General features: G+C 56.4%; 7 protein-coding genes across 7 annotated transcripts; 3 read left to right on the top strand and 4 right to left on the bottom strand.

Annotated features, from left to right (window-relative positions):
• Positions 1-13,508: 13,508 nt before the first annotated feature.
• Positions 13,509-20,804, top strand: LOC311189533 (interferon-induced very large GTPase 1-like; the record flags this gene model as incomplete). Its single annotated transcript, XM_084261196.1, has 1 exon — positions 13,509-20,804. The coding sequence occupies one exon, from the start codon at positions 13,509-13,511 to the stop codon at positions 20,802-20,804; it is 7,296 nt and encodes a 2,431-aa protein (XP_084117322.1).
• A 20,368-nt stretch (positions 20,805-41,172) lies between these two features.
• LOC311189704 (interferon-induced very large GTPase 1-like) lies at positions 41,173-48,849 on the top strand (the record flags this gene model as incomplete). Its single annotated transcript, XM_084261419.1, has 1 exon — positions 41,173-48,849. The coding sequence occupies one exon, from the start codon at positions 41,173-41,175 to the stop codon at positions 48,478-48,480; it is 7,308 nt and encodes a 2,435-aa protein (XP_084117545.1). The 3' UTR covers positions 48,481-48,849.
• A 10,189-nt stretch (positions 48,850-59,038) lies between these two features.
• On the bottom strand, positions 59,039-66,352 carry LOC311189532 (interferon-induced very large GTPase 1-like; the record flags this gene model as incomplete). Its single annotated transcript, XM_084261195.1, has 1 exon — positions 59,039-66,352. One exon carries the CDS (start codon positions 66,350-66,352, stop codon positions 59,039-59,041), a length of 7,314 nt encoding a protein of 2,437 aa, XP_084117321.1.
• Positions 66,353-79,825: 13,473 nt separating this feature from the next.
• Positions 79,826-87,118, bottom strand: LOC311189531 (interferon-induced very large GTPase 1-like; the record flags this gene model as incomplete). The annotated part of the gene is made up of 1 exon (XM_084261194.1): positions 79,826-87,118. One exon carries the CDS (start codon positions 87,116-87,118, stop codon positions 79,826-79,828), a length of 7,293 nt encoding a protein of 2,430 aa, XP_084117320.1.
• Positions 87,119-101,026: 13,908 nt separating this feature from the next.
• On the top strand, positions 101,027-205,337 carry OTOF (otoferlin; the record flags this gene model as incomplete). The annotated part of the gene is made up of 50 exons (XM_084261792.1): positions 101,027-101,105; positions 105,589-105,647; positions 116,834-116,922; positions 125,622-125,721; positions 131,894-132,102; positions 135,855-135,941; positions 142,084-142,104; positions 143,107-143,154; positions 144,853-144,882; positions 151,739-151,812; positions 155,532-155,658; positions 156,684-156,738; positions 158,610-158,741; positions 159,678-159,740; positions 160,550-160,634; positions 161,633-161,792; positions 162,908-163,094; positions 163,544-163,730; positions 164,942-165,165; positions 166,102-166,210; positions 166,684-166,867; positions 170,970-171,090; positions 171,359-171,459; positions 171,894-171,984; positions 172,963-173,079; positions 175,705-175,857; positions 179,277-179,466; positions 179,809-179,933; positions 180,422-180,556; positions 182,144-182,305; positions 183,765-183,884; positions 185,123-185,284; positions 186,281-186,443; positions 188,143-188,213; positions 189,287-189,316; positions 189,927-190,070; positions 190,706-190,772; positions 193,299-193,423; positions 194,398-194,532; positions 196,130-196,267; positions 197,523-197,650; positions 198,219-198,389; positions 198,930-199,090; positions 199,683-199,825; positions 200,102-200,190; positions 201,830-201,928; positions 202,525-202,766; positions 203,853-204,031; positions 204,212-204,312; positions 205,157-205,337. 50 exons carry the CDS (start codon positions 101,027-101,029, stop codon positions 205,335-205,337), a joined length of 6,153 nt encoding a protein of 2,050 aa, XP_084117918.1.
• Positions 205,338-213,767: 8,430 nt separating this feature from the next.
• SELENOI (selenoprotein I) lies at positions 213,768-242,509 on the bottom strand (the record flags this gene model as incomplete). Its single annotated transcript, XM_084261382.1, has 10 exons — positions 213,768-213,884; positions 216,567-216,749; positions 217,753-217,933; positions 218,376-218,424; positions 220,248-220,356; positions 223,792-224,054; positions 224,990-225,064; positions 227,195-227,303; positions 227,575-227,643; positions 242,462-242,509. The coding sequence occupies 10 exons, from the start codon at positions 242,507-242,509 to the stop codon at positions 213,768-213,770; spliced, it is 1,203 nt and encodes a 400-aa protein (XP_084117508.1).
• A 5,684-nt stretch (positions 242,510-248,193) lies between these two features.
• On the bottom strand, positions 248,194-258,038 carry LOC311189530 (interferon-induced very large GTPase 1-like; the record flags this gene model as incomplete). Its single annotated transcript, XM_084261193.1, has 3 exons — positions 248,194-254,599; positions 256,970-257,254; positions 257,873-258,038. The coding sequence occupies 3 exons, from the start codon at positions 258,036-258,038 to the stop codon at positions 248,535-248,537; spliced, it is 6,516 nt and encodes a 2,171-aa protein (XP_084117319.1). The 3' UTR covers positions 248,194-248,534.
• Positions 258,039-266,926: the final 8,888 nt, after the last annotated feature.

Here is a 266,926-nt window from a genome sequence, read left to right as displayed (position 1 = left end):
AGGCAGCCCTGCAGTTGGTCTCAGGGCCTCAGAAGCAGAAACGGATAATTTGGGCAGCATGCCAGGATCCAGCTTTCCCAAGCAGCTCCCCCCACCCCTCCCTTCTCAGCAGACTGCACTTTAGTCAGGATTGGGCTCCCTTCTTCCCCTCACTGTGGCACGGGGGGGGGGGGGGGGGGCAGAGACTGGGGAATGGGGGTTTTCAGTCTGTTCCTCCTGATCTGTCTTCCTTCTTAGCTGGGGGGGTGGCATTCCACACACACCCCCTTCCCCTGCTGCACCGTGGGGTCCCACCCCTGGCAGACAGTCCTCCTCACACTTCTGCAGCATGAGTCCTCTCTGTTGGGGCACCATCTCCTCCCCACAGGCCTCAGCACGGCTCCTTCCATGGGGTGCTGACCTTCGGGCCCAGACTGCTCCGGCCTGGTCCCCCCCAGGGTCACAAGTCCCCTGGCAACCTGCAGTGTCATGGGTCAGTCTCTCCACAGGCCGTAGATGGTCTCTGCTCCCTGTCCTCATCCATGGGCTGTGAGGGGACACACATTCCACCATGGTCTTCTCCACAGGCTGCAGGGGAATCTCTCTCCAGCACCTGGAGGGCCGCATTCTTCACCCCTCCTTCTTCCCTGGCCTTGGTGTCTGTACAGCTTCTGATTTCTCACTCCCTTCTCTGGGGGCAAAATGCAGCTGCCTGTGGATTTTTTTCTCCTCACTGTGTTTCCCAGAGGCTCTGTGACCATCACTGATGGGCTCGGCCTTGGTCAGCAACAACTCCGGCCTTGAGCCGGCTGGTGTTTGCTCTGTGGGGGCTGCAGAGAGCTGCTGGCTGCTCCTTGCAGCAGCCCCCCCTGCAGCCCCCCTGCTCCACCAGCACCCAGCCAAGCAAAACTGTGACATTTGTTCTTGGGTGGAAACCTTGCACAACGTTACTGCTCCGTGTAGATGGGAATGCTGAGCAGGGGGTGGCTGCGGGTGCCAGCGGGGACCCCTGGGTGAGGGGAGAAGGTACTCACAGTGAGTCTCTGCAAGCACACCCCCTTTTCCTGGCTCAGGGGTCCATGGGAACCAGCTCAGTGTCCCAGTTCCCAGTGGATGGAAGTCCTGAAGCTCTCAGCTCGCTTTTAAGTGGCACCATCGTGTTTCCCATCGTTCCCCCGGGTGCCAAAGCCCATTCCCATAGTTCCAGCGTGATGAGTTGTGCAACATCCTTGTCTCTAGCTTGCAGAGAGGTGGATGTGAGGGATGGACCACTGGGTGGGTGAGGAATTGGCGGGATGATTGCACTCAGAGAGTTGTGGTCAGTGGCTCAATGTCAAAGTGGAGGCCAGTGTGGAAATGTGTTCCTCAGGGATGGAGAGGGGCTGGGAGGCAGAAATCCTTCATGGGGAGGGGAGGCCCTGGCACAGGGTGCCCATAGAAGCTGGGGCTGCCCCTGGGGTCCCTGTCAGGGCTCATGGCCATGTTGGATGAAGCTTGGGGCACCCTGGGCTGGTGTGGGGTGTCCCTGCCCATGGCATCGTGCACTGGGGGGGCTGAGGGCCCTGCTTACCCAAACCAGTCTGGGGTTTGTGCAGAGGATGGCTGGTGTCACTCCCCAGGGCACAGAGATTGTTCTGGATCGACCTGCAAAGCCCTTTGACTCCTTGGTGTGGAATGGAACTCCCCTGGCTGCCCCACAGCCCTGCAATTGCGGCTGCAAACCTGAGCTAACAGGTGGGTGGGACAGCAGGAAGCTCTTGTTTGTTCTTCTCTGGAAACCTTGCGCAACGTTACTAGTCTGTGTAGATGAGAATGCTGTGCAGGGGGGTGGCTGTGAGTGCCAGAGGGGATCCCTGAGTGAGGGGAGAAGGTGCTCACGGTGAGTTTCTACAAGCACACCCCCTTTTCCTGGCTCAGGGGTCCATGGGAACCAGCTCAGTGTCCCAGTTCCCAGTGGATGGAAGTCCTGAAGCTCTCAACTCGCTTTTAGGTGGCACCACCGTGTTTCCCATCGTTCCCTCGGGTGCCAGGGCCCGTTTCAATGGTCCCAGCGTGATGAGTTGTTCAAAATCCTTGTCTCTAGCTTGTAGAGAGGTGGATGTGAGGGATGGACCACTGGGTGGGTGAGGAATTGGTGGGATGGTCGCGCTCAGAGAGTTGCTGTCAGTTGCTCAATGTCCAGTTGGAGGCCAGTGAGGAGCCGTGTTGCTCAGGGATGGAGAGGGGCTGGGGGGCAGAAATCCTTCATAGGGAGGGGGCAGCCCTGGAACAGGGTGCCCAGAGAAGCTGGGGCTGCCCCTGGGTCCCTGTCAGGGCTCATGGCCGGGTTGGATGGGGCTTGGGGGCACCCTAGGCTGGGGTGGGGTGACCCTGCCCATGGCATCGTGCACTGGGTTTGCCCACCCAAACCAGTCTGGGGTTTGTGCAGAGGATGGCTGGTGTCACTCCCCAGGGCACAGAGATTGTTCTGGATCGACCTGCAAAGCCCTTTGACTCCTTGGTGTGGAATGGAACTCCCCTGGCTGCCCCACAGCCCTGCAATTGCGGCTGCAAACCTGGGCTAACGGGTGGGTGGGACAGCAGGAAGCTTTTGTTCTTCTGTGGAAACCTTGCACAACGTTACGAGTCTGTGTAGATGAGAATGCTGTGCAGGGGGGTGGCTGTGAGTGCCAGAGGGGATCCCTGAGTGAGGGGAGAAGGTGCTCACATAGAATCATAGAATCATAGAATGGTCTGGGTTGGAAGGGACCCCAGGGGTCCCAGAGCTCCAACCCCCTGCCACAGGCAGGGACACCAACCTCCAGGCCTGGAGCTACACAAGGGTGCCCAGGGCCCCAGCCAACCTGGCCTTGGACACCCCCAGGGACGGGGCACCCACCCCCTCTCTGGGCAGCCCCTTCCAGCCCCTCACCACTCTTTCTGTAGAAAACTTCCCCCTAATATCTAATCTAAACCTTCCCTCCTTTAGCTTTAGTCCATTCCCCCTTGTCCTGCCATTATCTGCTCTTTTAAAAAGTTGGATCCCCTCCTGCTTATAAGCTCCCTTCAGGTACAAGAAGGCTGCAGTGAGGTCCCCCCACAGCCTTCTCTTCTCCAGGCTGACCCAGCCCAGTTCCCTCAGCGTCTCTTTGTAGGGCAGGTGCTCCATCCCTCTAATCATCCTTGTGGCCCTCCTCTGAACCCTCTGCAACAGTTCCACATCCTTCTTGTATTGGGGACCCCAGCTCTGGACACAGGACTCCAGCTGGGGCCTCACAAGGGCAGAGCAGAGAGGGACAATCCCCTCCCTGTCCCTGCTGCCACCCCGCTGCTGATGGAGCCCAGGATCCCATTGGCTCTACGAGCTGCAAGAGCCACTGCTGGCTCATGTCAAGCTTCTCATCCACCACAATCCCCAAGTCCTTCTCAGCAGGGCTGCTCTCAAGAAGCTCTTCTCCCAGTCTGTATCTGTGTCTGGGATTCCTCCAGCCCAAGTGCAACACCTGACACTTGGCAGTGTTGAACCTCATTAGGTTCCCCCGGGCCCATCTTTCCAGCCTGTCAAGATCCCTCTGGATGGCTCCTTTCCTTCTGGGGTGTCGACCACCCCACTCAGCTGGGTGTCATCCGCAAACTTGCTGAGGGTGCACTCAATCCCATCATCCATGTCATTGATAAAGATGTTAAAGAGCACCGGTCCCAAGACAGACCCCTGGGGGACACCGCTTGTCACCGGCCTCCCCCTGGACACAGACCCATTGACCACCACCCTTTGGCTACGGTCTGTTAACCAGTTTCTTATCCACTGGATGGTCCACCCATCAAATCCACTTCTCTCCAATTTAGAGATAAGGATGTGGTGGGGGACTGTGTCCAAGGCCTTGCACAAGTCCCAGTAGATGACATCGGTCGCCTTCCCTTTATCCCCCGGTGCTGTCCCTCCATCAGAGAAGGTCACCAGACTGGTGAGGCACGACCTTCCCTTGGTGAAGCCGTGCTGGCTGTCCCGCATCACATGCTCTTCCCTCATGTGCTCCAACATGTCATCCAGGAGGATCTGTTCCATGATCTTCCCAGGCACAGAGGTGAGGCTCACCGGCCTGTAGTTCCCTGGGTCTTCCTTGCTCCCTTTTTTATAAATGGGAGTGACGTGACCTTTTTTCCAATCCCCAGGGACCTCTCCTGACAGCCACGACTTTTCAAATATGATGGAGAGCGGCTCGGCAACCACATCAGCAGCTCCTTCAGGCCCCTGGGGTGCCTGTCATCCAGCCCCATGGACTTGTAGACATTCAGTCTCATGAGGCGGTCTTGGACTTGCTCTGCTCTTACAGTGGGAGGGATTTACTCCCCCATTTCCCACCTTGAGTTCTAGGGATGCAAGGTTCTGGGATTTGAGAATGATGAGAATCCTGGCTGCCAGAGAAGACCGAGGCAAAGAACTCATTCAGTACTTCAGCCTTCTCCTCATCAGTCGCAGCCAATTCTCCTTTCTCATTTCCCAAGGGGGGTACGTTCTCTTTGGCCTGTCTCTTCTGGCCAATGTACCTGTCAAATCCCTTCTTGTTGTTTTTAACATCCCTTGCCACGTTCAGTTCCATCTGCGCCTTGGCTTTCCTGATCCCATCTCTGCAAGTCCGAACAGCATCCCTGTATTCTCTCCAGGCTACACACCCTTGCTTCCAGAGCTTGTATTTGCCTTTCTTTTCCCTCAGTTTGACCAGCAGGTCCTTGCTTAGCCATGCTGGCCTCCTGCCCCTCTTGCCCGCTTTCTTATTCAGGGGGATAGAGAGCCTTTGAGCTCTCAGAAAGGCATCCTTAAAGAGCAGCCAGCTGTCCTCAACATTTCTGTCTCTAAGGACCACCTCCCAGGAGATCTTGGCCAACAAGTCCTAAAACAGCCTAAAGTTTGCTCTCTTAAAGTTCAGTGTCCTGATCCCACTCTTTGCCAGGCCCACATTCCTTGAGATCACAAACTCAACTAGGGCATGGTCACTGCAGCCCAGGCTGTCTCCAACCTTAAGACCTTTAATGATCTCCCCCACATTGGTGAGCACCAGGTCCAGCAGTGCATCGCCTCTGGTCGGTCTATCCACTATCTGAACCAGAACGTTGTTATCCATGGACTCCAAGAGTCTCCTGGACCTCTTGCAGCTCGCCATGTGGTTTTCCCAGCAGATATCCAGGTGTTTAAAGTCCCCCATCAGGATGAATGCCTGCAAACTGGATGCCTCCTGCAGCTGAAGGAAGAAAGCCTCATCGGTAGTCTCTCCTTGATCAGGTGGCCTGTAGTAGACCCCTATCACCAGCTGTCCTTTATTAGCCCCATCCCTAGTCCTGACCCACAGGCTCTCAACCTGCTCCTGGCCACCTTCCAGAGAGAGCTCCTCACAGTCTATCCACTTTTTAACACAGAGGGCAACTCCCCCACCCTTCCTTCCTAGCCTATCCCTTCCAAAAAGGCGACACCCTTCTACAGGGGTGTTCCAGCTGGGGGAACCATCCCACCATGTTTCTGTGATTGCAGCTGGATCATCATTTTCCAGTGACATCACAGTTTCCAACTCCTCCAGCTTGTTACCCGTGCTGTGCACGTTGGGGTAAAGACACTGCAGCTGGGCTTTCTGACTCAATAGCTTTTCTGAGGAGCCCTCCCTCAAACCTCTGGGAGGAATCTGAAGCTTTCCCCCACTGCCTCCTAGAGGGACATTAGAAGGTTCTGGAAGGGGAGTCAGCCATACTACCTCCTCTGAGGAGTCCCTAGAAGTTCCTATGGGACACTGTAGAGGTATATCACCCTCTCACGGTGAATCTCTGGAAGCACACCCCCTTTTCCTGGCTCAGAGGTCCATGGGAACCAGCTCAGCGTCCCAGTGGATGGAAGTCCTCGAGCCCTCAGATCGCTTTCAAGTGGCACCACCGTGTTTCCCATCGTTCCCTTGGGTGCCAGAGCCCATTTCCATGGTCCCACAGTGAATGAGTTGTGCAACATCCTTGTCTCTAGCTTGTAGAGAGGTGGATGTGAGGGATGGAATGGCGGGATGTGGATGAGGAATTGGCGGGATGGTCGCGCTCAGAGAGTAGCGGTCAATGGCTCAATTTTCAGTTGGAGGCCAGTGAGGAGCCTCGTTGCTCAGGGATGGAGAGTGGCTGGGAGGCAGAAATCCTTCCTGGGGAGGGGGGAGGCCCTAGCACAGGGTGCCCAGAGAAGCTGGGGCTGCCCCTGGGTCCCTGTCAGGGCTCATGGCCGGGTTGGATGGGGCTTGTGGCACCCTGGGCTGGGGTGGGGTGTCCCTGCCCATGGCATTGTGCACTGGGGGGGCTGAGGGCCCTGTCCACCCAAACCAGTCTGGTTTGCACACCAGGTTTATGCAGAGGATGGCTGGTGTCACTCCCCAGGGCACAGAGATTGTTCTGGATCGACCTGCAAAGCCCTTTGACTCCTTGGTGTGGAATGGAACTCCCCTGGCTGCCCCACAGCCCTGCAATTGCGGATGCAAACCTGAGCTAACAGGTGGGTGGGACAGCAGGAAGCTCTTGTTTGTTCTTCTCTGGAAACCTTGCGCAACGTTACTAGTCTGTGTAGATGAGAATGCTGTGCAGGGGGGTGGCTGTGAGTGCCAGAGGGGATCCCTGAGTGAGGGGAGAAGGTGCTCACGGTGAGTTTCTACAAGCACACCCCCTTTTCCTGGCTCAGGGGTCCATGGGAACCAGCTCAGTATCCCAGTTCCCAGTGGATGGAAGTCCTGAAGCTCTCAGCTCACTTTTAAGTGGCACCACCGTGTTTCTCATTGTTCCCTCGGGTGCCAGAGCCCGTTTCCATGGTCCCAGCGTGATGAGTTGTTCAAAATCCTTGTCTCTAGCTTGTAGAGAGGTGGATGTGAGGGATGAACCACTGGGTGGGTGAGGAATTGGTGGGATGGTCGCGCTCAGAGAGTAGCGGTCAATGGCTCAATGTCCAGTTGGAGGCCAGTGAGGAGCCGTGTTGCTCAGGGATGGAGAGGAGCTGGGAGGCAGAAATCCTTCCTGGGGAGAGGGGAGGCCCTGGCACAGGGTGCCCAGAGAAGCTGGGGCTGCCCCTGGGTCCCTGTCAGGGCTCATGGCTGGGTTGGATGGGTCTTTGGGCACCCTGGGCTGGGAGGAGTGACCCTGCCCATGGTATGGGGCACTGGGCTCTGAGGGCCCTGCTCACCCAAAACAGGGGTAAGAGGAGCAGGTTAGGGAGGTTTCCAGCCAAGAGCCCCAAACCCTGCCCGTCCCCTGCTGCCCTTCACCCCGGTCATAGGTAGCTGCTTACACAACTCTGGCACAGGCAGCTGATGCCAAGTTTCACTTTCACTGCTAAAAAAAAAAAAAAGCTGCCTTTCCAGGAATGCTTACATTGTCCTTTCTGCCACAGCCCCGTTATCAGGCGGGAGGACATAAAAAGGGACAGTGGGCTGGGCTGAGACCAGCGAGCTGAGAGCGCCCGAGGGAGACGGTAAGACCTGGCTGATGAGCTCTGGGGCTGGGGCAGCCGGGGTTGGGCACCAAGCAGGGGTCTTGTCAAGTCTCTGTGTCGTGGTTCATGTGTTTTCCCATCACTTGAGAGGCGCAAGGGAAGGAGAAAAGGGGCTTTAGGGCAGCAGGTAAATTGTCTGTGCTCTGAGCGTGGGATGGAGGAAGCGGCCTCTGCCCGCCCGGGGCGTTTGCAGGAGCTCAGTGGGGCTGCTGTGCGCTGGAAGGGTCGAGCTGAGAGGGAAGGAAGGAGGCAGGAGGGTGAGGAGAGGAGGTGATGGGGAAAGAGTCGGTGTCTGGGGGAGCTTTAGGGGCAACTGGATGTCTGCAGAGGTGCAAAGCTGCCTCTGAGAGCTGCAGGATGGCAAGATGGGGAGCAAGGCTTTTGTAGGGCCTGTTCCCTGCTCCCCACATCCAGGGATGATCCTGCCTGCCCCACGCACCACCCAGCCCCTCAGAGGGTCAGGAGCTGTGCTGGCTTGAAGCCCCACTGTGCTGGGGGGGGGGTCTGCAGGGCTGTGCATGCTCCTGGTGCTGCTTGCATCCCTGCTCTGGAGACAGGAAACCCGGCTGGGATGTGTGGGAGAGAGACCGGGCGGTGGGATGGGAGTGGGAGGTGGGAAGGCAGCCCTGTGGGTACTCCCAGGGCCATCCATGCTCCATGGGATCATCCCAGTAGCCACCTTTCCCACGGGATGCTGTCAGGTTATTGGGGTGTGGAGGCGATGGGTGCTGGGGCGCAGTCCTTGGGCTGGTGGCACGGGCAGCTTGGGTAGTGGTGCCTACCTCCTGCACTGCTCCTTAGACACTGGGGCAGCACTGGGGTAAGGAGTGGCATTCGTGGGACATCCTGCTCTGTCCCCAAGCCTGGGAGGAGAGATTTTCCTTTTCCTTTCCATGGGGGTGGGATTCTCCTCTCCCAGCCTCTCCTACAGTCAAACCTCACCACACAAAGTCCCTGGAGCAGCCTCTCCAAGGCACGAGCACCCCCAGAGCCCAGTTCCCCTCTGGCAGGGCTGGGGAAAGCACTCCTGAGGGGGCTGTTCTGGTTAAGCTGGGTGCAGGCAGGCCCATGGCCACTTGTGCCACGGGCCTTACGCTTCCCTCTTCCACCCCTGAGGAGGAAAGCGATCCCGAGTTACTGTGTCAGCAGCTTTGGGGTTCTCTGTGTGCACAGACACAGTTGCATCTGGCTTCTTCCGTATCCTTGAAGAAAGCTGAAGTGTGCTGGGGCTTCAGAGCGTGCCAGGGTGCTGGTTCAGGGTCTGGCTGGGCTGGTGTTCCCCACTCAGCCGTGCGGTGCCGCTTTGGGCATCTGAGGCTGAAACTGCGTCAGTAACGGGGTAACGGGTGAGGAGCCAGGAGGGGACAGAGCTGGGACCCGAGTGGGCCGTGTCGTCACGCCGTGCGATCAGAGCTGGGTGGGAGGAGCACACAGCTCTCCTGCGCTCGCTAAACTCTCCTCATCTCCACCCAGGAGTTCTTCTGGCTTCTGCTTTTCCACTTCTCCACCCCGTCCCACTGGCAGGAGAGCACGAGCTGCTGTGGGGGCTGAGCTGCTGGTGGGAGCCACCCCCCGCCGTGTTTCTCTCCCTCCCTTCGGGGGCTTCAGCTTCACCCTCAGCAGCGGTTGTGCGATTGGCGCGGTTCAACCCTGGCGTGGGGTAACTCAGCGGCAGCTGAACCAGCCCCTGCCAGTCTGCCCAGCTCTATAGGGAGCGTGATGCTGTGTGGTTGTGATGGTTTATCCCTGGCTGGAGGCCAGAAGCCCACCAAAGTCAGTCTTTGTAGTTGGATTGGGGCTTAAGAATCAGTGCAAGGACAGGGAGAGATCATCCTATCATCAATGACATGGGCAAAACAGACTCAACACAAAGTGAAGGAAATAAAACTCTCTAGTTTATTACACTACACACACAGTGAAACCGGTGTTGGAAGTGTGACCAGGTCTTAAAACAATGTGACCAGATCCTAAAACACTTCCCCCCCCCCCCCCCACTCCCTCCTTAGCAGACTTCAGTCAGGATTTTGCTTCCTCTTCCCTCCCATTATGGCACAGGGTGGGGGCAGGGACTGGGGAAATGGGGTTCTTGGTAGGACCTTCACCCCCCCACCCCTCCATCCTCAGCAGACGTCCTTTTAGTCATGCTCTTGCTCCCTTTGTCCCCCTCATTGTGGCACGGGGGGCGGGGGGCAGGGACTGGGGAAATGGGGTTCTCAGTCACTTCTTCATGAGCTGTTTTCTTTTTCCAGATCTAAAAACACTTCTACCTCCCCCCACCAGCTCCCTTCTCAGCAGACCTCACTCTAGTCATGATTTCACTCCCTTCTTCCCCACTGTTGTGGCACAGGGTGGGGCAGGCACTGGGAAAATAAGAGCTTCAGTCAGTTCCTCACAAGTTGGTTTCCTTCTCAGCTGGGGGTTGGGGGGCATTCATTCCACACCCTCCACTGCTGCACCGTGGGGTCCCACCCACGGCAGACAGTCCTTCAGAACTTCTCCAGCAGGAGTCCTTTCCCACAGGGCTTTATCTCTTCCCCAGCTGCTCTGCGGTGGATCACGGCTATGGGTGCAGTCCTCAATCACAATGTCCCTCAGTCCCAGTCCTCCATGGGGTCACCAGCCTCCCCACAGCAAACCTGTTCCAGTGCGAATCTCTCTCTCGCTCATCTCTGTGTCTCTGTCTCTCTCCATGGGCTGCAGGTGCTGGCAGGGGTTTGCTCCAACATGGGTCACAGCATCTTCTTGACGTCTCCACCTGCTCCATCCAGCATGGGGCCTCTCCATGGGCTGCAGGTGGGGTCTGGGCCCTTTCCATGGGGTGCAGGGTGACACCTGCTCCACCATTGGTTTCTCCAGGGGCTGCAGGGGCATCTTTCTCTCTGGCACCTGGGGTGCCTCCTCCCCTGCCTTTCCTGGCTGTGGTGTCTGCACAGCTCGTTACATCTTCTCACTCCCTTCTCTGGGGGCAAAATGCGTCTGCTTGCATCTTAATCTGTCCTATATGTGATTCCCAGAGACGCTGTGACCATCGCCAGTTGGCTTGGCCCTGGTCAGTAGCAATTTTGGCCTTGAATTGGCTGAGGTTTACACTCTGGGGCCTGCAGAGAATTCCATCAGCTCCTCACAGCAGCCATTTTCTGCAGCCCCCATTCTCTCCCAGCACCCAGCTACACAAAATTGCGACAGTGGTACAGGATATCCCTCAGCCAGAGGTACGGGGTATCCCTTGGCTAATGGTATGGGGTATCCCTCAGCCAGAGGTACGGGGTATCCCTTGGCTAATGGTATGGGGTATCCCTCAGCCAGAGGTACGGGGTATCCCTTGGCTAATGGTATGGGGTATCCCTCAGCCAGAGGAACGGGGTATCCTTTGGCCAGCGGTGTGGGACATCCCTTGGCCAGTGGGTATCGTCCATCCTGGATGTGTGTCCCCAGCTCCTTGGGCACCTCCTCCCTGGCAGGGCACAGGGAGCTGAAAAGTCCTTGGCTCAGATTAAGCCTGACTGAGCAACAACTAAAGCATCAGTGTGTCACCAGTGTTATTGCCACCCTAAATACCAGGCACAACTGCTGCGAGGAAGGAAATGAACTCTATCCCAGCACCTCAGTTGGGTCCTGGGGGAGGATCCCTGTTCTGGAGGATCCTTTAAAAATCAGAGTCAGATTGAACTTTGACTTGATGGCTGGGCTTGGCCTTCCTCCCCAGGATGGCGTTATGGTGTAGAGACACTACAGTCCTGACCTGAGGCACCTTCTGGGCACCTTCTGCTGTGTGCAGGAGTTTGGGACTTTGGAAACTGTCCCTGGGCTACCATACACCATGGGTATGTGGGTTTAGGTCCCAGGGGATCCCCCTGGGCTGGTCACCACCCAAAACAGGCCCGGAGGAGTCTTTGCTGGCTGTGGGATCATCACTGGTGGAGACGTGCTGTCCCGAAAGTGGGACCCTTACCCGGTGTGCAGCAGGACAGGCTCCACTGCTCCCTGGAATGGCTCCTCCATGTCAGTGGGTTGCCATCTCCTGACTGTCTGGTCATCCTTTAGGATTCTGGGCTTTTCATTCCTGGTGTTTCTCCTCCTGATCTCTTGAGGTGGTCCTTGTCTTCTTAACACTCCAGGCCTGTTGTCTCGGCTGAGCTGGGGCCCTGGGCTGCCTGTGTCGTCTGGCAAGTCGAGCATCTGACCAAGAGGAGCATCTGCTGTGAGGTGAGACACATCAGACCCCACATCTGTCGAGCATATTGTCTAAATCTTCACTGGAAAAGCTGATGCTAAAGGCTCTGAAAGGGTCTGAGAGCCCAGTCCCAAGCACCTGGGATCAATACCTGTGCTGGTAAGGGCCTTGGGTAGTTGGTGGGACAAAACCTGCATGCATGGGGGAGTTCTGTGCTCTGAACGAATCTCTTTGGTACCCAACTGCATTGAGACAGGGACAGTTACCAGGTTTGTAGGACAGTGTTAAAAAATGGTGTGTTGTGGTTTTTGCCCCAGCTGAGAGCCGAGCACCAGGCAGCCACCTGTTCTTTAAAAGGGGGGGAGGAGGGAAGTTGAGGGTGGGGGAAGAGGGAAGGAACCAAACCAAACCAAGGAACCAAAACCTTACGGGTTGCGATAAGGAGAGTTTAGTGGAATAGCAGAGAGAGATACAACAATAGTAACAGGACTATTATAGCAAAATATATGAAACTGGTGACACACAATATGGTTTCTCACTGAACTGCACAGCCCAGAGCTGACCTCAAAAGCTGGACCATGCCCAAATCCGCGCATCCTGGAGCCGCCTGCTCTTCCCACCACCAGCCCCCTTTATGCTGAGCATGACGTAATTGGCATGGAATACCCCCTCTGACCAGTTCTTTCGGGGAAGATCATGGAGAGGGTCATCTTGGGAGCTGTCATGCAGCACATGTGTGATGGCCAGGGGATCAGCCCCAGTCAACATGGGTTTACAAAAGGTAGATCCTGTCAAACTAACCTGATCATCTTCTGTGACAAGATGACCTGCTTAATGGACAAGGGGAAGGCTGTGGATGTGTCTACCTGGACTTCAGTAAAGCCTTTGACACGGTTTCTCACAGCATTCTGACTGAGAAACTGGCTGCCACTGGCCTGGACAGGGGGAACCTCAGCTGGGTTCAAAACTGGCTGGATGGCCGGGCCCAACGGGTGGTGGTGAATGGAACCAAATCCAGCTGGAGGCTGGTCACGAGTGGCACCCCCAGGGCTCAGTCCTGGGTCCAGTTCTGTTCAACATCTTTATGATTAAATGTTCCCCCAGTCAGTTTGCAGATGACACTGATCTGGGAGGAAGAGTTGATCTGCCTGAGGGTAGGGAGGCTCTTCAGAGGGATCTGAACAGGCTGGACCCATGGGCTGAGCCCAAGGGGATGAGGTTTAACAAGGCCAAGGGCAGAGTCCTGCACATGGGACACAACAACCCCCTGCAGCGCTACAGGCTGGGGGAGACTGGCTGGAGAGCTGTCAGGCAGAGAAGGACATGGGGGTGTTGGGTGGCTGCAGGCTGAACATGAGACAGCAGTGTGCCTGGGGGGGCAGGAAGGCCAAGGGCATCCTGGCTTGTATAAAAAATATTGTGGCCAGTAGGTCTGGGGAGGGGACTGTGCCCCTGGACTGGGTACTGAGGAGGCAGCACCTCAAGTGCTGGGTCCAGTTCTGGGTTCTGAAAAGGTGGTTGTAGTGAGGTGGGGGTTGGTCTCTTGTCCCTGGTAGCCAGTGACAGGAGAGGGGAAAAGGGCCTGAAGTTGCATCAGGAACAAGTTAGGTGGGATATTAGGAATGATTTCTGTACTCAAAGGGCTGTCAGATGCTGGCCCAGGCTGCCCAGGGAGGGACTGAGTCACCATCCCTGGAAGTGTATAAACAAAGAGCAGGTGTTGTACTTGGTGTCATGGTCTGGTGTTGAGTCTAGTAGGGCTGGAGAGACGGTTGGATTTGATGATCTTGTAGGTCTTTTCCAACCAAAATGATTCCGTGATTCTATGAAATAAAGTCTGCTTTCCTCTTCCACAGCCAGGATTCACAGGCAGACATGCCAGAGGATGATGAAAAGGGCAATCTTGCTAAAAAACTACTGGCAGAAGCATGTGAGAAGGAAGGACTGGATGCTAGATACTGGCTCCCCAAACTGTCTCAGATACTGGGAGTCAAGTCCACAGAAGCCCTAAAACATCTGCAATATGAAGACTACCTTAAGCTGGAGTGCAAAGTACAGCACTCCTGGGAAACAAAGGCGCTCCGAAAACTCCTGAAACTAACAGACACCAAAGAAAGTTTGGAGGAGCTGCAGAAGAAGCGCTTGGAGATGGCAAAGCAGAGACAAGAAGAGGCCAAGCGCGTCCTGGAGGAGCTGAAAGCCATGCACAACAGCCACAAGCACAGCGATGACGCTGTAAAACAGAAAGAGGAGGCTCTGTGGCAAGCCATGGAGATTCCCAAAGAGTACTGGGCCCCACCAGAGAAGCCCTTGGCGCAGGTGCTGGAGAGCATCCAGAAGCAGCTGGAGCAGCAGGAGTCCTCAGTGGGCAAAGGTGAGAATGTCCCTGACGCTGAGGTCCTGAGGCGGGCGTCGGGGGGGCTGGCCCTGCAAGGCATTTACAGAACCAGCAACATGGAGGATGTGCTGGCAAAGCGAGACCAGCTCATCAGGGTGCCCGACGGATTGAAGCTCGCTGGTCCAGAGCAAGGGTCGCTGCTTGAGAGGAAGGAGTTCTCCTCCTCCGAAGCAGAAGCCACTTTCACCAAGTCCATGGAGCAGCTGGGGTTCAGCATCAGCGTTTCTGCCAAGGCTGGGTTCTGGGGGTTTAATGCTGAAGCTGGTGTAGATTACAGCAAATCCTCAAAGTCAGAGGACACCCACCAGTCCCGCTCTGAGAAGAGCTACATTTGCACCACCAAGTACCAGTACATCCCTCTGGCCTCCTGCTACTTCCAAAAGCATCAGCTTCGCCTCTCGGATGTCGCCCTGCGGGAGCTGCAAGAGCTCGAGCAGCTTCTGAGCATCACCCCGGAAGCAGACAGGCCCAACATGCTGAAGAGCAGGTGTGGCAGCTTCTTCAGCAGGTTCGGGTCCCACGCAAACCAGGGTCCCCTCCACTTTGGGGGGATCTTCTGGTGGAAAGCATCTACGGAAGGATTCAGAGCTGAGCAGCGGGAAGAGATGAAGCGTCAGGCATCGGAAGCGCTGCACTGCTACGTCAGGGCCAGCTTCAGCAGCTTCATTTTCAGCGCTGGAGTGGGCGTGGATGTTTCCAAATCCAGCTCATCGGCTTCTTCTCAGGCAAGAGATGGAACAAGTGCCCACACAGCGGTTCAGCTCTACGTGACCAACACAGGGGGCCCATCAGAGACGGATTCTCTTCCTCAGTGGAGACTGGGGCTTGTAGCTAATAACACAACCTGGTGTGTTATCGACCGAGGCTTCCAGCTGATCCCAGTGTGGGATATAATCCTGTCCAATCACAGCAGTGATTTTAAGTCCATCTATCAAATGAGTAGCAGCCTCAGGGCTGCGTATGAAGCGCTGACGAATCACCATGTCGGCACCATGTTTGGAGAGGACCTGGTCAGTGCAGTGGAAGAGGCCAAAGAGTTCATGGAGAGTGTGAAGTCCTGGGAGGCGATGGTGGATGAAAGAAAACTGCTCACCTTGATAGATTTCAAACAGAATCTGAATGAAAGAACCAAAAACCATAGTGTCTGGATCAACGTGTGCCTGTCGGACAAAGCGCTGCAGGAGTTCCTGGCCAATACCGTTGTGTATTGCACGAGGTCACCCCCAGCAAACATCACCTACATCAAGTCTCTGTTCAGGAGCCTCCTGGATCCTCATATCTACTCTGTCAAGGACTTCCCCAGGTCTTCCTTCATTATGCAGTGGGTCTTCCATACTGACCATGAGCTTCCTGAAACTCCCAATATTTCTGAGCTTGAAGATCTCATCAAGACGATGCTGCAAATGAAGGAGCACATCCAGGAAGTCACCTATGCACCGGAATCCTCTGCATCTGTCATTCACGAAGCAAAGATAAAAGCCACCTTGACCACAAGCCTAGCTCTTTATTCCTTACTGCAGTTTCTCAGGGAAAGGGCCCAGAAAGACATAGAACTGTTGGTGCTCTTAATTACAACCAGCACGGGCTACCAGGCGGAAAGCAACACTTTTCAGCACCTCCTTGGATACCCAGAAATTAACTTCATGATAAATGAAATGCAAACAGGGCATCAGGAGTATCTGAGCCTGAAGGAGCAAGATGTTTACAGAGCCCAGGCCTTCCTGCTGCATCTGGGTCTAACTGTAACACCCAAACATAAAGGGGTGTCCTTTGAGCAGAAGAATAAGCGATTAGCTTTCATGGAAGATCAGATGAAAGACTTATGGTGCACAGAGATAAAAACTCTCCTTGGGAAGCACGGTGCCTGCAAAGACTGGGAAATGCTGGAAAGGGACTTGAATTCCTTCATCAGTGGGTGCTTGGATGAAACATGTGACGATCAGAAGAAAAACAGTATCATCAAGGACATGGAAGACACTTTTCAAGGAACTGAGCCTCCCAATCGGTCCCAACCCGCATCAGATGGCAGCAAATCCAGAGCAACCCCGGTCATGGCAAACCAAGAGTTCCTCCACTTGCTTAAGCGCCTCGGCCTAGAAAGTCACTACCCAAGAAAGATGGGGACAGAAGATTTCCACATCATCTACAAGACATCTTTACACGACAGCCAGCCCAGCAGGGAAAAGGAGCTACCCTTTTACTTCTTGCAAAAGCTACTGACTGTGGATTATCGGGTGAGGTACCTGACTTGCAAGGACAAGAGCACCCCAGAACCTGCACGCGTGCCCAACATCACACCGCGAGAGCATGAAGCCTCGGATTCTTTTGACGACTTCTTCACTGATTTGGAGGAAGAAGCCCGTGGATCTGCAGCCCAGGAGAGTCACGTGCACCCCATGGACCTGCAGATGGCAATTTTTCATTGCGCCGATGATTTCATGAGACAGTACGTTTCAACCAAGCTTGCTTTCTGCCAGTTTGCACTACCTCTGCTGGTACCGAACCCGTGCACTTCCCAGATAGAGTACCCCCTCTGGGCCCTCAGCCAAATCAAAAAGAGCTGGAGAGTGGCTGAGAAGGTAGGAGAGGAGACCAGGATTACCAGCTACAAAAACAAACTCATGTACCAGGCAGAGACACCCATCGTGTCCTTCATTCGGATCGGCAGTTCTCCCTCCTCTTCCAAGTCTCAGATCCTGAATGCCCTGCTGAGCAAACAAAAACACGACACCTTTTTCCACCGACACTGCAAAGGCAGCACCAAAGACTGTCTGCTGATGAAAGGTGTTGTGGAGATCTCCTGGTACTGTCCCCGCGGTAGCGACGACGACAGCTTTGGCTGCTGTGTTGCTTTCTGTAACCTGCACGGAGATGCACGGGACCATGAGGAACAGCTGCAGTTTCTGCAGGAGATATCTGCTGTGAACGTGGTTCTTGTCTGCGAGACTGATCAGAGTGACAAGAAGGGGGTGAAAATTTTACGTGACCTGTGGCAGTCCCAAAGGCCTTTGGTCTGTCTGTTCAGTGAAAAAGAGAACGTTCCAGCTGGCCGATCCAGTCAAAACATTAAAATAGGGATCAAGAACAGAAATGAGGCAGAACTGATGGCTGAGCTGACAAGAACAATCAGGGATCTCCTGGAAGGGTCTAACACGCGTTTCAGCCTCGATGCCTGCCTGGACAACGCTCGCAAGCACGGGTTCCTAGTCGATGAAGATACAGAGGAGTGTGTGAGAGCCAAAGAAAAGGCAAAGGAGCTGGTGAAGCTTCTGAAGAAAGAGAAGTTGTTTGAGATCAAAGCCCAGCTGCTGCCTCTTCAAGGAAAACTCTGGTACACGTGGTGCAAAAAGGACAAAGAACTCACTCGCCTGCAGGAAAAGAGGAACAAGAGCATCGAGCATCATCGGAGTCAAATTGAATCAGAGAAGTCGGCAATAAGAAGGAAGCAACTGGACAAAGCATTCCCCCTCAATGAGCTGATGAGATCAGTCCTCAGCTTTCTCCAGAAACAACCAGTGGATACCAAGAAATACTTCCTGCAGTGGATGAAGGTCTTCATGGATGACCTGACCTCCGATCGCCTTGATGAACTGAAGAGACAATATCACCAGTTATGGTCTCAAATCCTGGCAATAAAGAAAAACAATCAGAAAACCAACCTGAAACCCACATTGCTGAGTAGGTTAGATGCCCTCTCCAATGAAATCAACGATTCCTCCATTGGCCTTGAGCATGTTTTGAGAGAGGTAGGGCAGATTTATGAAGCTCTGGAATCAATGAACTCAAAGGATAAATGTATTGCCAAGCTACCTGAGATTGCAGCTGATCTGATGGCTTCAGGGTATCCCGTTGAGCTGATGGATGGTGATGCTTCTTACGTACCGTTGCGATGGGTTGCAGCAATCTTTGACAAATTAGTTGAGAAGCTGGGGGACAAACGAGTATTTGTTCTTTCAGTGCTTGGCATCCAGAGCACAGGGAAGTCAACCCTGTTGAATGCCATGTTTGGCCTTCAGTTTAACGTCAGTGCAGGGAGATGCACCCGGGGAGCGTTTATGCAGCTACTTAAAGTGGACGAGAAGCTGCAGCAGGATTTGGGAATTGATTACATGCTTGTGGTTGACACAGAGGGGCTTCGTGCCATAGAGATGGTCGATAAGCAGTCCCTTAATCATGACAACGAGCTGGCCACCTTTGTCATTGGCATTGGCAACATGACTCTGATCAACATCTTTGGAGAAAACCCTTCAGAAATGCAGGATGTCCTGCAGATTGCTGTGCAGGCTTTCCTGAGGATGAAGCAAGTACGTCTGTCTCCAAGCTGCCTGTTTGTGCACCAGAATGTGGGAGAAATAACCGCCAAGGAACAGAACATGGAAGGACAACGACGTCTGCAGGAAAAGCTGGATGAAATGACCTTGACAGCCGCCCAGCAGGAATTCTGTGACGTTTCCTGCTTCAGCGACGTCATCCGCTTTGACGTGAACACCCACATTCATTACTTTGCTCACCTGTGGGAAGGAAACCCCCCAATGGCACCACCCAATCCCACCTACAGCCAGAATGTGCAGGAACTAAAGAGCAAAATTCTCCAGGCTGCCCAGAAGGAGTCTCAGGGCAGCATTTTGAGGCTCTCGAGCTTGAGTGTCCGCATTAGTGACCTCTGGAATGCTTTGCTGAATGAAAACTTCATTTTCAGCTTCAAGAACTCAGTGGAGATTGCTGCGTACAAGAGACTGGAAACCGCCTTTAGCCAGTGGAGCTGGCAGCTGAGGAGTCACATCCTGGACTTGCAAATGAAACTGGACAATAGAATTCGGAATGGGGACTTGCAGCAAGTCACCACGGAATCCCTTGAGAAACAAGTGCAAGAGACAAGCGACACCATCATGAAAGCCCTGGAGAAGTATTTCAGCGAGGACAAAGACTGCGAGATACTGGTCCAGTGGAAAACCAGCATGGAACTGAAGCTGAAAGAGCTAAAAGAATCTCTTCTTCTGGAAACGAGAAAGAAGTGTGAGAATCTCATTGAACTAAAGAAGAACCAGAGTAAACTGGATGAAAGGAAGTCGGAGTATGAAAACAAGCTCCTGAAAAGGAGCCGGGAGCTGGCTCTGTCTCTAAAAGGCCAGAGACTCAGTGAAAGAGAACTGAGAGACAACTTCCTTTCTCTCTGGGCAAGATGGATTGCTGAAGTCTCCTCTACTGCTCCGCCTCTGGAACAGGTTGATATTGATGTGGAAATAGAAAATGTCCTTCTAGATCACTTTAAGGAGCCCAACTTGCATAAACGAATCAGGACATATCCCAAATATGGAACATTTTCTGTTGACTTTGAGAGACATGTTGCCAAGAGAAAACGCTGGGGATTCTTGGCAGCGAATTTAGATGAAGCTGATAAGAACCACATAAAGCACATTACGGATAAGATCATAGAGTGTGTGATGGCAAACATTGATAGGAAGGAAAAGGAGAAAAGGGATTACAGTCGAAGTTTCATTCATGAAATATTAAATGAAGTGCAGAAAGGTATGAATTTGGTCCCTACCAATGCAAAATACAGTTTAAATAAAGATTACAGGATAGATCTGTCACTGTTCCTGTGCAGAATAGCAGCAGAAAGGTTTAATGCCATGCACAAGGCATTCAGAAAAGCAAATGATCCGACCATCTACCTGGAGAGCAAGAGAGAAGATTTCTTCAAGTGTTTCCAGATTTCCTGCCAGGGAGCCACTTCTATCACCACATTTGCTGTTTTCCTGTGTGACAAGATCGGCCCAGCTCTTCACCATGCGGTCTATGAGAAGACAGCTCTTGACATAGCTCGAGACATGAAGGCTAAAGTCCTGGATTTCAGAGGCAATAGATCCTCTCTGGAAGCTTGCATACTGAGATACCTGGCAGAAGAAGAAGATTTTGAGAAATTCCAGAAGTACCTGAATCGCCCAGGAGAGTTTTTGCAGAGTTACATTGAGACACGTGTTCATGCATACTCTTTAGATGAGAACAGGAGGCTGGAGAAGTTCTTAGATGACTCTCTTAACCACCACTATGAGAGCATCCAGAAAGCTGTTTTTACGTCAACCAACATTGTCAAAGACAGACAAGACAGAGATGACAAAATCTCTCTTTGGCTGGATGAGTTTTGCAGCGCTCTTGGAGAGGTGCTAAACCTGCCCAGAAGGAACCTGAAGGGCATTGAGCATCAGGAGATAACAGACATAGAGTTCCTGAAGAATGCCGTGACGGAAGCACTGACTCCCCTGAAAGACAAGCTCAAGGAAGAGTTTGCTAGAGCTGATCTGAGCTCGTTTGAAAGGCAGCCTCACACAATCCTGGCTGAGCAGTTTGCAGGGTGCTTGCAGCAGTGTCCCTTTTGTTGGGCTCTTTGCACAAACACCATGCCGAATCACGATGGAGATCACCAGGTTACCTTCCATCGTCCGCAAGCTTTGAAGGGAACGCATTGGTACAACACAAACGATCTGGTCATTGATATTTGTTCCAGTTTGGTTGCAAGCAACTGTTTATTGCATATCGGTACAGACATATGCATCCCCTACAAGAGATACCGGGATGCAGGACCTCCGTATTCCACTTGGAAGATTACTCCTGATACATCCCTGCAAAAGTACTGGAAATGGTTTGTGTGTCATTTTAGGTCCAAGCTAGAAAATCTGTACAATGGGAAATTTCAAGGTAGAGGAGAAATCCCTGCTCCATGGGAGAATATCAGTAAGCAGGAAGCACTGGATGAACTGGAGAAGCTTTAGGCCAAGTCGATATGAAGGCAGAAACGCAACTGCTTTGCCTTTTAGAACAGAGGAGAAGTCTATCTGCAAATTCTTGTTGTTATAGTGGCTGTGTGAAGAAAGCAGTATCTAATCGCTTAGGGAGCTGTGTGAAACAAAGTGTGCTATTCCTGCCATCGCTCTGAAACCACCACTGCCTGGAAAGACAATGCTTACGTACAGCTGACACGGCTGCTGGACGAGCCTTGGACTTACCTGACTGCTGGATACGTGCAGCACTTCCCAAGGAACACGTGGAACTGCCCCTCTTGGACCACCCGTGGCACACGCTAATCGGGGTGGCTCAAGCTTGAGCTGCCAAGTTTGGTAATTATAATGAAAAACGATACAGGTGCCTTAAAATGAGGAGATTTTAATGTAAATTCTACAGCACAAAATTGGAGCTTGTGTTTTGACTAGTTCCACATATATGGGGTGGAACATGTACTTGAGGATACCTGATTCCTGGAGAGCAGATATTCAATCACTCACACCCTCCACCAGGAATTCTACGGACCCCTTGGAGGACAATACATAAAACGGGACTAAACCCCCTAGTAGTACAGGCAATGGCTTCTCATGGCTTTGCAAGGTGGTTCCTCCCATGCCTTCCAGTGGGTGAACAGGAACAACCTGGAGTTAATGTATCTGCCAGCCTGGAGTTATTCCCAAGGGGTGCAAGAGATGCTCTCCGTGGATTACAGATAGAGGTTCTTCCTTAAGTGCCAGAGACAGGGTCAGAGAGTGTTAGAGGTGCTGCTTGCCAAGGAAGGAGGGGTGTGCACAGCAATAAATCAAAGCTGTTGTGCAGAGAGACACCAAGAGAAGGAAATTCAAACAGGTTTAGATAATGTGTGGAAGGAAACAAAAGCTCTTCCCCAAGCAGCTCAAGGTGATACATCGTGGAGGTTTCAAGAGGTTTGGAATAAGCTTACTTCCTGGCTCCCAAGCTTTGCTACGCTCATTTTTGCCTTGATTATTATAATAGGTATTTTAGATTTAGTTCCTTGTGTGGTGACTCAGTGTTCTCTGTGCTGTTGTGAACGAACCACTATAACATCCTAGGGTTGGAGAAGGAATAAAATAAGACATCAAGTAGAGACAGGCAAATAATTTTCAAAATGATTAAAAGAGAATAGTATAATTTGAGATTAGAAAAGGATTTGTAAGGATAACGAAAAGGGGGGGATTGATTGAATGATACATCACAATACAGGAGAGATTGATATAGGTATAGCTTAAGAGAGAATTTATTAATAGAGCTTTTATAGAAGGAGAATAGAAAGTATTTGTGTGGTTTGGATCTGAGAATATTGTGGCTACAGCCACTGAAGCTGTTTTGCTGGAGCAGCTACAAAGTTTACGCCTACCAGTGGAACAGCCTTGGAGACAAAGCAAGAGAAGACAGGGAAGGCATAAATAATGGGACCAAGGACCAATGAAGAGACAGAGTGTGTCTTGTTTTCAGCTAAAAGGGGTTCCTGACTCGTTTGAGCACAGGAATGGGGTTTGGAGACTCTGGAGAACACAGTGAAGAGCAGGTGCAGAAGGAAAATGGAAGAAGCTGACTGAGAGGAAGACGACCAGCCTTCATCCCTGAAGACCACCAGAAGACCCCCTGAGTGGCACTGCACATGCTCTATCTGGGAGGAGTTCATGTAAATGACTTCCTGGAGATCATTTGCATGACCCTGCCTTTTCTTAGGAATGATAATGAATACGTAGAGTTAATCTGTAGAATCAGGAGAGATTTGGCTTTAGGTGGTGCACACATTGGGAGGAGCGATCCCCCTGTGCCCAGCGCTGCAATAAAGGATCCCTGCTTCAGAGTCACCAAGGCTGTTGGGTTTTCATTCCGGCTTTTCGAGGCTTCAGCTCAGAAACTGCTTCAGGATCAAGTCAGAACCCTCTTCCCTTCTCACCACAAACATTTGCACCTGCTTTGTCCCAGAGGAAAACCGAAAGGCTTTCCTGCAGCCAGCAGTCATGTGGCCAACGTTAAGAGCAAAGACGTGAAGAGCAAAGGCAGCTGCTCTGAGCAAGTGAGTGCCAGGGATAGCCGGGAGGGACTCCAGCACAGAAGGAGCTTGAAGTCCAGGGTCTGCTTTAGAACCAGTGCCAATGGTTGGCAGAACAATTAGATTGCCCCCAAAATGATCCAGGCTGGTGGGTGACACCCCTGAAACAATTATTGACTCCTTGTCCTGGTTTCAGCCAGGATAGAGTTAATTCCTTTCTAGCAGGGCATGGGATGTCTGGGAGTTGGGATGAGAGCAGTGGCACGGGCAGATGGACAGGGAAGTAAACAGGTATGTGAGGCTCAGGAATGGAGATAAGGCCCGGGAGAGATCATTCCACAGTCAGTGTCACGGGCAGAACAGACTCAGCATGGAATAAAGGACAGAAAACTCTCTAATTGATGGCACTGCCCTGCACCCCCAGGGACACCAGAGTTGGGTAATGAGAAGTGGGACCAGATCTCAAAGCAGCTCCCCCCACCCCTCCCATCTCAGCAGACTGCACTTCAGTCAGGATTGGGCTCCCTTCCTCCCCGCATTGTGGCACAGGGAGGGGCAGGGACTGGGGAATGGGAGTTTCGGTCAGTTCCTGTGGTGATTTGGCCCTGGCTACTGGCCAAATGCCCACCAGGCTACTCATTCACTCCCTTTTCCAGATGAAAAGGGGAGAAAATACATATTGGGAGGCTTAGGACTTGAGATAAGGACAGAGGGATCACTCTCCAGTTGGTGCAATGGGCAAAAGAGACTCAGCACAGAATAAAAGAAAGAAAAGTGACTTATTACCACTACAGCTACACACCCAGTGAACCAGAGTCGGGTAATGAGAAGCTGCCAGGTCTTCAAGCACCCTCCCCCCACCCCTCCATTCTCAGCAGACTTAAACTTCATCACGATTTTACTTCCTTCTTCCCCCCAACATGGGGTGGGGAGGGGCAGGGAATGGGCAGGGGGGTTCCGGCGGGTCCTCACCAGCTGCTTTCCTTCCCCAGATCTTAACACTTCTACGGCCCCTCACCCCTCCCTTCTTCACACACTTGACTTAATCATCAATTTGCTCCTTTCTCCCCCCCCCATCGCAGCACAGGGAGGGGCAGGGACTGGGGAATGGGGGTTTGCACTCTGTTCCTCCCGACTTGTCTTCCGTCTCAGCTGGGGGGGACATTCCACACACACACTTTCCCTGTGGCACCGTGGGGTCCCACCCCCGCGAGACAGTCGTATCCGCGAACCTCTGCAGCGTGAGTCCTCTGTGTCGGGGACTCATCTCCTCCCCACAGGCCTCTCAGCAGGACTCCCTTCCCCAGGTGCTGACGGTCGGGCCCAGACTCCCCCGGCCTGGTCCCCTGCAAACTCACAAGTGCCCCGGCAAACCTGCTGAGGCGTGGATCAATCTCTCCACAGGCCGTAGATGGTCTCTGCTCCCTATCCTCACCCATGGGCTGTGAGGGGACACCGGCTCCACCATGGTCTTCTCCACCAGCTGCAGGGGAATCTCTCTTTCCGCATTCTTCAACCCCCCCCTCTCCTTCGGGCCTGGCCCTGGTGTCCGCGCAGCTTGTTACATCTTCTCCCTCCCTTCTCCGGGGGCAAAATGCCTCTGCCAGCAGTTTTTTCTCTCCTCTATGTGATCCCCAGAGGCGCTGTGACCATCCCCGATTGGCTCGGGCCTGGTCAGCAGCAACTTTGGCCTTGCATTGGCCGAGGTTTACAGTCTGGGGCCTGCAGAAACTCTTGCTGCTGCTTGCAGAAGCCATCTCAGCAGCACAGCTACGCAAACCCGACAGTTCCTCACAAGTTGACTTTCTTCTTGGCCGGGGAGACATTCGTTCCTCACACCTTTCCCCTGCTGCACCGTGGGGTCCCACCCACGGCAGACAGTCCTTCAGAACTTCTCCAACGGGAATCCTTTCCCACAGGGCTTGAGCTCTTCCCCAGCTGCCCCAGCGTGTGTCACTGCTATGGGTGCAGTCCTCAATCAAAATGTCCCTCAGCCCCTCAGGCCCAGTCCCCCAGGGGTCTCGGCCTTTTCCATGGGCTACAAAGGGACACCTGCTCCACCATGGGTTTCTCCAGGGGCTGCAGGGGCATCTTTCTCTCCGGCACCTGGGGCACGTCATCCCCCCTTTCCCTGCCCTTGGTGCCTGCACAGCTCCTCGCATCTCGGCCTTGGTCAGCACCGACTCCGGCCTTGAGCTGTCTGGTGTTTGCTCTGTGGGGCCTGGAGAAAGCTCCCCCTGCTCCAGCATGAGGCCTCTCCACGAGCTGCAGGTGGGGTCTGGGCCTTTTCCATGGGCTGTGGGGGGACACCTGCTCCTTCATGGGTTTCTCCAGGGGTTGCAGGGGCGCCTCCTCCCCCCCTTTCCCAAGCTTTGGTGCCTGCACAGCTCCTCACATCTTCTCACTCCCATTTCTGGGGCCAAAAAGTGTCTGTTTGCATTTTTTTTTCTCCTCACTGTGACTCCCAGAGGCGCTGTGACCATCACTGATGGGCTCGGCCTTAGTCAGCAACAACTTGAGCCGGCTGGTGTTTGCTCTGTGGGGCCTGCAGAGAGCTTCTGGCTGCTCCTTGCAGCGCCCCCCCTGCAGCCCCCCTGCTCCACCAGCACCCAGCCACGCAAAACTGTGACACTGGGTTTTCTTGTCCTGTGCCCCCCGGGAGGCCTCAGTCCCCTGGGGGAGTAGAAAGGATGAATCAGACTCTCAAAAGGCAAGTTTCTGGACTCTGTCAGGAAGCATGCCTTAAGTGGGCAGAGCCCACGGCTCTTTTGGGAATTCAAATAACCCCCAGGGTTGAGGAAGGAGTGAGGGCTTTGGAAACCACGTGTGGGAAAGCATGTCCTACCAGCCTTTGAAATGTCAAGGGGGACCAAGTGCATATAGAAAGTCAGGGGGCAGTTAAAGCAGACTTGGTTTCTCTCCCGCAGACGACATCTTCACTGCACAGGTCCCTAAATCAAAAGGTTTCCCTTCCTCTGGACACACCAGTTCAGCCGTTCCAACTGGGAGGTGTTGTTTCCATCCAGGTCTGGAAAGATGAACACCTGAAAGAGGAATGGAAATGACCCTCTACATCACTGCTGAAGACTTACTCTGCGGTCAGGGCAGAGGGAATTAATTCCTGGATTCATTATGTGGGGATAAAAAGGCACCAAGGCCGGAGAAAGATGGATGGATGTCTGCACCGAGGGGAGAAGTTATCAGGGATGAGCTGTACCTGAGAAACCAGAACCTGCTCAAATAGAGACCAAACACTCACAGAGCTGATTGTGTTTTGTTTAGGGCTAAGAATTTAGTTGCCCATTGGCTTGATTGTTTGTGTATTAAATGAGAATCTTCCTCCACAGGGATAATTGCAGAACCTCCTCAGAAAGTGTGGTTCATTTGACTCTGCTCAGCTGGTCAATACTGTAACAGTCTGTTCTGTAGCAGTTGCCTGTGGAGGACAATTGTAGCTGTAACGGTGAGACACGAGACCTGCAAGAAGTCTCATCGTCTCAAGGGGGGAGAATGAAACCCATGAAGTAGAGTTCTCACAGGGACAGGAACGTGTTTGGGGCAGTGGTCAGACACAGTTTGGTTTAGGGTTGAGCTCACTGACGTGCTTCACTAACAGTTCTGCTTTTGGAGACGGGCTGGAGGACTGGCAAGAAGCACGTTTTGTGGGAAAGAGTCCTTGGAGAAGAGCTGAAGGGCTGATCCTGAGGGAACATCCCATTCTGTCAGGTGCCAGAGCTGGGGCATGGCCAGAGAGGAATGAAGGCAACAAAAACTGGGAAACCTGGCAAGGGGAGATCCCGACCACCCACCCAATTCAAGGACTATGCAAAGGAACCCCCCCTTCAAATGTCCTGGAGTGTGTCCAGAGAAGGGCAACCGGGCTGGGGAAGGGGCTGGAGGGCAAATCCTCTGAGGAGCAGCTGAGGGAGCTGGGGGTGTTGAGCCTGGAGAAGAGGAGGCTGAGGGGAGACCTTCTCCCCACCTCCCCTGCCAGGAGGGTGCAGACAGATGGGCGATGGTCTCTGCAGCCAGGGGACAGGAGATGGGACAAGAGGAAATGGGTTCAAGCTGCACCAGGGCAGTCCCACGCTGCACCCTGCAGACCTCTTTGCCATGCAATGTCACTCAGGGTAGAGGAGCACCATCACAAGTAATCTCCTGGGCATGTGGTTTGGGGAGTTCTGGGTTCCTGTTCTGCAGCCCCCGTGTTGCACAGAGCAGGGAGCAGAGGGAGATGTTTCCCTGTGATGGGGAAGCACCTCGTGTGATTTGGTGCTTGGGCTGTGCCATAGATGGATTAAAGACCAGGGGGTTCTCTAGGGGCTGGGGTGGCTGGAAGGGTGAGTCCATCCTAGAAGGCTTGGCAAAGGAAATAGGAGGTTTATCTGCAGCACTGGCTTTGAGGTGTGTGGCAGGTCCAGGGAGCTTCAAGGGCAGGGTTATGGAGCTCCTCCAGCACCTGCAAGGAGAGCACTGGTGGTGCTGAGGGGCTTGGGATGAAGGTGAGGAGCTGCAGAGGAGACTCACAAGAGTGTCCAAAGCAATAAAAAGGCAAAAAAACCCTCTCTGCTCCACAGGCAGGTGGGCAGAGGGTCCTGCAGCATCTCTCAAAGTGCCTAAGAGGAATTTCAGGATCAGATCCAGGAGCCAAGAGGGGTGAACCTCCCTGAAACACCTTAGCAGCTGTGTCAATGGCAACACACAAAGCCCTTCCAAAATCAAACCTGATGGGAAAGATGCCATTGGTGTGTTGTGTCTTGTGGTTCAGATAACCAGGTGTCTCCTGATGTTTGGTCTTTGCATCTCTGGCACAACTGGCTGGCCACACCCAGCAAATGCTGCACAACTGAGCTTGGCCAAGGAACAAGCCCTAAAAACTCTGTCTGGCTGCCAACAGTGACCTGACAGGGGGCTGGAGGGGTTTTAGGAGGGCTCTGAAGCACAGGAGGACTCTCCTCGGTGTGTTAAGCCCCAGCTTCTGGAGAGTGGCAGTAGATCATGCCCATCAGCTTGCAGTGGACGTTGACGGAGGTGGGGGCCTGGCTGGCTGTGCAGGCCGGGGCCGCGGAGCTGGCGGAGCTGGCGAGGGAACACGCCGTGTCGGGCCGCGTCCTGCTGCGGCTGACGGAGGGGACCCTGCGGCGCATGGGGGTGACCCCGCGGAGCTGACGCCAGGACCTGCTGCCCGCGGGACCTGCTGCGGCTGCGGCTGCAGCAGGAGCTGGGGGAGCTGCTGAGCATCGTTGGGGGTGAGTGTCCCCTGCGCCAGGGCTGTGGGTTGAGGGTGGGGTGATGATGCCAGGGGGTGTGTGTGGACTGGTCCCCCCCATGTTGTCACCATCGCCTCTCTCCCCAGTGTGACGGTGACGTCCCCGTGGGTGTCCTGGAGACCGCGGACAGACGGATGATGCCACTGGAGGACAAAGCAGCAGCTGGAATCGAGAACCTGAGCCAGGAGCGATGCTGGAGGGAGCCCCCAGCTCACCGTGTGCCCCCAGAGAAGCCCCATATTGGCTCCTGAGGGTGTCATGGGGGTGAGGTGCAGAGGTGACGATGTGGGGGGCTGCTGGGGGGACACAGCATCACCCCAAGGACTTGGTAGTGCTGTAGCCCTGCACCTGCTTGCTCATCAAAGGGACCTCGTGGCTGTGGGGAGGGGGCTGGAAAGGCCCTTGGGGTGCACCCAGGGAGGTGAGGGTACCACCCCAGAGAGGCTGGTGGTGGGGGGGTGTCTCTCCCGCCCTGGCTGTTGTGCCCAGCGCGTGTGTGGCTGCTCCGTGGGCACAGGGAGGGTCCCACTAACTGCGTGTGCCGGGGCTGTGGGTGCCGCGGATGCGGGTGCCTGACGCGGGGGTGATGCAGCCCGGCGTCTGGCAAAGGTTACGTGGCGGCGCCGCTCCCTGACCCGCTGCTCCGGAGACGCGATTCCCTGGAGCCCGATTGAGACGGCACCGACGGTGTCCCAGGGGAAAGGCAGACAGGCATTGGCAGGAAGGCTTTGAGAGTCCCCCCTCTGCCCCCCCGAGATGTTAACGACCTTCCCTCATCCTCCCTCTTCCTCCCCACAGGGAGATCCTGGCCTGCAGCTCCCACCTCAGGGCAAGCAAACAGCCACCTGCTCTCCTGGGCTGCTCACAGAGGATGGGGGCAGGTTTAAAACACAGTTTGACTCTTCCCCCCCAGCTCGGCTGCTGCTCTGCTTCTGGGAAACCAGACCCCTTCCTGGAGAGCAGTTCCAGATCCTGGAACCGAATCTGCTGCTCTGGCTCCCGTGGTTTCAGGCAGGAGGTTTCTTTTCTCTTATCAGGACAAGAGTTTATCTTCCAAAACTCTCTCAAGGGTGGGGGATGCCAAGAGGGGCTGATCTGGCAGCGTTCCCTCAGGAACCAGCCAGCCTGGTGCTCTCCCAGCCCTGGGCACCGGCGTGGGGCTGGAGCATTTCCCATAGGGATGCCTGAAGGTTGCAGGGAAGTATCCAGCACTGCTGGGGACACGACCCATGCTCGGCCAAACCTGGAGCAAGAGGCGGCTCGTCCCGGGGCAGGCGGCCAGAGCTACTCTCCTGCAGAGGCAGAGGGACCCATCCGATGCAGAGACCTTGTCTGGAGGGAGCAGACAACCTCCCCTGGGCTGCCCTGAGGGGTCACAGTTCAAAACCACCACAAAACACTCGGGGTGGAGGGGATGTGGTCTGGTTGGGAGGGGGGTGAATAAATCCTGCATGTCTTTCAGAAAGGCAGATGCAAAGGGAGGGTCTGGGGATGCAGTGATGGGGAAAGGAGGATTTGGGGGGGATTTGATGGATGGATTATTCGGTGGGTGAGGAATTGGATAGTCATGCGCTGGAGGGAAGGGATGGCATCCCCGGGGACCTGGATGGGTTGGAGAGGTGGGACTGTGTGAACGGTACAGAGCTCACCAAGGCCAAGGGCAAGGTCCTGCTCTCTGGAACAGGAGGCAGTGGCTCCAAAATGTGCCCAGAACCCAGCCTGAGTTCCGGAGCCCCACTGAACCATCCAAACCCCGTGCTTTGGGGCTGTTTTGGGAACTCCTGCTCTCCCTGCTGCCTTGCTTACACACTTCGAATATTCCACAATGCTGGCACGCTTCAGGTGCGCAGGGCTGTCTGTCTCCAAGGGTTTGGGAAGAGGAGCAATCCTTGCTCCTTTGGGTAAAGTGCTGGGTAATTTTCTTCTCTTACCTTGTGCAGCATCCTGAGAGAGACGTGGATGTGAGGGAAGGACCACTCGGTGGGTGAGGGATGGTCGCACTCAGAGAGTTGTGGTCAACGGCTCAATGTCCAATCGGAGGCCAGCGAGGAGCTGTGTGCCTCAGGGATGGAGAGGAGCTGAGAGGCAGGAATCCTTCCTGGGGAGGGGGGAGCCCTGACACAGGGTGCCCAGAGAAGCTGGGGCTGCCCTGGGATCCTTGGCAGGGCTCAAGGCCGGGTGAGATGGGGCTTGGGGCACCCTGGGCTGCGGGGGGAAGTCCCTTCCCGTGGCAGGAGACACTGGCCGGGGGTCTGAGGGCCCTGCTCAGGGGTAAGAGGAGCAGGTTGCGGGGGTTCCAGCTAAAAGCCCCAAGCCCTGCCCGTCCCTGCTGCCCTTCACCCCGGTCACAGGTTCCTGCTTTCCCAGCACCCCTTGAGCCCAGGTCAGGATTTGGGTGCTTGGTGGGGTGCACAGGGCTGCACTGTCTCGCTCAGCTCTGGCACAGGCAGCTGATGGTGTTTCACTTTCTGTGCTAAAACCCCAGCTACAGTTCCAGGAATGCTTACATCGTCCTTTCTGCCACAAAACCATTATCAGGCCGGAGGACATAAAAAGGGACGGTGGGCTGGGCTGAGACCAGCGAGCTGAGAGCGCCCGAGGGAGACGGTAGGACCTGGCTGATGAGCTCTGGGGCTGGGGCAGCCGGGGTTGGGCACCGAGCAGGGGTCTTGTCAAGTCTCTGTGTCGTGTTTCATGTGTTTTCCCATCGCTTGAGAGGCACCAGGGAAGGACAAAAGGGGCTTTAGGGCAGCAGGTGAATGTTGCAGGTTTGCTTGGCTGGGTGCTGGTGGAGCAGGGGGGCTGCAGGGGTGGCTGCTGCAAGGAGCAGCCAGCAGCTCTCTGCAGGCCCCACAGAGCAAACACCAGCCGGCTCAAGGCCAAGTTGTTACTGACCAAGGCCGAGCCCATCAGTGATGGTCACAGCGCCTCTGGGAGTCACAAGAGAAAAAAAAAATGCAAGTGGCCACTTCGTGCCCCAGAGAAGGGAGAGAGAAGATGTGAGGAGCTGTGTAGGCTTGGGAAGGTGGGGGGAGGTGCCCCAGGTCCCGGAGAGAAAGATGCCTCAGCAGCCCTGGGAGAAACCCGTGGTGGAGCGGGTGTCCCCCCGCAGCCCATGGAAAAGGCCCAGACCCCACCTGCAGCCCGTGGAGAGGCCCCATTCTGGAGCAGGGGAAGACATACATGAGATGCTGTGACCTGTGCTGGAGCAAGCCTCTGCCAGCACCTTCAGGCCATGGAGAGAGACAAAGAGAGGAACAAGAGAGTGATTTGTGGCAGAACAGGTTTTCTGGGGGGGGGGGGTGTGTGTGTCTTGTGACCCCATGGAGGACTGGGTCTGAGGGACCGAGAGACATTGTGATTTATTACTGCCTGCCATAGCACTGACACACGCTGGGGCAGCTGGGGAAGAGCTGAAGCTCCGTGGGAAAGGACTCCCGTTGGAGAAGTTCGTGGAGGACTGTTTGCTGTGGGTGGGGGACGCCCGTGGGAGGACTGTCTCCCCACAGTGCAGCAGGGGAAGGGTGTGAGGAATACCCTACCCAGCTGAAGAGAACATATCGTGAGGCGCTGACTGAAACCCCCATTCCCCAGTCCCTGCCCCTCCCTGTGCCATAGTGGGGGAAAGAAGGGAGCGCAATCCTGACTAAAGTGCAGTCTGCTGAGAAGGGAGGGGTGGGGGGAGCTGCTTTGAGATCTGTCCCTACTTCCCATCCCCTGACTCTGGTGTCCCTGGGGGTGCAGGGCAGTGCCATCAATTAGAGAGTTTTCTGTCCTTTATTCCGTGCTGAGTCTGTTCTGCCCGTGACACAGATTGTGGAATGATCTCTCCCTGGCCTTATCTCCACTCCTGAGGTTTGCAGTATCTGTTTTCTCCCCTGTCCAGCTGAAAAGGGGAATGATAGAGCGACTTTTGTGCGTGTCTGTGAACTGTCTGTGCTCTGAGTGTGGGATGGAGGAAGTGGCCTCTGCCTGCCAGCATTTATGGGAGCTTGGTGAAGCAGATGTGCGCTGGAGGGGTTGAGCTGAGCGGGTAGGATGGGGAGTGGGGGCTTTGCAGGGCCATTGCAGGGCCTGTTCCCTGCTCCCCCCAGCCGGGGATGATCCTGCCTGCCCCACGCACCACCCAGCCCCTTGTTGAGCCAGGAGGGGTGTGCTGGCCTGAAGCCCCACTGTGCTGGGGGTGGGTCTGCAGGGCCGTGCATGCTCCTGGTGCTGCTTGCATCCCTGCTCTGGAGACAGGAAACCCGGCTGGGATGTGTGGGAGAGGGACCGGGAGGTGGGATGGGAGAGGGAGCGGGAGGTGGGAAGGCAGCCCTGCAGGTGCTCTCATGGCCTCAGAAGCAGAAACAGATACTTTGGGGATCATCCCAGTAGCCACCGTTCCCACGGGATGCTGTCAGGTTATTGGGGTGTGGAGGCGATGGGTGCTGGGGCGCAGTCCTTGGGCTGGTGGCACGGGCAGCTTGGGTAGTGGTGCCGACCTCCTGCACTGCTCGTTAGACACTGGGGCAGCACTGGGGTAAGGAGTGGCATTCGTGGAACATCCTGCTCCGTCCCCAAGCCTGGGAGGAGAGATTTTCCTTTTCCTTTCCATGGGGGTGGGATTCTCCTCTCCCAGCCTCTCCTACAGTCAAACTTCACCACACAAAGTCCCTGGAGCAGCCTCTCCAAGGCAGGAGCATCCCCAGAGCCCAGTTCCCCTCTGGCAGGGCTGGGGAAAGCACTCCTGAGGGGCTGTTCTGGTGAAGCTGGGTGCAGGCAGGCCCATGGCCACTTGTGCCACGGGCCTTACGCTTCCCTCTTCCACCTCTGAGGAGGAAAGCGATCCCGAGTTACTGTGTCAGCAGCTTCGGGGTTCTCTGTGTGCACAGACACAGTTGCATCTGGCTTCTTCCGTATCCTTGAAGAAAGCTGAAGTGTGCTGGGGCTTCAGAGCGTGCCAGGGTGCTGGTTCAGGGTCTGGCTGGGCTGGTGTTCCCCACTCAGCCGTGCGGTGCCGCTTTGGGCATCTGAGGCTGAAACAGCGTCAGTACCGGGGTAACGGGTGAGGAGCCAGGAGGGGACAGAGCTGGGACCCGAGTGGGCCGTGTCGTCACGCCGTGCGATCAGAGCTGGGTGGAAGGAGCACACAGCTCTCCTGCGCTCGCTAAACTCTCCTCATCTCCACCCAGGAGTTCTTCTGGCTTCTGCTTTTCCACTTCTCCACCCCGTCCCACTGGCAGGAGAGCACGAGCTGCTGTGGGGGCTGAGCTGCTGGTGGGAGCCACCCCCCGCCGTGTTTCTCTCCCTCCCTTCGGGGGCTTCAGCTTCACCCTCAGCAGCGGTTGTGCGATTGGCGCGGTTCAACCCTGGCGTGGGGTAACTCAGCGGCAGCTGAACCAGCCCCTGCCAGTCTGCCCAGCTCTATAGGGAGCGTGATGCTGTGTGGTGTGGGATATCCCTTGGCCAGCAGTACGGGGTATCCCTCAGCCAGTGGTGTGGGGTATCCTGGAACGACCTGTCAGCAAGCAGTAGCTCTCTCAAGAGAGGCTGACATGGCGTATGCTGGAGTTGGAGTAACAGACCCAACTGGGATCAATATGATCAGTGCTGAGCTCCTTTATGGAAACACCCCCACAGCTTATACAGGTTTCTCTGTCAGTACACGAGTTCCATTCCATTGCTATTGCTGAGATGCTCTGTTCACCTGCCTTTCATGCGCCTCACTGTTGCTGATAATTGGTTGGGCTACACAGTCACCTGGTTCCTTTTTAAGGCAGCTGGTAACATTCTTGCAGTTTCTTATCTCACAAGCTTGTCTCTTACAAGCTGTTTCATGTTACTGCACAGTGACATGTCTCTGCAAGCTTCCCCAGGCCTGATTACATGGGGTCAGCAATAAATGTGGATGGGCCACAAGCCCACTCCTCTCAAGAGACATTGCTACAGACCTTGGCGTTGCCAGGGCAACGGCGGCCCCAGCACCGCCCTTGGCCTTGCAGAAGCCTCAGGGAGGGCCGGGGCCTGTGGCTGCCCATGGGACACAGAGAGGGGAGGCCAGGGCATGGGCACTGCTGGCACTGCAGCTCGTCCGGCCGGGCAGGCCGGTTGTGTCTCTCCTCAGCCGGGGAACTGTCCCACCTGCCAGCAGCCTCTGAGGCCGCAGATGCCCATGGGCTGCGCCAGGCAGAGGGCTGGGCCCAGGGAGAGTGAGGTGACCCAGGCCGGGGGCCTGCAGGGAGTGTGGCTGTGCAAGTCTCTGGCTGCAGGGAGTGCCTGGGCCTGATCCTGACAGCGGCTGCTGGCGGCGATTCCGCCTCTGTGGGCTGGGAGCAGCTGGAAGATCTGCTCAGCATGGGGGCAGCCGAAGGAAGAGGTGGAGAGACTGAGAAGCACTGGGCAGGGTGAGAGGGAGGGGCAGTGGTGGAGTGACTCCCTGGCATGCCAGAGGCAAAGTCACCAGGGAGATTTTCCCCAAAACCTGAGGGATCCCCAGCCCTGTCAGGCAGAACGGGGAGAAGTGGGAGACCAGAAAGATGGAGAGGGTGGGAAGATAGTCCCGGCTCAGCGCTGTGGGAAAACCTCCTCCCTGCCTCCCTTGGTTCCCCAGGACCCCCTAAGCAACAGGTTTGGGGTGCTGGGAGTTGAAGAGGAGGCACATGGGAAGGTGGGGGACAATCCCCCTAAGGGGAGGCCAAGGGTGAGGAAGTCAACTCCGTGGCTCAAGACTGCCTCCTCCAGGAAAGACAGAGAGGTGGTTTTGGTTGGGGATTCCCTTCTGAAGGGAAGAGGGGCCCATGTGCAGACCAGACCCCACCCGCAGGGACGTGTGCTGCCTCCCTGGGGCGCAGGCCAAGGACACGACTAGGAAACTCCCGGGTCTGGTTCAGCCCTCTGATTACTGCCCCTTACTCATGGTTCAGGCAGGCAGTGATGGAATCTCTCAGAGAGGCCTGAGAAGTATCAAAAGAGACTCCAGGGGTTTAGGGAGGCTGATTGAGGGAGGGGGAGTGCAAGTGGTGTTTTCTTCCATCCCATCCGGGGCAGAAGAAGGGGGCTAGGAAAGCAGAGGTGTTGAATAGGTGGCTGAGGGGCTGGTGCTGCCTCAGGAACTTTGGGTTTTTCAGTCATGGGGGGGTTTAATCTGCACCTGGCCTGATGGCTGTGGATGAGTGTCACCTGTCTCCAAGAGGGACAAGAATCCCAGCTCAAGAGCTGGCAGGCCTGGTTGACAGGGCTTAAACTATGTGGGAAAGGGATAAAATGAGGCTTGTTAGGGGAGAACAAGTGGCCTCTGGCTTTATAGTAGATTCGAAGGGGGAAGAGATCAAGAAGGGCCTGAGGATGCTGAAATTCTACAAGATTGTAGGGAAATCCCTCTGAAGTGTCCCATAGGAACTTCTGGGGACTCCTCAGAGGAGGTAGCATTGCTGACCCCCCTTCCAGAACCTTCTAATGTCCCTCCAGGAAACAATGGGGGAAAACTTCAGATTCCTCCCAGAGGCTTGAGGGAGGGCTCCTCAGAAAAGGTGGTGAGTCAGAAAGCCCAGCTGCAGTGTCTTTACCCCAACGTGCACAGCACGGGTAACAAGCTGGAGGAATTGGAAACTGTGATGTCACTGGAAAATGATGATCCAGTTGCAATCACAGAAACATGGTGGGATGGTTCCCCCAGCTGGAACACCCCTGTAGAAGGGTGTCGCCTTTTTGGAAGGGATAGGCTAGGTAGGAAGGGTGGGGGAGTTGCCCTCTGTATTAAAAAGTGGGTAGACTGTGAGGAGCTCCCTCTGAGAAGTGGTTGGGAGGGGGTTGAGAGCCTGTGGGTCAGAATTAGGGATGGGACTAATAAAGGACAGCTGGTGATAGGTGGTCTACAGGCCACCTGATCAAGGAGACACTGCTGATGAGGCCTTCCTCCTTCAGCTGCAGGAGGCATCCAGTTTGCAGGCATTCATCCTGATGGGGGACTTTAAACACCTGGATATCTGCTGGGAAAACCACATGGTGAGCTGCAAGAGGTCCAGGAGGCTCCTGGAGTCCATGGATAACAACGTTCTGGTTCAGCTATTGGACAGCCCGAGCAGAGGCAATGTGGTGCTGGACCTGGTGCTCACCACCATGGGGAGGTCATTCAGGGTGTTAAGACTGGAGACAGCCTGGGCTGCAGTGACCATGCCCTGGTTGAGTTTGTGATCTCGAGGAATGTGGGCCTGGCAAAGAGTGGGATCAGGACCCTGAACTTTAGGAGGGCAAACTCTGATCCCTTCTGTGACCTAACAGGAGCTTTCTCCTGGGCTACGCTGTTAGGAGGGGAGGGAGCCTGTGAGAGCTGGGTGGCATTTAGACAGCGCTTCTTCCAAGCCCAGGGTCGGTGCATCCCTTTGAGTAAGAAACCAGGAAAGGGTGGCAGAAGACCTGTGTGGATGAGCAGGGAGCTCATGGGTAAACTCAAAGGGAAGCAGAAGGTCCATGAATTGTGGAAAAAGGGTCTGAGCACCTGGGAAGAATATAGGAATGTTGTCAGGGCCTGCAGGGATGCGACTAGGAAGGCTAAAGCCCCCCTGGAATTGAAACTGGCAAGGGACATAAGGGATCATAAAAAGCTTTCTCTTAGGTATGTGAATAGTAAGAGGACAACTGGGGATAACATGGGTCCCCTGCTGAATGAGGCAGATGTGCTGGTAAGGGGGATGCTGAGAAGGTGGACATACTGAAGGCTGCCTTTGCTTCAGTCTTCACGTCAAAGACTTTCCCTTGGGACTCCCAGAGCCTGGAAGAAAGAAAGAGAGTTTGGGAAATGAAGAGCTTTCCTCTGGTTGAGGTGGAGGTGGTTCAGGAGTGTCTCAAAGGGATTAACACACATAAATCTGTGGGCCCTGATGGGATGCAACCATGTGTGCTGAGAGAGCTGGCAGAGGTGATTGCTGAGCCACTCTCTAGCATCATTAACAGGTCTTGGAGAACAGGGGAAGTGCCTGAGGACTGGAGGATAGCCAATGTCACTCTGGTCTACAAAAGGGGCAAGAAGGAGGATCTGAGTAACTACAGGCCAGTCAGTCTCAGCTCTGTCCCTGGAAAGGTGATGGAACAGCTTGTTCTGGATCTCCAAGCAATTGGAAGAGAAGAAGGTCATAAGGAGTAGTCACCATGGATTCACCAAGGGGAGATCGTGCTCGACCAATCTCATAGCCTTTTATGATCTCATCACCGGCTGGGTGGATGGAGGGAGAGCAGTGGATGTCATCTACCTTGACTTCAGCAGGGCCTTTGATACTGTCTCCCATGACATTCTGATAGCAAAGCTGAGAGAGCATGGGATGGATGAGGGGACAGTGAGGTGGGCTGAGAACTGGCTGTTGGACCGAGCCCAGAGAGGGATGAGCAGTGGAGCAGAGTCTGACCAGAGACCTGTGACCAGTGGTGTTCCCCAGGGCTCGGTGTTGCATCTGGTCTTGTTTAACATCTTCATCAATGACCCCGATGAGGGAACAGCATCCACCCTCAGCAAGTACCTGATGATACAGAGCTGGGAGGAGTGGCTGACACACAGGACACTGAGCTGCCATCCAGAGAGACCTGGACAGGCTGGAGAGCTGGGCAGGGAGAGACCAGATGAGGGTCAACAACAGCCAGTGGAGAGTCTGGCACCTGGGAAGGAGTAACTGCTGGAATCAGGTCAGGCTGGGGGGAGCTGCTGGAGAGGAGCTCTGGGGAGAAGGACCTGGGGGTGCTGGTGGGTGACAGGGTGGCCACGAGCCAGCAGTGTGTCCTGGGGCTGAGAGAGACAATGGGATCCTGGGGGCATCAGGAGGAGTGTGGGCAGCAGGTGACAGGAGGGGATCCTCCCCCTCTGCTCTGCCCTGGCCAGGCCCCAGCTGGAGTGTTGTGTCCAGTGCTGGGCTCCCTGGGATCAACCAGCCAGGGATCTCCTGGAGAGAGTCCAGAGGAGGGACAGAGATGCTGAAGGGCCTGGAGCATCTCCCCTGGGAGGAAAGGCTGAGGGAGCTGGGGCTGTTCAGCCTGGAGAGAAGAGCCTGAGAGGGGATCTAATCAATAGGGATCAAGAGCTGAAGGGTGGGACCCAGGGGCCATGGGCAGCCTCTGCTCAGTGTCTGTGGGGACAGGACAAGGGGCGATGGGCTCAAGTTGGAGCCCAGGGAGTTCCCCTCAATGTGGGGAAGAACTTCTTCCCAGTGAGGGTGAGGGAGCCCTGGGACAGGCTGCCCAGGGGGTGTGGAGTCTCCTTCTCTGGAGAGATTCCAGCACCGTCTGGACACTGAGCTGTCCTAGGGACCCTGCTTGGGCAGGGGGTTGGGCCTGATGAGTTCCGGAGGGCCTTCCAACCCCTACGATTCTGTGATTCCTTGGCTAATGGTATGGGATATCCCTTGGCCATCGGGCATTGTCCGTCCTGGTAATGTGCCCTCACAGCTCCCTGGGCACCTCCTCCCTGGCAGGGCACAGGGAGCTGAAAAGTCCTTGGCTCAGATTAAGCCTGACTGAGCAACAACTAAAGCATCAGTGTCTCACCAACTTTATTTCCGCCCTAAATCCCAAACACAGCCGCTGTGAGGAAGGAAATGATCTCTATCCCAGCACCCCAGTCGTGTCCTGGGGGAGGATCCCTGTTCTGGAGGATCCTTTAAAAATCAGAGTCAGACTGAACTTTGACTTGATGGCTGGGCTTGGCCTTCCTCCCCAGGATGGCGTTATGGGGTACAGACACTACAGTCCTGACCTGAGGCACCTTCTGGGCACCTTCTGCTGTGTGCAGGAGTTTGGGACTTTGGAAACTGCCCCTGGGCTACCATACACCATGGGTATGTGGGTTTAGGTCCCAGGGGAACCCCCTGGGCTGGTCACCACCCAAAACAGGCCCGGAGGAGTCTTTGCTGGCTGTGGGATCATCACTGGTGGAGACGTGCTGTCCCGAAAGTGGGACCCTTACCCGGTGTGCAGCAGGACAGGCTCCACTGCTCCCTGGAATGGCTCCTCCATGTCAGTGGGTTGCCATCTCCTTACTGTCTGGTCATCCTTTAGGATTCTGGGCTTTCCATTCCTGGTGTTTCTCCTCCTGAACTCTTGAGGTGATCCTTGTCTTTTTCTTAACACTCCAGGCCTGTTGTCTCGGCTGAGCTGGGGCCCTGGGCTGCCTGTGTCGTCTGGCAAGTCGAGCATCTGACCAAGAGGAGCATCTGCTGTGAGGTGAGACACATCAGCCCCCACATCTGTCAAGCATATTGTCTAAATCTTCACTGGAAAAGCTGATGCTAAAGGCTCTGAAAGGGTCTGAGAGCCCAGCCCCAAGCACCTGGGATCAATACCTGTGCTGGTAAAGGCCTTGGGTCATTGGTGGGTGTCGTGGTTTGGCCCTGGCTAGAGTCCAAATGCCCACCAAAGCCACTCTATCAGTTTCCTTTCTCAGCCAAGAAAGGGAGAAAATATATATTGGGAGGCTTAGGAGCTGAGATAAGGACAGAGAGGGATTCTCTGCAATTAGTGTCATGGGCAAAATAGACTCAACGTGGAATAAAAACCCCTAACTTACTACACTACAGCTACACACCCAGTGAACCAGAGTTGGTTAATGAGAAGCGCAGCCAGGTCTTAAAGCACCTTCCCCCCAGCCCTCCCTTCTTCGCAGACTTTAGTCATAAATTTGCTCTGCTCTTCACCCCCATCATGGCGAGGGGCAGGGAATGAGGGATGGGGATTTTCAGTCTGTTCCTCCTGAGTTGTCTTCCTTCTTAGCTGGGAGGGGGGAGGCGCATTCCACACACACCCCCTTCCCCTGCTATATCCTGGGGTCCCACCCACAGCAGACAGTCCTTCACAAACTTCTCCAATGTGAGTCCTCTCTATGGGGGAGTCATCTCCTCACCACTTGCCTCAGCACAGCTCCCTTCCATGGGGTGTTGACTTTTGGGCCCAGACTGCTCTGGCCTGGTCACCCACAGAGTCACAAGTAAACCAGCAAGCCTGCTGCAGTGTGGGTTGGTCTTTCCACAGGCTGTAGATGGTCTCTGCTCCCTGTCCTTATCCATGGACTGCAGGGGGACACCCACTCCACCATGGACTTCTCCATGGGCTGCAGGGGAATCACTCTCTCAGGCATCTGGAGTACCTCATTCTTCCACCCACCACCACTTTTTCTTCCCTGGCCTTAGTGCCTGTATGTCTTCTTACATCTTCTCACTCCCTTCTCTGGTGGTAAAATGCACCTGCCTGTGGTTTTTATTCTCCTAACTGTGATTCCCAGAGGCTCTGTGAGCATCGCTGATTGTCTTGGCCCCGGTTAGCAACGACTCCGGCCTTGAATTGGCCAATGTTTACTTTCCAGGGCCTGCAGAGAGCTTGTAGCTGCTTTTTGCAGCAGCCATCCCTGCAGCACCCCTTTCTCTACCAACACTTTGCTTTGCAAAACTGTGATAGTGGGACAAAACCTGAATGCATCCTGGCCTGCATCAGGAACAGTGTACCCAGCAGGTCCAGGGAAGTGAGCCTTCCCTTCTGCTCAGCACAGCTGAGGCAGCAACTCGAGTCCTGGGTTCACTCCTGGGCCCCTCACTATAAGAAAGACATCAAGATGCTGGAGTGTGTCCAGGGAAGGGCTACAAAGCTGGTAAAGGGTGTAGAAGATAAGTCTTATGAAGAGCATGGGAGGGAGTTGGGATAGTTTAGTCTGGAGAAAAGGAGGCTGAGGGAGACCTCATCACTCTCTACAGCTACCTAAAAGGTGGTGGCAGTCAGGCGGGGGTCAGTCTCTTTTTCCTGGTAGCCAGTGACAGGACAAGGGGAAAGGACCTGAGGTCGCATCACAGGAAGTTTAGGTTGGATATTAGGAATGAATTCTGTACTAAAAGGGCTGTCAGAGACTGATCCAGGCTGCCCAGGGAGGGGCTGAATCACCATCTCTGGATGTGTATAAACAAAGAGTAGGTGTTGTACTTGGTGTCATGATCTGGTGTTGGGCCTAGTAGGGCTGGAGAGATGGTTGGACTTGATGATCTTGCAGGTCTTTTCCAACCAAAACTATTCTGTGATTCTATGAAATAAAGTCTGTTTTCCTCTTCCACAGCCATGGATTCACAGGCAGACATGCCAGAGGATGATGAAAAGAGCAATCTTGCTAAAAAACTACTGGCAGAAGCATGTGAGAAGGAAGGACTGGATGCTAGATACTGGCTCCCCAAACTGTCTCAGATACTGGGAGTCAAGTCCACAGAAGCCCTAAAACATCTGCAATATGAAGACTACCTTAAGCTGGAGTGCAAAGTACAGCACTCCTGGGAAAAAAAGGCGCTCCGAAAACTCCTGAAACTAACAGACACCAAAGAAAGTTTGGAGGAGCTGCAGAAGAAGCGCTTGGAGATGGCAAAGCAGAGACAAGAAGAGGCCAAGCGCGTCCTGGAGGAGCTGAAAGCCATGCACAACAGCCACAAGCACAGCGATGACGCTGTAAAACAGAAAGAGGAGGCTCTGTGGCAAGCCATGGAGATTCCCAAAGAGTACTGGGCCCCACCGGAGAAGCCCTTGGCGCAGGTGCTGGAGAGCATCCAGAAGCAGCTGGAGCAGCAGGAGTCCTCAGTGGGCAAAGGTGAGAATGTCCCTGACACAGAGGTCCTGAGGCGGGCGTCGGGGGGGCTGGCCCTGCAAGGCATTTACAGAACCAGCAACATGGAGGATGTGCTGGCAAAGCGAGACCAGCTCATCAGGGTGCCCGACGGATTGAAGCTCGCTGGTCCAGAGCAAGGGTCGCTGCTTGAGAGGAAGGAGTTCTCCTCCTCGGAAGCAGAAGCCACTTTCACCAAGTCCGTGGAGCAGCTGGGGTTCAGCATCAGCGTTTCTGCCAAGGCTGGGTTCTGGGGGTTTAATGCTGAAGCTGGTGTAGATCACAGCAAATCCTCAAAGTCAGAGGACACCCACCAGTCCCGCTCTGAGAAGAGCTACATTTGCACCACCAAGTACCAGTACATCCCTCTGGCCTCCTGCTACTTCCAAAGGCATCAGCTTCGCCTCTCGGATGTCGCCCTGCGGGAGCTGCAAGAGCTCGAGCAGCTTCTGAGCATCACCCCGGAAGCAGACAGGCCCAACATGCTGAAGAGCAGGTGCGGCAGCTTCTTCAGCAGGTTCGGGTCCCACGCAAACCAGGGTCCCCTCCACTTTGGGGGGATCTTCTGGTGGAAAGCATCTATGGAAGGATTCAGAGCTGAGCAGCGGGAAGAGATGACGCGTCAGGCATCGGAAGCGCTGAACAGCTACGTCAGGGCCAGCTACAGCGGCTTCACTTTCAGCGCAGGAGTGGGCGTGGATGTTTCCAAATCCAGCTCATCGGCTTCTTCTCAGGCAAGAGATGGAACAAGTGCCCACACAGAGGTTCAGCTCTACGTGACCAACACAGGGGGCCCATCAGAGACGGATTCTCTTCCTCAGTGGAGACTGGGGCTTGTAGCTAATAACACAACCTGGTGTGTTATCGACCGAGGCTTCCAGCTGATCCCAGTGTGGGATATAATCCTGTCCAATCACAGCAGTGATTTTAAGTCCATCTATCAAATGAGAAGCAGCCTCAGGGCTGCGTATGAAGCGCTGACGAATCTCCATGTCGACACCATGTTTGGAGAGGACCTGCTCAGTGCGGTGGAAGAGGCCAAAGCGTTCATGGAGAGTGTGACGTCCTGGGAGGCGATGGTGGATGAAAAACTGCTCACCTTGATAGAGTTCAAACAGAATCTGAATGAAAGAACCAAAAACCATAGTGTCTGGATCAACGTGTGCCTGTCGGACAAAGCGCTGCAGGAGTTTCTGGCCAATACTGTCATGTATTACACGAGGTCACCCCCAGCAAACGTCACCTACATCAAGTGTCTGTTCAGGTGTCTCCTCTATCCTCAAATCTATTCTGTCAAGGTCTTCCCCAGGTTTTCCTCCATTATGCAGTGGGTCTTCCATACTGACCATGAGCTTCCTGAAACTCCCAATATTTCTGAGCTTGAAGATCTCACCAAGACGATGCTGCAAATGAAGGAGCACATCCAGGAAGTCACCTATGCACCGGAATCCTCTGCATCTGCCATTCACGAAGCAAAGAGAAAAGCCACCTTGACTATAAGACTAGCTCTTTATTCCTTACTGCAGTTTCTCAGGGAAAGGGAACAGAAAGACATAGAACTGTTGGTGCTCTTAATTGCAAGAAGCATCAGCTACCAGGTGGAAAGCAACACTTTCCAGCGCCTCCTTGGATACCCAGAAATTGACTTCATGATAAATGAAATGCAAACAGGGCATCAGGAGTATCTGAGCCTGAAGGAGCAAGATGTTTACAGAGCCCAGGCCTTCCTGCTGCTCCTGGGTCTAACTGTAACACCCAAACATAAAGAGGTGCCCTTTGAGCAGAAGAATAAGCGTTTAGCTTTCATGGAAGATCAGATGAAAGACTCATGGTGCACAGAGATAAAAACTCTCCTCGGGAAGCACGGTGCCTGCAAAGACTGGGAAAGGCTGGAAAGGGACTTGAATTCCTTCATCAGTGGGTGCTTGGATGAAACATGTGATGATCAGAAGAAAAAGAGTATCATCAAGGACCTGGAAGACACTTTTCAAGGAACGGAGCCTCCCAGTCGGTCCCAACCCGCATCAGATGGCAGCAAATCCAGAGCAACCCCGGTCACTGCAAACCAAGAGTTCCTCCACTTGCTTAAGCGCCTCGGCCTAGAAAGTCACTACCCAAGAAAGATGGGGACAGAAGATTTCCACATCATCTACAAGACATCTTTACACGACAGCCAGCCCAGCAGGGAAAAGGAGCTACCCTTTTACTTCTTGCAAAAGCTACTGACTGTGGATTATCGGGTGAGGTACCTGACTTGCAAGGACAAGAGCACCCCAGAACCTGCACGCGTGCCCAACATCACACCGCAAGAGCATGAAGCCTCGGATTCTTTTGACGACTTCTTCACTGATTTGGAGGAAGAAGCCCGTGGATCTGCAGCCCAGGAGAGTCACGTGCACCCCATGGACCTGCAGATGGCAATTTTTCATTGCGCCGATGATTTCATGAGACAGTACATTTCAACCAAGCTTGCTTTCTGCCAGTTTGCACTACCTCTGCTGGTACCGAACCCGTGCACTTCCCAGATAGAGTACCCCCTCTGGGCCCTCAGCCAAATCAAAAAGAGCTGGAAAGGGGCTGAGAAGGTAGGAGAGGAGACCAGGATTACCAGCTACAAAAACAAACTCATGTACCAGGCTGAGACACCCATCGTGTCCTTCATTCGGATCGGCAGTTCTCCCTCCTCTTCCAAGTCTCAGATCCTGAATGCCCTGCTGAGCAAACAAAAACACGACACCTTTTTCCACCGACACTGCAAAGGCAGCACCAAAGACTGTCTGCTGATGAAAGGTGTTGTGGAGATCTCCTGGTACTGTCCCCGCGGTAGCGACGACGACAGCTTTGGCTGCTGTGTTGCTTTCTGTAACCTGCACGGAGATGCACGGGACCATGAGGAACAGCTGCAGTTTCTACAGGAGATATCTGCTGTGAACATGGTTCTTGTCTGCGAGACTGATCAGAGTGACCAGAAAGGGGTGAAAATTTTACGTGACCTGTGGCAGTCCCAAAGGCCTTTGGTCTGTCTGTTCAGTGAGAAAGAGAAAATTCCAGCTGGCCGATCCAGTCAAAACATTAAAATAGGGATCAAGAACAGAAATGAGGCAGAACTGATGGCTGAGCTGACAAGAACAATCAGGGATCTCCTGGAAGGGTCTAACACGCGTTTCAGCCTCGATGCCTGCCTGGACAACGCTCGCAAGCACGGGTTCTTAGTCGATGAAGATACACAGGAGTGTGTGAGAGCCAAAGAAAAGGCAAAGGAGCTGGTGAAGCTTCTGAAGAAAGAGAAGTTGTTTGAGATCAAAGCCCAGCTGCTGCCTCTTCAAGGAAAACTCTGGTACACTTGGTGCAAAAAGGACAAAGTACTCACTTGCCTGCAGAAAAAGAGGAACAAGAGCATCGAGCATCATCGGAGTCAAATTGAATCAGAGAAGTCAGCAATAAGAAGGAAGCAACTGGACAAAGCATTCCCCCTCAATCCGCTGATGAGATCAGTCCTCAGCTTTCTCCACTCACAATCAGTGCATACCAAGAAATACTTCCTGCAGTGGATGAAGGTCTTCATGGATGACCTGACCTCCGATCGCCTTGATGAACTGAAGAGACAATATCACCAGTTATGGTCTGAAATCCTGGCAATAAAGAAAAACAATGAGCAAACCAACCTGAAACCCACATTGCTGAGCAGGTTAGATGCCCTCTCCGATGAAATCAACGATTCCTCCATTGGCCTTGAGCATGTTTTGAGAGAGGTAGGGCAGATTTATGAAGCTCTGGAATCAATGAACTCAAAGGATAACTGTATTGCCAAGCTACCTGAGATTGCGGCTGATCTGATGGCTTCAGGGTATCCCATTGAGCTGATGGATGGTGATGCTTCTTACGTACCGTTGCGATGGGTTGCAGCAATCTTTGACAAATTAGTTGAGAAGCTGGGGGACAAACGAGTATTTGTTCTTTCAGTGCTTGGCATCCAGAGCACAGGGAAGTCAACCCTGTTGAATGCCATGTTTGGCCTTCAGTTTAACGTCAGTGCAGGGAGATGCACCCGGGGAGCGTTTATGCAGCTACTTAAAGTGGATGAGAAGCTGCAGCAGGATGTGCACTTTGATTACATGCTTGTGGTCGACACAGAGGGGCTTAATGCCAGAAAGAGTGTCAATAAGCAGTCCCTTAATCATGACAACGAGCTGGCCACCTTTGTCATTGGCATCGGCAACATGACTCTGATCGATATCTTTGGAGAAAACCCTTCGGAAATGCAGGATGTCCTGCAGATTGCTGTGCAGGCTTTCCTGAGGATGAAGCAAGTACATCTGTCTCCAAGCTGCCTGTTTGTGCACCAGAATGTGGGAGAAATAACCGCCAAGGAACAGAACATGGAAGGACAACGACGTCTGCAGGAAAAGCTGGATGAAATGACCTTGACAGCCGCCCAGCAGGAATTCTGTGACGTTTCCTGCTTCAACGACGTCATCCGCTTTGACGTGAACACCCACATTCATTACTTTGCTCACCTGTGGGAAGGAAACCCCCCAATGGCACCGCCCAACCCCACCTACAGCCAGAATGTCCAGGAACTAAAGAGCAAAATTCTCCAGGCTGCCCAGAAGGAGTCTCAGGGCAGCATTTTGAGGCTCTCGAGCTTGAGTGTCCGCATTAGGGACCTCTGGAATGCTTTGCTGAATGAAAACTTCATTTTCAGCTTCAAGAACTCAGTGGAGATTGCTGTGTACAAGAGACTGGAAACCGCCTTTAGCCAGTGGACCTGGCAGCTGAGGAGTCACATCCTGGACTTGCAAATGAAACTGGACAATAGAATTCGGAATGGGGACTTGCAGCAAGTCACCACGGAATCCCTTGAGAAACAAGTGCAAGAGACAAGCGACACCATCATGAAAGCCCTGGAGAAGTATTTCAGCGAGGACAAAGACTGCGAGATACTGGTCCAGTGGAAAACCAGCATGGAACTGAAGCTGAAAGAGCTAAAAGAATCTCTTCTTCTGGAAACGAGAAAGAAGTGTGAGAATCTCATTGAACTAAAGAAGAACCAGAGTAAACTGGATGAAAGGAAGTCAGGTTACGAAATCGAGCTTCTTAAATGGAGCCATGAGCTGGCTCTGTCTCTAAAAAAACTGCATCGAACTGAAAGAGAAATGAGTGAAAACTTTCTTTTTCTCTGGCCAATCTGGATTGCTGATGTCTCCTCTACTGCTCCGCCTCTGGAACAGGTTGATATCGATGTGGAAATAGAAGATGTCCTTCTAGATCACTTTAAGGAGCCCAACTTGCATGAACGAATCAGGACATTGGCCAAATACAGAACATTTTCTGTTGACTTTGAGAGACATGTTGCCAAGAAAAAATGCTTGAAAATCTTAACAGCGAATTTAGATGAAGCTGATAAGAACCACTTAAACCACATTACGGATAAGATCATAGCGTGTGTGATGGCAAACATTGATAGGAAGGAAAAGGAGAAAAGGGATTACAGTCGAAGTTTTATTCACGAAATACTAAAAGAAGTGCAGAAAGGTATGAATTTGGTCCCTACTAATGCAAAATACAGTTTAAATAAAGATTACAGGATAGATCTGTCAGTGTTCCTGTGCAGAAGAGCAGCAGAAAGGTTTAAAGCCATGCACGAGGCATTCAGAAAAGCAAATGATCCGACTGTCTACCTGGAGAGCAAGAGAGAGTATTTCTTCAAGTATTTCCAGATTTCCTGCCAGGGAGCCACTTCTATCACCACATTTGCTGTTTTCCTGTGTGACAAGATCGGCCCAGCTCTTCACCATGCGGTCTATGAGAAGGCAGCTCTTGACATAGCTCGAGACATGAAGGCTGAAGTGCCGGATTTCAGAGGCAATAGATCCTCTCTGGAAGCTTGCATACTGAGATACCTGGCAGAAGAAGAAGATTTTGAGAAATTCCAGGAGTACCTGAATTGCCCAGGAGAGTTTTTGCAGAGTTACATTGAGATGCGTGTTCGTGGGTACTGTTCAGATGACAAGAGACTAGAGAAGTTTTTAGATGACTCTCTTAACCACCACTATGAGAGCATCCAGAAAGCTGTTTTTACATCAACCAACATTGTCAAAGACAGACAAGACAGAGATGACAAAATCTCTCTTTGGCTGGATGAGTTTTGCAGCGCTCTTGGAGAGGTGCTAAACCTGCCCAGAAGGGACCTGAAGGGCATTGAGCATCAGGAGATAACAGACATAGAGTTCCTGAATAATGCCGTGATGGAAGCACTGACTCCCCTGAAAGACAAGCTCAAGGCAGAGTTTGCTGGAGCTGATCTGAGCTCGTTTGAAAAGCAGCCTCACACAATCCTGGCTGAGCAGTTTGCAGGGTGCTTGGAGCAGTGTCCCTTCTGTGGGGCTGTTTGTACAAACACCATGCCAAATCATGAAGGAGACCACCAGGTTGCCTTCCATCGTCCGAATGTTTTGAAGGTATACCCGTGGGGTAGCACAGAACATCTGTCCATTGATATTTGTTCCGGTAGTGTTGAAAGTAAGTGTTCATCCTGGATTGGTGCAGAGACATGGAACATCTACAATATATTTCTGCATGCAGGACCTCCCTATTCCACTTGGAAGATTACTCCTGATACGTCCATGCAAAAGTACTGGAAATGGTTTGTGTGTCATTTCAGGTCAGACATAGAAAATCTGTACAATGGGAAATTTGAAGGCAGAGGAGCAATCCCTGCTCCATGGGAGAATATCAGTAAGCAGGAAGCACTGGATGACCTGGAGAAGCTTTAGGCCAAGTCGATATGAAGGAAGAAACGCAACTGCTTTGCCTTTTAGAACAGAGGAGAAGTCTATCTGCAAATTCTTGTTGTTATAGTGGCTGTGTGAAGAAAGCAGTATCTAATCGCTTAGGGAGCTGTGTGAAACAAAGTGTGCTATTCCTGCCATCGCTCTGAAACCACCACTGCCTGGAAAGACAATGCTTACGTACAGCTGACACGGCTGCTGGACGAGCCTTGGACTTACCTGACTGCTGGATACGTGCAGCACTTCCCAAGGAACACGTGGAACTGCCCCTCTTGGACCACCCGTGGCACACGCTAATCGGGGTGGCTCTAGAGCTCTTCAGAAGATTCTCTGGCTCCAGGTGGTGGAGGGACTGTACCTTCTCAAGAGACCAAAGGAATTGAGTGTTTGCCTGGCCAAAAATCAGTGCAACTCCCTGGTGGAAAAACATTATGCTTGTGGACAGCTGCAGTGATGCCACGTGTCCCAACATCATCTAGTTGTAAGAATAACAAATTAAAGAATGGGACAGATCCCCAGCTTGAGCTGCCAAGTTTGGTAATTATAATGAAAAACGATACAGGTGCCTTAAAATGAGGAGATTTTAATGTAAATTCTACAGCCCAAAATTGGAACTTGTGCTTTGACCCATGGAGAGGAAAAGCTTCTTGTGGAAACACTCCCACTCCAAGTGGTGTCCACTCCCTGTAATTCAGGGATTAAGAAGAGATTTTTCATTGGACTCTATTCCTAAAGGATTATGGTGGCTGTGTGGAGATGGAAAGGCTCAGAAACTATTGTCACATATATGGGGTGGAACATGTACTTTAGGATACCTGATTCCTGGAGAGCAGATATTCAATCACTCACACCCTCCACCAGGAATTCTACAGACCCCTTGGAGGACAATACATAAACCGGGACTAAACCCCCTAGTAGTACAGGCAATGGCTTCTCATGGCTTTGCAAGGTGGTTCCTCCCATGGCTTCCAGTGGGTGAACAGGAACAACCTGGAGTTAATGTATCTGCCAGCCTGGAGTTATTCCCAAGGGGTGCAAGAGATGCTCTCCGTGGATTACAGATAGAGGTTTCTTCCTTAAGTGCCAGAGACAGGGTCAGAGAGCATTAGAGGTGCTGCTTGCCAAGGAAGGAGGGGTGTGCATGGCAATAAATCAAAGCTGTTGTGCAGAGAGACACCAAGAGAAGGAAATTCAAACAGGTTTAGATAATGTGTGGAAGGAAACAAAAGCTCTTCCCCAAGCAGCTGAAGGTGATACATCGTGGAGGTTTGAAGAGGTTTGGAATAAGCTTACTTCCTGGCTCCCAAGCTTTGCTACGCTCATTTTTGCCTTGATTATTATAATAGGTATTTTAGATTTAGTTCCTTGTGTGGTGATTCAGTGCTCTCTGTGCTGTTGTGAACGGAGCACTATAACATCCTAGGGTTGGAGAAGAAATAAAATAGGACATCAAGTAGAGACAGGCAAATAATTTTCAAAATGATTAAAAGAGAATAGTATAATTTGAGATTAGAAAAGAATTTGTAAGGATAATGAAAAGGGGGGATTGATTGAATGATACATCACAATACAGGGGAGATTGATATAGGTATAGCTTAAGAGAGAATTAATTAATATAGCTTTTATAGAAGGAGAATAGAAAGTATTTGGGTGGTTTGGGTGTGAGGGGACTGTGGCTACAGCCACTGAAGCTGTTTTGCTGGAGCAGCTACAAAATTTACCCGTACCAGTGGAACAGCCTTGGAGACAAAGCAAGTGAAGACAGGGAAGGCATAAATAATGGGACCAAGGACCAATGAAGAGACAGAATGTGTCTTGTTTTCAGCTAAAATGGGCTCCAGACTTGTTTGAGGCTGGAATGGGGTTTGGAGACTCAGGAGAAAACTGTAAAGAGCAGGTGCAGAAGGAAAATGGAAGAAGCTGACTGAGAGGAAGACGACCAGCCTTCATCCCAGACTGCCCCGGCCTGGTCCCCTGCAAACTCACAGGTGCCCCGGCAAACCTGCTGAGGCGTGGATCAATCTCTCCACAGGCCGTAGATGGTCTCTGCTCCCTGTCCTCATCCATGGGCTGTGAGGGGACACCGGCTCCACCATGGTCTTCACCACCAGCTGCAGGGGAATCTCTCTTTCCGCATTCTTCAACCCCCCCCTCTCCTTCGGGCCTGGCCCTGGTGTCCGCGCAGCTTGTTACATCTTCTCCCTCCCTTCTCCGGGGGCAAAATGCCTCTGCCAGCAGTTTTTTCTCTCCTCTATGTGATCCCCAGAGGCGCTGTGACCATCCCCGATTGGCTCGGGCCTGGTCAGCAGCAACTTTGGCCTTGCATTGGCCGAGGTTTACAGTCTGGGGCCTGCAGAAACTCTTGCTGCTGCTTGCAGAAGCCATCTCAGCAGCACAGCTACGCAAACCCGACAGTTCCTCACAAGTTGACTTTCTTCTTGGCCGGGGGGACATTCGCTCCTCACACCTTTCCCCTGCTGCACCGTGGGGTCCCACCCACGGCAGACAGTCCTTCAGACCTTCTCCAACGGGAATCCTTTCCCACAGGGCTTGAGCTCTTCCCCAGCTGCCCCAGCGTGTGTCACTGCTATGGGTGCAGTCCTCAATCACAATGTCCCTCAGCCCCTCAGGGGACCCCCAGGGGTCTCGGCCTTTTCCATGGGCTGCGGGGGGACACCCTCTCCACCATGGGTTTCTCCAGGGGCTGCAGGGGCACCTCCTCCCTCCCTCCCTTTCCCAAGCATTGGTGCCTGCACAGCTCCTCACAGCTTCCCACTCCCTTCTCTGTGGGCACAAAGCGGCTGCTGGTGGTTTTTTCTCTCCTCACTGTGACTCCCAGAGGTGCTGTGACCATCACTGATGGGCTCAGCCTTGGTCAGCAACAACTCCGGCCTTGAGCCGGCTGGTGTTTGCTCTGTGGGGCCTGCAGAGAGCTGCTGGCTGCTCCTTGCAGCAGCCACCCCTGCAGCCCCCCTTTTCCACCAGAACCCAGCAAAGCAAATCTGTGACATTGGGTTTTCTTGTGTCTCCCTTTCCCCCTCCCTCAAGTCCCCCCCCCCCCAACTTAAAGCTCAAGTGGTTGTGTGATGCTCGGCTCTCGGCTGGGCCAAAACCTTGGCTGTGATATGTGTCCATCTGATTCGTGTTAATACGGGATAATTTTCGGGGCCATGGAGTGAGACTGGACACTTTTGTAGCCCTGTGTGGCCGGGGACAATGTCAATAGTTTCTGGCGGGAGAAGGGGGTTGAGTGCTGGGTGGAGCCGTCCTGCAGGTGTATTCCCGTTGCTTAGTTACCCGGTGTTGCAGTGAAACACCCGCGGGTGGCCCATGCGCAGTCACTGTTACCAGCCGAGCAGCTTCAGAGGGTGAAAGAACACCCACAAATCACAGAAAGAAGTGTCTGCTCTGCAACAGTGTATAAACATGAAACTGAAGAGGAGCAGAGTGGCGTGGGGGGCTCCCGGCACACCCAGTTCTGTCTGCACCGCAGAGCTGTTGGCTTGCTTTTATTTTTTTAATAAATTGTTCAATTTGGTTAAAATCCTGTTTGGGACTGAGTCATTTCTCACATCACAGTTTTCTGTGGCTGGGTTCTGCTGGAGAAGGGGGGCTGCAGGGGGGGCTGCTGTAAGGAGTAGTCAGAAGCTCTCTGCAGGCCCCACAGACCAAACACCAGCCGGCTCAAGGCTGGAGTTGTTGCTGGCCAAGGCCGAGATCATAGAATCATGGAATCATAGAATCGTAGGGGTTGGAAGGGACCTCGAGAGACGTGAGGAGCTGCACAGGCACCAAGGCCAGGGAAGCGGGGGAGGAGGTGCCCTGATCTGAGGGTATAGAATCATGCTTATATATGTAGTGTAGTATAATTATGGACAGCAGCTCTTGCTCAGCTAGGTAATTATGTGGAACACCTTGTGAAGGAGAAGGGGAGTCTCTTTTTCTTTTCCATAGCCAAGGGATTACTCGTGAAGGCCTTGTACTATCTCGAGGAGAAGATAAAGAGCAAGAACTGGAGGATGGAATGATATCCATCCCGTTACCTCTTTGTTAAAGAAAACAGGTGGCTGATAAAGGACATGAATTACAATCTTAGACCTCGTTACTAGAGGAAAACGGAGAGTTAACAAGGCCATAAATTAGTTCAGACTGATAAGAACACTGCAAACTTGCAAAACCAGGACATTCCAGGCGAAAGGTGAAAAGTACATTGTGAGGAGGACTCGGGGCCTTCCTCCCAAGGACCACCGAAGAACCTTGCCCACAATTTTTGGAAGAAACTGTGCAATCGCAAAGGACTGATAAGCTGATTAGCATAAGAAGCGAGAGTAGGTGGGTTTAGGTGATGAATATGTATAGGCGTTAATTGAATATTCATTGTTTCATTGTATAAATATGGGATGGTTTTGTTACTCCGGGTGTGCATGCTTGTGGTGGAGAGATCTCCCGTACACCCAGCGCTGAATAAACATACCTACTTTATAACTTTCGAGTTATAGAGTGTATTTTCTGCATGTCACCCCAGGTGCCGGAGAGAAAGATGCTCCTGCAGCCCCTGGAGAAACCCATAGTGGAGCGGGTGTCACCCCACAGCCCATGAAAAAGGCCGAGAGCCCTGGGGGACTGGGCCTGAGGGGCTGAGGGACATTGTGATTGAGGACTGCACCCATAGCACTGACACACGCTGGGGCAGCTGGGGAAGAGCTCAAGCCCTGTGGGAAAGGATTCCCGTTGGAGAAGGTCTGAAGGACTGTCTGCCGTGGGTGGGACCCCACGGTGCAGCAGGGGAAAGGTGTGAGGAACGAATGTCCCCCCGGCCAAGAAGAAAGTCAACTTGTGAGGAACTGTCGGGTTTGCGTAGCTGTGCTGCTGAGATGGCTTCTGCAAGCAGCAGCAAGAGTTTCTGCAGGCCCCAGACTGTAAACCTCGGCCAATGCAAGGCCAAAGTTGCTGCTGACCAGGCCCGAGCCAATCGGGGATGGTCACAGCGCCTCTGGGGATCACATAGAGGAGAGAAAAAACTGCTGGCAGAGGCATTTTGCCCCCAGAGAAGGGAGGGAGAAGATGTAACAAGCTGCGTGGACACCAGGGCCAGGCCCGAAGGAGAGGGGGGGGTTGAAGAATGCGGAAAGAGAGATTCCCCTGCAGCTGGTGGAGAAGACCATGGTGGAGCCGGTGTCCCCTCACAGCCCATGGATGAGGACAGGGAGCAGAGACCATCTACGGCCTGTGGAGAGATTGATCCACGGCTCAGCAGGTTTGCTGGGGCACCTGTGAGTTTGCAGGGGACCAGGCCGGGGGAGTCTGGGCCTGACCGTCAGCACCTGGGGAAGGGAGTCCTGCTGAGAGGCCTGTGGGGAGGAGATGAGTCCCCGACACAGAGGACTCACGCTGCAGAGGTTTGTGGATACGACTGTCTCGCGGGGGTGGGACCCCACGGTGCCACAGGGAAAGTGTGTGTGTGGAATGTCCCCCCCAGCTGAGACGGAAGACAAGTCGGGGGGAACAGACTGCAAACCCCCATTCCCCAGTCCCTGCCCCTCCCTGTGCTGCGATGGGGGGGAGAAAGGAGCAAATGGGTGATTAAGTCAAGTGTGTGAAGAAGGGAGGGGTGGGGGATGTAGAAGTGTTGAGATCTGGGGAAGGAAAGCAGCTGGTGAGGACCCGCCGGAACCCCACTGCCCATTCCCTGCCCGTCCCCAGCCCATGTTGGGGGGAAGAAGGGAGTAAAATCGTGATGAAGTTTAAGTCTGCTGAGAAGGGAGGGGTGGGGGGAAGGCGCTTGACAACCTGGCAGCTTCTCATTACCCGACTCTGGTTCACTGGGTGTGTAGTTGTAGTGGTAATAAGTCACTTTTCTTTCTTTTATTCTGTGCTGAGTCTCTTTTGCCCATTGCACCAACTGGAGAGTGATCCCTCTGTCCTTATCTCAAGTCCTAAGCCTCCCAATATGTATTTTCTCCCCTTTTCATCTGGGGGCCAAATCACCACAGGAACTGACCAAAACCCCCATTCCCCCAACCCTGCCCCTCCCTGTGCCACAGTGGGGGGAAGAAGGGAGCCCAATCCTGACTAAAGTGCAGTCTGCTGAGAAGGGAGGGGTGGGGGGAGCTGCTTTGAGATCTGGTCACACTTCTCATCCCCCAACTCTGGTGTCCCTGGGGGTGCAGGGCAGTGCCATCAATTAGAGAGTTTTCTGTCCTTTATTCCGTGCTGAGTCTGTTCTGCCCGTGACACTGATTGTGGAATGATCTCTCCCTGGTCTTATCTCCACTCCTGAGTGTCACATATCTCTTTTCTCCCCTGTACAGCTCAGAGCTGTCCTGAAACTGGACTGTTCCCAAACCTCTGTGTCCTGGAGCTGCCTGCTCCTCCCCGCACTAGTCTCCCTTTGCTAAGCATGATGTAATTGGCATGGAATAACCCCTTTGGCCACTTCGAGTCACCTGTCCTGGCTGTGTCCCCTCCCTTATCGTTAGTAGGGAAATAAGAACAACTGAAAAGTCTGTGATTGCTCTGCAACAATCAGAAACATCCCTGTGTTCTCAGCACTGCTCTCATCCCAACTCCCAGACATCCCATGCCCTGCTAGAAAGGAATTAAGTCTATCCTCACCAAAACCAGGACAAGGAGTCAATAATTGTTTCAGGGGTGTCACCCACCAGCCTGGATCATTTTGGGGGCAATCTAATTGTTCTGCCAACCATTGGCACTGGTTCTAAAGCAGACCCTGGAATTCAAGCTCCTTCTGTGCTGGAGTCCCTCCCGGCTATCCCTGGCACTCACTTGCTCAGAGCAGCTGCCTTTGCTCTTCACGTCTTTGCTCTTAACGTTGGCCACATGACTGCTGGCTGCAGGAAAGCCTTTCGGTTTTCCTCTGGGACAAAGCAGGTGCAAATGCTTGTGGTGAGAAGGGAAGAGGGTTCTGACTTGATCCTGAAGCAGTTTCTGAGCTGAAGCCTCGAAAAGCCGGAATGAAAACCCAACAGCCTTGGTGACTCTGAAGCAGGGATCCTTTATTGCAGCGCTGGGCACAGGGGGATCGCTCCTCCCAGTGTGTGCACCACCTAAAGCCAAATCTCTCCTGATTCTACAGATTAACTCTACGTATTCATTATCATTCCTAAGAAAAGGCAGGGTCATGCAAATGATCTCCAGGAAGTCATTTACATTAACTCCTCCCAGATAGAGCATGTGCAGTGACACTCAGGGGGTCTTCTGGTGGTCTTCAGGGATGAAGGCTGGTCGTCTTCCTCTCAGTCAGCTTCTTCCATTTTCCTTCTGCACCTGCTCTTTACAGTTTCTCCTGAGTCTCCAAACCCCATTTCTGTGCTCAAATGAGTCAGGAACCCCTCTTAGCTGAACACAAGACACACTCTGTCTCTTCATTGGTCCTTGGTCCCATTATTTATGCCTTCCCTGTCTTCTCTTGCTTTGTCTCCAAGGCTGTTCTACTGGTAGGGGTAAACTTTGTAGCTGCTCCAGCAAAACAACTTCAGTGGCTGTAGCCACAATATTCTCAGATCCAAACCACGCAAATACTTTCTATTCTCCTTCCATAAAATCTCTATTAATAAATTCTCTCTTAAGCTATACCTATATCAATCTCTCCTGTATTATGATGTATGATTCAATCAATCCCCCCTTTTTCATTGTCCTTACAAATCCTTTTCTAATCTCAAATTATACTATTCTCTTTTAATCATTTTGAAAATTATTTGCCTGTCTCTACTTGATGTCTTATTTTATTTCTTCTCCAATGCTAGGATGTTATAGTGCTTCGTTCACAACAGCACAGAGAACACTGAATCACCACACAAGGAACTAAATCTAAAATACCTATTATAATAATCAAGGCAAAAATGAGCATAGCAAAGCTTGGGAGCCAGGAAGTAAGCTTATTCCACAGAATCACACAGAATCACAGAATAACAAGGTTGGAAGAGACCTTTGAAGATCATGGAGTCCAACCATTCCCATTCTAAGCTAAACCAGATCCCTAAGTACCTCACCCTTTTTTTGAACACATCCAGGGAAGGTGACTGAACCCCCTCCCTGGGCAGCCTGTTCCAGGCCCTGACAACTCTTTCAGTAAATAATTTTTTTTCTAATATCGAATCTAAACGTGCCCTGGCACAGCTTGAGGCCATTGCCCCTTGGCCCATCTCCTGGCCCCTGGCTGCAGAGACCATCGCCCACCTCTCTGCACCCTCCTGGCAGGGCAGGGGAGGTGGGGAGAAGGGCTCCCCTCAGCCTCCTCTTCTCCAGGCTCAACACCCCCAGCTCCCTCCGCTGCTCCTCAGAGGATTTGCCCTCCAGCCCCTTCCCCAGCCTGGTTGCCCTTCTCTGCACTCGCTCCAGGACCTCCCTGTCCTTCTGATGCTGAGGAGCCCAGAACTGGACCCAGCACTGGAGCTGCAGCCTCCCCAGTGCCCAGCCCAGGGGCACAAGCCCTGCCCTGGCCCTGTGGCCACGCTGGCTCTGACACAAGCCAGGATGCCCTTGGCCTTCCTGGCCCCCCGGGCACACTGCTGGCTCATGTTCAGCCTGCAGCCACCCAACACCCCCAGGTCCTTCTCTGCCTGACAGCTCTCCAGCCAACCTCCCCCAAGTCTGTAGCGCTGCAGGGGGTTATTCTGTCCCATGTGCAGCACTCTGCCCTTGGCCTTGTTAAACCTCATCCCCTTGGTCTCAGCCCATGGGTCCAGTCTGTCCAGATCACTCTGAAGAGCCTCCCTACCCTCAGGCAGATCAACACTTCCTCCCGGTTTAGTGTCATCTGCAAACTTACTGGGGGAGCATTCAATCCCTTCATCCAGGTCATTGATAAAGATGTTGAACAGAACTGGACCCAGGACTGAGCCCTGGGGGTGCCACTCGTGACCAGCCTCCAGCTGGATTTGGTTCCATTCACCACCACCCTTTGGGCCCATCCATCCAGCCAGTTTTGAACCCAGCTGAGGGTCCCCCTGTCCAGGCCAGTGGCAGCCAGTTTCTCAGTCAGAATGCTGTGAGAAACCATGTCAAAGGCTTTCCTGAAGTCCAGGCAGACACATCCAAGATGACCCTCTCCATGATCTTCCCCGGGACTGAGGTCAGGCTGACAGGCCTGGAGTTCCCCGGATCCTCCTTCTGGCCCTTCTTATATATGGGTGTCACATCTGCCAGCCTCCAGTTGAGTGGAACTTCCCCAGTCTGCCAGGATTGCTGGTAGATGATGGAAAGGGTTTTGGCTAGTACATCTGCCAGCTCTCTCAGCACCCTCAGGTGAATCCCATCAGGGCCCATTGACTTGTGGGTGTCTAACTGGCCAAGTAGGTCGCTAATGATTTCCTCCTTAACCATGGGAATTATGCTATTCTTCCCCTCTCTGTCAGCCAGTTCCTGAGGATGAGTACTCAGGGAATAACCATCTTTTCTACTATAGACTGAGGTAAAATAGGAATTAAAGACCTCAGCCCTGTCCTTATCCCTTGTCACTAATGTTCCCTCAGTATCCAACAACGGCTGGAGATTCTCCTTGATCCTCCTCTTACTGTTAATGTACCTATAGAAGGACGTTTTATTCTCTTTTACAGAACTGTCCAGTCTGAGTTCCAGTTCAGCTTTAGCCCTTCTGACTTTCTCCCTGCAGGATCTCACCACATTCCTATAGTCGGCCCAAGAAACTTGCTCCTTCGTCCAAAGCTCATATTTTCCCCTCTTTTCCCAAAGATCTTCCCAGATCTCCCTACTAAGCCAAGCTGGCTTCCTTCCTCACTGACTCCTCTTCTGACACATTGGGACAGCCTGTTCTTGTGCCGCCAAGATTTCCTTCTTGAGGAGTAACCAACCCTCTTGGGCTCCTCTGCCCTCAAGGGCTGCCTCCCATGGAATCTTATTGAGCAGCTTCCTGAACAGACCAAAGTCAGCCCTACGGAAGCCTAAGGTGCTTGTTCTGGTGTTTCCCTTTCTTACTTCTCCCAGTACTAAGAATTCTATCAGCTCATGATCACTGTGCCCCAGGCATCCTCCAATCTTCACATCCCCCACTAGGCCTTCTCTGTTGACAAACAAGTCCAGCAGGGCACCTTCCCTGGTGGGTTCATTCACCAAACCTCTTTACATTTCCATGATGTATCATTTGAGCTGCTTGGGGAAGAACTTTTGTTTCCTTCCACACATTATTTAAACCTGTTTGAATTTTCTTCTCTTGATTTATATCTCCACAACAGCTCTAGAGCCACCCTGATTAGTGGCTGCCACGGGTAGTCCAAGAGGGGCAGTTCCACGTGTTCCTTGGGAAGTGCTGCACGTATCCAGCAGTCAGGTAAGTCCAAGGCTCATCCAGCAGCCGTGTCAGCTGTACGTAAGCATTGTCTTTCCAGGCAGTGGTGGTTTCAGAGCGATGGCAGGAATAGCACACTTTGTTTCACACAGCTCCCTAAGCGATTAGATACTGCTTTCTTCACACAGCCACTATAGCAACAAGAATTTGCAGATAGACTTCTCCTCTGTTCTAAAAGGCAAAGCAGTTGCATTTCTTCCTTCATATCAACTTGGTCTAAAGCTTCTCCAGTTCACCCAGTGCTTCCTGCTTACTGATATTCTCCCATTGAGCAGGGATTGCTCCTTTGCCTTGAAATTTCCCATTGTACAGTTTTTCTAGCTTTGACCTGAAATGACACACAAACCATTTCCAGTACTTTTGCATGGATGTATCAGGAGTAATGTTCCAAGTGGAATAGGGAGGTCCTGCATCCCGGTATCTCTTGTAGGGGATCCATTTTCCTTCACCGATCCGGAATGAACAGTTGCTTGCAACGCTACTGGAACAAATATCAATGACCAGATGCTTTTTGTTATGCCACCTCTGTCCCATCAAAACTTCTGGACGATGGAAGGTAACCTGGTGATCTCCATCATGATTGGGCATGGTGTTTGTACAAACAGCCCCACAGAAGGGACACTGCTCCAAGCACCCTGCAAACTGCTCAGCCAGGATTGTGTGAGGTGGCCTTTCAAACGAGCTCAGATCAGCTCCAGCAAACTCTGCCTTGAGCTTGTCTTTCAGGGGAGTCAGTGCTTCCATCACGGCGTTATTCAGGAACTCTATGTCTGTTATCTCCTGATGCTCAATGCCCTTCAGGTCCCTTCTGGGCAGGTTTAGCACCTCTCCAAGAGCGCTGCAAAACTCATCCAGCCAAAGAGAGATTTTGTCATCTCTGTCTTGTCTGTCTTTGACAATGTTGGCTGATGTAAAAACAGCTTTCTGGATGCTCTCATAGTGGTGGTTAAGGGAGTCATCTAAGAACTTCTCCAGCCTCCTGTTCTCATCTAAACAGTACATACAAACACACCTCTCAATGTAAATCTGCAAAAATTCTCCTGGGCAATTCAGGTACTCCTGGAATTTCCCAAAATCTTCTTCTTTTGCCAGGTATGTCAGTATGCAAGCTTCCAGAGAGGATCTATTGCCTCTGAAATCCGGGACTTTATCCATCATGTCTTGAGCTATGTCAAGAGCTGCCTTCTCATAGACCGCATGGTGAAGAGCTGGACCGATCTTGTCACACAGGAAAACAGCAAATGTGGTGATAGAAGTGGCTCCCTGGCAGGAAATCTGGAAACACTTCAAGAAGTCTTCTCTCTTGCTCTCCAGGTAGATGGTCGGATCATTTGCTTTTCTGAATGCCTTGTGCATGGCTTTAAACCTTTCTGCTGCTCTTCTGCACAGGAACACTGACAGATCTATCTGGTAATCCTTATTCAAACTGTATTTTGCATTGCTAGGGACCGAGTTCATACCTTCCTGCACTTCATTTAATATTTCGTGAATGAAACTTCGACTGTAATCCCTTTTCTCCTGTTCCTTCCTATCAATGTTTGTCATCACACACGCTATGATGTTATCTGTAATGTGCTTTATGTGGTTCTTATCAGCAGCATGTAAATTCGCTGTTAAGATTTTCAAGCGTTTTCTCTTGGCAACATGTTTCTCAAAGTCAACAGAAAATGTTCTGTATTTGGGAAATGTCCTGATTCGTTCATGCAAGTTGGGCTCCTTAAAGTGATCTAGAAGGACATCTTCTATTTCCACATCGATATCAACCTCTACCAGAGGCAGAGCGGTAGAGGAGACATCAGCAATCCAGATTGCCCAGAGAGAAAGGAAGTTGTCTCTCAGTTCTCTTTCACTGAGTCTCTGGCCTTTTAGAGACAGAGCCAGCTCATGGCTCCTTTTCAGGAGCTTGTTTTCATAATCTGACCTCCTTTCATCCAGTTTACTCTGGTTCTTCTTTAGTTCAATGAGATTCTCACACTTCTTTCTCGTTTCCAGAAGAAGAGATTCTTTTAGCTCTTTCAGCTTCCGTTCCGTGCTGGTTTTCCACTGGACCAGTATCTCGCAGTCTCTGTCCTCGCTGAAATACTTCTCCAGGGCTTTCATGATGGTGTCACTTGTCTCTTGCACTTGTTTCTCAAGGTCTTCCATGGTGACTTGCTGCAAGTCCCCATTCCGAATTCTATTGTCCAGTTTCATTTGCAAGTCCAAGATGTGACTCCTCAGCTGCCAGCTCCACTGGCTAAAGGCGGTTTCCAGTCTCTTGTACGCAGCAATCTCCACTGAGTTCTTGAAGCTGAAAATGAAGTTTTCATTCAGCAAAGCATTCCAGAGGTCCCTAATGCGGACACTCAAGCTCGAGAGCCTCAAAATGCTGCCCTGAGACTCTGTCTGGGCAGCCTGGAGAATTCTGCTCTTTAGTTCCTGGACATTCTGGCTGTAGGTGGGATTGGGCGGTGCCATTGGGGGGTTTCCTTCCCACAGGGGAGCAAAGTAATGAATGTGGGTGTTCACGTCAAAGCGGATGACGTCGCTGAAGCAGGAAACGTCACAGAATTCCTGCTGGGCGGCTGTCAAGGTCATTTCATCCAGCTTTTCCTGCAGACGTCGTCGTCCTTCCATGTTCTGTTCCTTGGCGGTTATTTCTCCCACATTCTGGTGCACAAACAGGCAGCTTGGAGACAGATGTACTTGCTTCATCCTCAGGAAAGCCTGCACAGCAATCTGCAGGACATCCAGCATTTCTGAAGGGTTTTCTCCAAAGATGTTGATCAGAGTCATGTTGCCGATGCCAATGACAAAGGTGGCCAGCTCGTTGTCATGATTAAGGGACTGCTTATCGACCATCTCTATGGCACGAAGCCCCTCTGTGTCGACCACAAGCATGTAATCAAAGTGCACATCCTGCTGCAGCTTCTCGTCCACTTTAAGTAGCTGCATAAACGCTCCCCGGGTGCATCTCCCTGCACTGACGTTAAACTGAAGGCCAAACATGGCATTCAACAGGGTTGACTTCCCTGTGCTCTGGATGCCAAGCACTGAAAGAACAAATACTCGTTTGTCCCCCAGCTTCTCAACTAATTTGTCAAAGATTGCTGCAACCCATCGCAACGGTAGGTAAGAAGCATCACCATCCATCAGCTCAATGGGATACCCTGAAGCCATCAGATCAGCTGCAATCTCAGGTAGCTTGGCAATACAGTTATCCTTTGAGTCCATTGATTCCAGAGCTTCATAAATCTGCCCTACCTCTCTCAAAACATGCTCAAGGCCAATGGAGGAATCGTTGATTTCATCGGAGAGGGCATCTAACTTCCTCAGCAATATGAGTTTCAGGTTGGTTTGCTCATTGGTTTTCTTTATTGCCAGGATTTGAGACCATAACTGGTGATATTGTCTCTTCAGTTCATCAAGGCGATCGGAGGTCAGGTCATCCATGAAGACCTTCATCCACTGCAGGAAGTATTTCTTGGTATCCACTGATTGTGAGTGGAGAAAGCTGAGGACTGATCTCATCAGCTGATTGAGGGGGAATGCTTTGTCCAGTTGCTTCCTTCTTATTGCCGACTTCTCTGATTCAATTTGACTCCGATGATGCTCGATGCTCTTGTTCCCCTTTTCCTGCAGGCGAGTGAGTTCTTTGTCCTTTTTGCACCACGTGTGCCAGAGTTCTCCTTGAAGAGGCAGCAGCTGGGCTTTGATATCAAACAACTTCTCTTTCTTCAGAAGCTTCACCAGCTCCTTTGCCTTTTCTTTGGCTCTCACACACTCCTGTGTATCTTCATCGACTAGGAACCCGTGCTTGCGAGCGTTGTCCAGGCAGGCATCGAGGCTGAAACGCGTGTTAGACCCTTCCAGGAGATCCCTGATTGTTCTTGTCAGCTCAGCCATCAGTTCTGCCTCATTTCTGTTCTTGATCCCTATTTTAATGTTTTGACTGGATCGGCCAGCTGGAACGTTCTCTTTCTCACTGAACAGACAGACCAAAGGCCTTTGGGACTGCCACAGGTCACGTAAAATTTTCACCCCTTTCTGGTCACTCTGATCAGTCTCGCAGACAAGAACCACGTTCACAGCAGATATCTCCTGTAGAAACTGCAGCTGTTCCTCATGGTCCCGTGCATCTCCGTGCAGGTTACAGAAAGCAACACAGCAGCCAAAGCTGTCGTCGTCGCTACCGCGGGGACAGTACCAGGAGATCTCCACAACACCTTTCATCAGCAGACAGTCTTTGGTGCTGCCTTTGCAGTGTCGGTGGAAAAAGGTGTCGTGTTTTTGTTTGCTCAGCAGGGCATTCAGGATCTGAGACTTGGAAGAGGAGGGAGAGCTGCCGATCCGAATGAAGGACACGATGGGTGTCTCTGCCTGATACACGAGTTTGTTTCTGTAACTGTTAATCCTGGTCTCCTCACCTACCTTCTCAGCCCCTTTCCAGCTCTTTTTGATTTGGCTGAGGGCCCAGAGGGGGTACTCTATCTGGGAAGTGCACGGGTTCGGTACCAGCAGAGGTAGTGCAAACTGGCAGAAAGCAAGCTTGGTTGAAATGTACTGTCTCATGAAATCATCGGCACAATGAAAAATTGCCATCTGCAGGTCCATGGGGTGCACGTGACTCTCCTGGGCTGCAGATCCACGGGCTTCTTCCTGCAAATCAGTGAAGAAGTCGTCAAAAGAATCCGAGGCTTCATGCTCTTGTGGTGTGATGTTGGGCACGCGTGCAGGTTCTGGGGTGCTCTTGTCCTTGCAAGTCAGGTACCTCACCCGATAATCCACAGTCAGTAGCTTTTGCAAGAAGTAAAAGGGTAGCTCCTTTTCCCTGCTGGGCTGGCTGTCGTGTAAAGATGTCTTGTAGATGATGTGGAAATCTTCTGTCCCCATCTTTCTTGGGTAGTGACTTTCTAGGCCGAGGCACTTAAGCAAGTGGAGGAACTCTTGGTTTGCAGTGACCGGGGTTGCTCTGGATTTGCTGCCATCTGATGCAGGTTGGGACCGACTGGGAGGCTCAGTTCCTTGAAAAGTGTCTTCCAGGTCCTTGATGATACTCTTTTTCTTCTGAGCGTCACATGTTTCATCCAAGCACCCACTGATGAGGGAACTCAAGTCCCTTTCCAGCCTTTCCCAGTCTTTGCAGGCACCGTGCTTCCCAAGGAGAGTTTTTATCTCTGTGCACCATAAGTCTTTCATCTGATCTTCCATGAAAGCTAAACACTTATTCTTCTGCTCAAAGGGCACCTCTCCATGTTTGGGTGTTACAGTTAGACCCAGCAGCAGCAGGAAGGCCTGGGCTCTGTAAACATCTTGCTCCTTCAGGCTCAGATACTTCTGATGCCCTGTTTGCATTTCATTTATCATGAAGTCAATTTCTGGGTATCCAAGGAGGTGCTGGAAAGTGTTGCTTTCCACCTGGTAGCCTGTGCTGGTTGTAATTAAGAGCACCAACAGTTCTATGTCTTTCTGGGCCCTTTCCCTGAGAAACTGCAGTAAGGAATAAAGAGCTAGGCTCGTGGTCAAGGTGGCTTTTATCTTTGCTTTGTGAACGGCAGATGCAGAGGATTCCGGTACATAGGTGACTTCCTGGATGTGCTCCTTCATTTGCAGCATCGTCTTGGTGAGATCTTCAAGCTCAGAAATATTGGGAGTTTCAGGAAGCTCATGGTCAGTATGGAAGACCCACTGCATAATGAAGGAAGACCTGGGGAAGTCCTTGACAGAGTAGATATGAGGATCGAGGAGGCTCCTGAACAGAGACCTGATGTAGGTGATGTTTGCTGGGGGTGACCTCGTGCAATACACAACGGTATTGGCCAGGATCTCCTGCAGCGCTTTGTCTGACAGGCACACGTTGATCCAGACACTGTGGTTTTTGGTTCTTGCATTCAGTTTCTGTTTGAACTCTATCAAGGTGAGCAGTTTTCTTTCATCCACCATCGCCTCCCAGGACTTCACACTCTCCATGAACTCTTTGGCCTCTTCCTCTGCACTGAGCAAGTCCTCTCCAAACATGGTGCTGACTTGAAGATTTGTCAGCGCTTTATATGCAGCCCTGAGGCTGCTACTCATTTGATAGATGGACTTAAAATCACTGCTGTGATTGGACAGGATTATATCCCACACTGGGATCAGCTGGAAGCCTCGGTCGATAACACACCAGGTTGTGTTATTAGCTACAAGCCCCAGTCTCCACTGAGGAAGAGAATCCGTCTCTGATGGGCCCCCTGTGTTGGTCACAGAGAGCTGAACTGTTGTGTGGGCACTCTTTCCATATCTTGCCTGAGAAGAACCTGATGAGCTGGATTTGGAAACATCCAACCCTTTTCCCATGTTGACAATGAAGCTGCAGTAACTTTCCCTGACGTAGCGGTTCAGTGCTTCCGATGCCTGACGCTTCTTCTCTTCCCGCTGCTCAGCTCTGAATCCTTCCATAGATGCTTTCCACCAGAAGATCCCCCCAAAGTGGAGGGGACCCTGGTTTGCGTGGGACCCGAACCTGCTGAAGAAGCTGCCGCACCTGCTCTTCAGCATGTTGGGCCTGTCTGCTTCTGGGGTGATGCTCAGAAGCTGCTCGAGCTCTTGCAGCTCCCGCAGGGCGACATCCGAGAGGCGAAGCTGATGCTTTTGGAAGTAGCAGGAGGCCAGAGGGATGTACTGGTACTTGGTGGTGCAAATGTAGCTCTTCTCAGAGCGGGACTGGTGGGTGTCCTCTGACTTTGAGGATTTGCTGTGATCTACACCAGCTTCAGCATTAAACCCCTGAAACCCATCCTTTGCAGAAACGCTGATGCTGAAGCCCAGCTGCTCCATGGACTTGGTGAAAGTGGCTTCTGCTTCCGAGGAGGAGAACTCCTTCCTCTCAAGCAGTGACCCTTGCTCTGGACCAGCGAGCTTCAATCCGTCGGGCACCCTGATGAGCTGGTCTCGCTTTGCCAGCACATCCTCCATGTTGCTGGTTCTGTAAATGCCTTGCAGGGCCAGCCCCCCCGACGCCCGCCTCAGGACCTCAGCGTCAGGGACATTCTCACCTTTGCCCACTGAGGACTCCTGCTGCTCCAGCTGCTTCTGGATGCTCTCCAGCACCTGCGCCAAGGGCTTCTCCGGTGGGGCCCAGTACTCTTTGGGAATCTCCATGGCTTGCCACAGAGCCTTCTCTTTCTGTTTTACAGCGTCATCGCTGTGCTTGTGGCTGTTGTGCATGGCTTTCAGCTCCTCCAGGACGCGCTTGGCCTCTTCTTGTCTCTGCTTTGCCATCTCCAAGCGCTTCTTCTGCAGCTCCTCCAAACTTTCTTTGGTGTCTGTTAGTTTCAGGAGTTTTTGGAGTGCCTTTTTTTCCCAGGAGTGCTGTACTTTGCACTCCAGCTTAAGGTAGTCTTCATTTTGCAGATATTTTAGGGCTTCTCTGGTCTTGACTCCCAGTACCTCAGACAGTGTGGGGAGCCAGTATCTAGCATCCAGTCCTTCCTTCTCACATGCTTCTGCCAGTAGTTTTTTAGCAAGATTGCCCTTTTCATCATCCTCTGGCATGTCTGCCTGTGAATCCATGGCTGTGGAAGAGGAAAACAGACTTTATTTCACAGAATCATGGAATAGTTTTGCTTGGAAAGGACCTGCAAGATCATCAAGTCCAATCATCTGTGCAGCCCTACTAGACTCAACACCAGACCATGTCTTCAATTATAACACCTACTCTTTGTTTACGCACTTCCAGGGATGGTGACTCAGCCTCTCCCTAGGCAGCCTGGGCCAGTCTCTGACAGCCCTTTCAGTATGGACATCATTCCTAATATCCCACCTAAGCTGTTCCTGACACAAGTTCAGACCATTTCCCCTTGTCCTATCAGTGGCTACCAGGGAGAGGAGACCAACAACCACTTCCCTGGCACCACCTTTTAGGTAGCTGTAGAGAGCTACTGAGGTCTCACCTTGGTCTTTTCTCCAGACTAAACAATCCCAACTCCCTCCCCTGCTCCTCATAAGATTTATCTTCCAAACCCTTCACCAGCATTGTAATCCTTCCCTGGACATGCTCCAGCATCTCTATGTCCTTCTTGTAGTGAGGGGCCCAAACCTAAACCCAGCACTCGAGATGCAGCCTCACCAGCACTGAGCACAAGTAAAGGATCACTTTCCTGGGCCTGCAGGTCACGCTCTTCCTGATGCAGGCCAGGATGTTGTTGACTTCTTGGCAACCTGAGCACACTGCTGTTGATCCAGCTGTAAGAGTTCATGGCTCTCCAGCAGCAGACGGATTCCACCTACTGGAGCTCAGCCTGGGACACCCCAAGACATGGGAAATCTCTGTCTGGCATGTGGACATGCCCACTGCTTTCCCATTTGCCATTTCAGCCTTGAAACTGAGTGTGTACCCCAGAGGCAGCATCACACAGCACACACTCTGATGTGGCAATGCAACCTGCTGTGGACAAGGCACTGCCATCAACAGTGCCCACCAATGCCTAACAGGACTCATAAATCCATAAGCACTGACAGCTGTGGGCATCCTCAGATCCCTTGAGCACCAGCACAGACCCTCCATCCATCCAACACCCCTGCCTGCCTCCTGCACCCTCTTACCAGCCCCACGGCTCTCCTCTTGCTGGCTGGTGCAGCTTGGTGCTCACCAGCACACAGAGGCACACGCTCACACGCTATCTCGAGGGCACCCCCAGGTCTCAGGACACACTCACCCCAAATACCAAGCTCTGGGTACACGGGCTGTGACCTGTGGTCCTTTTTCAGTTGCCTCACTCGCCTGTTGGCCCCAGGAGCAGATTCTTGGGACACACATCATTCCCTCTCCAATGGACGAGAAAAATCCAGGTTGTCCCTCTCTGGAGCTGCACCCGGAGCATCCTGTTGGCCCATCATTAGTGACTGGAGACCTGGGGGCTTTGGCATTTTCTCTGGGACTCCTTGTCTATCCACTTTGTGTCCCTGTGTGGTTCTCTTTATTCCTTCCCCCATGGCTTGTTTTTTAACACTGTCCTACAAATCTGGTAACTGTCCCTGTCTCAATGCAGTTGGGTACCAAAGAGATTCGTTCAGAGCACAGAACTCCCCCATGCATGCAGGTTTTGTCCCACCAACCACCCAAGGCCCTTACCAGCACAGGTATTGATCCCAGGTGATTGGGACTGGGCTCTCAGACCCTTTCAGAGCCTTTAGCAATCAGCTTCTCCAGTGAAGATTTAGACAATATGCTCGACAGATGTGGGGTCTGATGTGTCTCACCTCACAGCAGATGCTCCTCTTGGTCAGATGCTCGACTTGCCAGATGACACAGGCAGCCCAGGCCCCAGCTCAGCCGAGACAACAGGCCTGGAGTGTTAAGAAGAAGACAAGGACCACCTCAGGAGTTCAGGAGGAGAAACACCAGGAATGAAAAGCCCAGAATCCTAAAGGATGGCCAGACAGTCAGGAGATGGCAACCCACTGACATGGAGGAGCCATTCCAGGGAGCAGTGGAGCCTGTCCTGCTGCACACCGGGTAAGGGTCCCACTTTCGGGACAGCACGTCTCCACCAGTGATGATCCCACAGCCAGCAAAGACTCCTCCGGGCCTGTTTTGGGTGGTGACCAGCCCAGGGAGATCCACTGGGACCTAAACCCACATACCCATGGTGTATGGTAGCCCAGGGGCAGTTTCCAAAGTCCCAAACTCCTGCACACAGCAGAAGGTGCCCAGAAGGTGCCTCAGGTCAGGACTGTAGTGTCTGTACCCCATAATGCCATCCTGGGGAGGAAGGCCAAGCCCAGCCATCAAGTCAAAGTTCAGTCTGACTGTGATTTTTAAAGGATCCTCCAGAACAGGGATCCTCCCCCAGTTCCCAACTCAGGTGCTGGGACAGAGTTCATTTCCTTCCTTGCAGTGGCTGTGGTTGGGATTTACGGCGGAAATAACGCTGGTGACACACTGATGCTTCAGTTGTTGCTCTGTCAGGCTTAATCTGAGCCAAGGACATTTCAGGTCCCTGTGCCCTGCCAGGGAGGAGGTGCCCAAGGAGCAGGGAGGGGACACAGCCAGGACGGACAACACACGTTGGTTCAGGGATACCCCATACTGCTGGCCAAGGGATATCCCACACCACACAGCATCACGCTCCCTATAGAGCTGGGCAGACTGGCAGGGGCTGGTTCAGCTGCCGCTGAGTTACCCCACGCCAGGGTTGAACCGCGCCAATCGCACAACCGCTGCTGAGGGTGAAGCTGAAGCCCCCGAAGGGAGGGAGAGAAACACGGCGGGGGGTGGCTCCCACCAGCAGCTCAGCCCCCACAGCAGCTCGTGCTCTCCTGCCAGTGGGACGGGGTGGAGAAGTGGAAAAGCAGAAGCCAGAAGAACTCCTGGGTGGAGATGAGGAGAGTTTAGCGAGCGCAGGAGAGCTGTGTGCTCCTTCCACCCAGCTCTGATCGCACGGCGTGACGACACGGCCCACTCGGGTCCCAGCTCTGTCCCCTCCTGGCTCCTCACCCGTTACCCCGGTACTGACGCTGTTTCAGCCTCAGATGCCCAAAGCGGCACCGCACGGCTGAGTGGGGAACACCAGCCCAGCCAGACCCTGAACCAGCACCCTGGCACGCTCTGAAGCCCCAGCACAGTTCAGCTTTCTTCAAGGATACGGAAGAAGCCAGATGCAACTGTGTCTGTGCACACAGAGAACCCCGAAGCTGCTGACAGAGGAACTCGGGATCGATTTCCTCCTCAGAGGAGAATCCCACCCCCATGGAAAGGAAAAGGAAAATCTCTCCTCCCAGGCTTGGGGACAGAGCAGGATGTCCCACGAATGCCACTCATTACCCCAGTGCTGCCCCAGTGTCTAACGAGCAGTGCAGGAGGTCGGCACCACTACCCAAGCTGCCCATGCCACCAGAACAAGGACTGCGCCCCAGCACCCATCGCCTCCACACCCCAATAACCTGACAGCATCCCGTGGGAAAGGTGGCTACTGGGATGAACCCCAAAGTATCTGTTACGGGTTCTGAGGCCCTGAGAGCACCTGCAGGGCTGCCTTCCCACCTCCCACTCCCTCTCCCATCCCACCTCCCGCTCCCTCTCCCATCCCACCTCCCGGTCTCTCTCCCACACATCCCAGCCGGGTTTCCTGTCTCCAGAGCAGGGATGCAAGCAGCACCAGGAGCATGCACAGCCCTGCAGACCCCCCCAGCACGGTGGGGCTTCAGGCCAGCACACCCCTCCTGACCCTCTGAGGGGCTGGGTGGTGTGTGGGGCAGGCAGGATCATCCCCAGATGGGGGGAGCAGGGAACAGGCCCTGCAAAGGCCTCGCTCCCCATCTTGCCATCCTGCAGCTCTCAGAGGCAGCTTTGCACCTCTGCAGACATCCAGCTGCCCCCAAAGTCCCCCCAGACACCAACTCCTTCCCCACTGGCTCCTCTCCTCACCCTTCTGCCTCCTTCCTACCCTCTCAGCTCAACCCTTCCAGTGCACACTGGTCCCACCGAGCTCCTGCAAACGCCCTGGCGGGCAGAGGCCGCTTCCTCCATCCCACGCTCAGAGCACAGACAATTCACCTGCTGCCCTAAAGCCCCTGGCGCCTCTCAAGCGATGGGGAAACACATGGGACACGACACAGAGACTTAACAAGACCCCTGCTCGGTGCCCAACCCCGGCTGCCCCAGCCCCAGAGCTCATCAGCCAGGTCCTACCGTCTCCCTCGGGCGCTCTCAGCTCACTGGTCTCAGCCCAGCCCACCTTCCCTTGTTTTGTCCTCCTGCCTGAAAATGGGGTTGTGGCAGAAAGGATGATGTAAGCCTTCCTGGAAATGCAGGTGGGTTTTTAGTAAAGTGAGAAAGTGAAACTTGGCATCAGCTTCCTGTGCTAGAGCTGAACAAGACAGCACAGCCCTGTTCATCCCCACCGAGCACCTGAATCCTGGCCCGGGCTCAAGGGGCTATCCATCATGTACCAGAAATCCTGGCAGACTGGGGAAGTTCCACTCAACTGGAGGCTGGCAGATGTGACACCCATACACAAGAAGGGGCAGAAGGAGGATCCGGGGAACTGCAGGCCTGTCAGCCTGACCTCAGTCCCGGGGAAGATCATGGAGAGGGTCATCTTGGGAGCTGTCATGCAGCACATGTGTGATGGCCAGGGGATCAGGCCCAGTCAACATGGGTTTACAAAAGGTAGATCCTGTCAAACTAACCTGATCCCCTTCTGTGACAAGGTGACCCGCTGAATGGACAAGGGGAAGGCTGTGGATGTGTCTACCTGGACTTCAGGAAAGCCTTTGACACGGTTTCTCACAGCATTCTGGCTGCCACTGGCCTGGACAGGGGGACCCTCAGCTGGGTTCAAAACTGGCTGGATGGATGGGCCCAACGGGTGGTGGTGAATGGAGCCAAATCCAGCTGGAGGCCGGTCACGAGTGGCACCCCCAGGGCTCAGTCCTGGGTCCAGTTCTGTTCAACATCTTTATCAATGACCTGGATGAAGGGATTGAATGCTCCCCCAGTAAGTTTGCAGATGACACTAAACTGGGAGGAAGTGTTGATCTGCCTGAGGGTAGGGAGGCTCTTCAGAGGGATCTGGACAGACTGGACCCATGGGCTGAGACCAAGGGGATGAGGTTTAACAAGGCCAAGGGCAGAGTGCTGCACATGGGACAGAATAACCCCCTGCAGCGCTACAGACTTGGGGGAGGTTGGCTGGAGAGCTGTCAGGCAGAGAAGGACCTGGGGGTGTTGGGTGGCTGCAGGCTGAACATGAGCCAGCAGTGTGCCCAGGCAGCCAAGAAGGCCAAGGGCATCCTGGCTTGTGTCAAAAACAGTGTGGCCAGTAGGTCAAAGGAGGTAATTGTGCCCCTGGATTGGGCATTGGTGAGGCCACACCTTGAGTACTGTGTGCTGTTCTGGGCTCCCCACCATAAAAAGGACATTGAGGTCCTTGAGCAAGTGCAGAGAAGGGCAACCAGGCTGGGGAAGGGGCTGGAGGGCAAATCATATGAGGAATGGCTGAGGGAGCTGGGGATGTTTAGCCTGAAGAAGAGGAGGCTGAGGGGAGACCTTCTCCCCACCTACAACTACCTGAAGGGAGGTTGTAGAGAGGCGGGCGATGGTCTCTTCAGCCAGGTGACAGAAGATAGGACAAGAGGCAAGGGCAGGTTTAGATTGGATATTAGAAAAAATTTTTTACTGAAAGAGTTGTCAGGGCTGGAACAGGCTGCCCAGGGAGGGGACTGAGTCACCTTCCCTGGATGTATTCAAAAAAAAGGGTAGATGAGGTACTTAGGGATCTGGTTTAGCATAGGATGAGAACGGTTGGACTTGATGATCTTCAAAGGTCTCTTCCAACCTTGTGATTCTGTGATTCTGTGGGTGCTGGGAAAGCAGCTACCTGTGACCAGGGTGAAGGGCAGCAGTGGATGGGCAGGGCTTGGGGCTCTTGGCTGGAAACCTCCCCAGCCTGCTCCTCTTACCCCTGAGCAGGGCCCTTAGACCCCCACTAGTGTCCACTGCCACAGGCTGGGACTTAGCCCTCAGGCCAGGGTGCCCCAAGCCACATCCAACCAAGTCTTGAACTCGGCCAGGGATCCAGGGGCAGCCCCAGCTTCTCTGGCCACGCTGTGCCGGGGCCTCCCCACTCCCCAGGAAGGATTTCTGCCTCCCAGCCCCTCTCCATCCCTGAGGCACACGGCTCCTCACTGGCCTCCAACTGGACATTGAGCCATTGACAGCAACTCTCTGGGTGCGACTGACCAGCCAGTCCCTCACCCACTGAGTGGTCCATCCCTCAAATCCATGTCTTTACAAGCCACAGTGGGGGGGAGAAGGGAGCCAAATCCTGACTAAAGTGAAGTCTGCTAAGAAGGGAAGGGTAAGGGTGTTAGCGGCCGCAGTCATGAAGAACTTACCTACACAGAGCAGATAAGCAGGCACTTCTTTTATTCCAGCGCTGGGGAACACTGGGGATAGTTCCACCCAAGACCTGTTCACCCAAAGGTACAAAGTTCAACATATTTATACAATTTTTAGTGAAAATCTTTGCACAAAAATGCTCACTTCTTAGCTTGACCTTTACAATGATTGGCTTTTGATTGCTTCACTTTATCTATATTCTTATTCTATAAAAGTCATTAGTTAACTTTGCTGATTGTTGTAAATACAAAGAGGGGTGGGTAAGGATTAGCATATTCATGTTTCTTCCTGGAAATCATTATCATATGTAAATGTCCTCCGCGCATGCATAGTGAAGGTGAGGGGTGTCCTCTGTGGTCGTTGATAGTCTTCCTCACTGTGTCCACGAGTGAACTCCATCCTCATGCAAGCTCACTTAGTCTTCAGCTGCTGTTTTGTAACCACAGCCAGTTTCTTCATATACGTCTTGTTTTAACTCCAGGTCCAGACCCAGTACCCATTGTTTTAATTCAGAGTCCATTGAGATTTTCCACAGTGGTAAAGGCACACACTGTCTTGTTCCTAAAAGCCTTAACATGCTGTATATTCTCATAGCTGCTATACCTCCTTTAAAATCAAAATCGTATTCTAAACTGAACCCAAAATCACCTAGAAGTTAAGCTTAATAAAATTATTAGCATGACTGTAACAAGGGGAGGTACTTTAAGATCTGGTCGCACTTCTCTTCGTTCTCTCAGGCCTGTAGTTCCCTGGATCCTCCTTCCAACCCTTCTTATATATGGGTGCGTGAGAAATGACTGAGTCCCAAATAGGGGACAAGTCAGTAAACGAGTAGAGGCAAGCAAAGAGTGCTGGGTGCGCTGGGAGTCTCTGCTCCACCAAGACGCACACTGCACAGTTCCCATTTCTGGTTTCTATATCTTCCAGGAACAGGCGTGTCCTCTTTAGCGCATGCCCTCTTCACCTCTTGGGGTCTTCTTGCCTCCCATCTGGTGGTCGGTGGATGAAGTCAGTAGTCTTCCTCGGCTTGCCCTCGGGATGACCCCAGCTTCTACACATGCACCCCCTAGCCTTCTCCTGCCTAACACCGTGTGGTTAACAACAAAACCGGTTCAAGCTGGTATGCTGCAATGTTTGTCAGGCGACCTTTGCAAGATACAAGAACCACATTAACCACACTGTTTTTCTTGGGCTTGTGGTTATACAAGGGTAGGTAAGACAGAAGGTCATCCTGCAGTGCTAGTGTTGTTGCATATTGACACGAATCAGATGGACACGTTTCACAGCTGTCACAGCTGCCAGCCTCCAGTCGGGTGGAACTTCCCCAGTCTGCCAGGATTGCTGGGAGATGATGGAAAGGGGTTTGGCAAGCACATCTGACAGCTCTCACAGTACCCTCAGGAGGATCCCATCTGGCCCCATTGACTTGTGGGTATCTAACTGGCCAAGCAGGTCACTAATGATTTCCTCTTGAACCATGGGAGCTTGGTTATTCTTCCCCTCCCTGTCAGCCAGTTCCTGAGGATGAGTACTCAGGGAATTTCCAACTTTACTATTAAAGACTCAGGTAAAGAAGGAATTAAATACCTCAGCCTTGTCCTCATCCCTTGTCACTAATGTTCCCCCTGCATCCAACAAGGGCTGGAGATTCTCCTTGACCCTCTTTTGACTGTGTAATTTATCCAGAGAAGGACTTTTTATTATCTTTTACAGAACTGGCCAGTCTGAGTTCCAGTTCAGCTTTAGTTCTTCTGACTTTCTCCCTACAGGATCTTACTACATTCCTGTAGTCATCCCAAGACACTTGCTCCTTTTCCAAAGCCCATATTTCCCTCTCTTTTTCCAAATATCTTCCCAGATCTGTCCACTAAGCCAAGCTGGCTTCTTTCCTTGCCAACTCCCCCTCCGACACATTGGGACAGCCTGTTCTTGTGCCACCCAGATTTCCTTCTTGAGTAGCATCCAACCCTCTTGGGCTCCTTTGCCCTCAAGGGCTGCCTCCTACAGAATCTTATTGAGCAGCTTTCTGAACAGTCCAAACAGTCGGCTTCCTCCTCCAGGCCAGGTGCTCTATGGCAGACTCCCATCGCTATATCTCCCTGATTTCATGCTCCTCTGATTTTTACCCAGAGACACTCAACCCTGTCATCACCATACTCCAGCTCCAGGCTGTCAAAGCATTCTCTGACATACAGGGCTACCCCACCTCCTCTCCTACCCATCCTGTCATGCCTGTATAGTTTATAACCAGCCATTGCAGCACTCCAGTCAAGTGAGTTGTCTCACCACATTTCTGTGATGGCAATCGCATATAGTCTCCTTGCCTTACAAGGACTTCTAATTCCTCCTGGTTGTTGCCCATGCTGTGTGCATTGGTGTAGATGCACTTCAGCTGATCTACTGATCTTGTTACACTCCTAAGGGAAGCCTTGCTATTAACTCCCTGCACCCTGAGACCTGCACAGCTACATGCTGCTGCAGTTGCTTGAAATGGGTTCCTACTTCCACACTGGAAGGTGTTGGGGTCACGGTCCTGCACCAGGCAGACACCATTGCTCAATTCCTTACCAAGAGATTAGTGACCCTCCCCAGCCAAACTCACCTGTCACTGGCAGAGCTCACTTTCTTCCTCTGCCTGGCTTGAGTTGAGTTGAGCTGAGCTGAGCTGAGCTGAGCTGAGCTGCTTACACCCTGTAGATGGGCAGCAACTGCTCTCCTGGAAACCTTTTAAGGCTGAGGGTGGGGTGGGGCAGGGGTGTGATGTGACATTGGGGGAGACGAAACTTGGGCAACCTTCCAGGTTGTTGCTGCGGGTCAAGGGAGCTGCATGGGGTGCCCTGATCTTGGGAACCTCTCTGTACAGCCCCATCTCTTGCTCAGACCCTGGGCTGACCTCAGTGATTGCTGTTGCTGCTGCTTGTCGCCTCACCGACTGATCTGACACCGTGGGCCAGGGGTACCTAGGCTCCCAGCATGACCCCAGTAGCTGTCCCCAGTTTCCCTCACACACACACAGGGGTCTCACCATGATGCCTCGAAAAGCCGGAATGAAAACCCAACAGCCTTGGTGACTCTGAAGCAGGGATCCTTTATTGCAGCGCTGGGCACAGGGGGGATCGCTCCTCCCAATGTGTGCACCACCTAAAGCCAAATCTCTCCTGATTCTACAGATTAACTCTACGTATTCATTATCATTCCTAAGAAAAGGCAGGGTCATGCAAATGATCTCCAGGAAGTCATTTACATTAACTCCTCCCAGATAGAGCATGTACAGTGACACTCAGGGGGTCTTCTGGTGGTCTTCAGGGATGAAGGCTGGTCGTCTTCCTCGCTCTCAGCACATGCTCTTTACGTTTCTTCTCCATGGTTACCTGAGCTCAAAAACACATTCCTGCACCAACTAGTCAGGAACCCCTTTTCACTGAAAACAAGATACACTCTGTCTCTTAATTGGTCGTTGGTCTCATTATTTATGACTCCCCTATCTTCACTTTCTCTAGTTTCAAGGCTGCTGCACTGTTATGGCTCAGTTTTGTAGCTGCTTTCACAAAACAGCTCACATGATTACAGCCAAATTCTGCTGAAATACAAAACTAATCTATTCTTAAAAACACACAAATACTGTCCTAAAACACACAAATTCTTACATCTTTATCTTCAAGGCTGTTGCACTGTTATGGCTAAGTTTTGTAGCTGCTCTCACAAAGCAGCTCACACAGTTACCATATTCTCCTAAAATCCAAAACTATTCTTAAAACCATGAAAATTCTCATATTAAAGTTATATTGTTACTTAAGCTACACCTACATCAATCTATTCAGCATGATTACATTTCATTGAATTATTCCCCCCTTTACATTATCCTTACAAATTCTTTTGTAATCTCAAATTATACTACTCCATCATAATGCTTCGAAAAGTGTTCACCTGTCTCTACTTGATGTCTTGATGTATTTGCCCTGCATGCTTAATGCTTCCCTTGACTTGTTAAAAGTCTGCACTGTTTCCAAATTGCTCCATGGGCTGGATTCACAATGTTTCCAAATCCAGCCAAGCAGCTCCCTAGAGCCTATTGCACAGGGCGGCGTCCAGACGGGTCTTGAATCTCTCCAGAGAAGGAGACTCCACACCCCCTGGGCAGCCTGTCCCAGGGCTCCCTCACCCTCACTGGGAAGAAGTTCTTCTGCATGTTGGTGTGGAACTTCCTATACTTCCTATACACTAACTTGCAGCCATTGCCCTTTGTCCTGTCTCCATATTGACCATCTAAGCAAAGTCAAATGCACCAAACTTTCTGAGGAGGTTCTGCAATTATCCCTGTGGAGGAAGATTCTCATTCAATACACAAACAATCAAGCCAATGGGTAACTAAATTCTTAGCCCTAAAAAAACCCACAATCAGCTCGGTGAGTGCTTGGTCTCTATTTGAGCAAGTTCTGGTTTCTCAGGTACAGCTCATCCCTGATAACTTCTCCCCTCAGTGCAGACATCCATCCATCTTTCTCCGGCCCTGGTGCCTTTTTATCCCCACATAATGAATCCAGGAACTAATTCCCTCTGCCCTGACCGCAGAGTAAGTCTTCAGCAGTGATGTAGAGGGTCATTTCCATTCCTCTTTCAGGCATTCATCTTTCCAGACCTGGGTGGAAACAACACCTCCCAGTTGGAACGGCTGAACTGGTGTGTCCAGAGGAAGGGAAACCTTTTGATTTAGGGACCTGTGCAGTGAAGATAAAGTCTGCGGGAGAGAAACCAAGTCTGCTTTAATTGCCTCCTGACTTTCTATATGCACTTGGTCCCCCTTGACATTTCAAAGGCTGGTAGGACATGCTTTCCCACACGTGGTTTCCAAAGCCCTCACTCTTTCCTCAACCCTGGGGGTTATTTGAATTCCCAAAAGAGCCGTGGGCTCTGCCCACTTAAGGCATGCTTCCTGACAGAGTCCAGAAACTTGCCTTTTGAGAGTCTGATCCATCCTTTCTACTCCCCCAGGGGACTGATTCCTCCCGGGGGGGCACAGGTCCCCCCTGGATCTGCCCCTGCAGCCCCTGGAGACACCCATGGTGGAGTGGGTGTCCCTTTGTAGCCCATGGAAAAGGCCGAGACCCCTGGGGGACTGGGCCTGAGGGGCTGAGAGACATGAGATAGAGCATGTGCAGTGACACTCGGGAGGTCTTCTGGTGGTCTTCAGGGATGAAGGCTGGTCGTCTTCCTCTCAGTGAACTTCGTAACTTTTCCTTCTGCACCTGCTCTTTACAGTTTTCTCCTGAGTCTCCAAACCACAAATGAGTCAGGAACACCTTTTAGCTGAAAACAAGACACACTCTGTCTCTTCATTGGTCCTTGGTCCCATTATTTATGCCTTCCCTGTCTTCTCTTGCTTTGTCTCCAAGGCTGTAGGGGTAAACTGGTAGAGGTAAATTTTGTAGCTGCTCCAGCAAAACAGCTCCAATTACTGTGGCCACGCTCCCCTCACACCCAAACATCAGAAATACTTTCTATTCTCCTTCTATAAAAGCTATATTAATTAATTCTCTCTTAAGCTATACCTATATCAATCTCTCCTGTATTGTGATGTATCATTCAATCAATCCCCCCTTTTCATTATCCTTACAAATTCTTTTCTAATCTCAAATTATACTATTCTCTTTTAATCATTTTGAAAATTATTTGCCTGTCTCTACTTGATGTCTTATTTTATTTCTTCTCCAACCCTAGGATGTTATAGTGCTTCGTTCACAACAGCACAGAGAACACTGAATCACCACACAAGGAACTAAATCTAAAATACCTATTATAATAATCAAGGCAAAAATGAGCGTAGCAAAGCTTGGGAGCCAGGAAGTAAGCTTATTCCAAACCTCTTTAAACCTCCACGATGTATCACCTTCAGCTGCTTGGGGAAGAGCTTTTGTTTCCTTCCACACATTATCTAAACCTGTTTGAATTTCCTTCTCTTGGTGTCTCTCTGCACAACAGCTTTGATTTATTGCCGTGCACACCCCTCCTTCCTTGGCAAGCAGCACCTCTAACGCTCTCTGACCCTGTCTCTGGCACTTAAGGAAGAAACCTCTATCTGTAATCCACGGAGAACATCTCTTGCACCCCTTGGGAATAACTCCAGGCTGGCAGATACATTAACTCCAGGTTGTTCCTGTTCACCCACTGGAAGCCATGGGAGGAACCACCTTGCAAAGCCATGAGAAGCCATTGCCTGTACTACTAGGGGGTTTAGTCCCGTTTTATGTATTGTCCTCCAAGGGGTCTGTAGAATTCCTGGTGGAGGGTGTGAGTGATTGAATATCTGCTCTCCAGGAATCAGGTATCCTCAAGTACATGTTCCACCCCATATATGTGAAAATAGTTTCTGAGCCTTTCCATCTCCACACAGCCACCATAATCCTTCAGGAATAGAGTCCAATGAAAAATCTCTTCTTAATCCCTGAATTACAGGGAGTGGACACCACTTGGTGTGGGAGTGTTTCCACAAGAAGCTTTTCTTTTCCATGGGTCAAAACACAAGTTCCAATTTTGGGCTGTAGAATTTACATTAAATCTCCTCATTTTAAGGCACCTGTATCGTTTTTCATTATAATTACCAAACTTGGCAGCTCAAGCTGGAGATCGGTCCCATTCTTTAATTCGTTATTCTTACAACTAGATGATGTTGGGACTCGTGGCATCACTGCAGCTGTCCCCAAGCATAATGGTTTTCCACCAGGGAGTTGCACTGATTTTTGGCCAGGCAAACACTCAATTCCTTTGGTCTCTTGAGAAGGTACAGTCTCTCCACCACCTGGAGCCAGAGAATCTTCTGAAGAGCTCTAGAGTCACCCCGATTAGCGTATAGTCCAAGAGGGGCAGTTCCACGTGTTCCTTGGGAAGTGCTGCACGTATCCAGCAGTCAGGTAAGTCCAAGGCTCGTCCAGCAGCCGTGTCAGCTGTACGTAAGCATTGTCTTTCCAGGCAGTGGTGGTTTCAGAGCGATGGCAGGAATAGCACACTTTGTTTCACACAGCTCCCTAAGCGATTAGATACTGCTTTCTTCACACAGCCACTGTAACAACAAGAATTTGCAGACAGACTTCTCCTCTGTTCTAAAAGGCAAAGCAGTTGCGTTTCTGCCTTCATATTGACTTGGCCTAAAGCTTCTCCAGTTCACGCAGTGCTTCCTGCTTCCTGATATTCTCCCATTGAGCAGGGATTGCTCCTCTGCCTTGAAATTTCCTATTGTACTGATTTTCTAGCTCTGACCTGAAATGACACACAAACCATTTCCAGTACTTTTGCATGGACGTATCAGGAGTAATGTTCCAAGTGGAATAGGGAGGTCCTGCATCCCGGTATCTCTTGTAGGAGATCCGTGTGTCTGTAGCGATCAGGAATGAACAGTCGCTTGCAACCAAACTGGAACAAAAATCAATGGGCAGATGGTTTGTGTTATGCCAATGCCATCCCATTAAAACTTGCGGACGATGGAAGGCAACCTGGTGATCTCCATCGTGATTGGGCATGGTGTTTGTACAAACAGCCCCACAGAAGGGACACTGCTCCAAGCACCCTGCAAACTGCTCGGCCAGGATTGTGTGAGGCTGCTCTTCAAACGAGCTCAGATCAGCTCTAGCAAACTCTTCCTTGAGCTTGTCTTTCAGGGGAGTCAGTGCTTCCATCACGGCATTCTTCAGGAACTCTATGTCTGTTATCTCCTGATGCTCAATGCCCTTCAGGTCCCTTCTGGGCAGGTTTAGCACCTCTCCAAGAGCGCTGCAAAACTCATCCAGCCAAAGAGAGATTTTGTCTTCTCTGTCTTGTCTGTCTTTGACAATGTTGGTTGATGTAAAAACAGCTTTCTGGATGCTCTCATAGTGGTGGTTAAGGGACTCATCTAAGAACTTCTCCAGCCTCCTGTTCTCATCCAAACAGTACCCACGAACACGCATCTCAATGTAACTCTGCAAAAACTCTCCTGGGTCATTGAGGTACTTCTTGAATTTCTCAAAATTTTCTTCTTCTGCCAGGTATCTCAGTATGCAAGCTTCCAGAGAGGATCTATTGCCTCCGAAATCCGGGACTTTAGCCTTCATGTCTCGAGCTATGTCAAGAGCTGCCTTCTCATAGACCGCATGGTGAAGAGCTGGACTGATCTTGTCACACAGGAAAACAGCAAATGTGGTGATAGAAGTGGCTCCCTGGCAGGAAATCTGGAAACACTTGAAGAAATCTTCTCTCTTGCTCGCCAGGTAGAAGGTCGGATCATTTGCTTTTCTGAATGCCTTGTGCATGGCTTTAAACCTTTCTGCTGCTCTTCTGCACAGGAACACTGACAGATCTATCCTGTAATCATTAGTAAATCTATAGTTTGCATTGACCGAGTTCATACCTTTCTGAACTTCATTTAGTATTTCGTGAATAAAACTTGCATTGTAATCCCTTTTCTCCTTTTCCTTCCTATCAATGTTTGCCATCACACGCTCTATGATCTTATCCGTAATGTGCTTTATGTCATCACAATTCCCTTGATAGATTTCCCAGCATTTTTTCTTGGAAACATGTCTCTTGAAGTCAACAGGAAATGTTCTGTATTTGGCCAATGTCCTGATTCGTTCATGCAAGTTGGGCTCCTTAAAGTGATCTAGAAGGACATCTTCTATTTCCACATCGATATCAACCTCTTCCAGAGGCGGAGTGGTAGAGGAGACTTCAGCAATCCATCTTGCCCAGAGAGCAAGGAAGTTGTCTCTCAGTTCTCTTTCACTGAGTCTCTGGCATTTTAGAGACAGAGCCAGCTCATGGCTCCTTTTCAGGAGCTTGTTTTCATAATCTGACCTCCTTTCATCCAGTTTACTCTGGTTCTTCTTTAGTTCAATGAGATTCTCACACTTCTTTCTCGTTTCCAGAAGAAGAGATTCTTTTAGCTCTTTCAGCTTCAGTTCCATGCTGGTTTTCCACTGGACCAGTATCTCGCAGTCTTTGTCCTCACTGAAATACTTCTCCAGGGCTTTCATGATGGTGTCGCTTGTCTCTTGCACTTGTTTCTCAAGGGATTCCATGGTGACTAGCTGCAAGTCCCCATTCCGAATTCTATTGTCCAGTTTCATTTGCAAGTCCAGGATGTGACTCCTCAGCTGCCAGGTCCACTGGCTAAAGGCGGTTTCCAGTCTCTTGTACGCAGCAATCTCCACTGAGTTCTTGAAGCTGAAAATGAAGTTTTCATTCAGCAAAGCATTCCAGAGGTCCCTAATGCGGACACTCAAGCTCGAGAGCTTCAAAATACTGCCCTGAGACTCCTTCTGGGCAGCCTGGAGAATTTTGCTCGTTAGTTCCTGGACATTCTGGCTGTAGGTGGGGTTGGGTGGTGCCATTGGGGGGTTTCCTTCCCACAGGTGAGCAAAGTAATGAATGTGGGTGTTCACGTCAAAGCGGATGACGTCGCTGAAGCAGGAAACGTCACAGAATTCCTGCTGGGCGGCTGTCAAGGTCATTTCATCCAGCTTTTCCTGCAGACGTCGTTGTCCTTCCATGTTCTGTTCCTCGGCAGTTATTTCTCCCACATTCTGGTGCACAAACAGGCAGCTTGGAGACAGATGTACTTGCTTCATCCTCAGGAAAGCCTGCACAGCAATCTGCAGGACATCCTGCATTTCTGAAGGGTTTTCTCCAAAGATGTTGATCAGAGTCATGTTGCCGATGCCAATGACAAAGGTGGCCAGCTCGTTGTCATGATTAAGGGACTGCTTATTGACCATCTCTATGGCACGAAGCCCCTCTGTGTCAACCACAAGCATGTAATCAAAGTGCACATCCTGCTGCAGCTTCTCGTCCACTTTAAGTAGCTGCATAAACGCTCCCCGGGTGCATCTCCCTGCACTGACGTTAAACTGAAGGCCAAACATGGCATTCAACAGGGTTGACTTCCCTGTGCTCTGGATGCCAAGCACTGAAAGAACAAATACTCGTTTGTCCCCCAGCTTCTCAACTAATTTGTCAAAGATTGCTGCAACCCATCGCAACGGTAGGTAAGAAGCATCACCATCCATCAGCTCAATGGGATACCCTGAAGCCATCAGATCAGCTGCAATCTCAGGTAGCTTGGCAATACATTTATCCTTTGAGTCCATTGATTCCAGAGCTTCATAAATCTGCCCTACCTCTCTCAAAACATGCTCAAGGCCAATGGAGGAATCATTGATTTCATCGGAGAGGGCATCTAACCTGCTCAGCAATGTGGGTTTCAGGTTGGTTTGCTCATTGTTTTTCTTTATTGCCCGGATTTCAAACCATAACTGGTGATATTGTCTCTTCAGTTCATCAAGGTGATCGGAGGTCAGGTCATCCATGAAGACCTTCATCCACTGTAGGAAGTATTTCTTGGTATCCACTGGCTGTGTCTGAAGAAAGCTGAGGACCGAACTCATCAGCTGATTGAAGGGGAATGCTTTGTCTAGTTGCTTCCTTCTTATTGTCAACTTCTCTGATTCAATTTGACTCCGATGATGCTCGATGCTCTTGTTCCCCTTTTCCTGCAGGCGAGTGAGTTCTTTGTCCTTTTTGCACCACGTGTGCCAGAGTTCTCCTTGAAGAGGCAGCAGCTGGGCTTTGATCTGAGACAACTTCTCTTTCTTCAGAAGCTTCACCAGCTCCTTTGCCTTTTCTTTGGCTCTCACACACTCCTGTGTATCTTCATCGACTAAGAACCCGTGCTTGCGAGCGTTGTCCAGGCAGGCATCGAGGCTGAAACGCGTGTTAGACCCTTCCAGGAGATCCCTGATTGTTCTTGTCAGCTCATCCATCAATTCTGCCTCATTTCTGTTCTTGATCCCTATTTTAATGTTTTGACTGGATCGGCCAGCTGGAACGTTCTCTTTCTCACTGAACAGACAGACCAAAGGCCTTTGGGACTCCCACAGGTCACGTAACATTTTCACCCCTTTCTTGTCACTCTGATCAGTCTCGCAGACAAGAACCACGTTCACAGCAGATATCTCCTGTAGAAACTGCAGCTGTTCCTCATGGTCCCGTGCATCTCCGTGCAGGTTACAGAAAGCAACACAGCAGCCAAAGCTGTCGTCGTCGCTACCGCGGGGACAGTACCAGGAGATCTCCACAACACCTTTCATCAGCAGACAGTCTTTGGTGCTGCCTTTGCAGTGTCGGTGGAAAAAGGTGTTGTGTTTTTGTTTGCTCAGCAGGGCATTCAGGATCTGAGACTTGGAAGAGGAGGGAGAACTGCCGATCCGAATGAAGGACACGATGGGTGTCTCTGCCTGGTACATGAGTTTGTTTTTGTAGCTGGTAATCCTGGTCTCCTCTCCTACCTTCTCAGCCCCTTTCCAGCTCTTTTTGATTTGGCTGAGGGCCCAGAGGGGGTACTCTATCTGGGAAGTGCACGGGTTCGGTACCAGCAGAGGTAGTGCAAACTGGCAGAAAGCAAGCTTGGTTGAAATGTACTGTCTCATGAAATCATCGGCACAATGAAAAATTGCCATCTGCAGGTCCATGGGGTGCACGTGACTCTCCTGGGCTGCAGATCCACGGGCTTCTTCCTGCAAATCAGTGAAGAAGTCGTCAAAAGAATCCGAGGCTTCATGTTTTTGCGGTGTGATGTTGGGCACGCGTGCAGGTTCTGGGGTGCTCTTGTCTTTGCAAGTCAGGTACCTCACCCGATAATCCACAGTCAGTAGCTTTTGCAAGAAGTAAAAGGGTAGCTCCTTTTCCCTGCTGGGCTGGCTGTCGTGTAAAGATGTCTTGTAGATGATGTGGAAATCTTCTGTCCCCATCTTTCTTGGGTAGTGACTTTCTAGGCCGAGGCGCTTAAGCAAGTGGAGGAACTCTTGGTTTGCCATGACCGGGGTTGCTCTGGATTTGCTGCCATCTGATGCGGGTTGGGACCGATTGGGAGGCTCCGTTCTTTGAAAAGCGTCTTCCATGTCCTTGATGATACTCTTTTTCTTCTGATCATCACATGTTTGATCCAAGCACCCACTGATGAGGGAATTCAAGTCCCTTTCCAGCATTTCCCAGTCTTTGCAGGCACCGTGCTTCCCAAGGAGAGTTTTTATCTCTGTGGACCATAAGTCTTTCATCTGATCTTCCATGAAAGCTAAACGCTTATTCTTCTGCTCAAAGGACACCCCTTTATGTTTGGGTGTTACAGTTAGACCCAGATGCAGCAGGAAGGCCTGGGCTCTGTAAACATCTTGCTCCTTCAGGCTCAGATACTCCTGATGCCCTGTTTGCATTTCATTTATCATGAAGTCAATTTCTGGGTATCCAAGGAGGTGCTGGAAAGTGTTGCTTTCCACCTGGTAGCCCGTGCTGGTTGTAATTAAGAGCACCAACAGTTCTATGTCTTTCTGGGCCCTTTCCCTGAGAAACTGCAGTAAGGAATAAAGAGCTAGGCTTGTGGTCAAGGTGGCTTTTATCTTTGCTTCATGAACGGTAGATGCAGACGATTCTGGTGCATAGTTGACATCCTGGATGTGCTCCTTCATTTGCAGCATCGTCTTGATGAGATCTTCAAGCTCAGAAATATTGGGAGTTTCAGGAAGCTCATGGTCAGTATGGAAGACCCACTGCATAATGAAGGAAGACCTGGGGAAGTCCTTGACAGAGTAGATATGAGGATCCAGGAGGCTCCTGAACAGAGACCTGATGTAGGTGATGTTTGCTGGGGGTGACCTCGTGTAATACACAACGGTATTGGCCAGGATCTCCTGCAGCGCTTTGTCCGACAGGCACACGTTGATCCAGACACTGTGGTTTTTGGTTCTTTCATTCAGTTTCTGTTTGAGATCTATCAAGGTGACCAGTTTTCTTTCATCCACCTTCGCCTCCCAGGACTTCACACTCTCCATGAACGCTTTGGCCTCTTCTTCTGCACTGAGCAGGTCCTCTCCAAACATGGTGCCGACATGGAGATTCGTCAGCGCTTCATATGCAGCCCTGAGGCTGCTACTCATTTGATAGATGGACTTAAAATCACTGCTGTGATTGGACAGGATTATATCCCACACTGGGATCAGCTGGAAGCCTCGGTCAATAACACACCAGGTTGTGTTATTAGCTACAAGCCCCAGTCTCCACTGAGGAAGAGAATCCGTCTCTGATGGGCCCCCTGTGTTGGTCACAGAGAGCTGAACCGCTGTGTGGGCACTTGTTCCATCTCTTGCCTGAGAAGAAGCCGATGAGCTGGATTTGGAAGCATCCATGCTCGCTCCCGCTTTGACAATGAAGCTGCTGAAGCTGGCCCTGACGTAGCTGTTCAGCGCTTCCAATGCCTGACGCTTCATCTCTTCCCGCTGCTCAGCTCTGAATCCTTCCGTAGATGCTTTCCACCAGAAGATCCCCCCAAAGTGGAGGGGACCCTGGTTTGCGTGGGACCCGAACCTGCTGAAGAAGCTGCCGCACCTGCTCTTCAGCATGTTGGGCCTGTCTGCTTCCGGGGTGATGCTCAGAAGCTGCTCGAGCTCTTGCAGCTCCCGCAGGGCGACATCCGAGAGGCGAAGCTGATGCCTTTGGAAGTAGCAGGAGGCCAGAGGGATGTACTGGTACTTGGTGGTGCAAAAGTAGCTCTTCTCAGAGCGGGACTGGCGGGTGTCCTGTGACTTTGAGGAGCTGCTGTAATCTCCACCAAGTTCAGCATGAAACCCCCGGAACCCACGCTTGGCAGAAACGCTGATGCTGAACCCCAGCTGCTCCACGGACTTGGTGAAAGTGGCTTCTGCTTCCGAGGAGGAGAACTCCTTCCTCTCAAGCAGCGACCCTTGCTCTGGACCAGCGAGCTTGAATCCGTTGGGCACCCTGATGAGCTGGTCTCGCTTTGCCAGCACATCCTCCATGTTGCTGGTTCTGTAAATGCCTTGCAGGGCCAGCCCCCCCGACGCCCGCCTCAGGACCTCAGCGTCAGGGACATTCTCACCTTTGCCCACTGAGGACTCCTGCTGCTCCAGCTGCTTCTGGATGCTCTCCAGCACCTGCGCCAAGGGCTTCTCTGGTGGGGCCCAGTACTCTTTGGGAATCTCCATGGCTTGCCACAGAGCCTCCTCTTTCTGTTTTACAGCATCATCGCTGTGCTTGTGGCTGTTGTGCATGGCTTTCAGCTCCTCCAGGACGCGCTTGGCCTCTTCTTGTCTCTGCTTTGCCATCTCCAAGCGCTTCTTCTGCAGCTCCTCCAAACTTTCTTTGGTGTCTGTTAGTTTCAGGAGTTTTCGGAGCGCCTTTTTTTCCCAGGAGTGCTGTACTTTGCACTCCAGCTTAAGGTAGTCTTCATTTTGCAGGTATTTTAGGGCTTCTCTGGTCTTGACTCCCAGTACCTCAAACAGTTTGGGAAGCCAGTATCTAGCATCCAGTCCTTCCTTCTCACATGCTTCTGCCAGTAGTTTTTTAGCAAGATTGCCCTTTTCGTCATCCTCTGGCATGTCTGCCTGTGAATCCATGGCTGTGGAAGAGCAAAACAGACTTTATTTCACAGAATCATGGAATAGTTTTGCTTGGAAAGGACCTGCAAGATCATCAAGTCCAATCATCTGTGCAGCCCTACTAGACTCAACACCAGACCATGTCTTCAATTATAACACCTACTCTTTGTTTACACTTTTCCAGGGATGGTGACTCAGCCTCTCCCTGGGCAGCCTGGGCCAGTCTCTGACAGCCCTTTCAGTATGGACATCATTCCTAATATCCCACCTAAGCTGTTCCTGACACAAGTTCAGGCCATTTCCCCTTGTCCTATCAGTGGCTACCAGGGTGAGGAGCCTAACCTCCACCTCACTGCAACCACCTTTTATGTAGCTGTAGAGAGCTACTGAGGTCTCCCCGCAATCTTTTTCTCCGAAATGAACTGTCCCATCTCCCTCCACTGCTCCTCATAAGATTTATCTTCCAAACCCTTCCCCAGCATTGTAACCCTTCGCTGGACACGCTCCAACATCTCTATGTCCTTGTAGTGGCTCATGTCCAGCCAGCTGTTGATCCAGCTGGAAGAGGCCATGACTCTGCAGCAGCAGACTGATTCCACCTGCTGGAACTCAGCCTGGGACAGCACAAGACATGGGGAATCTCTGTCTGGCATGTGGACATGCCCACTGCTTTCCCATTTGCCATTTCAGCCTTGAAACTGAGTGTGTACCCCAGAGACAGCATCACACGACACACACAACCTGCTGTGGACAAGGTGCTGCCATCAACAGCACCCATGTATACCCAACAGGACTCATAAATCCATAAGCACTGACAGCTGTGGGCATCCTCAGATCCCTTGAGCACCAGCACAGACCCTCCATCCATCCAACACCCCTGCCTGCCTCCTGCACCCTCTTACCAGCCCCACGGCTCTCCTCTCGCTGGCTGGTGCAGCTTGGTGCTCACCAGCACACAGAGGCACACACTCACATGCTCATCTCAAGGGCACCCCCCGCTCTCAGGACACACTCACCCCAAATACCAAGCTCTGGGTACACGGGTTGTGACCTGTGGTCCTTTTTCAGTTGCTTCACTTGCCTGTTGGCCCCAGGAGCTGATTCTTGGGACACACATCATTCCCACTCCAATGGATGGGAAAAATCCAGGTTGTCCATGTCTGGAGCTGCACCCGGAGCATCCTGTTGGCCCATCGTTAGTGACTGGAGACCTGGGGCCTTTGGCATTGTCTCTGGGACTCCTTGTCTATCCACTTTGTGTCCCTGTGTGGTTCTGTTTATGGCTTCTCCCATTGCTTATTATCCCACATGCATCCAAAAGGTCCTTGACAGGTGACCATAACAGAGCTGACACTCCCACGGTCCATGGTCCTTTCCACTGTTATTCCTTTGGTTTTTTAACTACAGTACAAACCTGCCGACTGTCCCTGTCTCAATTCAGTTGGGTACCAAAGAGATTCATGCTCTCCAGTGTGCCCCAAGCCCCATTCAACCTGGCCTTGAGCCCTGCAGGGATCCCAGGGCAGCCCCAGCTTCTCTGGGCACCCTGAGCCAGGGTCTCCCCCCTCCCCAGGAAGTATTTCTACCTCCCAGCACCTCTCCACCCCTGAGGAACATGGCTTTTTGCTGGCCTCCAATCGACATTGAGCCATTGACCACAACTCTCTGAGTGCGACCATTCAGCCAATTCCTCGCCCACCAAGTGGTCCATCCCTCAAATCCAAGTCTTTACAAGCTAGAGACAAGGATGTTGCACAATTCATCACACTGGGACCATGGGAATGGGCTCTGGCATTTGAGGGAACAATGGGAATTGCGGTGGTGCCACTTAGAAGCAAGCCAAGGGCTTGAGGACTTCCATCCACTGGGAAGTCTCTCCTTGATCAGGTGGCCTGTAGTAGACCCCTATCACCAGCTGCTCTTTATTAGCCCCATCCCTAGTCCTGACCCACAGGCTCTCAACCTGCTCCTGGCCACCTTCCAGAGAGAGCTCCTCACAGTCTACCCACTTTTTAACACAGTGGGCAACTCCCCCACCCTTCCTTCCCAGCCTATCCCTTCCAAAAAGGTGACACCCTTCTACAGGGGTGTTCCAGCTGGGGGAACCATCCCACCATGTTTCTGTCATTGCAGCTGGATCATCATTTTCCAGTGACATCACAGTTTCCAACTCCTCCAGCTTGTTACCCGTGCTGTGCACGTTGGGGTAAAGACACTGCAGCTGGGCTTTCTGACTCACCACCTTTTTTGAGGAGCCCTCCCTCTGGGAGGAATCTGAAGTTTTCCCCTATTGTTTCCTACAGGGACATTAGAAGGTTCTGGAAGGGGGGTCAGCAATACTACCTTCTCTGAGGAGTCCCCACCAGTTCCTATGGGACACTTCAGAGGGATTTCCCTACAATCTTGCAGAATTTCAGCATCCTCAGGCCCTTCTTGATATCGTTGAATTTTACCCTCTTCCCCCTTTCAATCTAGTACAAAGCCTGAGGCCACTTGCTCTCCCCTAACGAGCCTCATTATATCCCCTTCCCCCTTCCTACCTGGTTTCAAGCCCTGTCAATGAGGCCTGCCAGCTCTTGTCCCCCTTGGAGACAAGTGACACCCGTCCACAGCCATCAGGCCAGCTGCTCACAGCCCGCAGAGGCGGAATCGCCGCCAGCAGCCGCTGTCAGGATCAGGCCCAGGCACTCCCTGCAGCCAGAGACTTGCACAGCCACACTCCCTGCAGGCCCCCGGCCTGGGTCACCTCACTCTCCCTGGGCCCAGCCCTCTGCCTGGCGCAGCCCATGGGCATCTGCGGCCTCAGAGGCTGCCGGCAGGTGGGACAGTTCCCCGGCTGAGGAGAGACACAACCTGCCTGCCCGGCCGGACGAGCTGCGGTGCCAGCAGTGCCCATGCCCTGGCCTCCCCTCTCTGTGTCCCATGGGCAGCCACAGGCCCCTGCCCTCCCTGAGGCTTCTGCAAGGCCAAGGGCGGTGCTGGGGCCGCCGTTGCCCTGGCAACGCCAAGGTCTGTAGCAATGTCTCTTGAGAGGAGTGGGCTTGTGGCCCATCCACATTTATTGCTGACCCCATATACTCAGGCCTGGGGAAGCTTGCAGAGACATGTCACTGTGCAGTAACATGAAACAGCTTGTAAGAGACAAGCTTGTGAGATAAGAAACTGCAAGAATGTTACCAGCTGCCTTAAAAAGGAACCAGGTGACTGTGTAGCCCAACCAATTATCAGCAACAGTGAGGCGCATGAAAGGCAGGTGAACAGAGCATCTCAGCAATAGCAATGGAATGGAACTCGTGTACTGACAGAGAAACCTGTATAAGCTGTGGGGGTGTTTCCATAAAGGAGCTCAGCACTGATCATATTGATCCCAGTTGGGTCTGTTACTCCAACTCCAGCATACGCCATGTCAGCCCCTCTTGAGAGAGCTACTGCTTGCTGACAGGTCGTTCAGGATACCCCACATCACTGGCTGAGGGATACCCCATACTGCTGGCCGAGGGATATCCCACACCACACAGCATCACGCTCCCTATAGAGCTGGGCAGACTGGCAGGGGCTGGTTCAGCTGCCGCTGAGATACCCCACGCCAGGGTTGAACCGCGCCAATCGCACAACCGCTGCTGAGGGTGAAGCTGAAGCCCCCGAAGGGAGGGAGAGAAACACGGCGGGGGGTGGCTCCCACCAGCAGCTCAGCCCCCACAGCAGCTCGTGCTCTCCTGCCAGTGGGACGGGGTGGAGAAGTGGAAAAGCAGAAGCCAGAAGAACTCCTGGGTGGAGATGAGGAGAGTTTAGCGAGCGCAGGAGAGCTGTGTGCTCCTTCCACCCAGCTCTGATCGCACGGCGTGACGACACGGCCCACTCGGGTCCCAGCTCTGTCCCCTCCTGGCTCCTCACCCGTTACCCCGGTACTGACGCTGTTTCAGCCTCAGATGCCCAAAGCGGCACCACACGGCTGAGTGGGGAACACCAGCCCAGCCAGACCCTGAACCAGCACCCTGGCACGCTCTGAAGCCCCAGCACACTTCAGATTTCTTCAAGGATACGGAAGAAGCCAGATGCAACTGTGTCTGTGCACACAGAGAACCCTGAAGCTGCTGACACAGTAACTCGGGATCGCTTTCCTCCTCAGGGGTGGAAGAGGGAAGCATAAGGCCCGTGGCACAAGTGGCCATGGGCCTGCCTGCACCCAGCTTCACCAGAACAGCCCCTCAGGAGTGCTTTCCCCAGCCCTGCCAGAGGGGAACTGGGCTCTGGGGGTGCTCGTGCCTTGGAGAGGCTGCTCCAGGGACTTTGGGTGGTGAGGTTTGACCATAGGAGAGGCTGGGAGAGGAGAATCCCAACCCCATGGAAAGGAAAAGGAAAATCTCTCCTCCCAGGCTTCAGGACAGAGCAGGATGTTGCATGAATGCCACTCATTACCCCAGTGCTGCCCCAATGTCTAAGGAGCAGTGCAGGAGGTAGGCACCACTACCCAAGCTGCCCGTGCCACCAGCCCAAGGACTGCGCCCCAGCACCCATCACCTCCGCACCCCAATAACCTGACAGCATCCCGTGGGAAAGGTGGCCACTGGGATGCTGCCCAAAGTATCTGTTTCTGCTTCTGAGGCCCTGAGAGCAACTGCAGAGCTGCCTTCCCACCTCCCGGTCCCTCTCCCATCCCACCTCCCGCTCCCTCTCCCATCCCACCTCCTGGTCTCTCTCTCACACATCCCAGCCACGTTTCCTGTCTCCAGAGCAGGGAAGCAAGCAGCACCAGGAGCATGCACAGCCCTGCAGACCCCACCCCCAGCACAGAGGGGCTTCAGGCCAGCACACCCCTCCTGACCCTCTGAGGGGCTGGGTGGTGCGTGGGGCAGGCAGGATCATCCCCGGCTGGGGGGAGCAGGGAACAGACCCCACTCCTCATCCTGCTCTCCCACAGGTCTCGGAGGGAGGCTTTGCACCAGACTCCCAAAGCCCCCCCCAGACACCAACTCCTTCCCCACCACCTCCCCTCCTCACCCTCCTGCCTCCTTCCTTCCCTCTCAGCTCGACCCTTCCAGCACACACCAGCCCCACTGAGCTCCTGCAAACGCCCTGGCGGGCAGAGGCCGCTTCCTCCATCCCACACTCAGCACAGACAGTTCACCTGCTGCCCTAAAGCCCCTTTTGTTCTTCCCTGGTGCCTCTCAAGCGATGGGAAAACACATGAAACACGACCCAGAGACTTAACAAGACCCCTGCTCGGTGCCCAACCCCGGCTGCCCCAGCCCCAGAGCTCATCAGCCAGGTCCTACCGTCTCCCTCGGGCGCCTCAGTTCGCCGGTCTCAGCCCAGCCCACCGTCCCTTTTTATGTCCTCCAGCCTGATAATGGTTTTGTGGCAGAAAGGACAATGTAAGCATTCCTGGAAATACAGCTGGGTTTATAGCAGAGAGAGAGAAAGTGAAACAGCATCTGCTTCCTGTGCCAGAGCTGAGCAAGGCAGCGCAGCTCTGTGCACCCCCACTGAGCACCCAAATCCTGACCTGGGCTCAAGGGGTGCTGGGAAAGCAGCACCCTGTGACCGGCGTGAAGGGCAGCAGGGGATGGGCAGGGCTTGGGGCTTTTAGCTGGAAACCTCCCCAACCTGCTCTTCTTACCCCTGAGCAGGGCCCTCAGACCCCCACCAGTGTCCACTGCTACAGGCAGGAACTTACCCCTCAGGCCAGGGTACCCCAAGCCCCATCTCACCCGGCCTTGAGCCCTGCCAGGGATCCCGGGGCAGCCCCAGCTTCTCTGGGCACCCTGTGCCAGGGCCTCATCACTCTCCATCCCTGAGGCACACGGCTCCCCACTGGCCTCCGATTGGACATTGAGCCGTTGACCACAACTCTCTGAGTGCGACCGTCCAGCCAATCCCTCACCCACCGAGTGGTCCTTCCCTCACATCCACGTCTCTCTCAGGATGCTGCACAAGACAGTGAAGAAAGTGACTAATTCTTCACCCACCGAATAATCCATCCATCAAATCCCCCCCAAATCCTCCTTTCCCCATCACTGCATCCCCAGACCCTCCCTTTGCAGCCGCCTTTCTGAAAGACATGCAGGATTTATTCACCCCCATCCCAACCAGAACACATCCCCTCCACGCCGAGTGTTTTGTGCTGGTTTTGAACTGTGACCCCTCAGGGCAGCCTGGGGGGGGGGTTGTCTGCTCCCTCCAGACAAGGTCTCTGCATCGGATGGGTCCCTCTGCCTCTGCAGGAGAGTAGCTCTGGCCGCCTGCCCCGGGACGAGCCGCCTCTTGCTCCAGGTTTGGCCGAGCATGGGTCGTGTCCCCAGCAGTGCTGGATACTTCCCTGCAACCTTCAGGCATCCCTACGGGAAATGCTCCAGCCCCACGCCGGTGCCCAGGGCTGGGAGAGCACCAGGCTGGCTGGTTCCTGAGGGAACGCTGCCAGATCAGCCCCTCTTGGCATCCCCCCACCCTTGAGAGAGTTTTGGAAGATAAACTCTTGTCCTGGTAAGAGAAAAGAAACCTCCTGCCTGAAACCACGGGAGCCAGAGCAGCAGATTCGGTTCCAGGATCTGGAACTGCTCTCCAGGGAGGGGTCTGGTTTCCCAGAAGCAGAGCAGCAGCCGAGCTGGGGGGAAAGAGTCAAACTGTGTTTTAAACCTGCCCCCATCCTCTGTGAGCAGCCCAGGAGAGCAGGTGGCTGTTTGCCTGCCCTGAGGTGGGAGCTGCAGGCCAGGATCTCCCTGTGGGGAGGATAAGGGAGGATGAGGGAGGGTCGTTAACATCTCGGGGGGGCAGAGCGGGGACTCTCGAAGCCTTCCTGCCAATGCCTGTCTGCCTTTCCCCTGGGACACCGCCGGTGCCGTCTCAATCGGGCTCCAGGGAATCGCGTCTCCGGAGCAGCGGGTCAGGGAGCGGCGCCGCCACGTAACCTTTGCCAGACGCCGGGCTGCATCACCCCCGCGTCAGGCACCCGCACCCGCGGCACCCACAGCCCCGGCACACACAGTTAGTGGGACCCTCCCTGTGCCCACGGAGCAGCCACACACCCGCTGGGCACAACAGCCAGGGCGGGAGAGACACCCCCCCCCACCAGCCGCTCTGGGGTGGTACCCTCACCACCCAGGGTGCACCCCAAGGGCCTTTCCAGCCCCCTCCCCACAGCCACGAGGTCCCTTTGATGAGCAAGCAGGTGCAGGGCTACAGCACCACCAAGCCCTTGGGGTGATGCTGTGTCCCCCTGGCAGCCCCCCGCATCGTCACCTCTGCACCTCACCCCCATGACACCCCAGGGAGCTGATATGTGGCTGCTTCAGGGGGTGCCAAAGCGGGTCCCACCTCCTGGACAGCCTCCCCCTTTGGGGGACCCACAGGATCTGGCCAGAGCCCCTCAGTCTCTCAGACCACACAAAACTAGGGGTGCTGTGGGAGGGGATGTTCAGCCCTTCAGCTCTTCTCCAAGGACTCTTTCCCACAAAACGTGCTTCTTGCCAGTCCTCCAGCCCGTCTCCAAAAGCAGAACTGTTAGTGAAGCACGTCAGTGAGCTCAACCCTAAACCAAACCATGTCTAACCACTGACCCAAACACGTTCCTATCCCTGTGAGAACTCTACTTCTTGGGTTTCATTCTCCCCCCTTGAGACGATGAGACTTCTTGCAGGTCTCGTGTCTCACCGTTACAGCTGCAATTGTCCTCCACAGGAAACTGCTACAGAACAGACCAGCTGAGCAGAGTCAAATGAGCCACGCTTTCTGAGGAGGTTCTGCAATTATCCCTGTGGATAATTACACCCGTCAGGTGCCAGAGCTGGGGCATGGCCAGAGAGGAATGTAGGCAACAAAACCTGGGAAACCTGGTAGGGGGAGACCCTGACCACCCACCCAATTCAAGGACTATGCAAAGGACCCCCCCCTTCAAATGTCCTGGAGTGTGTCCAGAGAAGGGCAACCAGGCTGGGGAAGGGGCTGGAGGGCAAATCCTCTGAGGAGCAGCTGAGGGAGCTGGGGGTGTTGAGCCTGGAGAAGAGGAGGCTGAGGGGAGCCCTTCTCCCCACCTCCCCTGCCCTGCCAGGAGGGTGCAGAGAGGTGGGCGATGGTCTCTGCAGCCAGGGGACAGGAGATGGGACGAGGGGGACAGTGGCGTGCACAGGGTATGACACAGCCACACCCAGCCCCAGCTAAGGAAAATACCTGACCCCAATTTACCTGAACCAGCCCGAGGATGACTCGGGGGGCAGGAGGGGGGCTGTTTTTCTCCCTTCATCCCGATTTAAGCTCTGCCAGGCCACAGGTTCACGGCACTAGAGGGCACCCGTGTGTTTCTGGTGGGCGCTGGCTGCATCCCACCCAGCTCACCCAGTCAGCCCACCCAGCCAGCCCAGCCAGCCCATTCCAGGCCCGGGATAACCTTCACCTCCTGCCCTTTGGCATCTCCACCCACATATTCTCCCAGTTGCAGGACTGTGCCATGGAGATGAGCCCAGGAGGGATGAGGAACACTCCAGAGCATCCATGTGTTTCTTTCCCATGGCTGTTTGAGCTGTAAGAACAGGGAGAAATTTTGCCTGTTGGTCTTTCTGACCCGCCCCCTCTGGAGGACTCGATAATTTGGAGGTACCTGGTCAGCAGAGGACTGAATCCCCCAGCTCAGCAGAGCCCAGCCAGCACTGCCCATCCCCAGCCCTGCCCGGCTGTGGAGACAGCTGTGGGGCAGAACTGGGGTTCCCCCATCAATTCGTGGCTCTGACGACTTGGAGACCTCACCAGTTTGTGATGGTTTGTGTGGTCTGTGGGAAACCAGGGGTGGGAGAGCCCCAAAGATGCTGAAGGGCCTGGAGCATCTCCCCTGGGAGGAAAGGCTGAGGGAGCTGGGGCTGTTCAGCCTGCAGAGAAGAGCCTGAGAGGGGATCTGATCACTGGGGATCAAGAGCTGAAGGGTGGGACCCAGGGGCCATGGGCAGCCTCTGCTCAGTGTCTGTGGGGACAGGACAAGGGGCGATGGGCTCAAGCTGGAGCCCAGGGAGTTCCCCCCAATGTGGGGAAGAACTTCTTCCCAGTGAGGGTGAGGGAGCCCTGGGCCAGGCTGCCCAGGGGGTGTGGAGTCTCCTTCTCTGGAGAGATCCCAGCCCCTGTCCTAGGGCCCCTGCTTGGGCAGGGGGTGGGACCCCAGGGGCTCTGGGGGACCCTGCCAACCCCTACAATGCTGTGACTCTGTGAGACCTGGCAGTGATGCTAAAGCTCTGCACTGGAGGCTCCTGAGGAGGATCAGCCCCCCCATGCGATGCCTCTGTCCAACCCTCAGGCAAAACACACACACAAAACAATTGAGAGAAGAAAAACCCAACGACTTTCCATAATTAATGTGAAGGATTTCACTGGTCTGACAACTGGGGGGGCTGCTCTGGGTTTCTTTCAAGCGTGGGAAGAGAAGAGCTGGGGGAAAAAATAGAGGAAAAGAGTCAAGAAGAGAAAATTCCATTAATTTGGGGCTTTAACGCTCTGTAGCATCATCACAAGTCTATTGCTTCAGCGTGTGCAATTGGATTTATTTTAATGGGATACTGGGAGCTGTGGGAGGACTAGTTAAGGCCTGATCCTGCCCTGGCAAGCAGTGCTTTCCCCCTTGCCTTTGTAAACCCGTAGTAAATAAGAGCAATCATCAGTGATTCAGAGGTGGGGGTGTGATTTCTACTTGGTGGGAAAATTGCAGAGATGTGTTGGAAATAAACCCTGGAATTAACTGTTTGTGAAGGGCAGGTTCTCATCTTGCTCTGCTCATCGTGGGCAAGGCCCTTTGGCTCTCAAGCCAGGGAGAACACTTACAGCATAGTTGTAAGAAGGACCTGGGGGTGATGGGGGGTGAGGAGCTTCCCCTGAGCCAGCAGTGGCTCTGGCAGCTGGGAAGGGCGATGGGATCCTGGGCTCCATCAGCAGAGGGGGGGCAGCAGGGACAGGGAGGGGATTGTCCCTCTCTGCTCTGCCCTCCCCAGCTGGAGTCCTGTGGCCAGAGCTGGGGCCCTACACAAGGGAGATGTGGGGCTGGTGGAGAGGGGTCAGAGGAGCCCCGGGGATGCTCAGAGGGCTGGAGCAGCTCCCCATGGAGAGAGGCTGAGGGAGCTGGGCTGGGTCAGCCTGGAGAAGAGAAGGCTGTGGGGGGACCTCACTGCAGCCTCCCCGTCCCTGAAGGGACCCCAGGAACAGGAGGGGAATGGGCTTGTTAAAGGGCAGAGCCTGGCAGGACAAGGGGCTGGAGTGAAGCTGGAGGAGGGAAGGGGGAGAGGAGAGACTGGGGGGAAGTTCTGTGCAGAGAGAGTGGGGAGGGGCTGGAAGGGGCTGCCCAGAGAGGGGGTGGGTGCCCCGTCCCTGGGGGTGTTCAAGGCCAGGTTGGCTGGGGCCCTGGGCACCCTTGTGTAGCTCCAGGCCTGGAGGTTGGTGTCCCTGCCTGTGGCAGGGGGTTGGAGCTCTGGGACCCTTGGGGTCCCTCCCAGCCCAGACCAGGCTGGGATTCTGTGATTCTATGACAGTTACTCTGACAGTCCCTTGTGTTGAGTTCATTGTGCTTGTTCCTCCTCATCTTCCTTATCCAATTTATGGGTAGAATGGGTGGATAAATCACCTGGGGGTTCAAGTGTGGGTCTTCCACCATCCAGAAGAGCACCCAGCAGCAGAGGTCTCAGCCATGAGCAGAAGAACTTGGCTGGGTTGTGGTGTCCTAGGAGGATGCTTGTGCCCAGCAGCCCGATTCTTGCACTGCTCACTGCAACCACAGTGGCCAAATCGCTCTCAGGTTTCACACACCATGTAATCAACCCACGTGCATCTTCTGGCCTCAGTTCTTCTTTCTTGCTTCAATGGTGTCTCTTTAGTTAAGTCTGGGAGTTAAACTATGGGTTAGCACTCCCTAGGAGCCTCCCACCTGCAGTTCCACGGTGAAACCACAGCGGGGAGGAGAGTCATATAAAGTAAAACCAGGCAAAAGGAAGAAGTCACAGAATCCCAGAGTCACCAGGCTGGAAAAGCCCTTTGGGCTCCTGGAGTCCACCCGTCCCTGTCCTGTGCTGCCCCAGATCTCTCAGCACCTCATCTCCCCCCTGTTCAACACCCCCAGGGCTGGGGACTCAGCCCCCTCCCTGGGCAGCCTGTGCCACAGCCCCACAACTCTGCCAGGGAAGAACTTTGCCCTCCCAGCTGAGCTGACCCTGCCCTGGGGCAGCTTGAGCCCATTGCCCCTTGGCCCATCTCCTGGCCCCTGGCTGCAGAGACCATCGCCCACCTCTCTGCACCCTCCTGGCAGGGCAGGGGAGGTGGGGAGAAGGGCTCCCCTCAGCCTCCTCTTCTCCAGGCTGAACAACCCTTCAGGCTGGTCTCTTCATGGCAGACATGTAGCATCACCGACCCAACTGCACGTCAGGGTCGCCTCTTCCAGGGAGAATCTTCCCCCAACACCTCTTACACCTGATTTACTTTAACTGAGTTACCTCACTTCCTGACACCCAGGGGTTTAAAACTCACTGTGGGATGCAGAAGGTGGTTTTTTGTGGCATCTGGGCTTTTAGGGCGACGTGGGCTACCCTGAAGCTGCCTCCTAGAAGCACAACACGGGTGTCATTTGCTTGCCCTGGCACCCAGCCAGCTGGAGGAGTGGAGCTGAGGGAGATGAAGGTGAGGACATCAGCGAAGGGGAGCAGAGCAGGGCTGGGGCTGGGGCTGGTACAGCCTCAGCAGCAGGCGCCAGCTCCCTCCCTGCTGCAGCCCCTCACTGCCAGGAGGTAATTATGAACCTAACGAGAACCAGCACACGCTGTTGCTCCCCACCGGTTTCCTCATTCTCTGGTGCATGAGCAGAATGATCTTCTGGGCTGGCAGGGGGACAGCAGCCTGGCTTCTCCTGCAGAACCTGGCGTGGTAGATGGAAACAGATATCTGGTTTCCAGCCTCTCAGGATCCATTTGTGAAGGTTTCTCCCTCGGTTCTCTCTCTGATGAGGCTGAAACTCTCCTGGGTTCACACTTCACCACAGATGGGCTTTTCCTGGAAGTGCCCAAGCAGGAAGATGTGTGAGGCTCAGACACCCTTGTGCCAATGCTCTTCCTCCTTCAAGAATGCATTCATCATCTTCCTCCAAATAAAGGACAAGTTTAACAGCCTGGGAAAGGTGTTTGCACGAAACCCTATGGGCAAGACCCGCTCCAAAGAGAGCCCAGAGCTCCAGGCTGTAGAGCTCTTACGTATTCCTGCAGATTGCCCCTGGGCTGGGCACTGGGGAGGCTGCAGCTCCAGTGCTGGGTCCAGTTCTGGGCTCCTCAGCATCAGAAGGACAGGGAGGTCCTGGAGCGAGTGCAGAGAAGGGCAACCAGGCTGGGGAAGGGGCTGGAGGGCAAATCCTCTGAGGAGCAGCTGAGGGAGCTGGGGGTGTTGAGCCTGGAGCAGAGGAGGCTGAGGGGAGCCCTTCTCCCCACCTCCCCTGCCCTGCCAGGAGGGTGCAGAGAGGTGGGCGATGGTCTCTGCAGCCAGGGGCCAGGAGATGGGCCAAGGGGCAATGGGCTCAAGCTGCCCCAGGGCAGGGTCAGCTCAGCTGGGAGGGCAAAGTTCTTCCCTGGCAGAGTTGTGGGGCTGTGGCACAGGCTGCCCAGGGAGGGGCTGAGTCCCCAGCCCTGGGGGTGTTTAACAGGGGGGAGATGAGGTGCTGAGAGATCTGGGGCAGCACAGGACAGGGGTGGGTGGACTTCATGATCTTTAAAGAGCTTTTCCAACCTTGGGATTCTGTGAAATCCCACTGGGTCCTGTTGAGGTTGAGCCCCCAACACACCAAACTTCCTGAGCAGAGCACGGAGCACACATCAGCTCAGGTAAGCACGCAGGCTGGGATGCAGGTGATGCTGCCTGTGCTTCCTGCATCCAGCAGGACACACCCCATCCTCTGCCCCAGACTTCATTGTCCCACTGAAGGGTCTGTCAGCCCTACTGCCACAGCCACGGGCTCTGCGGGGTGGGACCTTGGAAGATCACCCAGTCCCACCCCCCAGGATCACAGGGTCTGAATGTCTCCAGAGAAGGAGACTCCCCAGCCTCTCTGGGCAGCCTGGCCCAGGGCTCTGTCACCCTCCCAGGGACAAAGTTCCTCCTGACATTCCCATGGAGCTTCCTCTGCTCCAGCTGCACCCATAGCCCACCTCAAGGCCATGTCCTTAAGCACTTCACCTTTTACATCCCCCCAGGGATGGTGACACCCCCGCCCCCCTGGGCAGCCTGTCCCAACGCCTGGCAGCCCTTTCAGCACAGAAATTCTCCCTGATCTCTGACCTAAATCTCCCCTGGGGCAGTTTTAAGCCATTTCCTCTCATCCCATCACCGGATAGAAGAGACCCCACATCCCTGCAACTGCCTTGCAGGGAGCTGGGGATGAGGGATGAGGGGTATTGGGGGTTGGGAGGGTGCGTGTGTGTGGGGGGGTGTCCTGCCTCAGTTTCCCCGCTCACAACATCTGCAGCCTGCAGAAGGGAAGGGAAGGGAAGGGAAGGGAAGGAAGGGAAAGGGAAGGGAAAGGGGAAAAGGAAGGGGAAGGGGAAGGCAGGGGGGGGTGGGTGGGTGGGGGGGTGGTGCCGCTACTGAATAATTCAGCGCTGAAGGAGGGCCGGGGAGGGGGGCGGCACCGCCCCGCGCTTCGGAGCGCTGCACCGCGCACGGCTCCGCGCATTGCATTGCATTGCGCACCGCTCCGCGCACCTCACCGCGCTCCCCTCCGCGCACTGCACCGCGCACCTCACCGCGCTCCACACCGCGCATTGCAACGCGCAGCTCACCGCGCACCGCTCCGCGCATTGCATTGCGCACCTCACCGCGCACGGCTCCGCGCACCGCACCGCGCATTGCACCGCGCACCTCACCGCGCTCCGCTCCGCGCACGGCTCCGCGCCCCGCCCCGCACCTCTCCGCACCTCTCCGCGCACCATGGCTCTGGTGCTGCAGCTCCGCACCGTCTCCGGCCTCCGCGGCAAAGCCGATCGCATCGCCAAAGCGGCTTTCCGAGGTAGCGGGGAGGGGGCGGCGGGGTGGGAGGCTGTGGGGGGGTGTCCCCCGGGGCGGACTGTGTCCTGCCTCAGTTTCCCCACCGCGCCTGTGCGTGGATTGGGAAGGCGGGGGGGGGGGGGGGTATGCGAGGCTGCCAGCTTGAAGGGCTGCCCACCCCCACCCCGTTTGGGGTGTGAGCCCCCCGCTGTGGGTGCTGGGGCACCCCTGCCTGTGCCTGGCCAGGGACACCGCAGCCCCCCTGTTACCTATCCCACGGGAGGGGGGTTCATCCCTTCAGCTGGGGGGGAAGCAGATGGAGCCCCAGGGTGGCGAAGCCTCCCCGGGAGCAGGATGGTTGCCCAGCCCAGCTCCTGCCATAGGGTCAAGGCCATGGTCAGGAAGCTGTGCTCCCCCAAAAGGTGTCCCTGGGAGGGCCGGGAGGAGAACTTGCCTCATGCCCGGGCCCTGTGTGTGCCTGGAGTTCCTGCAAGGCTGCTGCAGCTTTGGTTCCTCTGCTGGGATCCATCCACACCAGCTCCAAAGCTTCCCGAGCTAACTCCTGGGCTGACTCCAGTCCTGGGGTGGGATGGGGATGGGGTGGGAGTGGGATGGTAGTACTGGACAGACAGGTGGACTTGACGAGCTTAGTGGTCTTCTCCAACCTAGAGGATTCTGTGATTTGATTCTGTGATTCTAGGGATGGGATGGGATGGGATGGGATGGGATGGGATGGGATGGGATGGGGCCAGGCACATGGTCCTGGTTCCTCAGTGCCAGACCCAGGGGAACATCCTGGTGTGAGTTAGTGGGGTTGGGTGCCACGGTCTCCAGGGAGAAGAGTCTCCTGCCTTTCTCCAGTGCCTGGTGAGGGAGCTTTAGACCCCATGGAGAGGGAGCTCTAGACCCCATGGAGAGGGAGCTCTAGACCCCATGGAGTGGGAGCTCTAGACCCCATAGAGAGGGAGCTCTAGACCCCATAGAGAGGGAGCTTTAGACCCCATGGAGAGGGAGCTTTAGACCCCATGGAGAGGGAGCTTTAGACCCCACGGAGAGGGAGCTTTAGAGCCCACAGAGAGGGAGCTTTAGAGCCCATGGAGAGGAGCTTTAGACCCCATGGAAAGGGAGCTTTAGACCCCAAGGAGAGGGAGTTTTAGACCCCAAGGAGAGGGAGCTTTAGACCCCAAGGAGAGGGAGCTTTAGCCCCCATGGAGAGGGAGCTTTAGACCCCATGGAAGGATCTGGCCTCCACCAGCCTGGCCCCCTCTGTGCTCCTCACAGCAACTCGTGTGTTTTGCACGCTCAGAGTTGTGCTGATACTTCTCAGTACCCCGGTTTCCCTGGAGTTACTGAGTCTTGCAGGAAGGGATGCTCTCCAAGCTACCACCCAGCTTCTTCCTCCTCCTCCTCACAGCCTGGGGGGGTGTGGGGAGAGCTCCTGGGGTGGGTGTGTTCACTCACGGAGCCAAAAGCACCTATTTTTGCATGAAAAGAGAAGCTAAAGCAACAGTTTGACTCGTGCCATGTGCCTTTCTGCGGGTGGGCAGTGAAACGCTGCTCGGCTGCAGCTCAAGGGGGGGGATGAATAAATCCCAACCTCCTTAAAAACCTTCCTGAGGAAGGGCTGAGACTGACAGCCGTGTGGGATGGCTGTGGAATTACACTGCTCCTCTTCCCCCCACCCTGGGATCCCCACGCTCCCCAGTGAGCTGCAGCTGGGCTATTTGCATTTTGCAACTAGGAGAAACTGAGGCACGAGCGGGAACTCCCAGTTCTGGGCTGATGGGAGCAGCCAGGGAGGGGTGGGCTCTGCCCCAGCAGCCTGAGCAGACCCCACTCCCACCCCCAAGCATCAGGGACTCGTCTCCCACCACGGTGTTGGATCTGACTCACCAAACTCCCAGGGGATGCTCATTCCCTGGGAGGCTGGGGGCTGGTGACCAACAAGATCCGTTGCCTTTGTGCCCATCCCAGTTGCTCACAGGAGGTTTGGGGCTGGTTTTGAGCATCATAAACCAGAGCAAACACCCTGTACGTAGCCCAGGCTGGCTGAAAAGGGCTCCAGAGCCCCAGATCAGCTGCCACTGCAGCTCTCCATGGCTCTGCTCTGTAGGTGAAACTCAAAGATGGGTGAATTCAGGGTTTGCTGCTCAGGGTGCCTGCCCCTGTCCCCCACACCGCCCCAGCCCATGCAGGGTCACTTGCCTTACAGAGTTCTCACTCTCAGAGCGGTCTGATTGCTCTTCTGAAGGAGGGGACTTGCAATTAGAGCTGTTTGTCAGCTAATCCATCGCAGATGGGGTTGTAAAGAGCTTCTTGGCCAGGCTTCTGCTCTGGATGAGTGTATGTAAATGAAGGAGATCATTCTGGGATCCCCCCTGGAGCATCACCGGGCACCAGGGGTAATGATACCACTGTGGTGCTCTCTGGACTGGGAGAGAACGGGGTAGGGGGGACCCCCTGTGTTGCCTTGATATACCCCTGACCTGAGCAAGTCTCCTCAGTTATTTGGGTCCCACATCTACATGAGGGTGCTCTGCAGCTGCCCCCAAAGTCCACAACAAGGGCTCAGACGTTCTGTGCCTCTGGCACGTGGTGCCTGTGGCATCACTTTAAAGGCTGTAGGGTCCCAGAATCATTGAACTCCAGACTGGTTGGAGTGGGAAGGGACCTTTAATGCTCATCCAGTCCCACCCCTGCCATGGGCAAGGACACTGTCAACCAGACTGGGGTGCTCAAAGCCTCATCCAACCTGACCTTGGATGTTTCCAGGGATGGGGAATCTCCCACCCCTCTGGGCACCCTGCTTATCACCATAAGCATAAGAAATCTCTGCCCCCCCCAGCCCCTCTCCATCCCCCCCCTGCAGCTGGAGGCCGTTCCCCTGGGCCTGGCCCTCCCTGCCCTGGGCACCAGCCCCTCTCCAGCTCTCCTGCAGCCCCTCGAGGGCCGGGAAGGGGCTGGGAGCTCTCCCCAGCAGCAGCTTCTCTTCTCTGGGCTGAGCCAGCCCAGCTCTGCCAGCCTGGCTCCAGAGCAGAGGGGCTCCAGCCCCCCCATCATCTCTATGGCCCTACTCCTGATGGCTCCTTCCCAGCAGAGCAGTGGTCCCATTCCCCACCCGGGTTCCCCTGCCATGGGTGAGCAGGTTCTGGGCTGCATCCCTCTTGCAGCTCCCATCCCACCCCATGGAAGGCAAGGAGGGAACCAGCACTGGGTCCCTTTGCACTGGGAGGCAGCCAGTGTGCACGGGGCGAGGGTGGGCAGCCATCCCATGGCCCATGAGGCTCAAAGGTGTCTTCCACCCTCCCCTGGAGTTACCTGGCATGAGATAAATCCAGTGCTCTGCCTGAGAAACCTAGAAACCTGGGCATCGGTGGGTGAAGCCATTGATGGTTGGGTGCTGGGAGGGTGGTTTGGGATACAGGGTGCCCCTTCTGGGTCTGCCTTACCCAGTTTGGATGCTGCAGGCAGCAGAAAGTGTGATAAAATTCTTTTCTGGCTCTCCTTGTGTCCTAGTGCAATTCAAAAGGGATGGGGTGTTCCCTGCCAAGAGCTGTTCCATCAGGATATCTCCACCTTCCCTAAAACAAAGTCCAAGCTGACCCCACAGCAGTCAGGGGGTCCCTGGCACCCCCTTTCCCTGGCCATAGGGTGTCTGTGCAAGGCTGGTCCCAAGCCAGATCGATGCATGGAGCTGTTTGTAATTACCCAGGAGACAGTTCCCTTCTCTGGAAGGGAAAATCTCAGCATCATTCAGCAATTAAACATTAGCATTTTGATAAGTTTCCCCCCTGCAGTGTTATGAAGTGGATATTAACTGGCAATACCGATCGAGGGGGGTGTGGGTGGGTAAAATTACACTGCTGGGAGCAGCTGAAAGCAGGGGGGCAACCTGGGAGCTGGGAAAACCTGATTATTTCAATAACTAACACACACGCTTGGCTGCTCTCCCCTCTGCAGCAGCACGTCTGGCTGCTCCTCCCCTCATCCCACCCCCAAGCAGGGGCTTTTGAGGCTCCTCTGCAGAGCATCCCCAGCTCCTCACCCTCCTCCAGAGCCCCTGTCCTGGGGCAGTGCCCAGGAGATGCAGGGGGGGTGGAGGGATGCTGCTGTTGGGCTGGGTGTGTGGGCTGCATCCCTGTGGTTGGGCTCAAAGCGTGCAGATCCTCTGGCTCTGTGCAGGAGCTGGGGTGGTTTCCTTGGGGTAGCCAGTCCTAAACCTCATCCCCAGCATTCGAGCATGCTGCTGGGGGGGTGTAGAGCCCCCTCAGCACCCCAAAGCTTGAGCAGCTCCTGTTCAAGCAATGTGAAAGCCACCATGGAAACTGCCCTGAGCTCCCTCCCTTCTTCTGCTCTGCAATAGGTGGGGCAGGGCTTGAACACACCAGAAAACCTTAATTAGCTCATCAAGTGGGTTAACGAGGTATTTACCCTAACGAGGTGCTTACCACCCCTCCATATCTGCTGCCCTTGCTGCAACCAGCCTGTTTGTGGTCTCTCCCCAGGGCTCTCCTTCTACACCCGAGTGCTTGAGAACTGTGAGGATGAGGCCAGGTTTGATGAGGTAAGAGAAGGTGCATTTTCCTCCTCCTTGTTTGCTCTGCCTCCCTCAGTTTGCTTTGCCACAACTCCCTGTCTGGATGAATATCCCTGTCCCCCAGTTCAAGTGGTTTGGTGTCTTTGTTGTCTGCTGTGGGGTTTCTCCTGGCAGGTACCAAATGGGTCTCCTGGTTGTGGTCCAGCTGGGACCGAGGATGTGGGGTGTCCCATGATGTGGGAACAGCCCCACAGCATCTTCCTGTGGGGTGATTAATTAAAAAAATAAATGGAAACAAAAAATCCCTCCTGTTTGTACTGGGATGTCAGGAGAAATTCTTGTCTCTACTGAGCAAATCCCACTGGAGTCTCAGCTCCCATTTTCATTGCCTCAGGGGGGAAACCTCCTGCTTTCCAACCTGCAGTTGCCTCAGTTGTTGCTGCCCATCCTGCCAGCCTCCCCCACCCCTCTGCATCCCCTGTCTCATGCTGGATAACAAGCCAATCGATCCGCTTTGGGTGCCGATCGGATGGTGTGTGGGGAGGGAGAGAGAGGGAATGGAAACCCAAGTTCTGTGTGGTTTCAAAACACAGCCTGTCTTTAGGCAGAAAACACTGCCAGGCGACTGACATCAGGTCCCCCACACGAGCAGGGAACAGAGGTGCTGCTAGGAAGCCACATTCAAAATGGAAATAGGCTTCTGAAGGAGAATGGATGCTTCCTCCTGGAAGATAACCTGTTCCCAGGGGCTGGAGAATACAAGAGGCTGGGAGGAATACTAACACCTTGTTTATAATTTTCTAAAGCTGTTTCCACCTTTGGAAAATGAAGTTTTCCCCCTGGTTCCAGGCATGGGATGTGTCTGTGTGGTGATAAATCCTGTGGTGTTCCCAGCCAGGAGCACACCCGGCTCCTCCGTGCCCCTCTGCATCCCTGCCATGGGTCAGCCCTTGCTCCAGGTTTTAGGGGAAGAGCTTAACCTCAGGCTCCCCTAAATTGCCAGAAGATTAGGGCAGGGGAAGCCCACAGCAGGGTGGGAGCTGCCACTGGTACACCCAGGGTTGCAGGGGATGGGGCATGTCAAGGAGGTGGTTGGCGTTGGGTCTCCAACCACGCTCCTGCACGGCTGAGGCAGCTGGGGGAGCTGCTGATGGTGATGGGATGCAGATTTCAGCTGGGGGAGCTGCTGATGGTGATGGGATGCAGATTTCAGCTGGGGGAGCTGCTGATGGTGATGGGATGCAGATTTCAGCTGGGGGAGCTGCTGATGGTGATGGGATGCAGATTTTGGCTGGGGGAGCTGCTGATGGTGATGGGATGCAGATTTTGGCTGGGGGAGCTGCTGATGGTGATGGGATGCAGATTTTGGCTGGGGGAGCTGCTGATGGTGATGGGATGCAGATTTTGGCTGGGGGAGCTGCTGATGGTGATGGGATGCAGATTTTGGCTGGGGGAGCTGCTGATGGTGATGGGATGCAGATTTTGGCTGGGGGAGCTGCTGATGGTGATGGGATGCAGATTTCCACAGCAATTTGTTAGTATAATGACTGATTTGAATAACAACCACGGAGGTGTGCATCCCTGGAGCTGCCTGTGATTGGAGTGAGGAGATCCTTCCCTGCTGGGGCTGAAGGGCTGGTGGAGGTTCCTCTCACTGTCTCAGGCTTGGTGGGACACCAGATACCTGCTGCTCCCAGTGCTTGGTGCTGGAAAGCTGCCTGGTGGAAAAGGACCTTGGGGTGCTGGTCAGCATCTGGCTGAACGTGAACCAGCAGTGTGCCCAGGGACTAAGGCATCCAACAGCATCCTGGCTGGTGTCAGCAGGGGGGTGGCCAGCAGGACCAGGGCAGGGACCATCCCCTGGCCTGGGTTCAAGGATGGGTTGGATGGGGCTTTGGGCACCCTGGGCTAGTGGAGGGTGTCCCTGCCTGTGGCAGGGAGTGGAATTAGATGATCTTTGAGGTCCCTTCCCACCCAAACCAGTCTGGGAGTCGACAATTTAAAACAACTTGGTTTTCCTCAGGAGCCACCTGGGTCTAGAGTGGTCAGAGCTTCCTTTGCCCTGAGGACCAAGGTGAGCATGGAGCCCTGGCAGAGACGAGTTGAGGGTGTGCAGCTGCTGGCTGCTCCAGGCCTTGGGACCTGCCAGATACCAGTTTTTAAGAGCAGCCTATTCCTACCCCTGGAATTCTCTGCCAGGAGCAAAGTGCTTATGCCCTGAGGGACTCCCCCATCAGTCAGGCTTTCATCCTTGGTGTCACCCAAGGGCTCCCCAGCACCTAAGAGACGAGCTGAGAGGTAGCATAGCTGCTCCACGAGGCACTCAGTTACCTGAACATCTGTATTTTATTGTATTTTAAAGTAATTAGTGTCAGGTCAGACACAGGTCCTGCTCCTGCAGCACCCGTGACCTGGTACTATCCTGGTACCACCCCAAGTGTCCCAGAACATAATCTCCTGATGTGTCCTGGTGGCACCTGGTGAATGGAGCAGAGGATGTGGAGGCAAAGCAGAGGATGTGTCTGGCTTCACCTCCCCAGGGCTTGCTGGGAGTTCAGCTGGTGTAGTCCTGCCACACACTGGGATGTGGAGTGATGGTCCCAGCTCATGCACAGCCGGTGACTGGGCTGGAGATAGCTGTCTGGAGGAGCCCCTGGTGTCCTCCTCCTCATCCCTGTGTCCTAAAGGGCACAAACCACAGTGAGAGGTGGCAGAGGTGACGTGTCCTCTTCCTCTATTAAATCTCCTTATCCTGGAGGACTCCTTGATGCAGCAGCCACAGACCAGGCACCTGCCATCAGCTCGGTGATGCAGCTTGTGCTGCCTGGAGTAATTAGCTAATGAGGCTCTCCAGGAGGGCGGGTGCTTCCCTTTGAGCATACACCCAAGGCAAGTCATCATGGCCTTGATGACAAGCCCTGATCAGTCTTATTGAGTACAACCTGAGCTCCCCAGTGTTCCTGGGATCTTCTCCCTCACGGGGAGGTGATGGGCACGTGTGGTCCCCACTGCTGGTGGTGCACGACTTTGAGCTGTCTTATGTCTGCAGCAGCACTGAGGGGGGTCTGCTGGGGACACTGTGAGTGTGGGGCAGCTGAAGATGAGCAGGAGGGTCTGTCTGCCCCCCAGGAAGCCCACCTGGCAGAAGGGGGGTTTGTTGCCTCTTCAGCTCCCTTGTTCCCCTTGAATTCAGTGACCTGTGGGGTGTGAGGTGGGGCTGTTCCTTCACATTGCTCCCCAGTCACTTGTACACATCCCTGGTGCTCAGGGGGGCTCCTTGCACTCATCATTTTTGGAACCAATGGTTGCTTGGGTTGGAAAAGACCTTTAACATCATCAGGTCCAGCTGTTAACCCAAAACTGCCCACCACTAACCATGCCCCAAGCACCACTTCTCCATGGCTTTTACATCCCCCTGGGACAGTGACCCCCCCACTGCCCCAGGCAGCCTGTCCCGAGCCTGGCAGCCCTATGGGGGAAGATGTTTTCCCTGACACCCATCCAAACCTCCCCTGGCACAACTTACAAACCAGAAGCCCCAGAAATGGCCCCGTTTCCTCTTTTCCCATCAAAATAGGGTATAATAGTGGGGTTTTTTGGAGGGGGTGATTTGGATGGGGGGTATGGCTCATCCCCGGAGTGGGGAAGGCTTTTGAAGCTGAGCTGAGATGAAATGAGGTGAGGGTGAAGAGGATGCTCCCTCCCTCATCTCAGAGCTGGTGACAAGCAGAAAATTCACATCAGCTTCACGTAAAGGCAAAGGGGTTGTTTTGCCAGTGCTAACAAGGGCATCAGCTTCCCTGCCACCACTTAAATGAGGTTTAATAAGAGCAAGTGGAGAGTCTGGTACCTGGGAAGGAGTAACTGCTGGGATCAGGACAGGCTGGGGGGAGCTGCTGGAGAGGAGCTCTGGGGAGAAGGACCTGGGGGTGCTGGTGGGTGACAGGGTGGCCACGAGCCAGCAGAGTGTCCTGGGGCTGAGAGAGACAATGGGATCCTGGGGGCATCAGGAGGAGTGTGGGCAGCAGGTGACAGGAGGGGATCCTCCCCCTCTGCTCTGCCCTGGCCAGGCCCCACTGGAGTGTTGTGTCCAGGGCTGGGCTCCCTGGGATCAACCAGCCAGGGATCTCCTGGAGAGAGTCCAGAGGAGGGACAGGGATGCTGAAGGGGCTGGAGCATCTCCCCTGGGAGGAAAGGCTGAGGGAGCTGGGGCTGTTCAGCCTGCAGAGAAGAGCCTGAGAGGGGATCTGATCACTGGGGATCAAGAGCTGAAGGGTGGGACCCAGGGGGCCATGGGCAGCCTCTGCTCAGTGTCTGTGGGGACAGGACAAGGGGCGATGGGCTCAAGCTGGAGCCCAGGGAGTTCCCCCCAATGTGGGGAAGAACTTCTTGCCAGTGAGGGTGAGGGAGCCCTGAGACAGGCTGCCCAGGGGGTGTGGAGTCTCCTTCTCTGGAGAGATTCCAGCCCCTGTCCTAGGGACCCTGCTTGGGCAGGGGGTGGGACCCCAGGGGCTCTGGGGGGCCCTTCCCACCCCTGTGACTCTGTGAGTTTGTGATTAACAGTCATGAGGATCTGCTACCAGGCTGAATTTGGGCTGCCCCAGTGGTTTCCATTTGTTTGGCTTCCTTCTATTTCTTTTTGCAATTATTTTTATTCATTGCTTGATGAATTATGCAGAGGCTGTGCTCCTCCAGAGCCCAGGGAAGATAAGCTGCTGCCTGTTCCAGAGGGCACCTGCAGCACTCCAGCTCTGGTTTATTTAATCAGGAACAACTTGGTTGTGTCCTGCCTGCACCCCAAGGGGTTTCTTCTTGGAGGGGCTTGTCCTGCTTCTGCAGGCACCCAGCACAGGAGGGAAGGGGCCTCCAGTGATGCTGCTGGGCGTGGGGAGCTGGGGGTGGGTCCTGTGTGGTCTTCCTGGCCTGAATTCAGTCTCTCCTAAGGGGATCCTCTCCCAAAGGGACTGGGACAGGCTTAAGTGCTGCCATCAGGAAAGCTGCAGCCTTGATCTGAACATCTGGAAGTGCCTCTGATTAACCAGGCTTGGAGAGGACAGGCAGGATGAGCACCCAGCCAGGGCTCCAAGAGGCTGCAGGAAAAGGGGAGACATGGCTTAAAAAGGGGTGACATGGCTTCAAAAGAGCTGGCATGGCTGAAAGGGGGGGAGACACCCCTTAAACAAGGGAGACCCCTTAAAAAGATGCCCATTCCCAGGTCCCTTCAAGCTGTCTGACTGGGAGTGTCTGGCTTCTGCCTTCTGAAGAAGCATTTCTCTGCCTCTATGGGTTTTTTTTTTCCCCTTTGTTAATCAAAACAGATAAAATGGACCCAAAAAAAGCTTTGCACAAGATTTATAAAAAAGGCTTTTAACAGTAAAACCTGTAAGGAGAATAAACAGGCAGCCAGCCAGGGAAGGAGGAAGGGCAGTGAGAGGAGGGAAGCTCCTGGACCAGTGCTGCTGCTGTTTCCCAATGGGGCTGGTGGGGAGGGAGCTGGGACAGGATGCCACCAGCGTTCAGGAGCTTCTCAAGAGCTGAAGGGTGGGACCCAGGGGGCCATGGGCAGCCTCTGCTCAGTGTCTGTGGGGACAGGACAAGGGGCGATGGGCTCAAGCTGGAGCCCAGGGAGTTCCCCCCAGTGTGGGGAAGAACTTCTTGCCAGTGAGGGTGAGGGAGCCCTGGGACAGGCTGCCCAGGGGGTGTGGAGTCTCCTTCTCTGGAGAGATCCCAGCCCCTGTCCTAGGGCCCCTGCTTGGGCAGGGGGTGGGACCCCAGGAGCTCTGGGGGGCCCTCCCAACCCCAGTGATTCTATGGTTCCTGATGGTTATTAGAGCACCACTCCCAGGAGATGAGTTGTGGAGGGTTGGGAGGGTCTGATTCCCACCATGGTGACACATGAGTGCCCACAAGGCTTGGAAGGAGATGGAGACCCTCCCAGGTGGCAGATTTGTGACAACCCTCTGTCCCCCCTGGCACCATGCAGCATCCAGCACGTGTGTCTCTTGGCTGGGTGTGCAGGGTGGGTTCATCCTGAGCTTGCCTTGTGCTGTAGCTGGCACCAGTGGTGCCTGCAGGGATGCTTTGCAAAGTGCTTGGATGTTCCTCTCACTAAAAAAAATGCCTTGAACGGTCGAGTGGAGCTGCTGCTGCTGCTGCTGCCAGGGAGGGGAGACAGATGACGTGTGCTCCCAGAGACCTTCCAGCCTCATTCTCTTCGCTTCTTTCACAACGTGGGCCATCAGGCTGCTTAATTATGTTGCTTGTCTGTGCAGAGCCTGTGGCTTTCCCCCTGCCAGTGAACTCCAGTGCTGGTGCTGCAGCAGCGTGGCCACTGGCAGACCTTCTATCGAGCTAAGCCACAGTTTAGCAGCAGCCTTACAGGTGTCCCTGTGCCACCTCCTGCTGCTGGGGCGCATGGGCATGGGTGTGGGCATCGCCATGGTCTTGGTCAAACACAGTGAAGAGCAGCTATTAAGTGCAGCACCTTGCATAGATGTAAAGTGCTGCACGTGGGACAGAACAACCCCCTGCAGCTACAGGCTGGGAGAGACTGGTTGGAGAGCTGTCAGGCAGAGAAGGAGCTGGGGGTGCTGGGTGGCTGCAGGCTGAACATGAGCCAGCAGTGTGCCCAGGGGCCAGGAAAGCCAAGGGCATCCTGGCTTGTGTCAGACACAGTGTGGCCAGTGGGTCTGGGGAGGGGATTGTGCCCCTGGGCTGGGCACTGGGGAGGCTGCAGCTCCAGTGCTGGGTCCAGCTCTGGGCTCCTCAGCATCAGAAGGACAGGGAGGTCCTGGAGCGAGTGCAGAGAAGGGCAACCAGGCTGGGGAAGGGGCTGGAGGGCAAATCCTCTGAGGAGCAGCTGAGGGAGCTGGGGGTGTTGAGCCTGGAGAAGAGGAGGCTGAGGGGAGCCCTTCTCCCCACCTCCCCTGCCCTGCCAGGAGGGTGCAGAGAGGTGGGCGATGGTCTCTGCAGCCAGGGGCCAGGAGATGGGCCAAGGGGCAATGGGCTCAAGCTGCCCCAGGGCAGGGTCAGCTCAGCTGGGAGGGCAAAGTTCTTCCCTGGCAGAGTTGTGGGGCTGTGGCACAGGCTGCCCAGGGAGGGGGCTGAGTCCCCAGCCCTGGGGGTGTTTAACAGGGGGGAGATGAGGTGCTCAGGGATCTGGTTTAGCTCAGGACAGGGACGGTTGGACTCCAGGAGCTTAAAGGGCTTTTCCAACCCTGGGATTCTGTGATCAAATTCTCCCAGGAAAGGCTGGGTCTGAGGGGACAGGCAGGTCACCTCTACGCATGTCACACTGTGCCTTGGACTGGTGGCACCACTGTTAGAAAGGGAGAGCTGGTTTCAGCCCCAGGGTGATTCCCACGGTGTGGGCAGCCGGGAGTGACATCGAAAAGGGCGAATGAAGGAGTTTCAGCAGCACTGTAGCTCCGTGGGAGAGCAGAGGGCAAGGGCTGGGGAGCTGAAGCCCACAAGTTCAAAGCAGAAGCATGCCCTGAATGTTTATTGCTGAAGGTAATCAGAGAATCCCAGCCTGGTCTGGGCTGGGAGGGACCCCAAGGGTCCCAGAGCTCCAACCCCCTGCCACAGGCAGGGACACCAACCTCCAGGCCTGGAGCTACACAAGGCTGCCCAGGGCCCCAGCCAACCTGGCCTGGAACACCCCCAGGGACGGGGCACCCACCCCCTCTCTGGGCAGCCCCTTCCAGCCCCTCACCACTCTCTCTGCACAGAACTTCCCCCCAGTCTCTCCTCTGCCCCTTCCCTCCTCCAGCTTCACCCCAGCCCCCTTGTCCTGCCGTTCCATCAGCTGTTGAAACCCTTTCTCTGGAAGTGTAAATAACTGCTGTTTCTTTAATCCTGGGCTGTCTGCTTTTTCCTCTTTCCCTGTTAAAAAACCTGTTCCAACTGAGCTGCAGGGCAAAGCTGGGTTTGATTGAGGAGCCTTTGAGCGAAACACAAACATCTGTGGTCTGGCTTGTTTAAGAGGTCAGGCTGAGCGACAGTAATAATCCTTCCAGGGATGGGAAGGTAATAAGAACACAGTATCTGTCTTGGGAGGGAACTGTATCACCCAGTTCCTTTGAGCTGTTTGGTTGGGGTTTTGTTCCTGGCTGTAGCTCAGAGAGAGATTTTCAGTGTGCAGGGACTCACTGGCACGTGGGGCAGCAAAACTCTGAAATAAAGGAGGGGAAATAAGATTTTAAAACTCATGCCTGGGTGGCACAAGTTGGGTTCAGTGGGATAAAACCAGGAGGAGAGTGAGGGTGGCTGGTCAGGCTGGCACCCTGCTGAGACACACGCCTGTCGTGGGAGGACTTCTGGGGGGCTTTTCCTCTCCCCAGCAGACCCCTGATGCCTCTTGCACAACTTTGTTACCTCCCCTATGGAGAGAGGCTGAGGGAGCTGGGCTGGGTCAGCCTGGAGAAGAGAAGGCTGTGGGGGGACCTCACTGCAGCCTCCCCGTCCCTGAAGGGACCCCAGGAACAGGAGGGGAATGGGCTGGTTAAAGGGCAGAGCCTGGCAGGACAAGGGGCTGGAGTGAAGCTGGAGGAGGGAAGGGGGAGAGGAGAGACTGGGGGGAAGTTCTGTGCAGAGAGAGTGGTGAGGGGCTGGAAGGGGCTGCCCAGAGAGGGGGTGGGTGCCCCGTCCCTGGGGGTGTCCAAGGCCAGGTTGGCTGGGGCCCTGGGCACCCTTGTGTAGCTCCAGGCCTGGAGGTTGGTGTCCCTGCCTGTGGCAGGGGGCTGGAGCTCTGGGACCCTTGGGGTCCCTCCCAACCCAGACCAGGCTGGGATTCCCTAATTAACCATGACCATTAACCAAGCAATGGGGGGGCAACCACCATCCCTCAGTGGGTGCTCAGCCCAGGGGAACCCCAACCTCTGCTCCATCAGCTGGTTAAAGGCAGAGGAACAACCCAACTGTGGGACCCCCAAAGGAAGATCTGCCCTTGAGGGCACAATCTGGGGTACAGCAGGTAGACCAGGCACCCTTGTGTAGCTCCAGGCCTGGAGGTTGGTGTCCCTGCCTGTGGCAGGGGGCTGGAGCTCTGGGACCCTTGGGGTCTCTCCCAACCCAGACTAGTCTATGATTCTATGATCTGCTGGGGCTTCAGAAGGAGCTTCCAGAGCTCTTTCAACTCCCAGTCCAAGTCAGATGTGTGTGAGCAAAACAGAGCCTGTGCCTTTTATGGACCTTCTATGGAGATAGCAGAGGCACTGGATTTGTCTCAGACTTGGCAGAGGGGTGAAAGGTGAGGCCCTGTTCAGGTGGTGAGGATGCAATGGACATCAGGTGTCTGGAAGGGCCAGGAAGATTGGCTCAGTACTTTAAGGGGCTCAGAAATCAAGATGGGGACAGGTTCTTAGCCAGCCCAGTAGCAATAGGACAAGGGGTGATGGTTTTAGACTACAAGAGGGGGAGATCCAGAGTAGGTAGGAGGAAACTGTTCATGTTGAGGGTGGTGAGACACTGGCACAGGGTGCCCACAGAGGTGGGAGATGCCCCATCCCTGGAAACTTCCAAGGTCAGGTTGGATGAGCCTCTGAGCAACCTGGTCTGGCTGAAGATGTCCTTACCCATGGCAGGGGGGGGACTAGATGGGCTTTAAGGTCCCTTCACACCCAGCCCAGTCTGGGACTTGATGATCCAGGGAGAAACAACGTCCCCTGTGCTTGGGCTTTCTATCTGCACCTCAGAAGCAACCACAAGTCCTGATCTTAAACCTGTAGTAAAGTACCACTGGTGTGAAAGGTGCAGAGTCCCCCTGGAGAGTGTCCAGGTTCTGCTCTGCTGGGTGTGGGATCCTGGGACTGCTCCTTGCCTTTCCCAGCCCGGCAAGAGTGGAGGTGAAGGAGCCAGCAGGGAGCAGGTCACATGCTGGAGGAGGAAGGGGTGAGTGGGTCCCCAGCATGGAGACCCCAAAGTCCCCGTGGGTGCAGAATGAGGAGTGAGCAGGATTCTCTCACAGCCACAGGGATGTTTCTAGCTCTGGATCTCGGAATATGTTCCCTTTGCTTCCCTGACTCGCTGCAGAAAGCGGAAAAGGGGCAAAAATAGCTTGAAAAAAGGAGTGTTGGCATCTTTCTGAAGAGTCCCTAATTTCTTCCTGCCGAGCTGCCTGATAAGCACTTTCCTTTCAAGACTCTGAATGCTGCTCTGCCTCTCCCCTCATCGGCACAGGACTCAACCCCATTGACTCTGTGTCTGAGAGCAGGACGTTCCCACCCCATGGAGAGCAGCCTGGGGTGTGCTGAGCTGCAGGAGGCCACAAAGGACCCAGGACTTGGAAAACTGAAGCCTGGCAGGTGGAATTTTTACCATGGGAAGCAAATCATCACCATCACCCCCCAGACAAAACAAAACCACAGTGATTTTTATATATATGATTTTTAAAAAATATATATCTCTATGGAGAGAGGCTGAGGGAGCTGGGCTGGGTCAGCCTGGAGAAGAGAAGGCTGTGGGGGGACCTCACTGCAGCCTCCCCGTCCCTGAAGGGACCCCAGGAACAGGAGGGGAATGGGCTTGTTAAAGGGCAGAGACTGGCAGGACAAGGGGCTGGAGTGAAGCTGGAGGAGGGAAGGGGGAGAGGAGAGACTGGGGGGAAGTTCTGTGCAGAGAGAGTGGTGAGGGGCTGGAAGGGGCTGCCCAGAGAGGGGGTGGGTGCCCCGTCCCTGGGGGTGTTCAGGGACAGGCTGGATGGGACCCTGGGCACCCTTGTGTAGCTCCAGGCCTGGAGGTTGGTGTCCCTGCCTGTGGCAGGGGGTTGGAGCTCTGGGACCCTTGGGGTCCCTCCCAGCCCAGCCCAGTCCATGATTATAAAAAGTGTAATGTGTGTATATGGGGTGTTTGTATCTATAATATACAGATAATATCTCTACACTTGGGAGGGACCTCCAGGACCATCTGGCCCACCTTTTCTTGGTAAAAGCTCCATCTAGACGAGATGGCCCATCCAGCTGGACCTTATTCATACCAGATATATACAGACTATTGGGCACTGAGGCACATCCTTCATGAGAACCCATAGAACAACCCCTCTGCCTTTTGCCTGGGGAGAAATCAGACCAGTTAGCCTTTCATTTCTTTTGATGGTCACCTGGCTAATTAGGCTGGTTGGCTTTGCTGGGAGGTCATCTCCGTGCCATCCTCATCACCCCTGCAGCAGGTCCCTGACACCAGGCTGACATCTCCCTCCTGTCCCTTCCCTGCAGACCTTCCGCTGGCCGGTGGGAAGCAGCATCGATGGGAACGAGATCCTGGAGATCCAGGTGTTCAACTACAGCAAAGTCTTCACCAACAGGTGAGATCGGGGGTGTCCTTCCCTCCCACCCACCCACCACCCCACCCACCCCCTGGGCCCTCCTCAGTGGGGAGAGGCAGCTCCTGCTTGAGGTGGAGCCACATCCCTGTTTGATTTGGAGACTGGAGGGTGAGGAAGACGTTGGTGATGTTGTTTGGGAAGGGCAGGGAAGCTCAGATGGGATGTGCAGAGCTCTGGGCCAGGTTGCCAACCACCAGCAACTGAGTGGTGGGCAGTGACATGTCTGTGCCATGTTTTTTCCAATCTTCCATTTGTTTTAATACAATTTGCCTGTATTTAAGAGAAACTGAAGTCTTGTAGCTAATTATCAATGTGGAAGTTGATGCTGAAATGCACTTCCCTGGCTTCAGCAAATTCTGCAAGTGTTTATTTACTTTATTCTTCTCATTTTTTTTCTCACATAGATGTTGCTGGGCCTTATGTGCAGTGTTAGGAGCATTATTGAAGGTTTCCTGCAGTCTAAGTTGCTTGTGTCAGAACCAGTGTGGCCAGTAGGGCTGGGGAGGGGATGGTGCCCCTGGGCTGGGCACTGGGGAGGCTGCAGCTCCAGTGCTGGGTCCAGTTCTGGGCTCCTCAGCATCAGAAGGACAGGGAGGTCCTGGAGCGAGTGCAGAGAAGGGCAACCAGGCTGGGGAAGGGGCTGGAGGGCAAATCCTCTGAGGAGCAGCTGAGGGAGCTGGGGGTGTTGAGCCTGGAGCAGAGGAGGCTGAGGGGAGCCCTTCTCCCCACCTGCCCTGCCCTGCCAGGAGGGTGCAGAGAGGTGGGCGATGGTCTCTGCAGCCAGGGGCCAGGAGCTGGGCCAAGGGGCAATGGGCTCAAGCTGCCCCAGGGCAGGGTCAGCTCAGCTGGGAGGGCAAAGTTCTTCCCTGGCAGAGTTGTGGGGCTGTGGCACAGGCTGCCCAGGGAGGGGGCTGAGTCCCCAGCCCTGGGGGTGTTTAACAGGGGGAGATGAGGTGCTGAGAGATCTGGGGCAGCACAGGACAGGGATGGGTGGACTCCAGGAGCTCAGAGGGCTTTTCCAGCCCTGGGACTCTGTGATTCTTTACCATCTCAAATCATCTTTACAGCTCTTTATCCCACTAACCTTCAACTTCCAGCATCCTCCCTCTCAAGTACAGGCTGGATGTATTCCCTGCATCCCCCTGGCTCTGCAGCCAGAGGGTGAAGCTCACCTGTCCTCCCCCATCCCTCCTCCAGTCCTGCAGTTACAGGTTAATTGGTCATTTACCCCCGTGCTGGGCATCTCATGTGCCAGAGCTGTTGTGTCCATGGGAGCTTGGTCCATTTTCTGCTGGCCTGAGTTGCAGAAGCAGCTTCCTGGCAGCGGTTTTGGGATGTGAGTCCCTTTTCCTTTGGCTCAGGCTCTTCCCAAGGTCCCCACTGCTCTGCTCTGTTGCCTCCTCTCTCTCCTGGCTGACTGCTCTGTCAATCTTCACGTTATTTGAAGATCTGATTGTAAGGTATTTTTACATCCCACCCACTGATGTAGCAGTTATGGGTTTAATAGCAAAATTACAGCGTGGCACTGTCATCCAAAGATGATTCTCAGCTGCTGCCCTATTTTTAGAGTCCCCCCATTAATCTGCTCTCGTTAGTGTGTAGCACTGAGAGCAGGCAGCATCAAACCAGACACTTTGTAAGGACCTGCTCCCTCCATCCCTCCATCCCTCCATCCCTCCATCCCTCCATCCCTCCATCCCTCCATCCCTCCATCCCTCCATCCCTCCATCCCTCCATCCCTCCATCCCTCCATCCCTCCATCCCTCCATCCCTCCATCCCTCCATCCCTCCATCCCTCCATCCCTCCATCCCTCTCCAAAGCAGCAATCCAAGCTTGTTTTGCCAGGCTCCACCTCCTCATGACCCTACCTTGAGTGTCACCAATTACACTCCGTTTTTTAATTGCTCATCCATTGAATCCTGTGCCAGGTTTTGTGTCCTCTTCCTAGGACAGCTGCCAGGTTGTGCATCAAAGGGAGAGTGACAGGTGACAGGAGGGGATCCTCCCCCTCTGCTCTGCCCTGGCCAGGCCCCAGCTGGAGTGTTGTGTCCAGGGCTGGGCTCCCTGGGATCAACCAGCCAGGGATCTCCTGGAGAGAGTCCAGAGGAGGGACAGAGATGCTGAAGGGGCTGGAGCATCTCCCCTGGGAGGAAAGGCTGAGGGAGCTGGGGCTGTTCAGCCTGCAGAGAAGAGCCTGAGAGGGGATCTGATCACTGGGGATCAAGAGCTGAAGGGTGGGACCCAGGGGGCCATGGGCAGCCTCTGCTCAGTGTCTGTGGGGACAGGACAAGGGGCGATGGGCTCAAGTTGGAGCCCAGGGAGTTCCCCCCAGTGTGGGGAAGAACTTCTTCCCAGTGAGGGTGAGGGAGCCCTGGGACAGGCTGCCCAGGGGGTGTGGAGTCTCCTTCTCTGGAGAGACTCCAGCCCCGTCTGGACACCGACCTGTGCTCCCTGTCAGGGACATCTTTGACCTGACCAGGTTGCTCAGAGCCTTGTCCAACCTGATCTGGGATGTTTCCAGGGATGGGGCATCTCCAGTCTCTCTGGGCAACCTGTACCAGTGTCTCACCACTCTCATTGTAAACAATTTCTTCCTCCTGTCTAGTCTGAATGTTCTCTCTTTTAGCCTAAAACCATCCCCTCCTTGTCCTGTCACTACAGGCCCAGCTAAAGGCCTGTCCCCTTCTTGGCCATTTCAGTTCTGATGTGCAGAACTCGTGGTCCCCAGCAGCTCACCCCAGGTAGCACCAACTTCTGCCCTGCCCTGGGACTCGGCTGGACCAGCTTCCTTGCAGCAGCATCCATGCTGGTGGAGTATCCAGCACCTCCCTGCAGAGGTTTGCCAGGGTTTCATTACCTGTTCTGTCTCTCTCTGCTTAATTAAAAAGCCTTTCAGGTTAGAAACAGCTTCCTCATGCTGGTGTTTATAGACAGCAGTGAGAGGATCCCCAGAGCGTGTCTGTGGCACTGGGTGCTCAGTCTGCCCCAGAGCTCTGAGGACACCCAGCACAGTGTGACCTCCCTGATGCTTGTCTTTGCTTTGGGCCACTGGAGCCACTCATCCCTGCAGCCCAGGCCAGGGAAGGAGCTGGGATCAGAGAGCCCCTTCAGCAGACACCAAACAGGACATCTGCCCTGGCTTTCCCTTGACTGGAGTGGGGAGCAGAATCCCAAGAGGGGCTTCAGCTCCTCCTGCTGCAGTATCGGTGCCTGTGGGGAATGAGGGCTGAGCCCCAGTGCCCCTGGAGCACCCCTCTTCCTGAAGGACCCATGTCTCCTGAAGATCCAAAGCTGTATCTGCCAGCCCAGTGTTTTTCTCAGACCTCCCAGGACATGTCATGAGAGATTCGTGTCCAGCTCGATCGTTTGAGGGATGGAGCTGAACCACCAGCGACTGGAGAGGGGTCTGAGCGAGCCAGAAGTAGCAAAGCATGCCCTGCTCCAGCACCACATGCTTGGGGCACAAGGAGCTGAGAACTGGCTGTGGCTGAAGGATGGGCTGAGGAGGCTGAAGGTCCTTGAGGACAACAACCAGGAGCCCAAAGGAGGCAGTGACAGCAGAGCCTTAGTCCCAGCCTGCAAGGTGCCTGCTGACAGAGGAAGAAATGCACTTCAGGCCTGAGCATCAGTGGAAGCAACCTGAAGAACAGGTCATAAATGTGAAGGAGCAAGGTCATAAACAGGGCATGAGGGTAAAGGAACCAGAGAGGGATTTCTCTTCAGACCCACAGCATTTCTCCTCTGGCTGAGAAATATTGACACCAAGATATGTCCACAGCACATGGTCAGTGAGCCTGGCCCCATCCCACCATCCACAGCTGGTGCTGAGCACCTCCCTCAAAGGAAAGAGGAGACTCTGTGGTACCAAAAAACCCCAATATTAAAGCCCAGGGTGACAGTTCAGTGCTGTAGCTACAGCCCATCCCTCTTGCACAGCAGTGAGTGGTGGGGGCAGGACAGACAGACAGACAGACAGAAGTCTTGGAGAGGAGGGAGAGGGGTGGGGAGAAGCAGAGCCCTGGATGTGGGAAAGATGAGCTGTGGTCCCTGTGAATTATTCACGTGCAGCTGATTAGTGCTATTTATCAGAGCCCCAGATAAAGGCAGGACACCTGATGCAGGTCCCTGTGTAATGGGGAGGGGGGGACAGTGCCCAGACCTGGCTGTGTGGCTCATTGAGTTGCTTTTGTTTCCTGCATGGTTGGCCATCAGCATGCAGCTAATTAGCTGGTAAGATAATCCTCTCCTGGCCCAGCCTCCCTCCAGCAGGTGAGTGAGTGCTGGCTCCTGGGAGCAGCTGTGGGCTCTGGGGGGGTCTCAGCTCTGGGCTGGTGGCTGTGCCTTGGAGCTGTTCCCCAGGGCTCTGCAAGTCTGGTGCCCAAAGAAATGGGGCAAAGCATGGAGATACTCAATGAGGACAACTGAAAAGGGACAGCCCAGCAGTGCCATCAGCCCAGAAACCTGTCTCCATACCCTGACCAGGCAGGGCATCCCCAGGGTGAGAAACTCTCCCCTCCAGTCAAGACCCATCCACATCACACCAGGGATGTGCTGTCCCAGTGTGGGTGGATGATGGCCCAGAAATCCTTCCCTGGGAGGGGGAGCCCCTGGCACAGGGTGCCCAGAGAAGCTGGGGCTGCCCTGGGATCCCTGGCAGGGCTCAAGGATGAGTTGGATTGGGCTGGGGGCACCCTGGGCTGGAGAGTGTCCCTGCCCATGGCAGGGGGTCACAGGGCAAGCTGAGGACCCTTCCCACCCACACTGGACTGGGGTGGGATGATTAAACAGCCCTTAAGCATGAGTGAGGCTGCCCACAAAGTGATGACTTCTACTCTGAGGTGGTTTCCTTTCCTCCATGTCACTGTTTTCCTCTCCGGGGTGAGGAGCAGAAACTGGATCTGGCCAAAGGCCAAAAGCCACATTACAGACCTGTGGGCTCCTGCTGGGTGAGGCCAGGGTGGGGGCACAGATAACATCCCCCTGCTGCAAACCGACACCCAGGGAGGAGCAGCAGGACCTGGCTCCCCTTACCTGCCAGAGGCACAAAGAGACCAGTACCAAGGGCTTTACTACAGCACTGCTGGATAAAAATACAGTCTTGTTCTGTCCTTTGTGCTCCATCTTCTCCACCAATTAAGATCTTTGCAGAGTTCAGGTCTCTTGTGTGGAAGCAGGATGCTCATCATTTCACCTGCTGAGAATAACCCCCTGCAGACTCACAGGGGAAAGAGCAGGAGGGAAAGAATTGGTACCTCTGCTGCAGTTGGTTTCTCCTCTTATCACAGAATCCCAGCCTGGTCTGGGCTGGGAGGGACCCCAAGGGTCCCAGAGCTCCAACCCCCTGCCACAGGCAGGGACACCAACCTCCAGGCCTGGAGCTACACAAGGGTGCCCAGGGCCCCAGCCAACCTGGCCTTGGACACCCCAGGGATGGGGCACATTAATTCAGGGGAGGCTGAAGGGGGGTTGGCAGCACTGAACTCCCTGATTTAGATGGAAACAGCATCTCCAGGTGGTTCAGGAGCAGGAGGCCAGGTGCAGGCTGGATTCTCCCTCAGGCAGTTGAGCCTTCATTCCAATCTCCTGGGCTTCTTCAGGCCTGGTGGTGGGTTAATAGTGACATCCCTCTGCTTCCCCACCACCAGCTTGTGAGGTGTGTCTGGAGGTGGGGGCTGAACCAGGACAGAGGTGGCATGGTTGGCCCTTTGTCACCTCCCAGGATCTGTTGAGGGAGGGAGGGATGGGTGGGATGGGGTGGATGGATGGGATGGATGGAGGGATGGATGGAGGGATGGAGGGATGGAGGGATGGATGGAGGGATGGATGGGATGGATGGATGGATGGATGGAGGGATGGATGGAGGGATGGATGGATGGAGGGATGGATGGGAGGGAGGGATGGGTGGAATGGGGTGGGTGGATGGAGGGATGGAGGGAGGGATGGATGGATGGGATGGATGGAGGGAGGGATGGATGGGATGGATGGATGGATGGATGGAGGGATGGATGGATGGATGGGAGGGAGGGAGGGATGGGTGGGATGGGGTGGGTGGATGGAGGGATGGAGGGATGGATGGATGGATGGATGGCTGGAGGGAGGGATGGATGGATGGATGGATGGATGGATGGATGGGATGGATGGATGGGATGGGATGGCATGGATGGATGGATGGATGGATATGCTACCTTTCACCAGAAGCTCTCCCTTGCTGCAGGAGCAGAATTTGTCCAGGTAGCAAACAGCATCCAAGGGCTGAACTTAGCAGGGAAAGGGGGGGACAGGACTTCACGGGATGGTGGATGCTCTTAGGAAAGCCAGATGCACACCTTGTCTCAGAGCCCTTGCTTGGACAGAGCAGGCACTTCCATGCCTGGAGGGGTTCCCCATCACCCCTGACCTGCACCAGACACACAGATGGCTTCATCAAAAGATGCTGCAAGCCACAAGGCAAAGAGCACAGTGCAGCTCACCATGGGGTGTGCAGAAGTCCCAGCCTGACCCAACCCAAGGCTTGGAGCAAACTCCAAGCACCAAACCAGCCAGGCAGGGTTTGAAAGAGGAGCTGTGCCTGCAGTCTGATAAAATTACAGGTGACCCAGAAAAACTCCCTCTCTTTCCATCAGCAGAAAGGCTGGGGAAGGAGCAGGGCACCCCATGAATTATGAAACACTTGGAAATGAAAGGCTGTGGAGACAAGTGCTGAATATTTCATTCCCTCTTACTCTGCTCTTGGATGCCAGGGGAAGGAGGTTGGGAGAGGTCCAAGGAAGGAGCCTGTTATCCCAGTAATTCACACCCCTGCAGATGAGCTGTCCAGAGTTCTGCAAGCTGAGAGTTCTGGTGGCTGAGGGAGCCAGTGGGATCCTGGGGGCATCAGGAGGAGTGTGGGCAGCAGGTGACAGGAGGGGATCCTCCCCCTCTGCTCTGCCCTGGCCAGGCCCCAGCTGGAGTGTTGTGTCCAGTGCTGGGCTCCCTGGGATCAACCAGCCAGGGATCTCCTGGAGAGAGTCCAGAGGAGGGACAGGGATGCTGAAGGGCCTGGAGCATCTCCCCTGGGAGGAAAGGCTGAGGGAGCTGGGGCTGTTCAGCCTGCAGAGAAGAGCCTGAGAGGGGATCTGATCACTGGGGATCAAGAGCTGAAGGGTGGGAGCCAGGGGGCCATGGGCAGCCTCTGCTCAGTGTCTGTGGGGACAGGACAAGGGGCGATGGGCTCAAGCTGGAGCCCAGGGAGTTCCCCCCAATGTGGGGAAGAACTTCTTGCCAGTGAGGGTGAGGGAGCCCTGGGACAGGCTGCCCAGGGGGTGTGGAGTCTCCTTCTCTGGAGAGATCCCAGCCCCTGTCCTAGGGACCCTGCTTGGGCAGGGGGTGGGACCCCATGGGCTCTGGGGGGCCCTTCCAGCCCCTGTTATTCTGTGAGTCTGTGTGATTCTGTGATTCTCTGGCTGGGAAGGGAAGGTCCCTCCTGTGCACCAGCAGAAAACATGAAGAACATAAAGCCACAGCTCCTTGACAAGCCATGAGCCAGCAAATAAGTAATGGCTTTTAATAGAGAGCACCAGGCTGCTCTGCTCCCCGGGGTGTCCATTCAGACCTGGAATTTAACAAGCAGAGATGCTTTTAGCACACACAGTGCTGCACTCCCTGGCTGTGGGAGCAGCAGGCTGCCACGAGCCCAGGCAAAGAACCTCTATGAGTAATTAGATGCTTTTCACCCTCCTCATCCTCACTCTGTGCCTGCTGTAAATCTCTCTGGCCACAGGGGCCTTTTGGCTCTGGGAAGTGTTGTCCTGGCTCAGGGGAAGCTGTCACCAGCTCTGTGACAAATACACAGGGACACACAGCTGGCCCTGCACAGCACAGACCATGGTGGTAACAATAGAACCAAGGACCACAGGATGGGATCAAAGGATTAAGGACATAGAACTCCCCAGAAGAGTCCAGAGTAGGGTCTGGCATCGGGGGAAGAACAACCCCAGGGACCAGTGTAGAGTCATAGAATCCCAGCCTGGGCTGGGCTGGGAGGGACCCCAAGGGTCCCAGAGCTCCAGCCCCCTGCCACAGGCAGGGCCACCAACCTCCAGGCCTGGAGCTACACAAGGGTGCCCAGGGCCCCAGCCAACCTGGCCTGGAACACCCCCAGGGACGGGGCACCCACCCCCTCTCTGGGCAGCCCCTTCCAGCCCCTCCCCACTCTCTCTGCACAGAACTTCCCCCCAGTCTCTCCTCTCCCCCTTCCCTCCTCCAGCTTCACTCCAGCCCCTTGTCCTGCCAGGCTCTGCCCTTTAACAAGCCCATTCCCCTCCTGTTCCTGGGGTCCCTTCAGGGACGGGGAGGCTGCAGTGAGGTCCCCCCACAGCCTTCTCTTCTCCAGGCTGACCCAGCCCAGCTCCCTCAGCCTCTCTCCATGGGGAGCTGCTCCAGCCCTCTGAGCATTCCCGGGGCTCCTCTGACCCCTCTCCAACAGCCCCACATCTTCCTTGTGTTGGGCCCCAGCTCTGGCCACAGGACTCCAGCTGGGGCCTCCCCAGGGCAGAGCATCTCCTCCCAAGGCAAATGGAAGGCAGATCAGCCCCCCAAGATCCTGCAACTTGGCCAGCAAAGCCCCTTTCCCATTAAGAACCAAGGGTGGTGGGTGCTCACCCCAGCTCTCCTGACTCCTCTCCTCTTTGCTCCATAGGCTCATTGGCACTTTCCGGATGGTTCTGCAAAAGGTGGTGGAGGAAGGTCACGTGGAGGTGACGGACACGCTCATCGATGACAATAACTCTGCCATTCAGGTAGGTCCTGAGGAGTAAGTGGCCACTTCTGCCCTTCAGTTGCTTCTGTGTGAGGGGGACCTCACTGCAGCCTCCCCGTCCCTGAAGGGACCCCAGGAACAGGAGGGGAATGGGCTTGTTAAAGGGCAGAGCCTGGCAGGACAAGGGGCTGGAGGGAAGCTGGAGGAGGGAAGGGGGAGAGGAGAGACTGGGGGGAAGTTCTGTGCAGAGAGAGTGGTGAGGGGCTGGAAGGGGCTGCCCAGAGAGGGGGTGGGTGCCCCGTCCCTGGGGGTGTCCAAGGCCAGGTTGGCTGGGGCCCTGGGCACCCTTGTGTAGCTCCAGGCCTGGAGGTTGGTGTCCCTGCCTGTGGCAGGGGGTTGGAGCTCTGGGACCCTTGGGGTCCCTCCCAGCCCAGACCAGGCTGGGATTTTATGATTCTATGATTGTGCTGAAGCTGGGAGAACAGAGCATTCCGTGCTGTGTGCCTGAACCCCCCAGTTCTCAAACCTTCCTTCACCCCATTATCCTCTCTGAAGGACCAAAGCAGCCAGGGGGGTCCTGAGGACACACAGCCAATGTTCTGCATCCTGTGAGAAGCTCAGGCTGGGGGACAACCAAGGAGATGATGGGGTTTAACCTGCACACAGGGTGCAGTTGCTCATAAACAGCTCAGAAATACAGTACAAGTGTCCTGCTGCTGGGGACCTGTGGCAGCTCAGAGCATCATCTGGTCCCCAGATCCCTGCAGAGGTGCTGAGCAGCTGCTCTGAGCACAGTCCCACACTGAGCTCTGCTCCCAGTGTTCTCCTGCACCTGAACACTGGGCTCTGCTCTGGCCATCAGAGTATCAATCCATACCAGTAGCACCACTGGTCTGAAACCCTCCACATGGACAGGATTTGTTTCTCAAGACTGGTTTGATCTGACCCCCATGGAAATGCCTCGGGCAGCAGCTCACCCAGAGTCCCATGCTGTGTGCTCCTCTAAGGAAAACTGGGGTAAGAAATAGCCCCCAGGCTGGGTCTGCATCCCAAACCCAGAGCCCCCATCCCTCACCCTCTGCATCCCTCACCCAGAGCCCCCAGTGCCAAGGAAAAGGCTTCAGGTACCCAGAGCAGCTGCTGTGGGGTCAGTGTGTTTCCAGTGCGTTTTGTACTCAGCACTGGGGAGGCTGCAGCTCCAGTGCTGGGTCCAGTTCTGGGCTCCTCAGCATCAGAAGGACAGGGAGGTCCTGGAGCGAGTGCAGAGAAGGGCAACCAGGCTGGGGAAGGGGCTGGAGGGCAAATCCTCTGAGGAGCAGCTGAGGGAGCTGGGGGTGTTGAGCCTGGAGCAGAGGAGGCTGAGGGGAGCCCTTCTCCCCACCTGCCCTGCCCTGCCAGGAGGGTGCAGAGAGGTGGGCGATGGTCTCTGCAGCCAGGGGCCAGGAGATGGGCCAAGGGGCAATGGGCTCAAGCTGCCCCAGGGCAGGGTCAGCTCAGCTGGGAGGGCAAAGTTCTTCCCTGGCAGAGTTGTGGGGCTGTGGCACAGGCTGCCCAGGGAGGGGGCTGAGTCCCCAGCCCTGGGGGTGTTTAACAGGGGGGAGATGAGGTGCTGAGAGATCTGGGGCAGCACAGGACAGGGATGGTTGGACTGCAGGAGCTTAAAGGGCTTTTCTAACCCTGTGATTCTGTGATTCCATCTCCTTAACACACCCCAAGGGAGCTGTTTCCCTTGGAGGCTGCAGTTTATAACACACTTGGAGATACAGCTGCTTCTGATCTTCCTGGGTATCAAAGCCCTGGTGTTTTAATTAAACAATAAAGCCTCAGATCCCCCTTCCTCCCCCCTCCCTTGTTTGATTTCTAATTCTTTCTTCCCCCACTCAGCACAAAGGCAAAGTGTGATTGCCTGGAGCCCTCTGTGCTCATAACAAGCAGTTAGCAAGGGAAAGATGTGAGGTTTCATTAGGAGGAGACAGGAGGTGGCTTCTGGTGGGGGAAGAAGCTGATCCAAGGAGCCCAGTCCTGAGGAGAGGGGCTGCAGACCCAGGATGCAAAAATTGTTCCAGGGTTGGAGAAAAGAGCTCCTGCTGCTCTCTTGGGTTGTCAGACTGAGAAGCTGTCTGGGTAAAGTCCATGGGACCCTCCAAAGGAAGGACATCTCATATTTTTAAGACCCTGTGGTGTCACAGAGAGGAGAAAGGAAAATCAGTGTTTGAAAATGAAATACAGGCAACGCCTTGGTATTAAAATGATGGATGTTTTAGAGTGGACCTAGGACTGAGGAGGTACCTGCGTTGCCTTTACCCCAGCAAGAGGGTAAACTGGGACCAAAGGAGCCTTGGGAAGAGTGAATCCAGAGGGGATGCCTGGGACAGTTTGATGGAGAAGCATTAGTGGAAATATAGAGCTGGAGTAGCTCCTGATGGCAGCAGAGGCAGCCCTCCTGGGCAGGTACCCACATTCTTCCAAGCTTGGGATGCTGTTGGTCTTCTACCAAACCAGATGTGTTGTGTATCCACAGAATGACAGAATAATCAGGGTTGGAGGGACCTCTGGAGACCCCCCAGTGCCACCCCCAGAGCAGGGTCCCCTCGAGCTGCACAGGACAGCGCCCAGGATCAGGGGTTGGGGTGGCTCCAGGGATGGAGGGAGACTCCCCAACCTCTCTGGGCAGCCTGGCCCAGGGCTCTGCCACCCTCCCAGCACACAAGTTCCTCCTCAGGCTCAGGGGGAACTTCCTCTGCTCCAGTCTGTGCCCAGGGCCCCTTGGCCTGTCCCTGGGCCCCCCTGAACACAGCCTGACCCCTCCTCCTGAGCCCACCCCTCAGGGGTTGCTCAGCACTGAGCAGATCCCCCTCAGGCTTCTCTTCTGCGGGCTGAGCAGCCCCGAGTCCCTCAGCCTCTCTGCCCAGAGATGTCCTGGTCCTTGCAAACTGGTGCTTCTACTGCAGCCAACCCTCCCACCTCCAAACCCAACCCTGTGGATGCATCTGCAGCATCTCCCCTGGGAGGAAAGGCTGAGGGACCTGGGGCTGTTCAGCCTGCAGAGAAGAGCCCCAGAGGGGATCTGATCACTGGGGATCAAGAGCTGAAGGGTGGGACCCAGGGGGCCATGGGCAGCCTCTGCTCAGTGTCTGTGGGGACAGGACAAGGGGCGATGGGCTCAAGTTGGAGCCCAGGGAGTTCCCCCCAGTGTGGGGAAGAACTTCTTGCCAGTGAGGGTGAGGGAGCCCTGGGACAGGCTGCCCAGGGGGTGTGGAGTCTCCTTCTCTGGAGAGATTCCAGCCCCTGTCCTGGGGACCCTGCTTGGGCAGGGGGTGGGACCCCAGGGGCTCTGGGGGACCCTTCCAACCCCTGTGATTCTATGATCCATGTAAAGAATGTCCAGCTCCAGGTATCATCCCCAGATCTGGGTGAAGGGAGAGTCAGGTCTCCCCCACCACCATCTCCTGGAAAGCATCCCCAGCAGAACTTCATCTGTCATCAAATGCAAAGGAAATTGTTTTCCTTTATCTGGGCTGACTGAAAACCCTCTCTGGTGGCTTCCAGCCAGCCCTAATAACGTTATTGATTTGCCTTAGCAAAGAGATTAAAAGAGCCAGGAATTGTAATGCTAGAAAGGATATTATGGTCTGGGCTCCTGTGGGAGAGGCTCTGGGACGCCTCAGGATGTGTCACCATTTCAGGTGCTGAACCCAACCACACACAAATGATGTTAAATGCCCAGGGACAGAGCGATCCACCAGCCCCTCAGGGAACTGTTCTGCCTGTTGATTTTACTTGCTGTTAAATGGAGGGGTTTGCTTCCAGTGGGAATGTCTCCTGGCTTCAGCTCACCCCTCCTGATTCCCCTTATCACAGAATCCCAGAATCCCAGCCTGGTCTGGGCTGGGAGGGACCCCAAGGGTCCCAGAGCTCCAACCCCCTGCCACAGGCAGGGACACCAACCTCCAGGCCTGGAGCTACACAAGGGTGCCCAGGGCCCCAGCCAACCTGGCCTGGAACACCCCCAGGGACGGGGCACCCACCCCCTCTCTGGGCAGCCCCTTCCAGCCCCTCACCACTCTCTCTGCACAGAACTTCCCCCCAGTCTCTCCTCTCCCCCTTCCCTCCTCCAGCTTCACTCCAGCCCCTTGTCCTGCCATTGCTGTTCCCTTTCCCTTTCACAGTTTATTGCATCTGTATTTTTTTCTCCATTTCTTCTCCATTTTTTCATTCCCCTTAAAGGATTTTTGAGCCTTTAAATAGACTTTTTAAAAAAAACCCCAACATTTCAAACCCAACATTTCACCACCAACTCGAGGTGCTTTGCCAGTGGGAAATATCAATGTTCCAACACGTCTCGTCCCCCCTCCCTCTGCCTTTGCTTCTTTAAACAACCTGAAACAGCTTGGGGAGGCCAGCACAGCGTGGCAAATCACTGTGATTGACTCCAATTTGTGTTGTGCCATATGAAGCGTGAGATCAGTCAAAACTTTCCCCTGAGCTCAGTTTCCAGCTGGGTTTGAGTCACCCCTTTGCTGCTGTTTGCTGAACACACAGAATCCTTCCTGGGTGCATCTTCTGAGTGCAGGGAAGGGCAACCAGGCTGGGGAAGGGGCTGGAGGGCAAATCCTCTGAGGAGCAGCTGGGGGAGCTGGGGGTGTTGAGCCTGGAGCAGAGGAGGCTGAGGGGAGCCCTTCTCCCCACCTCCCCTGCCCTGCCAGGAGGGTGCAGAGAGGTGGGCGATGGTCTCTGCAGCCAGGGGCCAGGAGCTGGGCCAAGGGGCAATGGGCTCAAGCTGCCCCAGGGCAGGGTCAGCTCAGCTGGGAGGGCAAAGTTCTTCCCTGGCAGAGTTGTGGGGCTGTGGCACAGGCTGCCCAGGGAGGGGGCTGAGTCCCCAGCCCTGGGGGTGTTTAACAGGGGGAAGATGAGGTGCTGAGAGATCTGGGGCAGCACAGGACAGGGGTGGGTGGACTCGATGATCTTCAAAGGTCTCTTCCAACCTGCTGACTCTGTGATTCTGTGACTGTTTCCCAGCCTTCCATCATCCCTCTGCCAAGCTGGGGTTGGAGCAGGTCAGGTCTGTCCCTCCTCTTAAACACAGAGATGAAAAAGTGCAGATCTTTTCCTCACAGCTTTCCCTGCTCCTGTTTTTTCATCCCTCTCCTTTTCTCCTTCTGTCTAAAATCAATGGCCTCTGTGCTGGGTAGAACTTCTGATTTCTCCATGGAAGCAGAGTGGGAGGAGGGGGTTTGGGTTGTTTTGAGCTTTGTAGCAGCTGTTTGTTTTTCTAAACAGACATGGGTTTAGGAGAGGGATTTCTTGCCCCATGCTGCAGTTTCAGCAGGAACATTGGGCATGGGGGCAGAGGCAGTGCTGGCAGGTCTCTGGCAGCAAGGTGAGCTCTTAGAGGTCATCATCAGCAAGGTGATGCCCCATGGGGGGGGGACATGTGACACAGCATCATCTGCCCATGGTACCTTCAGCTGCTTGAGGGGCTGGTTTGCTGCTGATGGACTTGTATGTCTCTTGTGTCTGATGGGCTGGAATGCAGCAGCAGCTCACAGAATCAGAGAATCAGAGTGATGGGGGCTGGCAGGGACCCTCTGGAGACCCCCCAGTGCCACCCCCCAGAGCAGGGTCCCCTCAGCCCAGGATCAGGGCTTGGGGTGGCTCCAGGGATGGAGGGAGACTCCCCAACCTCTCTGGGCAGCCTGGCCCAGGGCTCTGCCACCCTCCCAGCACACAAGTTCCTCCTCAGGCTCAGGGGGAACTTCCTCTGCTCCAGTCTGTGCCCAGGGCCCCTTGGCCTGTCCCTGGGCCCCCCTGAACACAGCCTGACCCCTCCTCCTGAGCCCACCCCTCAGGGGTTGCTCAGCACTGAGCAGATCCCCCTCAGGCTTCTCTTCTGCGGGCTGAGCAGCCCCGAGTCCCTCAGCCTCTCTGCCCAGAGATGTCCTGGTGCCCTCAGCACCTTTGTAGCCCTTCAAGTGAATCCAGTCCCTGAGCAGCAGGGAGGCTGCAGCACCATGCTGGAGCTGGCTTGAGCCAAGCCCTGGAGCCAAAGACCTGCTCTCTGAGTGTCCCATGTGCTTGGTGAGGAGAAGCTTTGTGGTCAGCAAGGCTCAGAGATCAATCCAGCTGACCCAACAGCTCTTCCTGCCTTTCAGACTTTGCAGGGCCACCCTTCCTCTCTTGGGAGCTGACTGTGTCTTCCTTGTGTGTTGCAGACCAGCATCTCCATAGAGATCAGGTACCAGGCTCTGGATGGGCCAGTGGGCACCTGGAGCGACAAGGAATTCCTGGAGACTCCCAGCGTGCAGTCCGAGGGTGACAGCAGGTACCTGGAGACAGACAGCCTGCTCTGCAGCCACAGGCAGGGCTTGGACACCCCTCCAGGCAAATCCACCCAGCAGTCTGCAGAGAGGAGCTTCAGGAGGTAACGGGATGCTCAGCACTGGGAGACATATCACAGCAGCTGGGCTGGGGAGGGGGGCTCGGTGTGCCATGGACTGGCAGCATTGCCCTGCTGTTCCCTTAAGCATCCTGTCCCCTGGCTGTCAGAAGACCTTTTTTTTGCACAGCTCAAGGTGAGAATGGGCTGAAGTGCCCACCCAGCAGTGCCACCAGGTCCCTGGTGCTCCATCCCCCCTGTCCAGCAGGTAGCTGGAACTTCCAGGCAGTGCTGAGGGTTGTGGCACCTTGTTGCAGATACTGGAGGAGAAACAGAGTGAGGAACAGGTTCAGAGGGTGACCTGTTGGTCAGACCTCATGTCCAATGGGGTTAGAGCCATGGCTGGGGTCTTGCATCTTGATGGAGCTCAAGGTGTGCTGAGGGGAGAGTGCAGCTGCAGCCAGGGGCATGGGGAGGAGGGCAGGTTGTCCACAAAACCACCCCAGTGTGGTGTCTCTGGGCTGGAAGGGGACAGTGACTGTGCCCCTGGCCAGTGTCCATGTGCTGGAGGGTGTCGTGAGGGTGCACAGCTGATGGCAAGGCAGCTGGGGAAGCAGAGGCTGGAGGAGAAAGCAGGGACACCATGGCATGGAGGGGGGGAGCAGCCCCTGCACCTCCCTTGCAGCATTAACCCTCACCCAGGCAAGCACCCAGCTTCTCAGAGGCATTGTCAGAGCTTCTCCCACAGCAGCCTGGCAGGACCTCAGGACCTCACCAGCCTTAAGTGACACCCCATACCCAAGTGCAAAGTCCTGTTTGGATTACCTGAACCCTCACACAGTGATGGGGCCACCTCCAGTTCTTCTCAGGGATGCTCTTACCAGCTTCCTACTCATTTAAGAGTCCCTAGCAGAGGACTTGGTGTCTTTCCAAGCTCACAGCACCTGACAATGGATGAGAACAAGCCCAGGGAGTGTCTCCTTCCATTTCCTGACCCAGAGCTGCTGTAAGGAGTGGAACACCCAGCCTGGTGACTGGGATGGGTGCTGAGGGCTCTGGGCTGGGGATGCTGCACTTGGCTGTTCACTGGGATGCAGGGCAAGCTGGGGCAGGTTCTGCTATGAGCTGTGGATATGGATGCTCAGGGCTTGGTCCTTGGTGGGAGAAACAGCCCCCTGAGCACCTCATATGTGGCCATGAGGCCAAGGCATGGATGGACACTGAGTCCCAGCAGTACTGGGCCAGATTCACCCCATCACTGGTGCTGTGAAGCCTGTGGTGAGTCCTCAAGCAGCTCATCAGGCAACAGGAGAGTTTTCCAAGTGTGAAACCACTTGCACACAGGTCTCTTGGGTGTGTGTGCTGCTGGGACAGGCTTCCAGGCAGGTTCAGGTAGTTGTGCTGTCCCTGCAGGTACTTTGTCTGTTGGGCTCCACCCCAGTAGCTCTTGAAGCCTCTTTCCTTTGGGAGAGGGGAGACATCAAAGTCCTGAACTTGCAGAAGGTCTTGTGGAAAGAGAGAAACTGGCAGAGGAGGAAGGTTCTATGAGTGGGACAGGCAGAGAGTGAGGGCAACCCAGGGCTGAGCCTGGCCTGGAGAAGCCTGAGGGGGATCTGCTCAGTGCTGAGCAACCCCTGAGGGGTGGGCTCAGCAGGAGGGGTCAGGCTGTGTTCAGGGGGGCCCAGGGACAGGCCAAGGGGCCGTGGGCACAGAGTGGAGCAGAGGAAGTTCCCCCTGAGCCTGAGGAGGAACTTGTGTGCTGGGAGGGTGGCAGAGCCCTGGGCCAGGCTGCCCAGAGAGGTTGGGGAGTCTCCCTCCATCCCTGGAGCCACCCCAAGCCCTGATCCTGGGCTGAGGGGACCCTGCTCTGGGGGTGGGTCTGGGGGGATCTCCAGAGGTCCCTCCAACCCTGATTATTCTGGGATTCTGTGAATCCTCAGCTCACCCACCCCTCTCCTGGGATGAGCACAGGGCTACAGTCCCAAACTGGGCACCCCTTTTCCTTCCAAGCCCGCATGGGAGCCCAGCTGGGGGGGTGAATCCAAACATCCCCCAAGGAATCAGCTGCTGGTTTGATGCCCTTTCCCCCCCCTGCAGCAGCCCTACAGCCCCCCACCCCAGGGTTGATGCCATCGGTGCTGTGGGACCATTTGGGTCCTGTCTGGGGTTTAGAGCTTTGCCCTGGCCATGTAAAGCCAACATTTCTTTGTCCCCACATTGTGAGACTGAGGGAAGGTGTCTCCAGCCCTTGAGACTGAGGGAAGGTGTCTCCAGCCGCCCCCACCACTCCCAGGCAGTTAATTATCTGTGTGAATTGGGCTGAAACCTGATGAGTTTACAAACAAACTGGGAGCTGGGCTTCATTTCCCAGCTCAGTGGAGCGTGAGGCTGCTGAGCAGGGGGGAGATGCTGAAGGGTTTCAAGGGGGGGGATGGCATGGCAGAGCAACCAGGCAGAGCCTGGCTTCCAAAGAGGGTGTCTGTCAGGCCCCCAGGCTGGGGAACCAGCGTCCTGCTTGCACCATGGGGGCTCTGCAGACACGGGCAGCAGGATGTGAACGTGTCTTTGACCTCACTGGAGCTGCAGTGAACACCACATGGCTGATGCTTCACTGGCAGGGAGTGGGTGGATAAATCCTGCTTACAGGCTCTGGGTTAGGTCTCCAGAGAACATAAAGTTAAGTTTAAGAGGAGGATGAGCCCTGCCTGGAGTCGTGCCATGGCTGAAGGCTGCTGAGCTGTGGTGGCTCCATGCAGGGGGTGCTGGGAAGAAGGACTTCTGGAAGTTGATTCCTGTGTCTAGAAGTTGATTGTTGGGTCCAGTTCTGGGCTCCTCAGCATCAGAAGGACAGGGAGGTCCTGGAGCGAGTGCAGAGAAGGGCAACCAGGCTGGGGAAGGGGCTGGAGGGCAAATCCTCTGAGGAGCAGCTGAGGGAGCTGGGGGTGTTGAGCCTGGAGCAGAGGAGGCTGAGGGGAGCCCTTCTCCCCACCTCCCCTGCCCTGCCAGGAGGGTGCAGAGAGGTGGGCGATGGTCTCTGCAGCCAGGGGCCAGGAGCTGGGCCAAGGGGCAATGGGCTCAAGCTGCCCCAGGGCAGGGTCAGCTCAGCTGGGAGGGCAAAGTTCTTCCCTGGCAGAGCTGTGGGGCTGTGGCACAGGCTGCCCAGGGAGGAGGCTGAGTCCCCAGCCCTGGGGGTGTTTAACAGGGGGGAGATGAGGTGCTGAGAGATCTGGGGCAGCACAGGACAGGGATGGTTGGACTCCAGGAGCTTGAAGGGCTTTTCCAGCCTGGGGACTCTGGGATTTGTATGTGGCTGGTGAAAAATCCTGCCCGTTGGGGCACTGAAATAAAAGCTCCAACTGTTTTAAAGGAGGAGGACTCCAAAAAAACCCCAAGTCCTACTGTCCCAAGTAGTGTTTGTGTGGACAATTGCCCTACATCTGCTTTTAATCTGCTGCTTTTGCCCCAGAGGAGCTTCCCCATCTCCTCTTGTTTGGAGTCTTGTCCCACAGCAGTGGGTCATTTGAGCTCAAGGGGATGTCAGGCTTGGCTGTGTCTTGCTGCCCCTGCCCTCAACCTCTTCCCACCCCCCGTGGTCAGTAGTGTCACCATGATTACTGACACAAATACTGAGGTTGGCTGGGGCCCTGGGCACCCTTGTGTAGCTCCAGGCCTGGAGGTTGGTGTCCCTGCCTGTGGCAGGGGGCTGGAGCTCTGGGACCCTTGGGGTCCCTCCCAGCCCAGACCAGGCTGGGGGTTCTATGGAAGGGCTGATGTCTTCTGTGTCACCACCCTCACAGGATGGAAGAGGATGAGATGTATTACCACAGTGAAGATGAACTTTTGGGAGAGGGGGACACCCTTAGCCAGGGATCCCTCAACGCAAGGTAGGGAGAGCCCACCAGCACCCACTCGTGCTGGTGGCAGTGGGGTTTGCAGTGCTGTGTCGCTCCTGCTGTGTCCCTGGGGATGCCCCACAAGCATTGGGGGTGTCCCCTGGATCCCCATTTCTCTGCTGCAGCAGAGATGGTGGGGAGAAAAAGATGGAGCAGCTGGAGCAGCATCCTTGGAAAGGATCCAGGATGGAGAAAGGGCCTTGGGATAAGGCTGCAACTGGGGGTACAGCCCTGCCTTTGGGGCCCCCTTCCTTCTCCAGGTCCCACCACACATGGGGAACAGCTCCCCCTGGAAGAAGAGACCAGCACATGGGAAGAGCCCCTTGTGACCTGCATGAAGATCTCCTCTCTGTGTGCAGTGGCTTGTTGTGCAGTGCTGTGCCCTGAGGTCTTCCCCACCATGTGCCAGAAAGGGTTTGGGGAGGAGCTGCAAGATAACAACACAGAGAAGTTCAGCTAAAACCCAGGGACCAGCCTGATGCCTCTAGAGCAGCTCAGCCAAAGGAAGGAGCATTTTTGGGGGGGACTCCTCCCCTCAAGTGGGTCCAGTGATTGCAGAAAGCCTATGAGGGTGGTTCTTCCTACACACGACTCTTCTGGGGGGCTCTTCTCATAACCCCCTGCAGCTTGTTGCTGAGTGCCTCAGGCTTCCAGAGCATGGAGATATTGACTCTCCATGGTGGAAGTTTGGGGCCTCATCTGTACCAGTAAACACCTTGATCAAGTCTCATTAATTAGACTGATGCCACTTGGGCCAAGCCTAGATGTGGGAGCTGTTGCCCCATGGGTTGGACTGGGCATCACTTCACAATGCCTTCAGCTTCCCATGGGTACCACTGAGGTGGGCAGCCCCACCACCCCACATCAGCCTCTGGACCTGGCCAACTCAGGAAAGCCAAGGTTAGAATCAGCATACAGGTCCTGCCTCATCTTTGGGGGTTGGGTTTGGGGTGAGCTGCTCACAGGACAGCCAGAAACCAAACTTCTGTGAGGCAGCAGCAGCAAGCCAGGCTGTAGGACATGGGGAGAGAAACCCCAGGAGCTCAGCTCCCATCCCTGGAGATGCTGAACGCTGAGCTGGGTACACATCTGAGGAAGAGTCTGAGGGGAGCTGATCTTCCCTTGGGGAAGAAGTTGGGCTTAAAATCTTCCTGGCAGCCTCTTTGCCTGTAATTCCCTCCCTCTTCACAGTTTGTCTCCATCCTCTGTGTCCCCTTGGGCAGGCTTTGCATCTGAATGAGGGGCTGGAAGGACCCCCCCAGAGTCCCACAGCCTTTCTGTGGGTGTCATCTCCATCCCAAAGCTGTTCCCCCCCCTCCCCTGGCTCATTAGGGACATTCTTTTGCTATTCAGCTGCTTCCCTCTCCTGAGGGGGTGCAGAAGGGGGGTGTGGGGGGTGTAGGGACCAAATAGCCCTTGAAATGGGAAAAGCAGCAGCAGCAACAGCACCGAATATAGAAATAGCACTGGGGTTGCCAAGCACTTCCCAGGCTGGTGCTGGTGAGACTGGTGTGGGAAACCTGTGCAGTGGGGGTTATATCAGAGCTGTTTGCACTGGGACAGGCTGCCCAGGGGGTGTGGAGTCTCCTTCTCTGGAGAGATCCCAGCCCCTGTCCCAGGGACCCTGCTTGGGCAGGGGGTGGGACCCCAGGGGCTCTGAGGGCCCTTCCAACCCCTGTGAGTCAGTGATTCTGTGATCCCTTACTCTGGCAGGAGGCATCAGACCTTCTTTCCCAGACCCCTTAGACCAAGGCTGGTTTCTCTTGAGGGTTTTTTTGCAAGGCTGCCCACCTATGAGCTTTTCTTTGCATTATATTGGCCCAGAGCTGGGGAGGGAGCTGGTGTGTGCTGGGACAGCAGGAACCGAGCTTGGTGCCCACTGCTCCTACCATGGGGTGAGGACAGGGCTTTCCAAGGGAGAAGGGGCTGGTAATTCCCATTTCCTCCTTCCAGGCAGGCTGGGGCATGGCACAGCACCGACCCAACACACCCTTATCCAGCCTAAGCAATTGTCCCCAAATTCACCCCAAGCAGCAGCCAGGAGGGGAGGAAGGACATGGGGGTGGAGGGGAGGAAGGACATGGGGTGGAGGGGAGGATGGACATGGGGGTGGAGGGGAGGAAGGACATGGGGATGGAGGGGAGGAAGGACATGGGGATGGAGGGGAGGAAGGACATGGGGGTGGAGGGGAGGAAGGACATGGGGTGGAGGGGAGGAAGGACATGGGGATGGAGGGGAGGAAGGACATGGGGATGGAGGGGAGGAAGGACATGGGGGTGGAGGGGAGGAAGGACATGGGGGTGGAGGGGAGGAAGGACATGGGGGTGGAGGGGAGGAAGGACATGGGGGTGGAGGGGAGGAAGAACATGGGGGTGGAGGGGAGGAAGGACATGGGGGTGGAGGGGAGGAAGGACATGGGGGTGGAGGGGAGGAAGGACATGGGGGTGGAGGGGAGGAAGGACATGGGGGTGGAGGGGAGGAAGGACATGGGGGTGGAGGGGAGGAAGGACATGGGGATGGAGGGGAGGAAGGACATGGGGGTGGAGGGGAGGAAGGACATGGGGGTGGAGGGGAGGAAGGACATGGGGGTGGAGGGGAGGAAGGACATGGGGGTGGAGGGGAGGAAGGACATGGGGGTGGAGGGGAGGAAGGACATGGGGTGGAGGGGAGGAAGGACATGGGGGTGGAGGGGAGGAAGGACATGGGGATGGAGGGGAGGAAGGACATGGGGGTGGAGGGGAGGATGGACATGGGGGTGGAGGGGAGGAAGGACATGGGGTGGAGGGGGCTGGTTCACTCCTACCTTAGCAGGGAGCTCAGCCAGCCAAAAGGACCAGGGATGGAGCCTGCAGGGACCCACTCAGCGTGGGGTGGCAGGGGGAGGAGCAGCCCCATGCCAGCTGGCTGTGGGTTTGCCTGGAGTGGTTTGCTGTGTTGGTGTGTTCTGAAGTTCTTCCCGTGCTGAAGTAAATCATCCCCTGGCTTAAACCAGCAGAAGACCCCTCTAACTTCATATCACAGTGGGGTTTTTCCCCCCCCTTTCTCTCTAAATGCCCCAGCCTTGGAGATGATGGAGAAGAAGAGCAGCACACTAGGTAAATACCCACAACAACCTTCCTCTGGTGACCCTGAAATCACCCTCTGGTGACCCTCTACGGTGCTGAGACGTGTCCAAAGCCTTGCTCAGCAAACAAGGCTTCCTTAAATCCAGGCTTAAATGTCTGAACCTACAGCCCTAGGTCTGTTCAGTCAAGACTTAGAGGTTTCCCAGGGGCTGGTGGGCTTGGAGCCTGCTCATGTTTGTGATGGAGCAAGCCCAGGCACAGGGGGTAGCACCTTCCCAGCTGCTGGGTGGGTAGTTAGCACAGTCCCTGGCATAGCTTTGGCTCAGTGTTTGTCTGGGCACAGGGACTAGGATATGATGCACCAGGAGCCACCCCAACCAGGTAGCCTGGATGCAGGTTTACCCATATGGACAGGGAATGAGCCTTGGTCCATCCATCGACCAAGAGAGATGCTTCCCTGGATTCCTTCTGTGGCCCCTGAAGAGGGATGGGCTCCTTCAGAAGCAGCTCAGGTAGAGCAGGGACCCCACTGCACCTCCAGGATTTGGGTGGGAGAGGGCTGTGCACGTCACCACCTTGAAACTGAGATCCCAGCAGGCATCACCTGATAGCTGCTGACCTTGAAATATTCATGGGCAGGCCAGAGCTCTGCAGCAGAAAGCAATCTGGTCCTGGTTAATTATTGATCACAGCTTTTCTTCTGTGTGGATCCAAGACATGTCCAGCTCAGCTCAACCCTCCTCCTGCCACTAATTACCCCCACAGGTCACTTGCTCCAAAGCTGGGGTCGTTGCCAAGCCCAGGACTTGAACTTGGTGATGGAAACACCCCTGGCAGCAGCCTGGGAGAGGGGAGACTTTGCTTCTTCCAGGGCACCTCCCTGGCCAACCTGTGCTGGCCAGTGGTGCAAACAGGTCTGCTTGGCTCTGTTGCTGCTCACAGTGGCTTTCCAGGGCTGCTGTGTGTAGGGAGAGGTGGAAAGGAGAGGATAGAGCTGTGAGGTGCATCCCAGCACCATCCTGTGTGGCCCCAGGAAGCTCAGCAAGGGTCCTGCTATGACCCCAGTCCTCCTAGGTCAAATCTCCCAAGGGATGGTTCCCCCCTCCCAGGATCTGACCCCCAGTTTGAACCTGAGCATCCTCCATCCTCGGTGGCTGTGGAGGACTGGTGTGGGCAGCTCATAAACCTTCGTGGCCAAGGAGATCAGAGGGTGCAGAGTTGCTAACTCAAGGGTGGGATTTGGGCACACAGCTCAGGGATGTCACCCCCTGGACCAAAGTCTCCATCAGCAAACCCAGGGACATCAGGGTCCTTTTCATCCTGAACCAAACAGAAGGGGAAATGATGTCCCAAAGACCATCAGTCCCTCTCCAGGTGGCTCCCATCCCATGCAACCCTGCTGGTGCATCATCAAGCTGACAGGAATTGCATCCTGAGGACCCCAAACAGTGGGGAAATGGCCAGAAAAAAGGGGTTCAGAGCAATGGGCTGGGTACCACTGTGAGTCCCATGGGAACTGTGGCTTGGACACACCACCAGCCCTCCTTGGAAGGGTTGTCCCCATCACTGGGCTTGCTGGAACCTGGTCCATGTCCCCCCCTGGTGCTGCTGGGCTGCTCCAAGGAGCCTGACACTGGTTTGTTTGTTTCCTTCTCCCTTTCTCCTCAGGATCAAGTTTAATGATGGATACAAGTCAGTAGCAAGGTACCAAACTGTCATGACTGGTGGGATCTTGGCTCTCTCTGGGGGGGGGTTCCTCTCATCCCAGCCCATCCCAGTCACCCCATTCCCCATGAATATGTGGCTGCCCAGGTGTAAATGCAGCCATGGGGATGTGGACCAGTCTGGTTCAGGTTCCCAATCTTCCTTAATTCGAATTAATTCCCAAATGTTCAGGCAGGAGAGCAGGGTGTGTGGTCCAGACCTGGGTGAAGCACCACAGGACTGTGTCTCTGCAAGAGCAGGAGAGCCCAGGAGTGCTCTGAAGCTGGAGCAAGGCAGAAAGATCTGTATGCACACGAGCCCTGTGCTTCAGGAGCTTTCTGTGGGGTCCAGCTGCACCCTCAAACCTCCTCCAGCTCACATGGCAAAGGAGGTGCAAGTCCTGTGGTGCCTCAACCACCAGACCCCACGCAGTATGATGGTCATCACCCTGTTTGTAGGGCTGGTGGACTCCCAGACACAGCATGACTAAGATGGGTTGTAGATTGGATATTAGGAAACATTCCTTCACCAAAAGAGTGGTCAGGCAGAGGGACAGGATGCCCAGAGAGGTGGTGGAGTCACCATCCCTGGAAGGGCTCAAAGACCATGTAGACAAAAGCCACGTAGACTCTCCAGGACTTGGTTTAGTTGCCCTGGGGGTGTTGGACAGACAGTTGGACTTGATGATCTTAGAGGTGTTATCCAACCCTATAGATTCAGTGATCTCATGATTCTATGATAAGGACACATCTCTCCAAATCCATTTACCTGGCATGGGTCAACTCAGGACAGTGGTCCCAGCCCCAGCCTGTCCCTGTTGCTGCTCAGCTTTTTGAGGGAGGTGGAGAGGATGCAGGAGAATCATGGAATCAGAATGGCATGGGCTGGGAGGGACCCCAAGGGTCCCAGAGCTCCAACCCCCTGCCACAGGCAGGGACACCAACCTCCAGGCCTGGAGCTACACAAGGGTGCCCAGGGCCCCAGCCAACCTGGCCTGGAACACCCCCAGGGATGGGGCACACACCCCCTCTCTGGGCAGCCCCTTCCAGAAACCTGCAGAAGAGTGTTGGTCTCCCAGTGCCAAGCAGGAGCTGAGTGTGGGACAGTGACTCCTCAGCACCTCTCCACACAGTCCTGGATGAGGCCAGAGCAGGATCTTGCCCTCTGGGGTTGCATTGCACTGAATAAACCTCAGCATCAGCCCAGGAGGATCCTCCCAAGGGCTGGTGGCAGCTTGTAGCCCTTCCCCCTGTCCTGGCCAGCCCCCTGTGTCCTGGGGGGAGGATGGAGGGTGCTGTATGTCTGTTTGGGTGGGTCTGTGTCTTCCTCACCTTCATCCTCCTGGCTGTGTCTCTTCCAAACAGTGAAGACCCTGAAGATCCCAGGTACTGGGTGTGGTGTCCCTGCTTTGCTCAGGCCTGTTGGGCATGGTGTGTGCCTGCATGTTACATGTGTGTTGGTGTACCGACCCCTGCATGGCATTTGAACCCAGGGAAAGGTCCTAACTGCTTCCTGCCCTCTTCCTAACGAGGGACAGAGCTTTCTGGTACTCCCCCCATGCCCTTCTCCACAAAGAGCAGGACTTCTCTGTGTTCAGACTGTTTCTTCTACTCAGGTGCCTTCCAAAGGAGCTTTGAGGATACTGTCTGTCTGTCTGACTAGCTATCCACCCACCCATCCACCTGTCCATCCCAATGCAGCTACTTCCATTCATCACTCTGTCCATCTCAATACAATCCTATCCATCCATCCATCCATCCATCCATCCATCCATCCATCCATCCATCCCTCCCTCCCTCCATCCATCCATCACTTCATCCATCCATCCATCCATCCATCCATCCATCCATCCATCCATCCATCCATCTCATGGCATTTCTTTCCATCCATCACTGGAATTCTCACCATCCACCCATCCCTCCCTCCCTCCCTCCCTCCCTCCCTCCCTCCCTCCCTCCCTCCCTCCCTCCATCCATCCCTCCATCCATCCATCCACCCCCCCATCCATCCATCCATGCCTCCATCCATCCATCCACCCCCCCATCCATCCATCCATCCCCCCATCCATCCATCCATCCCTCCCTCCCTCCCTCCCTCCCTCCCTCCCTCCCTCCCATGCTCCTTTCCTGCCAGCTGTCCCATCTTTTCATGCACTCCTCCTCCTCCCCCTCACTCCAGCACTACCAGTCCTGTCACTATCCCTGTTCCCAGGTCCCTGGACACCAGTGGGTTGGGAAGTCCCGTTGCCACGAGCTGTCCCTCTGGCATGCTGGGGTGTGGGTGATGGATTGCTTGATGCATGCTGCTGACGGGGGTTTTGAGGGGGGGACGTGGGCAGGGGTCTCCACCCCTGCAGCAGGGTGAACCCCATCTCCTTGTGATTGCAGAGCTAAGGCTAGAGGCAAAGAGAAAAGACACCTGGCGCTGCCATTCAGGTACCCCCACTCCCCCCACCCCTGGGAGAGCTCAGGGTCACCTTCCAGCCTCAGCACCTCTCCCTTCACAGCATCCCCCTCAGCAGCAGCAGGGCAGGGCCACAGCTTCATCCTGGTGATGGTGCTTCACACCAGCTGGCTTGGAGAGATCCCCTGGAAATTCCCTGGTGGGGCAGCTCATTGGGAATCCTTTGGGATTAAAGAGGGAATTAAATCTTGGTTTTGGGTGAAATTAAATTGGAAAAGGCCTGGAGATGCCTTTTCAGGCACCTGAATCCCAAACTGTGGTGGTCAGAGGCGCCTTCTGCAGTGAAGGTTGGTGTGAAAGGGGCAAGGGATGGTGGAGGGGAGGCAGAAAGAGTAATCTGGTGTAAGCTGCTGCTCCAACAGGTCCCTGGATCTCTGGCCCCCTCCCATGGTGCAGTTGGCTTGTCCACCCAGGAGCCAATGACCCACATGCCCAGGGCCAGCAGCACCGTGCGTGGCTGCGGGAGGAGCCAGGAGAGCAGCAGGATGTGGGTCCCATCCTGCCATGGTGGGGTTTTGGTGGTGGTGGTGGTGGGTGTCACCAGGCACTCTGACATCCCCAGGGCAGTCTGGATGGGCACTGTGAGTTTCCCATCCCAGCTGGGATGGGGAAGGATCCCAGAGCAGGGGGGTGAGATGCAGCTGCTGATCCCTCTGGTGATGCAAAGGGCTTGTGCATCCAGAGCCACCCCATCCATGCTCAGGGTGAGGTGGTGATGAGCTGTGTGGCTTTGCAGGGAGCACAAACAACACCCAGGGAGCTGCTGGAGAGAAGTGTGGAGTGATTGAAATCCTCTCCTGGCACTGGGCAGGGGCACTGGGGCAGCTTTTACAATGCAGATGAAGCTGCTGAGCTGCTGGCTCCCCTGACAAGCTCAGCTGGCAAGGGAGTAACTTCTGCTGGGTCAGTGCAGGTGGAGAGCAGGACTGCTTCTGGGTGGGGTTCCTTGGCCATTTTCCACCCCGTGCTCCAAGCTGCCCCTGCCCACCCTGGGCTGAACGGGAGGACCCTGCTCTTCCCAGACCCCCACCCAGCGTTGGGTCCTGCTCCCTGTCTTGTGCTGGAGCCATTCTGGACTTCACATCCCTAAAAACCCCATCCAGGGACACCTCAAACCAAAGGTTGGGTTTGGGTTGGGGTTTTGTCTCCAGGTGGTTTTCCAGTGGCTCAGGGAGACAAACATCCCTGTGCTGAGGCCACCATCCTGCCCCACGTCCCCAGTAGAGACTCAGCCATGGGCTGAAGCAGAGTAACGAGCTGTAATTAAAAACCAGCCCTCCTAATTAGCTTCTAGAGCTATTTAATGGCTTTCTCCTTGCTGCTTTGCTGATGCATGATGGGGAGAGGTTAGCCAGGGAAGGGAGAGTGACTGGGGAGGCAAACAGGGGGGGCAGGACTCATGTGGAGAAGTGTGGGAGCCCTGGGTGAAGGAGAACAGGTTTGAGGAGGCTGGGCAGGGGGCTCTGAAGGGGAACTGGGAGGATGCAGAGTCAGCCTGGGCAGGCATGAGGACCCCCAGCTCCAGCCCCCCTGCCCTAGCTGAGCCCTGTCTGGAGGGAAGATGTGAGTACACCTTGGTGGGGGGATAATATGGGTGGGATTCAAAGCACTTGAAGGGCACTGAAGCTTGTTTGCCTCTTGTTCCTCTGATGCATGGCCCCTGGCTCCAGCAAAGGCAAAGAGAAGACGAAGGAGCACAAGTAGGTTTGCTCTCCTTGCTCCTCCTCCTCCTCCTTTCCAGCTTTCCTGGCTCAGGCTGGGGCAGATCCTGTACCTGGTGTGCTCTCCCTCACCCTAAAGCCGAGCCTGGCAGCCCTGAGGGAACTTGGGTCTCTGGGCTGGGTGGCCTGAGGGCTTGGAGCCTGCATAGGGTATTTCCCTGCAGCAGAAGCTGGGTGGAGGAGTCTGGCTTGGAGCAGCCCCTGGCAGTGCTGGAAGGGGTCTGGCTCCCATCAGCTTTGGATGGGTCCTGGCTGGGGGCAGTTTCCCTGGGCAGTCTGGCCAGGACTCAGGGCAGGAGAGGGTCTGGGCACAGGACTGGGCAGACAGGGCTTAGCACCAGCTTTACAGGTCCTGTGCCCACAGGTCTGGCTGCTGTGACCCCCACGTAGACAGTGGCTTCAGCTCCTGCCTCCCTCTTGGCCCCAGGTGCTTGAGCTGACACCAGCCCAGGCTGTGCCTGGGCTCTCCCAGCAGCAGCATCCTCCAGCTGCCTGGCTGAGCAGCTCTGCTGCAATTAAAGCTTTGCTCTGAGCATCCCCACAGCCACCCCAGGGCACCCCCCAGCCAGCGAGGTCTCTCCAGGCTCACGTTCCTTGCACTGCAGCTGAAGGACTGGTTTCTGGGAGCAGCTTACTGGTGGACCCTCCTGGTCAATGGTGCAAAGCAAGGAGGTGGGGGTGAGGTGGGGAAAGGGCAGAAATGATCTTCACACAGTCAGCAAGAAGAAGGCAGCCCCCAGAAAAGGTGGGAAGAGACCTCCTGGCACTGAGCAGCCTGGTCCTTGCTGGCTCCCCTCCCCAGTCTGGCTGCCCAGGGGAGGAAGGGGCTGGCTGGGTGCAGGGGCTGGGCTCTGGGCTTCAGGGGGATGTGTGTAGTGACCCCATGGGGCTAACAGTGGGATCTGTTCCCAGGACAGTGGGGGGACTGGGAGCCCTGTTAGCAGGGGGGGGCAGTGTGCACCTGATGGGTGTAATTCCTGCAAGGAAATGAGCCGTGGGTGCCCTGTGCCCAGCTCCCCAGTAAGAAGCAATGATTAACGTGTCCTTTTTAGCCATGAATCATTAACCAGTAACCTGCAACCCTGCCTTGAGCTGGTCAGGGGAGAGAGACTGCTTCCAGCTCCCTGCCCACATCCCAAAATCTGTCTGTCTGTCTGTGCTCCCCTCCAGGAGAGCTGAAACCCTTTGAAAGGATGGGTGTCACGGGGGGTGAGGAACTCCCCCTGAGCCAGCAGTGGCTCTGGCAGCTGGGAAGGGCGATGGGATCCTGGGCTCCATCAGCAGAGGGGGGGCAGCAGGGACAGGGAGGGGATTGTCCCTCTCTGCTCTGCCCTCCCCAGCTGGAGTCCTGTGGCCAGAGCTGGGGCCCAACACAAGGAAGATGTGGGGCTGGTGGAGAGGGGTCAGAGGAGCCCCGGGGATGCTCAGAGGTCTGGAGCAGCTCCCCATGGAGAGAGGCTGAGGGAGCTGGGCTGGGTCAGCCTGGAGAAGAGAAGCTGTGGGGGGACCTCACTGCAGCCTCCCCGTCCCTGAAGGGACCCCAGGAACAGGAGGGGAATGGGCTTGTTAAAGGGCAGAGCCTGGCAGGACAAGGGGCTGGAGTGAAGCTGGAGGAGGGAAGGGGGAGAGGAGAGACTGGGGGGAAGTTCTGTGCAGAGAGAGTGGGGAGGGGCTGGAAGGGGCTGCCCAGAGAGGGGGTGGGTGCCCCGTCCCTGGGGGTGTCCAAGGCCAGGTTGGCTGGGGCCCTGGGCACCCTTGTGTAGCTCCAGGCCTGGAGGTTGGTGTCCCTGCCTGTGGCAGGGGGTTGGAGCTCTGGGACCCTTGGGGTCCCTCCCAGCCCAGCCCAGGCTGGGATTCCATGATGAAGCCAAGTGAGCAGCAGCTGAGCAGGGGATGTGTGTGCTTCACCATCAACTGAAGGTGCTTCATCTCTTCATCTGCTCAATCCCTGTCAGACACCAGCCAGTCCCAGGGCAGAAAGCTGTGGGGATGCTCTGGTGTCTAATACAGCTTTAACTTTTCCTGGAGGCTTGTGTTCCATCCTCCACCCCCAACCCCCCAGGGACCCAGTCCTGACCCTGCTGCTGGGTCAGTTTGCAGCGTGCTGGAGTCTTGTGCTGCTTTGGAGGGGAGCAGCCTCCCCTCCATCACCTCCCAGCTCTTTAGGACACCAGGCTGAACCCAGGCTCTGGCAGCAGGTGGTGGCTCCTGGTGCTGCCTGTGCTGCCATCTCAGGTTCTCTGCTCCTCATGTAATATTCACATGGGGACGGTGTCAGCTCCCTGCCAGCTCTGGCTTCCCACCCTCACCCGCTGGGTGCCTGGCAGGAGCAGCAGAGGGATTGGCACGACCTCACTTTCCTGCCACAAGGACCCCGCTGTGCTGGGAGAGGGGCTGGGCCAGGGTCCCCCTCCCTGAGCTACCCGTGGGGCACAGCTCTGCCCTCAGCACTGGGATGGCTGCTGCACCCTAGCTGTGCTGCTGGCTGCTCCCCTGCCCAGCTGTGTTCTTCCAGCATCTCTCCCTGGGGAAGGCGAGCCCTGGACAGCCAGCGAGTGAAGGTAGTGCTCCCAAGGGATGGGAATGGGGGGGGTGGGGGGCTATGGGGTCTCTCAGCACTCACCTGGCTTGGGACAGGTGATGGATGGGCTTTGGGAAGGGGATGGGGGGTGAGGGTGAGCAGCTGGGACAGCTCCTTCCTCCCTTTCACTTGCTACTTCCCTCCTCCATCAAGAATGCTGCCAACAACTCCTTTTTTTTCTTGTTTTTTTTAAGCAAAACCCCCTTTTTTCCTCCTCTGTGACCTCCAAACATTATTGTCTCTTAAATATTTGCCTCCCTGGGGCTCTGGTCCCCTGCAATAATACCAGCAAGGGCAGCAGTGAAGGAAGGAGGTGGCACCAGGTGTTGTACGTGGGGCTGAGAGGAGCAGCAGGGGGATGTGGCTGGGATGCTGGGGCATCACCTGGAGCTTGATGCCACCAAGGCACCTTGTGCCCTCTGGACTCTGCTCTCCAAACCAGAATCCCAGCGCTGTAGGGGTTGGAAGGGGCCTCAAGAGATCATTGGGTCCAACCCCCCTGCCAAAGCAGGTTCCCCAGGAGATTGGGGCTGAGGGTCTGTTTGTGGGTGTGGTAGAAGCTGTCAGGCTGTCCCCTGCTTCTGGAAGCTCAGCAGCAGCAAAACTGCCACTGGGGACACATGAGAGTGACAACACCTCCTGTGTGTCCCGCTGGGAGGAGCTGAGATGGGCTGGTGGTGCTGGGATGGCTCCTTGGAGCAGCTCCTTGATCCCAGGCTTGTTCTACATGGCCCAGAAACCAGCTTCATGGCTTTACTGGGGGGGGGTGCATCAGATGCTGTGCTAAGCAGGACCCAGAGCATCCCCAGTGCCTGGGCAAGGAGTTCTCCCCCTGTGTCCTGGTGGAGGACCAGCACTCCAGTGTCTTCCCTTCACAGTCCTACCTGCTCCATCACCCAGCTGTTCTTCTGCTGCCTTTTACTTCCTGAGGAGCCTTGGAAACTCCTGGGAGAGATGCAGTGATTCTGTAACTCACCCTCTGGCAGCAGATTGGGATTTTTTTAACTAACTTTCTTGATTTTTAAAGTAGTCATTTGGAAGAAGGACACATAAGGTACCCAACCCTGGGGCTGGGTGGCTGTGAGCCTGCTGCAGCCAGGACACACAGCATCCAGGGGCTCTCAGAGCAGTTTCACACCCTGAGATGTGTGTTTGCACAGAGAAATGAGTGGGCAAAATAGCCTCAGAGGGTGATTTGCCCCGTAGCACCTGGAGGCAGCTGTTCCCTGGCAGGGTGAGAGAGAGAGAAACCTCCTTCTCCTCTCTCCCTCCTCCTACCCAGGGAGAAACTGCCCTTTCCCTGAGGATCCTGTGACTGAATCACAGCTCCCAGAAGCTGCCCTGAGGCCTGAGCGTGGCTTTAGTCCCAATTAAACCTCAGCTATCAACAGCCCCTGTACCTTGTGCTGGCCCTCTGCCCTCCCTGGATCCCCCCCTCCCTCAGGGGATCCGTTATCCTCCTTTTCTCCTTGGTGTTCTCCTCCCTTGCTGGGGCTGTGGCAGAAGCCTCCACGCTTCTGGCTGATGGGGAAGACATGGGATGCATCAGGCTGGCTTGTGCTGCCAGGACTGCTTTGGTTTGCAAAGAAACCCACCTCAAACCCCACCCCATGGTGCATCTGCATCCTCTGCCCCCCCACCCCATGGTGCCTCTTCATCCTCTGCCCCCCCACCCCATGGTGCATCTGCATCCTCTGCCCCCCCCCCCCCATGGTGCATCTTCATCCTCTGCCCCCCCACCCCATGGTGCATCTTCATCCTCTGTGTGTCCCGTCCCCCCCCCCATGGTGCATCTTCATCCTCTGCCCCCCCTACCCCATGGTGCATCTTCATCCTCTGCCCCCCCCACCCCATGGTGCATCTTCATCCTCTGTGTCCCCCCCCCCCCCCCATGGTGCATCTTCATCCTCTGCCCCCCCCACCCCATGGTGCATCTTCATCCTCTGCCCCCCCCACCCCATGGTGCATCTTCATCCTCTGCCCCCCCCACCCCATGGTGCATCTTCATCCTCTGTCCCCCCCACCCCATGGTGCATCTTCATCCTCTGCCCCCACCCCCCACCCCATGGTGCATCTTCATCCTCTGCCCCCCACCTCCCCCCACCCCATGGTGCATCTTCATCCTCTGTCCCCCCCCACCCCATGGTGCCTCTTCCCCCTCTGCCCCCCCCCCCACCATGGTGCATCTTCATCCTCTGCCCCGCCCCCCCCCCACCCCATGGTGCATCTTCATCCTCTGCCCCCTCCCACCCCATGGTGCATCTTCATCCTCTGCCCCCCACCCCCACCCCATGGTGCATCTTTCCCCTCTGCCCCACCCCCCACCCCATGGTGCATCTTCCCCCTTTGCCCCCCCCACCCCATGGTGCCTCTTCCCCCTCTGCCCCCCCCACCCCATGGTGCATCTTCCCCCTTTGGCCCCAGCCAGATGCAGTCAAAGCTCAGACCAAGGGACCCTGCAGCTTCATCCCATCCCCATCCTGTCGCCTCCAGCCCTGGTGCTGAGCCCTGGCTGCTCAGCCCCCACAGCCAGCTTGGGGGTGAGGTTGAGGCAGGAGGTGAGGTTCCCCCTTGTTGCCACACTGGCCTGAGAAGTAGACTCAGAATGGTCTGGGGTGGAAGGGACCTCAAATCCCAACCCCCTGCCGTGGGCAGGGACACCTCTCCCCAGCCCAGGCTGCTCAAGGCCCATCCAACCTTGGACACCTCCAGGGATGAGGCAGCCACCCCCTCCCTGGGCACCCTGTGCCAGGGCCTCACCACCCTCCTAGGGCAGAATTTCCTCCTGAGATCCAATCTGAATCTCCCCCCTTCCAATTTAACCCCATCCCCTCATCCTGTCACTCTGTGCCCTGCTGAAAGGTCCCTCCCCAGATGGGCAGGACTTGCCCATCCCAAGCAGCCACTTCCAGGCCATGGGAATGTCCCAGTAAAGAAAGAATTCCCCTTGGGCTTTGCCACCTCCTGGGTCAGTCAGGGGCTGTTGCCCTGGTCTCTCTCCAGAGTTGTGGCACCGCCTGACTCGGGCTTCTTGCTGGGTTCAGTGTGCAGTTCCCTGCTGGTTCTGGTTTCACAGATCCAGTGGAGGGTTTTTTTCCCCCCACTAAGGCTTCCAGCTGAGTTTTCAGGCTCAAAATCCATGTTTTTAACTCCTTAACTTTCCCTGGGGTGACTCAGACCCTCCCACCACGTTACAGCAGCACTAATGGGGTGAAGCTGGAGGAGGGAAGGGGGAGAGGAGAGACTGGGGGGAAGTTCTGTGCAGAGAGAGTGGGTAGGGGCTGGAAGGGGCTGCCCAGAGAGGGGGTGGGTGCCCCATCCCTCGGGGTGTTCAAGGCCAGGTTGGCTGGGGCCCTGGGCACCCTTGTGTAGCTCCAGGCTGGAGGTTGGTGTCCCTGCCTGTGGCAGGGGGTTGGGGCTCTGGGACCCTTGGGGTCCCTCCCAGTCCAGCCCAGGCTGGGACTCTGTGATTCTCTGGATGTCACCTCTGAACAACAGGGATCAGTTTCCCCAGAATCCCTTTCATTGTCTGTAACCCCCCTGTCCTCTGGCATTTGAGAGCAACCCAGTTCCCAGTGCAGAAATCCTGCTGGTTACTGGTGTTTAGTTACTGCACATGGACACAAGGGGCCCTGACACAGGAGCCCAGACTGCCAAAGAAACAGCCTGTTGTTGAGCTCTGAGCTGGAGTCCCAGCCCTGCAGTGACTTAACCCTGCTGTGAAATGATGGATGTTCTCAGGAAACACCCAACAAGCCCTTTGCAAACCATTCTTTTACCAGCCCAAACTGCCCTGAGTGAATTTCACCCCAGCCTAGGCTGCAGGCAGGGAGCTAAGACTCACCTGGAACTGGTTTAACCATGCTGGAAGTGGGGGAAAACCAGTTGGATGCTGTGGTTTGTCCTAAAGGGTTGTAGGGAGCTGGTTAGGGTGGCTGGGCACAGCAGAGGTGGGAGGGATGGCTGGTGGGGGGGAGTTTTTTGGCTGCTAACACTGTGTTCCAGCCTCATTTTATCCATGAGAGAAAACCCCTGAGACCCAAGACCCAAAGGCAATGGGTTCAGCCACGACCTTCCCTCTGCCCTGTGGCACATTCACAGCAGCCCCTGCTTTGCCTTTCAGCTGTTTCCTCTCTTGTTTCTGAGCTGTGAAAGCCTCCTCCTGTTCCCACGCCTAAGCCACAGCAAACAGCACTGAAAATGCAGGAATTGATGGGTTTTGGGGTTCTTTTTTTCTTCCTTCCCTTCTTGCAGAGCTGGGAAAGGAGTGTTTTCAGCCATGAAGCTTGGCAAGACACGTCCATCCAAGGATGACCATCGGAAACAAGGTATGTTGTTCCTGCAGGGAGGTTATTCCCTGCTCCAGGGCTGCTTTTCCACCAGCCCCACGTCCCACTAAAGCACCTAAGAGACCCCACGAGTGGGTGACATTGGGCACAGGAACTTGGGAACTGGATGGGGAGCATTTGAGTGCTCAGGATGATGGGGAGTGCTCAGTGCTTGGGGTGAGGTGTGGAGAGAAGGGCTCCATGCAGAGACACGAGGTGCAGTGCTACAGGATGGGGGAGACTGGCTGGAGAGCTGCTGGGAGAAGGACCTGGGGGTGTGGGGGGACTGGGACTGCCCAGGAGCCAGCAGTGTGCCCGGGGGGCCAGGAAGGCCAAGGGCATCCTGGCTGGTGTCAGAGCCAGCATGGCCTCAGGGCCAGGGCAGGGCTTGTGCCCCTGGGCTGGGCACTGGGGAGGCTGCAGCTCCAGTGCTGGGTCCAGTTCTGGGCTCCTCAGCACCAGAAGGACAGGGAGGTCCTGGAGCGAGTGCAGAGAAGGGCAACCAGGCTGGGGAAGGGGCTGGAGGGCAAATCCTCTGAGGAGCAGCTGAGGGAGCTGGGGGTGTTGAGCCTGGAGAAGAGGAGGCTGAGGGGAGCCCTTCTCCCCACCTCTCCTGCCCTGCCAGGAGGGTGCAGAGAGGTGGGCGATGGTCTCTGCAGCCAGGGGCCAGGAGATGGGCCGAGGGGCAATGGGCTCAAGCTGCCCCAGGGCAGGGTCAGCTCAGCTGGGAGGGCAAAGTTCTTCCCTGGCAGAGTTGTGGGGCTGTGGCACAGGCTGCCCAGGGAGGGGCTGAGTCCCCAGCCCTGGGGGTGTTTAACAGGGGGGAGATGAGGTGCTGAGAGATCTGGGGCAGCACAGGACAGGGATGGTTGGACTCCAGGAGCTCAGAGGGCTTTTCCAGCCCGGGTGACTCTGTGAACTGATGGACAGAGGCTCCTTCTGAAGTCTTGCCCAGACATCACCCACCCTGTGTGACTGTGGCAAATCCCAGGAGCCACCACAGGCAGCTTCCCCCTGGGTTTTCAGGGGTGTTTTGGTGATGTCTCAGTGCCTGCTGTACCCCTCACACCCCGCTGGGTGCCCGGTGCAGCAGTGAGATGAGGGAAGGGCTCAGCTGCTGTGGGGCTGCTGGTTCCCTGGGCTCAGCCCTGCTGAAATCAGATGCCTCCCTGGAAAGGCTCAGGAGGGTCAGGGATTGGAAACTCCTTGTTGTTTCCATTCAGACTCTGAGGGGTTGGGTTTCAGCAGCAGAGAGACAGAGCAATGGTGTGTTTGTGGGCCAGGACAAAGCGATGCTGTAGATAGTGTTTCTGGGCAGATCTCTGCTGGGGTTTGGGGGGGTTTTCCTGCCAGGTTTGAGTGTAGGAAAAGGGGAATTTCTCCTGGGAGAGACACTGGTGTGGCAGAGAAACACCAGTGGCTTCCCCCTCTCCCCAGTACTTGGGGGTTTGTCTTGTGGGGGAAGCAGCTGGGATGCAAAGGCAGGAACAGGGTGCACAGGTAGTAGAGGGTCTTCACCAACAGGGATTCACCCCTGGGAGTGGAATGGTTGCAACACAGCTGCTCTGGTGTGTGGTGCAGTCAGCCCCACACGACCGTGGGGCTCCTGGTGCCCTGGCAGCTGACAGTAGCATGGCAACTGCTCTTCCCTGGTTCTCTGTGTGCCTCTGGCCTTCACACACCCCCTGCCAGACTTTGCTGCCTTGACAGCACCCTCTCCTCTGCTGGCCTCAGTGCTGCCCTGCCTGTGAGTCTTACCCTGGGTCTGGCCAGCTGGTGATGGGGTGGGCTGGGTGTGCTGTGTCCTCCTGCCAGACCACGTGCTGCCATGCTCAGTGAGCTTCCCCAGGCTCACACATTGGCATGAGGAGCTACACAGGGTGTGTGATTGCAAAAGCCTTTTCCTGGAGCTCCTGGGACCTGGAGGACAGCTCCCCATTGGCCAAGTCAATGTCCTGCTTGATCTTGGTACTATGGTCTGTTCTCTTTATGCCATCCCACACGGGCTGCTGGTCCTGCTCAGGCCAAACACACCCACCAGATCATGAAAACCAGGCTGGGAGGGTGTGAACATTTCCACCCAGCCACATCTGGGGGAATTGGATCTGCTTAGGTCCTTCCTGGTTGGTTTGGCAATGACTCAACCTCAGAAACCCCCAGGGAGTTCCCCCACCAACCTGCAGTAGGAGAGTTTTTCCCTAACCCCCAACCTAGATCTTCCTCTCTCCAGCTGAAGCCTGTGTCAGCTCAAAAAATCAGACTAGGGTGAAGAACCTGATTTCTGGTCTGCTGGAGGACATTGACCTCCTGGAGCAAGCTGTGAGCTTGTCTAGGTCAGTGAAGAGACAGGAGACCTGCTGGAATAGGGACAGGCTGGGGGTCACCTGCTGGAGAGGAGCTCTGGGGAGAAGGACCTGGGGGTGCTGGTGGGTGACAGGGTGGCCATGAGCCAGCAGAGTGTCCTGGGGCTGAGAGAGACAATGGGATCCTGGGGGCATCAGGAGGAGTGTGGGCAGCAGGTGACAGGAGGGGATCCTCCCCCTCTGCTCTGCCCTGGCCAGGCCCCAGCTGGAGTGTTGTGTCCAGGGCTGGGCTCCCTGGGATCAACCAGCCAGGGATCTCCTGGAGAGAGTCCAGAGGAGGGACAGAGATGCTGAAGGGGCTGGAGCATCTCCCCTGGGAGGAAAGGCTGAGGGAGCTGGGGCTGTTCAGCCTGCAGAGAAGAGCCTGAGAGGGGATCTGATCACTGGGGATCAAGAGCTGAAGGGTGGGACCCAGGGGGCCATGGGCAGCCTCTGCTCAGTGTCTGTGGGGACAGGACAAGGGGCGATGGGCTCAAGCTGGAGCCCAGGGAGTTCCCCCCAATGTGGGGAAGAACTTCTTCCCAGTGAGGGTGAGGGAGCCCTGGGACAGGCTGCCCAGGGGGTGTGGAGTCTCCTTCTCTGGAGAGATCCCACCCCTGTCCTGGGGACCCTGCTTGGGCAGGGGGTGGGACCCCAGGGGCTCTGGGGGGTCCTTTCCAACCCCAACCCCTGTGATGCTGTGATTCTGTTTCACAGGAGCAATGTCTGTGCTGTCTGGTGTGCTCAGTGCTCCCCTGCCATGTCACCAGTACAAACCAGTGAGCTAACAGCTATACTGGTGCTTCTGGCCCAGCAGAATAAAGTCATGACTCCTTTGCACACCGTGCACGGGGATGGTGCTCAGGGAAGGCAACTCCTCAGCAGCTCCTTCCAACAGGAGTGCAGGCTGGTGGGCAGCACAACCACCTCTTGGAGCTGGTGGAATTGGAGGTCTTGAAAAATGGATGTAGGGAGGGTCCTCTTGGGGAATGGCCCCTTCCTCCTGTGTTCTCACAGCTCCCTACCCCGGAGCTCCATGGCTGGTTGTCCTTGTGGTCACTCTGTGGGCAGCTGGAGAGGTGACACTTGCTCAGATGCTCGTCTGCCCCTGGAGTTCTGGTTGTGTTTCCCATTTTCCTTTCCTTCTGGCCTCACACAGCCACACACAGGCACGTTGCCCAGGCAGATCAGCGTGTCCCAGGAGGCAGAACCTCTCTTAATTCCTCTCTAGACCGTGTTGTCCGTGACCTGACCTGGTGGCCATTGTTCTTCCTATTGCCAAGGGAGGTTCAGGGGATGGATTTACCTTTCTCTCTCCCTTTTAATTATTCACTGAGTGGAAACAACAAGAGCCATTCTTTTGTCTCCTTTGTGCAGATGAACCGGCTGTTTTGGAGGCTGAAGACTTAGACAGAAAAGCCATGAGACAGGCGGCTGGGCTGGAGCCAGACACAATCTCCTTGGCCTCTGTCACAGCTGTCACCACCAACGTCTCAAACAAGAGGTGAGGGGCAGGTGTTGGGCTTCTGCAGGCCAGGAGTGAGGGCAGACACCCCACAACTGTGTGTCCCCTGGGCTGGAGTATGTTGGGAATCACATTGTCTCCTGCAGTAAGAAAACAGATGAGGGTCAACAACAGCCAGTGGAGAGTCTGGCACCTGGGGAGGAATAACTGCTGGGATCAGGACAGGCTGGGGGAGCTGCTGGAGAGGAGCTCTGGGGAGAAGGACCTGGGGGTGCTGGTGGGTGACAGGGTGGCCATGAGCCAGCAGAGTGTCCTGGGGCTGAGAGAGACAATGGGATCCTGGGGGCATCAGGAGGAGTGTGGGCAGCAGGTGACAGGAGGGGATCCTCCCCCTCTGCTCTGCCCTGGCCAGGCCCCAGCTGGAGCGTTGTGTCCAGTGCTGGGCTCCCTGGGATCAACCAGCCAGGGATCTCCTGGAGAGAGTCCAGAGGAGGGACAGAGATGCTTAAGGGGCTGGAGCATCTCCCCTGGGAGGAAAGGCTGAGGGAGCTGGGGCTGTTCAGCCTGCAGAGACGAGCCTGAGAGGGGATCTGATCACTGGGGATCAAGAGCTGAAGGGTGGGACCCAGGGGGCCATGGGCAGCCTCTGCTCAGTGTCTGTGGGGACAGGACAAGGGGCGATGGGCTCAAGCTGGAGCCCAGGGAGTTCCCCCCAATGTGGGGAAGAACTTCTTCCCAGTGAGGGTGAGGGAGCCCTGGGACAGGCTGCCCAGGGGGTGTGGAGTCTCCTTCTCTGGAGAGATCCCAGCCCCTGTCCTGGGGACCCTGCTTGGGCAGGGGGTGGGACCCCAGGGGCTCTGGGGGGCCCTTCCCACCCCTGTGACTCTGTGAAGAGTTGGGTTTTCTGCTCTGCTGCAAAGGGTACCCATGTTCAGTGGTGTTTCACAGCCCCCCTGGTTTCTGTTCCTCAAAGAGGGCAGGGACTTCAAGGGATGACCCTGCAAATGCTCTGTCACAGCTGGCAACAAGTTATTTGACCAAAGGTTTCTTCTACCTCTCCAAAGGTCCAAGCCTGACATTAAAATGGAGCCAAGTGCTGGGCGGCCAATGGATTACCAGGTAGGTGACATCATTGTGCCCCCCAGCCTCAGCTCACAGGGGTCACAATGCAGGGGGTGGGTGGACTGTTTTGCAGGGAACAAGCCCTTGCTGAGTTCTGGTGCACCACACTCACAAAGCCCAACTAACCCACGTTCCCAACCACCACATCTCCATGGCTCTGAAATCCCTCAGGGGTGGTGACTTCCATGATGGAGACTCCACCCCCCTTCACACAGTTCCTCCCATTGCATTTGCCTTCAGCGTGAGACTCATCTGGTCATGGAATTTTTCTGGGGTTTCTGTCTGAATTCCTCACAAAAGTCACAGGGCTGGAAAAGCCCTTTGAGCTCCTGGAGTCCACCCATCCCTGTCCTGTGCTGCCCCAGATCTCTCAGCACCTCATCTCCCCCCTGTTCAACACCCCCAGGGCTGGGGACTCAGCCCCCTCCCTGGGCAGCCTGTGCCACAGCCCCACAACTCTGCCAGGGAAGAACTTTGCCCTCCCAGCTGAGCTGACCCTGCCCTGGGGCAGCTTGAGCCCATTGCCCCTTGGCCCATCTCCTGGCCCCTGGCTGCAGAGACCATCGCCCACCTCTCTGCACCCTCCTGGCAGAGCAGGGCAGGTGGGGAGAAGGTTCCAGGCCCTGACAACTCTAACCCCACGTTTAGTCTCCCAAGGCTCAGATGATCCATGCTTCTCCCTTTTTCTTTCATTACTTGGTGCCAGTGTGGTTCACAAACCATCTTCTCTTCCCATTTTCCCCAATTCCTGCTGGCTCAGCAGCAGTTCAGCTCCATGTCCTGGCCTCCCAGCCCAGCAACCTGCTCCTGGGCAATGCAAATAAGGGCTTTTCTCAAGAGGTTTATTGCAGAACCTTTGCAGCATCTGCTACAGCCCAAATTTTGAGGGTTACAGGGAAAGAATGCACTTGGCCCAGAGGTGGGGGAACACACACACATAAAGGGGAGGGGAAGGTACAAGTCTCATTAGAGCTGAGGTGTAAGAAAGAACATGAGGTCTGGTTATTTGGCCACTGCAAACAGGAGGATCAACCACAAGGTTGGTGTTAAAAGGGGGGTTCTGGAATATTAAAGCTAAAGGAGGGAAGGGGGAGAGGAGAGACTGGGGGGAAGTTCTGTGCAGAGAGAGTGGTGAGGGGCTGGAAGGGGCTGCCCAGAGAGGGGGTGGGTGCCCCGTCCCTGGGGGTGTTCCAGGCCAGGTTGGCTGGGGCCCTGGGCACCCCTGTGCAGCTCCAGGCCTGGAGGTTGGTGTCCCTGCCTGTGGCAGGGGGTTGGAGCTCTGGGACCCTTGGGGTACCTCCCAGCCCAGACCAGGCTGGGATTCTGGGATTCTATGGCCTCAGTTGGAAGGGACCTACAACAATCATGTAGTCCCAGGGCAACCCCTTAGGTTTTCTAGCAGAAGCCACTGAAGCCATCTGGGGTCTCACCAACCAAACCTCAGCTCAACTAAACCCTTGTGACTTCACCCCTTGTGTGAAGCCACCTGTGCTCTGGCTCTGAACAGGGATGTCCAAGGTCTCCTGCATCCCACGCCATGTTGCAGCAGTCTCAGCCTTGCCCAAGCTCCCAGTGTCTTTGCTGTGACCAGTAAACCTCAGAGTTTCCCTCATTGCACTGCCAGTGCCTCCAAAATGAGAGCTGGGGGGTTAAGGCAGTGAGCAGCATCTGATGGGCTCTCAGGAGGTGAAGGTGATAAGTTGTGGATGTCCCTTCCCTGGCAGGGCTCAAGGGTGGGTTGGATGGGGCTTTGGGCACCCTGGAATGCGGGGGGTGTCCCTACCCATGGCAGGGGGTTGGAACTAGGTGGGCTTTGAGGTTCCTTCCCACCCAAACCAGCCTGTGATGCCCTAAATGCCTCTCCCCAGGTCAGCATCACCGTCATCGAGGCCCGGCAGCTGGTGGGGCTCAACATGGACCCCGTGGTCTGTGTGGAGGTCGGGGATGAAAAGAAATACACATCCATGAAGGAATCCACCAACTGCCCTTACTACAACGAGGTGGGTCTGTGCTTCAGTGATGCCCCTCAGGGTCTGTCCTGCCATCAGGCAGTTGGATGTGATTTCCTGTCCCTTGGGGTTTGGTTGGGGTTTTAATTCTTCTTCTGTCACCTCTTCTTGAGATAAGATGAAACCTCAAACCATGAGGGAGAAATGAAACCTTTGCCCTCTGGTAGTTTGCAAGATGGTAGAAAGTAGAACTGGTGGAGAGGGGTCAGAGGAGCCCCGGGGATGCTCAGAGGGCTGGAGCAGCTCCCCATGGAGAGAGGCTGAGGGAGCTGGGCTGGGTCAGCCTGGAGAAGAGAAGGCTGTGGGGGGACCTCACTGCAGCCTCCCAGTCCCTGAAGGGACCCCAGGAACAGGAGGGGAATGGGCTTGTTAAAGGGCAGAGACTGGCAGGACAAGGGGCTGGAGTGAAGCTGGAGGAGGGAAGGGGGAGAGGAGAGACTGGGGGGAAGTTCTGTGCAGAGAGAGTGGGGAGGGGCTGGAAGGGGCTGCCCAGAGAGGGGGTGGGTGCCCCGTCCCTGGGGGTGTTCCAGGCCAGGTTGGCTGGGGCCCTGGGCACCCTTGTGTAGCTCCAGGCCTGGAGGTTGGTGTCCCTGCCTGTGGCAGGGGGTTGGAGCTCTGGGACCCTTGGGGTCCCTCCCAACCCAGACCAGGCTGGGATTCTATGAAAATCCACTCTCTTGATCTGTGCTAAATAGTTCTTGGCTGTTCCAAGAAGGTTGTGCTCCTCCTAGTTGCTTAGGCTCCAGAGGTTGGTGCTGGTGGGGTTCACACAGACCCATCCCTGCTGTGACACGGGCTCCAGGATGCTCCTCCAGGCAGCCACAGCTTCTCCAGCTGGACCAGGCACCAGAAGAAGCGTCTTTCAACCCAAAAGGAGCCCACCCTGGGGCTCTCCTCCCTTCACAGCTCCTCTTTTTCCTCTTGCAGTACTTTGTCTTCGACTTCCACGTCCCTCCAGACGTCATGTTCGACAAGATCATCAAGCTGTCTGTACGTGAGTGGGGTTGTGAGGCCCTTTGGCAGGGAGGGGTGGGGGTTGGAGGAAACCAACCTGGTTTATAAACACACTGGGGATGGATTTAAGGTCCTGGGTGTGGGACCTGCAACGGGAGCTGAGGCATTCTGCAGCCTTCCTGTCCCTCTTGCTGTCACTGGTCTTCATATGCTGGGCCCACTCAGCTCCATTTCTGCATTCTCTGTCTCCCTCCATGGCCAATCTCGGGTGTTTTGGAGAAGCAAACCTGCCTCAGGATGTGTTTGGGTTGGGGGAGAAGCAAGACAGGCTGGGGGATCTCCTGGGCAATGAGACTCTGGTGGATGACTGTGGGTGCTGAGAGCAGAGCAGAGGCTGCAGCCCCCTCTGCCCCCAGCCACAGAGGACAGTGAGACACTAGATTTCCATATTCACTGCCCAAAGCATGTTAATTAGGAATATCCACCTCCCTACCACACACAGACCAGCTGGGCAGCTTCTCCCACCAGGAAATCTATTAGAAATAGATTCCAAGCATCCTGAAGACCCTTCCTTCAGGTAGACATCCCAGTGTCTCTTACCACAGAGGCTGGAAACCTGCATCTTGCTTCAAAGATTAATTGATTTGTGGGCTTTTCCTGTTCACTCCAAGTATACACTTTCCTACAAGGCTGCTGAGCAAGAGGTGCCAACCCCACCATGGCTCGTAGTGTCCTTATACGGTGTCATCTCCATTCCCAGCTGACATGAGCACCTCTGGAAAGAGCCCTGTGGCTCCCAGGGCATGGAAATGAGTCTGACTTCTTTTCCCCATCTCCCCTTCCAGGTGATCCACTCAAAAAACCTCCTGCGCAGCGGGACTCTGGTGGGATCCTTCAAGATGGATGTTGGAACCGTTTACACCCAGCCTGGTGAGTCAGCGCTGGGTGTGACCTGACCTGCCTGCCTGGGGACACCGCTGGGTAAAGCCTGGAGTCCCAGCCTGGGCTGGGCTGGGAGGGACCCCAAGGGTCCCAGAGCTCCAACCCCCTGCCACAGGCAGGGACACCAACCTCCAGGCCTGGAGCTACACAAGGGTGCCCAGGGCCCCAGCCAACCTGGCCTGGAACACCCCCAGGGACGGGGCATCCACCCCCAGGGGTGAGCACTCAGCCCCCTCCCTGGGCAGCCTGTGCCACAGCCCCACAACTCTGCCAGGGAAGAACTTTGCCCTCCCAGCTGAGCTGACCCTGCCCTGGGGCAGCTTGAGCCCATTGCCCCTTGGCCCAGCTCCTGGCCCCTGGCTGCAGAGACCATCGCCCACCTCTCTGCACCCTCCTGGCAGGGCAGGGGAGGTGGGGAGAAGGGCTCCCCTCAGCCTCCTCTGCTCCAGGCTCAACACCCCCAGCTCCCTCAGCTGCTTCTCAGAGGATTTGCCCTCCAGCCCCTTCCCCAGCCTGGTTGCCCTTCTCTGCACTCGCTCCAGGACCTCCCTGTCCTTCTGGTGCTGAGGAGCCCAGAACTGGACCCAGCACTGGAGCTGCAGCCTCCCCAGTGCCCAGCCCAGGGGCACAATCCCTGCCCTGGCCCTGTGGCCACACTGGCTCTGACACAAGCCAGGATGCCCTTGGCCTTCCTGGCCCCCTGGGCACACTGCTGGCTCCTGGGCAGTCCCAGTCCCCCCACACCCCCAGGTCCTTCTCCCCAGCAGCTCTCCAGCCGCTCTGCCCCAGCCTGTAGCGCTGCTCGGGGTCGGGGTGTCCCATGGGCAGGACTCTGCCCTTGGCCTGGTTCAACCTCAGCCCCTTGGGCTCAGTGATGAAGATGTTCCTGATGTGTATGTGCAGGTTCCCCCCACTGAGTGGAAGGACATTTCCAGTCCTGGCAGTAGTTGCTGTGTCCCCTGACTGTCTTGTCCCCTGGCTTGCAGAGCACCAGTTCTACCACAAATGGGCCATCCTTTCTGACCCTGAGGACCTCACTGCTGGGCTGAAAGGTTACCTGAAGTGTGACATCGCTGTGGTAGGGAAAGGGGACAACATCAAGACACCACACAAAGCCAATGAGACAGAAGAGGATGATATTGAAGGGTAAGGATCTACAGACCCACCTTCACATAGCCTGTCGTGGGAATGACTCGTGGTGCCGCTTGACCTTGGATTAGGTGATGAGAACAGCATCACTTCTGGATGAAGCTCTCATTTCTACCTCCAGAAGTGCCAGAGGGTCACAGGAGGGGATCCTGCCCCTCTGCTCTGCGCTGGCCAGGCCCCACATGGAGTGTTGTGTCCAGGTCTGGGCTCCCTGGGATCAACCATCCAGGGATCTCCTGGAGAGAGTCCAGAGGAGGGACAGAGATGCTGAAGGGCCTGGAGCATCTCCCCTGGGAGGAAAGGCTGAGGGAGCTGGGGCTGTTCAGCCTGCAGAGAAGAGCCTGAGAGGGGATCTGATCACTGGGGATCAAGAGCTGAAGGGTGGGACCCAGGGGGCCATGGGCAGCCTCTGCTCAGTGTCTGTGGGGACAGGACAAGGGGCGATGGGCTCAAGTTGGAGCCCAGGGAGTTCCCCCCAGTGTGGGGAAGAACTTCTTCCCAGTGAGGGTGAGGGAGCCCTGGGACAGGCTGCCCAGGGGGTGTGGAGTCTCCTTCTCTGGAGAGATTCCAGCCCCTGTCCTGGGGACCCTGCTTGGGCAGGTGGTGGGACCCCAGGGGCTCTGGGGGGCCCTTCCCACCCCTCCAGCCCTGTGATTCTGTGAAGTGAAAAGCCATGTGTGCCAAGAGAAACTATTTGATGGAGTTGAGTTCTCCCCCCCAAAATAATCACCCCAGCTCCCCCTGTGCTCTCCTAACATCCTATTCATCCTGCCTGCTTTAGATGTCTAAATTAGGCTGGGTTTAATTGTCCTATAGTCTCCATTGACAATGATTACATTCCTTTAGTGGAATGCCCTTTGTCCCAGGGGCACCTCAAAGGGGTCCTCTGAGCCTTTGCTCACAAAACCACCACCCCCCACCCCAAAAGAGGAGGATGGGCAGAAGCAGGAGAGCAATAAAAGGAATGGCTGCAGAAATGGTCCATGGTTCCACCTACCTGTGCAGAGCCTTTGCCTGGGAAACAGGGCAGCTTGTCCCTCTCTGGTTAACCCTCTCCTGACAAAGCTGCCAGCCCCAGCAGCTCTTCCCAGCCCTACCTGTTGGTGTTGCAGGAACCTCCTCCTGCCGGATGGGGTCCCTCCGGAGAGGCAGTGGGCTCGTTTCTACATCAAGATCTACCGAGCGGAGGGGCTGCCCCGTATGAACACCAGCATCATGGCCAATGTGAAGAAGGCTCTCATTGGGGAGAACAAGGACCTGGTAGACCCTTATGTGCAGGTGGTCTTTGCAGGTCAGAAGGTGAGCAGGATGTGTGAAGTACCAGGGTGGCCCTGGGAGGGAACTTGAGCAGGACCAGCTATACAGGCAGCCAGAGGTGATCCCAGTTGTCCTGGGATGTAGATGCTGGGATGCAGGGCAAAGCCACCATGGTTGTTCTGCTCCCCTCTCTCGTGCAGAGTAGGATGGGTCTGCAGCACTCTCCAGTTGAGGAAAGGAGGTTGTTGCTTGGGAGAGGAGAGTCACAAGACAGAATCCATGTTTAGGTGGTCATGAGCATCATTGTGTAGCTCCAGGCCTGGAGGTTGGTGTCCCTGCCTGTGGCAGGGGGGTTGGAGCTCTATGATCCTTGGGGTCCCTCCCAACCCACCCCATTCTATGATTCTATGAGCAAGGGAGCAGTTCAGGTTTGGAGGGATGGTTTGGCAGCTCAGTCCCCCCTCTAACATCCATCTCCTCCCGCTCGTCAGGGGAAGACATCCATCCAGAAGAGCAGCTACGAGCCCCTCTGGAACGAGCAAATCATCTTCACAGAGATGTTCCCCCCCTTGTGCAAGAGGATAAAGATCCAGATCCGAGACTCGGACAAAGTCAACGACGTGGCCATCGGCACCCACTTCATCGACCTGCGGAAGATCTCCAATGAGGGAGACAAAGGTGAAGCCAAGGACATGGGCAAACTGAGCTGCCTCCCTCACAGCAGAGGGACAGCCCTTTGGCAGAGGGTCAGCAAAGTAGCCTAGAGTCCTTCCCCACCACTGGAGATGGATGATTCTTGGGGTGCAGCTGGACAGGCTTTCATCTACTGCAGTGGTCTTCAGAGGTCACTGGGCAAGTGCTCTTTTAAAAGCCAAGCCCTGGCCCAAGCTTTCAGTCTGCCACTTGACAGCAGAGACCCCAAAGAACATAAACTCATTGCTATGAGTGCATGAATACCCTTCCCCACCATTAGAGATGGGTAATTCTTGGGGTGCAGCTGGACAGGCTTTCATCTACTGCAGTGGTCTTTGAAGGTCACTGGGCATGTGCTCTTGAAAAGCCAAGCCCTGGCTCAAGCTTTCAGTCTACCACTTGAAAGCAGAGACCCCCAAGAACATAAACTCATTGCTATGAGTGCATGAATACCCTTCCCCACCATTAGAGATGGGTAATTCTTGGGGTGCAGCTGGACAGGCTTTCATCTACTGCAGTGGTCTTCAGAGGTCACTGGGCATGTGCTCTTTAAAAGCCAAGCCCTGGCTCAAGCTTTCAGTCTACCACTTGAAAGCAGAGACCCCAAAGAACATCAACTCATTGCCATGAGTGGATGAATACCCTTCCCCACCATTAGAGATGGACAGTTCTTGGGGTGCAGCTGGACAGGCTTTCATCTACTGCAGTGGTCTTCAGAGGTCACTGGGCATGTGTTCTTTAAAATCCAAGCCCTGGCCCAAGCTTTCAGTCTGTCACTTGACAGCAGAGACCCCCAAGAACATCAACTCATTGCCATGAGTGGATGAATACCTGACAGGGTCCCCTGCTCACACCCACCCACCAGCACACGTAGGCAGGACCAACACGAAGCCAGAGGTGTCTCTAGAGAGGGAGGTTCTTTTCTCTTGACTCTCACACTGGGAAACTCTCTCAGGAGACTCACCTCTGTCTTTGGGCTGGTCAGTCCCATCCTGCACAGTCCCCATCCCTGCCACCACTGCAAAAACCATCTCCATCTGTGGCTGCAGTCCTCCTGGTCCATGTCCAGGTCATGCATCACCATACCCAGGCCTGGAAGGAGGTGGCCATCCAGGAGGGAGTTTGTACCCTGAGGCAAAGCCAAGCCCTCCTCCTTACACAGCCCCTTCCCTCCCTGCACGTCTGCTCTCCCACAGGCTTCCTGCCCACCTTCGGCCCCGCCTGGGTGAACATGTATGGCTCCACAAGGAACTACACCCTGATGGACGAGCACCAGGAGCTGAACGAGGGGCTGGGTGAAGGTGTCTCCTTCCGGGCCAGGCTGTTGATGAGCCTTGCTGTGGAGATCTTGGACACCACCAACCCGGAGATCAACAGCTCCACCGAGGTGCAAGTCGAGCAGGCCACGGCAGTTGCTGATGTGAGTGATGCTAACCCTGCAGCTGCTGGGGTGGGGCTTGGGTCTCTTGGCTGATTAGCTTTGGTCTCACAAGCTAAGGGTCTCATTTTGTGTTGCCCTCACTATAAGAAGGACAGGGAGGTCCTGGAGCAAGTGCAGAGAAGGGCAACCAGGCTGGGGAAGGGGCTGGAGGGCAAATCCTCTGAGGAGCAGCTGAGGGAGCTGGGGGTGTTGAGCCTGGAGCAGAGGAGGCTGAGGGGAGCCCTTCTCCCCACCTCCCCTGCCCTGCCAGGAGGGTGCAGAGAGGTGGGCGATGGTCTCTGCAGCCAGGGGCCAGGAGATGGGCCAAGGGGCAATGGGCTCAAGCTGCCCCAGGGCAGGGTCAGCTCAGCTGGGAGGGCAAAGTTCTTCCCTGGCAGAGTTGTGGGGCTGTGGCACAGGCTGCCCAGGGAGGGGGCTGAGTCCCCAGCCCTGGGGGTGTTTAACAGGGGGGAGATGAGGTGCTGAGGGATCTGGGGCAGCACAGGACAGGGGTGGTTGGACTCCAGGAGCTTGAAGGTCTTTTCCAGGGGACAGGAGATGGGCCAAGGGGCAATGGGCTCAAGCTGTGCATCCAGGCAGATGGGTCGGTGTGCTTTGATTAATGCAACTTGTGAGCCAGCTCAGGCTCCTGTTCCTCAGTGTCTCTCAGCCCCTCACCTGCAGGGGCTGTCTGATCTCAACATGTTTAACAGTCAGGCTGAAATCTTTAACTGAACCCTGCATGTGATGAGCCTAGAGATGGCTCAGGCTGGGTTGGGGGAGAAGATCCTCACAATTCCCTTGAAAGCCTGAGTGACATCTCCCCTTCAAAAAGCCCATGAGGGTGCTCAGGGGTGGTGCACCCCTCTGTCCCGAGGGGACCTGCCATCTGAGGGGTCCCTCTGGCTCACCTCAACCCTGGGATTTCTCCTGCAGAACTGCACTGGGAAGATGGAGGAGTTCTTCCTCTTCGGAGCCTTCCTGGAAGCCACCATGATCGACAGGAAGATTGGTGACAAACCCATCAACTTTGAAGTCACAATTGGTTTGTTTCTTGGGGGGAGAGTGGGTTTGGAATATCCTGGGTGGGGTATACAAGACCCAAGGCTGAGGGCAGGGTTTCTTCCCCCTTTTCCATACCAACACGTGCCAGAGCAAGCAGGGCTCTCAGTTTTAGGGAGAGGGTGATGGCCACTTTGCTGGCAGAAGCTTCTCAGAGCCCCACATCATCTGTTGTGTGTCTTCTGTGCTGTGGCCAGTGAACCTGCTCCCTCTCTCAGCCTGGCTTGTGCCTCTGGAGGTTGACCACTCAGCTGGGTGCAAGGGGGACATGGGCAGGGGACAGACACCCATCACTAACCTGGAGTTACTGGACATGGGTTCAGGGAGTTGAGCTCTGACACCTCCCAAGGTTCCTGCAGAGAAAACTTCTCCCCAGCCTGAATTGAAGCCAAGAGGCTGAGCCTGGGTGGAGCTACAACCCTGGGACTTGATTTCACTTGTGTTTTGTCCCTGGAGGTAACTATGGGAACCAGCTGGATGGCATGGCCAAGCCTCACGTGCGGAGGAAGAAAGAGGGAGGGAACGGGGAGGAAGAGGAGTCGGAGCTGCTCCAGAACTCCAGCGAGGATGAAGGTGATGAGGATGGAGAGCTGGTTTCCGTGTCCTCATCTCAGCCTGTGAAGCCCCTGGTCACAGACAGGTCAGTGTGTCCACCTGGCCACTGCAGTGCCACTGGGCAGAGATGTGGCTCTGTGATTCAGGGGTGTCCTGAGGGGTCCCACACGTGCTGGGTAGAGGAAGTGCTGCAGTTAGGGGACTGGAGCCTCTCTCGTAGGAGGAAATGCCAGCAGTGTGCCAGAAGGCCAGTGGGACCTGGAGGCCTTGGCCAGAGTGTGGCTGGGGGCTCCAGGGGGGGTCTGTTCTCCTCCCCTCTGCTCAGCCCCACAGCTGGAGTTGGGACTCCAGTGCTGGGCTCCCAGTTCAGGACAGACTGGGAGCTGCTGAGGAGAGTCTGGGGAGGGTACGAGGATGAGGAGGGGCTGGAGCATCTCTGGGGGGAGGGGAGGAGGGGAGAGCTGGGGCTGTTCAGCCTGGAGGAGAGGAGATCATGAGGGGATCTCCTCAATTGACCAATAGCCAAAGGGGGCCTCCAGGGGATGGGATCAGAGCTTCTCCGTGGTGCCCAGAGACAGGACAAGGGGTAACGGGCACAAAGTGGGCACAGGAAGGTCCATCCCAACAGGAGGACAAACTTCTTCCCTCCATGACTGCCCAGAGAGGGTGAGGAGGCTCCTTCTCCAGGGAGATCCCACCCTGGGGTCCTGGACACGATCCTGTGTGACCTGCTTGAGGTGACCCTGCTTCAGCAGGGCTTGGACAGAGGATCTCCAGAGGTGCCTCCAACCCCCTCCACTGTGGGTGTCCAAGCTCCCACTGCTGTCTGCAGAGGTGAGGTCATTGCCATCGTGGGACCCCAAATTATTTGGCCAAACAGACCTAAGAGCAACAGTGGGGACCAGATCTCCGTGCCCTGTAAGGGGAGGTGAGATGCCACGTGGATAGATGCCTGGTCTGAGATGCCACAGTCTGCCAGCTGAACCCCAACCCCATTCCCTGCAGTCCTGAGCACTCCTGTGCATTCTCCAATGCCCAATAAGGGTTGAATTCACCTTCCAGGCTACCCAGAAGGGACATCCTTCATCCACCTGGCCAGATGTGCACCCAGACCTCATGGCTAGCTCATACCTTTCCCAGCTAGCTCAGACCCCGTGGCAAGTAGTGAACTAGTGGGTTCAAAAACTCATCGGTGGGCACTGAAAAAACACCCCAGAACCCAAACCAGGTTCAGTGCCATAAGTCTGCTTGACAAGTGTTTGTCAGCAGTTCCCCAGTCTCTCCTCTCCCCCTTCCCTCCTCCAGCTTCACTCCAGCCCCTTGTCCTGCCAGGCTCTGCCCTTTAACAAGCCCATTCCCCTCCTGTTCCTGGGGTCCCTTCAGGGACGGGGAGGCTGCAGTGAGGTCCCCCCACAGCCTTCTCTTCTCCAGGCTGAGCCAGCCCAGCTCCCTCAGCCTCTCTCCATGGGGAGCTGCTCCAGCCCTCTGAGCATCTCTGGGGCTCCTCTGACCCCTCTCCACCAGCCCCACATCTTCCTTGTGTTGGGCCCCAGCTCTGGCCACAGGACTCCAGCTGGGGAGGGCAGAGCAGAGAGGGACAATCCCCTCCCTGTCCCTGCTGCCCCCCCCTCTGCTGATGGAGCCCAGGATCCCATCGCCCTTCCCAGCTGCCAGAGCCACTGCTGGCTCAGGGGAAGTTCCTCACCCCCCATGACCCCCAGGTCCTTCTCCTCAGGGCTGCTCCCCAGCAGCTCTTCTCCCAGCCTGGATCCCTGGATGGGATATCACTTCTGTTCTTTCTGCCTCAGTTTCTCCAGCTGTAAAATGAAGACAATATTTTTTGCAGCCCCTCCACAAGTTGTTTGTGATGTGTGGGCAGCACTTCCCCCAAAATACAGATAAAATCCAGACAGCTGCAAGAGTGGTTCTGGTGGCTTCCCTCTGTCCCAAGCACCTGGATCAGACATCTCCCACCTGGGTGGGATTTTTGACATCTATCTATTGATGTGAGGTGGTTAGGGGATTGTGGCTGGCTTAATTCAGGGGGGAAATGAAAGAAGCCACACCAAATGGAGGGAACTCAGATGAAAGTGTCAACCTGGGGTTCTCTCCCTCGTGCACCAGCTCCCTGTCAAGGTGAATGCTCAAGGGAGATGAGAAGCAGTGATGGTTTTTGAGCCTGTCCCCTGGGCTCTGCCACTCATGCCTCTTCCCCCACATCTCCATCTCCTGGCTGCTGGAGCCTCATGTTCCTCGTCATGGGGCTCTGCTGACATCTCCTGGCTGGAATGCCTTCTTGGCTTTGGCAGGACTCAGGGTGATGCCAGGGGGTAGCCCCATGGCTTTGGTGATGCCAAGGGGTAGCCCCATGGCTTTGGTGTTCCCAGGAGGTAGCCCCATGGCTTTGGTGATGCCAAGGGGTAGCCCCATGGCTTTGGTGTTCCCAGGAGGTACCTCCATGGCTTTGGTGATGCCAGGAGGTACCTCCATGGCTTTGGTGATGCCAGGAGGTAGCCCCACGGCTTTGGTGATGCCAGGAGGTAGCCCCACGGCTTTGGTGATGCCAGGAGGTACCCCCATGGCTTTGGTGATCCCAGGAGGTACCCCCATGGCTTTGGTGATGCCAGGAGGTACCCCCATGGCTTTGGTGTTCCCAGGAGGTACCCCCATGGCTTTGGTGATCCCAGGAGGTACCCCCATGGCTTTGGTGATCCCAGGAGGTACCTCCATGGCTTTGGTGATGCCAGGAGGTAGCCCCATGGCTTTGGTGTTCCCAGGAGGTACCTCCATGGCTTTGGTGTTCCCAGGAGGTACTTCCATGGCTTTGGTGATCCCAGGAGGTAGCCCCATGGTTTTGGTGATGCCAGGAGGTACCTCCATGGCTTTGGTGATCCCAGGAGGTACCTCCATGGCTTTGGTGATCCCAGGAGGTAGCCCCATGGCTTTGGTGATCCCAGGAGGTAGCCCCATGGCTTTGGTGATCCCAGGAGGTACCTCCATGGCTTTGGTGATGCCAGGAGGTAGCCCCATGGCTTTGGTGATCCCATGGCTATGAAGGGATGAGCTGAAGCTGGGTTTTAACTAAGGGTGATCCCAGTTGCCACAGAACTTGCACTGGATGGATCCCAGCTCGTAGCCAGTGCTTAGGGATCCAAGAAACATGAATCCATTCTTCAGCCTCATCCCCCCTTTGCCTGTGTGTCTCTATAGCAGCCTAGAGAAACCTGGCAGCTCTGTGGAGGGCAGAGGTCTCTGCCTGCTCTGAAAGCCCAAGGACTGGAGGAGATGCTCACAAAAGGGTGCTAAGGCTTTGTCTCCTTTGTGCTGTTTGCACTCTGCTGGGTGTGGGGGATGTCCTGGGAGTGGGAGCTTCCCCAGTTTCTTCCCTGGGAAAACAAGTCTGAGGTGGTAAACTTCCAATCCCTGGGCACTGCGCCCATTCAGGGTGCTCAGAGAGCTGGAGCTCTGTCCTTCAGGGTGCAGTTCACCTCAGGCCCTGACCCCTACCCATCGCTGCCTTCTGGCCCCCTGGGAGAGCTGTGGGACAGGGGCTGTTCCTGGCTGAGCAGGTTGGCACCATGAAAAGCTAAAGGAGGGAAGGGGGAGAGGAGAGACTGGGGGGAAGTTCTGTGCAGAGAGAGTGGTGAGGGGCTGGAAGGGGCTGCCCAGAGAGGGGGTGGGTGCCCCGTCCCTGGGGGTGTTCCAGGCCAGGTTGGCTGGGGCCCTGGGCACCCTTGTGTAGCTCCAGGCCTGGAGGTTGGTGTCCCTGCCTGTGGCAGGGGGTTGGAGCTCTGGGACCCTTGGGGTCCCTCCCAGCCCAGCCCAGTCTGGGATTCCATGATTAACCATGACCATTAACCAAGCAATGGGGGGGCAACCACCATCCCTCAGTGGGTGCTCAGCCCAGGGGAACCCCAACCTCTGCTCCATAGGCTGGTTAAAGCCACAGGAGCAGCCCAACTTTAGGACCCCCAAGGATCTCCCCTTGATAGCACAATCTGGGGTACAGCAGGTAGCCCAGGGGCAGGTAGACCAGGCAACCTCGTGTAGCTCCAGGCCTGGAGGTTGGTGTCCCTGCCTGTGGCAGGGGGCTGGAGCTCTGGGACCCTTGGGGTCCCTCCCAGCCCAGACCAGGCTGGGATTCCATGATAGGATTCTATAGGCCTCTCTTCTGCCTCCTCTTGCAGGAACTACTTCCACCTGCCGTACTTTGAGAAGAAGCCCTGCATCTACATCAAGAGCTGGTGGCAGGACCAGCGCCGCAGGCTGTACAACGCCAACATCATGGACAAGATTGCAGACAAGCTGGTCAGTACATGCAAGGGAGGCAGGGAGAAGGTCACCACAGGATCTGCAAAGGGAGAGAGATCCTGGCAGGGCCAGCCAAGATGGTGTAGAGCTTGGCCACCTAGTCTGATGGGGGTGGTGGAGCCATTCCCATCACCCAGACCTCTGTCCCCACAGCCAATTATGTGCTGGCCCTGGAGGGATGTGCTCTGGGTGGGGTTGGACCTCAGGGGGCACTGTGGGGCTCTGCCCCGTCACCCCCTCACTGCTCCCCCCATCATGCTTGCAGGAGGAGGGGCTCAATGACGTGCAGGAGATGATCAAGACGGAGAAGCCACATCCAGAGCGCCGGCTCCGAGGGGTCCTGGAGGAGCTGAGCAGTGGGTGCTTGTGAGTAACGGATGGGCAGAGGTGGGATGGAGCAGAGCCCAGCTCTCTGTGGGCCTATGGGCAGGGCTGTGAGCGTAGGCTCAGCTTGCCTCATCTTCTGGATGGCAGGCAAGCATCTCATCACCTTGGCATGGGTGAGGTGGTGCTTACCTCTGCATCCCAAAGACCCCAAACCAGTGGTTTCACTCCACAGGCTGGTACCCTGTGTCCTCCACAGGTACCTGAGTGGCACCTACAGCCCATGTGTGGCACCAGAGTTGGGTGCAAACCGGCTCTCCTGGCTGTGAGTGCAGCTTGGCTGGGAAACCAGGGCATCTCCCTCCAGTGCCATGCCCTGCTCCTGGCAGAGATCCAGCCAGCCACAGCCCCTGGAGGAGAGCCCCTGGCATCCCAAGGGATCCCATGGCACTCATGCTGATGACCTGTCCCACCAGGCGCTTCGTCACCTTGGCTGACAAGGACCAGCACCACTCTTCCCGCACGAGGCTGGACCGGGAGAGGCTCAAGTCCTGCATGAGGGAGCTGGTGCGTGGGGGGCACCAAGGCAGGGGGAGGGCTCGTCAGCAGGGGCTGGACCCCATCAATGCAGGGGGGAACTGTGGTTCTTAGGGTGCTGATTTGGGTCCTGGGTGGTGCTTGGGTCCATGCTGCAGCCTTTGCTCTGCCACAGCTTGGAAAGAGACCCAGGAGAGTAGAAGGGGAGCTGTGCTGCTGTCAAACAGCAGAGGAAACTGGGAAGGAGTCATTCAGGGGAGCCCTGAGGAGCAGAGCTGCTCCAGGGGTGGATATCAGTTGGATGTTTGGGGCTGGAGTTGGCTGTGCGGAAGAGATGTACAAAGAGCAGGTGGCTTATCCAGCTGGCACAGCCAAGGGCACCAGTTTCAGTAGCCAACAAGGAGTTAAACATGTGAAAACCTCCACGTTCCCCTTTGCTGAGCCATCAGGTGCTGAATCACAGCAGGGCCAGCAGAAAGGGAGACACTAACCTTAACTCCAAGCTTGAAGCTACCCCAAAATGCCCTAAGCACAGCTGACACCTCTTTATCCTGTGACCCTTCCTCTGGGACAGATGTCCCTGTGCTGTCCAGGGCCCTCCCTGCACCCTGCCAAGGTTAAAGGGTCAGCTCAGCTGGGAGGGCAAAGTTCTTCCCTGGCAGAGTTGTGGGGCTGTGGCACAGGCTGCCCAGGGAGGGGGCTGAGTCCCCAGCCCTGGGGGTGTTTAACAGGGGGGAGATGAGGTGCTGAGAGATCTGGGTCAGCACAGGACAGGGGTGGGTGGACTCCAGGAGCTTAAAGGTTCTTTCCAACCTGGTGATGCTGGGATTCTGTGCTATGATGAGTGGGTGTCAGAAGTACCATCACCAGGATGCTCGTGGTGGGATTAAGGCATCTGCCTCCCCACCACCCCATCCCAAACCCTGGGGACCTGCCTGGTGCTGCTCCCTTCTCCATGCTCCGTTCTGCTCTTGCTCACACGGTGTCCCGAACTCCTCTCCACCCCAGGAGAACATGGGGCAGCAAGCCGCCACGCTGCGGGCGCAGGTGAAGAAGAACACCATGAAGGACAAGCTGAAGCTGGTGCACAACTTCCTGCAGAAACTCCGGTTCCTGGCGGACGAGGTGAGTCCCTCTGGGTGGAGGGAGGGGGTTAGCTGAGCCAGCACAGGCAACAGCAGCATGGGGGGGGAGGGATGGATGGGTGGGTGGGTGGATGGATGGATGGATGGATGGATGGATGGATGGATGGATGGATGGATGGATGGAGGGATGGAGGGATGGAGGGATGGAGGGATGGATGGATGGAGGGATGGATGGATGGAGGGATGGATGGATGGAGGGATGGATGGATGGATGGATGGATGGATGGATGGCTAGGGGGGTGGGTGGGTGGATGGATGGATGAGTGGATGGGTGGATGGGTGGGTGGATGGATGGGTGGATGGATGGGTGGGTGGATGGATGGGTGGGTGGATGGATGGGTGGGTGGATGGATGGGTGGGCGGATGGATGGGTGGGCGGATGGATGGGTGGGCGGATGGATGGGTGGGCGGATGGATGGGTGGGCGGATGGATGGGTGGGCGGATGGGTGGGTGGATGGGTGGATGGGTGGGTGGATGGATGGATGGATGGATGGATGGATGGATGGATGGATGGATGGATGGATGGATGGATGGATGGATGGCTAGGGGGGTGGGTGGATGGATGGATGGCTAGGGGGGTGGGTGGATGGATGGGTGGGTGGATGGATGGGTGGGTGGATGGATGGGTGGGTGGATGGATGGCTAGGTGGGTGGGTGGATGGATGGATGGATGGATGGATGGATGGATGGATGGATGGATGGATGGGTGGGTTGGTGGGTGGGTGGACGGGTGGATGGATGGATGGATGGGTGGGTGGACGGGTGGGTGGATGGATGGATGGATGGATGGATGGATGGATGGATGGATGGATGGATGGATGGATGGATGGATGGCTACGTGGGTGGGTGGGTGGATGGATGGATGGATGGATGGATGGATGGATGGATGGATGGATGGATGGATGGATGGATGGGTGGGTGGGTGGGTGGGTGGATGGATGGATGGATGGATGGATGGATGGATGGATGGATGGATGGATGGATGGATGGCTACGTGGGTGGGTGGGTGGGTGGATGGATGGATGGATGGATGGATGGATGGATGGATGGATGGATGGATGGATGGATGGATGGAGACCTCTCTGCAAACCCTCCAGGCAGAAAAGGACCCTGGTGCCATCTTGCACAAGGAGCTACTCCAGGTCCATGCTTCCCAGGCTTGACCATGCATTGCTGGGTTGGAGCAAGTCAGCATTACGACAAATTTCAGAGCTGCTCCCAAGCCAGCACTCGAGCTGGGTCCTCCTGCAGCTGAGCCAGAGGCATTTCTGCCAGGCCTCAGCCCTGCAGCTCCTTGGGGATCAATCATCAGAGGGCAGAACATGGCCACACAGCAGCAGGGACCTGATTCTGATCCTGGCTGGGTAGGGAGCTGTGAAAGTACATGGGTCTCTGAGGGGCGGTGTGATTAAGCCCTGTCCTCCTGCAGAGCTCAAACCATCTGGTTTATATTGCTGCAGCACACTCTGGCTTCACTCCAGGTCATGGGTAGGAGAAGATAGTCCAGTAAATCAGAGCTGCACACAGTGCTTCCAAAGGAACCTTTTCCCCAACAGCTGCACAATATTTCTTCCTTCTTTCAGAAGATCACCCTGTTCCTCTGATATTTTCACCCAGTTTAGGACTGGGTCAGCCATTGGGGGCCACCAGCCCTTGTGGGAGCTGTGGCTGCTCCTCCTGTTCTCATTTCCCATGGCAGGTTCCAAGCCTCAACTACACACCCCTTGTTAGAGCAAAGCCCTGCTTGGCTTTGGCTCACCACAGCAGAATGTAAACCAGGCTGTAAGGTGTGATGGGACCTGTCCAGACAGGGAACCTCTTCCCTAGGAAGGAGTGAAGGGCCCTGCCTTGTAGCCCCCATGGCCACTGAATGAAGAGAAAAGGAAATCTTCAGTCTTCTAATCCAGAATTATTCCTTTTTTAAACTGGAACACGTGTAAATCCCAGATTCAGAGAATCCCAGCCTGGTCTGGGTTGGGAGGGACCCCAAGGGTCCCAGAGCTCCAACCCCCTGCCACAGGCAGGGACACCAACCTCCAGGCCTGGAGCTACACAAGGGTGCCCAGGGCCCCAGCCAACCTGGCCTTGGACACCCCCAGGGACGGGGCACCCACCCCCTCTCTGGGCAGCCCCTTCCAGCCCCTCACCACTCTCTCTGCACAGAACTTCCCCCCAGTCTCTCCTCTCCCCCTTCCCTCCTCCAGCTTCACTCCAGCCCCTTGTCCTGCCAGGCTCTGCCCTTTAACAAGCCCATTCCCCTCCTGTTCCTGGGGTCCCTTCAGGGACGGGGAGGCTGCAGTGAGGTCCCCCCACAGCCTTCTCTTCTCCAGGCTGACCCAGCCCAGCTCCCTCAGCCTCTCTCCACGGGAGGTGGAGATGCTTTCCCTGCAGAGCTTAGCTCTGAGCAGCCTTCCTTAAGCAGAAAATCTTCTGAACTGGGAGGCTGAAAACCATCTCAGTGGCCCCAGTGTGGCATCTGTCTCCTGTGGAGTCTCTTAGATTTATCTTCAGATGGTCTCCAGCCCCACTGGAGCTCTTCCCTTCCGAGCCTCAGGGCTTGGGAAGAGCTGGGATGCTGACAGGGCTCTTTGCTGGTGTCCACAGCCCCAGCACACTATTCCTGACATCTTCATCTGGATGATGAGCAACAACAAGCGCATCGCCTACGCCCGCGTGCCTTCCAAGGACATCCTCTACTCCATTGTGGACGAGGAGATGGGCAAGGACTGCGCCAAAGTGAAGACCATCTTCCTCAAGGTACTGGTTGGTCTCCCCTGGGGGAACCACAGCCGGGAGGAGGGAGATAGAGGAAGGTCAGACTGGGAGGATGGGAGATGGGGATGGGAGCGCTGTGTCTCCAGTTTTGCTGGGGCTTGAATATCAGGCAAAACTGACCCATAGGCTGCTGGGAGGGGTTGAAGTGGGCTACTGGGAGGGGTTGTAGTGGGCTACTGGGGGGGGTTGAAGTGGGCTACTGGGAGGGGTTGAAGTGGGCTACTGGGAGGGGTTGAAGTGGGCTGCTGGGGGGGGTTGAAGTGGGCTGCTGGGAGGGGGTTGAAGTGGGCTGCTGGGGGGGGTTGAAGTGGGCTGCTGGGAGGGGGTTGAAGTGGGCTGCTGGGAGGTTTGAAGTCGGCTACTGGGGGGGTTTGAAGTCGGCTACTGGGGGGGTTGAAGTGGGCTGCTGGGGGGGGTTGAAGTGGGCTGCTGGGAGGGGTTGAAGTGGGCTGCTGGGAGGGGTTGAAGTGGGCTGCTGGGGGGGGTTGAAGTCTGCTGCTGGGAGGGGGTTGAAGTGGGCTGCTGGGAGGGGGTTGAAGTGGGCTGCTGGGAGGGGTTGTAGTGGGCTGCTGGGAGGGGTTGTAGTGGGCTGCTGGGAGGGGGTTGAAGTGGGCTGCTGGGAGGGGTTGAAGTGGGCTGCTGGGAGGGGTTGTAGTGGGCTGCTGGGAGGGGGTTGAAGTGGGCTGCTGGGGGGGGTTGAAGTGGGTTGCTGGGAGGGGGTTGAAGTGGGCTGCTGGGAGGGGGTAGGAGTGGGCTGCTGGGGGGGGTTGAAGTGGGCTGCTGGGAGGGGTTGAAGTGGGCTACTGGGGGGGTTGAAGTGGGCTGCTGGGAGGGGGTTGAAGTGGGCTGCTGGGAGGGGTTGAAGTGGGCTGCTGGGAGGGGGTTGAAGTGGGCTGCTGGGAGGGGTTGAAGTGGGCTGCTGGGAGGGGTTGAAGTGGGCTGCTGGGAGGGGGTTGAAGTGGGCTGCTGGGAGGGGTTGAAGTGGGCTGCTGGGAGGGGTTGAAGTGGGCTACTGGGGGGGGTTGAAGTGGGCTACTGGGGGGGTTTGAAGTGGGCTACTAGGGGGTTTGAAGTGGGCTACTAGGGGGTTTGAAGTGGGCTGCTGGGGGGGTTTGAAGTGGGCTGCTGGGGGGTTTGAAGTGGGCTGCTGGGAGGGGTTGAAGTGGGCTGCTGGGAGGGGGTTGAAGTGGGCTGCTGGGGGGGGTTGAAGTGGGTTGCTGGGGGGGGTTGAAGTGGGCTGCTGGGAGGGGGTTGAAGTGGGCTGCTGGGAGGGGTTGAAGTGGGCTGCTGGGGGGGGTTGAAGTGGGCTGCTGGGGGGGGTTGAAGTGGGCTGCTGGGAGGGGGTTGAAGTGGGCTGCTGGGAGGGGGTTGAAGTGGGCTGCTGGGAGGGGGTTGAAGTGGGCTGCTGGGGGGGGGTTGAAGTGGGCTGCTGGGAGGGGTTGAAGTGGGCTACTGGGGGGGGGTTGAAGTGGGCTGCTGGGGGGGGTTGAAGTGGGCTGCTGGGGGGGGTTGAAGTGGGCTGCTGGGGGGGGTTGAAGTGGGCTGCTGGGAGGGGTTGAAGTGGGCTGCTGGGGGGGGTTGAAGTGGGCTGCTGGGGGGGGTTGAAGTGGGCTGCTGGGGGGGGTTGAAGTGGGCTGCTGGGAGGGGGTTGAAGTGGGCTGCTGGGAGGGGGTTGAAGTGGGCTGCTGGGAGGGGGTTGAAGTGGGCTGCTGGGGGGGGGTTGAAGTGGGCTGCTGGGGGGGGGGTTGAAGTGGGCTGCTGGGAGGGGGTTGAAGTGGGCTGCTGGGAGGGGTTGAAGTGGGCTGCTGGGAGGGGGTTGAAGTGGGCTGCTGGGGGGGGTGAAGTGGGCTGCTGGGGGGGGGTTGAAGTGGGCTGCTGGGGGGGGTTGAAGTGGGCTGCTGGGGGGGGTTGAAGTGGGCTGCTGGGGGGGTTGAAGTGGGCTGCTGGGAGGGGTTGAAGTGGGCTGCTGGGAGGGGGTTGAAGTGGGCTGCTGGGAGGGGGTTGAAGTGGGCTGCTGGGGGGGGGTTGAAGTGGGCTGCTGGGGGGGGGGTTGAAGTGGGCTGCTGGGAGGGGGTTGAAGTGGGCTGCTGGGAGGGGTTGAAGTGGGCTGCTGGGAGGGGGTTGAAGTGGGCTGCTGGGAGGGGGTTGAAGTGGGCTGCTGGGGGGGGTGAAGTGGGCTGCTGGGGGGGGGTTGAAGTGGGCTGCTGGGGGGGGGTTGAAGTGGGCTGCTGGGGGGGGGTTGAAGTGGGCTGCTGGGAGGGGGTTGAAGTGGGCTGCTGGGAGGGGTTGAAGTGGGCTGCTGGGAGGGGGTTGAAGTGGGCTGCTGGGAGGGGGTTGAAGTGGGCTGCTGGGGGGGGTGAAGTGGGCTGCTGGGGGGGGGTTGAAGTGGGCTGCTGGGGGGGGGTTGAAGTGGGCTGCTGGGGGGGGGTTGAAGTGGGCTGCTGGGAGGGGGTTGAAGTGGGCTGCTGGGAGGGGGTTGAAGTGGGCTGCTGGGAGGGGTTGAAGTGGGTTGCTGGGGGGGGTTGAAGTGGGCTGCTGGGAGGGGGTTGAAGTGGGCTGCTGGGAGGGGTTGAAGTGGGTTGCTGGGGGGGGTTGTAGTGGGCTGCTGGGAGGGGGTTGAAGTGGGCTGCTGGGAGGGGTTGAAGTGGGCTGCTGGGAGGGGGTTGAAGTGGGCTGCTGGGAGGGGTTGAAGTGGGCTGCTGGGAGGGGGTTGAAGTGGGCTGCTGGGAGGGGGTTGAAGTGGGCTGCTGGGGGGGGGTTGAAGTGGGCTGCTGGGAGGGGGTTGAAGTGGGCTGCTGGGGGAGGTTGAAGTGGGCTGCTGGGAGGGGTTGAAGTGGGCTGCTGGGAGGGGGTTGTAGTGGGTTGCTGGGGGGGGTTGAAGTGGGCTGCTGGGGGGGTTTGAAGTGGGCTGCTGGGAGGGGTTGAAGTGGGCTGCTGGGAGGGGGTAGGAGTGGGCTGCTGGGAGGGGGTAGGAGTGGGCTGCTGGGAGGGGGTAGGAGTGGGTTGCTGGGGGGGGTTGAAGTGGGCTGCTGGGAGGGGTTGAAGTGGGCTGCTGGGAGGGGGTAGGAGTGGGCTGCTGGGGGGGGGGGGTTGTAGTGGGCTGCTGGGAGGTGTGAACCAGGGATCTTACCTGGGAAGTGAGAAATGTCTGTAAGGAGAGAGCTGTTTGATTCAGCTGGCCATAGAGGAGGAGGCTGGCTGAGGAGGAGGAAGGCAGCGTGGTGGGAAGAAGATAATGCATGAGACAGTCATAGTGTTCATCATACTGAGGGCTGGGTCCCTGGGTTCAAGGGGCAGCAGGAGAAGCAAAGCACCAGAAGGAGCTGAGTGCTGCCAAGAGGTGGTCTGTCCACCTCCAAGATCTTCCCTATATCCATGGAATTCCTGCCCTTTGTGCCCAGCTGCCTGGGAAGAGGGGGTTTGGGCCTGCTGGCTGGACTGTCCAAGCCAAGATGGAGATGTACCTGTGGCTGGGCCTCAACAAGCAGCGCAAGGACTTCTTGAGCGGCCTGCCCTGTGGCTTTGAGGAGAAGAAGACTGCCAGAGGGCAAAACCTGCCATCCTTCCCACCCATCAGCCTCCTTTACACCAGTAAGAGCATCCTGCCTGCCGTGGGTCTGGGGACAGGAGATGGAGAAGGGTGGGAGGGGCCCTGGCTGGACACCACCTGGACCAAGAGCTTCCAGGAGCTCAGGGGGAAATAATTCCAGTTGCCCAGTCTGAGGTGCCATGGGGAGCTGGGGTGTGGGGACTGTGTGTCTTCTTTCTTCCCTGTCCCATTCCTCCCGTGGTGAGCAGGATGCTGAGCAGGTCCATGTCCGCTCAGAACTCCTCCTTTGAGCACGTGTCCTTCACCAGTGCTGACCCTGAGGCCTTGCTGAGCTGGTCTCCAGCCTGGCCTCTCAAGTGGCCCCTGTCCCCTCTGTCTTGCAGAGAAGCAGGTTTTCCAGCTGCGAGCCCACATGTACCAAGCCAGGAGCTTGTTTGCAGCTGACAGCAGTGGCCTGTCAGACCCCTTTGCACGAGTCTTCTTCATCTCCCAAAGCCAGTGCACGGAGGTGAGCACCATCTCCTGGCTGGAGGGCTCAGCTGGGCTCTGCTGTTGCATGTCCCATCAGCTCTCCATCCTGTTGCAGGTCTCATGACTGCTAAAGACTCATGGATTGGGTTGATCATGGGGTTCTGGGGTGGGAAAACAGTTGTAGCACATGGGCTTGACCATCTCCAGGAGCCCCTTCCCCAGGAGCACCTCCAAAACATGTCCCCAGCACACAGCTGTCCCATGGCTGTGGTGCAGCTGCCTGGTTAGGAGAAACTGGAGCATGCTGAAGTGGCCTTTGTGCCTTCCCACTGGGCACTGGGAATAACTTGTGTCCCCTTCCTTGCTCTTGAGTCGGGCTCTTCTCTCAGAAGAGTCCTGGTAACCTACTCCATGGCTCCAAACAGTGTGCAGCAGCCCACTGGTGCTGCCAGGCAGCTGAGACCCTTGCACAGGGACTTGACCCCTGTCTGGAGCAGTAAGTCTCTCTCTCTCCCATTCTTCCAGGTTCTCAATGAGACCCTTTGTCCAACCTGGGACCAGCTGCTGGTCTTTGACAACCTGGAGCTGTATGGAGAAGCCCACGAGCTGCGGGATGACCCCCCCATAATTGTCATTGAGATCTATGACCAGGACACTGTGGTAAGCTGGATCCCAGCAGAGGAGGATGTTTGATTTGGCTGCTGCAGTCACTCCTGAGGCAGAGGACAGGCGTATGGTGCACAGGATGTGAGAAGCAGCTTGCCTCCTGACCCTTGACTGTGTGTCCCTCTCACACCTCCTGTGGCATGGACAAGGAGCCTCTGCTGCTCAGCAGATCTCAGGCTCAGGGATCTCTTGGGTTTGGAGACCAAAGGAAGAGCTTTTGTGAGGCTGGAGCCAAGGAGATGTTACCTGAGTATTTTCCTGCTGCTCAGCCCTGGCCTCCTTGTTGTCCTTCCTTCACCTCAGCCCCAGGTCACCTTGTTTGTAGGATCATAGAATGGTTTGGATGGGAAGGGACCAGTAAAGTTCACCTACTACAGCTGCCCTGCAGTGAGCAGGGACATCTTCAACTCAGTCAGGTTGCCCAGAGCCCCGTCCAACCCGATCATGGATGTTTCCAGGGATGGGGCATCTCCCACCTCTCAGGTTGCCCAACCTGTGCCAGTGTCTCTCAGTCCTTTCTTCCTCTGATGTAGTCTGAATCTCCCATCTTTAAAGCCTCTCCCCTCTTTAAAGCCATTCCCCTGGGCCTGGCCCTGCCTGCCCTGGGCACCAGCCCCTCTCCAGCTCTTCTGGAGCCCCTCGAGGGCCGGGAAGGGGCTGGGAGCTCTCCCCAGCAGCAGCTTCTCTTCTCTGGGCTGAGCCAGCCCAAGTCTCTCAGCCTGTTTTCAAAGCAGAGGTGCTCCAGCCCTCCCATCATCTCCACGGCTTCCTCTGGACTCACTCCAACAGCTCTGTGTCCTCCTTGTCCTGGGGACCCCCAACCCGGGGGCAGCATCCAACCAATTCCTCAGCCACCCAACAGTTCACCCATCAAATCCACATCTCTCCAATTTAGGGAGAAGGATGTTGTGAGGGGCTCTGTTAAAGGCCTGGCAGAAGTCCAGGTAGGCAGCATCTGTAGGTCTCCCCTTGTCTGCTGATGTCAGTCCATCACAGATGGCCACTAGGTTGGCCAGGCAGGACTTGCCCTTGGCTGTCTCAAATCACCTCCTTGTCCTCCACGTGCCTTAGCAAAGCTTCCAGGAGGATCTGTTCCATGACCTTCACGAGCACAGAGGTGAGGTCAGTAGTTCCCAGGGTCCTCCCTTTTTAACACTAGGTGCAACGTTCCCCTTCTTCCAGTCCCTGGGGACATCCCCTGGCTGCCATGACCTTTCAAATAACATGGACAGCAGCTTGAACACGTCATCAGCCAACTCCCTCAGCACCCTGGGATGCATTTTGCCAGGTCCCACGGACTTGTGGACGTTCAGGGTCCCCAGGTGGTCACCAACCTGACCCCCTCTTGCAATGGAGGGACTGCAAGGTAGACAGACCACAAGGTCCAGCCACTTGAGGTGTGTGGAAAGAAAGGCTGCCAGCAAAGACTTCACCTTATTTGAAGACCCCAGGAGTGAAAGCTGGCACTGATCTCTTGTGTCCCAGGCTCTATGGGCTGGTCTTGTCCTGACCACAACAGGGCTGACCTGGGAGACCCCCTGTTGGGGTCAGCAGCCCCCAGTGTCCTCTCTGCCTCTCCAGGGCAAAGCTGACTTCATGGGTCGCACCTTTGCCAAGCCGGTGGTGAAGATGTCAGATGAGCACTACTGCCCCCCACGGTTCCCCCCTCAGCTGGAGTACTACCAGATCTACAGGGGCAACTCCACAGCAGGCGACCTGCTCGCTGCCTTCGAGCTGCTCCAGGTACCAGAGTCACCCTGGACTGGGGGAGGGGAAGGGTGGGATGGAGGGTTGCAGGGGAGAGGGACGTAACCCATGCTTATACCACAGGACCCCCAACTGGTTTGGATGGGAAGGGACCCTCCCATGCTTCCCCCTGCCCAGGGTGCCCCCATCCCCATCCAACCCGGCCTTGAACCCTGCCAGGGATCCAGGGGCAGCCCCAGCTCCTCTGGGCACCCTGTACCCTGTCTTACAGGTGAAGAAACCTCCCCTCTCTCTGGTTAAAGGTGCTGCAAAGAGCAGGGAGTTCATGCATCCCAGAAGAGCTAGAAGGGTTTAGCACAGCTACAAACCCAGAGAGGGGGCAACTCTCTTGTGCTGGTGATGATGATGATGATGTGCAGTGAGTCCCACAGGGTGCCCCACCTGAAGTGTTGTGTCAGCCCACACTCTCTGCAGCATCCCTGAGATGCTGGGGATGCCAGTGGGAGTCACGGTGCTCTCAGAGATGCCAGCTGGAAGGTCTCATGAGGAAGGGGTGTGAATTCATAGTGGCACCCCAAGGATGTGGTGGCATTTCAGGCACACAGTCTGTGGGGGTAGCACAGTTACAGCCTCCTGCTCCCCTGTCTCCTTTCCTCTGAGGCTGCTGCACTGACGTGTCCCACCAGCCTCTTGGTGTGAGGGGAGCATGAGACACCCCAGGTGCCAAGAGAGGGACCCCAGCAAGCTCAGCACAGCGCTGGGGGGTTGGGATGTGCAAGGACCACCCTGCCATGGGCACCTGTAACGACCTTGGCAGCTGTCCCCAGGTTGGCCTCACATCTCTGTGTGCTGGGAGCAGGCAAGGCCTGGGGAGGTGTGGGGCCCTGGGGACATGCTCCCTCCACCTCTGGGTCCCCTTGTATTTCAAAGGAGACGTCACTTTATGTGCCTGTCCCTCCCCAAGGTGCTTTTCCCGTCTCCTTCACCAGGACAGGTGCTTGTCCAAGCCCTTTTCCCCCCTCCTCACCCTTCCTTGCAGTGGGGTGGTTTCTCTAGGGAGTGGCTCACTCATCTCTAGGGATGTCCCTCGTACCCTGGCTTGGAAGCAGGTCCTGAAAGCTGCTCCTGGGCTGAGCTCTTGAGCCATTTCCACGTCTCTTCACACCCATCCCATGCAGATGCCACCCCTTGCAGCAAGCAAAGGAACCCCAGTCTTGGGGTTGGGGGGGGATGTTGGTGGACTGAGCAGTTTGCTTTGCTGCTGGGTCTGTCCTGTGTGGAAGCACAGCCCTGCTCAGCATCTTCTGCCCTTTCCCAAAGTACCCAGGCTGGACACTCAGATGGATGCTCCCCAGCCCTCGTTGCTCCTGCACCCTCTGAGACACCACAGACAAGGTGCAGGGGACCAGGCTCTGCCAGTGAGTGGCAGAAAAAAGCTCCCTAGCAGCTGAGCTCAAAGGGAAACGGATCCTAACCCATGCTGTATCTCTTCCAGATTGGCCCTGGGGGCAAGTCTGACCTTCCCCCAATCGATGGACCCACAGACATGGACCGGGGCCCCATCCTGCCAGTGCCACTGGGGATACGGCCAGTGCTGAGTAAATACAGAGTGGAGGTGATTGTCTTGGAGCACCAGTTTACCATCCAGCATTGTGTGGGACAGGACAGCGTGTCCAAGGGCCAGGAGGGATCTCTGAGGCTCTAATGACTGGATGGGGACTAAGACCAGACATCTGCACTGCAAGGACTTGTCTGTACTGGATGCACAGGGAGCAAAACAGCCCTAAGGGAACAAGATCACCCCCTTGCTGGCTTAAATGTGGGCAGCCTGGCAAGTGAAGGGCACGTGGGCTGTGAGCTGCAGCGTGGGGCACGCTAGAGACACAGCAGCTTAGGTCTGGTGAGCTGCACCCCACCAACCTCAGGCAGCAAGGGTGGGATCCCTCACGTGTGTATCTGGGTATTCAAAGGGTGATGCACCCCATCAGGGTCAGCCTTGGTGGTCTTGGGGCTGGTGGTGATCCAGCCAGTGATGTTCAGCGCGCAGTTCACACGTGGTTGTAGGTATCAGGTGAGATGCTGCTGACCACGTGTGGCTGTAGGTGTCTCTGCTCAGGTGAGGTGCTGCTGACCAGATCTCCAGCTCCCTGAAAGGATCCCAGCTCCTGCTCTCCCAGACATTTGCACCTGGTTGAATAAATTCCCTCCTGCTGATGTGCAAGGTGAAGGTGTCTATGGGGAAGCAGGAGGGGGAGAAATCTCTTTAGGGGGATTTTGAGCACAGCGGAAGAGGAGAGGCTGGTTTCACAGCATCCCAGAGCTGTGGGGGTTGGGAGGGACCTCCAGAGATCATCAGGACCAACTCCCTGCCCAAGCAGGGTCCCTAGGACAGGGGCTGGAATCTCTCCAGAGAAGGAGACTCCACACCCCCTGGGCAGCCTGTCCCAGTGACACTGATGCCATTTTGACCAAATGATGCCAGAGCTGAATCAAGAGCCACTGTGGATGGACAAGGCCAGTCTGGTTCTTGCTCCACCAAATCCCATGGCAGAAAAATGGCTAGAAAGGGAGAAAGGCAGGAAAAGGAGTCGAGGGCAGGGGGTTGGAGAGCTTGGGCTGCTGCAGATCAAATGTAGGGTGGATTACATAGCACGTCAGGGAGAGACTTTGCAGCAGCCCTGAGCCTCATGCAGTGGGAGAAGATACCAGAGGGATCCACCACTGCCTGGGTGCTGACAGTCACAGCAGGGTCTCTGCTCCTGGAGGATGTGAAGAGCCAACCAGCCCCTCTGGCTCCAGCCAGGGGATGTCACTCTCCCATTAATGCTCTTCCCTCTCCTCTTCCTGCCCTAGATCTTGTTTTGGGGGCTGAGGGATCTGAAGAGGGTGAACCTGGCCCAGGTGGACCGGCCCCGTGTGGACATCGAGTGTGCTGGGAAGGGGGTCCAGTCAGCCCTCATCCAGAACTACAAGAAGAACCCCAATTTCAGCACCCTGGTCAAGTGGTTCGAAGTGGTGAGTGTTTCCTCTTCCCCGCCCCGAGCCCTCAGCTGAAACTCAGGGGGTTTTGGAGCCCAAACAATGGCTCCTGGCTCTTTCCTTCAATTGCACCACAGCAGTGGAAGATGTGAGCTCCATCCCAGCTGGACACAGCCTTTCTCTGGGGGATCCCCAGATGCTGGAGATGTACCAGACCTCTTCCTCCAACACAGTCCCTGCTTTAGTCCCTTTAGTTGGCCTTTCCAACTACAGAACCACAGAACCCCAGGCTGGTGGGGGTTGGCAGGGACCTCTGGAGATTATCCAGTCCAGCCCCTTGCTAAAGCAGGGTCACCTTGAGTAGGTTGCATAGGATCATGTCTGGAGGCCAGTGGGTCTGGGGAGGTAATTGTGCCCCTGTACTCGGCATTGGTGAGGCCAAACCTTGAGTACTGGGACCAGTTCTGGGCTCCTCAGCATCAGAAGGACAGGGAGGTCCTGGAGCGAGTGCAGAGAAGGGCAACCAGGCTGGGGAAGGGGCTGGAGGGCAAATCCTCTGAGGAGCAGCTGAGGGAGCTGGGGGTGTTGAGCCTGGAGAAGAGGAGGCTGAGGGGAGCCCTTCTCCCCACCTCCCCTGCCCTGCCAGGAGGGTGCAGAGAGGTGGGTGATGGTCTCTGCAGCCAGGGGCCAGGAGCTGGGCCAAGGGGCAATGGGCTCAAGCTGCCCCAGGGCAGGGTCAGCTCAGCTGGGAGGGCAAAGTTCTTCCCTGGCAGACTTGTGGGGCTGTGGCACAGGCTGCCCAGGGAGGGGCTGAGTCCCCAGCCCTGGGGGTGTTGAACAGGGGGGAGATGAGGTGCTGAGAGATCTGGGGCAGCACAGGATGGGATTGGTTGGACTCGATGATCTTCAAAGGTCTTTTCCAACCTTGGGATTCTGTGATTCTGAGGGGTTTGGGTTCTCTCCTCAACATCTCTGGGCTCTCCCCAAACCTGACATCCCACAGCCCATAACCAGCACACCTTTGCTTCCCAGGACCTCCCAGAGAATGAGTTGCTCCATCCCCCCCTCAACATCCGGGTGGTGGACTGCAGGGCTTTCGGGCGCTACACCCTGGTGGGGTCCCACGCCGTCAGCTCCCTGAGGAAGTTCATCTACCGCCCGCCAGACAAGAAAGCTCAGCACTGGAACATGACAGGTACCAGCCTGGGGCCATGGGGACCTGCCTGGCGTGGGGCATGGGTGGGGTAATGGGCGTGGAGAGGAGAAAGATGGGTAGAGGGGGTAGGGGGGTTGTGAGGACTGTGGGATATGAGCTGCTTGTGGGGTTTGGCAAGCAGTGATCCAGGGTTTGGGTCAAGGGGGTGAGGAGGTGTGGGGTGTGAAGCCACCATGCCCCAACCACCATCCCATCTATCAGCACCAGAGAAGGGCCCACAGGAAAACCCATCACAACACCACTTTCCCTGCACCCAGCAGAGCAGACAAGGGCTTGGTGAGCCACAGGAGTTCTCCTCTCCTCCCAGCCCGTGGTGGAGGTGGAGGCACTGCTGGCTGGATAGAGAGAGAGGAGACCTGTGGGGTGATTGCCAAGGGCCATCCCTGGTTGCAGCCAGAGGTCTGGATCTGTCATCTTTGCGGATGACACCAAGCTGAGTGGGGTGGTCGACACCCCAGAAGGAAAGGAGCCATCCAGAGGGATCTTGACAGGCTGGAAAGATGGGCCTGGGGGAACCTGATGAGGTTCAACACTGCCAAGTGTCAGGTGTTGCACTTGGGATGGAAGAATCCCAAACACAGATACAGACTGGGAGAAGAGCTCCTGGAGAGCAGCCCTGAGGAGAAGGACTTGGGGATTGTGGTGGATGAGAAGCTTGACATGAGCCAGCAGTGGCTTTTGCAGCTCGTAGGGCCAATGGGATCCTGGGCTCCATCAGGAGAGGAGTGGCCAGCAGGGACAGGGAGGGGATTGTCCCTCTCTGCTCTGCCCTCCCCAGCTGGAGTCCTGTGGCCAGAGCTGGGGCCCAACACAAGGAAGATGTGGAACTGTTGGAGAGGGTTCAGAGGAGCCACGGGGATGATTAGAGGGCTGGAGCAGCTCCCCATGGAGAGAGGCTGAGGGAGCTGGGCTGGGTCAGCCTGGAGAAGAGAAGGCTGTGGGGGGACCTCACTGCAGCCTCCCCGTCCCTGAAGGGACCCCAGGAACAGGAGGGGAATGGGCTTGTTAAAGGGCAGAGCCTGGCAGGACAAGGGGCTGGAGTGAAGCTGGAGGAGGGAAGGGGGAGAGGAGAGACTGGGGGGAAGTTCTGTGCAGAGAGAGTGGTGAGGGGCTGGAAGGGGCTGCCCAGAGAGGGGGTGGGTGCCCCGTCCCTGGGGGTGTTCCAGGCCAGGTTGGCTGGGGCCCTGGGCACCCTTGTGTAGCTCCAGGCCTGGAGGTTGGTGTCCCTGCCTGTGGCAGGGGGTTGGAGCTCTGGGACCCTCGGGGTCCCTCCCAACCCAGACCATTCTATCATTCTATGAGTCTATGATTCTATGATGATCTGTGGTTGCAGCCGTGCCAGGTGCTACTTTACGGGCACTCACCATCTCCTCCTCCCCTCTGGACGCTGGTGCAGGTGACAAGAGTCTCTTTCCTCACCACCTGCTGCCTGTTGCTCTGGAAGGGTTTCTAATCCTGCTGTGAGGGGCTCTGCTCCTTTCCTCCATTCCTCTCTGAGCAAGGTGGTCACACACACCCCCCACTCCTGCCTGAACCCTGTCAGACCTCACCTGAGCTCTCAGTTCCTACTCTGCTCTCTCCTTCTCTCCTGTTCCTCCTCCCCCTGTCCCCTGCCCAGCTAAACACCTCCATGGCCACCTGGCAGTGCCCAACACGTCCCGTCGCTCTCGCCCCGCAGGGGAGATCATTGTCAGTGTGGAACCTGAGGCTCCCATCAGGAAGATGGAGACGATGGTGAAGCTGGAAGCTGTGAGTAGCTGTGTGTCAGCACCCCCTCAGCATCTCCTTCCTCACAGAGCTGTGGGGCTTTGAGGGCTTCCACCCCAACCAGAGGCTGCCTTGTCCTGCTGAGTGGGGATTCGGGCTGCTGGTGGCAGTGGAAGGGCTTTGGAAGTCCTACAAATTGGCACCTCTCTCTCTCTGCTTGCTGCCTGGAAATGGACTGTCCTGGGTTATGCAGTTGAAACAGCTTGATGTTTCCCTTCCAAAGCAGTTCAGATGGGAGTGGGCACCCATGAGCACAACCCTCTCTCTGGTGGTGGCCAGTGGAGACCTCCCAAGTGACCCATCAGAAGTTCTCCACCTGCACAGTCCAGCAACCCCCCCCTTCCAAAGCACTGAGCTGTCTCTGTGAGCAGCCCTGGTCACCCTGGTGCCTTTTCCTTTTCACAGCAGTTTTGAGGCACTCAGGTGTCTTTGTCAGCTCTTTGAAACACCCACTTGGTGATCCAGATGGGTGGTCAGCCTGGTGTCCCAACCCCTGACCAGCCATAGAGGGCACAGCAGATGCACAGGGCACAGAGCTGATCCAGGCACACAGGAGGTCTGAGGCAACCAAAGCTCTTCAGATCTCTTGTTCTTGCCCTGAATGTTTGGCACTGTGCATTGGAGAGGCAGAATGTCACAGAATCACAGGCTGGTCACAGTTGGCAGGGACCTCTGGAGACCCCCCAGTGCCACCCCCAGAGCAGGGTCCCCTCGAGCTGCACAGGACAGCGCCCAGGATCAGGGGTTGGGGTGGCTCCAGGGATGGAGGGAGACTCCCCAACCTCTCTGGGCAGCCTGGCCCAGGGCTCTGCCACCCTCCCAGCACACAAGTTCCTCCTCAGGCTCAGGGGGAACTTCCCCTGCTCCAGTCTGTGCCCACAGCCCCTTGGCCTGTCCCTGGGCACCGCTGGATCTTCTTTCAGGGTGTTTGTTTCCCTCACCCTTGGTGAGCTGGCTGTGGCTTCTGAGGTGTGCTTGTGCCAGTGCGTGTGTCTGTTCTCAGCTGAGGCTGCTCCACTAACCTGCTCTCCCTCTCCCTGTTCCCTGGGCGGCAGAACTCGGATGCAGTGGTGAAGGTGGATGTGGTAAGTGATGGACCTGCTCTGCATCCCTGCTCCCAACCCTGTGCTCCTTACCCAGCCCTTCTGTGTGGCTTTCAATACATCAGTGTCCCCACCAACCCCAGGATAGGTCAGGACCAGCACCCCTTCCTCCCAAGTTGACATCCCAGAGGCAGAGCAGGGTTGTCTCATCAACAGACAGGACAGTGGCCTGGTCCTTGCAGATGGAGAAGCTCTTTGTGGCCAGAACTCCTCTGCCCCAGGAGGACCAGGTTGTGGGAGGGATGCTGGGTGTTCCCACCACAACCAGATACCAGCTGCAGAAGGATTTATGGCAGCATGGAGCAGCCCCAGGGCCCTTTGCTGGGCAGGGGGAGGATTGCTGCTGCTCAAGGCTCGGGTGCAGTCACCTGGAAGATGCATGGGTGGAAGGGATGGTGGGCAGGAGGGGATGTCTCCAGACTCTGTCTCTCTCTGGAGCCTTGAGCATCTTCCTCAGTGCCTGAGGGGAAGTTCTACTGAGGCCACCCAACTGCCTTCGGGGCTGCTTCACCCACCACCTCTGCACTTGAAGAGATGTTTCACGTCCACCTGATCCCTCCTCTCCCCCCCTTTGCCTCCCTTGTCCCTGCAGTCTGAGGAAGAGAAGGAGAAAAAGAAAAAGAAGAAGAAAGGAGGAGGAGGAGGAGGAGGAGAGGAAATAGAAGAGGAGGAGCCCGATGAGAGCATGCTGGACTGGTGGTCCAAGTATTTTGCTTCAATTGAGACTATGAAGGAGGTGGGTGCTGAGCAGAGGAGGGGAGTGTGTAGGGGTGAGAGGAAAATGTTTCCTGCCTGAGTGGTCTCACCTGTTTCCAGCGACTTCCCAAGGTGTGGTGAAGTCCTGAGCTCCTCACTAACCTTGTCCAACTGTCAGCAAGGCTTTAGTTAGGGCAGAGACTGGCAGGACAAGGGGCTGGAGTGAAGCTGGAGGAGGGAAGGGGGAGAGGAGAGACTGGGGGGAAGTTCTGTGCAGAGAGAGTGGGGAGGGGCTGGAAGGGGCTGCCCAGAGAGGGGGTGGGTGCCCCGTCCCTGGGGGTGTTCCAGGCCAGGTTGGCTGGTGCCCTGGGCACCCTTGTGTAGCTCCAGGCCTGGAGGTTGGTGTCCCTGCCTGTGGCAGGGGGTTGGAGCTCTGGGACCCTTGGGGTCCCTCCCAGCCCAGCCCAGGCTGGGATTCTATGATTTATCCCTGGCAGAGCTGAGCAGGATTCCTTTTCCTTGAGTGCCCTCTGGGTGGACTGGTGTCTCCTCAGACACGGTCAGCGCTCAGGGCTGCACTCAGCAGCTTTGATTTAGCCCAGGAAGGGAGAGCTGTGGGCCTGGCTTGGGCATTCCCAGTGCTCAGCCCACTCTCTGCTTCATTTCTCCCCCCAGCAACTCCGGCAGCAGGAAGCAGCAGCAGCAGAAGCTGAGGAAAAGGAAGAAATGGAGATGGCAGAGGGTAAGCAGGTCATGGACTAGAGATGGATCATGGCAGGGAAAGGTGGGACCAGGTCTCCTTTTGGTGGTTGAAAACCCCTTTTTGGAGCTGTTGCTCTTCTACCAAACCAGCTGTGTTGTGTATCCACAGAAACACAGAATAATCAGGGTTGGAGGGAGCTCTGGAGACCCCCCAGACCCACCCCCAGAGCAGGGTCCCCTCGAGCTGCACAGGACAGCGCCCAGGATCAGGGCTTGGGGTGGCTCCAGAGGGAGGAATACTGTGTCCAAGTGATGCAAACAAGTGACCAGGATCCACTGTTGTCCATTTTTGGGCACTGACTGGTTAACATGTTGTTCAGAGGTGTGCAGGTACGTTAGTGATAGGACTCTGGGCTTGAGTCTGTGGAGCATCCCAAGAAACAGATGCTCCTAGATCTCCTCTGCTCTGCCCTGGCCAGGCCCCAGCTGGAGTGTTGTGTCCAGTGCTGGGCTCCCTGGGATCAAACAGCCAGGGATCTCCTGGAGAGAGTCCAGAGGAGGAGGGCTCTGAACAGCTTCTCCCTGGGCTTGCTTCTTATGGCAGGGCTGTTAGGGGGGATGTTTTGTGTCCCCCATGGTTTTCTTCCTTCCTTCTGTGAAGAATCCATTTACCCTTGGCCCTCCCATTCCTTCCTCCTTCCTCCTCCCCATTAAGTCCTTGTCTGTTGTCATTTGTCTGTTACCATCTGCATCACCCAGCGGCCATGAAAGCTGGCAGAGACCCCAAGAGATGGGGACTGCAGAGGTGGGAGACGTTCCCTCAGAATGTGCCTTTCCAGGCAGCCTGTTCCCAGTGCAGCTGATGCCCAGGGCTGTTGGATGCTCTCAGGGCAGCTGGTGTCCAGGGCTGTTGGATGCTCTCAGGGCAGCTGATGCCTGTGGCTGTTGGTTGCTCTCAGGGCAGCTGATGCCCAGGGCTGTTGATTGCTCTCAGGGCAGCTGATGCCTGTGGCTGTTGGTTGCTCTCAGGGCAGCTGATGCCCGTGGCTGTTGGATGCTCTCAGGGCAGCTGATGCCCGTGGCTGTTGGTTGCTCTCAGGGCAGCTGATGCCCAGGGCTGTTGGATGCTCTCAGGGCAGCTGATGTCCTGGGCTGTTGGATGCTCTCAGGGCAGCCGATGACCAGGGCTGTTGGTTGCTCTCAGGGCAGCTGATGCCCAGGGCTGTTGGATGCTCTCAGGGCAGCTGATGCCCGTGGCTGTTGGTTGCTCTGAAGTGCAGCTGATGCCCAGGGCTGTTGGATGCTCTCAGGGCAGCTGATGCCCAGGGCTGTTGGATGCTCTCATTGCAGCTGATGTCCATGGCTGTTGGTTGCTCTCAGGGCAGCTCTTGTCCAGGGCTGTTGGTTGCTCTCAGGGCAGCTGATACCCAGGGCTGTTGGATGCTCTCAGGGCAGCTGATGCCTGTGGCTGTTGGTTGCTCTCAGGGCAGCTGATGCCCAGGGCTGTTGATTGCTCTCAGGGCAGCTGATGCCTGTGGCTGTTGATTGCTCTCAGGGCAGCTGATGCCCGTGGCTGTTGGATGCTCTCAGGGCAGCTGATGCCCGTGGCTGTTGGTTGCTCTCAGGGCAGCTGATGTCCTGGGCTGTTGGTTGCTCTCAGGGCAGCTGGTGTCCAGAGTTGTTGGATGCTCTCAGGGCAGCTGATGTCCATGGCTGTTGGTTGCTCTCAGGGCAGCTCTTGTCCAGGGCTGTTGGATGCTCTCAGGGCAGCTGATGCCCAGGGCTGTTGGATGCTCTCAGGGCAGCCGGTGTCCAGGGCTGTTGGTTGCTCTCAGGGCAGCTGATATCCCAGGCTGTTGGATGCTCTCAGGGCAGCCGATGCCCAGGGCTGTTGGATGCTCTCAGGGCAGCTGATGTCCTGGGCTGTTGGATGCTCTCAGGGCAGCCGATGACCAGGGCTGTTGGTTGCTCTCAGGGCAGCTGATGTCCTGGGCTGTTGGATGCTCTCAGGGCAGCTGGTGTCCAGAGTTGTTGGATGCTTTCAGCCCCAAACAACCTGTCATTGCAGCTGGTCATGGGCAACACCTCTTTATGGGCAGCTGCCTGTGCTCTGGTGCTGGGTGACAAGCACTGTCCTCCCTGGGATACCTTATGCTGGGGTTTTATTCTCCAGGCAGCAGGAAAAGTCTCCAGTAGAAGGAAGACAAACGATGCTTTGGGCAGGGTCAGGTCTTCTTAGTGCTGTTGAATCTGTTGGAGCTTGACAGAGCCCAGCTTCAGTCCATGGTTTGTAGCCCTCCAAAGGACTTCTGCTCAGGTTGGCTCTGGAAGCTCACTGCACAGAGGCTTCTGGGCTCCTGGAGATGCTGTGACTCTGGCCAGAGTCACGGGAAGGCAGAGGGCTGGGCTGGGCATTGCAGGCAGCAGCACTGTCAGCTTTCATGCTGCTGTTTGAAGGGCTTGATCAAAGTCCCTCCACCCCTTCTCACCCTCATTTCCATCTCCTCCCTCCCTGCTGCTTTCCCCCTGGACTCAGAGATCAAACTTGATGACTCTCCCATGAAAGGCTCCAAGGGTCAGGTGAAGAGCAAGGAGAAGTACAAGGCACCCAAAGATGAGAAGAAGAAGAAGCAACAGCCAGTTCCTGAGCTTCCCGAGAAGAAGACCAAGCAGAAGATTGATGAGCTGAAGGTGGGTATGTCAGCAGCAGAGGAGAAGACCCTGCCTGCCTGGGAGTCTGGCAGGATGGCAGTCCAGACAGTGAGGTCAGAGCAGGAGGGATCAACCCGGCCTGAGGCACATTGCCTGAGGGTCATCTTGAACATAGAATCATAGAATCATAGACTGGGCTGGGTTGGGAGAGACCCCAAGGGTCCCAGAGCTCCAACCCCCTGCCACAGGCAGGGACACCAACCCCCAGCCCTGGAGCTACACAAGGGTGCCCAGGGCCCCAGCCAACCTGGCCTGGAACACCCCCAGGGACGGGGCACCCACCCCCTCTCTGGGCAGCCCCTTCCAGCCCCTCACCACTCTCTCTGCACAGAACTTCCCCCCAGTCTCTCCTCTCCCCCTTCCCTCCTCCAGCTTCACTCCAGCCCCCTTGTCCTGCCAGTCTCTGCCCTTCAACAAGCCCATTCCCCTCCTGTTCCTGGGGTCCCTTCAGGGACGGGGAGGCTGCAGTGAGGTCCCCCCACAGCCTTCTCTTCTCCAGGCTGACCCAGCCCAGCTCCCTCAGCCTCTCTCCATGGGGAGCTGCTCCAGCCCTCTAATCATCCTTGTGGCCTCCTCTGAACCCTCTCATCTATGTGAGATGAAGGGCTTGGGAAGCCCGTTGCCCCAACACTTCTCCCCTAGGTGAGATGTGCCTTGGGACTGCCAGCTGGGCTCCACAGCCTGAAGGAGCAGATTCTGAGGTTCAGCGGGGGTTTTGTGAAGGGTGGGGGACAGCCACCTTGCCCACTCATCCAAGCCTCCATCCTGGATGCTGTCAGTCCAGGGTGGAGGTGCTTGTGGCCTCAAGGTCCAGCCCAGTGACCCTGAAGATCCTTTCCCTTTCTGGAGAACCGGGCACTGATGTGCCCATGTCCCCTCCGAGCGGACTTGGGCAGTCACCACCTTCTCTCTAATTAACCTCACGCCCCTCCTTTAACCTCCTGCCACTTCAGGTCTTCAACAAAGAGCTGGAAACAGAGTTTGATAACTTTGAGGACTGGCTGCACACCTTCAACCTGCTCCGCGGGAAGATCGGGGACAATGATGACAACGCCACGGAGGAGGAGAGGATAGTGGGGAGGTTCAAAGTGAGTTTGGCTGCTGGGTCGGGCCAGGGAGGGTAGCTTGGGAAGCCAACAGGTTTCTCTGCTGAAGCTGGTTGGGCAGGAAGGGGTTGGATGCAATAGGAACCATATTGTGTTGACTCAGGTCTTGGCACCTTGCAGGGAGGGGGAACCTCCAAGGAGAGCCCCAAAAACGAGACAGCTTTAAAGATCTTGTCCACAGAGGTGGTGGTCTGTGGGCAAACAGATCCTTGATGACTCTTACAGAAGGCCAAGGGAAAAGTGGATCCTCTTTCTAACCCACTGTGGAAATAAGTCGTGCTCTGGGTCATCTCCTTGTTCACCAACACCAGTCACCTAGGCCAAGGCCGTGGTGCACCATTGCCAGTCACAGAATCCCAGCCTGGTCTGGGCTGGGAGGGACCCCAAGGGTCCCAGAGCTCCAACCCCTGCCACAGGCAGGGACACCAACCTCCAGGCCTGGAGCTACACAAGGGTGCCCAGGGCCCCAGCCAACCTGGCCTTGGACACCCCCAGGGACGGGGCACCCACCCCCTCTCTGGGCAGCCCCTTCCAGCCCCTCACCACTCTCTCTGCACAGAACTTCCCCCCAGTCTCTCCTCTCCCCCTTCCCTAAGGTGAGGTAGCAGCACATCTACCAGCTACCTGGTTCTTGAACAAGAGCCCTTTTGATGGTGAGATCCTGGCCAGGTAACTCCTGCTGATGCCAGTTTTACTCTTTGGAGATGAGATGAGCAGCAGTTCCCCACCGTAGGATGAGATGCTTGGGCAGCACAGATAGCAGCAGCCTTTCATGTGGTTGTTCCCAGATGTTCCAGACCATCCCTTGTCGAGCCCTTTCGTTCCCACCACTTTGTCCTCCTAACAGTTTCACTGTTGGAGACCCCAACCCATGAGCACCTTGCTAGTCTGATTCCTTTGCAGACCTCCTTCCCCTTGTCCAATCTCTCTGCTCATGGTTGCAAGCCCTGACGAGGTGCTCGTGTGGTGGAAGAGTTTTCCAGATGTGGTTTGTCTTCTCCAGCATGTGGCTGGAAAGAAGGATGTTGAGTTGGGCCCTCAGGATGGGTGCTTGGGGGTGGGTCTGAGCCCTTGGGCTTGTGCCCAGTGCTGGGCTCCCTGGGATCAACCAGCCAGGGATCTCCTGGAGAGAGTCCGGAGGAGGGACAGAGATGCTGAAGGGCCTGGAGCATCTCCCCTGGGAGGAAAGGCTGAGGGAGCTGGGGCTGTTCAGCCTGCAGAGAAGAGCCTGAGAGGGGATCTGATCACTGGGGATCAAGAGCTGAAGGGTGGGACCCAGGGGGCCATGGGCAGCCTCTGCTCAGTGTCTGTGGGGACAGGACAAGGGGCGATGGGCTCAAGCTGGAGCCCAGGGAGTTCCCCCCAATGTGGGGAAGAACTTCTTCCCAGTGAGGGTGAGGGAGCCCTGGGCCAGGCTGCCCAGGGGGTGTGGAGTCTCCTTCTCTGCAGAGATCCCAGCCCCTGTCCCAGGGACCCTGCTTGGGCAGGGGGTGGGACCCCAGGGGCTCTGGGGGGCCCTTCCCACCCCTCCAGCCCTGTGACCCTGCCTCCCACGTGGCTCTGCACTCCCTTGCACTAGGGCTCCCTGTGTGTCTACAAAGTGCCTCTCCCTGACGATGTCACCAAGGAGACAGGACACGACCCCACCTTCGGCATGTTCCAGGGCATCCCGAGCAACGACCCCATCAACGTGCTGGTCCGAGTCTACGTCGTGCGAGTAAGTGTCACCCTGGGGGGTGCTGAGAGGGGACCCTGGGCTCCCTCCCACCGAGCACACCCAGCAACTGGTCCCAGAGCCGCGGGGATGCTGGTTTTGAGCACTCCCTGGGTCAGGGTCAGGGACTTGGCACGAGGACTGAAGCAACTCGGTGGTGGGGACTTGAGTGGTGTCTCCACAGCCACGTGCCCTGAGCACTGGGGGCAAGCCAGACACGAGCTCCTGCCAGATCCAGAGACCCAGAGGCCTCTCTTCTGGTCCGTGGGGTGAACTGTCCTAGTGCTTCACTCAAGTGGATCCTTTGGATCAGCCTGGGCAGTGAGGGGCTGGTTCCTCACCCAGCCACAACGCTTCAGTGAAGCACATGCAGAGCAGGATGGGAGCTGTCCCAGCCTTGTAGACCTGGTTGAAGGACACAGGACCTCCTGGAACATGCACTGAGTGATTACTGACTGGATACAGCTAATGCACACTTCTTTATACTGCCTGTCCCCTGGAAAAAGTCCTTTCCTGGCCCCTGCTAATCATCCTTGTGTCCCCAGGCATGTGAGACACTGTAGCCAGGCTCAGAAGGACCACAGTCCTGCTGAAAGTTCCTGGGCCTCCCTTTGTCACCTCCCTGTCCCAGTGTTTTACAAGCACAACCTACTTTTGGCTACATTTCCCCCTCTCCTGGTTCTCCATCCAGTGCTGCAGCCTGGTGTCCAAAGGGGTTCTGAGTCTCCCATCCACCCCCAACAGACTGAGGTGCCTGTTCAGCACCGACCACCACCACGTGTTGGTGTCCTTGAAGGGCATCTGCTGCCATGTGCCAGGATGGGGTTGGGAGTGGAGAGTTTGGGGATGCTGCCCCCCCCTTCATGGGGAGAAGCCAGAAGCTCCTGGCCCTAATGTAATGGGTCAGGAGACCCAGAGGGGAAGGGTCAGTCTTCCTGACCCCTTGGTCAGGTTGTTGCTCTGGGTCTTTCTTTAGAGGAGCCTGTTTCTTTCCACTGATGAGGGAGATGCCAAAGGAGACTCTGGTTGTGTCTCTGAGCAGACACAGCCAACCCCAGCCCCTCCACAAGCCAGGGCAGGGGTTAAACCATGGCAGACTCATCCCCTGTTTAAAGCAAGCCACTCTATGCAGGAGGACCAAAGAGCTTAACCACGTGCCTATGGCCAGGCAGGGCCTTGGGGTGGAGAATAGAGATGCCCCCTCCCAAATTCTTTGCTACTGTGGGTATCACAGAGGTGTCTTCTCTATTCCCTCCAGGCCACAGACCTTCACCCAGCTGACATCAATGGGAAAGCTGACCCCTATATTGCCATCAAGCTGGGCAAGACAGACATCAAGGACAAGGAGAACTACATCTCCAAGCAGCTGAACCCTGTCTTTGGGAAGTGAGTTGCCACCAGCCCTGGCACCTGTCTGTGCCTTTAGAAGGGCTGTGCTAAGCCTGAGCTGAGCTTGCCCAACCCTTGGGTCTGCACCCCCCCCACCACCACCCCATAGCCAAGAGATGGGACTCATGGCACAGACCTTCCCTTGCAAGCAGTGTAGGGCAGCCCCAGTTCTGCTCCCCATCCCTCCTGGCCTGCTGTGTGGCCAGTGTCAAAGAGGTGGCTGAGAGGTCCACATCTGATGAAGATTAAGGACCTGCCCCAGCAGCCATGGGGCTGGATTCCAGGGAGAGCTGGATTCCAGGGAGAGCACATCCTAGATCCCCAGTGACACACAGACAGGGCTGCTGGCATCCAGGTCAACCAACCCCCCCTGTGTCATCTCCTCCCTGGGGCTGGTGGAGCTGACACAACCCACACAGAGGTTTAATTCAGCCCCTTTCAACGTGGTGGGTGCAGATCAAACACACCTACAGAGCAGAGGAACCCCCCCCTCACCCACATGTCCACCCTGGGCAGAACCCAAACCCTCCAGCCCTTCCCCCTAACCTGTTCTGCCCTGGCCCAGGTCCTTTGACATCGAGGCCACCTTCCCCATGGAGTCCATGCTGACAGTGGCCATCTACGACTGGGACTTGGTGGGGACCGACGACCTCATTGGGGAGACCAAGATTGACCTGGAGAACCGCTACTACAGCAAGCATCGGGCTACCTGTGGGGTGTCACAGGCTTACTCCATGTATGAGCAAAGCTTTCCCTGCCCAGCCTCCTCCCTGCACCCATGCCCAGCTCATCTCCCACACCCAGCCTAGATTTCCTGGAGGAATCTCCTAGATGGGGGAGTTTGTTGCCTGCTGGTGGAGGGGGTCCCTGCTGTACCCGTACCCCTAAGACAGGGAGTGTGACCCTCGCAGCTGGGCAGCAGTGGATTGGGTTGTAAGGAGCCCAGGGCAGGGAGAAATGGGCTGGGAAGCACTGGTGGGGCTGGGTAGAGGTGGGAGAGCAGAGCAGGGCTGAAGGAGCTTCAGGAGTCAAGTGGGGGGGTGCTGGGCACTTGGGGTCTGAGTCAGCACAGAGTGATGGGGCTGGGGTGGAAGGGACCCACTGGAGCACAGGGATGGGGCTCAGAGGGACCTGCTCTGCTCTGAAGGTTCATGCTGCCCACCTCAGACCCTTCCCCTGTGGATCCTGGGTCCTTCATGGCAGCAGAGGGGAGCAGGACTGGGTTTCCCCTCCAGATCTTGCTGACCTTGGCTGACCTTGGCCTTCCTGTTGACAGACACGGTTATAACACCTGGCGGGACCCCATGAAGCCCTCCCAGATCCTGTCCAAGCTCTGCAAAGAGGGCAAGGTGGACGGGCCACACTTTGGGCCAGGAGGGAGAGTCAAGGTTGCCAACAGGGTCTTCACCGGCCCCACGGAGATAGAGGATGAAAACGGTACCTGCCCCAGGGGAGGAAGGTGGTGGAGGGGACCCAGGGGTCTGGGGTTGTCCCCCCATCATCCCAGATGGGAGACAGAGGTAGTGGCCCCATCACCCCAAAGCAGCACCACCGTCACACTCCATCCACCACCTTGAAATGGACCTTCCCAGTGTCTGGCCAGTCGGTGTCTTCTAGACCACCCAGGCCAGTGGGTGCTCTCAGAGTCGCTCCTGGGTGTCTGCAGCACCAGAGCTGCTTTGGAACAGCTCCTCCTGGGACTGTGTGCCCAGGGAGCAGTGAAGACACCCCACCCTGGCCTTTCTGGGGGGTTGGGAAGCCATTCTCCATGCAGCTGCATCCCCAAGCACTGGCTGTGGTCCAGTGTGTGCCCAAGAGAGATGGAGGCAAGCTGGGAGGGGTGAAGAAGAGGAGGTCACTGTCCAAGGACATGGAGCTCGTCCAGCCTCTGGGCCAGTGCAGACTGGGGAGGGGGGTCTGGACCTCCTGTGCCCTTGGAGTAGGGGTGGAACAGGGTGGTTCTGCTGTCCCTGGTGCCTCTGCCTGGCTCCCCAAGCTGAGCCTGGGTCCCCTCCTTGCCCACACACAGGCCAGAAGAAGCAGACAGACGAACACCTGGCCCTGACCGTGCTGCATCACTGGGAGGACGTCCCACGGGCCGGCTGCAGGCTGGTCCCTGAGCACGTGGAGACACGGCCCCTGCTCAACCCCGACAAGCCAGGCATCGAGCAGGTCCTCAGCCTCCCAGAGCACAAACAGGCAGCCCCCTGACCCCCTCCCCATGCCTGTGCGCCTTGGGCATGCCAGGAGACCCTTCTGCAGGGGGTTGGAGGGGTAGAAAGGGTCTCCTGGCGTGGAGGAGCCTTGCCCCACGTCTGGACTGGGCAGACTGGTGTTGAAGGGCAAGGGGAGCTGGAGGGGAGGGTGCTGCTGGGGAAGGAGGTTGTGGGGGGGGTGTGCTGGAAGATAGGACAGGGGGGGCTTGACTGCACCTCTCCAACCCTGCAGGGTCGGCTGGAGATGTGGGTGGACATGTTCCCCATGGACATGCCGGCGCCTGGCCCTGCCATCGACATTTCCCCCAGGAAACCCAAGAAGTAAGAGACCTGCCAGCCAGGGGGCCCTGGGGAAAGCTCAGGGCTGGGGATGGAGCCCTGCTTCCCCCCTCAGCTGCTGCTCCATTGCCCAGCCTGGCCCTCTGCCTGGGCGCCTCAACCGTGCTGCTCCCAGGACTGAAGGGTGGGAGATGGCAGGGGCAGAGATGGGTGGTACCCTCCCTCTTCCATCCCCTGCAGCTCCTGACCTCTCTCATCCTCACAGGCCAGGAAGTTCAGTTGTCACCCAGGCCCCAGCCCAGAGTTGGGGCAGAGCAGCCCTGACCCCCCTCCCAGGCAGGGGTGGGGTTAACCCAGGGTGAGGCATCCCTGGGCTGTTGGATGGGCCCTTCCCAGGAGCTGAGGGGGGCTGGGACACAGCTGCTCACTCCAGGCAGGACAGAACAAGCAACAGGGAGTGGAATGAAGATCTCCCCTCTCCCCTCTCCCCTCTCCCCTCTCCCCTCTCCCCTCTCCCCTCTCCCCTCTCCCCTCTCCCCTCTCCCCTCTCGCCTCTCGCCTCTCGCCTCTCCCCTCTCCCCCCTCCCCTCTCCCCTCTCCCTCTCAGCATCCCTCCTGGCCTCACCTTTACCTTCCCCTGCCCAACTGTGTCCTTGGGACCCTTTTCCCACCCCCAAGGCTGGGCCACAGGGCAGCACTGGGCATCCTGGGGGGAGTCTCTTCAACTCCCATGTCCAGCAGATGATGAGTTGGATGGAAAGTCCCTGGACCCTGGTGGGCAGGAGTCCCACAGCTGAGCTCAGCCAGAGGAAGATACCAGGGATTTGGGCTAAACAAAGCTGTAAATCCCCTTCCCCCCAGCCACAGGACCCCCTGGCTCTTCCAGAGAGGTGTTGTGCTTGTGGCTGAGTCTCTCTGCCACCGTCCCCCAACCTTCCTCCAGCCTTTCCCCCATGGGAGCTGCACCCTGTGAGGAACCCAGCTTCTGCTCTTCCTCCTCCTGCTCGTGATGGAGCTGCACCAAAATTCCCAGCCAAGTGCCAATGGGAACCCTCCCTGGGTCTGATGCACACAGAAGGCTGGGGGGACGTCTCCCTCTCTCTGAACCTGCTGTGCTCTTCAGCTCAGACACTGGGGAAACACCATCACCCAAAGGGCTGCCAGGCACAGGACAGGCTGCCCAGGGCAGTGATGGAGTCCCCATCCCCAGGGAGATGTGGGAGCCCTGGAGCTGTGGTGCCTGGGGACTGGGGTCAGTGGTGGGCTTGGTGCTGTGAGCTCAATGGTTGGATCTTGAGGGTCTTTCCCAACCAGCCCCCTCCCATGGCTCTAAGGGCTGTGATGCCCTGCACACTGAAAGGAGCCCCAACTCTGCCCCCATTTCTAGGGGTGGGGACACCCCCCTGCTGAGGAAGGTGGAGAAACCACAGGCTAAGGCTTTTAGCCATGACTGAGCAGGGGCTGCCCCCTCAAGCCTCTGCCTTGGGTCTTGCAGAGGTTGGGTAAATCCCCCCCCTTGCTGCTCTCCTTATTCCCCCAGCCTGATCTCAGCTCCCCTGCAGACCCCTGGGATAAGACCCCCCCCATCCCCCCAGGAGCTGCTCCCTGCCTGGCCCTGGGTTGCAGCAGCATCACCCAGCTCCCTGCTGCCCCTTTCCCTCCCCTCCTTGTCTCCTGCCAGGTACGAGCTGCGAGTGATCGTGTGGAACACGGACGAGGTCATCCTGGAGGACGACGACTACTTCACTGGGGAGAAGTCCAGTGACATTTTTGTCAGGGGGTGGGTGCCTCCCAGGGTGTCAGCAGCACCCCCTCCTCTGCTCCCCTGGGGCTGGGGGTGCTGCTGCTCACTGGAGGGGGTTAAAAGGGGGTACGACACGGGCTGTGGAGTGGGGGTAACAGCAGAATCCCAGAGCTGGAGGGGTTGGAAGGGACTCCCATGGGGTCCAACCCCCCTGCCCAAGCAGGGTCCCTGGGACAGGGTGCAGGGTTTGGTTGGGTGGGGCTGGGGGGACACTGAGGTGGGGGAGCCTGAGGGTGGTGCCCACCCAAACCGCTCTGTGACTCTATGGGGACACCCTTCTGCCCCCCAGCCCCCCCAGCAATGCTCCTTGCTCCCATCCCTCTCTTCAACATCTCCCTGCCCAGACCCCTGACAGCCCTTCTTGCATTCCTTGCTCTCAACTCCCCCTGTTCCTTCCAGAGCCCCCCTGCCCCCTGTGCCACCCCCTGGAGATGCTGCTGTGGCGATCTGAGCAGCCCCCTCCTCTTCCTCACAGCCTGTTCTGGGGGCATCCTGGCTGCACGGACAGGGGGGTCCCGTGCCCTCTCCTCCCTCCTGTGCCACCTCTCTCACCCCCACCCCGGTCCCTGCAGGTGGCTGAAGGGGCAGCAGGAGGACAAGCAAGACACAGACGTCCATTACCACTCCCTCACTGGTGAGGGCAACTTCAACTGGCGCTACATCTTCCCCTTCGACTACCTGCTGGCCGAGGAGAAGATCGTCATCTCCAAGAAGGAATCCATGTTCTCCTGGGATGAGACCGAGTACAAGATCCCAGCCCGCCTCACGCTGCAGGTCTGGGACGCCGACCACTTCTCAGCTGATGATTTCCTTGGTAAGGGGATCCCCTGAGCTGGGGAGGTGGGGAAACCAGCAGGGACCCCCCCACTGCTGGATAAGTGGGGAGCAGTGGGAGATGAGAGGAAGCCTGGATTTGACAAGGCCAAGGGCAGAGTCCTGCCCATGGGACACCCCGACCCCCAGCAGCGCTACAGGCTGGGGCAGAGCGGCTGGAGAGCTGCTGGGGAGAAGGACCTGGGGGTGTGGGGGGACTGGGACTGCCCAGGAGCCAGCAGTGTGCCCGGGGGGCCAGGAAGGCCAAGGGCATCCTGGCTTGTGTCAGAGCCAGCGTGGCCACAGGGCCAGGGCAGGGCTTGTGCCCCTGGGCTGGGCACTGGGGAGGCTGCAGCTCCAGTGCTGGGTCCAGTTCTGGGCTCCTCAGCATCAGAAGGACAGGGAGGTCCTGGAGCGAGTGCAGAGAAGGGCAACCAGGCTGGGGAAGGGGCTGGAGGGCAAATCCTCTGAGGAGCAGCTGAGGGAGCTGGGGGTGTTGAGCCTGGAGCAGAGGAGGCTGAGGGGAGCCCTTCTCCCCACCTGCCCTGCCCTGCCAGGAGGGTGCAGAGAGGTGGGCGATGGTCTCTGCAGCCAGGGGCCAGGAGCTGGGCCAAGGGGCAATGGGCTCAAGCTGCCCCAGGGCAGGGTCAGCTCAGCTGGGAGGGCAAAGTTCTTCCCTGGCAGAGTTGTGGGGCTGTGGCACAGGCTGCCCAGGGAGGGGGCTGAGTCCCCAGCCCTGGGGGTGTTTAACAGGGGGGAGATGAGGTGCTGAGAGATCTGGGGCAGCTCAGGGTGGGATTGGTTGGATTTGATGATCTCAAAGGTCTCTTCCAGCCCTGTGATTCTGTGATGTCCTACAAACCCACTTCAGATGCTCCTGGGGAGAGCAGGTGGGGTGAGGCCCCTCAAGTCTCCTCTGCTGCTGCCCAAGGGTGTCACCCATGGGGTGTCACCTTGTTCATGCTGTGAGCTTCAGGGTTTGTCCCCAGGGCAGGAGATGCTGGTCCAGCCCAGCTCCAGCCAAGGGCTCAGCAGTTTGGGGTGGGGAGGGGTGTCCCAAAATCTGTGCTCCCCTTTCTCCTGCCAGGGGCCATCGAGCTGGACCTGAACCGCTTCCCCCGGGGAGCCAAGACCTCCAAGCAGTGCAGCCTGGAGATGGTGACCAACGAGGCCGAGCTGCCCATGGTCTCCATCTTCAAGCAGAAGAGGGTGAAGGGCTGGTGGCCCTTCGTGGCCAGGGATGAGAACGATGAGCTGGAGGTCACCGTAAGGACGGGGGGGGAAGGGAGGGATTTTGCATCCTGGGCACTTTGCAGAGACCCCCAACCCCTCCCCACACCACACCCCCCCCTTGCCTCAGGTCCCCTCTGTGGCTGTACCCTGTGGGGGCTGAGGGGGGGAAGGGGGCGTTCCCCAGGGCTCAGCACAGCTCCCTGCTCCCCACAGGGGAAGGTGGAGGCTGAACTGCACCTTCTGACGGCGGAGGAGGCAGAGAAATCCCCCGCGGGGCTGGCGCGCAACGAGCCGGACCCCCTGGAGAAACCCAAGTAAGGAGGCAGCCCCTGCCCAGGGGGGTGGCTGGGGGATGCTGGGGGGTGCTCCTCCCCTCGGGGGGCAGCCAGGGTGGGGAGGTGAGGAGGGAATCACACTGGGGGATGAGGGGATGAGGGTTATGGGCTGAGGCATCTCTACTGGTCCCCCCATTGCTGCTGCTCACTGCCTGTGGTGTTTCCTCACTGCTGCTCCTCTGCCTCTCCTCTGGACTCCATCCCCTCCTCTGCCTCTCCCCTGGACTCCATCCCCTCCTCTGGACTCCATTCCCTCCTCTGGACTCCATCCCCTCCTCTGCCTCTCCCCTGGACTCCATCCCCTCCTCTGGACTCCATCCCCTCCTCTGGACTCCATCCCCTCCTCTGCCTCTCCTCTGGACTCCATCCCCTCCTCTGGACTCCATCCCCTCCTCTGGACTCCATCCCCTCCTCTGGACTCCATCCCCTCCTCTGCCTCTCCCCTGGACTCCATCCCCTCCTCTGGACTCCATCCCCTCCCCTGCCTCTCCTCTGGACTCCATCCCCTCCTCTGGACTCCATCCCCTCCTCTGCCTCTCCTCTGGACACCATTCCCTCCTCTGCCTCTCCTCTGGACTCCATCCCCTCTCCTTGGCCCACCTCCTCCTCCTCCAGATCCCATGCTCCCTCTGGAACCCACAAGCCCCACGTCTGGCACACATCCTGCTGACCCCCCTTCTCCACCCCCCTGCTGCTCCTGGCTGGGGAGGCAGGATCCCAGGGAAGGGGACCCTTCCCTTCCCTCTGCCCTGGCTGCTGTGGCTCTGCCCCCTGTGCCTTCCTTCTCCCTGCCCATAACCAGGAGCATTTGCCTCCCCTGTAGCCGCCCAGACACGTCCTTCATCTGGTTCCTGAACCCTCTCAAGTCCATCAAGTACCTGATCTGCACCCGCTACAAGTGGCTCATCATCAAAATCGTGCTGGCCCTCCTGCTGCTCATCATGATCGCCCTCTTCCTCTACAGCATGCCAGGCTACATGGTCAAGAAGCTGCTGGGGGCATGAAGCATGGGAGCACCCCCTGTGCCCCCAGCCCTGCACCAGCACTGCCCCAGGCCCCGTGCCCCTCTCCTCCCCTCAGCAGCCTCAGGGGGACGCTGGGGACGTCTCCTCCCTGCTGCTGCTGGGTCTCCTCGTTTGCATTCCTCCCCTGTGGGTCCCATTCGTGGCTTTGGCCCCAGAGAAATGGGTCTAAGAGGAGGGTGGCCAGCCCAAGGCTGAGCATCCCTCACTGGGGCTGGGAGAGGTGCCCAGCTGGCTACTGGGGGGGGGGGCTCGGAGCCCTTTGCCCACTGGTGCCTTCCCAGGAAGCTCAGCCCCAGCCCCATGGGAAGGAGAGCTGGGGCCCCATCGCTGGAGCCGTGGGAGTGCTCCCAAAAATCTCCATGGAGAGAGAGAACCAAGGCTGAAGCAGAGACCTGGGACAGCAGGGGATGGGCCAGCCCACCCTGTGTGGGGACAGGCACAGAGTGACCCCAAGGCCTGTCCCCACTGCCTGCTCCACTCCCAGCCCTGGAGGTCACTGTCCCCAGTGCACAGGACAGGGGGGACACCAGGCACAGTGTCCCAGCAGCCACCAAGACCCCACAGACACCCCTGGGCTGTGTGAGGGGCAGACCCTGCCCTCCCCTCCCCTCAGCTCTGGCAGAGGCAGGGGATGGTCCAGCATCTTCCCCAGGTCACCGACCCAGAGCTGCTGGTGCCTGGACGTCCCTGGGGGCTTGCAGGGTGCTGGGGGCTCTGGCCCAGCGTGAGCTCCCTGCTGCCTTCTTGATCCTCAGTTTACTTCGTGTGGGATGGGATGGAGTGTGGCTGGAGTGGGTCCTGCTGTGGGTGTCAGGGAAGGGCTCTTCTCTCTGCTGTTGACAAGCTGCCTCCCTCAGCTTCAAGCCTGCCAGCCCCTCGCTGAGGACTCGAGGGGACCTTGGGCGTGTTTCTAGGATGCTGCTGTTTGAACCAGTCAATAAACATCGTCTGTCACTGCTGCCTGTGCTGCCAGGGTCTCCCAGTCAGGGGCAGGGGGCTCATCGCCCTCCCATCCAGCCTTCCTGCCCCCTTGCTTCCCAGTTGCAGCTGGCAGTGCCCACAGCTAGCCTTGCTGTCTGTATGTGGGACAGGGAGCTGCTGGAGAGGGGACAGCAAAGGGCTGTGGGGATGCTGAGGCCACCAGGACATCTCTGGGCAGAGAGGCTGAGGGACTCGGGGCTGCTCAGCCCGCAGAAGAGAAGCCTGAGGGGGATCTGCTCAGTGCTGAGCAACCCCTGAGGGGTGGGCTCAGCAGGAGGGGTCAGGCTGTGTTCAGGGGGGCCCAGGGACAGGCCAAGGGGCCCTGGGCACAGACTGGAGCAGAGGAAGTTCCCCCTGAGCCTGAGGAGGAACTTGTGTGCTGGGAGGGTGGCAGAGCCCTGGGCCAGGCTGCCCAGAGAGGTTGGGGAGTCTCCCTCCAGCCCTGGAGCCACCCCAACCCCTGATCCTGGGCTCTGACCTGTGCAGCTCCAGGGGACCCTGCTCTGGGGGTGGGTCTGGGGGATGTCTAACCCCCACCAGTCTGGGATTCTGGGATTTCAGCAAACCTTTCCTCCTGTTCAACAACTTTCCCCTTCTGAGCAGATCCCTCCCCAGTTACCTGATGCCTGAGCGTATTCAGGGTTAACCCACCCCGCTGGCAGGGCACAGAGCCCTTTCTTTGTTTGTTTGTTTGTCTTTCCTCTCCCAAAACACTCCCCAAACAAAGTTTAGGGTACAGGACACGTCCTCCTGTGACCCTGGGAGAGGCAAGCAGGCGGTGCCAGCACCCTGCGCCGCGTGGCCGCAGCACCGTGGTTATTAAGGATCCCTTAAGTATATTACACCTACCACAACAATCCTGCAGCAATCCTCTTAGGGGAAGGCGTTGAGATGGCTGAGAAAGGCTGAGGCATCGTGTAAATACACCCAGGCTTTGCCCAGAGGGAAGCTGCGTGGCGCAGGGCACGGGAAGAGGCTCCTGGGTCCGGCTCCAGGCTTTGCCCCAGCCGGCAGCGTCCCCCAGGGCAGGTTCAGCCCTGTCTCTGGGTCCCAGGAGCTGCTCTGAGGTTCCCTGACTCAAATTGTTTGGTCAAAGACAAAGCCCTCTGAAGTCTGGGGCAGGCTGGGTGGTGCCACAGTCTGAGGGTCTCAGGGGTCTCTGAGGGGAAAGCCAATGCCCGCTGCCACGTCCCACTGCCCAGGGGGGACAGCCATGCCCCAGGGAGCTGCAGGGTGCAGAGCAGCCCCTTGTTTTGGGGGACAAAGCATCCTCTGGGGCTGTTTGACACCCAGGACTTCACGGCTGGGGAGCCCTGAGCTCACTGCTCTCCCTCCAGCCCTGTGCCCCCTCCCAGGCACGCACGGAGCAGCAGCGCAGACCCCCACCTCGGCTGAGCTGTGATGCAATTTGGTGGCCAAAAACTCACCCCCACCCACCCCCCCCCAGCCCCAAGGTGTGTGTTTGGGAGGGAGAAGGCAAAGGGCTGCATCCCTCCCCATCCCAGCACCATCCTGACCCAACGCTGGGTGATCCAGGAGGGCTGTGGCTCCACTCACCCCCCCGCAGAAAGCCGGGCTGGGGCTCGTGAGGATGAGGATGAGGATGAGGATGAGGATGAGGATGAGGATGAGGATGAGGATGAGGATGTTCTCCCTAATTCCTGACCTCACATCCCCAGCTAAACCGGGTGTTTGTGGTCTCCTGCCCAGGGTCTGCAGCCACCCAGAGCAGCTTATTGCCCGGGTGCAGGGATCAGGCGTGGGTCACCCCGAGCAGCACCCAAGCCGGCGGCGTTGGGCACTCACCCCGAGCACCAGCAGCTTTGCTGGGGCAGAGCTGAGTCCTGGCTGGTTGGGGCTGTTGTCACACCACTGCCAGGAACAAGAAGGGACACTCAGCCTCCTCCTCCTCCTCCTCCCAGGACACCATCCTGCAGCAGGGTGAAGCAAGCCAGGCTCTCAGCTTCAAGAAGGGCTCGTGCCATGAAATGTGGCGTCTCTGCCCACTGCTTGGGGACAGACAGGGCACCCTGGGGAGCAGCCGGTGGCCCCACAGCCCCCAGTGTCCATGGAAAGGCAGTGCTGGCTCTAAGGGGGCCCTTCAAGACGTCCCTGCTGGCTCAGGGCTGAGCCCAGGCCCACGGCTGTGGAGCAGGGATGGACCTGGAGCGGGACACCCAAGGGATGGACACTGTCTTTGCTGCCTTGCAAGGGCCATCCCTGGGCAGGTGGCTGCTGGGGGGGCCCAAATAAGGACCAAACCCCTGTGAAAAGGCGTTTGGGGACAAGGACACCGTTGTCTGAGGAGGAGGAGCACTGATGTGCTGCTGGGGAGGTGGGAGAGGTCCCCCACCCCAGTTTCCCCAAGGTCCAAGCTGGCACCACCCACCCACAGGGACAGGGCAGGATGTGCTGCTCCCTCGTCCCATCCCCACTCGTGTCTGTGTCCAAACCCCCCAGGAGCTGTCACCCAGCACCCCCAGCCTTCCCCCCAACCCTTCTTCTCACTCACCACGCCTGCCCTGATGCCACCAGGACCCAGGGATGAAGGAAGAGCTAAAGGAGGATGCTGCATCCCCCCCAGCTCAGCATTCCCAGCAGGACCAGAGCTCCAGCCCTGGAACCACTGCCCTTGGGGGTGGGCTGCCTGCTCAGGGGGGGACAAAAACCCACCACCAACACTGTTAAAAGGCTTGGAAAATTTTATTCTTCACTGAACTGGAATAGTTGTTTTGGTTGAAGACAATAAATATCTCAGTGACAGCAGCAACAGACCAGAATCCAAAAGCCCTGCAGTACCTCAGCTCCCAGTGACAGGGCTCTGGGGAAGTGATGGGGGGTCCCTGGGACTGCAGCAGCACCAGGATGGCTCAGCCCCCGTGGGGAGCCTGGCAGAGCACCCCAGTCCCCAGGGGAGCCAGCCCCCCACATGCTCTGGTTCACCCCATGGAGCATCTCAGTGGGTCAGGGTGATGCTGCTGCCTCAGTTTACCTTTGGGCACGGGGGTCACAGCTGGAGGAGAGAGCAGATCAGCACCCACACAGATGACCAGAACCACAACCAGGCTGGGACCCTCCCACACCCCCCTTACACAGCAGCTGGGAGCAGCACACCACTGACCACCACCCAAACCAGCACCCACACCAGCTGAGGGACAGGAGCAGGGGGGAAGGGGGTGGAAGATGGTGACCAAGGAGGTCTCCAGCCTGAAGCACAGCGCCCACTCCCACCAAAGAGCTGTCAGAGAGGCTGCTGCCCGAGCAGAACGGCTCCAGGGAGGGACAGCAGCTGCTGCCACCAAGAACCTCCCTGCTCCAGGGGCAGCCACGCCTCAGAGACCAGCTTAGGGACCTCCCAAGCCAGGTCTAACCACACCTGGATGGGCCAAAGGGTCTTCTAGAAACTAAGAGTGACCTTCTCCAGAAGCAAAGAGGTCACCAGAGCCTCCCAGCCCCACCACGTCCCACCAGCTGCTGCCTCAGCCCGGTGAGGAGGGGTAGGTGGGGAAAAGCAGGATGAGGGAAGGTGACAAACCCCCTCTGGGGTGTGGAGGGCTCTTAAGTCACCCCCAGCTCTGGCACCACCAAAGCAAACCTGAAACAGGGTGCTGGGAGGCTTCAGGAGGGAGAGGTGTGCAGGAATGCTGACTGTGCTGAAGGATGACACACGCCAAGGGAAGAGGGACAACTGGGAAGAGGGGATCCTGCAGGATTTGGGGGACACAGAGGCCCCAGGAGCAGTTTTGCCATGAACTGAAGTGAGCAGAGCTCAGCTGCAGCTCCTTCCCACAGGAATCAGCTGCTCCCTTGGACATGGATGGGGAGGTAAAGCCCAGCTCAGCCTGCTTCCAAAGAGCACTGCTTCCCTGGACACCCCCGGGACTGGCACAAGGGGGCACAGAGGCCCTCAGAGGAGAGTTTGGGGACCCCACAAGAACTGACCTGGCCAGGACCCAGGTTCTCTCAGCCTACAGACCCGGGAGGTGACATCAGGCCAGCTGCTCTGGGGTGTTTCTGAGGGGAGAGGCTGCTGCTCAGCCCCTGCCCCTGGGGCTGGGGGGGTGATCACAGCACGGTGGGGATGGACCAAGCCAAAGGCTCAGCAGGGCTCAGTTTGTGGCTCATAAAACGTTGCTTTGAGCCTGACAGCTGGTTTCCCCCAAAGCCCAGAAGCCCCCAAACCCATACCTCAGCCCCCACTTCATGGATTCCTGCACAAGGTCCCTGGGTGGGCGCAGGGGGGGGCAGGATACCAAGCACAAAGCTGAGATGGAAACAGCCAGCAGTGAGGTTTCCTCAGCACCTCAGCTACCCAGGACCCAGAGGTCCCTGTTTTGGGGTGAAGGCTGACCAGCCACAGCATGACTGGGCAGTGCTGGGCACCTCTTCCCACAGCACAAGGACCTGCCCAGAGCCTGACATCCCAGGATGCACAAGGATGCACGAGGATGCATGAGGATGCACAAGGACACATGAGGATGCACAAGGATGCATGAGGATGCACAAGGACACATGAGGAAGCACAAGGATGCACAAGGATGCATGAGGATGCACAAGGACACATGAGGAAGCACAAGGATGCCCAAGGATGCATGAGGATGCACAAGGACACATGAGGATGCACAAGGACGCTCCCCAAACAGCTTTTTCCTGGCAATACTCTGGCTTGAGATAAAACTGTGCAAAACAGACTTAGGAGAGCATTAGGAGGGTCCTGTGATCAACTCAGCAGGTCCATCAGTAATTAGGAGAACATGATTAATGCCATCTACCCCTGGGAGAAGAGACAACCAAGATCAGGTCTCAGGGTCCAGCCAGGAGCTGAGGGCTGAGCTCGTGCCCCACACCACTGGCATGAGCACCCAGCACCCACACACCTCACCCATCACCCAAACCCAAGGAAGAGCTCGTTTGGGGTTGCCAAACCCCCCTCCTTGTGTCAGGATGGGTTGGGCTTGCTGCTCATTTCCATCCCCCCTCCAAAAATCTGGGAGCAGAACCCCCTGATGTCCTAGGGAGCTGCTCTGGCAGGGGGTTGGACTCTTGAGGTCCCTTCCAACCCCTGTGATTCTGTGAGTCTGTGATTTCTGACAGCCCACAGAGACACCCCCCAGCTTTCCAGCAGCATGAGGGGGGAATGGAGACAAGATCTGCTCTCTCCTCACCCTGCTGCACCAGAGAGGGTCGAGCCTGTGCTCCAGCATGGATTTGAGGAGAAGTTTTTCCAGCTTGGAGGTGCAATATATTAAGGCACCAATAAAACCCCCCATCCAGGCCTCTCCAAAGAGAAACAGGAAGCAGTTCCAGATGTGAAGAGAGCTCTTTCTCCTAGGACATGGCAAGGGTTTGCAGGATTTTAGAGGGGGAGCACTGCTTCCACAGCTCTGGAACTCTTCCAGGGTGTATGATGTGGACCCTGGGGCAAGACAGGGGACAACACAGTGAGTGAGACACACAGGAGACAAAGCAAGAGCTGTTAATTTAAGGGCAGAGGACTGCTCACAGAACCAGCACTGGCCCAGCAAGGCTGGTGGGAAGAGACAGGGACCTCCCCAGCTCTGGTGAAAGCCCAAGGGAACAGTGTGGATGTTCTCTGCTCCAGCGCCAAGGGTCCGACCTCTGCTTTATCAGCAGAGTGATTTCCACCTTGAACCACTCTGTCCCAGTTCAAGATTCCCAGCAACTCTCATGCAAGCAGGACTTCATTCCACCTCCCTCCCTAATTATCTTTCATTAACCAGCCAGAGTGAGGGAGTCCAGCAGAGCCCGATTCCTTCCAGGGCTGGGGTTGGGACTGTTCCCTGGACAAGGCCAGTACAAACACAGGAGGAAGCTACTTTATTAAATAAAAACTCCCCCAAACCATTCTCCCAGCTCAGCCCCCCGTTCCCAGGGGCCCAGCTGTAGGGCCAGACAAGTGTACAGACGTTCAGCCATGGGTGAATGCCCCCAGTTCCCTCCTCCCAAGCCGGGATGGAGCAGGGAGGTGAGCTCACGCAGCAGAACGCCTCCCAGCCTGCCTGAGACCTGCTCCAATTAACAAAGCATTAAGGAGCAATTAGGCTCCAGAGGTTTCCTAAAGCAGGGGGAGGGATGGGGGTCTCCCCCTGCAGAAGGAAAACGCTGTGAGCAAGCTTCTGTGTCGAGGGGTTCTGGGTGTACAGGCGACTGTTCCCGTGGTGGGTTGGGGTATTGTGCTTGTTTGCTTCAGGGTGCAGCCTTTCCAGAGCCTGGGTTTAAGCTACACTCTTCATTCAAGCACAGATCTTCATTAAATAAAAGTAACCAGAAACCTTTTTTCAAGGAAAAAAACAAATCATAAAAAGAAATCAGCATTTGGTCTTCACCACCCCACTCTGAGTCACCAAAAAACAATCATCAAGGGTTAAAAAGAACAAAGCACAAAGAAAATAATCAACTCAAAAGGTGTCTCCTTTTCCAAATGGACAGTAAACAAAATAGATCCCTGGGTGAGAGGTGCAGCCACTGGGGACAAGGGCTGGGGAAGAGACAGTGATGTTTGGGAAGCATCCCAGCAGGTTGGTGGGAAGGGAGACGTGTGGCCTGAGCTGTGGAGGAAGATGCTGGGGAAGCAGGCAGAGGAGCCAGCCTGGAACAGCAAACTCACAGCACTGGGGAGACAAGGGGGGGATGTTTGGCTCTGTGTCACCCACTTTTTGGTGCTGGTGGGAGCCCAGAGTCTGCTCCCCCCCCTGGGAGGGGACACACAGATGGGAACGTGGTTGAGATGTGGCTCTGGGTACCCACCGCTCGAGCTGGGGGGGGAGGGCACAAGGGGCTTTCCTGCTTTGACAGGAGATGGAGCCCTGATTTTCTAAGCACCCCATGTAGTATTTTACTCCAGGCTTTGGGTGTCCTTGGGGGGGGGTTGTTCCCTCTTTTAAAAATGAAAACAAAAAGGTGCAAACATCTCCAACAGGTGCCCAGAGCAGCGATGCAGGGAGGCTGAACTGTCACCCTCTGGTCCCTACATACCAGCCCAGGCTGCCAAGCAGGATCAGGGCCAGACAGACCCCCCCACTGACCACCAAGAGGTCCCCCAAACCTGGCAGCAATCAGCCAGGACGTTGGTTTGGGTGAGAGATGGGAGATGCTTCACCCAGGTAAAGCCGTTCGTTGTCTCCCAGCCGGCTTCACCCGAGCTGGAGCTGGAGCCTGAGGTTGTGCTGGGAACATTCAGCTGGTCTAATATACAGCAGGAGCGACCTGGAAAGTTCACCCTCCTCATCCAGTTTCACCCAAAATGGAACAGTTTGCCCATGTCACACAGCAGCACAGGCTGCCCAGCACCGGTCCCGCCCCGGCTGCACCGGATACCGTACGGGTTTTGTCCTGCTGTCTGTCCAGAGGAGAGCTGTGGGTCTGTGGTGATGGCTGAAGTTATTTACAGGAGTTGGTGGCAGGTATTTACAGGACTTCTGCAGACCTCAAGCTGATTTTCTCTTCTTCCACTCCTAGTCAGTCTGGCGTGGGCTTCTTTAGGGAGAAGGGCCGGATGTTGAAGTGCCGGCTCAGCTGGCTCACCTGGGGATGGGGGGGGACAGGGCTGGGTTAGGGAGGGTCACAGGGATGCTGAGGGATGCAGGGCACAGCCCCAGCCCTGCTCCCCATACAGCTGCCACCTCCCCAAGCTGCTTCCCCCTCCCTGCGGGTTTGGGGGATCAGCCAGGCTGCTCTGCACCCCCCGACCCCACGTCATAGAATCACAGAGTGACAGGAGTTGGGGAGGGCCCCCCAGAGCCCCTGGGGTCCCACCCCCTGCCCAAGCAGGGTCCCTAGGACAGGGGCTGGGATCTCTCCAGAGAAGGAGACTCCACACCCCCTGGGCAGCCTGTCCCAGGGCTCCCTCACCCTCACTGAGAAGAAGTTCTTCCCCACATTGGGGGGAACTCCCTGGGCTCCAGCTTGAGCCCATCGCCCCTTGTCCTGTCCCCACAGACACTGAGCAGAGGCTGCCCATGGCCCCCTGGGTCCCACCCTTCAGCTCTTGATCCCCAGTGATCAGATCCCCTCCAGGCCTGGAGCTACACAAGGGTGCCCAGGGCCCCAGCCAACCTGGCCTTGAACACCCCCAGGGACGGGGCACCCACCCCCTCTCTGGGCAGCCCCTTCCAGCCCCTCACCACTCTCTCTGCAAAGAACTTCCCCCCAGTCTCTCCTCTCCCCCTTCCCTCCTTTGGAAGCAGCTTCCAGCCCACAGGAAAACCCCAGAGGAGTGAGAGCTGCACCAGGACACCAGGCAGGAGGAGAACAAATGGACACGTGGCACCAGCACTGGGCACTGGGGAACCAAGATGAGCAGTGCTGGGCTGGGAGGGGAGGCGTTACTCCTAACCACTACAGCCCAGTTCAGACCAGTTATGTCTGTCTGAAACTTCCCCAGTTTCCTAAGAAAGCTTGGGCAGAACTGTTTCCAGGGCAGGGAGTGATGGGACAAGGGGGAATGGGCTAAACTGGAAAAGGGGAGATTTAGGGTGGGTGTCAGGACAAAGTTCTTCCCTCTGAGGGTATTGGGTCACTGGGACAGGGTGCCCAGAGAGGTGGGGGAGGCCCCATCCCTGGGGACACCCAAGGTCAGGGTGGATGGGGCTCTGAGCACCCTGCTCCCAACCCATCCTTTCTCCTGGCAGAGGGGACTGCACAGGCTGTGCCAGGGGGACACGAGGGGGCACAAAGTCAGGGGAGCTGAGCACTGAGCAGCTCACAGCAGGGGATGGACCAGCCCGGGCAGGATTAGGCCCTGGGTCACTCCCCATCTTTGCTATGATTCTAAGACCAAATTTCTTTAAGCTTCTTAGCTGTCCCAATCCCTCTGGCACAGAAGCCTCATTACACTAATTGGAAAGACAAGACAACCCGGCCGTTACTTCTCAGCTGTAATTACAGTTCAGACTCAGCTCCAGAGGCTCAGCACTAGAGCTGGGGTTCCCAGGGGACAGACCTTCCCAAAGGGGGTCTAACTCTGGGGCAGCACCAGCTCCTCAAGGGATATGGGGTCCCTTTGCCCCCAGCAGCTTCCCAGGGTGTTCTGAACGGGACTCAGACTCCTCTGAAATAGATTTCTCTCCCAACCAAAACTCAGGGAGGCCAGCACAGAGTGAGGGGGCAAAAGTCAGTCCCTAGATCCCTGCTGAGCTGTGGCAGGAGGTCAGCAGGGACATCCCCCCTCCACCCTGGCTCTGCAGGGCAGCGAGGTGGCAGATGGAGCTCCACCACCAAAGCACCTCCAGCAGCAGTTCAGCCTTTACACCAAGGCTGGCACAGGAAGTGTTCCTGCCTGAGGCACAGACACCTGGAGCAGCCCATGGATGTGGGTCACCCACCCTGGTCACATCCAAGGGGGTCCCTAAGCTTGGACCACAGTGGGGGTGAGTTAAACGGGGCCAGTGCTTGTTTAAACCCATCTCCAGCACAACAGCCCCTCACCATCACTGTGTGTCTAGGGAGGGGATTGTGCCCCTGGGCTGGGCACTGGGGAGGCTGCAGCTCCAGTGCTGGGTCCAGTTCTGGGCTCCTCAGCATCAGAAGGACAGGGAGGTCCTGGAGCGAGTGCAGAGAAGGGCAACCAGGCTGGGGAAGGGGCTGGAGGGCAAATCCTCTGAGGAGCAGCTGAGGGAGCTGGGGGTGTTGAGCCTGGAGCAGAGGAGGCTGAGGGGAGCCCTTCTCCCCACCTCCCCTGCCCTGCCAGGAGGGTGCAGAGAGGTGGGCGATGGTCTCTGCAGCCAGGGGACAGGAGCTGGGCCAAGGGGCAATGGGCTCAAGCTGCCCCAGGGCAGGGTCAGCTCAGCTGGGAGGGCAAAGTTCTTCCCTGGCAGAGTTGTGGGGCTGTGGCACAGGCTGCCCAGGGAGGGGGCTGAGTCCCCAGCCCTGGGGGGTGTTTAACAGGGGGGAGATGAGGTGCTGAGAGATCTGGTTTAGCTCAGGATGGGACTGGTTGGACTTGATGATCTTAAAGCTCTTTTCCAGCCCAGTGACTCTGACCCCATGAAGCTCACCCCCAACCCAGGCAATAGAAGCCTCTCCCAAGGAGCTCAGCCCACGTCCCACCCTGTCCCAGAGCGGGCGACACACAGAGCTGCTCCCACCCACCCACCCACCCACCCACCCACCCACCCACCCACCCCCATTCCCAGCTTTAAGCAGAGTTTCCCCCAACCCCAGAGCATCAGCAGCACCCATCCAAACCCACACAGGGAGCCCACTTACCACCACCACCCCGTAGTGGATGTGAGCCAGGGTGAGCAGCGCGGTCAGCGCGTAGAGCAGCAGCGCCTCGGCGCCGGGCGCCCAGCCGGACAGCACCAGGCAGAGCGCGGCCAGGATGGGGAGCAGCATCCAGTTGAGGGGCTGGCAGCGGGTGCTGCTCATCTGACAGACGATCAGCTGGCACTGCAGGGAGAGCACTGCTGTCAGGGCTCGTGCCTGGCACCCAGCCTGCAAGGCCTGGGCTGGCTGCAGGGCGGAGAGGACGGTCCCCACGCCTTGCACGCAGGGGATGTGTCTCTCGATGCCAAACCCTGCAGAGCTCTGCTGGCCTTCCTGTGTGCTCCTCAGGCAAAGCAAACCAGGAAAGCTGGAGAGAAGAAGCCTGAGAGGGGATCTGATCACTGGGGATCAAGAGCTGAAGGGTGGGACCCAGGGGGCCATGGGCAGCCTCTGCTCAGTGGCTGTGGGGACAGGACAAGGGGTGATGGGCTCAAGTTGGAGCCCAGGGAGTTCCCCCCAGTGTGGGGAAGAACTTCTTCCCAGTGAGGGTGAGGGAGCCCTGGGACAGGCTGCCCAGGGGGTGTGGAGTCTCCTTCTCTGGAGAGATCCCAGCCCCTGTCCTAGGGACCCTGCTTGGGCAGGGGGTGGGACCCCAGGGGCTCTGGGGGGCCCTGCCCACCCCTATAGCTCTGTGATGCTGGGAGTGGCTGAGGGAGCTGGGGGTGTTCAGCTTGGAGGAGGCTGAGGGGAGCCCTTCTCCCCACCTCCCCTGTCCTGCCAGGAGGGTGCAGAGAGGTGGGTGATGGTCTCTGCAGCCAGGGGCCAGGAGATGGGCCAAGGGGCAGTGGGCTCAAGCTGCCCCAGGGCAGGTTTAGATTGGATATTAGAAAAAAATTCTTTACTGAAAGAGTTGTCAGGGCTGGAACAGGCTGCCCAGGGAGGGGCTGAGTCACCTTCCCTGGATGTGTTCAAAAAAAGGGTAGATGAGGTGCTCAGGGATCTGCTTTAGCTCAGGATGGGAATGGTTGGACTTGATGATCTTCCAAGGTCTCTTCCAACCCTGTGATTCTGTGATGCTGTGATCTCCCTTCTCACACTCGGGCTGCTCCTTCCTCTCCCCACCTCCTGAGCATCCCAACAGGCTTCCCACTTCCCAGGGGACAAACGTACAGCAAGAGGCACTCACAGAAATGTTAGCAAAGGCTGTTCCAACCATGAAATAGAAGAGCCTGGGATGAACCTCCAGGATGTCCATGGGGGACACGAAGATCCAGGTGGTGCAGAGCAGGAAGAGCAGCACTGGGGATACCAGTGGCAGCATGATTTCATACACAGAGTGGTGCTTCAAGGTGTTGTTTTTATATGCCCTGAAACACAAGCAGAGCAGTGAAAACACATGGAGCTCCAGCAGAGAAATGCCAAGTCCCTGCCTCCAGGAGAGGGCTGCAAAGTCCTGTGTCCCATTCTGCTACTCAAAGCCACTGGTGTCAGTCCCAACCGTGGTCAGGTGAGGAAGACACACACCTTCAGCATTAACCAACCCCCCCAAACTCCTGAATCACCCCAGTGATACATCTGGCCACCCAGCTCTGGGTGTTGAAACCAATGGGACAAGCCTATGAAAGCTGGGGACCCTCCCCTAGGAGACCCACTCTTCCCAGTACACCCCCCAAACTGGGACCTTCTGGTGCATCACAGCCACTCTGCCAACAACAGTGTGGAAACTCCCCAGGGAACAAGAGGTTTTTTTGGGGGGGTATTGCTGAGGTGTTAGTGCAGGGGTGGAGGTTTGGGGGTGCAGAAGCTTACTTGTAGAAGTTGTACAGGCTCATCGGCAGCGTCACGGTGAGGGCACAAGCTGGAAGAGAAAGAGCCACGTTACTGCCCAGGGAGGGTGGGGAGACCATCGTGTGCCCCCCCAGGCTGGGCAGGGGGCTGTGCTCTGGGATCAGCTCAGAGGTGAGGGGGAAAGCTGGGCAGGTTTAGGAGGCAGAGCCCATCAGGCTGGTCAGAGGGCTGTAATTACACACTAAGGTCCCATCTGAAAGAGCTGCATTAACGAGCATTGAGCTTTAAATGGGTTCAAGGCTTAATTACTCCGTTGTCTCTTAATGAGACATGAGGCAAGTTCACACTCTGCAAGCGCCGTGGCTGCTCACAGCAGCTCTGGGTCTTTGGGATGGAGGCAGTTTGGTCCTTCCCCCCACTGTGAGGGAGAATCAAGAGCCCCCACTGTGCAAAACCAGGGGTTCTCCTGGCTTAACGTGACCTGTGACACACAGAGACTGAATCACCTGGAAAATATCCAGACCTCAGTGGGGAACATCATACAGGACACTCAGAGCCACAAGAGTCCATCACAGAGTCATGGAATCACTGGGCTGGAAAAGCCCTCTGAGCTCCTGGAGTCCAACCATCCCTGTCCTGTGCTGCCCCAGATCTCTCAGCACCTCATCTCCCCCCTGTTCAACACCCCCAGGGCTGGGGACTCAGCCCCCTCCCTGGGCAGCCTGTGCCACAGCCCCACAACTCTGCCAGGGAAGAACTTTGCCCTCCCAGCTGAGCTGACCCTGCCCTGGGGCAGCTTGAGCCCATTGCCCCTTGGCCCAGCTCCTGGCCCCTGGCTGCAGAGACCATCGCCCACCTCTCTGCACCCTCCTGGCAGGGCAGGGGAGGTGGGGAGAAGGGCTCCCCTCAGCCTCCTCTTCTCCAGGCTCAACACCCCCAGCTCCCTCAGCTGCTCCTCAGAGGATTTGCCCTCCAGCCCCTTCCCCAGCCTGGTTGCCCTTCTCTGCACTCGCTCCAGGACCTCCCTGTCCTTCTGATGCTGAGGAGCCCAGAACTGGACCCAGCACTGGAGCTGCAGCCTCCCCAGTGCCCAGCCCAGGGGCACAATCCCTGCCCTGGCCCTGTGGCCACGCTGGCTCTGACACAAGCCAGGATGCCCTTTGGCCTTCTTGGCCACCTCCCTCTCACTGATGATGGCAACACCATCCTGTTGCAGGCTGGGAACAATGAAGTTGGGCAGTGCTCTTGGATGAGCCCCACTGCTCTGCCTGGCTGAGCTTCCCTGGTGCTGCTCCCCACCTCACAGGGCTGGAGGAGAGGGCTGGGCTCTTGTGTCAGTCTGTGTTTGGTTTTGGGGTGGACAGACAGCAGGACTCCCAGCCAGCAGAGTGTTTTTCCCCACCCTGGTGGCTGCCACAGAGCCCCACACTCCCCTGGGGCGTTTGGGCTTTGGGTCCTGCTCCCTGGGACGAGACAACACCAAAGCCAGCGCACCCCAAAACCAGCCCAAGCACTTGGAGGGGTCCCCAAAAACAACCCACAGCCCCTCTACTAAGCAGGGCAGCACCAGGGCAGCTCCCTGGAGCAGCAACATGCCCCTACACCCCCAGGACTGGCACAAAATCCATCCAAGGCAGGAGCACTGTGCTCTCCTTCCTCACTTTTTTGGGGAGCACAGAGCCAGCCCCCCCAGGATTCCTTCTCAGAAGGAACCATGTGGAAATCACTACTCTGAAATCCCAGGAAAGGGTGGGCTGGGAAGAACACCCTTTGCTCCCAGCCCAGGGGAGCTTTCATTAGAGCAAACAGGACAGTGTCATTGTATCATTAAGAGATGGGGTGTGAGTGACAAGGTGGAGTTTAAAAGACAGGCTTCAACATGGAGCTTCTTACCAATAATCATTGCAGTGAATAGGTCTCTATATAAGAAATTAAACAGGAAAGGTGCATACCAGGCCTCAACTCCCACAATGGCTGTCACTATGTAGACAATTGAAATGGTCTGAAAGAAAACACACAGGAGACACAGGGGTGAGAGACCTGATGGGCAAATCACAGAGCCACAGGGTTGGAAAAGACCTCTGAAGATGATCAAGTCCAACCAAACCCATCCTGAGCTAAACCAGCTCCCTCAGCACCTCATCTCCCCCCTGTTAAACACCCCCAGGGCTGGGGACTCAGCCCCCTCCCTGGGCAGCCTGTGCCACAGCCCCACAACTCTGCCAGGGAAGAACTTTGCCCTCCCAGCTGAGCTGACCCTGCCCTGGGGCAGCTTGAGCCCATTGCCCCTTGGCCCAGCTCCTGGCCCCTGGCTGCAGAGACCATCGCCCACCTCTCTGCACCCTCCTGGCAGGGCAGGGCAGGTGGGGAGAAGGGCTCCCCTCAGCCTCCTCTGCTCCAGGCTCAACACCCCCAGCTCCCTCAGCTGCTCCTCAGAGGATTTGCCCTCCAGCCCCTTCCCCAGCCTGGTTGCCCTTCTCTGCACTCACTCCAGGACCTCCCTGTCCTTCTGGTGCTGAGGAGCCCAGAACTGGACCCAGCACTGGAGCTGCAGCCTCCCCAGTGCCCAGCCCAGGGGCACAAGCCCCTCCCCAGACCCACTGGCCACACTGTGTCTGATACAAGCCAGGATGCCCTTGGCCTTCTGGCAGCACAAGGCGTGTGCCACACGTTGAGCTGCATTGTGTTCCCTTCTCCCCACTGTCAGGAAGGAGGAAAATTCATTAAGGAAAATTAATAAGCAAATCCAGCAATGGCCCATGTTACAAGCCTGGGTGAAGTCAGTGTAGCAGCAGGGCTGAGGAGAGGAGCAGGAGCTGCTCCTGTGAAGATGCCCTCATGCAGCTCAGACCCATGAGATGCTCGAAGCCACCCAGTGAGACAGGTTGGATGTCAGACACTGCAGAGCCTGACTCAGGAGGGGGTGTTTCTGCAGGGACTCCTGATCCATCCACTGAAGCAATCCCAGGGGATCAGGTAAGAAGGGGCAAGAGCAGCCTGGTGGGAAAGGACTTGGGGTCCTGATGGGTGCAGAGCTGGACATGAGCAAACGATGGGAACTCGCAGCCCAGAAGGGCAACCCCATCCTGGGCTGCATCCCCAGGGGTGTGGGCAGCAGAGGAGAGAGGGGATTGTCCCCTCTGCTCTGCTCTGGGGAGACCTCACCTGGGGTGCTGGGTCCAGCTCTGGAGCCCTCAGCACAGGGAGGACATGGAGCTGTTGGAGAAGGGCCAGAGGAGCCACAAAAATGACCCAAGGGCTGGAGCAGCTTTGCTGTGAAGCCAGGCTGGGAGAGCTGGGCTGGCTCAGCCTGGAGAAGAGGAGGCTCTGGGAGAGCTCCAAGCCCCTTCCAGTCCCTGAAGGATCTACAGGGAAGCTGGGAAGGACTATCTGTAAGGACAGGGAGTGATAGGATAGGAGGGGTGATGGGTTAAACTCGAGCAGGGCAGGGTTGGGTGAGACATTATGAAGCTCTTCTCTCTGAGGGGGGTGGGCCAGTGGCCCAGGGTGCCCAGAGAGGGGGGGGAGGCCCCATCCCTGGAGACACTCAGGGTGGATGAAGCTCTGAGCACCCTGCTCTAGTTCAAGGTGTCCCAGCTCACTGCAGGACTAGATGGCCTTGGAAGGGCCCTTCCCACCTGGCAGCCTCTGGGATTAGATGATTTCAGTTTGAAGAGTAACCCTGAGGCTGGGTGAAGCACCCTGCAGGGCAGCTCAGCCCTCCACCCTTCTGCAAGAGGCAGAGCTCTGGGAGCATTAGGGTGAAGCAATGCTTCTGGAGCACAGGGTCAGGGCACACCACAGGGGTCCAGCTGCTCTCTCCTTTCACCACCAGTGAGGATTCCTCTGCTACATTTTGCCAGATGTCTTGCTCATACCAAAAGCCACCCCAACCTTCTAGACTGGAATGTACCCACGTTGGGAAGACCCAGGAAACCAATGAGCTTGATGACTTAGGTGGCCAAAACATGGGTCTTAGGACAGCAGAAACCAGGGAGAGAAACACAAAGCAGCATCCAGACTTCAAGCCTCAGGGGGGTTTGTGGATGGGCCACCTAGAAAAGCTACTCAGAACAAAACCAGAGCAGACCCTGGACTCAGTGGCCTGAGCAGTCAAACTGTAGTGCCACGTGGGCACAGCTCATCCAAGTGATTATTGCTCAAAGCCATGCAAACAGTCTTGGAAAGCTCTCCTCTTCCTCCTCCTCCTCCTCCTCCACAGTGCCTGGAGACAGGCTGAAGACACCCACCTCCACCTTGCAGTGCCCAATTTTGTAAGACCTGGGACAGGGAGCAGAGCCACAGGCACCCCCCTGCACAGCTCAGAGGGCACTGCTGCACCCCAGGCACACCAATGCTTTGCTGAGCTTCTGCTGCAGCCCCGACCCACGTACTTAGAATCCCAGAATCCCAACCTGGTCTGGACTGGGAGGGACCCCAAGGGTCCCAGAGCTCCAACCCCCTGCCACAGGCAGGGACACCAACCTCCAGGCCTGGAGCTACACAAGGCTGCCCAGGGCCCCAGCCAACCTGGCCTTGGACACCCCCAGGGACGGGGCACCCACCCCCTCTCTGGGCAGCCCCTTCCAGCCCCTCACCACTCTCTCTGCACAGAACTTCCCCCCAGTCTCTCCTCTCCCCCTTCCCTCCTCCAGCTTCACTCCAGCCCCTTGTCCTGCCAGGCTCTGCCCTTTAACAAGCCCATTCCCCTCCTGTTCCTGGGGTCCCTTCAGGGACGGGGAGGCTGCAGTGAGGTCCCCCCACAGCTTCTCTTCTCCAGGCTGACCCAGCCCAGCTCCCTCAGCCTCTCTCCATGGGGAGCTGCTCCAGCCCTCTGAGCATCCCCGGGGCTCCTCTGACCCCTCTCCAACAGCCCCACATCTTCCTTGTGTTGGGCCCCAGCTCTGGACACAGGACTCCAGCTGGGGAGGGCAGAGCAGAGAGGGACAATCCCCTCCCTGTCCCTGCTGCCACCCCTCTGCTGATGGAGCCCAGGGTACCATTGGCCCTACGAGCTGCAAGAGCCACTGCTGGCTCATGTCAAGCTTCTCATCCACCACAATCCCCAAGTCCTTCTCCTCAGGGCTGCTCTCCAGGAGCTTCTCCCAGTCTGGATCTGTGTCTGGGATTCCTCCAGCCCAAGTGCAACACCTGACACTTGGCAGTGTTGAACCTCATCAGGTTCCCCCAGGCCCATCTTTCCAGCCTGCCAAGATCCCTCTGGATGGCTCCTTTCCTTCTGGGGTGTCCACCACCCCACTCAGCTTGGTGTCATCCCCAGACTTGCTGAGGGTGCACTCAATCCCATCATCCATGTCACTGATAAAGATGTTAAAGAGCAGCAGTCCCAAAACCCCAAGACCCCCTGAGGGACCCCTCTTGTCACCAGCCTCCCCCTGGACACAGACCCATTCACCACCACCCTCTGGCTACTTACCACCTGGCTGATGTCATATCCCCAGGGCAGGAAGAGGATCCCTGTGTTATACTTCTCCCAGTGGGAGAGGATGAAGGAAAACAAGACCACCCACAAGAGGAGGTAGAGGACGAAGACACTGACACCCGTGGAGCCCCGTCCAAAGGTGGAGTAGACTGTCACAACAAAGTATACACATGCCCAGCTGTCCAGGCCGTGGTCAAAGAGCTCTCCCAGGGGGGTGCTGGAGTTGGTCCTGCGAGCCTGTTTCCCATCAACACCATCTGGGGAAGAGGAGGAGGAGAAAAGGGGAGTTTAGTTGGCTGGACACCCTCCCCACACAAAGCAACAGGCCAGTGTGCAGCTCTCCAAGGGCACAGCACCAGCCAACCTCCACCCTGGGATGGGTGGCAGTGCACCTCCAACTCCCTGCTCTGCCTGAGGCCAAAAAACACACTAAGGTCTGGTGAGATGGCATTTCCTTAGAGCAGGCTGGAGAGAGAACATCCCAATTCACCTCCAAGTCGGCTCCAGCATCCTCCCCTCCCATCAGCTGCTCTGGGACAGCTTCCTGTGTCCAGTGCTGGGCTCCCTGGGATCAACCAGCCAGGGATCTCCTGGAGAGAGTCCAGAGGAGGGACAGAGATGCTGAAGGGGCTGCAGCATCTCCCCTGGGAGGAAAGGCTGAGGGAGCTGGGGCTGTTCAGCCTGCAGAGAAGAGCCTGAGAGGGGATCTGATCACTGGGGATCAAGAGCTGAAGGGTGGGACCCAGGGGGCCATGGGCAGCCTCTGCTCAGTGTCTGTGGGGACAGGACAAGGGGCGATGGGCTCAAGCTGGAGCCCAGGGAGTTCCCCCCAATGTGGGGAAGAACTTCTTGCCAGTGAGGGTGAGGGAGCCCTGGGACAGGCTGCCCAGGGGGTGTGGAGTCTCCTTCTCTGGAGAGTTCCCAGCCCCTGTCCTAGGGACCCTGCTTGGGCAGGGGGTGGGACCCCAGGGGCTCTGGGGGGCCCTTCCCACCCCTGTGAGTCTGTGATTCCTCCTGTTCACTTCACAAAGCAGCTCCCAGAAACCCCTCCAGCAGCCTGAGTCAGATTGGCCCATGGCAGAAGCCCAGAACCAAAGGATTTCTCAACGGGCTCTGAGATAAGACAACATGCAGCCACCATGTGAACAGAGCACAGACACGACCCCCTGAGATCCCCCAGATGAACTCTTACCTAACGTGTAGGCGACGAAGTTGAGGAGACCCACGATGACCCACACCCCGTTTGGAACGTGCTGGTGATCAGGAGCTGCAGAGACCAGAAGGACCCCAGTCAGGACAGGTCAGTCTGTACCTCCAACAGGTTTATTTTGGCACCAGAGACAAGGACTGGAAGCTCACTGAGACAAAGCACCTACACAGGGCAGGGGAGCTGAGAGGTGAGCTTTGCAGGATGTGGTGCCAGAGCTGTTCCATGACAGCGTGTGAAACCAGGTGCCTGAGGACTTTGCTTTCCAGGACACACTTGTACTCTGTCCCCAGCTCCCCAGAGTCATGGGATCTGGGGGCATCAGGAGGAGTGTGGGCAGCAGGTGACAGGAGGGGATCCTCCCCCTCTGCTCTGCCCTGGCCAGGCCCCAGCTGGAGTGTTGTGTCCAGTGCTGGGCTCCCTGGGATCAACCAGCCAGGGATCTCCTGGAGAGAGTCCAGAGGAGGGACAGAGATGCTGAAGGGCCTGGAGCATCTCCCCTGGGAGGAAAGGCTGAGGGAGCTGGGGCTGTTCAGCCTGCAGAGAAGAGCCTGAGAGGGGATCTGATCACTGGGGATCAAGAGCTGAAGGGTGGGACCCAGGGGGCCATGGGCAGCCTCTGCTCAGTGTCTGTGGGGACAGGACAAGGGGCGATGGGCTCAAGCTGGAGCCCAGGGAGTTCCCCCCAATGTAGGGAAGAACTTCTTCCCAGTGAGGGTGAGGGAGCCCTGGGACAGGCTGCCCAGGGGGTGTGGAGTCTCCTTCTCTGGAGAGATTCCAGCCCCTGTCCTAGGGACCCTGCTTGGGCAGGGGGTGGACCCCAGGGGCTCTGGGGGTCCCACCCAACCCCTACAGCCCTGTGATCCTGTGATGTATCAGCCTGGCCACTGGCAAGTGTAGCCAAAGGCGTGATGTGGAAAGGGGTGCAGATCAAATTGTCCTCCACCTGCTCACAGAGCAGGGAGGCTCCTGGAGGTGAGGTGACACCCTGTTCCTGTAGCAACCATGTTCCCCGCCCAGTCTCCAGTCCCCATCCTGCCAATTGAAACCAGAGCTCCCTGGTAATGACACCTCCACCTCCTCCAGCCGCTCCAGGCAGGGAGCCAGCTGAGCTGTCTGCAGCTCCAGGAGCCCAAAGGGCCATGTGAAAGCAAGCAGGAGGAGGCAGGGCTTCTTGGCAGCAGCCTGCACAGAGGGCACATGGAGATCTCCTGGGGAACAAGAATTCCATGAAGTGCCGTCTCCCCTTTCCTTACAGCAGCACAACGGTGCCTTTCCAGCAGCAGAGAGCATCACATCTACAAAACCACCCAAGGAGGAGGGAAGGCAGAAGGTTCTGGAGACCCTCACCAGCAAAACAAGCAGCTCTGTTCCCAAGCAGGCCGTGCATGATGCACGTAGCAAGGTCCCAGAGCATGAGCTTCACCATCTTTATGGCAGAGCCCAGGTTTCTGGACATCTGACAGCCTGGGGATTCTCATACTGAGCTTCCTGGGAAAGGGATGGGACAGGGAGCTGCTGGAGAGGGGACAGCAAAGGGCTGTGGGGATGCTGAGGCCACCAGGACATCTCTGGGCAGAGAGGCTGAGGGACTCGGGGCTGCTCAGCCCGCAGAAGAGAAGCCTGAGGGGGATCTGCTCAGTGCTGAGCAACCCCTGAGGGGTGGGCTCAGGAGGAGGGGTCAGGCTGTGTTCAGGGGGGCCCAGGGACAGGCCAAGGGGCCCTGGGCACAGACTGGAGCAGAGGAAGTTCCCCCTGAGCCTGAGGAGGAACTTGTGTGCTGGGAGGGTGGCAGAGCCCTGGGCCAGGCTGCCCAGAGAGGTTGGGGAGTCTCCCTCCATCCCTGGAGCCACCCCAAGCCCTGATCCTGGGCGCTGTCCTGGGCAGCTCGAGGGGACCCTGGGTGATCTCAAGGTCCCTTCAACCTCACCAGTCTGGACTGGGGGATTCTGATCTGCTCCATAGGCAGAGCCAACTCCTACTCGAGGTTTTGGCCTCTCCCTCCTCCCCTTGCCCATGTGCACCCAGCAGTTGGAGGGAAAGTGTCACATTCAGACAAGCCCTTGTCATGATATCCAACAAGTTCAACCCCTCAGCTCCATCCCTCCTCCAGCCAGAGGTCACAGCAGAGGAGGTGACACACCACACCACTCCCAGGCTTCACACCCAGGCAGGAACACCCAGCCTTACCAGAAGCATAGAAGTCGGGGTCAAAGTATGCCATGAGGAAGAAGTTGAAGACCAGCAGCAGGAAGCCAGAAAACGTGATCAAATTTGGGGCCAACCAGGTTGGGAAGATCTATGGGGAAGCAGCAAGAGGACACATGGACTCATTAAAACACTGAAGAGGACCAGGCACTGCTCCCAGCCACGGCAGAGACCTCACTGCAACCCTCTGGGTGCCAGAGCACCCGACACACCACGGGGCAGCAGGAGCTGCAGGCTGGAGGCAGCGCCCTGGGTAATTAGCTGCACCACAAATGAAGCAGGTCTTCCAGCCAAGGATTCTGCAGGGAAGGCTTTGGGGGACCTGGCTTTGCCAGCCCACCCAGTGCAGGGGGAGGTCTCACCTTCACTATGGTGTTCCAGAAGGGATGCATGACGTACAGAGAGAGCGGGTTGCTGTCCACGGCGCTGTACTGGAAGGAAGAGGAAAACCAAACCATGTCAGGACTCCAGAGGGAAGCCAGAGAGGTTTAAGGTTGAGGACACCCAGGCCCTGAGCCTCAGCATTGTGAGAACGCTGGGGTCAAGGCTGGGTTCCCATCAGGGATGGTGCCGAGCAACCCAAAAAGCACCCACCAGCTCCAGCCACGCACCCGCAGAGGCAGCTCTGGGGTGCCCACCTCTGACCTGCACCCAGTGCCTCCCCTCTGCAGGGAGCCCCCCATGAGAAGAGCAGGCAGCACACCCACCCCCCTGGCTCTTGGATGGTGGGAAGAGCCTCAAGGACAGGCAGCCAACGCTCCTGCCAGACCCCCCACACCTCCACAGCCACGCTGCTGGCCTGGGGAAGTGAGAGGCTGCCAGCCCCAAGCACCCACAGCGTGGGACTGACCCTCTGAGGACACCTTGGTGTGCTCCCCCTGCCCACCCTGTAGACTCCTGCCCCACCAGACAAGCAGGACCAGGGACCTTCTCTGCTCAGCACCCAAAGGCAGAAAGGCAGGGGGAGCTTCCCCCCCAAACCACGTGAGCCAGGGCTGCTCCTCAGCTCTCACACCCCTTTTGCTGTGGGAGGGTGGGATGAGCTCCCTTGGAGGGGTCCCCAAACCAGGATGGGGAAGATGCTAGCAGGGAGCTTGAAGGGACCCATTTCTGTGCTGAGAGCTCCCAGAGACCCCAACACAACCAGCGACTGGACCTGCAGCAGAACTACTCAAAGCCATGGAGATGACTTTATCCTCCTGGAAAGACAGCAGAGCTTTGTGAGCAAAGCCCTCAGCCCTCTCCCTTGTCTCACAGCTACTCCAAACCACCATCACCACCACACATCCACAAACAGCTCCAAGTCCTGTTGGTTCCTGGGCACCAGGGTTGATGTGGGGGTCCCAGCCCCTCCACAGGAGATGGGGGACAGAGGCTGGGGGTCAGCAAGGGAGCCAAGCGATTGTAGCAGAACAGGTGACAGATTTCACTGTGTCACTGCTTGGAGGTAGGACCCCTGTCACTGTTCCTTAGGGCAGAGCAGTTGGAAGCTCATTCCCTGCTGACCTGGTGAAGGATCAGCATCTTGCTGCTTGCCCATGCCCAGCTTGGTGAGCTGGAGCCCACGTTTCCCAAGGGAGAGGACTGGGGGGGGCAGAGAGCAGGAAGCCATCAGGTACCCCATACAGGATGGGTCTCCACAGGCTCCTCAGAAGGGCTCTTCTCATCACAGAGATATAGGGGATGGAAGGGCCCCCCCAGAGCCCATGGGGTCCCACCCCCTGCCCAAGCAGGGTCCCTAGGACAGGGGCTGGAGTCTCTCCAGAGAAGGAGACTCCACACCCCCTGGGCAGCCTGTCCCAGGGCTCCCTCACTGGGAAAAGGAGCTGAGATTTCCTCAGAGGCAGCAGCTGCCCTTGGGAAACAGGGAGGAAACGCTCGTACCCCTCACCCCACCACTTATAATCGTGGAGGGAAAGAGAAATTAAAGCCCTGGAGAAGCCACAGAACAGCTGCCAGATAAACTCTGACATCACCTGGCCCTCAAGAGCACCACGAGCTGTAACCTGCTCTCCAGGCTGAACAGCCCCTTCCCAGCACAGCCTACCCTGCCTGAAGTCCTCTTCCCAAGGCACACTGTGTCCAGAGTCCCAAGGAAAACCTTCCCATGCTACAGAAGCCCTCAGCCCACACTGGGTGCCAAGCAGGGCAGCCCCCGGCACCCGCCCACGCCGGGCGATGAACCCCACGGCTGGGATGACACCCACGGGACTCCCCAGCATCAGCAGCCCTAATCCCACGGCCAAGGTTATGAGCAGCCAAAGCCCCAGCTCCTCCTGCACCACCACGACCTCTCCTAGAGATAACAGGAGGGTGGGTGGTGGAAATCCATCAGCAGAGGGTGGCTCTGGGTCCCCACCCATCCCACGGCCTTGGACTTGCCCATCCTTTCTGCACCCGCTGGTTTGTCCCTCTCTGCTCCTCAGCTGGAAGTAGCAAAGGGGACAGTCTGTCCCTTTCAGAAGCTGGGAAAAAGCAGTGGGAAAGGGAAAAGGTGCCCCCAGGAAGGAATAACCCCCTGGCATCAGTACAGGTTAGGGGGAGCTGCTGGGAGGCAGCGCTGGGAAAAGCCCTGGGAGTGCTGGGGGACACTGGGCTGGCCATGCCCAGCACCGTACCCTTGGGGCAAGAAAGCCAACAGCATCCTGGGGGGATGAGGAGGAGTGTGGGCAGCAGGGCAGGGGGTTCTCCTGCCCCTCTGCTCTGCTCTGCCCTGGGGAGGCCTCATGGGGAGCAGGGGGTGTGGGGCTGGGCTCCCCGGGGCAGGAAGGACAGGGAGCTGCTGGAGAGGGGACAGCAAAGGGCTGTGGGGATGCTGAGGCCACCAGGACATCTCTGGGCAGAGAGGCTGAGGGACTCGGGGCTGCTCAGCCCGCAGAAGAGAAGCCTGAGGGGGATCTGCTCAGTGCTGAGCAACCCCTGAGGGGTGGGCTCAGGAGGAGGGGTCAGGCTGTGTTCAGGGGGGCCCAGGGACAGGCCAAGGGGCCCTGGGCACAGACTGGAGCAGAGGAAGTTCCCCCTGAGCCTGAGGAGGAACTTGTGTGCTGGGAGGGTGGCAGAGCCCTGGGCCAGGCTGCCCAGAGAGGTTGGGGAGTCTCCCTCCAGCCCTGGAGCCACCCCAAGCCCTGATCCTGGGCGCCGTCCTGTGCAGCTCAAGGGGACCCTGAGTGATCCCGAGGTCCCTTCAACCTCACCAGTCTGGACTGGGGGATTCTGATCTGCTCCATAGGCAGAGCCAACTCCTACTCAAGGTTTTGGCCTCTCCCTCCTCCCCTTGCCCACATGCACCCAGCAGCTGGAGGGAAGGTGTCACATTCAGACAAGTCCTTGTCATGAACCCCAGCGAGTTCAACCCCTCAGCTCCATCCCTCCTCCAGCCAGAGGTCACAGCAGAGGAGGTGACACATCACACCACTCCCAGGCTTCACACCCAGGCAGGGAGCCATCCCAACCCCTGATCCTGGGCTCGAGGGGACCCTGCTCTGGGGGTGGGTCTGGGGGATCTCCAGAGCTCCCTCCAAACCCCAATCACTCAGGGAGTCTGTGTGTTGCTGCAGAACAGGGTGATGATGTGAGGAAACACTCATGCAAGCCTTCTGTTTCCTAACTCCTCTTCAGGCTGACAGACACTCCTCCCTAAGCAGGCTGGGGGATCTCCAGGGGTCCCTGCCAGCACCCATCACCCTGTGATTCCAAGTGACACACCGTAGGACAGATGCCAGTGTGAGGAAGGGTCTCACCAGCCTCCAAGCACATGGGTGAACCCCATCCTTGGCTGTACCCCCACAGCTCTTCCCTGCCCTGCTGGGACAGATCAGCCCATCCCACTGTGGGGTGGCCCCAGTGCTTACCATCCCCAGAGGAGCTGCAGAGCAGAGCAGGGACAAACCCCCCACCTGCTGCTGCAGAGAGGCACAGGGTTTAAAGCCACAGGAATTTCCATCCCAGCTTAATGCAGTTTTGGGGGAGGGAATTCCAAATGCTTTAGGAGACAATAGGATTTGAACCAGTGGTTGGGGAGGAGGAGAAGCTGGAGACAGAGTAAATCTCATTATCCCCAAACCAGCCTGGAACAGGAACACAGACACCAGGAGCTTGGAGCCAGGCAGGGGCAGTGTCAGGAGTTTCTGTGCTCAGCAGGGGAGTTTCTCTCAGCCTCACATCCTGGAAGCTTTCCCCTCTCCCCAAAACGTTTGGGGGGTGGGGATAATAGGTGTTAAGCTGCTTTTCCCTGTGCTCCCACCTGGCTTGGAGAACTCAAAGACAGGGAAGCTGATGTGCAGAGGCTTTGCTGATAAAAGCCCATCTCCTGGAGGGACCCTTCTCTGCTTGCTGGGCTGGGCAGGTGGGTGCTCTGCCAGCTCAGAGGACACTGGCAGAGCAAAGGGACAGGGCTGGGGCTGGCTCCAGAGCCAGGCTGCCTGCCACCCTGGGGCTCAGCATACCCAGGACAACGACCTGCCAGGCACCTTCAGCTACAAAACACACCCATCATACCCAGGCTCCCTGCTACTGCTTGTCATCATCTGGCTTCCTTCCTCCAGCAGGTCACTACAGCTGCTGCTTCCACCTCTTCACCTTCCTGTGGTGGCAAGAGGAGGATTGGAACCAGCACAGGGACAGCGACCCCACAGCACTGCTGGGGAACCACAGGACTGCAAGGCTGGAAAAGCCCTTTGAGCTCCTGGAGTCCAACCACCCCTGTCCTGTGCTGCCCCAGATCTCTCAGCACCTCATCTCCCCCCTGTTAAACACCCCCAGGGCTGGGGACTCAGCCCCCTCCCTGGGCAGCCTGTGCCACAGCCCCACAACTCTGCCAGGGAAGAACTTTGCCCTCCCAGCTGAGCTGACCCTGCCCTGGGGCAGCTTGAGCCCATTGCCCCTTGGCCCAGCTCCTGGCCCCTGGCTGCAGAGACCATCGCCCACCTCTCTGCACCCTCCTGGCAGGGCAGGGCAGGTGGGGAGAAGGGCTCCCCTCAGCCTCCTCTTCTCCAGGCTCAACACCCCCAGCTCCCTCAGCTGCTCCTCAGAGGATTTGCCCTCCAGCCCCTTCCCCAGCCTGGTTGCCCTTCTCTGCACTCGCTCCAGGACCTCCCTGTCCTTCTGATGCTGAGGAGCCCAGAACTGGACCCAGCACTGGAGCTGCAGCCTCCCCAGTGCCCAGCACAGAGGCAGAGAACTCACAGAGCTTCAGTGGCTCTTAGAGCTTAAAACCAGCATTCATCACACATCCTGGATGTTTCCAGAAGATCCAATTATGTGTCTAAGGAGGGGGAAAAAAAACACCCCACAGATTGATAGTGCAGATTCTCCTACCAGCCTGTCTGTCCAGAAACACAGCGCTGCTCTGAAGTAATCCAGTTACTGGGAGCCTGTGGCCAATCAGCCACTGTGGCACGGATGCCCTGGGCACACACTGGTGTCAGACACCCAAAGGGATGCAGGCTGGGGGAGGATGGCACTGGTGGCCCTGTCCAGATGGAGCTGGACCCCCCACTTTGCAGCCAGGTCCGCAGCATCCCGAGCTGCCGGCCGTGAGCCCATCCAGCAGCAGGAGCAGGGCAGAGGGAGCCTGGGCAGAGCAGCTCCAGCCAGCCCACCAGGCTGCTTCCTACAAAGCTCCTTACATGGGAGAGGAGGGCAGGAGGCTAAGAACCTGCTGCCATCAGGCTCCAGATAAGCCAGCAGGCAGCCAGCCCAGCAACCCCCGCTGTGCCAGGGCAAACAGCTCACGGCTGCCCTATGCCCACGCTGAGGATCCCACCAGGCTGTGAGGGTACTCATTAACCCAGGGCCTGTTTATCTTTTCCAAGGTCAAACGAAGCCCAGCAGCAGCAGCAAACCCACAGACACCACGTGTGCCCCTGGGTTTGGCTCCCACCATGAGCAGCGGCAGCTCAGAGGGGGCAAGAAGCACGAGGGGTGCTCAGAGCCTCAGCTCTTGCTGGCATAGAATCCCAGCCTGGTCTGGGTTGGGAGGGACCCCAAGGGTCCCAGAGCTCCAGCCCCCTGCCACAGGCAGGGACACCAACCTCCAGGCCTGGAGCTACACAAGGCTGCCCAGGGCCCCAGCCAGCCTGGCCTTGGACACCCCCAGGGACGGGGCACCCACCCCCTCTCTGGGCAGCCCCTTCCAGCCCCTCACCACTCTCTCTGCACAGAACTTCCCCCCAGTCTCTCCTCTCCCCCTTCCCTCCTCCAGCTTCACTCCAGCCCCTTGTCCTGCCAGGCTCTGCCCTTTAACAAGCCCATTCCCCTCCTGTTCCTGGGGTCCCTTCAGGGATGGGGAGGCTGCAGTGAGGTCCCCCCACAGCCTTCTCTTCTCCAGGCTGACCCAGCCCAGCTCCCTCAGCCTCTCTCCATGGGGAGCTGCTCCAGCCCTCTGAGCATCCCCGGGGCTCCTCTGACCCCTCTCCAACAGCCCCACATCCTCCTTGTGTTGGGCCCCAGCTCTGGACACAGGACTCCAGCTGGGGAGGGCAGAGCAGAGAGGGACAATCCCCTCCCTGTCCCTGCTGCCCCCCCTCTGCTGATGGAGCCCAGGATCCCATCGCCCTTCCCAGCTGCCAGAGCCACTGCTGGCTCAGGGGAAGTTCCTCATCCACCACAACCCCAAGTCCTTCTCAGCAGGGCTGCTCTCCAGAAGCTCTTCTCCCAGTCTGGATCTGTGTCTGGGACTCTTCTGACCCCAGTGCAGCACCTGACACTTGGCAGTGTTGAACCTCAGCACTGGCTGGGAGATCATCCCTGCCCTCTGCAAACGTGGGACTGTGCGTCCTGCAACGCTGAGGAGAAGAGCATCGGGGGGAAGATGCAGCTCAGGGGGCAGAAGAGATGCTTAGGAGCATCAGCACGGTGGCTGGGGAGCCTGTGGCAATGGAGGGAGAAACCAAGCAGGTCTGGATGAAAGCAGCCAGCCCTGCACCCTACTGCTGAGACACTGAATCCCAGGGTGTGTTGGGTGGGAAGGGACCTTTAGAGCCCACCCAGCCCCACCCTGCAGTGAGCAGGGACATCTTCACTGGAGCAGGGTGCTCAGAGCCCCATCCAGCCTGACCTGGGGTGTCTCCAGGGATGGGGCCTCCCCCACCTCTCTGGGCACCCTGTCCCAGTGTCCCACCACCCTCAGAGGGAAGAACTTTGTCCTGACACCCACCCTAAACCTCCCCTTTTCCAGGGAAGGGACCTTAAAGCCCATCTAGTCCCACCCCCTGCCATGGGCAGGGACAGCTTCAAGCAGAGCAGGGTGCTCAGAGCCCCCTCCAGCCTGACCTTGGGTGTCTCCAGGGGTGGGAATGTGTTGGGTGGGAAGGGACCTTTAGAGCCCAGCCAGTCCCACCCTGCAGTGAGCAGGGACATCTTCACTGGAGCAGGGTGCTCAGAGCCCCATCCACCCTGACCTGGGGTGTCTCCAGGGATGGGGCCTCCCCCACCCCTCTGGGCACCCTGTCCCAGTGTCCCACCACCCTCAGAGGGAAGAGCTTCCTCCTCAGGTCACATCTAACCCATAGCCCCTCATCCCATCGCTCCCTGCCCTTACTAACAGTCCTACCCAGCTTTCCCATAGGTCTCAGAGCTCTTCCTGCAGCCTTCTCTTCTCCAGGCTGAGGTCCTGACCCCATCCCATCACCGTGCTGGGAGGGGAACTCATTTCCCCATGGCACTGGCATCCTGATGCTGACAGGAGGCTTCAGCAAACAAACACCCTGCTCACCTCCACCACAGCCAGGAGCAACCTCTCCAGGAGCATTAAACCTCCACAAACACAGGTCACCACCTCTTCTCCCACAGCCCAAGGTGAGCAGCTGAGGAAGGACACACAGATGGCATCTCAGAGACGTGGTGGGGCAGCTCCCACGACTGGAATGTGGGACTGAAGGATACAGGGTCTTTAGGAAGGACAGTCAGGAAGACAAGGAGTGGGTGTCCCCTCTGTGTCACCAGCTGGAGTGCACAGAGCTCTGCCTAGGGATGGGTGAGGAGCCACCGACAGCGTGTGGGTCAGGAGCAAAGGGAGCAGAGGGGCAGGGGACACTGAAGCTGGGGTCTGCTACAGGCCACCCAACCTGGAGTACTGAGCAGATGAGGTTAGAGAGAGAGAGAGAGCAGCAGCCCCATTGTCACAAGCCCTGCTGCTCGTGGGGGACATCAACCACCCCAAGACAGACAACACAGCAAACAGGGTGCCCAGAGAGGTGGGAGATGCCCCATCCCCAAAAGCACCCAAGGTCAGGTTGGATGGGGCTCTGAGCAACCTGGTCTGGCTGAACCCCTGGCAGGGGTGGGACTGGGTGAGCTCTAAAGGTCCCTTCCCACCCAAACCAGCCTGGGATTCTATGGTGAGAGGGGAACCAGGCTGCCCCTTGCAGAGGCTGGGAGCTGTGGGGGAGCTGCAGACACACCAGAGGAGTGGAATCCAGGACTGGGTCTGAGGGACACCCACCAACCAGGAGAAGACAGGAGCTGGGGTGAGAAAAGAGAATTCATTACAATCCCTGGGAGAGGAAACCAAGGTGAACTCTGCAGTGTGCCCATCAAAGGAAACCACGAGCCCACACACCTCAGGGGGTGCTGGCAGGTGAAGCAAGGCTCTGGGGGGAGGCAGGGGGAAGGTGCCACAGAACCCCAGTATCACAGGGCTGGAAAAGCCCTTTGAGCTCCTGGAGTCCACCCATCCTTGTCCTGTGCTGCCCCAGATCTCTCAGCACCTCATCTCCCCCCTGTTAAACACCCCCAGGGCTGGGGACTCAGCCCCCTCCCTGGGCAGCCTGTGCCACAGCCCCACAACTCTGCCAGGGAAGAACTTTGCCCTCCCAGCTGAGCTGACCCTGCCCTGGGGCAGCTTGAGCCCATTGCCCCTTGGCCCATCTCCTGGCCCCTGGCTGCAGAGACCATCGCCCACCTCTCTGCACCCTCCTGGCAGGGCAGGGCAGGTGGGGAGAAGGGCTCCCCTCAGCCTCCTCTTCTCCAGGCTCAACACCCCCAGCTCCCTCAGCTGCTCCTCAGAGGATTTGCCCCCCAGCCCCTTCCCCAGCCTGGTTGCCCTTCTCTGCACTCGCTCCAGGACCTCCCTGTCCTTCTGATGCTGAGGAGCCCAGAACTGGACCCAGCACTGGAGCTGCAGCCTCCCCAGTGCCCAGCACAGGGGCACTGTGCACTCCCCACACCCATCACATCCTCATGCCCTTATGGGGAGGGATGGCAGCCAAACACCTCACAGCCAGCAGCCAGGAGCCAAGGACAGGTCCCCTACCCAGAAGGGAAGGGCAGAGAGGTGGTTCACAGCACCACAAGCATCACTCCACCAACAGCAACCAACCCCCCCAGAGAAGAGCAGCCCTGGCCAGTCAGACAAGCTGACACACCAGCCCTTCACCATCCAGAACAACCACACCACACGTCCCTGGGCGAGTCATCTGCTCATAGAAACACCCACAGAGGTTTGAAGTTCCTCCTAGGAAACACTGTGGGACCCACTGGGGACTGAAGCAGCACCTAGCCCCTGACCACAAAGGGTTTCATTAGTGCCACTGTGTGGTTAAAGCCAGAGGGTCTGGGAATCCCCCACCAAAACACAGCTCAGGATCTTCAGCACCCCGTAGAGCTGAGGCCACCCCTCAGGAACCAGACCTCCTGCAGCAGCACCCTCAGCATCAGCTGGACAGGGAGGTCCTGGAGCGAGTGCAGAGAAGGGCAACCAGGCTGGGGAAGGGGCTGGAGGGCAAATCCTCTGAGGAGCAGCTGAGGGAGCTGGGGGTGTTGAGCCTGGAGCAGAGGAGGCTGAGGGGAGCCCTTCTCCCCACCTGCCCTGCCCTGCCAGGAGGGTGCAGAGAGGTGGGCGATGGTCTCTGCAGCCAGGGGCCAGGAGCTGGGCCAAGGGGCAATGGGCTCAAGCTGCCCCAGGGCAGGGTCAGCTCAGCTGGGAGGGCAAAGTTCTTCCCTGGCAGAGTTGTGGGGCTGTGGCACAGGCTGCCCAGGGAGGGGGCTGAGTCCCCAGCCCTGGGGGTGTTGAACAGGGGGGAGATGAGGTGCTGAGAGATCTGGGGCAGCACAGGACAGGGATGGGTGGACTCCAGGAGCTCAAAGGGCTTTTCCAACCTGGTGTCTCTGTTGAAAACACCTCCAGCCTTTACAGCTGCTCATCTGAAGCCACAAAGCCCAGAGGGCTCCTGCAGTTCCTTCCAGCATCCCCCACCACACAGCACAGCCCAGCAGCGCCCTGGGAAGCCCTGCACTGTTCCAGGGCAGACACAGAGGCACACGGGCTCAGAGCAATTAAAAGAGCCCTTGGGGAAGGAGTTAAGTGATTCAGGATCAGAGCTCAAAGGCTCTTCAGGGTGAGGAGGGACTTTTTAACCACCCTGGCCTCAAGCCTTCCTTTCTGCTGCTCTCCTACCAGCACTGTTGTTGTTCTGAAGTGCCACTGGCACAGGCTGGGGTGTCTGCTCAGCAGAGCAAACCCTGCAGAGATCCCTTCAGGGCTGGGATTTCCAGAGCAGCCAGGAAAAGCCTGCCAGGGACAGCTTCCAGACACCTGCTTCCTGCAGCAGAGCATCTGTAGCCCTGCTCTCCACGGTGCTGGAAGCCTGAAGGCAAGAGGATTGCTTGAGACTGGGTGAGAGGAAGAGCATCCCCCCCTCTTCCAAGCACAGAGGACACCCCATGGGACTTTCTACCTATAGAAACCGTTCACTGGACACCCAAAGGGTGAGGACACACGTGTGGCTCCTGGATCTGCAGGGTGGCTGCAGGTGCTGGCTCAGGCTGGTGACAGCCCAGGGCATCACCCTGGATACAGGGTGCAGAAAAAGGGGAGAAGAGCAGCCAGGAGCAAATAAAAAGGTACCTGGGTCACCCATGTGTCTTTGCTTCAATCTAGAAGAGCAGCAGGAAGCTCCCTCCAGCATCCAGAGCTGGGGTTCACAACACAAGGAAGATGTGGGGCTGGTGGAGAGGGGTCAGAGGAGCCCCGGGGATGCTCAGAGGGCTGGAGCAGCTCCCCATGGAGAGAGGCTGAGGGAGCTGGGCTGGGTCAGCCTGGAGAAGAGAAGGCTGTGGGGGGACCTCACTGCAGCCTCCCCGTCCCTGAAGGGACCCCAGGAACAGGAGGGGAATGGGCTGGTTAAAGGGCAGAGCCTGGCAGGACAAGGGGCTGGAGTGAAGCTGGAGGAGGGAAGGGGGAGAGGAGAGACTGGGGGGAAGTTCTGTGCAGAGAGAGTGGTGAGGGGCTGGCAGGGGCTGCCCAGAGAGGCGGTGGGTGCCCCATCCCTGGGGGTGTCCCAGGCCAGGTTGGCTGGGGCCCTGGGCACCCTTGTGTAGCTCCAGGCCTGGAGGTTGGTGTCCCTGCCTGTGGCAGGGGGTTGGAGCTCTGGGACCCTTGGGGTCCCTCCCAGCCCAGACCAGACTGGGATTCTGGGATCCTTTCCCTCTGACCCTGGGGATGAGTTGTATCCTGATCCTGAGGAGGGTTCAGAGGCCCCTTTGATGCCACCCCACCTGGGGGTCCCACCATCACAAAGGGTATGAACAGCACCTCCCAGGGCCTTTCTTATTGAGAGAACAGACCAGCACCTCCTGCAGCTAAAAATCTCTGCTCTTGTTCTTAGGAGTCCAGTTGTTAAAGGTACAAGCCCAGCCTAGGGCTTGCATGTTCCCAAGCACACAGCTCTGCTCCAGGCAAGACGCCCTCTCCACCCTCAGAAACACCTGGATGGAGCAGAGCCCTCCTTTCCCAGGGCAAGAGATGTCATCTCACCTCCTGCTGCTGCAGCTGTCCCAGAGCTGTGGGGCAGCTGGGCAGGAGAAGGGCTGGGGCCTGCCCAAGGTACTGGTACTGCTCCCTGCCAGCTCACAGCAGATCCAAGGCCAGAGGGAAGAGGACAAGGAGTGAGCCTGGCTGCTTCTTCCCAGTGCTTGAGCACTGCTGGCTGCTCTCAGGCTGCAGCCCAGCAGGCACTGAGAGGGCTTCATTTTGCTGCCCACACAGGTCATGGGACCAAGAACCTCCTCAGGAGGGGCACTGGGGAGTGGGGGGCCAGCAGCCTGCCTGGGGGGTGCTGGCTGGGTGCTCCCTGGGTGCTGCCATCCCCAGCTCCTGCCCAGGAGCATGGCCATGGCCATGGCTGGATTTCAGGGTGTGGTGGTTATGCCATAAACCCCACTCCCTGAGCCCTGACTCACTGGGCTCTGCCAGAGCTCAGCTGGGCTCCCACAGGGTGAGACACCAGCCTGGCCACCTTTGGACCCAAACACGACACGTGTCGCTGGCTTCCTCTGGTGGGACAGCTCAGCCCCTCCAGTGCCAAGGGAGCAGCACCCCAGCCCCTCCCTGCCCCCTGCCCCATCCTCCTCTGGCAGCATTTCCATGACTCCTGAGGAGAAGGAGCAGCCTCAGGGGAAGCCCAAGGTCCAGGTGACATCATGGCAGAGGTTTGTACCTGTGCTTCCACACAGCTCCCAGGGTGAGGAACAGGCACAGAGCAGCTACAGGGCCAGAGCCCCCCACCCCCAGCACTCCAGCACCTTCCCTGAGCCTGGGCAAGCTTAGGAGTCACACAGCACCCAGCAGCCAGCTCTAAGACAAGCTCCAGGAAGAACCACTGGCCCCTCTGTCACACCAGAAGACACCAGTACAGTGCAGGACCCTGGAGGGGAGAGCTGAACACAGCAGCATCCTGAGCAGCTCAGAGGACAGGGGGTGAGGAGAATCCCAGAATCCCAGACTGGTCCTTCCTCTGGGGAGGCCCCAGCTGGAGTCCTGTGGCCAGAGTCCCAACACAAGGAAGATGTGGGGCTGGTGGAGAGGGGTCAGAGGAGCCCCGGGGATGCTCAGAGGGCTGGAGCAGCTCCCCATGGAGAGAGGCTGAGGGAGCTGGGCTGGGTCAGCCTGGAGAAGAGAAGGCTGTGGGGGGACCTCACTGCAGCCTCCCCGTCCCTGAAGGGACCCCAGGAACAGGAGGGGAATGGGCTGGTTAAAGGGCAGAGCCTGGCAGGACAAGGGGCTGGAGTGAAGCTGGAGGAGGGAAGGGGGAGAGGAGAGACTGGGGGGAAGTTCTGTGCAGAGAGAGTGGTGAGGGGCTGGAAGGGGCTGCCCAGAGAGGGGCTGGGTGCCCCGTCCCTGGGGGTGTTCCAGGCCAGGTTGGCTGGGGCCCTGGGCACCCTTGTGTAGCTCCAGGCCTGGAGGTTGGTGTCCCTGCCTGTGGCAGGGGGCTGGAGCTCTGGGACCCTTGGGGTCCCTCCCAGCCCAGACCAGGTTGGGATTCTATGAAGGTTGCTGTGGTTGCCCAGACCTTTCCAAGTTCAACTGCCAGCACCACCCCAGGGGGTGGTGAGACCCCCCTCTCACCACACAGGCACAGAGAGGGATGGCAGCAGCACCACAAATCCCCCCAGCACTACTGGAAACAGGTTGGACACCTGACAGTCTCCCTCTGTGAGTGAAAGTGTGTTCACAGGAGCAGAATGAGTCACCTTGGGAGGCCCAAAGCTGGGTGGCTTTGCTCACCTGCCTCCTGCACCCACACAAACCCCCACACAGTCAGGCCTCACTGCACCAGTCACATTGGTCAGACCCGTTCTACCAAGTCCATTTCCCTGCACCCCATCAGCTCCTGCCCCCCTCAGAGGGCTCCAGGAGGAGCTCAGCCCCACACAGCCAGCCTCACCCAGCCACACAAGGCAGCAGGACACCCCCTTCTCTCCCTGGACACATCACACTTGTCCTGAGCCTCCTGCACACCTGAACAACACCACACAACCCAGCCTGGAGGGATGGCTGCAAGGTGGCCTGGTGAGACTGATCCCAGGATGGGAGCAAAGGAGGAGGTGGGGTGAAACCTTTCAGCTTCACTGTGGCTGTGGCAGAAGGAATAAACACAGCCAACACCCTCCCCTGCACACAAACTCACCATCTCCAGTAAGGATGCCACATCCTCTGGCCCAAAATCAGCCCCAGAGGATCTAAGCTGCCGTGGCAGAGCCTGGCAGCCCTTCCAGCAGCTTCCTTCTCAGGCTCCCAGCGCTCTGAACCGGCCCCAGATGGGCACAGGAGGAGATGGGGACGATCTCTGGCACGTGTGACCCAAGTCTGCCTGGGCTGGGAGCAGCCAGAGGGCAGGAGCAACACACGGGGAGCCCGGGGCTGGCTGTGCTGCCATCACAACACAGAGCCCACACCTCCCCTCAGCTTCCTCCTCCTGAAGAGGACCTGGCTGGGTGCGGGGCCGGGCCACAGCCACATCCCCTGACCCCCTCCCCAATGCCCAGGAGGGTGGGGAAGGGGCTGGGGAAGGGGCTGGGGGGAGCTGAGGTGCTGCCACAGCTCCCCTCCTCATCACCAGCAGTGCCCCCCATCCCAAGGACAGCCTCGGGGCATGGAGGGGGGGCACACATGGAGCTTCAGCACCCTGCTGAAGGTGGGTGCCCACCCAGGGAGGCAGCCAGGGGGCTGCCACAGCCCCCCGACGGACCCCACTGGCCTGCCCAGGGGAGGGGGGGCAACAGCCCGGGCTGGAGGGGCTCCCCGGGCACCGCGGGGGGGAACAGGCTGCGGGGGGCACACGACGCTCCCCCCAGCCCCTCCAGCAAGGTGGTGGTGATGGGGGGGGGGGTCACACCGGCCCCCCCTGTGCCCAGCCCTGCTGGGGGGGGAGGGGGAGGCGTTTAACGACACCGCATCGCGCTGCTGCCCCCCATCCCCCCCCCCAACCCCCCCATGGGAACGGCGCCGGCCCCGCACGGAGCTCAGCGCCCCCCAGACCCCCCCCCCACTCCCCCTTCCCGCGCCCCCCACCCCGCCGCTGCCCCCCGGCCCCCGGAACCGGCCCTCCCGGCTCCCCCCCCGCCTCGGCAGGGCCAGGCCCCGGGCAGCCCCAGACCCCAGGGCAGCCCCCGGCCCCAGGGCAGCCCCCGGCCCCAGGGCAGCCCCAGGCTCCAGGGCAGCCCCAGGCCCCAGGGCAGGGCCAGGCCCAGGGCAGCCCCAGGCCCAGGGCAGCCCCAGGCCCCAGGGCAGCCCCAGGCCCCAGGGCAGCCTCAGGCCCCAGGGCAGCCCCAGGCCCCAGGGCAGCCCCAGGCCCAGGGCAGCCCCAGGCCCAGGGCAGCCCCCGCCGCCGGGCCGGGCCGGGCCGGGCCGGGACGCCCCCCCCCTCACGGTACCGGCCCCTGAGGCGCCCCCCGAGCTCGGCCCCTGAGGCGCCCCCCGAGCTCGGCCCCCCGCCGCCGCCCGCCGCGGGTCCCCCGGCGCGCCGGTACCTTGTACTTGCCGAAGCCGGCCAGCTGCTCGGCGGTCACGTACTCCATGGCGGCCCGGCCCGGTCCCGCCGCCGCCGCCGCTCCGCGCCCGCCCAGGCCCCCGCCGGCCGCCGTAGCCCGCCTCCCGCCGCCGCATCGGCCCACCCGGCGTGGCAATGACGTCACCGCCGCCCCGCCCGTGAGGGGCGGGGGGGAGACAGAGAGAGAGAGAGAGAAAGAGGGAAGGCGCCGCCTGCCGGCTGGGAGGACACCGGGAGGGGAGGGGAGGGGAGGGGAGGGGAGGGGAGGGGAGGGAAGGGAAGGGAAGGGAAGGGAAGGGAAGGGAAGGGAAGGGAAGGGAAGGGAAGGGAAGGGAAGGGAAGGGAAGGGAAGGGAAGGGAAGGGAAGGGAAGGGAAGGGAAGGGAAGGGAAGGGAAGGGAAGGGAAGGGAAGGGAAGGGAAAGGGGAAAGGGAAGAGGAAGGGGAAAGGGAAGGGAAAGGGGAAAGGGAAGAGGAAGGGGAAAGGGAAGAGGAAGGGGAAAGGGAAGAGGAAGGGGAAAGGCAAGGGAAGGGGAAAGGGAAGGGAAGGGGAAAGGGAAGGCAGAGTAAGTCTTCAGCAGTGAGGTAGAGGGTCATTTCCATTCCGCTTTCAGGCATTCATCTTTCCAGACCTGGATGGAAACAACACCTCCCAGTTGGAACGGCTGAACTGGTGTGTCCAGAGGAAGGGAAACCTTTTGATTTAGGGACCTGTGCAGTGAAGATAAAGTCTGCGGGAGAGAAACCAAGTCTGCTTTAACTGCCCCCTGACTTTCTATATGCACTTGGTCCCCCTTGACATTTCAAAGGCTGGTAGGACATGCTTTCCCACACGTGGTTTCCAAAGCCCTCACTCTTTCCTCAACCCTGAGGGTTATTTGAATTCCCAAAAGAGCCGTGGGCTCTGCCCACTTAAGGCATGCTTCCTGACAGAGTCCAGAAACTTGCCTTTTGAGAGTCTGATTCATCCTTTCTACTCCCTCAGGGGACTGAGGCCTCCCAGGGGGGCACAGGTCCCCCCTTGATCTGCAAACATTGGGAAATTGCCTGTATTCGCTCTGCAATAATGTGAGGCCCATTCTCAGAGGAGATTCCCTCTGGAGCACCAACTCCAGGGATAATTAATTTCAATGAGATGTTAGTTACTTCTCTGGCTTTGTTGGTAGGACAAGGGAAAGCCCTGGGCTGACCACAGAAGGGATCTGCTGCTACCAATCAATATTGATACTGGTTGCATTGAGGTTAATTCCAAACAGTCTGTTTGCCAGTATTCCCCAGGAGTTAGTCCTTGTTTCACAAGTCCTCCCAGTACCTCCTTGCTGGTTTTGGGGTTATTTGTGCCGTAGATGGTACATTTCTTTACCACAGTATCTGCTAGACTCTGGACTTTGGGCCCCAAACGGTTTCTTGTGGCAGCTGCCCCCTTATGCATTTCTTGGTGAGGTCCTTGAAGCACAATTCCCATCCTTCTTTCAGGAGTGTCGTGGTTTTGGCCCCGCTGAGAGCCGGGCACCACGAAGCTGCTTGAGCTTTAAGTGAGGGGGGTGGGAATTGAGGGAGGGGGAAAGGGAGACACAAGAAAACCCAATGTCACAGATTTGCTTTGCTGGGTTCTGGTGGAAAAGGGGGGCTGCAGGGGTGGCTGCTGCAAGGAGCAGCCAGAATCTCTCTGCAGGCCCCACAGAGCAAACACCAGCCGGCTCAAGGCCAAGTTGTTCCTGACCAAGGCCGAGCCCATCAGTGATGGTCACAGCACCTCTGGGAGTCACAGTGAGGAGAAAAAAAATGCAAACAGACGTTTTTTGCCCCCAGAAATGGGAGTGAGAAGATGTGAGGAGCTGTGCAGGCACCAAAGCTTGGGAAAGGGGGGGAGGAGGCGCCCCTGCAACCCCTGGAAAAACCCATGGTGGAGCGGGTGTCCCCCCGCAGCCCATGGAAAAGGCCCAGACCCCACCTGCAGCCCATGGAGAGGCCTCATGCTGGAGCAGGGGGAGCTTTCTGCAGGCCCCACAGAGCAAACACCAGACAGCGCAAAGCCTGAGTTGGTGCTGACCAAGGCCGAGATGTGAGGAGCTGTGAAGGCACCAAGGGCAGGGAAAGGGGGGAGGAGGTGGCCCAGGTGCCGGAGGGAAAGATGCCCCTGCAGCCCCTGGAGAAACCCAGGGTGGAGCGGGTGTCCCTTTGTAGCCCATAGAAAAGGCCGAGAGCCCTGGGGGACTGGGCCTGAGGGGCTGAGGGACATTGTGATTGAGGACTGCACCCATAGCAGTGACACACGCTGGGGCAGCTGGGGAAGAGCTCAAGCCCTGTGGGAAAGGATTCCCGTTGGAGAAGGTCTGAAGGACTGTCTGCCGTGGGTGGGACCCCACGGTGCAGCAGGGGAAAGGTGTGAGGAACGAATGTCCCCCCGGCCAAGAAGAAAGTCAACTTGTGAGGAACTGTCGGGTCTGCGTAGCTGTGCTGCTGAGATGGCTTCTGCAAGCAGCAGCAAGAGTTTCTGCAGGCCCCAGACTGTAAACCTCGGCCAATGCAAGGCCAAAGTTGCTGCTGACCAGGCCCAAGCCAATCGGGGATGGTCACAGCGCCTCTGGGGATCACATAGAGGAGAGAAAAAACTGCTGGCAGAGGCATTTTGCCCCCGGAGAAGGGAGGGAGAAGATGTAACAAGCTGCGCGGACACCAGGGCCAGGCCCGAAGGAGAGGGGGGGGTTGAAGAATGCGGAAAGAGAGATTCCCCTGCAGCTGGTGGTGAAGACCATGGTGGAGCCGGTGTCCCCTCACAGCCCATGGATGAGGACAGGGAGCAGAGACCATCTACGGCCTGTGGAGAGATTGATCCACGGCTCAGCAGGTTTGCAGGGGCACTTGTGAGTTTGCAGGGGACCAGGCCGGGGGAGTCTGGGCCCGACCGTCAGCACCTGGGGAAGGGAGTCCTGCTGAGAGGCCTGTGGGGAGGAGATGAGTCCCCGACACAGAGGACTCACGCTGCAGAGGTTCGTGGATACGACTGTCTCGCGGGGGTGGGACCCCACGGTGCCACAGGGAAAGTGTGTGTGTGGAATGTCCCCCCAGCTGAGATGGAAGACAAGTCGGGGGGAACAGACTGCAAACCCCCATTCCCCAGTCCCTGCCCCTCCCTGTGCTGCGGTGGGGGGGAGAAAGGAGCAAATGGATGATTAAGTCAAGTGTGTGAAGAAGGGAGGGGTGGGGGACGTAGAAGTGTTGAGATCTGGGGAAGGAAAGCAGCTGGTGAGGACCCGCCGGATCCCCACTGCCCATTCCCTGCCCATCCCCACCCCATGTTGGGGGGAAGAAGGGAGTAAAATCGTGATGAAGTTTAAGTCTGCTGAGAAGGGAGGGGTGGGGGGAAGGTGCTTGAAGACCTGGCAGCTTCTCATTACCCGACTCTGGTGTCACTGGGGGTGCAGGGCAGTGCCATCAATTAGAGAGTTTTCTGTCCTTTATTCCGTGCTGAGTCTGTTCTGCCCGTGACACTGATTGTGGAATGATCTCTCCCTGGTCTTATCTCCACTCCTGAGCCTCGCATATCTCTTTTCTCCCCTGTCCATCTGCCCGTGACACTGCTCTCATCCCAACTCCCAGACATCCCATGCCCTGCTAGAGAGGAATTAACTCTATCCTGGCTGAAATCAGGACAAGGAGTCAATAATTGTTTCAGGGGTGTCACCCACCAGCCTGGATCATTTTGGGGGCAATCTAATTGTTCTGCCAACCATTGGCACTGGTTCTAAAGCAGACCCTGGACTTCAAGCTCCTTCTGTGCTGGAGTCCCTCCCGGCTATCCCTGGCACTCACTTGCTCAGAGCAGCTGCCTTTGCTCTTCACGTCTTTGCTCTTAACGTTGGCCACATGACTGCTGGCTGCAGGAAAGCCTTTCGGTTTTCCTCTGGGACAAAGCAGGTGCAAATGCTTGTGGTGAGAAGGGAAGAGGGTTCTGACTTGATCCTGAAGCAGTTTCTGAGCTGAAGCCTCGAAAAGCCGGAATCAAAACCCAACAGCCTTGGTGACTCTGAAGCAGGGATCCTTTATTGCAGCGCTGGGCACAGGGGGATCGCTCCTCCCAGTGTGTGCACCACCTAAAGCCAAATCTCTCCTGATTCTACAGATTAACTCTACGTATTCATTATCATTCCTAAGAAAAGGCAGGGTCATGCAAATGATCTCCAGGAAGTCATTTACATTAACTCCTCCCAGATACAGCATGTGCAGTGACACTCAGGGGGTCTTCTGGTGGTCTTCAAGGATGAAGGTTGGTCGTCTTCCTCTCAGCCAGCTTCTTCCATTTTCCTTCTGCACCTGCTCTTCACTGTGTTCTCCAGAGTCTCCAAACCCCATTCCTGCCTCAAACATGTCAGGAGCGCCTTTTAGCTGAAAACAAGACACACTCTGTCTCTTCATTGGTCCTTGGTCCCATTAGTTATTCCTTCCCTGTCTTCATTTGCTTTGTCTCCAAGGCTGTTCCACTGGTAGGGGTAAATTTTACAGCTGCTCCAGCAAAACAGCTCCAACGGCTGTAGCCACAGTCCCCTCACACCTGAACCACACAAATAGTTTCTATTCTCCTTCTATAAAAGCTATATTAATTAATTCTCTCTTAAGCTATACCTACATCAATCTTGCTAGTATTATGGTGTATCATACAATCAATCCCCCCTTTTTCATTATCCTTACAAATTCTTTTCTAATCTCAAATTATACTGTTCTCTTTTAATCATTTGAAAATTATTTGCCTGTCTCTACTTGATGTCTTATTTTATTTCTTCTCCAACCCTAGGATGTTATAGTGCTTCGTTCACAACAGCACAGAGAACACTGAATCACCACACAAGGAACTAAATCTAAAATACCTATTATAATAATCAATGCAAAAATGAGCGTAGCAAAGCTTGGGAGCCAGGAAGTAAGCTTATTCCAAACCTCTTTAAATCTCCACAATGTATCATCTTGAGCTGCTTGGGGAAGAGCTTTTGTTTCCTTCCACACATTATCTAAACCTGTTTGAATTTCCTTCTCTTGGTGTCTCTCTGCACAACAGCTTTGATTTATTGCCGTGCACACCCCTCCTTCCTTGGCAAGCAGCACCTCTAACGCTCTCTGACCCTGTCTCTGGCACTTAAGGAAGAAACCTCCATCTGTAATCCACGGAGAGCATCTCTTGCACCCCTTGGGAATAACTCCAGGCTGGCAGATACATTAACTCCAGGTTGTTCTGTTCACTCACTGCAAGCCATGGGAGGAACCACCTTGCAAAGCCATGAGAAGCCATTGCCTGTACTACTAGGGGGTTTAGTCCCGTTTTATGTATTGTCCTCCAAGGGGTCCGTAGAATTCCTGGTGGAGGGTGTGAGTGATTGAATATCTGCTCTCCAGGAATTAGGTATCCTAAAGCACATGACAAAACACAAGTTCCAATTTTGGGCTGTAGAATTTACATTAAATCTCCTCATTTTAAGGCACCTGTATCGTTTTTCATTATAATTACCAAACTTGGCAGCTCAAGCTGGGGATCGGTCCCATTCTTTAATTCGTTATTCTTACAACTAGATGATGTTGGGACATGTGGCATCACTGCAGCTGTCCCCCAGCATAATGTTTTTCCACCAGGGAGTTGCACTGATTTTTGGCCAGGCAAACACTCAATTCCTTTGGTCTCTTGAGAAGGTACAGTCCCTCCACCACCTGGAGCCAGAGAATCTTCTGAAGAGCTCTAGAGCCACCCCGATTAGCGTGTGCCACGGGTGGTCCAAGAGGGGCAGTTCCACGTGTTCCTTGGGAAGTGCTGCACGTATCCAGCTGTCAGGTAAGTCCAAGGCTCGTCCAGCAGCCGTGTCAGCTGTACGTAAGCATTGTCTTTCCAGGCAGTGGTGGTTTCAGAGCGATGGCAGGAATAGCACACTTTGTTTCACACAGCTCCCTAAGCGATTAGATACTGCTTTCTTCACACAGCCACTATAACAACAAGAATTTGCAGATAGACTTCTCCTCTGTTCTAAAAGGCAAAGCAGTTGCGTTTCTGCCTTCATATCGACTTGGCCTAAAGCTTCTCCAGTTCACGCAGTGCTTCCTGCTTACTGATATTCTCCCATGGAGCAGGGATTGCTCCTCTGCCTTCAAATTTCATATCATATTCATTTTCTAGTTCTGACCTGAAACGACACACAAACCATTTCCAGTACTTTTCTATGGATTCATCAGGAGTAATGTTCCAATTGGAATAGGGAGGTCCTGCAACCCGGTTTCTCTTGTAGGGGATCCATTTTCCTGCACCAATCCGGAATGTACAGTCGCTTGCAACGCTACTGGAACAAATATCAATGGGCAGATGGTTTGTGTTGTGCCATGACCATCGCGGCAAAACCTTCAGACGATGGAAGGCAGCCTGGTGATCTCCATCGTGATTCGGCATGGTGTTTGTGCAAACAGCCCCACAGAAGGGACACTGCTCCAAGCACCCTGCAAACTGGTCGGCCAGGATTGTGTGAGGCTGCTCTTCAAACGAGCTCAGATCAGCTCCAGCAAACTCTGCCTTGAGCTTGTCTTTCAGGGCAGTCAGTGCTTCTGTCATGGCATTATTCAGGAACTCTATGTCTGTTATCTCCTGATGCTCAATGCCCTTCAGGTCCCTTCTGGGCAGGTTTAGCACCTCTCCAAGAGCGCTGCAAAACTCATCCAGCCAAAGAGAGATTTTGTCATCTCTGTCTTGTCTGTCTTTGACAATGCTGGTTGACGTAAAAACAGCTTTCTGGATGCTCTCATAGTGGTGGTGAAGGGAGTCATCTAAGAACTTCTCCAGCCTCCTGTTCTCATCCAAACAGTACCCACGAACACGCATCTCAATGTAACTCTGCAAAAACTCTCCTGGGTGATTGAGGTACTTCTTGAATTTCTCAAAGTCTTCTTCTTCTGCCAGGTATCTCAGTATGCAAGTTTCCAGAGAGGATCTATTGCCTCTGAAATCTGGGACTTTAGCCTTCATGTCTCGAGCTATGTCAAGAGCTGCCTTCTCATAGACCGCATGGTGAAGAGCTGGACTGATCTTGTCACACAGGAAAACAGCAAATGTGGTGATAGAAGTGGCTCCCTGGCAGGAAATCTGGAAACACTTGAAGAAATCTTCTCTCTTGCTCTCCAGGTAGATGGTCGGATCATTTGCTTTTCTGAATGCCTCGTGCATGGCTTTAAACCTTTCTGCTGCTCTTCTGCACAGGAACACTGACAGATCTATCTGGTAATCCTTATTCAAACTGTATTTGGCATTGCTAGGGACCGAGTTCATACCTTCCTGCACTTCATTTAATATTTCATGAATGAAACTTCGACTGTAATCCCTTTTCTCCTTTTCCTTCCTATCAATGTTTGCCGTCACACACTCTATGATCTTATCCGTAATGTGCTTTATGTGGTTCTTATCAGCTTCATCTAAATTCACTGACAAGATTCCCAGGTATTTTTTCTTGGCAACATGTCTCTCAAAGTCAACAGAAAATGTTCTGTATTTGGGAAATGTCCTGATTCGTTCATGCAAGTTGGGCTCCTTAAAGTGATCTAGAAGGACATCTTCTATTTCCGCATCGATATCAACCTGTTCTAGTGACATAGCAGTAGCAGAGACTTCAGCAATCCATCTTACCCAGAGAGAAAGGAAATTGTCTCTCAGTTCTCTTCCACTGAATCTCTGGCCTTTTAGAGACAGAGCCAGCTCCCGGACCCTCTTCAGGAGTTTGTTTTCATAATTTGACTTCCTTTCATCCAGTTTACTCTGGTTCTTCTTTAGTTCAATGAGATTCTCACACTTCTTTCTCGTTTCCAGAAGAAGAGATTCTTTTAGCTCTTTCAGCTTCAGTTCCGTGCGGGTTTTCCACTGGACCAGTATCTCGCAGTCTTTGTCCTCGCTGAAATACTTCTCCAGGGCTTTCATGATGGTGTCGCTTGTCTCTTGCACTTGTTTCTCAAGGGATTTCGTGGTGACTTGCTGCAAGTCCCCATTCCGAATTCTATTGTCCAGTTTCATTTGCAAGTCCAGGATGTGACTCCTCAGCTGCCAGGTCCACTGGCTAAAGGCAGTTTCCAGTCTCTTGTACGCAGCAATCTCCACTGAGTTCTTGAAGCTGAAAATGAAGTTTTCATTCAGCAAAGCATTCCAGAGGTCCCTAATGCGGACACTCAAGCTCGAGAGCCTCAAAATGCTGCCCTGAGACTCCTTCTGGGCAGCCTGGAGAATTTTGCTCTTTAGTTCCCGGACATTCTGGCTGTAGGTGGGATTGGGTGGTGCCATTGGGGGGTTTCCTTCCCACAGGGGAGCAAAGTAATGAATGTGGGTGTTCACGTCAAAGCGGATGACGTCGCTGAAGCAGGAAACGTCACAGAATTCCTGCTGGGCGGCTGTCAAGGTCATTTCATCCAGCTTTTCCTGCAGACGTCGTCGTCCTTCCATGTTCTGTTCCTTGGCGGTTATTTCTCCCACATTCTGGTGCACAAACAGGCAGCTTGGAGACAGATGTACTTGCTTCATCCTCAGGAAAGCCTGCACAGCAATCTGCAGGACATCCAGCATTTCCAAAGGGTTTTCTCCAAAGATATCAATCAGAGTCATGTTGCCGATGCCAATGACAAAGGTGGCCAGCTCGTTGTCATGATTAAGGGACTGCTTATCGACCATCTCTCTGGCACGAAGCCCCTCTGTGTCAACCACAAGCATGTAATCAAAGTGCACATCCTGCTGCAGCTTCTCGTCCACTTTAAGTAGCTGCATAAACGCTCCCCGGGTGCATCTCCCTGCACTGACGTTAAACTGAAGGCCAAACATGGCATTCAACAGGGTTGACTTCCCTGTGCTCTGGATGCCAAGCACTGAAAGAACAAATACTCGTTTGTCCCCCAGCTTCTCAACTAATTTGTCAAAGATTGCTGCAACCCATCGCAATGGTACGTAAGAAGCATCACCATCCATCAGCTCAATGGGGTACCCTGAAGCCATCAGATCAGCTGCAATCTCAGGTAGCTTGGCAATACAGTTATCCTTTGAGTCCATTGATTCCAGAGCTTCATAAATCTGCCCTACCTCTCTCAAAACATGCTCAAGGCCAATGGAGGAATTGTTGATTTCATTGGAGAGGGCATCTAACCAACTCAGCAATGTGGGTTTCAGGATGGTTTTCTCATTGTTGTTCTTTATTGCCAGGATTTTAGACCATAACTGGTGATATTGTCTCTTCAGTTCGTCGAGGTGATCGGAGGTCAGGTCATCCATGAAGACCTTCATCCACTGCAGGAAGTATTTCTTGGTATCCACTGGCTGTGACTCAAGGAAGCTGAGGACTGAACTCATCAGCGGATTGAGGGGGAATGCTTTGTCCAGTTGCTTCCTTCTTATTGCCGACTTCTCTGATTCAATTTGGCTCCGATGATGCTCGATGCTCTTGTTCCCCTTTTCCTGCAGGCGAGTGAGTTCTTTGTCCTTCTTGCACCACGTGTACCAGAGTTCTCCTTGAAGAGGCAGCAGCTGGGCTTTGATCTGAGACAACTTCTCTTTCTTCAGAAGCCTCACCAGCTCCTTTGCCTTTTCTTTGGCTCTCACACACTCCTGTGTATCTTCATCGACTAAGAACCCGTGCTTGCGAGCGTTGTCCAGGCAGGCATCGAGGCTGAAACGCGTGTTAGACCCTTCCAGGAGATCCCTGATTGTTCTTGTCAGCTCAGCCATCAGTTCTGCCTCATTTCTGTTCTTGATCCCTATTTTAATGTTTTGACTGGATCGGCCAGCTGGAACGTTCTCTTTCTCACTGAACAGACAGACCAAAGGCCTTTGGGACTGCCACAGGTCACGTAAAATTTTCACCCCTTTCTGGTCACTCTGATCAGTCTCGCAGACAAGAACCATGTTCACAGCAGATATCTCCTGTAGAAACTGCAGCTGTTCCTCATGGTCCCGTGCATCTCCGTGCAGGTTACAGAAAGCAACACAGCAGCCAAAGCTGTCGTCGTCGCTACCGCGGGGACAGTACCAGGAGATCTCCACAACACCTTTCATCAGCAGACAGTCTTTGGTGCTGCCTTTGCAGTGTCGGTGGAAAAAGGTGTCGTGTTTTTGTTTGCTCAGCAGGGCATTCAGGATCTGAGACTTGGAAGAGGAGGGAGAACTGCCGATCCGAATGAAGGACACCATGGGTGTCTCGGCCTGATACACGAGTTTGTTTTTGTAGCGGGTAATCCTGGTCTTCTCACCTACCCTCTCAGCCCCTTTCCAGCTCTTTTTGATTTGGCTGAGGGCCCAGAGGGGGTACTCTATCTGGGAAGTGCACGGGTTCGGTACCAGCAGAGGTAGTGCAAACTGGCAGAAAGCAAGCTTGGTTGAAATGTACTGTCTCATGAAATCATCGGCGCAATGAAAAATTGCCATCTGCAGGTCCATGGGGTGCACGTGACTCTCCTGGGCTGCAGATCCATGGGCTTCTTCCTCCAAATCAGTGAAGAAGTCGTCAAAAGAATCCGAGGCTTCATGCTCTTGCGGTGTGATGTTGGGCACGCGTGCAGGTTCTGGGGTGCTCTTGTCCTTGCAAGTCAGGTACCTCACCCGATAATCCACAGTCAGTAGCTTTTGCAAGAAGTAAAAGGGTAGCTCCTTTTCCCTGCTGGGCTGGCTGTCGTGTAAAGATGTCTTGTAGATGATGTGGAAATCTTCTGTCCCCATCTTTCTTGGGTAGTGACTTTCTAGGCCGAGGCGCTTAAGCAAGTGGAGGAACTCTTGGTTTGCAGTGACCGGGGTTGCTCTGGATTTGCTGCCATCTGATGCGGGTTGGGACCGACTGGGAGGCTCCGTTCCTTGAAAAGTGTCTTCCAGGTCCCTGATGATACTGGTTTTCTTCTGATCGTCACATGTTTGATCCAAGCACCCACTGATGAGGGAACTCAAGTCCCTTTCCAGCATTTCCCAGTCTTTGCAGGCACCGTGCTTCCCAAGGAGAGTTTTTATCTCTGTGCACCATAAGTCTTTCATCTGATCTTCCATGAAAGCTAAACGCTTATTCTTCTGCTCAAAGGACACCTCTTCAGGTTTGGGTGTTACAGTTAGACCCAGCAGCAGCAGGAAGGCCTGGGCTCTGTAAACATCTTGCTCCTTCAGGCTCAGATACTCCTGATGCCCTGTTTGCATTTCATTTATCATGAAGTCAATTTCTGGGTATCCAAGGAGGTGCTGGAAAGTGTTGCTTTCCACCTGGTAGCCTGTGCTGGTTGCAATTAAGAGCACCAACAGTTCTATGTCTTTCTGGGCCCTTTCCTGGAGAAACTGCAGTAAGGAATAAAGAGCTAGGCTTGTGGTCAAGGTGGCTTTTATCTTTGCTTCATGAATGGCAGATGCAGAGGTCTCTGGTGCATAGGTGACTTCCTGGATGTGCTCCTTCATTTGCAGCATCGTCTTGAAATCTTCAAGCTCAGAAATATTGGGAGTTTCGTGAAGCTCATGGTCAGTATGGAAGACCCACTGCATAATGAAGGAAGACCTGGGGAAGTCCTTGACAGAGTAGATATGAGGATCCAGGAGGCTCCTGAACAGAGACTTGATGTAGGTGATGTTTGCTGGGGGTGACCTCGTGTAATACACAACGGTATTGGCCAGGATCTCCTGCAGCGCTTTGTCTGACAGGCACACGTCGATCCAGACACTGTGGTTTTTGGTTCTTTCATTCAGATTCTCTTTGAAAGCTATCAAGGTGAGCAGTTTTCTTTCATCCACCATCACCTCCCAGGACTTCACACACTCCGTGAACACTTTGGCCTCTTCCACCGCACTGAGCAGGTCTTCTCCAGACATGTCGCCAACATGCTGCTCCTCCAAACTTTCTTTGGTGTCTCTTAGTTTCAGGAGCTTTCGGAGCGCCCTTGTTTCCCAGGAGTGCTGTACTTTGCACTCCAGCATAAGGTAGTCTTCATATTGCAGATGTTTTAGGGCTTCTCTGGACTTGACTCCCAGTACCTCAGACAGTGTGGGGAGCCAGTATCTAGCATCCAGTCCTTCCTTCTCACATGCTTCTTCCAGTAGCTTTTTAGCAAGATAGGCCTTTTCATCATCCTCTGGCATGTCTGCCTGTGAATCCATGGCTGTGGAAGAGGAAAACAGACTTTATTTCAGAAAATCATGGAATTGTTTTGGTTGGAAAAGATCTTCAAGTCCAACCATCTCTCCAGCCCTACTAAGTTGGACCAAGTACGCCACCTGCTCTTTGTTTACACACTTCCAGAACTAGTGACTCATTCTCTCTCTGGGCTGCCTGGGCCAGTATCCAACAGCCCCTTCAGTCCAGACATTGTTGCTAATATCCCATCTAACCTGTTCCTGACACAACTTCAGGCCATTTCCCCTTGTGCTGTCACTGGCTACCAGGCAAAAAAAGACCGACCCCCCCCCACCTCTCTGCCACCACCTTTTAGGTAGCTGTAGAGAGCCATGAGGTCTCCCCTCAGTCTTTTCTCCAGACAAAACAATCCCTCAGCTGCTTCTCAAAAGATTTATCTTCCAAACCCTTCTCCAGCTTTGTAGCCCTTCCCTGGACACACTCCAGCATCTCGATGTCCTTCTTCTAGTGAGGGGCCCAGAAGTGAACACAGGACACAAGGTGCAGCCTCACCAGCACTGAGCACAAGGGCAGGATCACTTCCCTGGGGCTGCTGTGCACGCTGTTCCTGATGCAGGCCTGGATGACATTGGCCTTCTTGGCCACCTGGGCACACTGCTGGTTCATGTTCAGCCAGCTGTTGATCCAGCTGTAATGGTTCCAGGAGCTGGTTCTTGGGACACACATCATTCCCACTCCAGTGGATGGGAAAAATCCAGGTTGTCCCTGTCTGGAGCTGCACCTGGAACATCCTGTAGCCCATCATTAGTGACTGGAGACCTGGGGCCTTTGGCATTGTCTCCGGGACCCCTGTCTGTCCACTGTGTCCCTGTGTGGTTCTGTTTATGGCTTCCCCCATGGTTTCCTGAAAGGTCCTTGACTGGTGACCGTAACTGAGCTGACATTCCCACTGTCCATGGTTCTTTCCACTGATATTCCTTTGGTTTTTAACTACAGTACAAACCTGCCAACTATCACAGAATCACAGAATCACAGAATTATCAAGGTTGGAAAAGACCTAAAAGATCATCCAGTCCAACCATTCACCTATTACTACTAGCTCCCACTAAACCATGTCCCTCAATACAACATCCAGTCTTTCCCTGAACACCCCCGGGGTCGGTGACTCCACCACCTCCCTGGGCAGTGCATTCCAGTGCCTGACTACCCTTTCTGAGAAGTAGTGCTTCCTAATGTCCAGCCTGAACCTCCCCTGGCGCAGCTTGAAACCATTCCCTCTAGTTCTCTCACTGTCTACACGGGAGAAGAGGCCAACCCCCAGCTCACTACAACCTCCCTTCAGGAAGTTATAGAGAGCTAGAAGGTCTCCCCTGAGCCTCCTCTTCTCCAGGCTGAACAATCCCAGCTCCCTCAGCCGCTCCTCGTAAGGCCTGTGTTCCAGACCCCTCACCAGCTTAGTAGCCCTCCTCTGAATGCGTTCCAGGGCCTCAATGTCTTTCCTGTAGTGAGGGGCCCAAAACTGAACACAGTACTCGAGATGCGGCCTCACAAGTGCTGAGTACAGGGGGACAACCACCTCCCTGTTCCTACTAGTAACACTGTTTGTGATGCAGGCCAGGATGCCGTTGGCCTTCTTGGCCACCCGCGCACACTGTGGGCTCATGTTCAGCATCAATCAGTACCCCCAGGTCCGTTTCCTCCACACAGTCCTCCAGCCACTCCACCCCAAGCCTATAGCGCTGCCTGGGGTTGTTGTGGCCAAAGTGCAGGACTCGGCATTTGCTCTTGTTGAACCTCATGCCATTGGCTTCAGCCCAGCTCTCCAGCCTGTCCAGATCCCTCTCTAGGGCCTCGCTACCCCCAGGCAGATCCACACTCCCAGCCAATTTAGTGTCATCTGCAAACTTACTGAGGGTGCACTCAATGCCCTCATCTAGGTCATCAATAAAGATATTGAAGAGGACAGGCCCCAGCACCGACCCCTGGGGAACACCACTCGTGACCGGTCGCCAGCTGGATTTAACTCCATTTACTACCACTCTCTGAGCCCGGCCCTCCAGCCAGCTCCTTACCCAGCCGAGGGTGTACCCATCCAAGCCACAGGCTGCCAGCTTCTGCAGGAGAATACCGTGGGAGACAGTGTCAAAGGCTTTGCTGAAGTCTAGGTAGACCACATCAACAGCCTTTCCCTCATCCGGCAGATGGGTCACTAGATCATAGAAGGAGATCAGGTTGGTCAAACAGGACCTGCCCTTCATGAACCCATGCTGGCTAGGCCTGATCCCCCGGCCATCCTGCACATGCCTCATGATCTCCCTCAAGACTATCTGTTCCATAACCTTCCCTGGAACTGAGGTCAGGCTAACAGGCCTGTAGTTCCCCAGATCCTCCTTACAACCTTTCTTGTAAATGGGAGTCACATTGGCGAGCGTCCAGTCTTCTGGGACCTCACCAGTCAACAAGGAGAGCTGATAGATAATGGAGAGCGGCTCGGCTACCACCTCTGCCAGTTCCCTCAGCACTCTCGGGTGGATCTCATCCAGCCCCATGGACTTGTGGCAGTCCAGTTGGAGTAGGAAGTCTCTGACCGTTTCTTCCAGAATCACAGGGGAGTTAGCATGCTCCCCAACCGAGACTACCAGGTCAGAGAGAGGAGTACCCTGAGGATAACTGGTCTGACCTTTAAAGACAGACGTAAAGAAGGCATTCAGAACCTCTGCCTTTTCCTTATCCTCAGTGATCACATTCCCAGCCTCATCCAGTAAGGAGTGGATATTCTCCTTTGTCCTCCTCTTACTGTTAATGTACTTATAAAAGAGTTTGTTATTCCTTTTCACCCCAGCGGCCAGGTTAAATTCAAGCTGGGCTTTTGCCTTTCTGATTTCACCTCTACACATCCTGACAACTTCCTTGAATTCATTCTCAGTTGCCCGTCCCTCCTTCCACAGGCGGTAGATTCTCTTTTTCTCCCGGAGCCTCAAGAATAACTCCCTATTCATCCACGCCGGTCTTCTTCCCCACCGGCTCATTTTGTGGCTCAGGGGGACCGCCTGCTCCTGCGCCCTTAAGACTTCCTTCTTGAAGAGCAACCAGCTCTCTTGTACCCCTTTGTTCGCTAGGACTAAATGCCAAGGGACTCCCCCTACCAGTCTCTTGAACAAATCAAAGTCCGCCCTCCGGAAGTCCAAGGGAGCAGTTTTACTGTTCCCCCTCCAAGCTCCACCATGAATTGAGAAATGTATCATTTCATGGTCACTCTGTCCAAGGCAGCCCCCAACCTTCACATCTCCTACCAGACCTTCCCTGTTCACGAACAGCAGGTCTAGCGGGGCAGTTCCTCTTGTGGGCTCTCTGACCAGCTGCATCAGGAAGGCATCCTCTGTGCACTCTAAAAACCTCCTAGACTGCTTCTTCTGTGCTGTGCTGTACTCCCAGCATATGTCAGGGAAGTTGAAGTCCCCCATGAGGACAAGGGCTGATGACCGTGCAGCTCGTGCCAGCTGCTTGTAGAACACCTCATCTGTCTCTTCATCCTGGTTTGGCAGTCTATAACAGACGCCCACCAGGATGTCTGCCTTGTCAGCCCTTCCTCTAATCTTTACCCATAGGGATTCAATGTTCTCATCCCCAGTCACAATCTCAGTAGCAGGAAAGGATTCCCTAACGTATAGAGCCACACCACCACCCCTCCTTCCTTGCCTGTCTCTCCTGAAGAGTTTGTAGCCATCCATTGCAGCACTCCAGTCATGGAGGCAATCCCACCATGTTTCTGTTCTGGCAACCAGGTCATAGTTTGCCTGCCACACTATGGCTTCCAACTCTTCTTGCTTGTTGCCCATGCTGCGTGCGTTAGTGCGGACGCACCTCAGCTGAGCCCCTTGCCTCTCTCCTAATCCCAACACCACTTCCCCAGGCCGATCTCTAGCAGACCTGGCTTTATCCCCTTCCCCCTTCCTGTCTAGTTTAAAGCCCTTTCTACAAGTCCTGCCAGCTCCTGGGCAAGTATCCGTTTCCCTTTCGGAGACAGGCGATTCCCATCAGCTGTCCTCAGGCCAGGTGCCGAGTAGGCCGCCTCGTGAGCAAAGAATCCAAAATGTTTGCGTTTGCACCAGCCTCTCAGCCATGCATCTATAAGATGGCCTTTTCTGCTTATCTCAGTGTTTGCCCCTGCCACCATCCTGTCTCAATTCAGTTGGGCACCAAAAAGATTCCTTCAGAGCACAGAACTCCTGCCCCCAGCACAGAGGGGCTTCAGGCCAGCACACCCCTCCTGACCCTCTGAGGGGCTGGGTGGTGCGTGGGGCAGGCAGGATCATCCCTGGATGGGGGGAGCAGGGAACAGGCCCTGCAAAGGCCTCACGCCCCATCCTGTCCTCCCACAGCTCTCAGAGGCAGCTTTGCACTTCTGCAGACATCCAGCTGCCCCCAAAGCCGCCCCCAGACACTGACTCCTTCCCCACCACCTCCTCTCCTCACCCTCCTGCCTCCTTCCTTCCCTCTCAGCTCAACCCTTCCAGCGCACACCGGCCCCAACAAGCTCCTGCAAACGCCCCGGGCGGGCAGAGGCCGCTTCCTCCATCCCACGCTCAGAGCACAGACAATTCACCTGCTGCCCTAAAGCCCCTTTTGTTCTTCCCTGGTGTCTCTCAAGCGATGGGAAAACACATGAAACACAACGCAGAGACTTAACAAGACCCCTGCTCAGTGCCCAACCCCGGCTGCCCCAGCCCCAGAGCTCATCAGCCAGGTCCTACCGTCTCCCTCGGGCGCTCTCAGCTCGCTGGTCTCAGCCCAGCCCACCGGCCCTTGTTATTTCCTCCCGCCTGATAACGGGGTTGTGGCAGAAAGGACAATGTAAGCCTTCCTGGAAATGCAGCTGGGTTTATAGCAGCGAGAGAGAAAGTGAAACTTGGCATCAGCTTCCTGTGCCAGAGCTGAGCCAGACAGCACAGCCCTGTCCACCCCCACCGAGCACCCGACTCCTGTCCCGGGCTCAAGGCGTGCTGGGAAAGCAGCAGCCTGTGACTGGCTTGAAGGGCAGCAGGGAATGGGCAGGGCTTGGGACTCTTAGCTGGAAACCTCCCCAACCTGCTCCTCTTACCCCTGAGCAGGGCCCTCAGACCCCCTCCCAGTGTTCCATGCCACAGGCAGAGACGTCCCCAGCCCAGGGTGCCCCAAGCCCCATCCAACCCGGCCTTGAATCCTGACAGGGATCGCAGGGCAGCCCCAGCTTCTCTGGGCACCCCGCCCCCCTCCCTGGGAAGCATTTCCGCCTCCCAGCCCCTCTGCATCCCTGAGGAACACAGCTCCTCACTGGCCTCCAGTTTGGCATCGAGCCACTGACCACAACTGTAGTAGTAACTTTATTCCCTAGTAATCCTTTATTCTGTGCTGAGTCTGTTCTGCCCGTGCCACTGCTCTCATCCCAACTCCCAGACATTCCACGCCCTGCTAGAAAGAAATTAACTCTATCCTGGCTGGAACCAGGACAAGGAGTCAATAATTGTTTCAGGGGTGTCACCCACCAGACTGTTTCACCCACCCAGTTTCTTCACTGTGGGACTCTTCAGAATCTGTTTCCTTTCACTTCCTGGTACCTGAAGCCCCTTTTCCCTGCCCTCAGGTCAGCTCTGCTGAGCACTGGGCCCTTGGTACCCCACCAGTCTGCACTTGAGGATGCACCAGGCAGTGACAAAGCATAACCCAAGCTAAAAATACACCCAGAGTTGGGTGTTTATGGTAAAACCACCTCCTCTGCCAGGAAAGCCCTTCCTGAGGACACAGTAAGGGACAAGTAATCTCCTGGGGATGTGGTTTGGGGAGTTCTGGGTTCCTGTTCTGCAGCCCCCGTGTTGCACAGAGCAGGGAGCAGAGGGAGATGTTTCCCTGTGATGGGGAAGCACCTCGTGTGATTTGGTGCTTGGGCTGTGCCACAGATGGATTAAAGACCAGGGGGTTCCCTAGGGGCTGGGGTGGCTGGAAGGGTGAGTCCATCCTAGAAGTCTTGGCAAAGGAAATAGGAGGTTTATCTGCAGCACTGGCTTTGAGGTGTGTGGCAGGTCCAGGGAGCTTCAAGGGCAGGGTTATGGAGCTCCTCCAGCACCTGCAAGGAGAGCACTGGTGGTGCTGAGGGGCTTGGGATGAAGGTGAGGAGCGAAAGAGGAGACTCACAAGAGGGTCCAAAGCAATAAAAAGGCAAAAAACCCCTCTCTGCTCCACAGGCAGGTGGGCAGAGGCTCCTGCAGCATCTCTCCAAGTGCCTAAGAGGAATTTCAGGATCAGATTCAGGAGCCAAGAGGGGTGAACCTCCCTGAAACACCTTAGCAGCTGTGTCAATGGCAACACACAAAGCCCTTCCAAAATCAAACCTGATGGGAAAGATGCCATTGGTGTGTTGTGTCTTGTGGTTCAGATAACCAGGTGTCTCCTGTAGTTTGGTCTTTGCATCTCTGGCACAACTGGCTGCCCACACCCAGCAAACGCTGCACAACTGAGCTTGGCCAAGGAACAAGCCCTAAAAACTCTGTCTGGCTGCCAACAGTGACCTGACAGGGGGCTGGAGGGGGTTTAGAAGGGCTCTGAAGCACAGGAGGACTCTCCTCGGTGTGTTAAGCCCCAGCTTCTGGAGGGTGGCAGTAGATCGTGCCCATCAGCTGGCTCTGACTGGGTGAAGTGTGCTGGCTGGGGAGTGATGAGGAGATGGGTTTAAAAGGGTTGTATCTCTTCTTTATTGACTCTTTCCCCCCCAATGCCAGGTCAGGCCAGGTCCCAGGTGGCAGTGGGTGGGGTGGGGGAAGAGTCAATAAAGAGCTGCTAAAAACCCAGATGTCTGGGTTTCCAAAGGAGCTGGTTGCAAAGAGCCCCCCAGTGCTGGGGACTTTGTGTCCAGGGTCAGGCAACAGGAATCAGACAGGAGGCTGGTTGTGAGCCAGGTGAGCAGGAAAGAGCCTGGGGATGTGGCTGGGGGAGGATGTGAGGCTGCTTCTGTCCCCCAGCTGAGCTGGAACTCCAGCATCTGCACAGCTTCCCAGGAGACAGTTAGAGCCATCAGATCCCAGAGGGTGTTAGCTGGGAAAGGGACCTTTAGAGCCCATCCAGTCCCACCCTGCAGTCAGCAGGGACATCTTCACTAGAGCAGGGTGCTCAGAGCCCCTTCATAGAATCATAGACTGGTCTGGGGAGGGACCCCAAGGGTCCCAGAGCCCCAACCCCTTGCCACAGGCAGGGACACCAACCTCCAGGCCTGGAGCTACACAAGGGTGCCCAGGGCCCCAGCCAACCTGGCCTTGGACACCCCCAGGGACGGGGCACCCACCCCCTCTCTGGGCAGCCCCTTCCAGCCCCTCACCACTCTCTCTGCAAAGAACTTCCCCCCAGTCTCTCCTCTCCCCCTTCCCTCCTCCAGCTTCACTCCAGCCCCTTGTCCTGCCAGGCTCTGCCCTTTAACAAGCCCATTCCCCTCCTGTTCCTGGGGTCCCTTCAGGGACGGGGAGGCTGCAGTGAGGTCCCCCCACAGCCTTCTCTTCTCCAGGCTGACCCAGCCCAGCTCCCTCAGCCTCTCTCCATGGGGAGCTGCTCCAGCCCCCCGAGCATCCCCGGGGCTCCTCTGACCCCTCTCCAACAGCCCCACATCCTCCTTGTGTTGGGCCCCAGCTCTGGCCACAGGACTCCAGCTGGGGAGGGCAGAGCAGAGAGGGACAATCCCCTCCCTGTCCCTGCTGCCCCCCCTCTGCTGATGGAGCCCAGGATCCCATTGGCCCTACGAGCTGCAAGAGCCACAGCTGGCTCATGTCAAGCTTCTCATCCACCACAATCCCCAAGTCCTTCTCCTCAGGGCTACTCCCCAGCAGCTCTTCTCCCAGTCTGGATCTGTGTCTGGGATTCTTCTGGCCTTCTTCTGTCCTGCACCCCGCTGGGTCTCGTGGTGAGAAGGAGCAATGTGTGGGATGAGGAAGATCGATGGGAGCTGGTGGAGTCAGGCAGATGCTGTTGGGCTGTGAGCACATCCCCCTTCCAGGGACTGAGCTGCCAGAGGCCAAGGTCACCCCCAGCACCGATAAGGGCTGTTGTGAGCAAAGCTGGACGGTGCCTGCCCTCCTTAGGGACCTGGTTTGAAGCCACAGATTTACCTCCATCCCCCACCTTTGGAGCTGCTCTGGGTCTCAGAACTTCTCCTCTCCATCCTGGACCCAGCTCAGGGCTCTGTCTGACCCTGGTCTTATGAATCCTTCCCAGGGAGAGGGGAGGCCCTGGCACAGGGTGCCCAGAGGAGCTGGGGCTGCCCCTGCATCCCTGGCAGGGCTCAAGGCCGGGTTGGATGGGGCTGTGGGCACCCTGGCCTTGGCAGGGGGTACAGAGATGCAGGAGTCTGGAGGATGCACCCTGAATTTCGAGGTTAGAGGAGCAGTGGAGGGCACAGGGTATGACACAGCCACATCCAGCCCCAGCTAAGGAAAATATCTGACCCCAATTTACCTGAACCAGCCCGAGGATGACTCGGGGGGCAGGAGGGGGGGCTGTTTTTCTCCCTTCATCCCGATTTAAGCTCTGCCAGGCCACAGGTTCACGGCACTAGAGGGCACCCGTGTGTTTCTGGTGGGCGCCGGCTGCATCCCACCCAGCTCACCCAGTCAGCCCGCCCAGCCCACCCAGTCAGCCCACCCAGCTCACCCAGTCAGCCCACCCAGCCCACCCAGCCAGCCCATTCCAGGCCCGGGATAACCTTCACCTCCTGCCCTTTGGCATCTCCGCCCACATATTCTCCCAGTTGCAGGACTGTGCCATGGAGATGAGCCCAGGAGGGATGAGGAACTCTCCAGAGCATCCATGTGTTTCTTTCCCATGGGTGTCTGAGCAGTAACAACAGGGGGAAATTTTGCCTGTTGGTCTTTCTGACCCATCCCCCTCTGGAGGACTCCATAATTTGGAGGTACCTGGTCAGCAGAGGACTGAATCCCCCAGCTCAGCAGAGCCCAGCCAGCACTGCCTACCCCAGCCCTGCCTGGCTGTGGAGACAGCTGTGGGGCAGAACTGGGGTTCCCCCATCAATTCGTGGCTCTGACGACTTGGAGACCTCACCAGTTTGTGATGGTTTGTGTGGTCAGTGGGAAACCAGGGGTGGGAGAGCCCCAGAGATGCTGAAGGGCCTGGAGCATCTCCCCTGGGAGGAAAGGCTGAGGGAGCTGGGGCTGTTCAGCCTGCAGAGAAGAGCCTGAGAGGGGATCTGATCACTGGGGATCAAGAGCTGAAGGGTGGGACCCAGGGGGCCATGGGCAGCCTCTGCTCAGTGTCTGTGGGGACAGGACAAGGGGCCATGGGCTCAAGCTGGAGCCCAGGGAGTTCCCCCCAGTGTGGGGAAGAACTTCTTCCCAGTGAGGGTGAGGGAGCCCTGGGACAGGCTGACCAGGGGGTGTGGAGTCTCCTTCTCTGGAGAGATCCCAGCCCCTGTCCTAGGGACCCTGCTTGGGCAGGGGGTGGGACCCCAGGGGCTCTGGGGGGCCCTTCCCACCCCTGTGACTCTGTGATTCTATGATTCATCGGAGCTCTGATGCCCAGACATCCCCTGCATCCCGCAGCCCGGGCTGCTGGGGTGCTGTGTGCACCCCTCCCCCCCCCCTCCAAAATCCATTTCTCCTCTCCAAAGCACAAGACATCCGTCTGGCAGCACGTCCGGGGGGGGCAGGGGGAGAAACAAAGCTGCAAAGAGGTTTGTCCCATCGCTTCATCCCTTTAGAGGGCAGCAGCAGCCTGCGAACCGCAGCCCTGGCAGCATCCCCGCGCTCGGAGCGGGTGGCAGCCACGGCGCAGAGGGATGCGCAGAGCAGGAGAGGCAAAGGGCACCCGCTTTCCCCCTGCCTCAGTTTCCCCTATCGCCCATTTTGGGCTGTGCCGCCAGGGATTTTCCTTGCCTGAGGCACCCAGTCCCATGGGAACCGCGCCTGCTTGTGCAGGACCTGCGCTTGGGCATCCCCCCTGCTCCCAGGGGAAGGGTGGTGTAGGAATAACGGGGTGTCTCCTGCCCAGGGAAGGGGAAAGTGATGAAGTTTGGGGGACCCAGCTGCATTTTCCATCTGCTTTGGCTCCCAGCCCTTGGAGCTGGTGAGTCTTGGCTGTGGGGTGCTCTCCATGTGCTTGGGGAGAAGGGGGTTCCACACTGCCCCAGGGGACAGGGACCCCCATGGGGCTGTTGCCATCCGTGGGCTGAGACTGCTCTGCTGTACCTGGGGTTGAATCCCTCCCATCCCAGCCTGGCACAGTTTCCTTTCCCATCCTGGCTGGCACGTGCTGCTGCTCCTGGGGTGCTGGAAGGGGTGCAGTCTCCCTGATCCCAGATAGGATGAGGGGGTGGGAGGGACAGGAGGGCAGGACCAGGTTAGAAGGGGTTAGAAAGCTGGTCTGGTGGAAGGTGTCCTTGCCCACGGCACGGGGTTGGATTAGATGGGCTTTAAGGTCCCTTCCCACCCAGCCCAGTGTGTTACTCCCTGCTCCACCAGGGCAGAGATGCCAGTGATGGATGACATGCTTGTTTACTTCTCTCTTCCCACCCTCCAGCGTGTCCCGTTAATTCAATCAGGCTCAGTGGTTCACAGGTTGATTTTGTCCAGACCCAGATCACCTCAGAGCAAACCCTCTCCTCCTCTTTCCCCTGGAAAGCTGCCTCTCCCTCTGACCACTGCTACCCCTTCCCCACCTCGTCCTCTCCCAGACCCCACCTCAGACCCTGAAGTTGGGGTCCCCCCAGCTCAGCACCCACGTTTTTCTGCCTGCAGCAGTGGGCAGGTGGATGTTTATGGGATCAATCTCATCCTTTTCACAGAGTCACAGGGCTGTGGGGTTGGAAAGGACCCCCAGAGCCCCTGGGGTCCCACCCCCTGCCCAAGCAGGGTCCCTAGGACAGGGGCTGGAATCTCTCCAGAGAAGGAGACTCCACACCCCCTGGGCAGCCTGTCCCAGGGCTCCATCTTTGACAACATGTTTAATATCCCCACACTCTGGATCCCTGACGTTGGCTTTTCCCCACCTTTCCCAGTTTAGACTGGAGCTCGTCTGGACCAGAGAGGTGTTTTACTGCTCACTCATCCAGCCAGTGCCACGAGGCTCACCTGGTGTTCCACAGGGGCTGTAAGGTCCCTGCAATAAAACAGATGATCCATAATGACAAAGAGTTTGTTTTCTGACACCCAACATGGGGAAGAAACCCCAAACTCCCAAATCCCCAAGCCCCCCAAACCCCCAAACCACCCCAAACCAACCCACAGCCACCCCATCCCTGTGGGAAACCCAGTTCATAGAATCATGGAATACCAGCCTGGGCTGGGCTGGGTTGGGAGGGACCCCAAGGGTCCCAGAGCTCCAACCCCCTGCCACAGGCAGGGACACCAACCTCCAGGCCTGGAGCTACACAAGGGTGCCCAGGGCCCCAGCCAACCTGGCCTTGAACACCCCCAGGGACGGGGCACCCACCCCCTCTCTGGGCAGCCCCTTCCAGCCCCTCACCACTCTCTCTGCACAGAACTTCCCCCCAGTCTCTCCTCTCCCCCTTCCCTCCTCCAGCTTCACTCCAGCCCCTTGTCCTGCCAGGCTCTGCCCTTTAACAAGCCCATTCCCCTCCTGTTCCTGGGGTCCCTTCAGGGACGGGGAGGCTGCAGTGAGGTCCCCCCACAGCCTTCTCTTCTCCAGGCTGACCCAGCCCAGCTCCCTCAGCCTCTCTCCATGGGGAGCTGCTCCAGCCCTCTGAGCATCCCCGGGGCTCCTCTGACCCCTCTCCAACAGTCTCTCCTCTCCCCCTTCCCTCCTCCAGCTCCACCCCATTAGTGGTGCAGAGCTGATCCAGAGCCGATCCAGAGCCAATCCAGAGCCGATCCAGAGCTGATCCAGAGCTGATCCAGAGCTGCTCCCTGATGGTGCTGGTGTGCTCAGCGCCGGGTTATCTGCGGGAGCGATCGAGGGCGGACGAGCGTGAGCTGCTGGCTGGAGCTCCCTGTCCTCTTGTTATGGGAACACGCACCCTTGTGCCTCCTTTATTGCCTGTCTGGCTGTGGAGGCAGCTGGGGAAGGGCTCACTCGAGCTGTTTACAGCCCTCCCTGCATGCAAAGTGCTCATCAGGAATGATCCATGGCAGGAGCGTGGCCAGACTCTGTCTCCTGCTCTCTCCACACTGGAGGATGCTGGAGGAATAAATAAGCAGCAGGGGAGGCTCAGTGCTCGTTCCCTCCCAAGGGGTGGCTGGTTTTGTGTCCCAGGGGGGAGATTTCTGCTTGGGGGAGGGAGGGGGAGAGCTGCCAGCACCCCCTAGTCCTGCCTGCCCCAAGGGGTCGTTGCTCGTCTGGAGAAACCCCTCCAGAGAGGAGC

The sequence above is a fragment of the Gallinula chloropus genome (genome assembly GCF_964237585.1).
Source record: "Gallinula chloropus genome assembly, chromosome: 3".
Classification (NCBI taxonomy): Eukaryota; Metazoa; Chordata; class Aves; order Gruiformes; family Rallidae; genus Gallinula; species Gallinula chloropus.
Note: the sequence above shows the minus strand (reverse complement) of the source record. Positions and strands in the feature narration are given on the sequence as shown.